This window comes from Syngnathus leptorhynchus, chromosome 5, assembly GCF_054491065.1.
Source record: "Syngnathus leptorhynchus isolate UIUO chromosome 5, UIUO_Slep, whole genome shotgun sequence".
NCBI lineage: Eukaryota > Metazoa > Chordata > Actinopteri > Syngnathiformes > Syngnathidae > Syngnathus > Syngnathus leptorhynchus.
The window spans coordinates 6352508-6596300 of record NC_141199.1 but is presented as its reverse complement, the minus strand read 5'-3'; the positions used below and the strand labels follow the sequence as shown (position 1 = coordinate 6596300).

The 243793-nt window shown below is 41.0% G+C and overlaps 6 protein-coding genes and 16 non-coding genes across 30 annotated transcripts in view; 21 read left to right on the top strand and 1 right to left on the bottom strand.

The window, feature by feature from the left end:
• Positions 1 to 578: 578 nt before the first annotated feature.
• Positions 579 to 24831, bottom strand: frmpd1a (FERM and PDZ domain containing 1a). Of its 2 annotated transcripts, XM_085912927.1 has the most exons (16): positions 24732 to 24831; positions 19938 to 20039; positions 17187 to 17309; positions 15927 to 16090; positions 14986 to 15088; positions 14807 to 14852; positions 12227 to 12331; positions 11400 to 11495; positions 10686 to 10811; positions 9648 to 9767; positions 8732 to 8868; positions 8352 to 8571; positions 7896 to 8078; positions 6444 to 6588; positions 5030 to 6298; positions 579 to 3898 (listed from the first exon to the last, which is right to left on the bottom strand). In XM_085912927.1, exons 3-16 carry the CDS (start codon positions 17303 to 17305, stop codon positions 579 to 581), a joined length of 6153 nt encoding a protein of 2050 aa, XP_085769053.1. In that variant the 5' UTR covers positions 17306 to 17309; positions 19938 to 20039; positions 24732 to 24831. The 2 variants fall into 2 exon arrangements, with proteins under 2 accessions (XP_085769053.1, XP_085769055.1); XM_085912929.1 differs by lacking the exons at positions 19938 to 20039; positions 24732 to 24831 and having other exon boundaries at positions 17187 to 17379.
• Positions 24832 to 29072: 4241 nt separating this feature from the next.
• On the top strand, positions 29073 to 125456 carry LOC147056571 (uncharacterized). 6 transcript variants are annotated; one of them, XM_085912931.1, is made up of 9 exons: positions 29073 to 29353; positions 89087 to 89310; positions 104194 to 104376; positions 104552 to 104609; positions 105301 to 105414; positions 115232 to 115360; positions 119039 to 119200; positions 119284 to 119514; positions 123926 to 125456. In XM_085912931.1, exons 1-7 carry the CDS (start codon positions 29328 to 29330, stop codon positions 119073 to 119075), a joined length of 771 nt encoding a protein of 256 aa, XP_085769057.1. In that variant the 5' UTR covers positions 29073 to 29327; the 3' UTR covers positions 119076 to 119200; positions 119284 to 119514; positions 123926 to 125456. The 6 variants fall into 6 exon arrangements, with proteins under 6 accessions (XP_085769057.1, XP_085769061.1, XP_085769056.1 ...); XM_085912935.1 differs by lacking the exon at positions 123926 to 125456 and adding an exon at positions 74731 to 74944 and having other exon boundaries at positions 119284 to 119938; XM_085912936.1 differs by lacking the exons at positions 29073 to 29353; positions 123926 to 125456 and adding exons at positions 51474 to 51493; positions 74731 to 74944 and having other exon boundaries at positions 119284 to 119938.
• Positions 125457 to 130883: 5427 nt separating this feature from the next.
• Positions 130884 to 130957, top strand: trnan-guu (transfer RNA asparagine (anticodon GUU)). The gene has a single exon. It is a non-coding gene; the product is annotated as a tRNA-Asn (tRNA).
• Positions 130958 to 131392: 435 nt separating this feature from the next.
• trnan-guu (transfer RNA asparagine (anticodon GUU)) lies at positions 131393 to 131466 on the top strand. Its single transcript has one exon. It is a non-coding gene; the product is annotated as a tRNA-Asn (tRNA).
• A 434-nt stretch (positions 131467 to 131900) lies between these two features.
• trnan-guu (transfer RNA asparagine (anticodon GUU)) lies at positions 131901 to 131974 on the top strand. The gene has a single exon. It is a non-coding gene; the product is annotated as a tRNA-Asn (tRNA).
• Positions 131975 to 132409: 435 nt separating this feature from the next.
• Positions 132410 to 132483, top strand: trnan-guu (transfer RNA asparagine (anticodon GUU)). The gene has a single exon. It is a non-coding gene; the product is annotated as a tRNA-Asn (tRNA).
• A 763-nt stretch (positions 132484 to 133246) lies between these two features.
• trnan-guu (transfer RNA asparagine (anticodon GUU)) lies at positions 133247 to 133320 on the top strand. The gene has a single exon. It is a non-coding gene; the product is annotated as a tRNA-Asn (tRNA).
• A 435-nt stretch (positions 133321 to 133755) lies between these two features.
• trnan-guu (transfer RNA asparagine (anticodon GUU)) lies at positions 133756 to 133829 on the top strand. The gene has a single exon. It is a non-coding gene; the product is annotated as a tRNA-Asn (tRNA).
• Positions 133830 to 134264: 435 nt separating this feature from the next.
• On the top strand, positions 134265 to 134338 carry trnan-guu (transfer RNA asparagine (anticodon GUU)). Its single transcript has one exon. It is a non-coding gene; the product is annotated as a tRNA-Asn (tRNA).
• A 435-nt stretch (positions 134339 to 134773) lies between these two features.
• Positions 134774 to 134847, top strand: trnan-guu (transfer RNA asparagine (anticodon GUU)). Its single transcript has one exon. It is a non-coding gene; the product is annotated as a tRNA-Asn (tRNA).
• Positions 134848 to 135781: 934 nt separating this feature from the next.
• On the top strand, positions 135782 to 135855 carry trnan-guu (transfer RNA asparagine (anticodon GUU)). Its single transcript has one exon. It is a non-coding gene; the product is annotated as a tRNA-Asn (tRNA).
• A 416-nt stretch (positions 135856 to 136271) lies between these two features.
• trnan-guu (transfer RNA asparagine (anticodon GUU)) lies at positions 136272 to 136345 on the top strand. Its single transcript has one exon. It is a non-coding gene; the product is annotated as a tRNA-Asn (tRNA).
• A 417-nt stretch (positions 136346 to 136762) lies between these two features.
• Positions 136763 to 136836, top strand: trnan-guu (transfer RNA asparagine (anticodon GUU)). The gene has a single exon. It is a non-coding gene; the product is annotated as a tRNA-Asn (tRNA).
• Positions 136837 to 137593: 757 nt separating this feature from the next.
• trnan-guu (transfer RNA asparagine (anticodon GUU)) lies at positions 137594 to 137667 on the top strand. Its single transcript has one exon. It is a non-coding gene; the product is annotated as a tRNA-Asn (tRNA).
• Positions 137668 to 138102: 435 nt separating this feature from the next.
• Positions 138103 to 138176, top strand: trnan-guu (transfer RNA asparagine (anticodon GUU)). Its single transcript has one exon. It is a non-coding gene; the product is annotated as a tRNA-Asn (tRNA).
• A 433-nt stretch (positions 138177 to 138609) lies between these two features.
• Positions 138610 to 138683, top strand: trnan-guu (transfer RNA asparagine (anticodon GUU)). Its single transcript has one exon. It is a non-coding gene; the product is annotated as a tRNA-Asn (tRNA).
• Positions 138684 to 139118: 435 nt separating this feature from the next.
• Positions 139119 to 139192, top strand: trnan-guu (transfer RNA asparagine (anticodon GUU)). Its single transcript has one exon. It is a non-coding gene; the product is annotated as a tRNA-Asn (tRNA).
• Positions 139193 to 139626: 434 nt separating this feature from the next.
• trnan-guu (transfer RNA asparagine (anticodon GUU)) lies at positions 139627 to 139700 on the top strand. Its single transcript has one exon. It is a non-coding gene; the product is annotated as a tRNA-Asn (tRNA).
• A 13304-nt stretch (positions 139701 to 153004) lies between these two features.
• LOC147056554 (axin-2-like) lies at positions 153005 to 168235 on the top strand. The gene is made up of 11 exons (XM_085912287.1): positions 153005 to 153284; positions 154596 to 155540; positions 157265 to 157405; positions 159785 to 159887; positions 161238 to 161378; positions 162300 to 162721; positions 162809 to 162958; positions 163054 to 163287; positions 163397 to 163498; positions 163812 to 163937; positions 166578 to 168235. Exons 2-11 carry the CDS (start codon positions 154708 to 154710, stop codon positions 166702 to 166704), a joined length of 2379 nt encoding a protein of 792 aa, XP_085768413.1. The 5' UTR covers positions 153005 to 153284; positions 154596 to 154707; the 3' UTR covers positions 166705 to 168235.
• Positions 168236 to 217959: 49724 nt separating this feature from the next.
• On the top strand, positions 217960 to 220284 carry LOC147056553 (myeloid-associated differentiation marker homolog). The gene has a single exon (XM_085912698.1). The coding sequence runs from the start codon at positions 218180 to 218182 to the stop codon at positions 219062 to 219064; it is 885 nt and encodes a 294-aa protein (XP_085768824.1). The 5' UTR covers positions 217960 to 218179; the 3' UTR covers positions 219065 to 220284.
• Positions 220285 to 220958: 674 nt separating this feature from the next.
• LOC147056552 (testis-expressed protein 2-like) lies at positions 220959 to 239450 on the top strand. 2 transcript variants are annotated; one of them, XM_085912125.1, is made up of 13 exons: positions 220959 to 221107; positions 221539 to 221630; positions 227449 to 228943; positions 229073 to 229273; positions 229788 to 230091; positions 230265 to 230488; positions 231482 to 231646; positions 232914 to 233013; positions 234864 to 234981; positions 235940 to 236047; positions 237137 to 237352; positions 237472 to 237592; positions 237735 to 239450. In XM_085912125.1, the coding sequence occupies exons 3-13, from the start codon at positions 227468 to 227470 to the stop codon at positions 237876 to 237878; spliced, it is 3177 nt and encodes a 1058-aa protein (XP_085768251.1). In that variant the 5' UTR covers positions 220959 to 221107; positions 221539 to 221630; positions 227449 to 227467; the 3' UTR covers positions 237879 to 239450. The 2 variants fall into 2 exon arrangements, with proteins under 2 accessions (XP_085768251.1, XP_085768250.1); XM_085912124.1 differs by having other exon boundaries at positions 235934 to 236047.
• Positions 239451 to 240678: 1228 nt separating this feature from the next.
• Positions 240679 to 243793, top strand: part of LOC147056551 (coiled-coil domain-containing protein 40-like) — a 10176-nt gene continuing 7061 nt past the window's right edge. The window contains exons 1-9 of one of the 2 annotated variants that reach the window (XM_085912819.1): positions 240679 to 240882; positions 241134 to 241267; positions 241356 to 241443; positions 241656 to 241777; positions 242090 to 242173; positions 242307 to 242526; positions 242963 to 243120; positions 243192 to 243314; positions 243644 to 243765. In XM_085912819.1, coding sequence (XP_085768945.1) covers positions 241139 to 241267; positions 241356 to 241443; positions 241656 to 241777; positions 242090 to 242173; positions 242307 to 242526; positions 242963 to 243120; positions 243192 to 243314; positions 243644 to 243765 — 1046 coding nt within the window. In that variant the 5' untranslated portion in view covers positions 240679 to 240882; positions 241134 to 241138. Of the gene's footprint in view, positions 240883 to 240997; positions 241268 to 241355; positions 241444 to 241655; positions 241778 to 242089; positions 242174 to 242306; positions 242527 to 242962; positions 243121 to 243191; positions 243315 to 243643; positions 243766 to 243793 lie in introns of those variants that run through there. The other variant, XM_085912820.1, reaches the window with a different exon arrangement.

The window sequence follows — 243793 nt, the reverse complement described above, 5'->3', positions numbered from 1 at the left end:
TACACAATAAACTAATGGATAACTAGTTTTTCAAATCAGAATCCAGGAACATTATCCATTTCTCCGTTTTCCTAACTGCTTTTACTCATGAGGGTCGCAGGCAGGCAGGAGCCTATCCCAGCTGACTACACGCAGTACACCCTGAACCAGTTGCCAGTCAATCGCTGGGCAGATATAAACAAACAACTATTCACACTTACACGATTAACTGGTAAAAAAATAAAAATTGCAATATCTTAACATGATTACAATTGAAGACAATTTGCAATTTTGGTATTTTAACCACATAAAATGATGTGGTGAGCCAATCTGAGTTTGATACCTGTGCTAAACATTCCTTGCTTAAAACACTTTAGTAGCATTAATCAGGGAAATTATTTGATAAACGTAATGAAACATACATTCTAGTACAAATCTACACTGTAACGCAAGCAGATTTGCTTAGGCAGAGTGCAGGTGGATTACTGGCAAACCTTTGGGGTTGTGCACATCATACAGTCAGTAAAAACATGCACATCACCATTCCACTCATAACCATGCCAGCTGAGGTTTTGCACCACGGGTTGCTACCTACCGCCTCACAGTTCAGTGAGAGTACGGAAGATTTGAGTGAGGCAGAAGACGGATGCAGTGAGCGCAGTGCACTGTTTGGCTAGCAGCTTGGTGCTCAGGTCATGGCAGCTATGCTTTCTGCCAGCTCGCTCTGCTGCCAGACAAAAGTCCCTGAATGAGCGGGCCACGTCTTGCAGACCAGCAACTGCTTCTGCATTCCTTTGTTTACACCTGTCACAACTAGAAAACCATATGCATGCGCCAGCCAACTCCACCAGGGTCCGAAAACTATCAGCCAGAGAGTTGAGCATTTTCTCTGGACTCTGGCCAATGACAACCACTTCTTGGCAGTATGTTGTCAACCGCCTTGCCTCAGTTTGGAGCACTTGCTTGTTCTCTGTAAAGTGGGAAGCGCACGTTTCCCTAGGGTGAAAACCTCCTCGACCAACTACAGATCGATCAGCAGTGCTATTCTCCAGGAGAGACAGGAGCTGATCTACATCCGCACGTAGAACTTGGAAGCCAGTGGGCGCTTCTGGGTAACGTTGCTTTCTAAGGCGATTAATGGTGTCTTTTTGGGTTTGAGTATGAAGATACTCTGCATCAGATAGAGGTGAGAGGAGGGGACTGAGCTCAAACGTTGCTGAGGACGGTAAAATGTGTGGATAGTAGGGAGGGTTTATGGAAGAAGATGTAAGAGATGATGTTGGAGGATCGGTCATGAGTGGAAGAGGTAATCTAGAATTTTGCGTTTCACCACTGCCTTGGCAAGAGAACTCATAGACGGTCAAGTCCTCATCAAAGCTGCCCTCTCTGCTGAAGCAGTTGGTGTAGACTGCTGGGCAACCACAAGCATCCATATTTAATCCTTCAACTACTGACTCACACCTGGACGTCAGCACAGATGTGCACCCAATCTCGGGTTTGAAGTTTGGAGTCGTCCCTTCCTCCCCTACTTGGGATGGTTCCTCGCAGAAGGTAAACACCTTGCAGCCTGAAGAAACTGGGTACAATGAGTCTGTTGTCTGTTCTGCTGACCTACAAAGACCCATCAAGGGCCTGTCACTGCTGGTTCTTTGCGCAATTTGTGACTGACTATGAAAATGCAGACACGGCCCATTTAGATTTTGTGTCGTCACCACAATCGGAGGAGGGCTGTGGGTTGAGCGAGTGCTTACTTGTTGTCCTGGTATGCTTTCATCGGGCTTTGTATCTCTCATCTTTGATTCTGGAGGTACAATTATAGGACCAGGAGTGTCCACATTAAAATCTCTTCGGAGGCTACTCAGCGCGGAAACTGGAGGCTCTGTTATTGGATCCAGAGTATTATCGTTTAGTTCAGGGAGAAATATATTTTTATGTTGTGGTTCAGGTTCAATTTGAACCGGTAAGGATGCTGTTTCATGATCTATTAAGTCCTTGGCTGGTGTTTCCTTTAGTTCTGATACTACAATAGAGTTATTGGCTGAGGCTGTTTCAACAAAGAACTCACACTCAACCTCCGATCCTGTAACAGTTGTATCTGAATCATCTGACTCCATTTCCTCCGCTGTTGTCTCATTGATTTCTTTGACCTCATGAATGTTATTTACAGCATGTGAAATATGAATGTTGCCCTCACCGTCCCTAATAGGACTTTGGGCTTCATTTTCCAACCCAACTTGGTTAAGGGTCTCTTGGGAACGTGACAAATAAAGAGGTAACTTTTGAATCTTTCCTCGAAGAGTGGAGGCAGACAAACGGCCCATAATGCTGGGGGAACAGGACTGGAAGATGAAGTGAGTTGGCAGAAGAGGCTCTTTGGCTGGATCATGGGCCATGGCAGTGTTAACTTGAAGTGAGCTAGAATCAACACTTGGATTTGTGTATTCTTCTCTATTAGTTTCAGCCATGCATAAAGCATTTGAAATGTCAGTTTTTAATCCTGTCCTTGAATTAATTGTAGGATTGATGACACTTGTTGCAACTCCAAGTTTAGCTGTGATGGAGTTTATAGTGTGAGTGTATTCATTACTTTTTATATGGGTGGAAATGGTTGAATTGTTGAGACATTGAATAGTCATCTCTGATTGATCTTTGCCTGTAGGTGAATCGACACCCATGGTGCAAGTAATAGCTGTTGTCCAATCATGTCTGTCAATATTGTTACCAATATAAGCAGTTGACAAGTTTTTATCATCAAAAACATCAGAATTCATGCTGTCAGTGACTTCATCGTAAGCAGTCATAGCCACTGTAATCATATCAGTAGGTTCATCTTCACTTGGTGTAATTTCTAAATGTAACTGTGAGCTGTTGACTTTTTGTTTCTCCTCAGAGTTGGATGAAGATGTTTCGGTCAGGCTTTCTGGGCATTCTTTAGGTAAGTAACCACTTTGGGAATTGTGACAAAGTGGCATTGGTGGCAGAGGGGATGAGGGTGGAGGCGGTGGGGGGCAAAATGAAAAAAGTGTTGCATCATCATTAGGCATAACATCCTCTGCATGTGAATTTTGAACATGGGCAATCGGGTGAACATTCTTATCATTCAACTCTGTCAGCCATGAACTCATGAAAGTTTTGACCTCACGTTCACTACAGTTCATTGGACCATTTGAATTGTCTTGGTTCTCAGTGACCTTTGACAAGAGCAGATCTGAAGTGGATGGTCCATTCCCTGTTAAACTTTGTTCTTCTTCCTCTGGTTTTTTCTCTCTCTCCCCCTCCTGGTCTTTTACAGTCTCTGGTCTCTCACCTCTACAGTCAGCACTTTCCTTCGCTTCTGGATCCAACCGACATCGCACAACGGTGATGGAAGGGGCGACTATCTTAATGTGATCTGTGACAGATTTTGATTCCATCGCATCAGGTTCCATCTCCATTTCTTGTTTCCTCTTCCTGGTGCCTGACTCCAGAAGGTCACTTGTTTGCTCATTGGTTCCACTATAAGAGGGAATGGGTTTTGACTCAAGCTGTGCTGGTTCCCCTTCAGAGTAAGTCATGGAGTACAGTACAGTAGAACTTGGATTATCAGTTTGTTCTAAAGGTTGAGGCTCAGAACTCAGTCTGTGGGCATCGCTACTTTCGGTCACAAAGTTGCTACTGAGAGTGGAATGGGCCTGGTCGTGCATCGATGTTGGGCGAGGTTCTGGATATGACACCCTGGAGGTATAATCAGTTTCCATGAAGGAACGACGCTTTCGGTGTCTTTTTCTCAGGTCATACAATGTTTTCTTGCCACCTCCTTTCTTGTCTTGTTTTCGCTCCTCCTCTGATTTTCGATCGTTCTTTGCATCTGCCATAGAGACACTGATGTCACTCGGGTTGAGTGAGCTTACAGAATCCAACTTCATCTCAGTGCTATTATCTGTAAGAAAAAAAAAACAGACAAACTTTTATAAAGTGTTTTTGATTCCATTACTATACATAAAATACTTAACTCCAAATACCATAGCTATTTTACTTACATAAGTTATAAACTCACACAATTAACCTGTTCTCATTGAAAACAAAACAAAATTGTTTCCTTGATGCATGCATGCCACATCCAACATATGTGTATGTGTGTTGTCATGTTAGTGATAACTAGTATATAATAATAATCATGCAGTGTATAAGCTTCAACCACTAGATGGCAGAAGTTGCAGCCGACTCTTACAATACAGTACTGTTTCAGAATAAATGGGATAATAAACCAAATCATAGAGTTGCCGTACACAGTTAAATACACACAAAATAAAATAATTGCCATGCTGGATAATTCACATTTAAAAATAGTTAAGGATTTTTTTTCATTGTTTGTAGTTCATATGATATCTTGATAGCTATTAATCATCCAATCAATATTTCAGGTCATATTAACTGTCCATTTATCTTTGCTACCACTTATCCTGGTCATTGTCATGGGTGAGATGTCACCTATTACTTATTACTTGAGGGGAGATGTGAGTACTGTCTGGGCTGGTCACCCATGACATACACATGGCACATAGAGACAACCATTCATACAGAGTCACCTCGGGACAATTTAGAATCTTAATGTGAATTTTGTTATATGTGCGTCTATGCACAAGCACAGTAAAACATGCAAACTCATTATATGCTAGCCCAATCCAATTCAAACCCAAAAGCTTTGACACTGAGTTAGTATCAAATATTCATGGTATTATTTATTAACAAGAGCTAGAATTGGAACAGACAGCACAGTCACGACTGATTAGCATATCTGCCTTGATGTTATGAGATTTGAATGATACCTCCGACCTTTAAATTTCAAATATTTTTCTGGGAACTCTGGCTTTATTTCACATTCCAAAAAATGACCATGCCAGGTTAATTAAGCACCCAACATTTTTTATGTCTGTGAATGGTTGTTTGTCTTTATATGCCCTGTGATTGACTGGTGACCGGTAGAGGGTGTACTTTGCCTCTCATCAGCTGTTAAACACTCCAAGCACACTGAATTATACTTGAGAACCAATCATGGAGACAGTGTCACCTTTTAGCTCCATGCTTGACGTTGGGTCATCAGGTGATGTGAAGCCATCTCTGGCGTCAAAGAACTCCTCATCGGAGCTGCTGTCTCCAAAGCCGGGTGGTGGCTGTAGGATTGGAGCAGACTCACGTTGGTTAACTTGACGCTGCTCTTCCACCATCTTCTCTCTTTCTCCTCTCTGAGTATCATTCACAGGCTGGGAAAGGCTACGAGCACTGTCAGGGGTGATGTTGGAGCAGAGTTTGTAGTAGCAGCTGGCATCTCTCTGGTCAAAGTTAAACACAAAGTCTGAGTGGGAAGAGGCCGAGGACAAGGACGGGGACTGTGGGTGTCCCCTAATACTGCTCTTCCTGCCCGTTTGTTTGGAAACATAACCTTCACAAATTTTGTTGTCAATCAGCATATTTTTCCTTTTCCTCGAGCTTTTCTCTTCAGCCTCTTCATCGTCACTCGCTTCCGGAGGGCTCGGCAGGAGGTCCACAAGGCGAGAGAGCTCAGCGAAACATATGCTGTCCTCTTCAGTGTAAGAGGTGGTGGACTGATTGGTAAGGTGTATGTCAAGTGAGATGGGGGCAGCTTCCAAATGTTGGGGATCAACTAGGTCATCAGGCCTTCTGTTGTCCCCTTCGTCACTATTGTAGGATGTCAAGTGAAGAAGAGGATGGGAATGAGCAGGTGGAGGAACCAGTGAGTTGGCTTCAGAGTGTGGGGGAGCATAGGGATGAATTTCAAGGGGTGAATAGATTTGAGCATGATTTTGTGTTGACACAATTGGATGCAAAGAGGAAGAGGAGCATGAAATCAAGTCATCTTCCTCTAGGAGGTCGAGAGAATCACTGGAAGGACTGGTGACAATACGAGAGTCAGTATGACATGAATCTGATTGTGATGGTTGGTCCTCTGCTATTCCACTTCCCAACCTAGATTCCTGTGGCTCATTTTCAAGTTTCATATAATCCATTTCTGGTTGCCCAACACTTTGGGCTGCTTTCTCCTTGAGCAGTTTGTTACACTCATACTCATACTCTGATAGATGATTTTCTGTTTTTGTATCAGCATCATTCTTATCTTTTTCCCTTTTGTCTGACGATTTGTTATTTCTACATTCATTGTCATGCTTGTTTCTCCTGACGTGCCTTTTCCTTGCCTCTGGCTCTGAAGAGGATCTGACACGTGGGCGGCGTTTGGCATTGTAAGACGGATGGGTGACAGGCGGCTCCATGTCTAAGTCGGACGAGTGGTCTGAGTCGCTACCACAACGTGAAACATAACCTGTGGACCAAAATGAAAAATGACATTCAATAGCTGAATGCATTCAATACCTTTTTAATTGCTTCCAGGTTTTATTACGCTAAGCCTGATGGGACTTCTTGGAAATATACAGTATTTGATTTGATTATATGAGCTGTCCTTGTACCCTCTTCAGCAGACACTCTGTGTTTTTTTGGAACATCCATCCAGGGAAAGATGTTGACATTGGGGTCAACAAATACTCGACAGTATCCTGCTATTAGGCATGACATATCTTTCGCTGCAGCTGTCTCCAGTAGTAGTGTGATCGGCTGAGGATGAGAGAAAGCAGCAATAACGGATCAAAGAAGTAGGGGGGTTAGAAAAATAAGAACACAAACTGTAATATAAGGACAGACTTGATCAATCACAAAAAATATACGTGGTTACACACAAAAGCCATTGTGTGCTGTATGCAATCACTTTTCCCCAGCTGCTGCAGATATACATAAATACAAATATATACAAATATATTATATTATATATATATATATATATATTATATTATAATATACAAATGTCTATATTCAATACAATACAGATACAATAAAGAGATTACCTTCTTTTTTAACTTTAAAGAAGCTGTATTGTATATTTAAGCTTTCCATATTTAACTATAGGCATGTATGCATATACGTATCGACACTTACACACACACACACACACACACACACACACACACACACACACACACACACACACACACACACACACACACACACACACACACGTACTATAAGCCGTTATTTTTTTCACAGGCTTTTGAACCCCTGCGGCTTACAGTCCAGTGTGGCGGCTTGTCTAGGGATTTTTCATGATTTTTATGATAATATGCATGTATGTGTGTATATATGTATGTGTGTGTGTATATGTGTGTGTATGTATGTATATATGGGTGGATGTATGTATGTATGTATGTATGTATGTATGTATGTATGTATGTATGTATGTATGTATGTATGGATGGATGGATGGATGGATGGATGGATGGATGGATGGATGGATGGAGTACATTTTATAGTTTGGCCGGGGGTGCGACCCACCGATAGATATCAGAAATGCTACCTCAATAGAAACATTTAAGACATGATTAATTTTTTTAAAATTAATTTTAAGTTTAATTTATTCAATTTAATTTTAAGACATGAAACATTTTTGACACATTTTTATGCCAGGGCCTTTTAATTAACCTGTGGTGGCCAATTTAGCGGGAGTTCTTGTTTTTCCCCCACGGCTGATAAAGGCTGTAGAAGACACTGCCGGGACAATTGAGCGCACCTCCTGCAGCTCTTCACTTTTAATTGGACATCCATTTTTTCCTGGGATTGTTTATATTATGTGTTCTACGTGCCCTCTCTGCATCCATTGCAGCCTGGTCATCCTAGAAGGGGAAGGTTTTTTTTATTTTTAGTTTTTCCTTGCCCTCCTGGGATCAGGGGATGTTCGAGAATAATTGTCAGTTTTTATACATGTGAAGCCCTTTGAGACTTGATTGTGATCAGAATCTGAATCAATGTATGCACATCCACATTTACACATAGTGATAGCAATGTGTGTGAGTAAATACTCCAGGTCTTACCATAATGTCCTGCAGGTATATTTTAACCAAGCCGACCTTTTCAGACTCGGGAACAAGCTCGAGGCGTGTGATGTTGTTAAACTCTGTGAGGTTGGAAAGGATGCTCAGTTTGTGGTTGATCACCTGACTCACTCCATAACGGGCGCCCACCAACAGTGTAACTGTGGACTCTCTGTCCTGGAGCTGGAGCGAGGGCAGAGGGCTTGTTAACCATATAGATACATATTTAATGCATACTGTATATCAATGTTCTACACCACTTGTTAGGTTCAAGGGCAGGGTGAGCTGAAGGCCACAATGTGACTTTGTGTAAGACGGGGCTTTACCCCGGACTCCTTGCCGGTCAGGGAACATAATAACCATAATAAGAATAATCACTTACCACTAGGTCACTGTGCTGGAAATAATCAGGATATTAATGAATAAATGAGTAACATGTAAATGTAAAATTCTTACCATCATAGTTGCACTAAAGGTTTTCCCGCCATAAGACTTGAGATCACTCAGTTCTTCCAGATAATTGATGCGCGCTTGATTGACTGTCAGGCCCTTTTGTTTGGATTCGTGTTGTGATTGGCTCTTCTTCAGCTGGAAGCTAATGGCCTTCATTAAATCTTTCTCTCGCATGTTTCTCAGCAATGTAGATGAAACAAAGTTGTCAATACCCCACGTTTTACTGCAGCAAACACATTAACACACAACTTGATCAGTTAGGGGAAGTAAAGTTGCATACATACTCCACAGATTTTCAAAAACGTTTCAAATAAAAGTTAAAACGCCACTGTTGGTTTACAATATATCGGTTGCATTGTAAGGCGTAATGTGTGCATCGTTACGTGACTATCTTCAGGCTGGTCTTTGGGGATAGTCCATAGCTCGCCAATCTCTCCTGGATGTGTAGTGCGGCAAGTCGTAGAGCCGTGTTACACCTCATTTCCACTGCGAAACGCTCTTGCAAGACATCGTTCACTCCCTAACACAAACAGAAACACATGAGTCAGCCTCATATTTTCTGATTTACACCCATTTGCTTTTATCCTAAACAGCCTGGACTATTGCCAGGCTATTCTGTCCAGTGGATGAAAGGTACCACATTTTGTAGCTTGTACAGCACAACAACAAGCTCACGTTGGCCTTCCACAAATTTAATTTTAATATCATTCTATTGATTTTAGATTAGTGAAAGAATGTAGTTGCAGGATCGTTGGCGTTAAACCTGTTACCTACCTGTTTTTTTTTTTCTTTTTCCTACCTCGAAACCAAACCTGTATCATATTACCCTGCTAAATAACAGGGTCATCTGACCTGAACAAAATGCTGGCATTTCAATGAATTTGTCAACAAATCAATATGTTGCAAAGCCATGTTGCAAAGTAGTTATACATCATATAATGTCTGTTGTTCAAACATTCTACATGGTAACATTACATCTTAATCCTAATTCCCATTTATGAAAAAATCTATTTACACTTTACGGACTCTCATGACCATGTCGTACATACAGTACATACAGCTAGTTGTGGACAATGGTTGGCAGGGTCATGAAAATAACTGTTGAAGTGAGTTCACTTGAGTGTTATATCATAGGAAGATCTTCAAAATACAACACACCTATAAACATATTTAGTGTGGTACCTTTAATTTGAGAGAAAATATCGACAAGCAAAATAAAGTAATGTATATCAACAACGTCAGTTTGGGCATATAGATGCTAAAATGCAAGCAGTAGAGATTACTGTTTCCACAATATACCTGCAGGTAAAGATACTCAAAGGCAGTCGGATCATCTTGTAGCAGAGTCTCAGGTAGTTTTGGAATGAAACAAACACGGAAAAGACATCTGTAGTCACGGGACTCCTTCTTCTGGACCACCTGAACTCAAACCAAAAGTGAAAATAAATATTTGTGTCACTGAAATTGTCAGTGCCATCAGAACAACAAGTCTTTATGTCATCGTACAATGTGCTCTGGAGGCATCTTCTAATTTAAACTGATGCTTAGATTTTGACAACAAAATTAACACTCTAAATTGGAAATCAAACTTTTGTGTGTGTTTGTGGGAAAACTGATTGAAAGACACTGGGCAAGATGCACATTTCACTTTTAATCTTTCCACTATAATTTGTTGATAAACCAGGCCATTTTCATAGAGAAAGCAAAAGAGAGCACTGCGTAGAATAAAGAACATACTAATTTAAAAAAAAAAAGAAAATGTAGACATTATGTAAGCATGGGACAATTTCCCCAGGGCAAATTGTACATGCATCACTAGGAATTCTTACTCCCTTTGGGCCACAAATTCTCATCCGCATGACATTACCTTCATTTGCTATGAGCTACTTCAGAAAACTGCTTTATCATTGGGTGATGTAATGCTTCACACATTTCCCTTTGTTTGAAAGTCAAGATTCACTTGGGTGAAAAATCGAATGGAAATGCATCGAAATAATCTTAATTATGCTTAATAATCTTAATAAGGCAATAATGACATAAGCATTTTCCACATAAAGACATATGATGAACTAATGCCAACATTTTGTGGGGCGTGAGACAATTCAACTGAGACCCATTATAAATTTTGAGCAAGAGCAAATTAGTAATTTAGAATGTTGGAAATAGCAGAAAATTTGACATAATTAGCATGGATGTGTTAAAGATGTGCAACTTGTTCAAAGAAATGAGAAATTAAATCTGCTGCAATGAGGTCAAAGATATGTTGCTTGTTCATACAAAAAAGTTCAATACATCCATTTGACGAAGCGTGTAAAGAGTGTAGTGTTGTAGCAATACCTGCTGTATCTTCTCTTCATCATGTAGCAGAAGGAGTTTAGTGACACTGTATAGCTGCTCGAGCACCAGAGAGAAATGTTCAATATTTCTCAGAGAAAGTTTTTCCTTAAGCGTCATCACAATGTCCTGATGAAAACAACAATAAACGGAATAGAAATACACGATATATGAGGTTGATGAACATTGTTGTACTTTATAAATAAAGATCAACCTTGCAGTTGCAAGTTTAGTGATGTGGGGGAACCAGCATGGGTTATGTGATGGTTACTTGTATGGTCCTGGCATAAAAAAAAAAAGTGTCTTGATAAAATCTCATTGGTGCAGAAGCCATTGGACATGGCTTGTCATGATTGCAACACTAATTAGCATTTCCGATAATTTGGCCTCACTTTGGTTTCTGTGTTATTGTTACTAATGATCTCATGTGCACATACTAATAACATTAGATTTTTAGGTATGACCATGGATATCCCCTGGTGATGCCCTTGGCTAGATGTGGGATGGCCAGTGGGATGGCGTACGTACGTACGTACGTACGTACGTACGTACGTACGTACGTAGTCTGTCTGTCTGTCTGTCTGTCTGTATGTATGTATGTATGTATGTATGTATGTATGTATGTATGTATGTATGTATGTATGTATGTATGTATGTATGTATGTATGTATGCATGTATGTATGTATGTAATAATATGAATGTATGTTTAAATTTACCTTGACTGTTGTGCTGGGCTCGAATTTAAAAGCCTTGGTTTGTCCATTCTCCAGATATACCTTCAGAACATTAGGTAGGAATAGCAGTGAGTTGCCCTGCAAACCATACAAAGATTGAAAATAAAGGAGGAGTTAGACAAAAGCATAGTTTTTCACATGCGGAACTATTCATTCATTTTCATTCATTCATTTTCAACACCGCTTATCCTGTCCAGCTGAGTTCAGGCAAAAGTAGACAATACCCCGAACTGGTTGTGCTCCCTCCCTAACATGGATCTACTTGTTGTGCACATTAATCACAGTCATTATTGGGCAATGAGGCAAATATCGACTTGCATTTTCTCTGGGATTAGTAATGGGCACTCCAGCCTCAGTGGTTTTTCCCATACAGCTAATTTCACATCCGGTAACAGAATGGAAGCAGCCAGAGCCAGGCTTGTGTGATAAAAAAAGACATCACTTATCTTGAGTGGACAGCATACAAGCAAGTATATATCTGAGCACATATTCACACAACAACACTAACAATTGACAGGACACTTGCTACATCCTGCTCATCGACATACATCACTATGTTGATTTAAAATATAATCCTTATGCTAAAAATAGATCCAACAGGGGTCTGTCCACATGGCCACCAACTGAGATATTTGTCAACCAGGTGTTTCAATATACTCTGACTTTGCCCATATATCTCAGATGAGTTCACATAAACAGATGTCAGCACTATGCCATGCAGATCTGTGAAAACAAATCTGAAAACATACATTCACAGAGAAGAGAGTGGGAATAGAAGTACTGTAAATGGTGATTGTGTAAACACTAACCTGAGCGTGCCCATTGAACTCCACCTCCTCAGCAAAACGAACTTTTACAGGATTGGACTTGAGCTTGGCCCTCTTCTCAGGCGTGATAAATGATGATTTGGGGCCCTGAAAGATATACAAGGTACTAAAACGATTGAGGGATATTTTCATAATTTAATCAGCAGACAATATGATGCGAGTCATGGTATGTACTTTGACTAACAAACTAAAATTTAGAGGCAAGACATTTTCTTCAAAGTGGGCATTCAGCAATGATTGTGTATAAACGTACTGCTATGGTGAAGCCACATGAGTGATATCTTTCCATCCTTTCATTATGGCATTTGTCTTCATTAAGGTTTTGGGTGTGCTGAAGCCTATTCCAGTCAATCACAGGACATTATCGATAAACAATCATTTACACTTAGGTTCACAGCTACGCAAAATGTCCTTGATTAACTTCCCATGCATGTTGCAAAATGTGGGAGCAAGTCCGAGTGTCAGGAGAAAACGAACGCAAGCTCTAGGAGCCTGAAGCCATGATTTGAACCCCCAACCTCCAAACTGTGAAGCAGTTGAGCTAACGACGATACCTCTGTGCTACCAACGCGATTGACACTCACGATAAGAACAATAATTACTTTTACAGTCTTCGGTCAATTAATGTGAAATATTCAATTCAGTTTAATATTTTTAGTAACATGCCAATGAAACTCAGAGTGCGTGGACTGTAATAAACTATACACGTAGAAGCTGAAAGCTATGAATCAAATGAGATTAGAGTTGCTACTACATCAGCAGAGGCATAGCAAAGAATTATTGAGGCCCATTCTCATTTATTTAGTGATCCCCTTCACATGAGTGAAGATATAAATTTGCTACTTGGATACTGATTGAAGTGCAATGCTTGGACACTTGCACACCGACATACATATACAGTACAAGCAACATACACACATACAATTAAGAGGGATATAGCAGCAGGACCTTGGTGACAGGAGAGCTGTCCAGTAAGATGTTCAACCTGAGCCTTGATAACATGATGATTTATAGGTTTGTTGCCAATAAGAACATACATCTGAACATTATTCATTGCATCCACACGATGTGAAGGAACACACACATGCAGTATATAGTAAATCAGAAAAGTTCAAGGACTTGTTTCACAAAAGTCTTCCAACCCAAACGACAAACCATGAGTTTTCCTCATCAACGTGGGGCAGAAAATCGACAATTTATACATTCCGCAGCGTTTGCTTCAGATGTTTGGGATGACTGTAATACGGAGATTCCCAGAATAATTGAGCGGATGAATGTGTGGCAGAGAAGACTGGGAAGGTTTGTTGGACTCCAGGGGGATTACTTTGACAGGGAAAATTTAACATTCAAAATGTTTTACATTCTATTTTTGGGATTAGATATTTTGTTTTGTGACACTAGTCCCGGAACTTTTGTGACACAGCTTGTACACAGAGGTGGGCATTCTGTCCCAGACTTTTTTTTCAGACTGACGGTGGACGGATGGACCGTTGATAGAAGCCCTTTTCAATGACGAGGACAGATGAGGACAACTATGAATGCATGACAGACGGATGAGGATGAAAGGGTCCCTAAGTCGTTGACAAATGATGGATGACGGACTGACAGAATGGCCACCTCGGTAAACAGACAGTATATTTTGGGTCAATCTTTATCACCTTTTTGTCAATCAATGTAGAAAGTTGTCCAAATAAAATTTAAATGAAATTCTGTGGTGGCAATTCACACTCTATTCATCCATCCGTTATCTGTACCGCTTCTCCCCACGGGGGTCGCGGGCATGCTGGAACCTATCCCAGCAGTCATCAGACAGTAGGCAGGGGACACCCTGAAGTGGTTGCCAGCCAATCGCAAGACACACAGAGACGAACAACCATTCGCACTCGCTTTCACACCTAGGGACAATTTGGAGCGCTCAATCGGCCTACCAAGCATGTTTTTGGGATGTGGGAGGAAACCGGAGTGCCCCGAGAAAACCCACGCGGGCCCGGGGAGACAATGTAAACTCCACACAGGGAGGGCCGGAGGTGGAATCGAACCCACACCCTCCTATCTGTGAGGCGGTTGTGCTAACCAGTGCTACACTGCATAGCATATTTTTTATTTTATTTTAGTTTTTAACAGGTGCCCCCCTCTATTTTTCCCCCCAGTTAAAGAAAACAACAGCACAAGACATTGTGCATGGGTTTTTTTCCATTTTTCCACCACCAAGCCGCCACACACTATTCAGATTTGCAAATTAATCTAGCCATCCATTTTCTGAACTGATTGTCCTCACGAGGATGACGGGCATGCTGGAGCCTATTCCGGCTGACTGGGCAGTAGGCAGGGGACCAATCGCAAATCACATTTAATTCGGTTGTATTTATACCCTGATGCTAAATCATCATTATGTGCTATGGGGTATCCTCCCCTCAATATTTGTGACTGTCTTGCCCTAAAAACCCAATTTAAAACCAGAACAAATTTCACAAAAATTTTACATACTGACTAGTCAAATTTCAACAATGCCTGTTGCTTACAAAGATGTGTGTATGATATGGGTGAGACACTGTGACTTACCAGCATTGTTCTGAGTATAGTCAGAGACAATGACTCGTGACACTCTCTATGAAAAAGAATGGAAAGACATACATTAATAAAGAAATACAGGTAACTCAATTTGAATATGGTTTTTACATTGCTACTCATGTATGCATTGTGTGTTGTGGTTGAATGAAGTTGCCAGTGTAAGTGCAGACCTGATGATTTCCGTTGCTTGCTCCGGTGTCAGGTCATCGACAACAACATTATTGATCTTCACAAGCTGGTCGCCAGGGACAAGACGGCCATCTGCAGGACCACCTGAATGCATAAAATGTTCTTGTTATAGTACCTTAATAGTGTAACTAGCATCATGTATTCATTCTCCTACACAACTTCATGCTCTTTCATTTCACTAAAGAAATTTAGGGAGTGCAACCTGTTTCAATTGTAATTATTACATCGTCAACAAACAGTGAGGGGAATAGCATTGAAAAGATTTGTTTGTTTCATTTTTAGTCAACGCATTCCTGACTTCAGCACTGCATTGTAGACAACAAACAGTCAAGCGCCTCAGGCAATTAATTGATTGGCCAATAGTGTGAACAAGAAAGTTCAATGACCTAAAGATTTAAGAAGGAGAATTGTCAACGTACTAATTTTGGAGCCATTTCTAAACAACTACAGATGCCAAGAAGATCATCAGTTGCAAATAGTTATTTGGATATATAACCACTTTGACCAGATTTGGAAGTAGAATAGGCAAAGAATCACCGTCGGAGGAAAGTAAAATAGGTAAAGACATTTGCAAACAACCCAGGAATTAAAAGTGTGCAATGCAGGCATGTTTAACTGAATACAAAGCTGATAGTAGGAAGCCATGTCCTATTCTGTTGTATGAATGGCAATGTGTTAATCGTAAGCTCTTGTCATCTAATGAAGCAGAATGTATTAAAACTGTTCTGTCTCTATGTGCCACTTGCACAAATAGATCACTCTTAGTAAATCAATGATGATCATTCCACCAGGCAAAATAATGGTTCGAATGAACGAAAGCCCAACAGGACTATGACATCATCATGATACGTGGAAGTAAACCTCTGAACACAATTGTATTTGCAAACAAAGAGCAAAAGTGACACAATTCACACTGTCATACCTTGGGTGACTTCTTGAACCAAGATAGGTGTCTGGGAAGAAAGTGTGAGGCCATGAGATCTGAGCTTTGGATCCCGCTGGATCAAAACATTCAAGCGAAAGGGATAGTTTCGCTCCTCTGTGCCAGTGGACTCTGCTGGCCTCCCATCTATTGCAACTCTGTCTCTGCAAGTGGACAGAAACGAGTGAGTGAGTCATTGTCAATTTGATACTCATTGTCCTTTTTGTGCCTCGTGCTCAGGTTGTGATCAAGTTGTTAATTAGCACCGATCAGCTTTTTTAATTCCTTTGATTTTGAGCACTGTCTGCTTCTCATCTCCCGTTTCAGTCTCCTTTTCAGTCCCCCCTATCAGTTCAAAAAGCAACTAGAGGCTAGAAACAAGATCTCTGAGATGTGAATATCTTTTTTTGTTTTAATCTTCTCAGAATGATGTACGTATGTAAAACGTTGAAGTGATAGTGCTCAACATTCAAAATGAAACACGCAAAAAAAGAGCAAACTGCTAGCTGTAACTTCTACAACAAACAAAAGCAGTAAATGCGCCGGTGAATGAAATGAACAATACAATGTAGCCATCCATCCATTTCCTCTACCTCTTTTCATCATTCCACCCCACACCAGTGATAAATAGCTTTTAACACCTTTGCCTGTTCAACTAGATTATTGCTAATTTAACAATCTTTACTAGTTTACTTTGAACTGCAACTCAGTTTTCAGACCACAGACTAATATTAAAATGTTTCAATTAAAGAGGATTTATTAATAGTAGTAGATGGGACAGAGGAGCAAGAGTGAAGTCTCCAACAAACAGTATGTGGTCAGGACACTGAGTTTAATTACATTAGTCATGCAACCCTCTTTGCAATACATAAACTTATTGCATGTGCTGCATTGGGGTGACAGGTCATTTATCTTAAAAGTCAAGCCACACTTTAGATTGCTGCGTATATGCCACGGAGCACACACTTTGTAGTTCTTCCAGTTGGCACTCAGCAGATAAGCACTCATCGGACTATGCTCAAAGGAGTGTTGCAAGTGCGCTCAAAGCACGTTTCTGTGCTCAACATTTCGATGGTAATTGTGGCAATCGTAACACAGCATGAGATGAGGGTTTTCTTACTGCTAATTTTTTATATCACATCACATACTGACATTGATTTATTACCCAGGCTTAACATGTACCTCCCTATTATTTGTAACATTGAAACTACTGGTTAGAAACATGCTTCAGATTTGAAATTTTATCTACAAACGTTTTACCTGCCCAACGAATGAGACCTGCTGCCCAACTCCCGTGAACGTCTCAGCAATCTGCCCACCACCTGCTCCACCCTGCTGGTCTTGCGGGAAGGGGAGCGACTCCTGTCCTGCACTTCCATTTACCTGAGAAGAGGTCAAGTTTGCTAGAATCACAAATACGTGTTACTGATTCAACTAAAATCAAATGCATTAAAAAAAACGCGTGTTTTTCATCAAGACATCAAGAAAAAAGAACTGGACCATCACATACATGAAGAGGAAAATAGATCAGCTGAAAACCCTGTTGGCAGTTAAACAGGATTAAACAGCTCCCTAATGATGATCAGAGGTTCCACAAGGCAAAATTGGCATAAAATAAAACTAACATACACATACACAGTAATACATGCTGGCTATGCTATACTCGTGAATAGTAGTTTAGAATAAGGGTATAATAATTTTGAAATGATTGAAATAAAGGATGACTCCATCCCATCTAGGCTGTGATGTATCCCACAGCTGCAGGAAGCAATCTCAAGCAGACGTGCTTTGCTGATGATGGCATTAGCACCATCCATTAGAAGGAACAAGCGGATGAGGCGGGAAAAGAGCGGGTAAGTTGCCAATGTAAAAAAAAAAAAAGATAGCATAGAAGAAAGGAAGAAAGAAAATGAAAATATGGTCACAGGTTAAGAAGACAAAGACAAATATCTTTTATTGCCTATGATATTAACCACAATATTTTCTGACATTTTTATCCTTCTTCACTCCCCTCTCATCTTACAGAGTCACAAAGTGTGTTTTTTTTCATGGTTACTTACATTATTTAGCCACTAGTACAACACCATAATGGAAGATTACCGCCAATTAATGTGATAGAAATAAAAACAGAAGAAGAAGAATATTACTAGAATATTGATCATAGTCTTGTAGGCTTCCAATATAGAGTGCCCATGCATTTGTTTTTTGTACAGTTATTGCCATTAGGGTTGTGGGCAACTGGAGCCCATCCCAGTTGATTCAGGGCATGAGGTTGGGTACACCCATGAAATGACAGCAGGCCATTGCACATAGTATAAAGACAAACAACCATCCACACTCACATTCACACTTAAAGACCATTTAGCAGGGATAGGCATGTGGTGAGCTGATTAATTTTCATAAAAATATTTTTTTCTGGGGGCAGGGGGGTGTAATAAACATGCTTCCTGTATTACAGAGGACAGCCACACACTCGTATGGCCTTGGCTGCCTTATTAAAAAAAGATGACTCATTGGGAGAGGATTTTGTTTTTTTTGAGCACATGTATCTTCTCTCCCAAACTGGTGTGAGACGTTTCTTATTTAGGAAAAAAAACATGATACAGCCCATCCAAATTAGGGGAAACACTGTAGAGATAGTTAATAATTACATGAACAACGTTCCTTTTATTCATAACACCGACCATGTTTTTAAATCTTGTAATGAGCGCCTTTATCTACATACTTTGCATGATAGGGTGGCCAGACGTCCTCTTTTCCCGGGACATGTTCTACTTTTCAGCCCCAAAAATATGTTCGGGGGGAATTTCAAAAATTGACCGGGATTTTGTTCGACTTCCTCACACGTACAATTCATTGTCAATAAAATTGCCACATTTGACTCTATTCCAGGTTTCTCTGTAATCGTTCGCAAATAAGTCACACCCTTCTCCTCAAATCTAGCCACCTTGCTGATTGCGTGTGTGTATGAGGAGAAAGTAGGCGAGTGCTTGCCAGCAAGTGTATACAAACAATGCCGAAACAAAAAGGCACGTTTACGGAGGAATTTTTTTTTTTTTTTTTGCGTGCTTTCGCCATGGTTGTGAAGCCCTTTTTTTTTCAAATGCTGCACCGATGGTCATATTTATTTTTATTTATTTTTTTACTTACTAGCATACTTACTTTCTTTTTTTACTATAAAACTAAACATTTTTGGTGTACATATGTTTTTGCTAGTGTAAATATGTTCTTGCAGAACATATTTTCTTGTTATAGTAGATTTGTTGTTTTGTGTTATTCACCAATAAAAGCAATTGATAGACAGACACCTTGTTATTTAACCAGTAGCACCCCCTTCTCCTAAAAAAACCAAAATAAAAACCAATCTCTTTTATTAAAAGAGAAGCAATACATAGATGACAATATCAGGCAGATTGAATAGGTCATTTTGATGCTATGTGAATTGGATGGAAGAGAGAATAAAGCAGCCACTTATTCTATTCGTACTACTATGTCCGACCACGCTCTTTGACTTGTGAGTGACTGTGTGGCTAAAGTTTAAGCGCTAGTCATTTAGCTTTGTACGGTCTTTATATCCATTTAAAATACGACTTACTTGCATGTTATTTTAGTTAAATACAATGTTGATTTCTGACAGCAGCAGATTGTTAACAAATCTATTCAGCAATCATACCATTTGTTAAGCACAGCATAATGAAAATCATACGATACATGCTGAATGCAATAAAGTCACAGCGCCGGCAAATGAGATTACAAAGTAGTGTATGTCTGCAGGCAATGACAGGGACTTTGTGCGTCACCCCCGCTGAGCCAGATTAGAATGTGTTTCGCCTTAACCTTACAGGTCTGGCTAGGGCAATGGACAAAGTTAAACGGGATCACAGACAGTATCTGTGGTTCACTACACACTTCCCTCTCGCTGTCTGTCCCACATTCTGCTTATAGTCTAATCTTGTCATTTGTCTTTTTATATACAGCTACATAAGGTTTCGGGTTCACAGACCAACACACCTGCTCTCAGCCCTTTGTGTCAGGGCTCCACGTGGGCGCCACTTAAAGTCCCATCCTACTTCTCCATCCATCATTATGTTGAAGAGGACCAGCCTTCATTACCTAATGACAAACACAAATTCATAAAACTCAGTTATGGTGCATAGGAAATCAAACATCAACAAATTAAAAGGCGCCAAAACAATGCAATCCTCCAAGTCTTTGATTTTTGTATGTGTAGCTACAGAACCATTTTGAACCTGACTTGAGCAAAACACAAAAATACCCAAGTCAGCATTTTAGAAGTGCCTTTTTAATTTTTCTAAAAACAATATTCCCATTTAGACATTCAATGGTCCAATCTTGTTGTCCAACTGATTATGAATTCAATGTTTTGTAACGTATGTGGACGCTTATTCTACTAAATGTAGAATAGGCTATTTGCTACTAGAATAGAAACTACACTTACAGTAGAAAGCTGTCTCCCTATGTGATTACAGCACAAAGTACTGCATACTGCTGCACAATAGTAACACTTCCCTGCAAAACTCAAATATTTTGTGCTTACACAGATGGGGGGGAGAGAGAGAGAGAGAGAGAGAGAGAGAGAGAGAGAGAGAGAGAGAGAGAGAGAGAGAGAGAGAGAGAGAGAGAGAGAGAGAGAGAGAGAGAGAGAGAGAGAGAGAGAGAGAGAGAGAGAGAGAGAAAGAGAGGAGCAGTACACATTTGGAAAAAGCAGCAACAAAAAGAAAAAAACAGAGAATGGGAAACATCTCGGCATCTAAGCAGAAATTAAAGTAGAAATAGTGGGATCGACCACCAATCAAAGAATAAAGGCATCAGGGAGGGAAAAGAATCAGGAATTTGGAGAAAGAACAGGAGACAGCTTGGGGAGACAGGCGAGAAGGGGGGAAAAAAATGATTGTCCTGCCAGGCTAGGCTCTTTGTGCTGTTTGTTGAGTCCCACTTGCCCCAGCTCCAAACACCATGCATATTTAATGAGGACCTCGCAAAGCCCTGGCAAAAGTCCCATCAGCCCAACTGTCAAATACTGACTCAAGACTTTTCTTTCCTGTAGTTCTCACTCTAGTCAATTTTTCTGTTGACTTTTATATTTACCGTGTAATGGAAACGTATTTAGCCAATTGGCTTTTTTAAAACCTATTTCTTAAATTAATTTTTACAGTACATTGAACAATTATTTACCAAATTGGCTTTTTTTAAACCTATTTTTTTAATTACAACCTCCAATTTAACATGTTTTATTTTTAAATAAAAAATTATATGATGGATATGCACAAACTAGTCTGCGTTAAAGTGAAATAAACCAGGAAAGAAGGTTCTTAGTCAGTTCAGCAGCAAATAGTTCAATGGGGGCTTAACACTGATCCATCATCTCATTACCCCAAAATCAGTGAAAAATGGTGGTGGCAACATCATGCTGTGAGGATGCTGGAAACTAATATGAAATAATACTAGACAGGTACGCTGCACTCAATAAATCATATTCTCATCCATTTAGCTAGCATTAGAATTTGAACACAAAAGGCCATGCTGTATGTGACTTTTTTTGTGTGAATGTAGGTTTGGTGAGTGTGTTTGTGTTTGAGTGTTTCAATGTGGGTGTGTCCTCGTCAGGGGCTGTACGCATCAATAATGTATTCGGATAATGCGGCCGCTTCACTTTGCCAACAATTTACAGACATGTCAGCGCATAGACGAGGACAGACACCGAGAGTGGAAGGAGGGAGTCATAATATATGAGGTTCCAAAGAACACAGTGTTCACACAAAAACAAAAAACAAATAGAAATTTTAAAACATTTCAATATTCCAAATGTGTTGCCTCTGTTTAAAACTTGCAGGGAGACTTGTTCAGTAGAATTAGAATATTTAGCATCTTTTTCACAGTTGAGAAAAGAAGAGATTTGCTTATAGGATTTGTAATATTTTGTAATATTCTGCATCTTTTTCACTATTAAGGAAAAATGCCATCACAATTGTAGTTTTGTGGTGAAGAGAAATATTCAAATTTTTTATAGATTTAATATGTTCTCTCACCCTCATCTATGCTTTCCAAATTTCTTAGTTGTGTTTACAAAAGACTGGTCAACTGTGACTAACCCCTGGTGAATCCTCCCTTGACTGACTTAGCCTGCTCACATTTGTCAGGAATTTCTAAGAGGCCAAGAGGGTCAAGTTGACAAATATTATTTTTATTTCCAATTTGTACAGATATAATAAGTGGTTTATCAATATCTTTGTACCTGAATTTGTGCGGATTCTGCGAACAAATCTTAAACATTCTAAGACCATGCGTAGGAACAACTAATGAAGGACCAACTGCTGAGAAAATGTCAAAAAACACATATTTTACCCAAAATGTATTGAAACTACAGTCTTGTATAAACAATAATAATAATTTTAACAACAGTTACTCAAGTCAAAAATGTACTAAGTTGTCACATTTAGTTGTCACATCATTCCGTTCAAGTGCTTGGATGTGCTTGTGTTCTGCATGCGAGTGTATCCGTGGCACTGTGCGTCACTTGAGCACCTGTGATGCAAGCACCCGGAAATCCATCAAATCGGTCGCATTAATCCAATGCATTAAATTTTTTGCATCGATGCAGTAACCGCACCTCATAATCATAATGATGTTTTCTGTGTGTTTTCATTCTGTAATTAAAGTTCAGAATTAATTCAAAATGATTGGCATGGAGAAGTATTATGGAAAATCCACTTTTTTTGCTTTTATATTCATTTTATTGTGTACTTGGGGTCTCTAAGACTGTAGAAAAGTGTAATCTATCCCTCCAGGTGCTGCAGAGATAATGTTATAATCATTTTGGGGGGGCTAGGGGCTATATTTTACTCTGTTCAGTTTTCTCTGTTTTCTATTATGTATTTTTATCTATTACATCACATCCGTTGGGGCGGGACTACCAAACAAGGTAATGGGTGTGGCCAAATGGTTTTGCAAATCTGCCATCTTTATTACTGAGAGATTTTTGGAGTCCAAACAACTTGAGGATGCCCAAGTGAAGCGATCAAAATGTTCAGTTGTTGGATGCATCAAGCCACACAACTCATTGCACCGTCCCCCAGCATCAGAACCTCAAAGAAGTGACTGATCACATTTATTTTTTCACATCTGTGGGCAAAGTACTGCTTGTTAAGGAGTGTTTCAGAAATCTTTTGTCAATATAGAGAAGGATTCGCCGAAAGACTTTGTTTCGTTGATGGTTCAGTTCACTCAGTCTATGGAAACGACGGACACAGTAAAGCGGGAAGCTTGAGATGACTAAAATAATCAACCGTATTTCACTTTCATATTATTGCGTGTCTATGATGCACTCGTTTTCATCTCATTAGCGTCAGTCTTTCTGCTGAAAAAGTCAGAACCGAGGCAACCTGCATCTGTACCCAAACTTTCTTGTGGCACCACGTTCCACTGTGCAACACATTATGGAGAAAATTCACCCAAGCAATAGCACACCGAAACAGATACATTTCCATCACATTTTGCACTCAGCTGAGCTAAATTTGACGATCAATAACAATGTATGTATAAATGTTTGCAAAATGGTGTTGCAACACCATGCAAACAGTGATATGCACATCAAGAGCCTTCATCGAGTAGAAAACTTGATAAATGCAATTGCATCAAAAATGTATCCGAGCCTAAAAATAACATCATAAATTAATAAAACATGGGAAGGCCTTCCGAACTTGGCAGCACTCGTTTCCTCTTATTTCATCTGATCTCTTCTCAAGTCTCAATGGTAATTTTGATCCCAATTCTGGCCATAAATTATATACACCAAGTACACACTGCTTGCGGCACAAAAATGTACACGTTCTTTGAGCACATAGAATAACAATAATAAAAGTTCAGGGAGGAATGATGCAGCAAAATATTCAGAGTAACATTGTCCAATAAAATGCACGAGTGTGTGTGCACTTGAAACACAGTTGGTCACTGAATGAAACTATTGATTTGTAACTGACTGTGATTTATTTGTGTAGTCATCAATTCCTCTGAAATTGCTGAATAAAGACGTTGCCTACTTTTAGAGAATGTGGAGTTTTTTTCTTTCTCAAGTTTCTCCCGTCAGCAGTGAGACATCATGGGTATTAAGTTCATTTTTCTTATAAAGCTCCAGTTCTTTCAGCACCACCCATCTGTCAGACTGTCTCTAATCTTAGAAATCCCTGAATAAACCGCCATAGTCGTTATGTCTGTGCATTCCTTTCATCATATCACTTAGTGTATCTAAATATGTAAAGTTGAGAAGTGGCAGGCCTTTCTTGCATGTGTTATCCATGAGTGGAAGTGTAGCTACTTAATCACTATCTAAAACTTTGATGGTACTGTAGTTTTTGATTTGAGTATGTCTGCGGTAGATTAGCTGTGCGTTACGTAACTACTAATAGACACTTTGGAGGAATATACAGCATCCATTGCACACATTGGTGGAAGGCATATGGTTTATTGACATTTAATGGATTGTCAGAGTTGGCTGCTGTGCTGGAGTACCCTCAAAGGAGTATGCCCCTCTCGCCTTGCACTTTTAAGATTTAGGAAACAACATAATAAAATGTCAAATGCTTTACTGTTTAATTTGTGTTGTACCTTTTTTTTTTTTTTAAGCAATCAGCTTTGTTTAACATGTGTACTACTGTATACCTCGATGTGCGACAGAATTTTGGCAGAACTCAAGAACAGCGCAGTAATTTTTATTTTTATAGTGTATTGCAATTTCCTACAGTGTAGTTGTTATTCAGTCTTGTTAATGAGAGTTAAAGACCTTACCGAGCGGGTTTGTGTTTCTAATCCCCTCCAGAGAGGTTTGAGGGTGGAGGTGGTGGCGGGGCGGAGTTCACACTGTCCCGGACGTAGAATTAAAGCGTCCACAAAATAAAAACAAATAAATAAAAAACAACAATAACACTGATTCTCAGTGGATGCAGCCCTCCACGTTAATGCAAATGGCGCACGTTATCCAGAGCGGGGGAGCGCGCGTGATACTGAAAGGTGAGACGCGCCTTACATGCACGCTTCACAATCCTCTTTCTCTGTCTCTCTGTCTCTCTGTCTCTGTCTCTCTCTGTCTCTCTCTCTCTCTCTGTCTCTCTGTCTCTGTCTCTCTCTCTCTCTCTCTCTCTCTCCCTCTTTCTCTCTTTCTCTCTCTCTCTCTCTCTCTCTCTCTCTCTCTCTCTCTCTCTCTCTCTCTCTCTCTCTCTCTCTCTCTCTCTCTCTCTCTCTCTCTCTCTCTCTCTCTCTCTCTCTCTCTCTCTCTCTCTCTCTCTCTCTCTCTCTCTCTCTCTCTCTCTCTCTCTCTCTCTCTCTCTCTCTCTCTCTCTTACGGTAGGTGGTGGTGATGGGTGGTTGGGGGAGGCTACACTCCCTTCCCAAATCAAACACCAGAGGATGGATAAGTAAATACAGGTTTCATTAAATAATTGACATAAAATACCAAACAACTTCATTACCGACAGTGGAAGCAAACAAAACACAATTGTAGCGATTTAGCTTTGATTGTAATATCTTTAAGAATGTGAGCTAAATTGTTACTGCATCCCATTGTGTGAGGACGCAAGGATTATTGTTGTCCGCTTATAGTGCCTATAGAAAATCATCATACGCCTTTAAAACAGTTACATTATCTGTCATACAACCTGAAATCAAAACCTATTAAAATATTTTTTTCTAAGGTTTATTGTACAAATGTAGATGCACAACATCAAAATAATGAGAACAAAGGCAAGAGCTCTGAAAAATAATTAATTAAAAAAAAACTAGAATAAGAGGGTTTTAAAAGCCATCAGCCAGCCCCCTGACGAAATATTTTATAGAGCTTCATTTTGGCTTTACTTAAAGACAGATTTAAGGATAATTAATTAGTTAATTCATTTCTTCATTCATTCGTTCATTCATTCGTTCATTCATTCGTTCATTCACTGCATAAAGAACCAATTCACTTACATGCAATATATGTCAGTTCATGGAACATTTAGATGAGGAGTTTGGGTGCGAGTTGCTACTTTATTTAGGATGGAAGCATTTTGCAACATGTTCACAATTACCCGCCATAATTTTCAATACATTCTAATAGGTTTTTACATTAAACTAAAGTCTGTCTTTGAACATTTGATTCACACAACAATGTGGAAAAACATACCAATGGTGTTATATAACAAAACGTATTTTTTCATAAATATATTAAATTCCTACCGTTTGCTCACGTGCTGTCAGAGATGCTCGTGTTGTTTTGCACGGGTTATATTGTAACTGTGATGTCCTGGATCAGCCACAAGATGTCAGTGTTGCACAAAGAAAACATTGCCATCTCCCAGTTTAGTCTGAACCCGTTCATGTCCTTTCTCGTTTACTGAGACGGTCACATGCGGCTTTCAATAAGGTCTCAACCATCAATATCCTCTTTATTAATACGAAAATAAAATTACAACAATCGCCATCCACTTGTAATAAATCCTACTTGGTCTTCATGCCAATCCACAACATCTTTGGTCTAACATTCCCATCTACATTGTGGTCCCCCAATTTGCTCAACAGAATTCATGCATCCATCCATGCATTTTCGGTACCGCCGCAGAAAACAAAAAAATTAAAAATAAACCTTTTTTGTTTCTTGTCTGTTTATTTGCATTTAATTAAACCTACAAATGTGTTAGATCATTTATATATGAATGTGTATATATATATATATATATATATATATATATATATATATATATATATATATATATATATATATATATATATATATATATATATATATATATATATATATATACACACACACATACATACATACACACATATGCAACAAAATTAAAATGTCTTCCTGACTCCAAACAACCCCCTCCTACTTCTTTGGCCTGCTCCAAGAGTTTCCTCTCATGATAAAAAAACCTCTCGATTTTCAAAGCTAACCGATCGACCCGAGAAGCAAAAATTTGTCTTTCAATTCGGTCCTGAGGAGGGCAGATATTTTTGTTTCATGGCTGACATGAAAGAAGAACAGAGGATCCTCTGTCATTAGCCTTATTAGCTTCATTAATGCAGTATGGATGAACTTCAAATGACTGGCTTCCAGTTATTTGTGTTACCATAGAAGCAACATGAGTACTTTTTCATTTTCTATGTTGGAGACTGTGGTACTACGAATGAAAGTGGTTGAAAATGAAGACAGCTAATACTTCTCTGTTCTCACCACTAGATGGTAGAACCACGCAGAAGTGTAAGAGGAACTGACAGCAAAAATATATATATACTATTTTCAGATGTGTGTAATAGTGTTTTACCCACACGTCCATAAGCTATCCAATCTAGTCAAACGGAAAAACATAATTTACATAGTAGTTGATACAAATTGACGACAAAGGAAGGGAGGACACGTTTTGACTGAAATAAAGCAGCAGTTCAGTGCAAATAATATCTCGTCATAAATGGTACAGAGTTGAAGGATTTTAATAGGCACAGGTAAATAAGTCCTGGAGTCCTGGGTATGATGCTTACACAGTGGTAAGATCATGTGTGGAACTAGAAAAATTCAGCTAACATTTCACAAAATACAATTACTGTATCATGAGTAGGTCTTGGATGTCCAAGGGCTAATCCCATTGCTGAAACTGTAGTTAGTGTCAGAAAGGTCATACAAGTAGAAAACATTTGTTACAATTATAATTTGTATTTTTTCGTCCATCCATGTATTTTCTGTACCGCTTGTCACCCTGAAGTGTTTGCCAGTCAACCGCAGGGCGCACAGAGACGAACAACCATCCGCACTCGCACTCACACCTAGGGGCAATTTGGAGTGCTCAATCGGCCTACCAATTATGTTTTTGGGAAGTGGGAGGAAGCGGGTGCCCGGAGAAACCCCACGCAGGCACAGGGAGAACATGCAAACTCCACACGAACCAAACACTTAAATGTAAAACAGCAGTAATTTGTAAAAGTACACTTTTTTTCTGATAATAATCATCTTTGACAACTCCAGCTAATACTTTTGTCTTTACTAACTGACTAGTATATATTCAATTTAGGGCAGCAGTGGTTAAAGCACATCACCTCACAAATGAGAGATGCAGGATTCGATTCTGGCCTTCCTGTCTGGCGGTTGCATGTTCTCCCCGTCCCTGCATGGGTTTCCTCCAGGTACTCCAATTTCCAGGGTGGCTCGGTGGGGCACTGGGTAGCACATCCGTCTCACAGTTAGGAGGATGCGGGTTTGATTCCACCTCTGGCCCTCCCTGTGTGGACTTTGCATGTTCTCCCTGTGTCAGTGTGGGTTTTCTCCGGGCGCTCAGGTTTCCTCCCACATCCCCAAAAACATGCTTGGTAGGCTGTTTGGGCACTCCAAATTGTCCCTAAGTCTGCGTGCTGATTGATTGATTGATTGATTGATTGATTGATTGATTGATTGATTGATTGTTGTCACATCAGCGTACAAGAATGCAAGAATACAAGAAACAAGTGCAAAATGTAAAAATGGATAAATAACAGACAAACAAGGACAAAGACAAGTGCCAATAGTAGCGGTAGAGACGAAACGGAAGGAAACCAACACATGATCAGGTCCCGTACGTGTTGTAGAGTCTGACAGCAGTTGATGGTTCGTCTCTGTGTGCCCTGCGATTGGCTGGCAACCAGTTCAGGATGTCCCCCGCATACTGCCCGATGACGAGTGGAATAGGCTCCAGCACGCCCGCGATCTCCGTGGGGACAAAGCGGTACAGAAAACGGACGGACGGACTCCAGTTTCTCCCATAATTCAAAGACATGCATGACTGATTGACCAGTCCAAATAGTCTGATTGCATCTGGATCGCAGGTTTCGGCTCTTCAGATAAAAACACTTATTTTAATCCAGCCATCGATTTTCCGCGGCTAAATCCTGTTTAGGGCTGCAGTTGGCTTCAGGAGCAACTATTCATTGTTTTAATGGGATAATAGCATACAGGTAAAAGCCACCTTCAGAATTAGTTTCCTCGGTCATTAGTGCAGGAGCTGAGGAGCAACTGTCCATTGTTTTAATTGGATAATTGCCGACAGGTAAACGCCCCCTTTTGAATGAGTTTGCTATAACCATCGACAAAGAAGATGGCGAAAAAAAAAAAGATGACGAGTATTGTACATTTCAGACTGAATGGACCGAAGAATTCGCCTTTGTGGAGAGAGCAGGTTGTGTGTCTAATTTGCAATGACAAAATTGCATCGATGAAACGGTCGAATGTAAAGCGGCACTTCGATACGCGCCTTTGCATCAAAATACCTTGCGTGAGATAGCAGAAAGAAATGAAGATTTCATGAAGATTTGGAAAGAATCACACGACACAAAGCAGAGTTGGCGAGCATGCACATGAGGACAGAAATGTAAAAATCCATGCAGCATCAGAAATCACATCAACGGTGAGTATATTTAAACATTATTTAAAAGAAAAAATAATCAGATGCTTTATACTGACATTTAGTTGAATTTACTTTTAAAATATATTACGATATGGCTCTCCCGGAAACAAATTTCCAAATATTTTGCTTTTATGGCTTTCTTGGTCGAAAAGGTTCTCGACTCCTGCTCGACTGTAGAGTCTAGAATTATGGGGACCCTGACATTGAAGATGAGAATAAAAGGGCAGGCAATATTTTGCATGACATTTGGATGGGAGGTGTGTGTTTAAAACCAACCCAAACTTGATTCCTTGTATCTTGATCAAGGAGGTCCAAACACTGTGCAGTGGATGGTGGATAAACGCAGCAAGTCTTGATTTGGTTTCAACTTGTCTTTTATTCATTCCATCACCTCCAGTGCCCACACCTCCACCATGGCCCGGTTTCTCCTGGCAGTCCTTAATCTCACTTCCTAATCGGCTGCAGACGTGAGGCTTTGCAACTCCCCACACAGCCTTGCGTGGGATATGACCAAGTTTCAGAGGAAATGCAGACATACTTGCATTTGACAATGGGATATAGATAAATAAACTTTAGAGAGCTCAGTGGGCCTTCGGATGTTGCCCAGATCTACTGGATTGACCTTAAAACCATTCATACCCCTCTGAGGAGATTTTGCTCAGACGACACTCATACATTTCATTCTGTACCCTGAATATCCATGACCATCTGAGTGACATTACCTTTTAAGTGATTATAATACATAAACGGACATTCTCTGAACCTAAAACTCCATTTCAATGAGGGTGATGAAGTAGAGGGAGCCCACCGGAGTTGGAACACGGCCTCGAAATAGTTTGCTTGCAGCTCCCAAATCAGGCCATGGTGTCAAGTTGGCGTCTCCCGAGAGAAGCTGGCTGGACACACCAATCACATTAAAAGGAAACTGAAATTTGAAAATGCCGGTCACGTCCTTTGTGTCAAATTTCTGGCAGCACTGGATCAATGGTTCTGCACGTCTTGGTCATTATCGTGCATGTCAGTGATTAATCTCACCAGAGAGCCTAAAAATGATCAAATAACCTTTGATAAATCAAGCAGAATATCTCAGATCAAACTAAGCTTTATGTTAGCACAGATGAAAACTTTGTGTCGCACCGAGGTTTGATTTGGACTAGTTTACTTTTTGGTGCTTGAAATAAAATACAGAACAGAAAGGCCCAAGTACTTGACTATTCAGTATGCTCTACTGTTTCTCTCACGTTCCTTCTTTTTTGGGCGTTTTTTAAAATTATTTTGCAAAGCAGATCATTTTAAATGGTACATATATATACGTATATATCTTTGTACAACTTAAATAAATCTAATATAAACAAAATAATGACAATTGGATAAGGTGGTCAAATTATAGTCATCCCAGGCGTCTCTGTAAGAGGGTTTGCTTACTTGTTCTTCACAGTTTTAACAGAGCTCTTGCTGCTGTGTTGATCCGACTTCAGCTACACACCCACGCTAGTAAAATTAAGTTTTAGCATGTCAAGCCAACCTGTACCGCTCTGTACTGTAGCTGTACTGTAAATTAAAGCTTCCACCTGTTGTTTTTGCAGAATCAAGGAATGTTTATTTACTCAATTGGGCAACACATGCAGTGACAAATTGAGATAGTGCGCCTTTTAGAGTAGAGGCCACCATTTATGTAATATATACAGAACAATATTAATAACAAGTCATTTAAGAGCCAACTAGCAATCTATCTGAAGTGGAAAAAAGTCATTCTGGGCTTTGTTATTCACTTTGGCAGAAGGTTGGCTCAAATACAGTATGGGATTCTCATAGTCTTTGTGAACTGTTTTACAATTCATCATCAGTGTCTCTTGTAAAGTCGACTGGCTCTTCATTTTTCTGCCAAAACAGCCAGATGGCCAGCCTTAGTCTGGCTACAGATTTGTATTTGTTCCTCTTAATATATGTTACATCTAATTCACTGACACTGACCTACATGCCAGTGAGTGGTCTAGAATATTTTTCTTTACACAAATCGGTCAAAATGCATCATATGGCCAGTTTTAATTATCAGGTAGAAAGAGAGATAGAGAAGCAAAATGTGGTCTTTAAAGTAGTGGAACCCACTGATTTGTATCATGAAATTCAACTTGGCATAGGTTCGGTTGCCCTTCTGTTTTTTTTTTTTTATTATTAACACTGTTTTGTTGGGTTGGCCACAGTTAATTTCTTTCAATGGATAAATGCAACTTTGCATGATACTTTATTTTGGATGGAAATCGTTGCTATAATCTGCTGTCAAGAAGAAAATAGATGTCTTGTAAAAAACGTGTGTCATCTCAAACACATTTTAATTTTTAATGTAACAGTTTTGCTCTTTTTCCTCTAGTTTATACAAAAGACGGTGCTACCATTGAACCACAGCCATATCAGCTACCAAAAGCTACAATTTGAACAATTTATCCCAAATACATTTACATAGCCTGTAATTTTCAATGGACTTTCTGGCCTAATATTTAGTTACACATTATTGATTCAAGATCTATTCAAGTCAAATCAAGCATATTTGTCTTGTCTTTATTCATAGAAAAGGCTCAAAGTGCTTCACGAACCGGCACTTAACAAATATTATTGATATCCCTCAATCTATTCAACATAAATATTGTAGAGAAGCAACATGGGAAAATCAGATTATAAAAGTGAATATTACAGCAAGCCTAATAGAGAGGCAAATTTGAATAACTGTCCACAGATATCAACACAAAGCTCGTTTGTGATTTTGCAAATGGCTCTTATTCTATGATGGGTAGTTTTACAAAGTGCCATTGTTGGACCCTTAAATTCTTGTCCAACATTAAAGGGGAAGTAGCAGTAGCAGGTGGTGTGCTTGAGGAAGAGAATCTCCCTGTGGTCCCATTCAGGCCTCAGAGGCTTGAAACAGGTGGTTAACTCCTTTAATGTTGCTTGGCTTTTAATCCTTGTGTGGCTCAGTTTTTCAGCTTTATAACCAAGCATACTGTACACGCAACTTGGGTTACTGGAAAACCTCTGACAGAACTTTTGCTGCTGCTGGCTGTTTTATGTAGTTGCACCCTACACATGCCTGTGGTCATAGCTCTAAGGCTACTTAATCCTTCTATGACATGTGAAATGCTTTTTCTGTTCTTGACACCTTATGTACAGTGAGAAACCCTTATCCACCTGTCCCCAGCAACTGCTACATAGCTTTCGCTATCCCTTTTTGTGCTCAGGTCAGCCTTGGACAGGGGTGTCAAACTGATTTTTGTCAGGGCCGCATCGTAGTCGTAGTTTCCTTCGAAGTGGCATTATGATTGTCAATGCCTTATTGTATATAGTGTAGGTTACGCAACAAACGGATGCATTTTTGAAAACAGAGATGAGTAAAAACTGTTAAGATTTTGAAAAAGACAATTAAAGACAATTAGCAATTTTTGTATTGACACATGGAGTAGATGCACAATTTGTCTTTGTGGGTCACATAAAATGGTGTGGTGGGCCGTATCTGGCCCCCGGGCCTTGAGTTAGACACCTTTGGCCTTGGGGAACCACAATGTGTTGTTTCATTTAGTAAGCAACCTAGAGAAGTTTAAGACTTGTAATTATAACGAAAGTAGTCTCCCTAGGAGTTGGCCCCAGTTTACTAGGGTTGGGCATCGTTTGAATTTGTCCGATTCCGGTTCAGATTCTGGTGCAACGATTAAATTACCAATTCCGCTTCTCAACAACAATGAAGGAGGAGTTTTTTTTGACAAATTGTATGAATTTCTCTTTTCTTTCATTTCATTCTTTTTTTTTTTATTGTTTGTGAAAGTTACTCAAAGGGATGTTTTAACCAGTATATTTAATTTTCGATTTTTGATAAGAGTTTTCTCAAGACCTTTATTTTTGAGAACCTCAAGAAACTACAATAATGCAACAGTTTGTTAAATAAGTTACTGATTGATACGTTTTTTAAATATTTGGCAAAAAAAGGCAGCCTGCCAACCTGTTTGGAGGAAAGTTGTGTTGCCCAATCACTTTGCCTTTGAATGACTCACTGCATGAATTAACACCAAGTAACATGATGATTTTTTAAAATTTATTTATTGATCATTTAAAAGAGTTTTTGAATTAACGGGGACGACCCTTGACGGGCAGACCCTAGACACTGCATGGCGTTGGAGGGGCCAGCTTCCTGGGGTGGGCAGAGTTCACGCAGCTCCTCCAGCCCAATCTTGATTGAGCCTTGAGTTTGCATTTTAGCGGAGTACCTTCCTTGATTCTATCAGAATATCATATATGGGACTAATTTTAGGCTGGGGTCATTCCAACATGTAATGCTTCCCACATGTTGTAAGATGACGTGCACATAGTGACCATTGATACTGGAATGCTAACTCTACTTACTTTGTATAAAAGGAAACGTTTCAACCACCACAGTACTGATCCTGACCAATCATTGCTCAATTATCATGTTTTAATCAGATCTGCGCTTACTCGCTTACTGTCAGTAAGCATTGCTTTCAAGGTGTAACTTCACGTTTCCCCTGTTTTAATGTCACAGTGACCTACGCTGCCTTGCTAAAGCTGTTATTCATTCTCACATTGCTCCAAGTCTTGTTCCAATAACTCAAAATAACCTCTCTAACTCTTTCATCGTGCTCAAGGATCTTCACACATCTTGTATCCATCATTTGTCCCTCCCACACATGATACTCTCCTCCTCTATTCTCACGTTATTCTGGCCATTTTTTTGCCTCACTCATTTGCACTTTCCTCTAGTCATGTGCTCATGTGAGAATCAGGCCTGTACTCTTTATCCTTTGGGAACAGTTGTGTGTGCGAGCCACATTTGTTTTGGCACAAGCTAATGCTTCTAATATTGCCACTTAAGATTAAGTGTATGTACTGTGGAGGGAGGCGTCCTTCTCATGAGACTACTGTGAAAGATCAGAGGAAGTGGGAGGTGATGTCCATTAATCCATCAATTCTTTCTATTTTCACCAACCAGCTCGAGTTAAAAATGAGTGGCCTCTGGTTTTGAAAAAGTCCCTTTTAAAAGATGTGGCTTTCATGCAGTGTCCTTTTTAACTGTGGTTGTAAAATGTATTAAAATTCAAATACAGTGATCCCTTGCCACGTCACGCTTCACCTTTTGCTAATTAGCTACATAGTGGGTTTTTATTAGGAGTTAATGTGAAAAATAATTTGTGGCTCAACGCTTCTTTGTGGATTTTCTGTGAAATTCCAGCAGTGGAAAATACATATATTTTATGAAGTCCCAATGATCATCGTCACACACACATCTGGGTGTGGTGAAATTTGTCCTCTGCATTTAACCAATCCCCATGTGATTTTTGATCCATCACCTGGGGGAGAGGGGAGCAGCAGCAGTACCGCGCTCGGGAATCATTTTTGGTGATCTAAATCCCCAATTCCAAACCTTAATGCTGAGTGCCAAGCAGGAAGGCAATGGGTCTCATTTTTATAGTCTTTGGTATGACCCGGCCGGGGTTTGAACCCACAACTTTCCAGTTTCAGGGTGGACACTTTACCACTAGGCCACTGAGCTGTTTTTTACATGAAGAAAGCCCAGTATATAAAAGTATTTTACCAATATCAATTCAAATTTATTAGTAAAATGAATATGAATTACACTACGTTAATAGTGCATGGAGTACTACGTATTTATGGTGTATTTACATGAAGAAATCCCAGTGTATAAAACCATATTACTAATATTAATTCTAACAGTAAAGAAATGTTAAACAATTACAGTTATTGTTCTGTACTGTATTGTTCCACAAGTATGACAGTTTGTGTTTGTTCTGTTATTTATACTGCAAAGGTATTATACAAGCACAGAACAGTATGGGAAGGAATACTTATTAAGGTAATGGGAAAGGTTTATGTAGCATAAAACTATTGGGGGGGGGGGTTATAAAGTCTTAATTTTACATAAATAAAACCATTCCTTCTTTGCAGATTTTTGTTTATTGCGGGTATTTTTGGAATGCATCCCATTTTTAACAGTTGTTTCAAAATGAAGTTCAAAACTTATATCTGAGTCTCAGTGCAGGATTTGAGCCCACTCCCACCCACATCCAAAGCCAGGGGTGCAACTCACCAACCCACGGTGACACCTTTCACTTTTTAAACCCTACTTTGAAACTGTGTCTTTAAAAAATATAGTATATATTTTTGAACTTGTTGGGTAGCTATTTATGCACTGATCTTTTCCCTTTGTAGTTGACGCAAATGCATGCCGTCAAAGAGATTAATAGCTCTGTCACTCGTAATGAACTTCAGAGGAAGTAACCCCAAATATGTAAGCCGCAGTTTGTGTATGTGTGGGTGTGTTTAAGCTGCTGTGCAAAAGGGTTGGCCTTTGAAGTTGTGTTGCTCGGATCTTTTAGTACTTGGCCGTTCCCAGGCTGTCTGAGCCTGTCCTTGTCTTTGTCAAGGGTAGGACACAGAGTGATACAGACGAGAAAATGAGAGAGAAAGTCCTCTTTTCTCAACTTTACAGTCTTTGAGTGATACTATTAAAAGAAAACAGGTCAAAGAGGGCACGCTTTTCTAAATACCCCTGTAATTGCTGCTGGAAGTCTGAGTGTGCATGTACGTGTTTGTGTGCTCTCTTGTGATTGTGAGTGCGTGGGAATATTTGTTATAAGTGTGAATATCCTTGGGTGACAATGTTACACTTTCCAGTTTACATTGGCAGCTTTGTGAAATGGTTAACATTTATTTTGAGTTAACATGTACAGTGGAGCTTTGGTTTTCGAAGGTCCCGGTTCTCGAACAATTCGGTATTCGTACAAAAAATTCGAGATTTTTTGCTTTGGATGTCGGACGAAATTCGGTTGTCGAACCTCGCGAGATGAGCCGAGAGGACCCGCATGCCAACTGACTCCGTTCGTTATTACATTCTCGTTACTCTGAGGATTGCATCGACTGCCAGAACGATCGAGGGCTCCACCGACAGCTCTTCGCTTTGGCCTGGACATCCACTTTTTGTTTTCCATATTATGTATTTTATGTGCCCTCTTTGCATCCATTGCAGCCTGGTGATCCTGAAAGGGGGATCCTTCCATCTGTGGTCCCTTCTCAAGGTTTCTCATTTTTCCCCCTGGTAGTTTTTTTTTTTAGTTTTTCCTTGCCCTTTTGGGAGCTCGAGATCAGGGGATGCTTTGAGAATAATTGTCAATTGTTTGTCTATGTGAAGCCCTTTGAGACTGCTTGTGATTTAGGGCTATACAAATAAACTTGACTTGACTTGGGACTAATCATACCTCCAAATGAAGCAAGTGGCAGCAGTATAGCCATCCTAAAACACAAAGACGCTCCTAAAGCAATGCGACAGTGAGCGCCCGGCCGGCGCGCTGCGGGGGGTTGCGCGATCGGACCAAATTAAGTTCCCTGCGCACTGAGGTCCACTTAAATTTTGGAAAGTCCATTAGGACTTTAAACATATTTTCTAAATTTTAGCGACCGCTCTGTCACAATAATGCGACCAGCGTGGTGCAGTTGCGCGGTCGGCGGCGCGCTACGGTTCCGCGTTCGGCGGTGCGCGGCAGTTGCGCGATCGGACAAGATTAAGCTCCCTGCGCACTGGATTCCACTTAAATTTTGGAAAGTACATCAGGACTTTAAAAATATTTTCTTAATTTCACCGGCCGCTCTGTCACAATAATGCGACCAGCGCGGTGCAGTTGCGTGGTCAGCGACGCGCTACGGTTGCGGGTTTGGCGGCGCGGTGCAGTTGCCCGATCGGACAAAAATGCGCAAATGAAAAAATGACGGTTTATTATTATTATTATTATTATTATTATTACTATTATTATTATTATTATTATTATATAAAAACATTTTTGCTTGGAAAGGATTCATTTTTTTCCATTATTTGTAATGGGAAAAATGAATTCGAACGATTCACTTCTGAACAGCCTTCTGGAAAGGATTGTGTTCGAAAATCGAGGCTCCACTGTAGTTTCATATTAACCCATCCCCCCTCCTTTATTTCTTGAGCAACCCAGCAAGTAACCAGTCTTTTTTTTCTTGAGCAACCCAGTTAGTGGTTCAGGAAAAAAGTACAATAACACGTACAGTGGAGTACATAGTCCATTTTTTTTACACTGGTTAACTTCTAAGTAGTTCCATTTTCAAAACAGATAGGACATTACGGCATATGGCTAGCACATGTGCTTTGCAGTCAAGAATTCTAGATTTAAATCTAAGCTCAGGCCATGCTCTAATGACTTTGCGTATTCTCTCCTTGCTTTGTGTCTACTATGGTTTCGTGACACATTCAAAAAAAAAAAGTGCACATTCGGTTGATTTAAACTAAGTTGTCCAAAGGCACGAGTGTGGAAAGTTGTGTCGATGTGTGATTGGAGTCCTGTCAAGTCCTGGAGTCCTTGACAGCCTCCTACCCAGTGTCAGCTCATCTTCAACAATGAACATAATATACAGCAGAATACAGATGGATGTTACACTTGGGTGGTGAGATTCAAAAACAAAATAGCCAAATAAAAGCAAACAGATGCTGAAAGTAAACATTTATGAATAATGCTCACTTTCCATAAGACTTTAGCTTGAATTCAATCATCTCATCCTCATAATTCAGTGTTCATCCTTTAAGTGACTTTTGAGGGATATTTTTGTAAAATGTTTAAGTTGAAAATGTAATGTTAAAACTTTTGAACTATTTGTAGTGTGGGTTGTGGGTTTTTCTGTCATTGTTTAAAGGGTGTTGATTTCAATGCTGGTTATGGCCATATTTCCAAAACCACCTTGGGAACTTGAATAAACACTTCATTTGAGGTCAAAAGTCACATCTTCTTTTTCTGCTCATACCTTTCAGGCTATCTCTGTAAAGCAGTGCTTTTAGAAACATCCAAGTTCTCCCCCTTTGTCTAGGATGTGCTTTTAACAAACCAGATAAAGCTCGTGTGTGTGTGCATGTGTACGTGCGTGGATACAGTAACCCTCAATATCTCTAACCTTCAAAAAAAACTTCTGTTGTACTGCCAGAACAGAAATAAATAAAAGTGAGAAGAAGCTTGAAATGTGTGGCAAATAGCCAGAACGAATTGTCAGATATGTTTCAGCAGATCATTGTCTGTTTTTGCTCTGGTTTTTCTTGCAGCCTTGTCGCCATAATGTTACTGCTTCTGAGATTTAGGGTAATCTTTTTTTTACCATTTTGTACCTCTTGACTAAGAAAATAATTCAGGTTCGTACCTTTTCTACTTTGTTACAGTTATAACTGCAAACCTTTACTTGTGAAAGTCTTCTGTGATCCAGCTGCATGCAAAGAAATCCAGCATCTGTTGAGAATGTGCCCTCTAGGGGTATAAAGTCTAAACATTAGCAGTTTCTACCACAGAAAAAGGGGATGAACTCATTCTCAAAACAAGATTTTTGATATTCCCCATCCTCCACTTTTGATCTGGGATCATCACAACAATTAATTCCCACAGATAAAAGGAATACGTATGCAGAATAACAGATGGGCTAAGATATGGACACCATCATCAAGTTAAGGCAAATATTTAATAGCTAGAAGCGTAGCCAAGGTGTGAGCTCACCTTAAGCACTGCTATCTATCAGTCACTGTAATAAAGCAGCACTTCCTCTGAAGCTTTCTGCCTGAAGGAACTCAGGAACAGGGTTCCACCTGGAATCTGTAATATACTGCACCTCAATACACCCAGAAACATTGCTTCACACAAATACATATGTTCTTTGAATGAAACATCTGCTCAACTATACGTTTCACCCTTGCAACAGAGTATGAGTAATCTGCTTTGACTAATCCCCCATAAAGGTCCACAGGTTTTCCCCAGAACAGATATCTGAAAAATATTGCACAGATTGATACTTAAATAACAAGTGTGATTGGAGGGGGAAGGATATCTTTTTATGAAGGTGAAACTTGAGGCATGTGTGTGTTACTTGGCTGCTCTTCTCAGAAGTCGGCCTTTACCAATGTGCTTGCTTGGCAAGAAACTATTTCAAAAGCATTTTTGAACATTCTTGGATCCAAGAAGATGAAACGCCCACATAAGAATTTGTGATCTCAGATAGCCTTGACTCATTTCAATTGCATGTGTGTAGGTCCGCCTTTGGCTCCTCTAAACAAAATGCAAGTGACGTGACTACATAGCAAAGCTTCAATATATAAAAAGATATTTCTAACCTGAACCTCAGGGTCTCCAAGTTCTCAATGTTCCTATCAATAGGTACACCGCACAATCAGGCATGAGTGTGAGTGGATGCTTGACTGCTCCTGTGCTCATTGCAATTGACTTGTAATCAGTCCACGATCATCAGGGATCACCTTTAGATTATTTGTTCGTAGGAAAAGGTGGTCCAGAAAATAGATAGAATTGCTTTTCAATGATTGATTGACTGATTTATTGATGAATGGATAGGATGGATGGATGGATGGATGGATGGATGGATGGATGGATGGATGGACGGACGGACGGACGGACGGACGGACGGACGGACGGACCAAATAGTTACATGATTATGACATACAAGACAGTGGTCAGCCTTGGCGGCAGTCTTTTCCACGCTGGGTGAGTGCTCTTATTTCCACAAATCACACTCAAATAAACTTAGTAACAAAGTGAAAATATCCATCCATTTCATACTTGCCAACTTTCTTGGTCACGTGGAAGACTCCCAAATTTCATGGATGTATGGATGCAGTGGTGTGCTGGGACGGTTTTTCAGCCCGGGAGTTTCAAATCCAACCGGCCCAATGGTAGGTGCACAGAATAATAGAATACCTCTGTTACCCCTACCGCTATGTTACTTGTCTCCACTATTTAAGTGATGACAATGAGTGACTATAACAGAAAATAAAAGATCATAAAATATATAGATAATAAAATAAAAATATATAATAAAACACATAATTAAGATTGAAAGTAGGCTACTGTAGCATTTGAATTATGTTCTATGTGTTGCATTATTAATATTATTTCCCATTATTAAAATATTATGCAGTATACGTATACTCTAAAATGCAAGATGAATAGCGAGCAGAGCATCCAAGCCTGATATTAGCATACTAATTAGTGTTGTGCCTGATATTAGCCCATGTTGTGCCCTAAGCCCCTAACCCTGGCTCTTTACCAAAAATATTTGTGAGCTTTGCACACTTGGCAGCATCATCCTGTAAAGTCTTTCTTTTTCGTATCGGAGCTACCTGGCTTTTTTCTGTCCATCGTTTAATTTACTGGCTACACCTTTTCCGTACACCTAGCGTCATCCAGGCATGAAAATTCACAAATAAATTGCTGTTTTTTTTTTTTTTAATTAGCAAGGGTGAAAGCCAAGGGCAAAAGTCATTAATCTAAAGCCTAAATTTTATTGTATTTGAATATTGAGCCATCGACACCAGGGATCCCCAACCAACCGTACGTTGCTCTATTAAAAGTAAACGGGTTGGGGACTACTGAATTACATTATTTTACATTGGTGCCTTTAGTAGTAAATAAGCAATCAAATCTGTATGGGAACTCTATTTACAGGTACGTATGCATAGGGAGGGGGTTGAGTTGGAAAGGAGTTAACAGCTTCTGCTCTGGACGGAGTCTCAAAGTCACCGGTAATCACCAATAACATCACAAAATGTTGCCAGACGTGTTGCTAGTCGCTTAGAGTAGGAGAGATGGAAAAGTAACGAAAATAGTCAAGTGGGAACCCAAGGCAGCGCATGCTTCGTCGCACATGCTCATCATGTAAGCTCTACTCTGCACTTGCATGAGCCAGCGCTCCCTCCACCAAAAAAAAAAAAAAGATAATTCGAAATATGATGCAAGTGAATGTTACGTGTGCTCAAATTCTTTTCTATGTTTTGACAGAATAATGTCAACAATATTTTATTAATAGTTTATATTTTATTTAAACAGTTTCAAATTGGGAAAAACTATATGAAAATATAATTTTCAAAGGTGTGAATTACATGCTTGAATAAACTGACCACTACTTCATTGACCTGACAGGTTTGAAAATCCTGCAGGCAAGAAGGTATCTCTCGTCTCCCTCTTTGCTGTAGTAGTAACCTACTTGACTTTTTCCATGTAAGAATAAAAAAAAAAAGATGTGTATATGAATAATAAATATGACACCTCTACATTTTCATTGATTTTTCTTGAGCACCCACATGTAAATTGCCAAGATTTCCATACATCCCCTGAGAGCCTGTTGGATTTTTCCTTTTATTGACTAATGCCATAATGCATTTATTGCTCTGGATGTCTGAATTAAACAAAGAAGAAAAATGAGAGGGGATAAATATATGACAAAGAGTTTTTAATCATATGTAATATGTCAGGGAGGTATTTTTTCTAGCTTTTGTTTCAATGCTTAGAGCCTTTACTGTGATTGTTTCTTTGTTCTTTGCTTGGATTATACCTGCACGTCTGATGTTCATAACAACCCAATCCGCGTCAAAATCACTAAATCCAATGAGTTAGAATGAACAGACCCAACCTAGCTGTTGGCTTTTTCTTCTTCGTTTTCTTCTTTGCCTTCTTCCTTTTCTTCTCTGTCTTTTTTCCGGTAGACGAGGCACGACAAACCCCCAACCAGCATTTCGGACTACTGTAATTATCTCTCTTCTGCAACACTAGTGTGCAATATTGAAAATACGTAATTGATTGACAGTGGAACCTCTACTTACAAACTTAATTGGTTCGGCGATCAGGTTTGTAAGTAGAAATGTTTGTAAGTAGAAGCGTTTCTCATAGGAATCAATGTAAGAGCAAATAATGTGTGCTGGACACACTTTTTGCCCTCGTTTTCCATGAAAAACATACAGAAAACCAAAATGACAGTTTTATTTTTGCTTATATACTTGTCATTAATTTTTGGTGCATTTAAAAATTGAACCCACCACTTATAAATTGTGAGACTCACTCTACGACTGAGCCACGTGGAAAAGTCATTAGGCAGTCAGGAATCACCGTTGGCTAATACAGTTGATGGTCTGGAATCAGTTTGAAAATGAAGCGGGGGGGGGGGGGGTACTTATTCTCACGGGTTGACTTATTCTAATAGGGTTGCTGTTAGAATGAGTATCCCTGTAACATTGCTTGGAGAGGGAGGCACCTATTCAAATTTGCTACACTTGGTGGAAATACCAAGTACAGACATAAAAAGTAAAGCGATCCTGCCATAAATGGCGCTACCAGGCCCTACTGGGAGCAAAATAAAGTTCAATATCTTGCTCAAAGGCAATAAGATAACCCGGATTAATGACTTTTCACTGTGTGAGTGGTCATTGAAAGTACCTTGCAAAGAACGCGAGTGAGAACTTAAAACAAGAAATTAAAGAAAAGGAACCTAGCTTCTAAAGATGAAAATTGACAAACAGAAAGTTGCAAAGCACTGGGTAGCACGTCCGCCTCACAGTTAGGGGGGTGCGGGTTCGATTCCACATCCGGCCCTCCCTGTGTGGAGTTTGCATGTTCTCCCCGTGTCCGCGTTGGTTTTCTCCGGGCACTCCGGTTTCCTTCCACATCCCAAAAACATGCTTGGTAGGCCGATTGAAGACTCTAAATTGTTCCTAGGTATGAGTGTGAGTGTGGATGGTTGTTCGTCTCTGTGTGCCCTGCGATTGGCTGGAAACTGGTTCAGGGTGTCCCCCGCCTACTGCCCGATGACGGCTAGGATAGGCTCCAGCATGCCCGCTACCGCCGTGGGGTCAAAGCGGTTCAGAAAATGGATGGATGGAAGTTGTGTTCTTCATGTTATTATTGAAAACAAGCTGGTACTGTCTGCCAACCGGCAACGGCTTCTGTCTTTCACTCAATGCGTGGGCGCTCCTGCAGCAGGGGATACATACTCCGTCGCGAGTTCGATGAAATGCATGCATTTGCCATGCTCCTTTATCATCGATCATCTTTGGAGACATACTCGACTATACAACTTGTTTTTTATATTGCAAATGCGCTGAGATGAACAGGGAATGGCAAAACAAATGGGACAAGGCGGGAGAGATGGGGGTGGCGGCTGGTGCGTAGGTTCGAGAGTCAGTAAGTAGATGCAAAAAAAAAAACGTGAGGTTCCGGTTCGTATCTCGAAAACTTGTTCGTAAGTACAGGTACCATAGTATGTCTTTTTTAATTAAAAACTTCAATCAGATGACAAAAAACAAACAAAAAAATACCAATGTGATTGCTTGTTTTGCCTAAATATTGAAATATGACTCAAGCAATTATGTTTTGTGATTATTGTTATATCCTTACTATTTTCCAGGTTCTTATATAGCAAGAATAGGTCGGACGACGTGAAGGTTAACTGGTTTATTCTTTAATCGGAGTGCGTTACAACACAGAATGCCGCCTAGAAGTAACCCATCCCACTTCCGGGGGTTCCTTACTACGGAACTTAAGTTAGCCCAAAATCCACAACAATCATGCTATGTGTGATCTGCTTGGGGTTACTCCGGCAAAGTTTGCCAACATGTAAGAGAAGTAGTAAAACTGTGTAAATTCTTTCCAGAATTGTTCTGAGGCACAAGATGTGATGGATGTCACCCAGTAGAAATGTGACTTGAGAACAGATACAGCTGTACTGTTTTTTTGTGGTGGGTAAACAATAAAAATGTATGACACTGGATGAAGACTGTAAGGGCAAAGTAGATCAGACCATTAACAGTAACAAATCTCAAATTCATGGGTTGTAGTGTGACTTTGTGTCAGTGACAACTGGCCTGAATGCTGTTTTGAATTAAACTGATAAAGTGCAGGTCAGACAGTGGCACTATTGTCCTCGTGTTGCCTGCTATAGGCTGAGCAATTGATTTGCAGGCAGAGGGGTAAGCTTCACGATCAGAATGACCAATGAACCACGTCACGTGTTTTTGGGTCAAGGATCATTGGTGTTGACCATTTCTAACAGACAAAGAAGGTTACCATAAAATAGATTAAACTTCACTTTTTGAGGGACATAATTGATTCACCCAGTCTTATCTGAATAACTGACAAGATTTGAAGATGATTTAGTATGCAAATGGTTTTATATATTACCTGTCTGAATCCTTTCTATGACATCATGGTCATATAAATGATTTCCACAAGTAATAAGGACACAGAAAGTCAAAGTCCTGGGGATTACTGATAAGAACTGATGCTCAATAGTGCTGAATATTTAACACAACTGGATTGATTTTATTTGGCAATTTTATCATCATTCTCTGGGAGCATGAAAAATGGTATCAGAGAATGACATTTCCTTCTGCACATGTCCTTGGACCGAGGCTGTGTTTCGATAGAGAAGTAATTGCAAATGATTTTTTCAGTATTTCCACATTGACAATGATAACAGCACAAATTGATTTTCTGCAGCCTGTATCGGTGAGATGTTTGATAAGAGGATTTATTTCTCAGTGGTAATATTCTTAATAATCATCATCATCATCAACAACATCATCATTTTATATCCTGTATATGCTAATTATCATAAATTTTAGGCTCACGGATATATTTTGACAAATACAATCATGATTAATAACAGTGGAAAATTATTAAAAGTGAAAAAAAAGTTTACTGCAGCCATTTTTATTTTTTTTGTAGGTCTTCACTCTACTATAAGTGCATATTAGTACTAGATACTAGTATCAGCTGCCCTCTTATGGTAATTTTATGATCAGGTAAAAAAAAGTTGAAATTAGAAAAGACAGTTGCCATTAATTTCATGCAATTTTAAGCAATAATGCTTTTTTTAGGGCTTTCTTTAAAATTATTGATTGTTGTTTTGGGGGCTCATTATCATCATAGCTTGTCACGCCAAACAGTCAACCATTCCAGGGTGTTCCGATTCACATTCTCGGAGGATATGCTCAATGGTCTGGGCGCCCTCTCCACCAAATTTGGGGGGTAAATATTGTATATCAAAAGTACCAGTGGTATCTTGGTTTCGGTGGCTACTCAAGTGGCTACTGGAATCGGCCTTAGAAAAAGTGGTGTCCAACATCCCTAATTCAGGCACATCCTGATGAAAAATAAATTAATCCAGTGTGATGGTGTATAAAGGCAAAATAATAATAAAAATCATCATCAGAATGTTCATCAACCCAAAGCAATAGAGTTTACCCAGAAGACAGCACCTGGACTTCTGTTGCAAAAGATCCAAATTCCAGATGCGCTGTATTTTAACCAGACCCATTTATATATCTGCTCTCAGTGAGCCAGTTTTGAAACATATCCATCTCACAGTCAGACTGTTCTTTCCATAGATCCTGACTGCCTTCCAGTCTCTTTGGTGTCATTCTGGAATTTCTGGATTCCATGTCTTATCTATCCGTGTTGGCTGACAGCACAGACTGCTGAGTGTTAGATCTAATTTGTACAGCTCAGCATAAATAAGCCAGTCACAGTGAGCCAAGTCAACCAAATCCCAGGAACAAAAGAATCTGAAATACATATATAGAGGTATGGAACTAAAGCTTTGGTCCAGCCTGCTTGAATTGAAATGCTTTTAAAAGATGCAAAGGGTATCTCGGTTTGGAAGGGTTCAAAAATTCCTACAGCTTCATACTGTAAATATAACACTTGCAGTGCCTACCCACGTTGCTGACGGTGTTGTTTTGAAGTGTGGCTTGCGGCACTAATACCAGGAGTTGTGGCAAGGGACTGGAAGGAAGAAAAAAAAACACGACAGTTTCTAATTGGAAATGTCAAATTGACAATGGAAATTGTCTATTTAAAGATGGGATTTTGCCCCAAACTATCTTTACAATTGCCTTTTCATTTGACTATTTATGACTCACACATCCATCCAACCGCTTAGTCCCCACGGGGGTCGCGGGCGTGCTGGAGCCTATCCCAGCCGTCATCGGGCAGTAGGCGGGGGACACCCTGAACTGGTTGCCAAGCAATCGCAGGGCACACAGAGACGAACAACCATCCGCACTCGCACTCACACCTAGGGACAATTTGGAGTGCTCAATCGGCCTATCAAGCATGTTTTGGGGATGTGGGAGCGAACCGGAGTGCCCGGAGAAAACCCACGCGGACACGGGGAGAACATGCAAACTCCACACAGGGAGGGCCGGAGGTGGAATCGAACCCGCACCATCCTAACTGTGAGGCGGACGTGCTACCCAGTGTACCACCGAGCCGCCCTCATCATCAGATTAAAACTTAAAATGTACTCAATGGGTTTTCTTGCAAGCCATTTTCTTGCAAGAATTCATTTTCATACTGGATAAGATTCGAATTTCCCTTTAACCCAGTCACTTTACTACTGCGTGCCTAATGTATGGCCCGGCTTAATTTCTTGATTTGAAAATTTGTCCCATCTGAATTAGCAATTGAATAACGCTGCTGTACAGTTCTACAATCAGCAATACCATGATGGAATGAGCACAGATAAGAGCTGCAGATCTTTTGTTATAAACACAGTTTTGGGGTTTGTTACTCGTTGTTTGAATAAATAGTTTGCATCACGGGAGGGATATCTTGCCTCAAAGTCAGGCCGCAGTTCAAAGGCGATAAAAGCGTCATGGGATAGAAAAGTCAGGGGTCAGTGGGTGATTTGCTGAGGATAGGGGTTCTGTTGTCCCCAGCTGTCTGGTGCTTGTCATCCCCACCCACCGACCAAGGGTTAGCACCAGGTCAGACGGCCACATAAAAGAGAGAGAAGACAAAGGTGAGCAAGTTCAAATGCAGGCTACAGACTTGAAAATGGCTGAAGGCTGTCTGTGAATGTGTTTTGCGACAGTAAATGCTGTAATACCAGTCTGTCTGTCTGTCTGTCTGTCTGTCTCTCTCTCTCTCTCTCTCTCTCTCTCTCTCTCTCTCTCTCTCTCTCTCTCTCCATCTCTGTCTCTCCATCACACTCCAACATACTTCATCTGTCTGTCTCTCTCTCTCTCTCTCTCTCTCTCTCTCTCTCTCTCTCTCTCTCTCTCTCTCTCTCTCTCTCTCTCTCTCTCTCTCTCTCTCTCTCTCTCTCTCTCTCTCTCTCCTTCTTTCTCTCTGCCTCTCTCTGTCTCTGCATGGCCAGACGTCCTATTGGCCTTTGATATAGTATTTGTATGTTAGAGCAGCCTCTGCTCATAGAGGGAGACCCACAATATGCACCTGTGCAAATATTAACATCCTCCATGAGGAGTCTTTGAAGTGCAGAGGGCAAATCCTGGGGTCGCCCCCCCTCAGTGGACTTGACTGGAAGCATAGGGTCTACTGAGTCAAGACAACAGTGGTCAGACACTTGAAGGCTAGTTGACACAGGAATAGTTTACACGAGACTGTTTTAACCTAAAGCAGAAAAAAAAAAGTTTGCTTTGGTCCTTTGTTTGTGCATATAAACTTTGGAGAAAAGGGTCTCAGACACATTTTTTTAAAACAAACATGGTGGGGCTTTGAACAGCAAACATGACATTCACAAGTGGGCTATTTTATTTACTTCCAAAAGCTAGGTCCAATCAATTCTTTAAATTGTGCTTTCGAGTGACAGAGTGTAGAATGTTGTCTATGGGTGCCTTCCCAGTGATTGAAGTTAGTTGTGTGTACATGTTAGAGAATGTACATTATTTTTACAATGTTATTGTCTGTATGCAAAAGTTCTAAAGTCATAAACATGTAGAGACAAGAAATTTACTAGGGCAGAAAATCTGTATCAATGTTATAACTCCATTCAAAAATTAAGCAACGGAAAAATTATTCTCTGGATTACATAATCTGCACAATCTGCTGTCATGACACTTAAAATAAACATTTCAAATGTTGTTCAGTACAGGATTTTAATCCTTCCTGAGCAACTGTTAAATGTTTATAAGACCCTACAAGGAGAGAAAAAAAACTTATTTAAAAGAGAGTAAAAAACAAAATCCATTTCTGGAGTCTTAAGTGTCGTTTCTGCTAAATCCCTTTTCAACAGTTGGGAACAGACGAAAGAAAGAAATATATAAAGTCATCCAAGAACCACGGTAAGTGGTTTATATCTTTTCATCTTCGTACCACTGAATGAGGACTAATCCTGCCTCGTGTCTTCATTGTGCAGTTGGGGGCCCCTCTGAACTACATTAAATAGAATGGATTAGTTCTTTAAAAAAATCACACAGTGGCATTTGAGAATTTTCTTTTTATAGTTCCTTAGAAACTGTCGGAGGATGTCATGAGTCAGTCTCTGCACATAGCTTTGTCTTTGAAACTGTGGCTGATATCTGAACTCTTACTATAGTGGAGGAAATTTTGCAGGCTTGCTGATGATAAGAAGTCATTGGTTTTCTTCCCAACCAGGTACATGTTTTTGATATAATTATTATTTTAATTTTAATTGTGTACAGTGCAGTAGATCTACTGTACTAGTCATTGAGCCTCAGACTGAAATAATGTTTTCATAAGGCAAATATTAATGAGGCCTTACAGTGATGTCTCCACCACCAACTCTGCATATTGACAGGGTTGAACCAAATATATAGACATAGAGACTATGTCCGGACTGGGAAAACCTTGGGATCCCCGGGTGGATGGATGGATGGATGGATGGATGGATGGATGGATGGATGGATGGATGGATGGATGGATGGATGGATGGATGGATGGATGGATGGATGGATGGACGAACGGACGGATGGACAGACTGATAGGGTGGCTGGATGGATGAACGGACGGATGGATAGGGTGGATGGATGGACAGACAGATGGATAGGGTGGATGGATAGGATGGACGGATGGATGGATGGGCACAGCTCATCTTCCCCATGGGGGAGACAGCTTAGTTGGACTCACCGTGTGCTAACCCACCCAGCGATCTCTCATCCTCTAACACAACCTCATTAATATTTTGAAGATTACCCACAGCTTTTCTTAAAAATCAGCCAAGGTTGGTTGCTATGGAAGCCTGGCGGCGACAGCCGAGCAGTCCAAAAGATTTACATTGAAATGAATAGAGTTGTTAAATTGACGGCTGCAAGTAGTTGAAGCAGTAATGACACAAATATTTTTAGATGTTTTAATGCGATGTAAATTAAGCATGAGAATATGTATACAGACAGACAAAGTAAAAATGCAAGAAACATATTTTATCTATCTAAACAGACAACTGGCTTGGTCGTCACCAAATCCGTCAGTTAATGTTAATTTGATGTGCAAGAAATACTGGGTAATAAATGCATTGCAGTGTATCCTTTTTATTTAGCCTTATCCGGTACTCATTTCATAAAATAACCGCTCATTTATCAATTTTAGTCATTTATTGAATGTATGTGATAAATATAAGGCAAAAAACTTGGAACATTAGCACAAAAACCCTTAGGTCAGCCTAAACACTGATGAAACAAAAAATCTTCCTATTTTTCATAACCCAAAGTTAGCACATGTGCAATTTTTCATATTGCTTATTTTCCTTTGGATTGCAAGTGGACTAAAGCTCATCCTAGCTTATTATGTGCAAGAATACCAAAATATACATCAGCGAAATCTGCATTGTTCTTGAATGGTGCATCAGTATGGCTGTTGGTAATTGAGGCTTCAGTCGCCCATGTAGTGTGTTCTTCAGAATGCCTGTGTGTGTATATTTGAACAGATGTAAGAGGTCTGCTTGTAGAATAAAGTGGAGTGGGGGTGTGCAATGCAATTAAAACAATTCAGTCATCATGTTTGATGTGTTCATTTTAGTTGGGCCTAGTAATTTGGACCATATATCAGATAAGGCAAAGCCGGCATCCGTTCTGACATCAAAAGTGACAGATTTTTGTTCTGCTATGTTTCTACTTCATCATCTCGATCAGACTTCTGAGAGAGCGTTGATTAGATAATTTCCAGTTCTCTTTAGTTCTCTTCACAATGAGCTATTGTGCGAAGTAGCTATGAACTGTACTTTCCCCCAAAAAAAACATCTAGTTAAAACTGCATCAAAGTCTTTGCTTAAGAGATTACTTGGATGCTTTTATTTGCTTTCTGGAACAAGTAAAGTTTGAGGTGAATGAGAAGGGTGTTTAATTTTGACATTTGAGGTCTGCACAATAAATGTTCTCAAATTATAAAATCGGAGATCTTATCTTTTTTTAAATCAATTGAGTTTTTCTGAGACATTAAAAAATACAGTTTGCTGATATACACAATGTGCATCTAAAAAATATGAACTTCTGAATAAATAAAAAAGAAACACAAATCTCATTCATTATATTTTTATAGTATTCTTGTTGTTAAACACCATTCCATTCCATTGCTTAGATAAACCTAAAAAAACAGCTCGATGAAATTAGAAAGTTGCTCCTCAAATGAGATCACTGATTCGCAAAACTGCTCTGGAAGTAAATAAGAATATTTTTAGCCTCACACGGTCTCTTTTGCATTGAAATCACCATTCAAAGACAGGACAACAAGAACAAGAAAGCAAAATTAGCACATTTTCCTTATTTTATAGATATAAAATCTTAAGATATTGTGTTCATGCTGTACTGGTAGTCTGCAATTTTCATATTTTTGAAGAAGTATGCTTGTCTTGCACATCATTGTAAATCTGCAAAACAAAATTAGGTCTATCAGGAACTGAGAGAAACACGGGCATGATAACAGGACAAGGTGTAACTGGCGGTCCAGGCTTTAAGTAGGGAAGTTAACTAGCTTGGAACAGGCGACGGTGATTAGCATTATTGCAGGGGCGTGGCTGAGAGCGATGTGCATCAGGCAAAGTTACCGGCTGGGTAGCAGGTGGTGCGGGCACGTGACAATTTGTGGATGCATCAAATGAGTCAGAGCTGAAGAGCAGGCCGCCTTATTAAATAATTAATCAAAGTTTAGTTCAAGGAATACAATTTGATTAAAGCACCGTCTGTCAGCCAAAATTAAGATCTTCTGTCACTGCGTTATTATTGTTACTTCAGGCTGATTTGTCTTTGTCCCCCCTCCTCATCTTCCATCCTAGTTGGGCTGTCTTTCTCTCTCTCTCATAAGTTTGATTTTGAGGTTGTCAGTGTGTCAATTAATGAGAGCTGCATCATGTTGTTTCATCACTTGGGACGTTTGATGTCTTGATATAAAAGTGCTTTGAAATCTGTTTATTTTGTATTTGCATTGCTCTTTTCACCATTCTTCTTCTAGCTGGCTGTGACGCCGCAGGCTCCTCTAATCTTGTGTGGCTGTGAATTAAATTGAAGGAGGAAAAAAACAAAAAATATGCGTAAGTACCAAAGATGTCTATCACATGGCTGATGAATCGTAGACATGTAGAAGCTCTACAGGGGCAAGTAGGCAAAGAAGATTATTCAAAACAGCAGTATAATTATTTATATATTATATTTGTCATTCACAAAATGTGCAGATCTTATGATGCACAATGGAGGTTTTTATCAAATTTCATGCCTTCAGATCCCCCCAAAAATACATTTTGGAATTCCTTTGAAAACATCAATGGAAAGTGTTGAAATGTTGTTTGTCCATCCGTCCATCTGTCCATCCATCCATTTTCTGCATTGCCTGTACTCAATGGGGCTGCGAATTTACCAGCACCTGTAAGTCTTACAGGGTCACCAACCCATACCAGTGGCAAATACAAACAATCATTAACCCTCGCACATTCTTGTCTTTTGACAAATTCTAACCTACCACGATGTATGCTTTTTTTGGTGGGGGAGGAGCTGACTTACCTGGATTTAACCCACGCAAGCAGGAGGTGAACATGTAAAGTCCATCCATCCATCTTCTTCCGCTTATCCGGGGTCTGGTCATGGGGGCAGCAGCTTTAGGAGGGACTCCCAGACTTCCCTCTCCCCAGCCACTTCATCCAGCTGATCCCGGGGGATCCCAAGGCGTTCCCAGGCCAGCCGAGAGACATAGTCTCTCCAGCGCATCCTGGGTCGTCCCCGGGGTCTCCTACCGGTGGGACATGCCCGGAACACCTCCCCAGGGAGGCGTCCAGGAGGCATCCTGGTGAGAAGCCCGAGCCACCTCATCTGGCTCCTCTCAACGTGGATAAGGGACCAAACCGCCCTTATCAGTTGACTCGGCACCCTGTACTCCTGAAGCACCCTCCACAGAATCTCCCGAGGAACACGGTTGAATGCCTTCTTCAAGTCCACAAAACACATGTGGACTGGTTGGGCGAACTCCCATGCACCCTCAAGGATGCTGTCGAGGGTGTAGAGATGGTCCACTGTTCTACGGCCAGGACGAAAGCTACACTGCTCCTCCTGAATCCGAGGTTCTACCTCCCGACGGACCCTCCTCTCCAGCACCCCTGAATAGACCTTACCAGGGAGGCTGAGGAGTGTGATTTCCCTGTAATTGGAACACACCCTCCGGTCCCCCTTCTTAAAGAGGGGAACCACCACCCCAGTCTGCCAATCCAGTGGCACCGTCCCCGATGTCCACGCAATGCTGTAGAGGTGTCAGCCATGACAGCCCCACAACATCCAGAGCCTTTAAGAACTCCCTTGCAGATCTCATCCACCCCTGGGGCCCTGCCACCGAGGAGTTTTTTAACTACCTCAGTGACTTTGACCCCAGAGATTGGAGAGTCTGCCTCAGAGTCTCCGGGCCCTGCTTCCACAATGAAAGGTGTGTCAGTGAAATTGAGGTCTTCGAAGTATTCTCCCCACCTACTCACGACGTCCCAAGTCGAGGTCAGCAGCACACCATCTCCACTGTAAACAGTGTTGACCGTGCACTGCTTCCCCCTCCTGAGACGCTGGATGGTGGACCAGAATTTCCTCGAAGCCGTCCAGAAGTCATTCTCCATGGCCTCGCCAAACTCCTCCTACGCCCGGGTTTTTGCCTCAGCAACCGCCGAAGCCGCGTTCCGCTTGGCCATCCGGTACCTGTCAGCTGCCTACGGAGTCCCGCAGGCCAAAACGGACCGATAGGACTCCTTCTTCAGCTTGACGGCATCCCTTACCGCCGGTGTCCACCAGCGGGTTCGGGGATTGCCGCCACGACAGGCCCCAACGACCTTACGGCCACAGCTCCGGTCGGCTGCCTCAACAATGGAGGCGCGGAACATGGTCCGCTTGGACTCAATGTCCCCCGCCTCCCCCGGGAAGTGGGAAAAGCTCAGCTGGAGGTGGGAGTTGAAGCTCTTCCTGACAGGGGATTCTGTTAGACGTTCCCAGCAGACCCTCACAGAGCGTTTGGGTCTGCCAGGTCGGACCGGCATCTTCCCCCAGCATCGGAGCCAACCCACCACCAGGTGGTGATCAGTTGACAGCTCCGCCTCTCTCTTCACCCGAGTGTCCAAAACATGCGGCCGCAAATCCGATGACACGACTACAAAGTCGATCATCGAACTGCGGCCTAGGGTGTCCTGGTGCCAAGTGCACACATGGACACCTTTATGCTTGAACATGGTGTTCGTTATAGAAAATCCGTGTCGAGCACAGAAGTCCAACAATAGAACACCGCTCGAGTTCAGATCGGGGGGGCCGTTCCCCAGAAGGAGCGCTCTCCAGCACCTCCTCCAGGGACACCAGGAAAGGTGGGTACTCTGAGCAGCCCTTTGGTGCATAGACACAAACAACAGTCAGGACCCATCCCCCCACCCGAAGGCGGAGGGAGGCTACCCTCTCGTTCACGGGGGTGAACCCCAATGTACAGGCGCTCAGCCGGGGGGCAATAAGTATGCCCACACCTGCTCGACGCCTCTCATCGTGGGCAAGTCCAGAGTGGAAGAGAGTCTAGCCCCTCTCGAGAGGGCTTGCACCAGAGCCCAAACTATGTGTGGAGGCAAGTCCGACTATCTCTAGTCGGAACTTTTCTGCCTCACACACCAGCTCGGGCTCCTTTCCAGCCAGAGAGGTGACATTCCATGTCCCTAGAACCAGCCTCTGCAGCCGGGGATCGGACTGCCAAGGTTCTCCCTGCCTTTGTCCGCCGCCCAGCTCACTTTGCACCCGACCCCTTTGGCCCCTCCTACAGGGGGTGAGCCCATGGGAAGGGGGACCCACGTTTTCTGTTCGGGCTATGCCCGGCCGGGCCCCGGGCCAGGCCTGGCTCCAGAGGGGGGGGCCCTGGTGACCCACGTCCGGGCGAGGGAAAACTGGGTCCATTTGTCTTTTTCGTCATGAGGGGTCTTCTGAGCCGTGCTTTGTCTGCCCCCTCACCTAGGACCCTTTTGCCATGGGTGACACTACCAGGGGCATGAAGCTCCAGACAACATGGCTCCTAGGATAATAGGGGCACGCAAACCCATCCACCACGATAAGGTGACAACTCACAAAGGTTGAGTAGCTAATTAAAGTGGAATATCGTCAATGTTACAAAGTGGAGTGGGTTAGTGGCTAATTGCTTGAAAAAAAAATACAGTATTGAAATACAGGTTGGCCACAAAGTCACGCACCAATGTTAATATTTATTTTTTGTTAATATAATTTTTTTTTTTTTTATTTCAGATCGATATAACTTTTTTAATTAACATTGGTGCGTGACTTTGTGGCCACCCTGTATGTTGAAATGTAATTGTATGTTTCTCTTGCTAAAACTGTTATTGTGCTAGGTTTTATTTTATGAAGTAGGATTCTGTTAAAGTTCTTATTGGTCTAACTGGGGGGAAAAGACAGTTGTAATTGGGACAACAACATGGGAAATTTGTCTTTCAAAAGGGCTAAATAAGAAACTAGAATGTTTGCTGAGGACCAAGCCAATAAGCAAACCTCAGTCATCACAATTAAATGTTCATAAATTATAACATTCATTTTAGTCGTTCCGAGTCAGGACTGACAATTGTTGACTCAAAATTATTATTGATAGATTTATAATAATACACTGATGACTTATAATAGACTGAACATGTACAGTAGGCTAAACCGACATGGCCCTTGTTCCCTCCAGAAAGTAAGAATGTTGCGAAAGGGACCACTGTTGTCATTTTTTCACTTGACTTGGATGCCTCTAAATCAGTGTATATAATCTAGTGTAATCTAATCTAGTGTATATAGTAAACTTCAAAGCACTTTGATATTTTGATAATAAGCACTAACTAAAGGTCCACCTGCCACAAAATTATTGAAATTATTTTCCACAGTTACTGTTATGCATTTAGGGTAGTTAGTTTACAGTTAATGTTTGAATTATGTTTTTGTTTACATAACCTATGTAAAAAAATTACAGCTCTGGGTAAAGTGGTAGGTTTTTTTTTTGTTTGTTTTTTCAAAAATAAAAACTCCCAAATGGATTCATTATGGACAGCCCAGGGAAAATTTGCATTCCAACGGAAAAATATTATGAGTTGTATGTACATATAAACAAGATATATATGCAAACCAGCAATGTATAAAATTGTCTCCAAGTCATATAATTGCTTAAAACCATTAAAAGCACACATCACAGGAGACAAATGGAGTCTTTAATGCTGCAGAATTTATGAATTGGTAATTACCAACAGCAAAGAGATTTTAATTGGCTTGGGTTTGTTGACCTGTTCTATCAACTTGTTTGTTTATATGAAACTAAATGGCCAAATCTTGTCTTTTAATAAAGGGTTTATAATATATATCAAATGAAGACACACATTCATTTTTCGCCATGAAAATTGTTAGGCTTTAGTGATGTTGCCTCTGCAGGCAACTTGAATTGCGCAATCTTTGCTCTATAACCATGTAAGCTTCAAAGGAGAGTCAAGAGGATGCAGGGGGCATTTCAAGCGAAGAGTAGAGAGTGGTAGGTCAACATGAGTGTGTTAAAGAAAAGCTCAACACATTTTAAAGATGGAAAAAGAGCTTAAAAATTTATAAAGTGCATTTCAATACATGATTGGGTGGTTGTAAGGGAAGCGTGTACCAAGCATGAAGGACAGGAGTGGTGCAATATGAGAAGTATTCATCTCTATTGTTTTTCTTTTTTGCATGTTACTATGGCAACAACATAAAAACTACAGTGCTTCAACTTTTATCCTAGTGTCCCTCTGATGAACACAGAAAATCGGCATATCGAGAAAAGGAGAGCACACAGAGGAAAGCAATTGTGGATTTGGAAGGCTGTGCTGGCTTCCTTCACAGAATGGGGGCGTGGGAGGTTTGGGAAACTTTGCGATTGACGAGGAAAACGCAAAAAGGGAGGGGGGGGAAAGTTTTGTTTGTTGATTACTTCTCATTTTGGTTTCTCACAGCTGTCATCCTATCTTTCCTACCTACACACAAACATTAGGCATGCATAACATATCCAGTAACATGTCGTCCTTTGTTGGTACCAAAGAAGTTAAGATGTCTTATGCGCAATAGGGTGAACATTCTGTCCGGACTGACGGACAGTCAATCAGTCAGACGCCCATTTTGATGAAAAATGACGGGAATGTTTTCACACAAACTATCCGAATTAACCTGCAGTCAACGTGGCCCACGATAGATTTGATAATATAGCAAGTAAGCCTTTCTAATACAGGTCATATATGGACAAAAACAAAATCCAATATGGGTTGCATTTGCTTGCAGAGTGAAACTAGCCTTAGACCAGAAGTTCAGCCTTTTCTGTGGCATTAAGGCAAGTGTTCATAATTTTGTTTGCAAAGGCTGATAATGTCTGGCAATAGAGTATTTGTGAAGGGGTGAGGTAAGGACAACACGGGGTTGAACTCAAAAGGATAGTTGACGGCCTACATTAAATGCTGCATCAGTTCATTAATGCATGCCAGTGGTGACTTTTCCCTGAACAAAACAACACATCAACTATGGCATCAAGACCAACATAACATTAGCTGTGAAATATTCTCAGAAACCCAAAGATTTGAAAAGATGCCTTGATATTCTTGTTTCCTGGAACTGCGGAATTGGACAAAGACTGAGATTGAGTTTGGAAGCCATGGTAAGGTGCTATCAAAATATGATTCTATCCAATGGCAATATGTAACGAGTGTACTTGTCATATTTTGTGTGTAAGAATGATAGCATAGACTCAAAAGACAAGGAACATTTTTTTTTCATTGTAGTATTTACACCATTACATTGGTCATATAGTGATGTTGTTTTCCAATTTTGTCTGTTGCAAAAGGTGGTTAGCCACAGATGAAAACCGTTACGCTTCAACCTAAGTGTACGTGCCTAAGGCTATCCAGTATGCAATTCCAAAACAAAGAGGCTTCCTTTTGATTTCTACACAGTGTGACCTTTTTTGATTGGGTGAGATTGGTTGGCATGGAAATCAATACCGCATTGAACATTTGATGTAGCCTTATCTCTTCTCCACACTGTCAGCAGGTGGAGGCAAGGGAGTTTTTTTTGCATGTGTGTTTGTCAGCGTATGTGTACGCGTATATATTTAACACTTGTCTAGTGTGATTTCATACCAATAGAACCTCTTTATGTGTAAATGACTTGGATTTCCAGCTGAAAAACAAACAATCAAACAAACAAGAAAAGAAGCAAGTACTGATCGAAATGAGTATGAGCCGACTGGAAAATTTCGGGCGATGCATGTATGTTTTTCACATACTTCACTATTTGATGTTGGCATAAAGATACGGATATTTCAAATGCGTATGTCTGTAGTAAATGGAAAAAAACAACATGCACTATTGTTTCCTTTAACTTGGGATAAAATAGAGAGGGGCAACTAAACTAAAAAAATATGCTATGCAGTGTCGCACTGGTTAGCACGTCCGTCTCGCAGTTCAGAGGTTGTGGTTTCGATCCCACCTACGGCCCTCCCTGAGTTGAGTTTGCATGTTCTCCCCGTGCCTGCGTGGTCTTTCTCCGGGTACTTTGGTTTCCTCCCACATCCCAGAAACATGCGCAGTAGGCCGATTGAGCACTTCAAATTGCCCATAGATGTGAGTGCGAGTGCGGATGGTTGTTCATCTCTGTGTGCCCTGCGATTGGCTGGCAACCAGTTCAGGATGTCCCCCGCCTACTGCCCGATGGCAGCTGGGATAGGCTCCAGTGCGCCCGCGATCCCGTGGGGACAAAGCGGTTCAGAAAATTGATGGATGGAAGGATGGATGGATTCCAATATTGCAGTCAGTTATTTGTTAGCACGTCAAGGTTTGCATCTGTTTACCAGATAAGCACATTTCTCATGATTCGCTGTAAAGAATTGTCAGTGTATTTCAATCGGAGTCATCTACAGCTACGCAACTTGTTTGTGCAGGTGAGAGGTGTGTGCAGCTCCCAGTGGAGCAGTTCTATTAATAACTGCAAACAGAAAGCTAGCATAGTAGGAATTAAGAGGGCCAATGCTGTTTTTTCTCTTTACATTCTAACCATGGGTAAACTGTTGTTAGTTCAACTTCGACTTAGTATGCTGATTTTTTTAGTTTTCAAAACTTGTAACAAATCCATCTTGTTTTATTTACATACTCGTCTTTATTTCTTTTTCTTCTTCTGTTATTACAAAAATTAGAGAGCCTATAGTAATCGATTCAATATTTACGTCGATCCAATACTTACCCCCAACAACCTTTTACACTCACGATGGACAATTTGGAGTCGGAATCGGCCGGCCATGCCTGCTTTTGGAATGCGGGAAGAAATTGGAGTACCCATGCAGGCACGGAACGAACTTGAAAACTCCACACAAGAAGGCCGGAGACGGAATTGAACCCTTTATCTCTGAATTGTGGGGTGGACATACTAACCAGTGCTCCGACGTGCTAACCAGTGGTTCACTGTGCTGCAAAAAAAAAAAAAAAAATGATGATGATGATCAGAATCATCTTTAGTGACCAAATTTGGCATGCCAAACAGGAAATTTGACTACGGTTGCTCTCAGCCTCTGTACGACATTTAAGTGACTGACAACATTCAGGCAACTAACAACATTTGAGTGGTGAGAGCTGGATGTTGTTGCACAGTGATGTCTCTGAGTCTCTATGAGTGGTGTGAGTTCATCAGAGGGACAGCCTGGGGGAAGAAGTTGTGTCTGTGTATGATGATGATGATGATGATGATAAGGGGCACCACGGTGGTTCAGGGTGTACCACGCCTACTGCCCAAAGACTGCAAGGATAGGCTCCAGCATGCCTGCGACCCTTATGAGTTTAATAAAACAGCTCGGATAATAAGTAGCAGAACTAGTAGTGATAGTTTTCAAGGATTGGCACTAGTGTAAATGTGATCTCACTTTTTGTCTGCTTGTAGATTTTTATTTGCAGCAGCAAAATATTGAAGCCCAAGGAGCTCACAGGTTATTCAGCTTGCCAGCATCGTTCCTTTTGTTGGTCTTTTCCTTCTTTAGTGTTCCTGTGGGGAATGCACTGTGGGTGACATATTTGTGCTGCCCTTCATACCCGTATTTCCATGCTGAGAGGGGCTGCAGCATAAAGAGAAAGGCCATGCTGGAATGCTGTGGAGACTGTGACTGCTTTTGATTTAAATGGTTTCAGATGTGCATTTTGGAGGTGCATGGTGAGAAACAGCTGGCTGCACAAAAAAAGTAGTGAAACTACATACTGATCACATGATCATGCAAACACATGGTTGATAGCTTATGTTCGACAAAATGATTGTATTGTGATTGATGGACATCACTAGCAAAAATTATGGGATCACCAGTCTCAGAGTATATTCATTCAGTTGTTTGGGAAAAAAAAAAAAAGCAAATCACAAAACTGAAGTAATTTCAAATGCCAACTTCTTTGCTTTAGGGAATACTAAAAGAAATCAAGTGGGGAAAATGCAGCCGAAAATTCAGGCATCTGTATTTGAAGATGCTACTGTATTCATCAGTCAAGCTTTATTGATGATATATTGTAATTTTAGTTAGTCATCCATTGATGACTGGATTCAGAAACCTAATCAAAATTATAGGCTTGGCCAAAATCTGTGATTTTCTTCAATTAAATTCAGTAGTGTGCATGGATTTCCCATATTTGTATGGGCATATGTACTATTTAAATAAGTGTGTGTGGGTGTGTGTGCGTGCGTGCCTGCGTGCGTGCATCATTTTCCACCTAAAATCAGTGATAGATTTCATATTTAGTAATACATTAATGATAGATGTGCGAAATCAATAGGTTTGTGAATAAATGTTATGATAATGGAGGTGTGTAAATAAATAGGAATTTGTAGTGCACTCACTTTGCTGCTCATCTTTTGACTACAAACCCAGATGAAGTCACTGCTGCTTCTTTCCCATGTTATTTTGTAGCAGCCATGTATAATCTGTTCCAGCACACTTGCCATGAGATGAGTGATGTGAGACTTGTAATGTGGAGGCAAAGCCTAATAGATAACATGAGCATGCCCCTCCCATCCCTACAACTAGTGCTCATTCCCTTCCGCAGGCAAATCAAGGCCCCTTCGTGGTAAACAGCACAACGATTTGGTTCATTCCGGTGGAAGTTGTTTTTTTTCTGGCTGACTCATACACTGTTAAATGTCTTTGGCAATGTGGTCTCATTACATTATGCTTGACCTTGACATTGACCTTCATTGTCAGACCTATCAGGAGAAGAGCTTGTTGTGGTTTTTGTTCTGATCGGCTGTTTAAAGTGGTGATTGTCATTTGGCAAATAAACTATGTGTGAACTATGTGTGTACATGCATCTATCTATACACATGAGCCTTGACGGGAAACCAGCGCAGAGCTGACAGTAGTTAGTCTTTAGTCTCATGGACTCTTTTGATTGTGATGCATATATAATTTTCATTTTCCAAGAGCTGTCTGCCTTTTCTTTTGTGCTATTGTTCCTTTGATCTGGCTTTGGTTTAAATCTCATTCCATCTGGATGAGCTCACTCTCGCCTTGCAAATAAAGGCATTTTCCACTAATATATACAGTATGTTCATGTGCTAAACCAGAGCAGTTCATCTCCGCATATTAACTGTAAAAACTATCGTGTAGCTATAGTAGGCCTGTTTTAGAATGTATGTCTTATATCATCATATTAACTGTAAAAAACTATAGTCTAGCTATAGTAGGCCTGTCTTAGTAGACGTGTCATGCAACACACCCGATTCAAAAGTTAACAATTGGTAGCACATATATACTTATGCGAAAAGCACTATTCTACCTTGAACTTCAGTAGGTCCAAGTACAGGTTCAGAGTTATTGATGAGGATCTTCAAGCCCTACTGAGGGTCTCAACTGCTTCCTCTCTCACGCCAAATGTGGCTCAGCTAGCAGCAAGAAGTAGGCAGAAGCCAGAACAATGTTCCTTCCAGGGTTAAAGAACTGTTAATACAGACACGTGAATGTGAATAATAATACATTTCCCAAGTCAGTGACTATATGTGGTTTCTTCAGTTTTCTATATCTGCTGTATTATTGTTTTCATTATTATCAATTTATTTATTTATTACTGTTTGATAATTATTTTTCTTACATTTGATAATCGTTTAAAGTTTTTTTCCGAGCCTAAAAAGACCCAGCCTCACCCCCCTGCTGTACAATCTTTGGCTGTATTCACAACTGCACACTGTTTTGTCTGCTTTAAAAAGACCAGGGTTTGTTTCAACACTGGTCCGGCCGGACACGCTGGTCCAGCTCTTTTATGCACACCGTTGCACATGGCAAAAAAAATTAAAGTCGTTTGCCTCTGAGAAAATGTCTGCTTTGGTTTAGGATACCGCAAATGGCTAATGGTGGACTGACAAACAGACGGACTGGTGACAGAAGCGATGACGGAAGCGCTATTAATATAACAAGAATGGACAGATTATTATATTATGAAAAAACTGACGATAGACAGAGCAGAGACTGTCAACATTTAATTAAGTGCCTGAAAATAATAATAATGTCCCAAAAAATATTTTCTCAACATTTTAACAGTAAACTTGTACTGTATATGTTTATATGTCGAAATTGTGTAAATGTAATATTTTTTCACATCTATTATACCGACCTATACTTGGTCTCTTGAAAAATAATGATTTTAGAGGGACATGGGCTCAGCAATATGCAATTGGCTTTGGGTAGTTATGCTCCTGTGACAGTGGTCATCCAGTCTGGCCCTGCTCAAAACAATGCAACCACCATCCCAAATTGGAATGGGAGTTGAGTTGTTCTAACCGGTTGGCCAAAAATCAACCTCCTGGCCACCTCCTGGCCACCTTCTGGCACGGCTCAAGGCTTTCGAGAAGTGAGGTTTGACTGAAGTACCTTTTGCTGGCATGAGCATCACTAACAGAAAAAAGCCCAAGATAACAAGTGAAGTGCTCAAACTGTGCAAACCAACAGACACACCACTGATTACAGTGTGTTGAGGTCCATGCCATTTTGCTTAAATTTGTATCACATATAGAATATATTTAACACTGGGAATAATGTAATGTTTCACTATAGTAAGTGTTGTCATGTTTGACAACATGCAGTCCAGACTATGATCAATACTTTCCCAGAAGACATCTGCCAAGTGTCCTGTGGCTTTTTGGGTTCTGCAAGAAAGCAGGTCCTTCCATCTTGTCTGAATCAAATATTGTCTGGGTAGTTTCTGTCCCATGCCTCACTGTTCGGAATGCTTACACAGTGAGGATAGCTGTTTCCTAAAACGTAACTGGGAGCATTCTAATTTGAGCATTTGCTTTTGCTACTTCCTCCAACCAAAAATCATTTCAAATTCATGGCCACGTTGGAGTAGACATTGCTCTTTTCTCAATATTGATGAGTTTTTTTTTCCTTTTATCTTTCCCTTATTTAGTTTCTTTGTGTATTTTCACTACGTTTCCACTAAAAGTAGTTGACCAATGCAAATATGTTCTGTATGATGACGTTTGAATTTATTGCCATCACATGTCATGTAATAATTGACCAAATCAGATACAGTGTACAGACACACACAAACACATTTGCACACACACACACACACACACACACACACACACACACACACACACACACACACACTGAGTGACAGTAATCCACCAGTACTTCTACAGCTTTTTGTGTAGAGTAGTGTGGGTGCACAGGCTTCGTCTACCAATGTGCACAGTGAAAGTGACAGACCACCCACCTGCTCTGGCATCCCTTATTTGTGTTTGCATTGCCTTCGTGGGAGCACAGCTAATGGGATTTTCCTATCAGCATTTCAGTGTTGCGACCATGTCAGCTCACCCTCCTCTGTCTCTGAACAATCTAGCAAGGTGAAACTGCTCAGTCTGCACAGCCACAAAATGACAACAACATAAGGCTGCATTCGTTACGGTGACTCACAGGCAGTTGAGGTACAGTTCCAACAGAGAGCGCGATACTGCCTGTTTGGAAGAGACTACAATGACTGCAATGCAAGAGGAGTTATTTATGTAAACCCAATTTATACAGGTGTTCATATCAAGAAAAGTGGAAATGAGGTTATCATGAAAAGGAATACTGTGTGTTCTGGCTCCTTTGTACACAATGTAAATAGTTGTCATTTTTTTAATTGTTTACCTGAGCCTGAAAAAAGTTATTTTGAAAACTGTTTTTCAGAGTTTGCAAGATGATTTGGGTCGGAAATAGCCACGATGCCATTTTCAAGCTAATTTTAATATGTGGCCATCTTGTGGCCATTGTATTTCGTAATTGTGTTGGCTCTGTTGATGTTCAGAAAGTCAGTTGTAGAACTATGTGCAGGCCACAGTGTATTCTAAGGGTGGCCACAGCAGCTTTTTGTTCCTCCATGGTGTAGCCCAGCGACCTCACGACCACCCAGCAAACACTCAAAACACACTGATCAGCCAGGTCAGCGGGTGGTTCTCAGTTGTACTATTTTGAAGTCCACCTTCATGATAGTAGCAACCCTGAGAGCACTCTGGAGGGCCCCATTTCCACTCCAAGCGCAAGTCTAGTGCAAAACCAAGTTTTGCTCTGCATGTGAATGGAGTTTCCTTCTTTTTGGTATTTTGCTAAGACTGGTAGAATTGGGTGTAACAAGTAGTATTTTCCACGCCAATCCTCGCGGCATCCCTCATTTGCATCAACATCGGGGCGGTCAGAGCCGCAGTGCGCACACGTACTCCATGCAGAAATAGAAATAGACTCACTGGGGTCTGTGCATGAAAAGAAATGGAAGGTTAACGGTAAAATGTATGCTTGCTGATGATGTAGTCGATTACAGCATATGAGAGGGGCAATAGGGCTTCACATTACACCTTTAAATGTTGCATCTGTCAGGGTTTTCAAGTATCCTGGAAAACCTGGAAAAAGATTACTAATTACTACCAATACTACACAAATGTGAACACCTCTATTAGCAAGTCAGGAAAGCCTATATTTAATGGCAGAGGAAAATCAGCTTTTGAAGGGTGATTTTTTGGGGGGGGGGCATTTAATATATATAATTGTTTGTTATTGTTGAGAAACTACAATGTATGGTGTGCTCTGCAATTGGTTGGCAACCAGTTCAGGGTGTCCCCTCCCTACTGCCTGAAGTCAGCATAAGAAAAAGCAGTGCAGAAAATGGATGGTTGTATATAGTATGACGTACAGCATATATTTTATGAATGCATTATTCAGGTGCCAATTTGCAAGTTCAATGCAGTTTGTGGTATTTCAATATATTAATACTGTATACTGACCTTGTTTTTCCCTCCCATTCAGTTTATCCTATTTTCCTATTCTTTATTTGCCAATATAAATAAAAACACTCAAGTCAAAGTCAAAAGAGGTCATGAGCATGACAGCTAAAAATGAAATTATGGCGGTCTTGGTGTGATGGCACCCTCTGTCTCAGGCTGACATGCGGTAGAAGGAATTCTTTTTTTCTAGGTTTTCTAGGCGTACTGTTGAGCAGTGTGTTTGTTTGTATGTGTGTATGTGTGCGTGTGTGTGCACGCGTGCGTGTGTATGCGTACGTCCATGTAACATTACTGGAATTTTTTTTGAAGTTTTCTAATCTCATTTTAATGTCAAACAACAGACGATGTGTAATAGTTGAGTAAGTAATGTCAAAGCAAACTTCACATAAGAATATAATGAATAAAATAATGAAATACATCCCCCTAAACTGCTTCAGAACGTCACACTAAGTACCACTGACTGGCTTCCAGGAATCACTGTCCACTTCCACAGTGAAATTCCCTGTTTCCCAGCAATGGCTGACCAAGACATTCCTCACAGTGGGGAAGATGACGCCATGAAAATGCAGAGATTTACATGAGGCTTGTGATGTTTCTGGGTATAAAGTCTTGATGCTTTGACCTTGTCTCCATTTCAAGTGTGTGGGAGCAAAACAAGCGCAGGGAAAAAAATCCTCTGAAACAAACAACAGGGATGCAGCTGTATTCAATTTCCTGCTGCATGCTGTTTCTATCACAAGGTTTGTCGAGGTACGTCAAACGAGCCAAGCTTGGGAATGTCCATGAATTTAAACCAGTTCTCCCTCAGCACTTGGCTTAATTAGGGAGATACTTTATATAGAAATACCAGTTCTCACCCTACATCTTTCTCTCATGGGGTTTTCTTTTTAATGTTCTTTTTAATTTTATGATAACAAAAGAAATCTAATAATTAAGATCGTACAGCATGCAATGTAGCAAGTGTTGATCTGTAACACATTGTTTCATGGCATATTAATATCTTGACAACAGTATCTAGATATGATAAATCTAAAAATGATAAATGGTTCAGCGCTTACAGCAAATCTAAACAGCATTAGAGGGGTCAACAGGACATGAGCGTTGCCAACGCACAATACACACTTCAAACCTACTTTGCAGCATGATAGGTTGTTACAGATTATGTTCCCTTCAATCTGACAAAATCATGCAATTTTCCTTTATCAATAAAAACGGCAAATAATTAGCAAGTCGGCCCCATGGATAAATGTAATCAGCAACTCATTTGTACCACTTGAGACGTTGCCAAGATATAGCGTTAGGGTGCAGTTGAAACATTCAGATTTGAAATATAACTGTGGATTTGGGAATTGATTTTTTTCAATAGGCACTATTGAAATGCTTGGTCACTATTCTGGTGATTAATATCAAAATCAACGATATAGGCTTTCCCTGCTTGATACTGCATGTACAACTAATTTTTAATGAGTTGAATTCTAAAACCAGCTGATCACAAAGCTCACTTCATGATGTTTCGAGGTACAGTAACTGATACACAATTTGGCAGATTCATTGGCTAAAGAATAACGAATCTTGTGCCATTATTTTTAGGTATTTTAGATTGGAAAAAACTGACTCTGAAACCAGAGAGTGAATAGTTAAGCTTGTCGTGCTCACAAAAAATATGAGCGGTCCTATCTGAAGACAGTCATGATTAATATGATAGTGTTTCCCCTCAAAGAATTTGTAGAAGTTACACTGCCGCAGTCAGGCCACGCACGCATACACGTACGCACACAGTTGTTTGTAGGGTCATAATTATAATGGATTTCATGTGCCCCCCTAAAGACTGATGTCTGGGGACGCGTCAAAGTAGATGGCAGCACCTCCTCACATGGGGTTGCATTTCTTATGCCGATTATCACAAGAAAGTACTTCATTTATCACCTTGACTTTGGTGGTGAGGTCAGAATAAAATTATGCAATTAAAGTATATAGTGTCTACGGAATGTCGCTGGTCCTCATTAGCTTGTATCATGATTAAGAGTCTTTGCTATTCCCTGGAGCTGCCTGCTACCAGTCATCCCACCTCCCTCAGAACCTTGGCTCTCGCTTCCTGTTGCACTTTGAACTTTCTGCATTTCTGTCTCCATTCTTACATGTTGACATCAAAGCTGTGGAGGAGTCATTCTCTCCCCATTCAGTACAGAATTAGGATTGTATGGAAAAGACAAACAAAAACAAGTTAACTTATTGATTATATGTATGTATCAATTGGTTTGTATATGTATCTATTTACTATTTGATTGTTATTTTTATTGTTGTGGGGTTGGTCGTTTTCAGCAAGATTAACATAAACTCTATGATGTACTAAACAGTCATGACCATTGAACCTCCTACTGTACTTCATGATTCTGCATCATGATTCGCAACCCCACTACCCCGCCCCTTCCCAAAAATCAATCAACCAATCAATCAATCAATCAATCAATCAATATCTATATCTACCGACCGACCGACCGACCGACCGACCTACCTACCTACCTACCTACCTACCTACCTACCTACCTACCTACCTACCTACCTACCTACCTACCTACCTACCTACCTACCTACCTACCTACCTACCTACCTACCTACCTACCTATCTATCTATCTAATCTGGTGAATTTGTGTGTATACGTATGGTTGATTGTACGCAACAAGAAGATATTAGAACTAGCTAATAGCCAAAGATTGGTTTGCCAAAAAAACAGCTTAAAGTTTTGGCATGGATGACCAACTTGTCTGACCTCAATGTCATTGAATACCTTTGGGCCATCGTCAAGTAGAAAATTAGTCACGGTAAGCCGACTCAAGCAGGACATTGCCACTGCCTGGGAAGCTGTGAGCACAGAAACTTGCGACCTGCTGGTCATATCAATGTTGCGAAAACTTCAGGCATTCATACAAGCAAAGAAGGCAGCCTCAAAATACTGAGAAAAAGTTTATTGTAGTTATAATGCATTTAATTGAAATTCATTTAAACAGTTTCTTCATTATTATGATTCAATGAAACAACAGTGTGACAGTTAAATTGCTGAAATGGGCTTTTTTTTTTTTTTTAAAGGTAATGACCTCTCACAAGTAGGACAAGGGCAGTGAACACTACCTGACTTGCTTTTTGTACAATGAAAATGCGTTGAAAAATGTAACAACTGCTATTTTGCAAATGTTTCTAATTCAGTGACCAGCACTAAACAAATACCTAAAAAACAAGACATGATTCACCTGCGTACAATAGAGAATATCATTAAAAATCAATACTTCTGCGTTGAGTGATACATAAAGCATCATCAGCTATTATTGTTTTATTTATGATAGAGATTCAGCAACTTTTGATGTACCTTTGATTCATAAAAATAAACTTACCCAAAGACGCAAGTGACAGTGTTTTAAAAAATGTCTGCCGACCCTATTTGAGAGACCCATACATTTTGCTTCGCTCTAGCTTTATTCTGAGTCCCTCCCAGATGACCAAGATTCTCACCATCAAACAGTGTGACGGATGGTTGTGTGTATAATCCCAGCTGGTCTATCAGCGACTACTCTTGTTTTTTTCTCGTTTTAACATCACATTTTTATTTTATTTTTTTAGGTAGGGATTCATCTAGACGACACATCCATTCAAACTTATTCCATGCTTTATTATCATATATTACAAAGGCACACTATAAGAAAAAAAAAATAAAGAGATGTGCTGTTACTACCTGTATCTTCGCACTGGTACAGCACAATATTTCTAGCCTGGAATATTTGTGTGGGGAACATTCAGGCATATTACGGTTTATATGATGGAATGCTGAATTATTTTCATACTGCATTGTGTGTGTAAAGAACAATCAGAAAGAAAAAAAATCATTGTACTGCATCCTCAAGCAATGAAAAAGTCAATAGCTTTCTTCAAATCTATCTATAGTAGCACAAAAAACACAATTGTCTCAATTATTATCTCAGCAATATCTTCGAGTTCATTATTTGTTGAACTGATGTTTATAAATACACCGGATTGTATATGTATTTTTCCTTTTCACAGGCTTGTATGTGGAGCGACACATGCGTCTATATTCAGAGGTGGGGTTGGGCAGTGGTGTTAATGTGAAGGTATTTTCTAGGTAGATTGAGCGCTTGTATCAATTACAATCTTATGAATGTCATCTAGCTGATCCCCATTTTCATTATACAAGACATTACATCCTGGATTTACCCAATATGAATATCACCTAATCTTGATTATAAATCTCTCTCAATTTCCCTGTGTGAATGAAATAGATTATGCAGATGACAATCTAAATGTAAAATATATATAATCATATGTAGGTTTATATTGGTGGTAAATGTTTTTAAAGGAAAGTGCTCCTCATTAGATTTCTGTAAGAAGCACAACCCCAGTGACGTAGTGGGTGAACATGTATGCTATGCAGAACCCCCACCCTGACCGAATAACCAGCATGAACCAATCACTGTCCTTTTGCTGTTGCTGCACAGCGACCCCATAGCAACAACTAGAAAACTGTTGGCTAAATAGTGCATTTATCCATGTTTGACACGCTACCCCAACAGACCTGTGTTAAATGTCCAAAACATTGCTGATGATAAAATGTTTACGTCTTAGGTGGGAAGGAGTTTAGAGACTGTTGATTGCATCAAAATAAAACCTCTGATCTGTGGCCAGCTCATAAAATTCCCAATGAGAATTGAGTCAAGTTAAATGTTTGGACTTCATTCAATTCCAGTAATTCAGTGCAGGTTTTGGCCCACATGTTCGGCGGGACACATCCTAAATTATGGTTTTTATGCCGTATATTAGTTCTGAACATTACAAATTATTTTAGATATATACGATAAGCACAAGCCTGAAATGAACCAACTGTATGAAATGCCTTTGCAATAAAGTGAACTAAGCTACGTTTTAATATTATTCCATGGTCGTTTGAAACTGGCATCCGCTTTCAAATAAATACACATGAGCTTCAAAGTTTGAAAAGGTAATAGAATCTAGAACCTGATGAAATATATGAGAATAATATTCATTTATCAATCATATTTTCACATCAATAATTCTATAACGTATACCAGGCAGAGATTGCACTACTCCGGAGTTAGAGGATACCTTAGCCTCATCAGAAATCTGTGGAGCCATGGTTAAGGCCCTCCAAAATAACATTTGATATTCTAAACTATACTTGTAAATTATTTTCTTAGCCCCTTTCTTAATCGATCAAGCCTGCTTTTAGCCCAAAAGCAAAAAATCCTGGTACTGTGCTTTCTACCAGGACAGCAAGTACCGTAAATTTCGGACTATAAGCCGCTACTTTTCTCTCAAGTTTTGAACCCTGCGGCTTATATAGGTTTTTTCCCGTGATTTTTCCCATGACTAATACACTTATACACTCAAAAACGCTGTGGACCGCTGTTGTGCTGTTATGTTAATGCAAGTTATGCATCCCTAAATAATCTTCTCTTTCTTGACAATCATCTTTGTGTATATTCTCTTACAAATGGGAATTAAACATTAAAAACCTTACGCGATCATGCGGCGACTTCACATGCATATTCCAATCGGACACTGCGGAGGAAAATTTTGCTGGTTTCAGTGGACAGGAGGAAGACAAAGACAAATCTCAGTGACTTTGTTGACTCGTATGTATTTTTTTTCCCGCCAAGTTAGTGCTGTTACCTCCATGTATAACAAAATGTTAATGTTATTAAAACTTTAGCCCAGCTAGTGCTGTTACATCCGTGTTAACAACGAATGTTAATGCTATTAAAACTTTAGCCCAGCTAGTGTTGTTACTTCCGTGTTTACAACAAAATGTTAATGTGATTAAAACCCTAAAAAGGCTTTCTGTGTATAGTGAAGCCTCGGTTTTCGAACACAATCCGTTCCAGAAGGCTGTTCGAGATGTGAGTCATTCGAATTTCGAATCATGTTTTCCCATTACAAATAATGAAGAATAAAAATCCGTTCCAAGCAAAAACAAAAACGTAATTTTTTCATTTGCGCAGTTTTGTCCGATCGCGCAACTGCAGCGCACCACCGAACGCGCAACCGTAGCACATCGCCGACCACGCAACTGCACCGCGCTGGTCGCATTATTGTGACAGAGCGGCCGCTGAGATTTAGAAAATACTTTTAACGTCCAGGATGTACTTTCCAAAATTTAAGTGGACCTCAGTGCCCAGGAAGTTTAATTTTGTCCGATCGCGCAACTGCAGCGCACTGCCGAACGCGCAACCGTAGCGCGTCATCGACCGCGCAACTGCACCGCGCAGGTCGCATTATTGTGACAGAGCCGTCGCTGAAATTTAGAAAATATTTTTGAAAATATTTTTAAAGTCCTGATGTACTTTCCAAAATTTAAGTGGACCTCAGTGCGCAGGGAGCTTAATTTTGTCCAATCCCGGAACTGCAGCGCACCGCCGAACGCGCAACCGTAGCGTGCCGCCGACCGCGCAACTGCAGCGCGCCGGCCAGGCGCTCACTGTCGCATTGCTTTAGGAGCGTCTTTGTGTTTTAGGATGGCTTTACTGCTCCCACTTGCTTCCTTTGGAGGCATGATTAGAGTCGATGCAATCCTCAGAGTAGCGAGAATGTAATAACGAACGGAGTCAGTTGGCATGCGCGTCCTCTTGGCTCATCTCGCGAGGTTCGACAACCGAATTTCGTCCAACATCCGAGGCAAAAAAATCTCGAATTTTTTGATCGAATACCGAATTGTTCGAGAACCGGGACGTTCGAAGACCGAGGCTCCACTGTACTGTCTTTCTCTGTAAATAACTCGTGCGCACGTGCATCTTATAGTCCGGTGCGGTTTATATAAGTATAAAATTTAAAAAAATCACGAATTTTAGCTGGTGCGGTTTATAGTCCGGCGCGGTTTATAGCCCGAAATTTACGGTACTTCAGCGCCATGTCTGTTCTCCCATAACTGAATTATAAACCAAAGCAGGGAATAAAAACAATGCTAAATGAAGGTATTATCATGGCAACAGTTTGGGCTCATTGTTGGATGTTTTTACTTTTTAATTTTGGCTCGACTTTCGAATGGAGTTCTAGGTCAAATAGTTCTAGGTAACCCAGTACAATAAGCAATGCACAAATAAAATACGAGCTAAAACAAACTTTGCTGATTTTTGTTGTAATTTGTATAAATAATTTGTCTGAATGCCATCACATCCCCATATGAATCATCATAATGCATAGAGGTATTACTATAAACAAAAAACAAAACTCATGAGAAATAAAATAAATCCCATCATTGGAATAAAACGTCGCTTCAAGAGAGGGTAAAGCCAGGGTGGCTCTTTTTCACTAATTAGCCCAATTTATTTATTTATTTTTTTATTAGGTAAATGAAAAAAAGTTAGCATTTTCTATTCCCTCAATTAATTTGGGAGAAATAATGAAATAACAAATGCCTTTAGAAACGCCCACATTTAATGAGGAACAGGGCAACACACCCCTCCCCCTCCATGTTTTGGTTGATGTCACATAAGGAAGCAATCACAATTACCCCATTTGAAATCATTGTACAAACTAGCTTTTAAAATGTGCAAAAACAGCTATCAATTGGCACCAAAATTTACATGGACATCTCTACTTATTTTGACTGCAACATCTAACAAGCCTTTCTGTGGCTGATATCAGAAAAATGAGCAACCTCTCTGCACCACAAGTGCCCTGTGACGTCTATTTCCTTTCACCAGTCACCAACATACGCAAACACGACACGTTCTGAGAAGCTGGATTGTTCATACGTCATTATATATTCAATACTGAATTGAAATTGGTAAGGGTTCATTTGACTTACATTTCCCAAGAAGTCCACGTACGCCTTTAAATGGCCACTCTCAGATGAAGAGTTGGCCTCCTCACTGGAAGTTCGGTGCTGCCAATCTTTCCAACAAGCCGACCGTTGTGACGCGTCCCGTGTCAGGACTCCTGACTGAGCCACGAGCCTGCTGACACTTTTGTGTTAGTAAAGTTCCATCTTTAGATTTCTTTTCTTCTATTTCTATTGTATTCTATTCTATTCTTCTTTTCTTTTCTTTTTGCTTGCGTTCTGCAATAGACTCGGGGTGCTTTCAATGTCCACTCACAGTCGGAAAACGTAATCGCACCAAAAAGCAATGATGAGTATATTGCAGTGAATACGGGGAAGCAATAAAAGACAATGCAAATTATAAAATGCAGAAATTAAGGCAATGTAAAAAGTGTGTATTTAAAAAAAGTCACAAACTTTGACATTCTTTACATCAGCAAGGTTTTGTGATGAAATCATTATTAATAAAGGAACACTTGAGTCCTATCACATAAGTGCCAATGTTGGCTCGCTTTTCCAGACCCTGTTTTGTGCACACAAAATATATTAATGACAGCCTGTTTTGTTTTTCAAATGAAGCTGTAAAAACATCCTAATCTATTTTACTGTTAGACTTTGACCTTTTGTGCTGTTTAGAGCAAAGACACAATCTCTTACAATGAATTCTTGCAAAAAGCCTGGCTGTGGACAGATGAAGTGAAACCAGCTTCCAAAGCACAAATAAAAAAGAAATCCAGCTGGCATTTTGTTGGGAAATATCAAACATTGCCAAATACTGTAAAAGAAACTAAACCTTCTTGTACATTTGCACGTTGAAGAGGGGAAGCATTTGGTTTCGGTTTATATTTTATTTATCAGGCCTCGTAATCAATGTTATGCTGAGGCAAACAACTCTTTTCAGTCTCCATTTTCATCAACATACCAAAGCAACACTCTTATTCATTGAATGAACGGACTAACCAAGTCTCTGCCTCATCTCCATGCTACAGTTTGTGGTCCTTGATGGTTCCATGCTCCTAATTGCACCCACTTAAATCAGATCTCTTTTCCTAATCTCATTTAAGCACAGTATGTCCCACACAAGTCCGCGTAAATACTCTCCCCTTCTGTTTTTTTTTTTTTTGGTTTTACATCTTTGTCAGAATATAAATTAAGCGCTCTCTCAAGAGGGCATCACTTCGCCACCCTATGCAGCAAGGTAGCACAGAGAAACAGATTGAAACTGGTCGCGTTTAGAGCAGTCTGCCAAGCTTGCCAGACTGCTACATGTAACATGAGGAAATGAGTTTGTGTCAGGACTATTTTGGAGATGCTTTGAAGTCTTATTTTACCCAGTTTGCCTTCTGGGGAATCGCGCCCAAAGTAGGGAGTAGGGGTCGTTTGAGCGGTTGTGTGGTAAGATTTGGGGAAATCTGCCCTCATATCCCAAAAGGCACTGCTCTCTGCTCTCCTGATCTTGTTCCTGGGTGGTCAAAGTAGAAATGTAGTTGCAATCAGATTTGATATGTATTTGATTTTGTAGCACATTCTATTGGACCACTGGTGTTGAACAATTTTCCATGGATGAAATAATTGCATTCTCCATGCATAAATATCCATTCAAATGTAACTCTTTTAAGACTTTCCTTATGTGTCTTTTGTTTTGTCATTGTAAAATTGTTCACTTAAGAAGGTAAGTATAAGATAAGCCTAAAGAAAAAAGACGAATCGAAACATCGCAATCCAAATAAAAAAGGCATTGTTATTCTCATATTGTACAATCAATAGTAAGCAGCCAGTCTGTCAATATGAGCCTTGAGCAAAGGACTCCTCACTGGAGGAATGGGGGAAGGGGAAATTTCTTAAGCAGATGAAACGATGTTTTCTACTCACTTACAGGCAAAGACAAACATTTGCACACGTGGGACTACTGCTCCTTAAAACTGCCTCTTTTGCTGTGATATACAGTTAAGCAATGGAGGAAAAAAAGAATAGGCCTGGTCATCAACAAAATTTTAGGGCAGTGAGGTTGGCTCAGCTACATTTTGTCCTGGCAACGCCCTTTCCATTTCTTTCTGTAGCATCAGCAGAATGGACGCTGAGGGACTACAAAACTGACACAAGTGCATTTGTACACATACAAACTTCCTCGGTAAATTCCCACCCCCTGTTGTTTCCAGAGGGATGTTCCTCGAGTTGGGACAGTGAAAGGGGCATCCCGCAGTGCTGTTGGAGCGTCCTTGGCAGCGCCAGACAACTTCACTAGCCCTGCTCTAGTAGGGGGCAATAATCACATCAAGCTCCCCTGACAAGAGGCATTGAATTCAGCTGCGGTCTCCTTAAGAGCTTGGCATCCAGCTGCCTCTTCTAAGCATGCTGCTGACGTTACCAAAGGTTTGTGTTCCTTTATTTTCGTTGGGATTGTATGACATCTTTCATCCTGTTTTTTTTCAACACATTTTTGTACTACAACCATCCCATAAATACATATGGAAATGTTTCATAATTCTGTCACAGAGGCAAAGATCTACATGGACAGAATAGCTTCTCATTCCCATTGTTGTACTGCGCCATCTGTTTCCCATGATCGCATTTATACACAGCATATTGTGCCTTGTCATTGTCTAAGGACATATATTTTTAAGATATATTTTTAATTTACATGTTCTTATAGACTTTGCTGACATTGTATGATACGTTTTATTGTATTATGGCACTCCCGTACATTTTTTGCCAATTACGCTTGCAAATTACCTGACTTGGCATGACATACTTCTAAAATCCACCAAAACTGATGATAACCACACTGGACTGTTGTAAACAGCTTTGAGGCCCCACAGAGCTCATCTGCTACCCAGGGAGCCTGGCTTCCAACAGCTACACTCCATTCATCACCTGCTTTCAATGGCCACCACCAAGCCGCCTCCCGGCTTGAAGGCCAGGTAGGGAGCCGAGTGGTGCACAATGTTTAAGGGATTAGTAATCAAAGGAGTGCGGAGGCTAGGGCCTTATGTCTCAGCCGGCCATTCTCTTCGAGCCTGTGAGAAGAGCTCCAGCAGCGGCCAAGGTCACCGTCTACTGCTCGGTAGGAGGTAATTGGGAAAGAGTCTGGGAACTGGCTGAATGCGCTTCGCTACTCGTGCGCAAGAAGGCTAGCAGCACAGCAGGTGTCTCAGGCAACAGACATTAATTTGTTTGTACCACAGTTAGCATGGCTGACAACATGACAATAATGCCTTTTGCCAACCTTCCAATTTTTTCTTCTGTTCCAGTTTGTCAAATTAATTTTTCAATGTTGGAAACTGTATGTCTACTTAGACAATAGAAAAACAGACTGGTTTTATTGTTGCTCTACTTCCATTGTATCTATAAAAATATTTTTCTAGATCAACCTGTGCAGGATACGGTTGTGAGATTATGGGGGAATCATGGAAAAGGCCTTTTGGGGAAAGGAAGTGAAAAATCTTCTATGGTCAAAACGTCCTAAATGTTTTTGTGTATCGGACAAAGCATTTTTTTTAACCATTCCTGTTGGGGCTTCTGTCACCATCCTGAATAGTTTTAAGATGATCTGGCATCCTGCGGTGCGAGACACTGAGCTATTAAACTGTGATGGGACAGCTGGTCGTACACTTGGATCGTAGTACATATATTCCTTGCAAAAGCGTACTGAAAAGATTAGCGTACCCTGCTACGACCAAGAAGGGGGAAGCAAACTTTGAGGTAACAGTGATACAATACGATTCGTAATCAAGTCGGAGGCGCGTAAGCAACCGTGGCTCCCCCATCCAGCCTCCCACAAACACACCCCTGTTGGGATATTGGCAAGTTGTCATGACGACACGGATGTTCTGCTGATGAAGTCTCGCTTCACGTTGTCCAATCAGATCACGAAACTACCACCGCAGCATGAACAGCCTAGGACGCACCTATTCCGGTTGCACAATTCCAAGAAAGGACAGGCGAAATCCGAGACCACCAACGGAAAACTAGCAATCTATGGGATGTTGTCAATGGAATGTCATGCTTCGACAAAACGGAATCAGCAGGGGTTGCGGATCCAGGGGCTGCCAGGTAGGGGGTCTCCATTATTATACCGATAAAGCCGTATTTGCCGAGTTATTTATTAGTACAAAATTTTAATTCAATATTTAACATGATTATTGTGGTAAAGTAATGAAAATACTTGCGTTAATATGACTTCCATGTGGTTTGCATATTTAGTTAAAGCTAGCCACCGTCTTAGCAGCACTTCGCTAAAATGGTAAAACACTCCTGCAGGTGGTTTTTGTAAATCTGCACTGGCAATAATAAGCCTGATAAAAAGTGAAATGCAATCTTATTAATGAGGTAGAAGTGTCACAAATATTATGTCAAATCCAAGTCTAACATGACATTTGGTATTCATTCCATTGCGGGATGTGGACCAGAAGTATGAAAGGCGACTATTCCAAAAGTGCAAAGTGAGCTAAAAACTCTCCTGGTGTTATTTTGAGTCAGGCCTTTTATCACAAACTGCGGGGAGGATTTTCTATTCATTTTCCCCAAGCTGACCAAAGGAGAAGCCTTAGCTATGTGAAAGATGGAGGGCTTGGTGGGGGTGCATTCCTTTTTTTCCCAGTGCACTGCAGGTAGCCGTTACGGTCATCGTCCTCTTAAGCCTGTTATTGCGTTCTATCAAACTGAACATATTTACGAATAACACGGCGTTAAAATGTTTTACATTTTATAACAAAACCTACATTTATTATTTTCAAGAAGTTCTTAGCTGGTTCTGGGTCTCTGTGGGATACCATTTGACAGACTTAGACACAGCAGAGATTGCGCTACAAACTTACTAAATCAATTGATGAAACAATCAAAATCAAATGACTTTAATTGGGAAAATGATCCTACATGACAGTTTAATTGGTTTTGTCATTTCTGTTTCACAAAATACTGAGATTCAGTGCTTATTTTGCTTTGGTTTCTTACAAAATGTGTCCTTGTCAATTTCCTAACTTCACTGAGATGCAATCCTTCACAGGATGCAAAGATAAACGCAGCAGATGGGATTTGAAACAATACACGTTCAATCTATTTTTTGGAATAACAAGAAAGATTTGTCATTTTAAATCCCATATTATTGAAACGTAATAGAAACTGCAGTAAACAGCTGACTGTGTACAGATGGCAGCTACCTGCGATTTCTTTCTTTGACTTGGCAATCTTGGACCAGATCGGCATCTTATACACAACCAAGCATGCAATATTAGTCCTGCTTTGCGCCGTAAGATCCTATTTCATTGCTTTGTACTGGTGAGATGGATTTAAGAACGGTTCCCTAAAAAGTACCCATCCTTCTATGTTGACTGTTGTTTTATTACGCTATATACGAGAATCATTTGCCTGTTACAAAGAAGTTAGAATTTTAGTCTAAACTGATTCATTTGTTAAAACCTAAGTCGTAACAGCATTAAGAGCAAATCAATGTAATTATTACAACATGGTCAAGTGTCACGGTGACCACTCTTGGTTGACAACTTTCAAAAAAAAAATAAAAATTAGAACATGCATGGGGCACATCCTGGAGCTAAAGTATAATCATTTCACAACTCCAGTTATTATAATAACATAACCTTGCACAAGAAACAGTAGATAACCAGGTCAACTCAAAAACATCGCCCAAGTCAGAGAAAAGTTGCATTGATGTATTTTGAAGTAACAAATATCTCAAATGATGAGGTCATCCTGTATCGTACGAAGCAACAAAGGTTAGCAAGGGTTTGTACATTGTTGATTTTATTAGTCGTCACATTTTTCTTGCGCGGCAAAAAACAGTTTGCAACTGTTTGCAAAACTTGAGGAGCCCCGATCAAATAGTAACATTCGCTACATGCGCAAATACTCACGGCTCATTGAGATACGAGCTGATGTGTCAGGTAGATGGAACACAGAATTGGCCCAGTATAAGTGCACTCTTATTCATTGACAATTGTAAATTTGTGGTCAGAAGTGATAATTCCATTTGGATTTGAAAGTGTTCGAAACGACGAACTTCAAGCAGGCTATCGGTATAATGACCACTCACCATGATTCTCATTAGAGTAAGCACAATTGCATGTGTGATTAGCATATCTGCATGGATTTGCATGTTCGCCATTCAGGAAAATAAACTCATTTTCTTAAACTCTCGAAATCTCCAGAGATAGTAATGTATATCTAAATGAGTCGAAGAGATCCCAAACATGGACAATGACAAACAAGGCTCTAAGAGTCTCTCCAGAGGATATGCAATTTTCAAAGTCATTCCTCTCAGAAGAAAGAACCACTGAGAAGAAACCATCTTAATAACTGTCATCAGAACCACCAACTTGAGTATCCATTCAAACCCTGGCAGGAAAAGTATAATGTGATGATAGGGGTTGAGGTTGGCACAATTAATTACCTGTCACTTGTCAGAGAAGTGGAAAGAACTAGCACTGTTGTTTGAGAGACTGTCAGCCAAGGACAATGAATGCATTCTATTTCATCCCCAACTTGCGTCTGATTTAATAAAGAAAGACACAGAGCCCAGACAGAGCTGTGAGAAAATACACAGCAGCAGTGTGGTCAGGTTGTAAACACAGACATGAAATAAAAGAGCTGGATTACAAACAGGTTTAATCTCCTCAGGGCTGTCCAGACTGACTCACGGGGGGAGGGGGGAAGCAATGATTTGGGCGGCTTTTATTCACATTTCTCACATCAACTACCTCCCTATTGCCAGCGGCATTGTCATTTGAGCTGCGCGGATACAAGTGAAGGTCCTGCATTGACAGAAGCAACATGATAAAAAGAGAGACAAACTGGCAGACAAATGCAGCCAGAGGCTGAAGACTTGAGAAACAGCTGAGACCCGCCGATTTGTTAACGGCACAATTTTCAATAGAGTCATAACATTTCCCCTCCATCCCAGCCTTGTCTTTCTTTCTTTATGTCTTTGTTCATAACTTAAAGGCACAAAAAGATAAGCAACACCCCTTTTCTTCCTTTTAGATGTTTGATGCAAGCGTTAGACTCTCATTCTTATGCCAAACTAATCAAATTAAATTCCTTGATATAATTTAGTTTTGAAATTATTCAAAAGCTGTTGTCATGCCAGTATGATTGAGTTCTTTCTGAAATTGTAATTATTCTCCTCTGTGTTCTTATCCTGCTGGTCTTGAAACAACTATGGGCAGATCATGCGATAATGAGTCTAGGTCTTTCTTCCCATGATGAGGCCTAGAGTGAGAATGACACGGTCCAAAGATGAAGAGGCATCCTCCCCAGCTCATTTAGACAGGAGAATTAAAGGTCTAACATAGCTCCAAAGTGAATTGTGTCCTTGAAGTTAATGTGAGACATCAAATATCATTTGTGGCTGAAAGGCAGCTTCCTCAATGAAAGGTAATTATACATCTGCAGTAGAGGAAATTTCTTGCGTTGTAAAAAATTTAAATATGTTAGAAAGTGATGGAGGAACACTTTAACAGCACCATTTTTCTTTCCGTCTAAAATTGATATTTTGTTTACCTCTGTGGCGGCACAATGGGGCCTTGGTTAGTAGGGCCACCTCATTTCAGAGGTGCAGGGAGCAATTCCGGCTCCCGATTTTATGTGTGGTTTGCATGTTCTCCCTGTGCCTGCATGGGTTTCCTCCAGGTGCGCTGGTTTCCAGCCACATTCCAGAAACATACATGGTAGGCTGATTCACCACTCCAAATTATCTGTAGGTATGAGTGGGAGTGGAAATGCTTGATTGTGTGCCCTGCATTTGGCTGGCAACCTGTTCAGGGTGTACCTACCTACCTCTCTAAGGTATCAGACCAGAAAAGTCCTTTAGTCCGCTTGTATGGTCCGGACCAAAAGCGGACTTGAGTTTTTTCGTTTAGTGTGGCTCCTATTCAGACCGTACATTTTGCAAGTGAAGTATACACATCCACATTTGTGACGATCTGTGCTACCCTTGGACAGCAATGACCAGGGCGCCACACAGACCACAGACCCGAAAATGGAGGAAAACATGCGATTCCTTCGCGTTGCGTTCCTGCTCTACATATTTGTGCTGTTGGTTCGGATCTACGCTGTTTGTATTCACAGCTAAAGCGAACTGCACCAATGTTTGTTTGGAAGTGAACCGAGACCACTTGAAAAAGTGACTCTCGGTCCATTTCTTTCATCCGCACCAGGATGCGTTAGCGCGTATTCACACCTGCACAAAAGGTCCGGACCAGCGTTACAATCAAACCCTGGTCCGTTTAATGCAGACCAAACAGTCGGGTCTGAATACACCCTAAGACCTGACATAGGCCCCAGCACCGACCCTTGTGAGGATAAGCGGTTTGGATAATGGATGGATGGATGGATGGATGGATGGATGGATGGATGGATGGATGGATGGATGGATGGATGGATGGATGGATGGATGGATGGATGGATGGATGGATGGATGGATGGATGGATGGAATTGGGGTTTTGGGTTGGTGGGTGGGCTGGGATGGATGGATGGATGGATGGATGGATGGATGGATGGATGGATGGATGGATGGATGGATGGATGGATGGATGGATGGATGGATGGTTTACTTCTAATGCACTCAGTTATTCCTGTAAGAGACATCTACCACCTGGGAAAGTTAGTGGTACATGTACCGTCTGAGTTTTGACGAAATGTGTAATAATACTAGTGTAAATCTGCATGGGGCTCTGTATTCACAGACAGCGTAAAAGCTGCCATATTTAATTTGTTGTACTGGTACAAGCCTCGTTCTGTGTGTTTGGGAATTGGGAAAGCCAGCGGCTCTGTGCCATGGTGGGCATTTTGACACATGGAGTGTCTTTTCTTTGACACGCCCACAGTGCACCTGACAATTTGGTAGCTGAAAGTAGACTAAAGCCACACAGTAGTTGCAATACTGTTGCGAAATTTGGTAGAACTCATCACATTAACCATCATGTCATTTTGTGGTCCATGTGCAGTCCCTGTAAAGATCAGTTGTACTTTATGTTCAACATTGACTGAAAAGAACCCACAAGCTCTCTCTCTCTTTCTCTCTCACTCTCTCACTCACACTCACAGGCACAGGCACACTCACTAATTGGTAAAGTTGAACATCTGTCAGACCAGTGATTTAGTTAAAAGATTAGGACGACTGCTATTCATTTATCTCACATGACTGCCCATTGGTTTTAATTATGGGTAACTCTTTCATCTTGCAATCAAATATACTTCAAAACGCTTTGCGATTGACCATTGTTTCTGTGAGTCTTTGCGCAAGGGGGGTTGGGCCACATATGTGTGTCGGGTCTATGTAAAACTATTCTACTATAGCTCACCCTTTTTCTCTATCTATTTGCATGCACAAAAACACAGACTTTTGTAATTAATGGGTATCAGTCTGTATATTTGTGTGCACACGCCAGAGCACGCTTATCCATGCAATTGCAAGATTGGTGTGCTTTATTTTCTCGACACAGCTGCACAGGGATTGGATTGATGTGTAACCCAATCCGGCACTTTAAAGGGCGAGAGGCCTGGACAGACGTGGTCTTGCAAGTATACCAGATGGGGCTTTATGATGAAAAGAGCATAATCCCCATCCAGGCATCACTTCCATCACTTGCGCCATTCACCGTTTTATTTATTGCAATAAATAATCCCTTTTTGCATGCTCCCAAGCAGAGCCCAATTTTAATGTTCTTCTCTTCATCCGTTTACTTTCTGTTGCTATCTTTATCTACCCCCTTCTGACATTCTTCTGTTTCTTCATGCCTTTCTATCGCCTTCATCTCTTTGCCCCTCACCCCCTTCACCAAAACCCCCTTTGCACTTGAAGACTTGCAAATGTGGTATTAGCTAAAATTCAGAGAGCTAGGCAAGTGATCTCTTTTTATCCGCTAGGGCCTTTCTGATTGAGCTACAGCATGTGCATTGGAAATGAGTGCTGCAATGGGGCTGGCAAACCCCATACCTCTGCTTTGTATGCAATATACATGTCAGTGCAAGACATGCTTGTTTGGAGCTATGAGTATACTATGTCTCTATTTCTTGCCCTCTTGTGTGCTATCCCCAAATTCCAGCCTTAGAAAATGTCTTCCTTTGTAAGTATCACACACAGAGAAAATACATAGTCATTTGGACTCTCTGGAAATTTGTATGTTTGGCAAGAGCTGTATTAAAGTGTGTCAACATTATTCTGGGGGTGTAGTTGAAAATACTCTCTCTGTGATGACGATTGATGTGGTGGAGCGTGACAGTATTACAAAAAAGACAGAATTTTGTGCACCTCCCTGATTTCCTTGACATTGTCCCTTTGAATCCAGTAAAAAATCAATCCATTATCTGTAAGGCTTGTGCCTACGGGGGTCGCGGGCATGCTGGCGCCTATCCCAGCCATCATTGGGCAGTAGGCGGGGGACATCCTGAACTAGTTGCCAGCTGATCACAGGGCACACAGAGACAACCAACCATCCGCACTCCCATCTATGGGTAATTTGGAGTGCCCAATCAGCCTACCAAGCATGTTTTGGGGAAGTTGGAGGAAACTGGAGGACCCGGAGAAACCCCACGCAGGCACAGGGAGAACATGCAAACTCCACACAGGCAGGGCGGAATCGAGCCCGCTCCCTCTGAACTGAGGCGGACTTGCTAACCAGTGCCTCACCGTGCTGCCTCCCAGTAGAACTCTATTACATAAAATAATATTCACAGAAAACATTACTTATTATGTAAATATTTGCTCATTATCTTTTCATCGTGTTCTGTGCATGTGTGGCCCACTCTCTACAATCCCTCTAGTTGCTGTTTAAAATTTTCCCTACATATAGAAACGCAAGTGTGTTCTACCTCAACCTATCAGTTGCCTGTTCTCTTCATTCTCTGAGTTTCACTGGGATCCCAAGGGAAGCTCATGATTTCACACTGTCTAACTAGTGTCACACTTGCAGAATATTTCACAGATTGAAGTTGAGTTACCATAAGGCAGGTGCAGCATGCATTACAAAAATGAGATTGCATTCGTATTCTGTGATGCTCTCTGTTAGACTCAGGCACTCGTATGAATGAGCATGTGTAGTTTCACTGTTAAGTTTGTTAAGAAGAGGAATACTATCCCAAAAGAGGTATGTATGGTGGTGGTAGTGGGGATATTATGTACATCTTCAAATTAGCTTCTAATTGATAACTATTGCAGAATGAATCATTTGACAAGCAATCTTGCATTTGTTTTTGAGAATAATTCATATTAAGGATGCATGATTTCAATGATAAAGTGGTTACTACAGCCATCTTACAATTTTGAGGTTGGAGTTTATGTGTTTAGTTTGCATGTTCTCACTGTCTTTGTGTGGGTTCACTAAGAGGACTCCCACTTTTTCCTACATCCAAAAACATGCATGTTAGGTTCATTGAAGACTCCAAATTGGCCTTAAATGTTAATATGATTATGACTAGTAGTTTGTCTCAAGGAGCCTCACCTGAAGTCAGCTGCAATGCTATGACAAAAAAAATATATTTGTTTTTATGGTCCAGACAAATTGTCTGAAAATAGGGGATTGGTCTAAATCATCCATCCTTCCATTTTCTGAACCGCTTTGTTCCCACGTGGGTCACGGGCGTGCTGGAGCCTATCCCAGCCGTCATCGGGCAGCAGGCGGGGGACACCCTGAACTGGTTGCCAGCCAATCGCAGGGCACACAGAGACGAACAACCATCCGCACTCACACCTAGGGGCAATTTGGAGTGCTCAATCAACCTACCAAGCATGTTTTTGGGATGTGGGAGGAAACCGGAGTGCCCGGAGAAAACCCACATGGGCTTGGGGAGAACATGCAAACTCCACACAGGGAGGGCCGGAGGTGGAATCGAACCCGCACCCTCCCAACTGTGAGGGGGACTTGCCACCCAGTGCGCCACCGAGCCGCCTGGTTTAAATCAAAGCTCTTTTAATATAATAGAATTAGTCGACTATTTGAGCAGTGGTCCTGATGATAAAATATTCCATATAAAGACATGAAAACTAGTTGGTTATATCTGTAGGTTTCTTTTTCAAGGTTTATCTCAGCACAATTCCAATTTAATGTGAACAGTAAAGTGTCAACCCAAACCCCAAACTTTGGGACACGTGATACAAACTAACTCAACAGCAGAAAATACTAAGTGCAGTTTTAGTAAGTTCAGTCTCAGTACAAGAAATTTTGAACAGTAAACAGTCACTTGAACATACTGATCGGTTTAACAAAGTATTGATGTATGGATGCGTGCTGTCTGCCTTGCAAGACTTTTAAATGATGATGAGCCAGATTTGATCATATACAAATACAGTTGTCCATCCTACCTTCCGATATCAAATGCAATGGTGGGTGGAGTGGCTGTTGCACAAAATTAAGTGAAGTTTAGAGTGAAGAACAGTCTTGTGGTCTTAATTTAGAGATGCAGGTTTATAGATATAGTCACTTTTGTCCAAAGCTTATGAAAAGACGGCTTTGACCAGCTGTTCCCTGTATGGCAGAGGGAATTTGGGTTTATTTATTCTGGTATAAATATCAATTTTCTTCCCTTGAGTTTACTTGTGACTATATTTACAATGAGGTTTGACTATAGATCAATATAGCATCACACTGCACGCTAGAGCAATTTCCTACAATGACTGACTCAGTCCTATTTTGTAGTAAAACATTGACCACCACAAAAAAGCGAGTATAACCAAGTACAATCATAGCAAGCCGGTAGTTGCAGTGCTGTGAAAACTGGCTTTTCAATGATCATATCACCTGTTTACATGAGCTGATTGTTTGTGGACACACACGTAAGCGCACATTATTTTGAATGCTGCTGATGCGGTAACAGTAAACGGGAAAAACAGCAAACGAGGTGGAGGAAACAAAGAGCTTTGAGAAAGTAGACACGTATCTCCAAGGACACATACCACCCAGCAGATCAAAGGACCCAGAGGACGTTTTTGATGGGGAAACCACAGCGGTTTTCAAAGCATTGTTGTGCTGCATCTCACTATGCCACCAAGGCTCGTGATAGAAATTCTAATACATCCACCTGTCATTTAATTGACGCCTGATTCTGTCCCTAAGGGGACACTGAGCTAGTCTTTCGAGAGCCACTTTGCTCTGCTTCACACTCATCATTATTTTTGATTGCCCAATCAGCCTCTCACTATTGAAATTTATAGTGTATCTTGTCACTAATATTTAATCTTCGTTTTTCACATATTCATTTAAATCTCATCAATCTAACAGTATGGAGGAAGTGACTGGGGAGATGGTTGTTTGTATTTACAAGGTTTAATTTGATCATGGGGGAACATGTGGAGAGTATGGGGCCAAAGTGACTGACATTTGTTTTATATTTTGCTGCGGCAACAAAGAAAACACTCACTTTCATGTGGTCCTGTTATTCCAAAGAAAGGCCCACTCTACACAAAATGCTAAGCAGGAAGCTGATTTAAACTTGACTCTTTGTTTGCATTCAGTGCTGATATGGAATTATAAAACGTAAGATGTGGCTACAAACAATATCAAACTCTTCATAACTGTTTACTCACTACTACACTTGGATTATTTCGGGAAATTCTGTACCATTTTGTGCATAGATCGACAGATTTTTATTGTATTTATCTACTGCAGTTTAATGCAACTGCAAATTACAGTACATCCACTACAGATAATTTATTGCGAGGTTGACAACCATTCTGGAATTTTTGAATAATTATGTTTCTGAACCAAATAGGTAATATACTCACCTCATGTCATTGTCTCCTTGCTTTAATGTTCCACTGTTCCATCGCATCATTTGAAGGATTAAACGCAAATGTTAATGCACAATCGCCTCTTGAATGTGACTTTCAATGGATGTCTGTCTATTTGTAGCCTGCTATTGACTAGCAAACAATCCAGTGTATCAACCCCAAATCATCTTGGATGGGCTTCAGCTCACCCATGACCCGGAACAGACTAGACAATCGAGACAATTTATGCATATTACCACATATGTTGTATTTTCGGGTGCTATGCAAGTACCTCAAAATAAAGTAATAGTGTACCATTTTCCTGTTTGCAATACATACGTAAATACTTCTGGTGTTTTTGGAAGGTTCTGAAGAAAAACTGCTTTCATATGATAACTGTTAGCCTCTGTCTATGTTGCAAGACACTCTGGCAGACACCAAAGCAGCAGTGTTTGGTTGTAACCATAATAGATCTGATATATATGATGAAATAGAGAGTTGGTTCACAACTTTTGACTCGATGTGCTCATACCTGTGTACCGTTTGTCTGAAAGCAATATGGCCGCCGTACATGCGCAGTTTGTATTTCTAAAAATAGAAACTTTGGGATAAGTGTGACAAACCGTATTCTACTCACGCTAAGCCTAGCAAAATATTAAAAGAAAGAGAACTCCATCCACAGGCCTTGGCTTTGTGCTTGACTTGCAACGGAAACAAAAATAAGGCCTACAGTCTTTTTACAAGGTAGCCTTTTTGATACCCTTTTTGTTTTAGATCACATTAAATCGTGCAGGTGTACCTATTGGTCTTTCAGTGTACAATCTTGATCTTGCTTCCTAGCTTTGATCATGACATAGACCTGATGCAACCTCATTTAGGGTCCGCACAATGATCCAGTGATAAGCACACTTGCCTCACAGCAAAAAATGTGTCAGAGACTCCAGAACCTTTCTGTGTTGAGTCAGCATGCTGTAACTCTGTTGTGTCAGAGGTTAATTAGAAACTAAATTGTATTCACACATTTCACATCACCAACTCAGTTAACTCTACTGTACAGTATGTCAGCCATCTGAGTGACTGGGATAGGCTCCAATTCCGTGCACTACACAAAGTGCGGGACAGAAAGTGTTTTTTAGTCATGCCACGTGCTTTTAAATTTATTCTCAAGAGTCGCTTTGCCCAATGTCAGCTGGGCTAGGATGCAGCACACCGCAACCTAAGTAAAAATTATTGGTACAGAGAATGGATGGATGGGTTATTGTAATTTTTACGAGGTATTTGATGAGCTCTCGTATAGTTGACTGTTTCTATAAACTGCTCAATAGTTGTTTATTGACTGTTGTTATTGTTAAGCGACCTTGTAACAATGTTTTGAAAGGCGCTGTGAAATGTATTCTTATTATCTATCTATCCATCCATCCATCCATGCATCCATTCATTCATCCATCCATCCATTTTCTGTACCGCTTGTCCCGCTTGCTGGAGCCTATCCCAGCCATCGTCAGGCAGCAGGCAGCAGACACCCTGAACTGGTTGCTAGCCAATCGCAGGGTACACAGGGACAAATGACCATCCATACTTGCACTCACACCTATGGGCAATTTGGTCTTTGGGATGTGAGAGGAAACCGGAGGACCCAGAGAAAACTCCCACAGTACGTGGAGAACATACACTCTCCACACAGGGAGGGCCAGAGGTGGAATCAAACCCTCACCCTCCGAACTGTGAGGCGGAAGGCTCTAACGAGTGCTTCACCATGCCGTCTGTTATTATTATTGTTATTATTATCATCATCATTACTATTATTATTCAAGTATGAAAAATGCTCTGAGGGCATTGGAACTCTTGAACAAGTCTTCATCATCCTACCACATTCTGCTCTTTTTCCTTGATTGCCTATTTCCAGACCAATGCCAGTCATTGGTGAGAACAGTAAAAATGGTATTGTATACACTCTTCAATAATCTTAAGAGGTATTTACATACAATATGTTCACTATAAACAGTTGTGTGGCACTGTCAGATAGAATTGTATGATGTTTTTACAAAAGGGCTTTTTGCTATGTCCATTCCTAAAATGTAATCTGGTTTACTTATGCAGCTGCATGGCACAAATCAAAGCATTTATTCCCAGGGATCAAGTGCAAGCGGAAAAAGAGAGCGAGAAAGAGGGATTCAAGGGTGGGGGGCGGAATGTTCAAAGCATTCAAGGTCACTCTTGAGGGTCAATTCCTGTGCCTACTCACTGCCTGCATTAATTCGTAACTGTCAATTGACTTTCCAATGGCTTTCATAGGGAGGTCATTAAATATGCAGTTTAATAATAACGGTCATTATGCTACTTTTTTTGTTCCCACCAGGCTTTTAGCATAGAAGCTGTGGTGTATAATAATTGGGCTGGTACTTGCTTCCCTTTAGGTTTGTATTTTCTCTGAAATACAAAATGACAGCCAACCATTTCCTGCAACCACTCACATAAAAGAAATCCCACCACTGGATTTTCCTCTGATTGGATCAAAGCTTTGACCTGTGTTGCCAGGTGACCTTTACTGATCCCATTGGAGGGTGCAGAGGGGTGGGGCATTGTCTGCACACCTGGGAATTGCTTCAATGGAGGCATATTCTTTGGCTCAAACCTTGGCTTTTTGATGCTGCCACATCGGATATATGACACTTTTCTGGTCCTGTAAACTAAAGAATACATTGGCTTGTTTCTACTCATCACTATTGCCACTTGCATTAATTATTATCCATTCTTGTCTTAAGGAGTTATGGGGTCTTGTTCACTGTTTCAGAGTACACAACAAGGTGGTGGCAGCCGACCATGGGAGCCAGCTGGCGACAAGGTGGCTCAGCTGGCAGTGCTCAAAGATCCCAAGAGGAAAAGAAATGTTTGAAGAGGACACTCCAGGATGCTGCAGGATGACAAAGACCAGCTGGACAAGAGACGGCCTGACCGAAGACTATGGCCTACAGTCAAAACAAACATCAACTGATTTTGACCGTTCCGATTTGTTCAGTAAGTTAATGAGAGACACATTACTGCAATGCTCATTGCATTAAGCACAAGGCAGAAGAGATGTCAGTTAGACCGATACGTAATCTTTTAGGTCATTTTTTAGTCACCTCTGTAGATAGGTAGGTTTCTTAGTAAGTTAGTAGATACAGGTATAAAAAAAAAAACAGTCTGTGGAGAGGGATAACGCAAAAGCAAACTCTAATGTTGATGAACATTAGTGGAATGTGGGCCAGGGGTTTGCAACTATTAACTTTTGTCTGGTTTTCTCACTGTAGCAAGCAGTATCTGTTCATTCATAATACTCTATTGTATTTCATCCTCTATGAATTGAAATCAGGACAAGATTGGCAGATGGCTAAACTTGCTTAAAATTTCAGATTCATTCTCCATATGTTTGTATTATTAACATTATCATTTGGTGTGACAAAAAAAAAAATACAACGAATGTGTTTTCTCACATTTAATGTTTGACATTTAATGCTTCACAATCCAGAGGTTGTGGGTTTGATTCCAACTCCAGCCTTCCTGTGTCTCATTTGCATGAAAAAAGTTTGGATGGATGTGAACGCATCTGCCCAGTAAATGGGCTGTACTTTTCGACAGATGTGGGCACATCATTCGACAGCAACCAACATTTTCAATTGCCCCCAAAACAGTGGCAGAGATTTGCCTCTGCAAATGTGAATAATACAACGCAAGCTTGCACAGCAGAGTTAATCTGCCCCCATCCTGCCATGCTCATGTTGTAATGGAAAAGCAGCAGAGGCCATGTGCTGTGGTGCTGGGCATAGTGGAGTGGTGTGGCGTGGGGCTGATTGTTGCTAATGGAAAAGCGGCATAAGAGTTTCCATCATCATTATTGTACTCATGGACAAGAACATCTGCGTCTTTGGACTATTATGGTTCGGAAGTGTCTGTGGGCAAATTTTCCATCTGTTGTTTTGAAGGCCTATGTCACCGACATCAGCCTATTTTACTGTGAAATAATCTGCGTCAGTTTTTTTTTTTTTTGCATGATCCATAAATGAGAGTGGGTTCACAGAATTCTAAATTTGTGGAGTGGGGATACCATCTTCATTTTGGTTAATGACGATGGAGAAGATGCAGTGCACAAAGTAACTTTGAATCGTTAGTTTCTCTCAGCATGCTTGACTTATTTTCTATCCCTCTATCATCACCTAGCTTCTACGCCAAATCCAGATGACTTTCTTCTTATAGCTCATTTCTAACTCTTTCGAACTGTCACTAAGCTGTTTGGCGATACCGTGAAAACCTCATTCCTAGAATGCACACAGAAATACTCTGTGCTCCAACGTCAGCATTTCTTTATATGGGCTACTACAAGGTCTACACACACACACAGAGCCACAGCAGACACCCATGCTCACATTAATACAAACACACACACACACACACACACAAACGCTGAGTGCAAAGGAGAAATGAGAATGTGAGGTGAAATCTGCTAAATCGGCCAAACTCAGGAATGTATTTTCATTAGACAAGTTTGTTTGAGGGGATTGGTTGCTGAAGGAGAAAGAGAGGTTACTCTAAGGTATCAGAAACTGTGACTGCAGTTCTGTGTGGGAATTTGATTTGGGGGCAGAAGACAAGTTTATCAGCTAGCTGAGGATGGATGCAGCTTTATTTTAAAACTCCTGATAAGAGTTTTAACTCGTGTGTCGCGTGTGTATCTGTGCGCATGCTAATGTGTATGTGTGGCTCACCTCCGCCTAAACCATCATACGTCTTGATGTCACCCAATCCAACCCACACATCTCTTTGTTTCTTGTCAGTCTCCAGAAGAGGTAATTACAAAACAAACAAACAAAGGACTCTTACGGAAGAATCTAATAAGAAAACACATCTCACCCACTGTTTCTCTGTCAAGTTGCAGAAGCAATCCTTTTTCTCTCAAGCACAATGTTTTTCTCCTTGATTTGACGCAGCTTGTTTTTACATGTCAACATACCACATGCAATATTTTAAACATATAAAAAGCCTTACTATAAAAGTAGTCAAAGTACAAACCACTCATTACAACTAAACCATATTAGTAAATTGAAGAGTCAATTGCCTAAGGTTTCACAGTTCAGAATCCAAACAAGATTTTAGACAAAAAAAAGCACATCATCAGATTCCTGCAGACCAGAGCTCCAAAGGCATAAGTAGTCATTTGGCATTAAATCTTGAAGGAGGTTCGACAGTAACAAGGCGGTGTGGGATCATGCGCTGGATGTGATAGCAACCCCGCGCAGATGACCAGTAGGAGCCCCACGTGATGCAGATGCATCAGACAGCAACAGATTGTTTGGCATCTGGGTAAATAACCCCCCCCCAAAAAAAACTGAGCGAATAGCCAACTATCTCAGAAAAAAAGAAAACAGGATCATGACCAAGGGTTGCCCAAACGTTTTGCCAAGAGAACCAGATTTGGTGAAAATGCGTGGGGGCTGACCACCTAGCGTCCAGCATCTTTAATTTTTCACGGCGTTTGTCACTTTGTCGTAGTTTAAACATTTACACTTTCCGCTTGTCTTGAAAACGGTGGTCTTCGGTGTCAACTTTCCTTTTCTTCGCTACAGTCTCCATTTTAGAAACAGGCTGGAAAGGGCCACTCATGGGTCACTCGGCGACGGGTTCAATCTAGCACCTAACACTGCTTTGAGTGTTCGGAGAGGCAAAACGCGCTCGGAGCGTATTTCCGAAAGCATGCAAGAGCGCGGCCACAGGTCTGCTGCCACCTTCTGGTGAAATATAATGTATATTTTAATTTACTTTTTCTATTGTGGTCAACAGTGTTGACAAATCAAACATTATTTATTTTCTGCCAGAGGCTGTGGACCAAATTTAAACACGGGCCGCATTTATTGCTTTTAGTACATTACTTGTTAAATGTTGCCCATTCCACATCCATTGCAGTCTGATCGTACTAAAAGGGCGATCCACCCCATCTACAGCCCCTTCTCAAGGTTTCTCGTTTTTCCCTAGTTTTTTATTTATTTATTTATTTATTTATTTATTTTAGTTTTTCCTTGCTTTCCTGTGGCTGTGAACTGTGGGTATGTGAAGCCCTTTGAGATGTTTCTGTGATTAAGGACTGCATAGATAAATTTGACTAAAATTGAATTTAGGCCAGGCTATGGACATGCCTTATCGTGACACTGCTTTGCTGTTGTGTTGCCCACTACACAGAGAACCAGACCTCACCACACATGTAGTGAAACGTAAGAGTGAAAGGAGAGAACAATAATACTCCATCTCTTCATTTGGTGATACGTTGCCTGGCTCAAAGGAACCTTAAATGGCTCAAGAGGTACTCAGAACATGATTCTTCTGTTTTAAAATCCAAAATTTTAAATGAACTACTGCTGCAATTATGTATGCGTAAAAAATGAAATACCTTCACGATTCATTGATGTCAAGTCAAGTTTATTTACTTCGCCCTTAATCACAGAAATGTATTTTATGTTTAGTCACAGAATTCCTAAACAAATTCCTAGATCAAAACTAAATAAATAAAAATGAAATAAAAAAAATAAACGAGTATATATTGGTATTCAAATACAAATATATTATCCTATAGAATCACATAAAATTAAATATGGGGGGGGTCATCACAAAACCACAGATGTTGGTGAATGCCACATTTTTAAAAGTGCTTGGGACAAAATGCTTAGTGAATAGTTCTTTTCTGTTTGAGGGCACCTAAATGTCACAGTAATAATATTCAGTTCAAGACACAAGTTGTTTCTCTCCTGAGGTGTTCTTTTTCTTCCTTCCTATTTTGCTACCTTCCTTGTCACCTTGAGGTGTAGCAGCAAGTGATGGATGATATTTCGAGAACGGGTTAGTGGAGAAAGTTAAGGATGAAGGAGAGTCAGGAGGGAATTTGAGAAAGATGACAAGCATAAAAAGAGTAGACAAACTAAGAGTGACAGGATGGTGGGTGTTTTTCTTTTTAATTGTGGTTTCTTGCATAAGACTCATAGAGTGGCTGTGCATAGCTGATAGCACAATTGGCACATGAACACACATTATATACGCAAACACATGCTTCCTCTTGCTCTGCTTGCTCTATGTGGCAATCACCATGGTAACAAAATGTACAGAACACAATCGGGTGGGATATTTTTAAGTTTCAAAGACATGGAAAAAACAACGCGGACAACAAAGGGAGGAAGAGAACTAAGGACCAAGAGAGACAAGTGAGCGAGAGAACGTAAGACGAACATCAATGTAAGTGCAAGCAGATGGAAATCTGAGGTGTGTGTGTGTGTGTGTGTGTGTGTGTGTGTGTGTGTGTGTGTGTGTGTGTGTGTGTGTGTGTGTGTGTGTGTGTGCGTGCGTGCGTTTCCAAGGTCACAGCCCAGACCTATCTGTATAGAAGACAAAAGGTGAGAGTGAGGTGTGGAATATTGACAATGTGCAAAGAATCTTCAATATATTCTTTTAAATAATTTCAACCAAATTTCCATAATTTCCAGACTATGAAACGCTACTTTTTCCACAATATTTGAACCCTGCGGCATATAGTTAAGTGTGGTTTATGTGTGGATTTTTCATGATTTTTATGATATTGAAAAATGATTTGTTGTGGTTATACAGGTAATAGATATGAAAAATGCGAAATAGTCCGGTGCGGTTTATATATGAACAAAACGGGATTTTCCTCCTAATTTTAGCTGGTGTGGTTTATATTCAGGTGTGGCTTATAGTCTGGAAAGTACGGTGATAAAATTATGTATCCTTAATTAATTATGATTACTGTAGGTACAGGATGTCAGTCTGAAATAAAGCTGTCAATGTTTTTTCCCAAAGTGTAAAACAATTCTGAGAGGATAAGCTTCTGTATTGCATCCCCCGTCTCTCTCTCGCTCTCATGAAATGAGGAATAAAGGGAGTCATACAAGTGTAAAACACAAAACGCTTGAAGTTCACTTTTATGATGTGGAGCATAAAGTGAAGAAAGGCTCGATGCTTGGAAAACTACAATCACATACAGAACAAAATTATTTTCATATGCTTTTACCCATTAACAGCCCATAGTTGGTTTTGTATAATTTTTGTATAACTTGGCATTCAACTTCAGCGGTATTGTGACACCGATGTGAGTATATTTGCAACAATCGCGTTGATTGCATAGAATCAGATGGTTGTTTCTAGTGTGTCGCTTTGAGACTAGCTACGTGCATATCTTCATGTACACTTCTCCTTGACACCAGCTGCAGTTTTAGTTTTTCGGCCAGTGTGCTGCAATCAGTTTTTGAGCAAACTTGGGCCTGCTGAGTTCAATTCAAGAGGCCTCATGTGGACTAGTGTCAATTGGAACCCTTTCAACTCCACATCTGGGCTGAACTAAAATCAGACGAGAAGGTCGCAACAAGTTTACTGACATTGTTTTTTGTTTTTGACAAACAACTGCAGATGACAGACTAGTGTGGTGAGCAGCTGAAAATTGAGCTCAGTGGGTTTTATCATGGCAGTATGCTTAAAAAGATAATTTGATGATCTGTATGGTTTGCTGGATTGGGCTCAGTGAGTTTTACCGTGACAATATGCCTAAAAAGATAATTTGATGATCTGTATGGTCTCCTGCCAGGTTAGACTACCACCTCCACTATCTTCTTCCAAACCGTCCTCGTGCTCATTACTTTGCTACCTTATTAATTTCTGTCAGCTGGTTTTCTCTGCCGTTTAGCGATACTACCAAATCATATTATGTCAGTCATGGATTATGTGTACCAACAGCCTATCACATTGAAAAGGAAAAAAAGATCAAAGATGTTCCTACAATCATATCGTTATGGCTTATGGGAAGTGGATGGGTGTGTTTGTGTGTGTGTGTGTGTGTGTGTGTGTGTGTGTGTGTGTGTGTGTGTGTGTGTGTGTGTGTGTGTGTGTGTGTGTGTGTGTGTGTGTTTATTTGAACATATGCACAGCAGTAAGTCTAGCATCTGTATGTGTGTGTGTTCATCTTGAGTTGTTGGTAAAATGATTTTTTTGACTTCTATGATGTCTATTAAACTGTTTTTCTTTCTTTGCATTGTTAGACAGGTTTATAGCGTGATTTCTAATGGCCGTTTACACAATGATCTTCAGCTTATAACCACCCATCCATCCATCTTCTTCCACTTATCCGGGGTCGGGTCGCGGGGGCAGCAGCTCTACGAGGGACTCCCAGATTTCCCTTTCCTCAGCCACTTCATCCAACTCATCCCGGGGGATCCCAAGGCGTTCCCAGACCAGCTGAGAGACATAGTCTCTCCAGCACGTCCTGGGTCGTCCACGGGGTCTCCTACCGGTGGGACATCCCCAGAATTCCTCCGCAAGGAGGCGTCCAGGAGGCATCCTGATGAGATGCCCTAGTCACCTCATCTGGCTCCTCTGAACGTGGAAGAGCAGCGGCTCTACTCCGAGTCTCTCCCAAATGACCGAGCTTCTCACCTTATCTCTAAGGGAGAACCCGGACACCCTGCAGAGGAAACTCATTTCGGCCACTTGTATCCAGGATCTCATTCTTTCGGTCACGACCCATAGCTCGTGACCATAGGTGAGGGTAGGAGTGTAGATCGACCGGTAAATTGAGAGCTTTGCCTTTTGGCTCAGCTCTCTCTTCACCACGACGGACCGGTACAGAGTCCGCATTACTGCCGATGCTGCATCGAGCCGCCTTTCGATCTCGCACTCCATCCTGCCCTACTCGTGAACAAGACCCCAAGATGAAGCAGGCCTAAGATCGGCTAGGGCGAACCTGTCCTGGGGCATCAAGGAAGCGAAAAGGCATTCTCTTCCAAGATTACCGCCCACTTCAAAGACAGCAGGGATGTTCGGAGCCTGTGGCAAGGCATTCAGACCATCACGAACTACAAGGCCGCGCCGCACAGCTGTGAGGGCGACGTCCCTCTGCTCAACGAACTGAACCGTTTCTTTGCTCGCTTCGACGCTCAGAACAGCACTTGCTAAAGACCCCTCCCCCTTCGAACGAGCAGCCCCCGTGCCTCTCTGCCGTTAGCGTGAGGAGGACGCTTGCCGCTATCAACACCCGTAAGGCGGCGGGCCCGGACAACATCCCCGGTCGAGCGCTGAAGGACTGCGCTAAGGAGCTGATGGATGTCTTCACATCTTTAACATTTCCCTGCAGCAGGCCATCATCCCGTCATGTTTCAAGGCTGCCACCATCATACCTGTGCCAAAAAATCCTGCTCCTTCCTGCTTCAATGACTACCGCCCTGTGGCACTGACACCCATCGTCATGAAGTGCTTTGAGCGGCTTGTCCTGGCGCACGTCAGATCTGTTCTTCCCCCCACCATAGACCCCTTCCAGTTTGCGTACCAAGCCAATCGGTCCTCTGGGGATGCCGTCTGCTCTGCCCTCCACTCTGCACTTACCCACCTGGAGAACAGAGACTCGTATGTGAGATTGCTGTTTGTGGACTTCAGTTTTGCATTCAACACCATTGTTCCACAGCGTCTCATCTGCAAACTCGACAAGCCGGGCCTCAGTTCCTACCTTTGCAACTGGCTACTGGACTTCCTCTGTCAGAGGCCTTAGGTAGTGCGTGTTAGCGACAATATCTCCGGCAGCATCACGCTGAGCGCGGGGGCCCCTCAAGGCTGCGTGCTCAGTCCGCTGCTTTTCACCCTGCATGAGTGTACCGCAACCTACAGCAGCAACCGTGTGCTGAAATATGCCGACGACACGACTGTGGTGGGTTTCATCACCGGGGGTGACGAGACTCAATACAGGTCGGAGATCGACCTTCTGGCCACGTGGTGCAGGGACAACAACCTCCTGCTGAACGTCAGCAAGACCAAGGAGATTGTTGTTGACTTCCGGAAGGGTCACACCCAACACCTGCCGCTGACCATCGACGGTGCTGTGGTGGAGAGAGTGAGCAGCACCAAATTCCTGGGGGTGCACATCAGTGAGAACCTCTCTTGGACCACCAACGCTGCGTCGCTGGCGACAAAAGCTCAGCGCCGCCTGTACTTTCTGCGGAAACTTAGGCGAGCCAGTGATCCTCCTGTCATTATGACCACATTCTACCGTGGCACCATTGAGAGCGTCCTCTCCAGTTGTATCGCTGTGTGGGGTGGTGGCTGCACTGAATACAACATGAAGGCCCTGCAGCGCATAGTGAACACAGCTAGTAAGATCATTGGGGCTTCACTCCCCTCCCTGAAGGACATTTACACCTCCCGTCTCACCCGCAAGGCGACCGCGATTGTGTGTGATGTGAGTCACCCCGCTCACTCTTTGTTTGATCTTCTGCCCTCTGGGAAGAGGTACAGATGCCTGCGCTCCTGCACCACCAGTCTCACCAACAGCTTCATACTCCAAGCTGTCAGGATCCTGAATTCTCTTACCCCTCCACCCTCGGCTGCATAACGTCCTGTTCTTTTGCGCTATATTCTGGCTGTCTGCTGTATGCACGCTTGTCTATTTATTTATTTATTGTTTATTTATTGGGTTATTTGCTGATTACTTATTCATCGCTCTTGTCTATCCGTCTTTACTCTTTGTGCTATTTGCTTGTATGTGTTGTGTAATGTGTCTAGTCACCGTGGGACGGTGGGAAATGTAATTTCGATCTCTTTGTGTGTCTTAACATGTGAAGAAACTGACAATAAAGTAGACTGACTTTGACTTTAAAAAAGATGCTTGAACTCCTCCACTTGGGGCAGGATTTCATCCCCAATCCGGGGAGGGCATTCCACCCTTTTCCGACCGAGGATCAAGGACTCGGATTTGGATGTACCACTTCACACTCAGCTGCGAACCGCTCCAGTGGGAGCTGGAGATAATGGCTTGAAGAAGCCAACAGCACCACGTCGTCTGCAAAAAGCAGAGACGCAATGCTGAGGTCCCCAGACCGGACACCATCAACGCCTTGGTTACGCCTAGAAATTCTGTCCATAAAAGTTATGAGCAGAATCGGTGACAAAAGGCAGCCTTGGCGGAGTCCAACCCTCACTGGGAACAAATCCGAATTACTGCCGGAAATGCGGACCAAACTCTGGCATCGTTGATACAGGGACCGAACCACCCTTATCAGTTGGCTCGGCACCCCATACTCCCAAAGCACCCTCCACAGAAGTTCCAGAGGGACAAGATCGAATGCCTTCTCCAAGTCCACAAAACACACGTGGACTGGTTGAGCGAGCTCCCATGCCCCCTCGACGATCCTGCCAAGGGTGTAGAGGTAGTCCACTGTTCCACGGCCAGGACGAAAGCCACACTGCTCCTCCTGAATCCGAGGTTCAACCCCCTTTAGGACTCTCCTCTCCAGCACCCCTGAATAGACCTTACCAGGGAGGCTGAGGAGTGTAATTCCTCTGTAGTTGGAACACACCCTACGGTCCCCCTTCTTAAAGAGGGGAACCGCCACCCCAGTTTGCCAATCCAGAGTCACCGTCCCCGATGTCCATGCAATGTTATAGAGGAGTGTCAGCCAGCATAGCCCCACAACATCCAGAGCCTTTGAGAACTCTGGGCGAGTTCACCTCAGAGTCTCCAGGCCCTGCTTCCACAATGGAAGGTGTGTCGGTGGAATTGTGGAGGTCTTCGAAGTATTCTCCCCACCAACTCACGACGTCCCGAGTCGAGGTCAGCAGCACGCCATCTCCACTGTAAACAGTGTTGACGGTGTATTGCTTCCCCCTCCTGAGACGCCGGATGGTAGACCAGAATTTCCTCGAAGCCGTCCGGAAGTCATTCTCCATGGCCTCGCTAAACTTCTCTCACGCCCGGGTTTTTGCCTCAGCAACCCCTCTCTTCACCCAAGTGTCCAAAACATGCAGCTGCAAATCCGATGACATGAATACAAAGTCGATCATCGAACTGCGGCCTAGGGTGTCCCGGTTCCAAGTGCACACATGGACACCCTTATGTTTGAACATGGTGTTCATTATTGACAATCCGTGTCGAGCACAGAAGTCCAACAATAGAACACCGCTGGGGTTCAGATTGGGGGAGGCGTGCCTCCCAATCACTGTCATAGCCCACGTGAGCATTGAAGTCACCCAGTAGAATGATAGAGTCCCCAGAAGAAGCGCTCTCCAGCACTTCTTCTAAGAACCCCAAAAATGATGGGTACTCTGAGCTGCTGTTCGGTGCATAGGCACAAACAACAGTTGGGACCCGTCCCCCCCACCCGGAGGGAGGCTACCCTCTTGTTCACCGGGGTGAACCCCAATGTGCAGGGGCCCAGCCGGGGGGCAATAAGTATGCCCACACCTGCTCGACATCTCTCACCGTGGGCAACTTCAGAGTGGAAGAGAGTCCAGCCCCTCTCGAGAGGGCTTGTACAAGAGCCCAAACTATGTGTGGAAGCAAGTCTAACTATGTCTAGTCGGAACTTTTCTGCCTCACACACCAGCTCGGGCTTCTTTCCAGCCAGAGAGGTGACATTCCATGTCGCAAGAGCCAGCTTCTGCACCCAGGAATCGGACCACCAAGGTCTTTGGCCGCCGCCCAGCTCGCTTTGCATCCGACCCCTTTGGCCCCTCCTACAGGTGGTGGTGAGCCCATGGGAAGGGGGACTCATGTTTTATTTTCGGGCTGTGCCCGGCCGGGCCCCATGGGCGAAGGCCCGGCCACCAGGCGCTCATCTTCAAGACCCACCGTCAGGCCTGGCTACAGAGGAAGGCCCCGGTGACCCGCGTCCGGGCAAAGAACTGAGTCAATTTTTGCCAGTCACCACAAGTGTTCTTTGAGCCGTGCTTTTTCTGGCCCCTCATCTAGGACCATCTTTGCCATGGGTGTCCCTACCAGGGGCATGAAGCCCCAGACAACATGGCTCCTAGGATCATAGGGGCACGTAAACCCCTCCACAACCATAAAGTGACGACTCACGGAGGGGTTATAACACTTTTTTTAAATCCGTTTGCTGCCTTTTTTATAACATAACCCATTTTCAGAGAACCTAAAAGCAAACAGAACAAGGTTAGAATCTACTGTATATGTATGTGTGTGTGCATGTGTATTTAATTGTATTCCGTTACAGTGAAACATCAACGGTCTGTATATCATTTGTTTTACTGTCTGTTCAGAAACTATAGCGAAGCAAGAATAAGAAAAATAACTCACATGGCTCACAACAAAGGACAGAGACAAATGACTTCGATTTAGTTAATATTTCAGTTCAGCTTGTACATTTAATTTTTAGCGAGGACGGTCTCAAGAGATGCAGGAAAAATGACCACAAAAGGAAAATGATAACAGCGAAAAGAAGGAGAGGCTCAAAGAGGCAAAACAATAGAGTCGCGTCCTTGGTGATCAATGCGTGCGCTATTGTCTGTTGTTTTTCTTTGTCCTCAAGGACGAAGGAAGACGAAAAGTATAAAAATGGTGAATGCAGTATTCATTCCGCCAGATATATGTCTGACTGGCTGGATTCTAATGTAATGGCTGCTTGCCCATTTATTGTAATTTCTTATGAATTCAGAAGTTAGATTTGTCTCAACAATTGTATGGTAAGAGCAAGCACTTTTGCCTTAGAACACAAAGGCTTTGGTTCAAACCTTGACTTAAGCTCTTTGTATATTCCCAAAGTTACTGTGTAGGTTTCCTGTCCTTGGTTTATTCTATCTTTCACCAGTCAGCTGATATTATGAACAGAATGGTCTATAACAGGGATTGTCAACCAGATGTTCGCGGCCCTCTAGCGGTTTGTAGCGGTAATTCAGGTGGTCCGCAAAATTGTAAAAGGGAAATAATTGTAACATTTTTAAAAATAAAATTGTTTTATCATTTAGACATGATTTATTTTCCAGTTAATTTTGTTAATCATTACCCATCCAAATTATGTCAAATGTAGCCGAAATTCCCAAATGGATGGATGTTTATCCAGCCATGCATCTTCTACCACTTATCCGGGGTCGGGTCGCAGGGGCAGCAGCTTTAGGAGGAACGGAGCTTCATCCAGCTCATCCCAGGGATCCTCAGGCCTTCTCAGGCCAGCCGAGAGACATAGTCTCTCCAGCACATCCTGTGTCGTTCCTGGGTTCTCCTGCCAGTGGGTCATGCCCGGAACACTTCCCCGGGGAGGCGTCCAGGAGGCATCCTAATGAGATGCCCGAGCCACCTCATCTGGCTCCTCTCAACGTGGAGAAGCAGCGGCTCGACTCCGAGTCCCTCACGGATGATGTCTCATGTCGAGCACAGAAGTCCAGTAATAGAACACCACTCTGGTTCTGATCGGGGGGGGGGGGGGGGGGGGGGCGTTCCTTCCAGGTCCCGCTGTCATTGCCCATGTGAGCATTGAAGTCACCCAGCAGAACGATGGAGTCCCCAGAAGGAGCGCTCTCCAGAACTTCTTCCAAGGACTCCTAAACGCGTGGGTACTCTGAGCTGCCATTTGGTGCATACACACAAACAACAGTCAGGACCCATTCTCGCACCTGAGGGAGGCTACCCTCTCGTTCACCGGGTTGAACCCCAATGTGTATGCCCACACCTGTTCAGCGCGTCTCACCATGGGCAACTCCAGAGTTGATAAGAGTTCAGCCCCTCTCAAGGTCTTGTACCAGAACCCAAGATGTGTGTGGAGGCAAGTCCAATTATATCTAATCTGAACTTTTCTGCCTTTCACACCAGCTCGGGCTCCTTTCCTGCCAGAGAAGTGACATTCCATGTCCCTAGAGCCAGCTTCTGTAGCCAGAGATTGGACCGCAAGGGTCCCGCCTTTGGCTGCTGCCCAGCTCCCTCTGCACCCGACCCCTTTGGCCGAGGTGGTGAGCCTGGTGGAAAGAGGACCTACTTTGCCTTTTTGGGCTGTGCCCGTCCGGGACCCATAGGTGAAGGCCCGGCCACCAGGCACTTGCATTCGAGCCCCACCTCCAGGCCTGGCTCCAGAGTGGGCCCCGATAACCTGCGTCTGAGCAAAGAAGAACTGAGTCAATTTTTGTCAGTCACCATAAGTGATGTATGAGCCGTGCTTTGTCTTGCCCCTCACCTAGGACTCTTTTGCCATGGGTGACCCAGACAGCTTGGCTCTAGGATTATTAGGACACGCAAAGCCCTCCACCACGATAAGGTAACGAAGAGGCCAAAAATAAAAATACAAAAATAAACATACAGATGCACGTATATAACCTGTATAGGTATATCCTCCTTCGGTGCAAAACAAAATAATATTCTGCCAAAGCAGTGGTCCTCGAGTTGCTTCTTGGTTATAATCATGGTCCCTTGGACAAAACCAGTTGAAAACCCCTGGTCTATATGTATGTACTCAGCCGTGTGACAAAGTTCCGGTAAAGTCTTGTATGGCATCGCTCTTTCTTATAATGCTGGGTGCCGTTAGTTTGAGGTAGTTTTACATCAGAGGACTTGTGCATCAGCATTTTGGGGTAATTTGGGGGTGGTGTATGCGTGTGGTTGTGTTTATTCATCATGAACGATTGTCGGCCGGGCCGATTTTTGGACCGATATTAGGCATTTGGGCGATTATCGGCATCAGCCTTATTTGTGATCAATTTAAAACTGTCATTTTACCGCTGATACAGCTGTCACTTGTAGAATGAAGCAGGGCGACCAAATGCAGCTTGGACCAGAGATTATTGAAGGGAAAAGGGTGGTGGAGGAGAGGATGAGGGTGACAAACAGGCAGGAGGACATAGCAGGGCAAACTGGGAGGCAAACAGGCAGGAACAACCTGGCAAACAGGAAAACAAGGAGGAGCAAACAGGGAGGACAACAGGGAGGACAACAGGGAGGACAACAGGGAGGACAACAGGGAGGACAACAGGGAGGACAACAGGGAGGACAACAGGGAGGACAACAGGACTGACTAACAGGACAATCCTACCGGGAGTGACACACAGACAGGACTTAAATACAAAACTGGTAACGAGAGGCAGATGACGGCGATTACAATGATCACGGGTAGACACAGGCAGGGAGGGGCGAGACACTAGTCAGTGACACTAACTGACACCATGACAACAAACAATGTGACGTGAAGCTACAAGGAGAGGGAGGCATGGATGAGTTCCACTCCGCGTGGCGATCGGGGCCACCCGAGGAGCAGAGACATGATAACAGTTGAGTGCATCTCTCTTATGGAGCAATTACTTTTACAAGAGATGCTGCTCACTTCAAGAACTTCCTGCACTTTTAGTTAACTTTAGAAGACATGCTGCACTTAGTTTTAGAGCTTTAACAAGGTTGTGTAAAAAGATTAACACTTAAATTATATTTACTTCATAAAGTATCAGGTGGTATTGATTTGTTAAAATTTTCATAGAATTTGACAAGAAATGCTGCTGACCAAGTACTTTTTGGTGTAATTTTAAAATAAAGATATCGTTTGTTAATAAATGAATGAATGAATGAATGAATGACATTAAAAAATGAGGTGTTTAATAAACTCATGCCCTTTTGGCATTAAAATTAATTTAAGTGTTGTGTTTGTAAAAATGATGCCAACACTTTCCTTTATTCATCATCTTAAAATATAAGTTATTGGCCTCCTTAACCACTAATAATCACGATTGGTATGCTGCGCACAGGAAGGCTGCAGCCCAAATTCAAACCTCCAACCTCAGAACTGTGAGGTGCTGATCGCTGCACCGCATTGCCCTAAATAAGGGCATCGTGGCAAAAATAAAAACAGCCAAAATGTGTCATAGCAGACATGCAAAACCTCTTCACAGCAATGATCACATCCAGTTCAGCAGCTTCAACCTCGGCCAGCCTCGCCACTATCCTCAATCAAACCATCAAACAGCACCCCCTCTTCTTTGCTCTCTCTTTTTACAGAGGCAGGAAAGACCTTGATGTTTCTCCAATAATTGGCAGTAGAGGTTGACTTTTATTCCTCCTCCCCCTCCCTCTTTTTTCTGTTTATCTTTTTTTTTTTGCTCTTCCTCTTCCTGTAGAGATGAATAGTTGGCTTAGGATCAAAGGCAGATCCAACCGGCCACTGTGGCCACCACAAAGGGGTGTTGGGTGCTGGCGTGGGGCCAGCTGCTGCACATGGTCACATAACCCGGGACAAGACATGCAGATGGGGCCAACAGAGCTCTTGTCGTCTCCGCCCCCCACACGCCTGTATACAAGAGGTCAGTGGCTAAATTATCAGAGCGTGTGCTTCCTGTAAAATGATCTAGTCACAAAATCCCTTTTGTTTCCATCTGGTAGGTCTTCTTATTTGTTTCTCTACCCCACCGACTGTCATATCTCCGTTTCTACAATTCTCACAAACTCGTCCTTTGTGTTTTTGCATTTTCTTTGCAGCTCAGAAATGGGCCTTCCAAAGACACCGCCGCCATGCACAACAACAAAGGAAGCTAAGGTAAAACTTATTGTCCCTAATGACAACCAACTGCACTAAGCGGCCCTTCTTTACAACAATATTTGTCGTGTGCCAGTAAAAATAGAGGTCAAACATTGAGTGAGGTGTTGATAAAACAAAAAAAGATCTAGCCTATACAATCAACAGAACCAGCAGACTGTTTTGTTGAATCTTGGACATGAATTACATGAAAGTTATAAAGTACAAAGCTGAGTAGATAGTGTATTTGCATTTGTTTTAGGCTTGTGATTGGCCAAGCACATGAACAGGATGATGCAGCAGTGAAAGGAGGATAAATGTATTACACACAAAAAAATATATAGACTACAAGCTTGTAAAATCAGACCAATACATTTGTTCAATTATTGTTTGAGGGTCATCAAACTTGAAAGACATAAATTGCTTTCACATGCCACGTAAAATGATGTGACAGACGGATCTGACTCAAGGATGGATCTGGCCTTGAGTTTGACCCTTGTGCATTATCTGAACCGCTCATCCTCACGAGGGCCGCGGGCACGCTGGTGCCTACCCCTGTTGACTTCGAGCAGTAGGCAGGGGACACCCTGAACTGTCCCCTGAGCCCCCTTCCGGTGGGACATACCTGGAACTCCTTACCAGAGAGGAGTCCAGGAGGCATCCTAATCAAATGCCCAAGCCACCTCATCTGTTTTCTCTCTACGCAGAGAAGCAGCAGCTCGACTTCCCGGATGACTGAGCTTCTAACCCTATCTCTAAGGGAGAGCCCACATACCCTGCGGAGGAAACGAATTTTAGCGGCTTGTATCCGGGATCTTAACCATAGGTGAGGGCAGGAACATAGATCGACCGGTAAAATGAGAGTTTTGCTTTTTCAACCATTCAATTATCTGGATTTTTTGTTGTTGTGGTTAAAATGAAGGCATGCAACAGTGCATTCTTACAGGAGTTGACCCTCCCCCACAAGTTTATCAATCTTTACTAAAAACACGATTTCCAATACTACAACGTGCAATTACTGTAGCCAGCAAATGGTCCCTTTAATAATAATTTTAAAAAAATCATCTTGCCTGGACGCCATAACTTACAGAGTAGCTCTGTGTCATTATTGAAACGCCAGCATCTGTCAGTGGTACTGTCATCTGGACTCACACACAACAACACAGAGTGAGGTGGTCACATATTTGATGACCCCCATGGTCCATGGTGTCCACAAGTCTGCTAGCCTGCTGGCTCCAGAGATGAGTATCGACTCTTCATGGCATAGAAATGGCCAGTGACGACTGGGTGAGATATATCCCAGGCACCAGAAGCTTTGAAGTGGATACATGTTTACGGCTGCAAAACATTCAGTAGGCACTCCCCCAGCATCTGAAAGCTGAGGGAACGTCTTAACAACTTTTTTTCCTCTGAGTTCCTGTTTCTAATAATTGAACAATATAAATAGCACCCCTGCTCTGTTTAAAAAGCGCAAATTGAATTTCCAACCTGATTGGTGCCAAACAAGGGTGTGTAGATTCATTAGGAAACCAATTTTAGACCCTTTGATATGTAGCGCTTGTGATTTTTACAAGGTCACTTGGTATAATTGTGTATATTATGTATATTGGTCATATACATAAACAATAATGCCACCTTGAGCAGTTGAGAGGTCAATAAAGCCAACTAAATAAAACAATACAATGCTTTAATGTGACCACCATGGAAAATAGATCTACCCCCAGCTCAGATAATGGTCCCTGTAATACTGAAAGTGGACTAATTAAAGCATGAGAAATAACTGTTCAGCTCCTCGAATAGGGTCAACTGCTTGACTCTGTAGCTTTAGAGGCAACTGTTGCCAGTTAAACGGCATGCTATTATGAGCACTGAAGGGTAATGTTGTTTTTCTGTAATAATGAACATTATTTTCACTTTAATGTGCGCCTCCTACGGAGAAAATAGGCCTGATCTCTCCCTTTGTGGTTGCTCCAACTGCTTACTTCCACCACCCACACAACACATTTTCCCAGGCAACAATGTTCCTCCAAAGTTTACAAACAATATGCCCAAAGCACTTAGCAGTGGCCCCGCTTTCCGTTTCCTGGCTGGAGTTGAAATGAAATGGTAATTTTGACTTGAGGAGGATTTCAAAGGGATGGCCTGTACTTTTCATCTTGTTGCATACCACGAGCTCGCCAACACAGTCATGTTGGGAATTGAGACAAAAAAAGAGAGAGAGAGAGGCGAAAAAGGTGTTGCATTTAAAGTTTTTTTATGTTCTTCGCTCTTACCCCCCACCCCCCAGCATCTTACCACAGAAAAAGAAACAAAGCAGCGTGAAGATCTTTTTCCCAGATGGACAGGACTTATATAAACATCCACCCACAACTCGGGGAATATTTGATGTGTCATCATCTGAAGATTGTTTCCTGGTATTTTACTTTTTCAAGTCCAAAGATTTTTCTTCAAAGAACTTTGGGCCGTTGTGTGGGTAGAGTAGTGTCCTGTCTTCCAATCTGCTTTTCATAGGAGTGCTTGTCGTATCTTAGTACTTATGTTAAGTGACTAACATCCTTGTGAAAAATGCTAGGAAATCTATGTTATATAGTGACGAGAAAGGCTGACAATGAGAACATTTTAACTGTACTGAATAAAATGTTAATTATTTTTTCACCAAATTATTCATTACTTCTTCTTTTAGTTCATGAATGAGCCCTGATATACACATTCAGTCTGTAACACATTCGTTTACCGATGTACACTAAAGTACACAGTCATTCTTGAGAGATGAGGCTTTACTTTTAATGGTAAATGCACTGAAATTGTGGCACGGTCCTCTTTCTTTGATATTGACAAGTTTCCCAAAAATTTATAATTTGTTGCTTTCAGAGCAAACAGCTCAACTAAATTAGCAATAAGATACATGCGGTCATTTGCATCATGAAGAAAAACTAAATGAAATTCATTTAAAATTCATATCCAGGGTGTAGAATTTAAAATGGAATCGCTTCTGAATCCAATGATCAGTAATAAATCTTAGTTAAAATGGCAGACTTTCTGTTTTTCCTTCCTTCCCAAAAAAAAAAAAAGTGCGGCAGTGAGCAGTCAGGCTAACCTCAATCCCGAAAATCTGAGTTCCTGTTTTATCTGATTTCATGTCTTCGGTATAATGTTTTCAGAGACTTTCAAGACGATATGCTATTTTTTTCTGTCAGGCTAATAGTGCTTAGTACTTGAGATTTGCAAATTGAGGCAATTAATCGCATGAAAAACAACCCAATTTGAGCTGTCTAAAAAAAAGCAATTTTTGGTTATTTCTTGCTAAACCACAGAATGTTAGGTCAAATTAAGCGTACTTCCTGGGTTGGTGCAATTTTTAACCCAGCAGTTTTAACGGTGGGTGTTCTATGTATGTTAGTGAGCTGAAGCGGTCCGTCTAATGGACTGAGAGTTCAATCAGCACTTGACCCGGATAGGGACTGACAGTTCCGTCACTGGGACAGATATTCCCACCTCTGGTCATTACTGCAATGCACACCTGTGACCCTCGTGAGGAGAAGCAGTTCAGAAAATGAATCGATATATTTTCCATCCTCACACCAAAAGCGCCAGCGACATCAGCACTCAAAAAGTACCCTAGTATTAGAAGGCCAATGGCATCGGGCCCCAATGGCGACAGGCGCCAATGGTGCCTTGTGTGCGCCGGACTTAACAGTTATCAGGTAAACAAAGTGGCAGGTCCGTTGATGATACACTATCTCATTCGAGTCAACAAATTATGAATCCATGACTAATTTGCCATGCCCACTCAAACGAGTGAATGAAACCATTCGTGGTCAGATCGAGGAATTAGCATGCAAGAAAACATACCTTCTAGTCTAGGTGGAGGTGGCATCAAGCATTCACCTGAGGGGGATTTATCCACTTTCATACATCCCCACCCCTGTCGTTCAAAGTATTCCAGGGGGCATCCACATGATATAAATTGACATTCAATCTAACACATGACAGCTAGATATAGACAGTAACTTCTCAAATAATTCGTCTGAACCCGCCCCACCCCACTCTCAACTAAAAACTTGCAGATTATCACACCCATGCGCTTGTTCCGGACATCTATTGTTTTTTGCATGCCATTGAGAGAGGGGCAAAGTTGTCAACTGATCACCTCTTGGTGCGTTGGTCTCAATCATAAGGAAGGAAGCTGGTCAGGCCTGGCAGAACCAAATATACTGTGAATCTGTTGGGAAGAGTACTGTCAGAAGTGACCTTTGACAGTGTCCCACTGTGCTACCTGAATATGTTATAACATGTTAGAGTACACTATCAATCCTGGAAATCAAAATAGTCCTCTATTGTGTACACGGGTGGACTGGATCTTTACATTTGATTGTCAGGCAGCCCTGAAGAAAGTGTCCCCCATGACAGAAGCTTTGTGTAAAAAAAAAAAAAAAAAACCTGTCATTATCACTTCCACTCCCCAGCTAGTGGGCGGGCAAGGGTTAATTGGTGTTGATTTGCTGTCTTATCCAGTGGGAGGGTCCACAAAGGAAGACGTGCAAAGGTCACGTGCAGACAGTGATGTGAAATTAGAGTCAAGTGCTCTGCATCTTTTAGGAGATTGGGCGTCAGATAAGGAATACTACTGACACAGCAACATCAAAATCAACTGTATTTTCTGGACTATAAGGCGCTACTTTGCACAAGCTTTGAACCCTGCGACTTGTAGTCTGTCGCGGCGTCAGATAAGGAATACTACTGACACAGCAACATCAAAATCAACTGCATTTTTTGGACTATAAGGCGCTACTTTGCACAAGCTTTGAACCCTGCGACTTGTAGTCTGTCGTGGCGTATCTATTGTTGTTTTGTGATTTTTGTGCTGTCTAATACACTTATACATTCGTTAGTAAGAAGGTTGTGGACCTCTGTTGTGCGGCACCGCTTTTATCGGAGTAGGGCTATGTGACCAGACACAAGATCACGGGGGAGAAGAGTGGCGTGTTGATCGCATGTCCGTCCGCCAAGCAAATAGTGCCGCACAATTGACACGAACAAGAGACAGAACGGGATCAAGACGGCCATTACTGGAGAAAGGAAGCTTTTATACATGAACCCTCATTATGGGCGACAAAAGAAATGCTCATGATGCCGCTTTTAAGTTAAAGTCGATTTGGCTCTTAACGAAGGAAATAGAGCTGCTCATGTACTGTAGAAGTTTCCTCCGGCCACTAGAGGGCACTGGGCTATTGTTGATGACATCTTGTTGCGTCAACATTTTCATTATTTTTTTTCCGGGTCATGTCCTCTCCGGAGCTTTATGTGTAGCTCGTATCGCATCGCCAACTTTACCCCTGTAAGTGGTCCCATTGTATTTCATATTAATTGTGTGTTCCCTGCACGTTAAGTTTATTATGGTCGAGACTGAGATTTACACGTTTGTATGTTTGCAGAGCTCCTTCATCTCTGTCAATAAGCGTTCTGTTAATAAAACGTATGCGTCCCCAAAGAACCACCTCTTTCCTGACATTCTTTTTTATGTATATTCTCTTACAAATTCTAGTTAAACATTAAAACAACTGTGGCTTATAGTCCGGTGCGGTTCATATGTATATGAACAAAACTGTAACACAAACAAGATTTTTCTCTAATTTTACCTGGTGCGGTTTATAATCAGGTGTGGCTTATAGTCCAGAAAATACCGTAATTTATTCCATTGCTTAGAATTTTTTGTTGACTGTGCTGTTTTTGATGAATGTCCTCGACAAATAAGCAACGAGCCGTAGTTAATGAGGTGTTGGATTGTATTGTGATCAATTTTGTATTGCAAATTGTAGTTCATTTAATTGTAATAAATATAGAATATGTTTCTGTAACCAATGATATTTTCAGGATTTAAAGAACCGTAATTGATTCTAGGATTTTTTTTATGGCAATGGAAACAACATTTTTTTTTTAATTATTGGCTTAAATTTCTCACATCAGAGAGCAACCAAAATCTGTTCCACTAATTTTCCTCACCATTGTTTTGTGTTTTGGGGAATACATTACAGAATCTCTGCCACTAAACCAGGCCAAACAAAGGTGCTGATTGCAACTCTCAGTTAATGCTCAGTTAATGGTGAGACATCTCAGCACCTAACATCTGAGTCATCGCAACCTAAGAGAGGCTGCTTGGGCAGATAATGTCATTAGAATTCGTAGGGCCCTTTCAAATATACCAAGAGGCAAGGCTTTTGGATCTTGTCACTGCATTGTGACAATAGTGCCACTGTGTTCAGAATGGCTAAAAGGCTCCTCGTGTCATTCACTTTTGAAGACTTTTTTTCTGGTGTTTAAAACGTTTTTTAAATTGTAATATGATTTTATGTTGAAGTTACTTTTGTAGTATTTTTCATGGAATGTATTTCTCAATTTCAATAGATCATACTAATTTGTCTTGTCTGAATGTTGAAGCATAAATCTCTGAAGATGTTGAGGCTAGTGTCCTTTTTGTTGTTTGTGACTCAAAGCCAAAGTGACTTGAAAGAATAACTTTGCCTGTGGGTAGGACATTTCTGATAACACTGCATTCTGCAGGCACCGGAGACAACTCTGATGCCCGTGTTTGATTGTGTCTCTAATGTTATTCTCTCCCCTTCACAATAATCGGGAAAGCAGAGGTGAAGCAATAGCCAGCAGACTACTACAATGCAGAAAGTGGCGCGCGATCCATTTCAACTGTGTTGATGGACAGAAGCATCCAGTTTTCTCTGGTTTGTAATGATGCACAATAGGCTCTGTTAATTCAACCTTGCAAAGTGTAGGATGTTGCCCGTTGACAATTATGTATGTCACTTTTATTGCTGTTGCCACTAACACCACAAAACTCTTTTACAGTGTGACCACATAAAAATACAAATTACACTGGTCAACATCTAATTTTTATTTAATTCTTTATGGGTCCCAAAACCCCTAATTCTAAAATAATAATAATAATAACAATTATTATTATTATTATTATTATTATTATTATTTCATTATTAGTATATATATTATTATTATTATTAATATTATTATTACGGAAAGATGATGTGCTAGAGGCAGTTTCAGAATCAGCCCAAAAATTTATCTAAAAAGTCTCATTTGAGATTAAATAAAAAACACACATTTGTTAACCACTGTTAGTAGAAATTGTTAGTACTCGCAATGTGAATCTTATTACATCCGTCAGTGTAAGTTTTATATTTATACTTTAAACCAAAAACAGTTGAGTCAAAAATAACCCAAACTGATTTATTTCTAACCCAGTTACTGGGCTTTTGAGCACTAAACCCAAGAGTAGTGCATCTTACCCAGCAGGATGGGTTGGTCAAATTAAATGTTTTACCCACACTGTTTGTTCAAGTTAAGCTTGTTCAGGGTTGTTTCAGTTGCATGTTTTTGTTGTCGTTCTCAAATGTTGGGTTAAATCTACTATAATTCTTTGTCGTTTCAACTACCATACATCATCTACCATTTGTTTTGTTCAGTAATCTATCCAAATGCTTGCTCACATTTGCCAATGTGCAAAATTAACTCTAATACATGACATAACAGTGCAATCTCCATGAATGGTATTGCATTATATTTAGTCGTTGTGAGTCGGTGGGGAGAATACTTCCTCAATTCCATCAACACGGGCGCCTTCCATTGAGGAAGCAGAGCTTGGATGTGAATTCAAGAAATAAAACCAGTTGATTATACATTTAAAAAAAAAAATGTCATTCTTAATAGTGTCATCTTTTTATTGTCCAAGGAAATGCTTGCTTCCGGTCTTTGGGATTAACAATCAAAATATTGATCTTCAAAATTAGAATGTTGCCCCTAAAATTAAGTCAGTGATTCACAAAACTACTCCACAAATGAAAAAAATGGGCCTGGAAATGATAGACTTAAGTTGACGGGAGTATCTGCGCTCCAAGAAAAGTGAGCACATGTATTCTGGGTTTATTTCCTCTTACGTATAAATTGTTGGTCTGGTTTAAAACGGTAGCACAAGCACAAGTTTGGGGGACTACAATCATGATATTGTAAAAATCTCTCTTCATTGGTTATTTAGCTGCACATTTAGAGGAGTACTTGCATGAAACCACACATAATTCCATTATGCTTAACAGCCTTGGATTTAGGGGGTTATTAAACCTTCAGTAGACAAGATCAGGGCCATTGGCACCAGGTCGTCTTCTAAAAATAGCTAACCAGTAATTGGACATTTGGCTTTTCTTCGAATGTTGTCGTGATCATTTGAAAATGGAAATGTTTACAGGGATCATGGAAATAGTGTTGAATATCTACATTTAACTGTCTCTTTTACTGTCTGATATCAACTAGTAGATCATCCCAAGATTTTTCCTCACTTAATTATCACGCATATATTAATTGTATTGATTTCAAGTGGCAATACTACTGGCGCTAGCCTTTTTCCTGTCTTTGCAGGCTATTGTGTCGACCTTGATATAAAATCACTGCTGCCAGAAACAGGTCCAGAATTGCTTCTATTCAGCATAAGACAAACATATAACAGTATTAGATCAAGTTTAATTATCCAGAGGCTTGCAACTGGGCCCTCTATTCTCTCAGCAGTGAGGATGCTTTGTGTTTGTTGTCGGTTCAAGGCTTCCTAAAGGATGTGCTGGCATGTGCAAAAGGTTCTGGCAAAGAGGAAACTTGTGGTGGTTGTGGGGGTGGGTGGGGTGAACTGTTATTGTTTGCAAAGCGTGTAAGCGACCATCACAATGCCGCATCCATGGAAATGAAGCAAAGATAACAGAAAGAGAGAGAGAGAGAGAGAGAGCACGAAAAATTGCAGCTTTGACTGGCGACTTAACAAGCGAAACCAAATGTCTTTTGCTGAAAAACGTCAGATGCCTTGCCAGTAAGCGAGAGTGAATGTGAGAGAGAAATAGAACGAGCAAAAGCAGACCACAGAATCTTTCCTGCATCTTTTTCCCTTTTCTCCTCTGGTTTAAGACGACTCGGTGAATGTAGCAACATCAAAGGCCTCGCTCACTGAATGTACATTCTTGTTCCAGTATCCACATGAAACAGAGAGAGCTGGAGAAAAGCTGTGAGAGATGAAGCAAGTTGTTTTCCACTTCTGTCCTTGTACATCAGTATCTATGGAGGAAAGCTGATTAGAAATTAACTCATGCCAGCTTCACGCCGTACCAAGAAAGCAAGTGGTGTCTCTAAAATTAGGACACATTTGTCACAATAATATGGCTAAAATCAGCATTGCAACAAGAGGGATCAAAAGACACTGGATTTTGCGCACCAATAATTCAGCAATCCCCCTGATTGGTAATTCTTCATCTTAACAGTATTTTATTTATGCATCCAACTGTGGGGTAACAGTATGGAGAAGACCTTTTTCTGTTTCGGCAGGTCCATAAAGGAAAGTCAACACCAACATTTTCTTTACCATAATCTGTTGTATTGGACGTCTCGGTGCCGCACTGGGTAGCACGTCCACCTCACAGTTAGGAGGGTGCGGGTTCGATTGCACCCCCCGGCCTCCCTGTGTTTAGTTTGCATGTTCTCCCCAAGCCCGCGTGGGTTTTCTCTAGGCACTCCTGTTTCCTCCCACATCCCAAGAACATGCTTGGTAGGCCGACTGAAGACTCTAAATCAGGTATTGGCAAAATACGGCCCGTGGGCCACATCCGGCCCGCCAAACCTGAATAAATTGTATTATTGAACTTTTTTTTGTGGTCATTTTCCCTGCAATTAGTGTTTCCCCAGTAAATGGGGAAGCGCCCTCCCGCGCATTTACTTCCGGAAGTGCGTGTACATACTAAATAGTACGGACCTGGCACTCCACGCTCTATTTCCATCAGTGCCGAATTTCGAGTGTGGACTGTGACGTCAGCATTCTCGTAATTCGCGCGCTGATCTTTCAGATAGTTAGCCGCTAATGCCACCCACGAACCTTCCCCTGAAATCCCTCCATCAAAATGAGTGGCCCGAGGAAAAGAAAGGTGGATACTGAGTGACGAATGTTAAAAAAGAGTGGACAATTTGGCTCGACTTACGTGGGTGAGCAGACGTTCAGCCACATGAACGTCAACAAAGCCCGTCACAGATCTAGCTAGGTTAATGGATTGACACCTTGGCTCTATCCTAAGAATTACCTCAACAAATTTTACTCCAGAAGATGATGCACTAGCAACAAAGGAAGACCAACAATACTATTGATTTCTTTATTACTTTATTTAGATGTATTCTGTCACTGATTCTTCAAGATGATGTATTTGGTCAGAATGTTTGCCATTTGATGTGATTTCGCCTCATTAGATGAACATATTTCATAAATCTGACCTACGGGCGCTGAAGTGATGGAAACTTTTATTCATAATAACTGACATATTTAATGAGAATCACTGATAGTAGTTTTTGGGTGATTTTTTTTTTAATGCTGTTAATAATTGGATTTGTTTTCAAAAAACGTTTTTAATATCCATGCTTTACTACCCACTAAAAGTAAAAAATCATCTTTGCAATAACTTCTACATGTCATTTCTATTACTTCACTCAAACACTACATCCATCTGCTCCTGGTTCGGCCCCCCGGTCAAAATTTAGAACCCAATTCGGCCCGCAAGTCAAAAAGTTTCCTCATCCCTGCTCTAAATTGTCCCTAGGTGTGAGTACGGATTGTTGTTCGTCTCTGTGTGCCCTGCGATTGGCTGGCAACCGGTTCAAGGTGTCCCCCGCCTACTGCCCGATGACGGCTGGGATAGGCTCCATCGCGGCTCAGCTTCAGAAAACTGGTGAGCCGTGAAAGACAGATTATTTGATTGGTTGACGTGCTTTTCATTGGACAGCAAGTGGCAAGATGCCCGACCCCTGAGAAGGATCACAACAGGTGGATTTTGCCTGTTTGATTCGTATTGCACAAACAAAACATGAATCAGAACACTGTGTTTTGAATAGTTGGTCTGCACAAAACCTATTATTACAAAGACAATTTGGGGGTTGACTTCCTCTTTGGTGTGGGAGAACTTGACTGGCCCACTCAAAGCTCACTTCACCTAGAATAGAATTGGCAGGTTTAACCTGTGACCTTAAAAATGTTTTTTCTAGGTAAATGTATACATAGACCCACCCTAAATTGTGCAGACGATTGCACCCCATTTGGCAAAAGCATTTGAAATTGACAAGGACTTTCCCAGAATCCTTCCAGCATTAGTAAATAGCTGATTACATTTTTTAGCGCGAATATTGCTTCTTCTTTGAGTTTTTCTGTTGTGTAATTGGAGTTGTGTGTTATACTTACTTCTTGTGCATATGTTTTGACACTAAGGGAATTTGGTGTTTTGTTAAACAGTAACTCCCTTGATTATTGACCTATTTCATGTCAATTGTGTGGATAACACTATTAGCTCATGTAAAGGGTTCTATCTTAAAGAGGGGATTTTATCATTCTGGCCTTCTATATAACTAATTTTGCTGCTAAACAAAAGACTAAAAAGACAGATTGGAGAATCAGTCATTAAATTAGGAGCAAGAAGTTGAACATGGAAGACTAAGATACTAGTATTGAACAATACTGGGTATGAGGAGAAAATCAGGAATGATACCATGAATGTAACAAGATGTTCTGACGAGGAGTGCTGAGTGATAGGAGCCAGCTGCCTGAGGATCTCAGCAGACCTGACTATGACAAGCCCTCTAACAGAAGAAGGATGCAAACAAGAGCAATGGCTTCAAAGTATAACAGAAAAATTTTGTCTTGGGAAAGAGAAACTTTCTAGCAGTCTGCAATTTTAGTTTTAATTTACCCCTCTCTCTCTCTCTCTCTCTCTCTCTCTCTCTCTCTCTCTCTCTCTCTCTCTCTCAGTGGCATAAGGTGTCATAGCAATGAAATCAGGCTCAGACCAGCCTACAGTGGGATAATTAAGTCAAGACAGCCACGATTGTTCATACTATGCATAACAGTAACACGCCAACGTAACACATCAAGAAACAGCTCAAAATAAAAGTCATTGATGCGCGTGTATTATTTGGTAGACTTTCATTTCAAGTTGGCCTTTGCAGCGCGTTGACGGCATGTTACCCGAATGCACACTAAGAAGTGTTGGTGCAGCCGGCTTGACTTGTCTTCCCAATTGTGGACACCAAATAAACGAGTACCCGACACAGCAAAAATTGCTCAGCATTTTTTTAAATCAAGGTACTCAGATAACTAGCAGTCATTTTACTGAAGAAAAGGCTAAATTACAAATGTTGAGTCCCTAAGTAGTAACAGTTAACTTCACCCTTGACTCATATACTCCTTTGTACAGTCTACAATGATGGAATGCCGCAACCTTTTGTCCCCAGCCTTGCCATATGCAGGATGCTCAAAGACATAGGTGTCAAATTCAAGGCCCGGGGGCCAGATAAGGCCCATCACATCATTTTATGTGGCCCACGAAGACAAATTATGCATCAAGAACAAATTGTCTTCACTTGTAATTTTTATTATCATTCACCTTTTTAAAATATTTGAACAATTTTTACTAGTCTTTGATTTCAAAACTAACTCTTCATCAGTTTGTTGTGTGGCCCATTCTGTGTATATTATAAGGCATTGACAGTCATAATGGCCCTCCAATGGAAACTATGGCTACGATCCGGCACTTGACAAAAATGAGTTTGACACCCCTGCTCAAAGAGGTGTCATTTGCCATATACATATCTGTGCTTTTACCACTTAGCATGTACCAGGTAACAATAAGTACTGTAGCACTATGAAAGTCTTTCTTGTTGAACCCCCAAAAGCGGCATCATCTTTCTAATCTACATCACTAACCCAATTAATCAAAATGTAAAAACAAAACACTCAGCCTAACAAACAAGAAACACCAACATAGTAAGACACACCTCACATATTTGACACTAAGTTAACTGCTGTAAAGCTGAACAAGTAAAACAATATAGTTTGACAGCAAGTCACCTGTAATGTGAAACTAGTTGGAATGCTGACATTTCATGCAACATACTCTATTTTGTGGAGTTTTCTCAAGTCATGGAATTCAAAGCTTTTCAACTTGAAAAACTAAACAGCTTCAGTCAAAACCTCCTTACCTTTACATTGACCACCCAAGGAGATACTAGCCCTCACCTTTCTGCGTGAGGGAGCCTCTTACTTTATAAAGGTTGTGCACCTGTGTCTATACGTGTGTGCATGTGTGTGAATGTGTTTGCTGTGTTTGTGCTTCTACCGCCCACCATCTGGGCCGTGTTTGGAGAGCTTCACTGTAAAAATCACAGTCACGCTGTGGAAGGATTACCACTGTGAAAAGCAACACCTGGAAGAACCTCAGTCACATGCTCAAAGACGTCTCAGACTTCTTAGCTTGAGGTGCGGGGTTTGTTTTTGACCTACATGGTCATTCAAGTCCTCACTTGACCCTAAAAGAGACACAAAGAACACATTCCACACAAAACACTACCATGGTTGCAGTATCACCATACAACAGTGAGATTAAAAATTTTAAAAAGGTACCGTATGTCTGTGCGCAAAGACTGTCGCATGGCAAATGTTTGTTTTTTTTCTGTTTTTATAGCATGCCAAAACCTTAAAGGCTGATTATCCACAGTCAGTGTAAGCCTGTGAATGAGAGAGTGCCATAATCCCAGATGGAAATTAAGTCAGAGCGTCTCCATTGAAGATTTCCCATCAGAAATAATCTCAGTCTTGGATTAGTTACAATTAAAAACTGTTTTGATGTTCTAAGTGGTTGTTCCACAGTATTATAATATTGTACAGCAGTTTTTATTTATATTTCTGTTTATGACACATTCTCACCATTGTCAAAGTGGAGCTAAAGCAATAGGTAGTCTACATTGAGACAAGGGGCACTGCCCAACTAGAGCCAACATAGGGTCTTATTTTTCAGTCATTGTAGTATGTATTTTATACCTAATTTTGTCGTATTTTAAATGGATAATATTGTAGAAATTGCAGTGCGAAAAGACAAGAGGCGGTTTCTATTTTTGACTACGCAATGGCGTGCCGTCCTCTTTCTCCTTCCATGTTCCTCAGTCATGTCAACCCCTTGTCCATCTCTCTTAAAGTACATGAGCACAATAGAACAAACTCACTTGCACTAAGCAGAGGTGAGGTAACGACACAACTAAAGCTACATGGTGAATTATATCGTTTTCATATTCACCCAGAAGAATGATGTTATTCCCCAAATGCAAACACGTGCATCTTGGTTCATATTTCCCTACCGCAATTTTGCGAAACACTCATATGCATGGCTCTGAATTCAAATTCTAGAATTGTTGAATTTGTTGTGTTTTTTGTTAGCATGTCAATCGTGAGTTTACCAGTAAACACTGAATTAATCTTGCCTCTAAATATTTCCAGATTTTATGCTAGATGACAAGATTATCAGAGAGAATTATTTTGTTTGTTGCTGGAAAGACTGAGAAAGTCTTTGTGTTTCTTTGTTCAGGGTGGTCGGGAATTGGAAACCAGCTGACTTTGGATGAAAGGTGGACTTTACTCCTGACTGCAATTCAATCACAGACGACATTTACAGATGCAAAACTATTCAGATGCAAATCCACACCGTCACTGAGTGGGACGGAACCCGCGCTGCTTGCACGAAAGTCAGGCAAGTGTACCACCACGCCATTTCCAGTACCAGTCTTTTCCATCCCCTTTCATTTGACTCATGACAATATTTTTTGTTTGCAGCTTTTCTTTCATCAGCACCATGAATACTCACGCTTTCCTTTCTACACAGCACACTCCATTCAAGTCCACCAGCTCCCTCGCACCCACAACTCTTCTCCCTGTCCCAGCTGTCCACCCTCAATGTTGACCAAATGACACTGCTGGTGGTGTCTGGGTCTGATGTTGATGACATCATGCATCACAATGAGTCCACTGCCACCGCGGGCGCTAGTGTCCATTGTCACCCTCACAGTGAGTGTCCTTGTTTGCAGGGAGGGCAGGGTTGGTGTGGCACGCTCCCTCAGTAAATGATGCAAGAGGGCAAGACTTCTGCTGCATAGCAGGCCTTTTTGGGGGGAGTGGGTGAAAAGGTTGGGAGGGGAGTCTGAGTGTACTGGACATTGAGCTAATGGGAAGACTTTTTTTGTCTCCTCGGACAATCAATTCTCTTATCATCCACGATCAAAAACAAAGAAATGTGTGTTTGATGTCAAGATGTGATAGATACTTATATGTACATACTACTGTGTCTGTGAACAGATGTGTTATGTATGGTTAATTATAAATCAGGAGTTGGATATGTTAGCCTACAATTTATTGCTCCCACCTCTTGTCCGAGTTAGTCCCTCGAAAGCGCTCCACATTTTTCTTGTCACTGGATGTAATAATAATGATAATAAAATAATAATAACAATGATGAATAAGGTGGTTCGGTGGCGCACTGATTAGCACATCCGCCTCTCAGTTAAGGGGGTGCAGTTTTGATTCCAAACCCTGTGTGGAGTTTGCATGTTCTCCTGGTTTTCCAGGAGCACGTATTTAAAGGAAATCACCTTTTGTTGCTCCACATAGTTAACGAAATCACAGGTTATACAGAATGGGGAATAAAAGGAAGAAAAGTGTATATTCACCCAATGACAAACTACACAACTCTTAAATTTGCATGTGAGCAGAGCAACATTCTGGATCCACCCTAACCCTAACCTAAAATGCTTGAGCTTCTCCACAATTAAACTGAATAAAGCATCACGATGCTACACCACAAGTGCATCGAATTCAAATCCTCTGATTTTGCAGGCCTTTTGCTTTTCAAAGGCTGTTGCATACCAATGACAAACCTAGATGTCATACTCAAAAACATGTCACAGATGAATTTTGCTTTTCTGGTACGCACAAAACAATGGGAAAATGGATTGTCGCCTTTAACTTTCACGCTTTCCTGCTTTGAATGTAAGTCTGCTTTTTTTTAATGACTTCAGGTTTACAGTGATTCATTTTTTATCGTGGGAAATGCATTCCAGAACCTCCCGCAAAAAACGAAAATCTGCGAAGTAGAAACGGTATATGGATTATTTAGAAATTTAAACACTATTGTTATATTGAAATTCCAGTGCGTAGTGTTTCTTGTTGGTCGCTCGACGGCATGAGTGTATTGCAAGTCAATTAGAAGTGTGGTTTACCTTGCAAAGCAATGCAAAGTGTTTATCTTCAGACTTGCCACACTACACTAACTCGGAAACATCATGCATTATGAAACCAAAGTGAGTCACGATTGCACATGAATCTCCTGTTGCATTGTGGTCCTATACACAATATTAAGCCTTTTTAACCCCCCCTCCCAATATTTTTGCGCGACATAAACCATTCCCATCCCCTTAATAATCAATAATAACCAATCAAACACATAATATCACGTGTCCCAACTCGTTCTGCTCCGGTTGGTGCTGTTCCCAGGCGCGTGGCCGGCTGCCGCCTCCTGTGTTTCAACTCAGTCACGTCCGCAGTGACGCACATTGCTTAGAGGCACAACCCGCGCTGTGTGTATTTCTCCCGTTACTTATAAACCCGTAAAGTAGCAAATTCGCAATAGGTTAAGCCCAGAGTGGTGAGGGATCACTGCATACTCTTTCTCATGTTCTTTTTTAATAACGCTTGCAAAGTTGAGTCTTTTTTTTTTTTGTGCTGCAAAAAAGCCACACAAAAACCACATGAAGTCATATCACACATCCTGTGTTCTGTCTTTGTTGTTAACTGAACGGAGGTCTGTAAGCTCTCACACAATACGCTGAATGACATCATGCACAGTTGCAGTTTTGTGCGCTTTGTTCGGTATATTTTTTTATTTTGTGATGTTATGCTGTAAATTGGATGACTTAAGGGGGTATTTGACTTCAGTTTTGTCACCATTAGAATGACTGAACTTCATAATTGCAATTGCAGTGGCGTACAGCTGTGTGGCATCATACTGAAACATTACTAAATAAATTTATAATGCATGCATGCATGATTATACTATGAAGGTCTCGTTTGGGAGATTTTGCAGCGTTGTACTGCGACGTGTTCCATTTCAATTTTCTTTCTTTCTTTCTTTCTTTCTCAATATGTAAGGCATACATATGGATGAGCAGATCAGTGATTGTTTCCTGGAATTTCACAGACAACCACATCTGGAAAGGATTTTGATTGTGTTATGAAAGCTCCAGCTGCTGAGCTAAAAGCTGAAAAGAACAGCAGCAGCTTAGAAGTCAAACCTTTTAAGTCAGTAAGACTGTGGAGGGGGGGGGGGGGGGCTCAAAATGCTAAACCTGTAAGCATCTGGCTTCAATATGACTTCCATATAACTCTTGATAACCTCTTTTGAATCTCCTTTTGTAGTTGTTGTTTTTTTAACAACTGTGAATGAAATATTGATTTGATTAAATCGGGGCAGCAAGGTGAACGCTTGGTTAGCACGTTTGTCTCACAGTTGTGAGGTGTGGAGTGTGAACCTCAGGTCAGGCTTTCCTGTTTGAAATGTGCACCCTGTGCTTGTGGTGGCTTTCTCTCAGGTAGTCCAGTGTCCTCCCTCGTTCCACAAACATACATGTTAGCTTAATTGCACGTAAATGTAAATGTCACGGTTGACTGTCAGTGGTTGTTTGACTTAAGTGCTCTGTGATTAGACGGTGACTAGTAACTCGTGTCTCGCCTGTCAGCTCACCCGCAGCTCTAACGAGGACAAGCGATATAGAAAATGGATGGACAGATGGATCAACATATAAACTCAACAGTGACAGATGTTTCATCATACATTTTATTTTTAGTTGTCGAGTTGAGAACATGAAGAAAAACTCCTCATAGGTGTCAGAGAAGCAAAGCCTTCACCCTCCTTTGTAAAAAAAAAAAAAAAAAAAACAAGAACAAACTTTGCTGGCTCACGCACCATATGGAGAACTGTTCCAATTTCTTTTCCTTTAAAACAAATACAAAGTGTTTCAAGTCAAACCTTTTATAGCATACACCACTTGCGATTTGGGCTCTTGTGCGACGACACAAACTTTGACTTTTTGATATCGCTGTCAGCGGCGTCTGACAACTTTCTGTCACTCGCTTTTTCTTCTCCTTTTTTCACCACCAAGTACATTTTCTAACCCCATCGATTGATTAGCATACATCCAGCCCCTGTCGTCATGGCAAAAACTTCATTTGAATCTTCAGTAGGTTCCCCATGTCTTTCAACCAGCAGCTGTCATCTACATCAACACAAGATACATTCTTAGCGAGACATTGACGCTGGCATGCTCTTAACGCGAAATATAAATTTAGAAAGAAAAGTCTCTTCATTCAAGAGACAAAGCGCCTTGGAAGTTGTCAATACAGATGGCCTTATCACTGGAAAAATAACTTTGAAACTAGCACACAGAGAAGATGAAACAATAGTTTCATTCCACTTTCAGCTCGAGTGGGGACACAATTATTCTAAAGAGGGCACAAGCGTTTAAGGGGCTTGGTTTTTGATCTTTTGGTCCGTCAACAGAAATGCGGGATACCTCCTGATATTTCTGAACGCTAAGTGTCCTCAAAGTGTCTCAACGTCTCTTTGTTGTAGTTGAGCATGTCGATTAAAGGCGAGAATATCATTTATTCATTTTTCCAGGGGGGAAAGGGGAGGGATTCGAGAGCTTAGTGTTCACTTTCGTAAAACTCTTGCATTGCAGTGATGAAGTCAGCTTTCTTTTGAAAGATGCTGCAACAAGGTAAAAGGATGTGGCATGAAAAAAGACCCCGTTTTGTATCTGTGATTATGAATTATTTCAAGTTCTATCAAAACAATTTCAACTGACATTGATGTTGATGCATATTGATTGGGATGGATGGATGGATGGATGGATGGATGGATGGATGGATGGACGGACGGACGGACGGACGGACGGACGGACGGACGGATGGAAGGGTGGAAGGGTGGAAGGGCGCATGTATGGATGGACGGATTGATGGATGGGTGAGATGGATGGATGTGTGAGATGGACGGACGGACGGACGGACGGACGGACGGATGGATGGATGGGGTGAGTGAGTGAGTGAGTGAGTGAGTGAGTGAGTGAGTGAGTGAGTGAGTGAGTGAGTGAGTGAGTGAGTGAGTGAGTGAGTGAGTGAGTGAGTTGGACGGACGGACGGACGGACGGACGGACGGACGGATAGAAGGTGACACTCTTGTCTGACGCTGGCACATAAAAATGTGACTTTCCACCGACCATATTGGATTGGACCATATTGGATATTATATTGTGATCGTCTGTAAAGTTACAAATTCTTAACAATGACATGCATCGTTTTAACCATAGTGTTCAACCAAAGTGTGTCTTATTTGTTAACTGAAAGATGCCAACAATTTTGTCCACAGGTGTACAATACTTTTTTCAAATATGGTAGGTACCTCACCGGGTAAGCTCATCCTCTCCTACGATTTCACTTTTCTTTTTAAACTTTCTTTTTGTCTACTCTGTTGTGAGATGTTTCTTTGTAGTTGAAAAGTTATTTTCAAACCCTAACTTTTTGCTGTTTTCACTTTTCAACTGGCAAGATGAATATCTGTGGGACAAAGTATTGAAGGAACAGCTTTTGACAAGACTTCTGAAGGCCCAGGAGCTCGTCCTGTCGCTCCCTTTTGCAGTTTTCCCATAACTGCCTTTCTCGTGTGGCTGCTAAAAAAAAAAAAAAAAAAAGAAGCTAAAAGAAAAAAACATATCAAATGCAAACTAAGAAGTCACTAGCTTTCAAGATACATCAGTGAGGCCCTGGCGGAGCTTCTGCTCGGCATGGTTTTTTTACAAGTTTTGAAAAATAAAAAAATTGGTGCATTCTCACTTGCATTATCAGAGCAGCTGACAGCAAATTAATGTTCAGTATTTCCAGATGGTTCATACCATGAATGCATGACCCAAAGAACTTACATTTAGGATGGAATTATACCTCATGTCCAACTGTCCAACTCCAATTTAGTTCCAATAAATTATGTTTTGCATACTCTATTAACATGAACATAATATAACCACTGAAACAACTTGCACGTGCAACGACACGTTACACATTGGACAAGAACAACATTGATGAACACGACAATGAAGGCATGAAAAATTATTCATACATATGGTGAAGTTTTCAGTTGCCCTAGACTCTGAATAGGGCTGGGTGATGTGGCAAAAATTACAATCACAATTAATTTTTTCATATAATTCGATCTCAATAAGTATCACGATTTATTTTATCATTTGTTTCCAAATTGCCTGTTTCAAAGTATTTGCACTGGAAACTGAAGAAACTAAAAATTAGGGCAACTTTTTATGACTATACAAAGTAAATAAAGAAAATCACATTATCAAAAGTAGAAAATGTAAAATAAATGGAAGAATCAGTCATTATTTTAGTGTTCCCAGTGTTCCAACTAATGGACACGTGACGAGTGACCATCGTATAAAATGCTCCCTGCTCATCCTGCACGAGACCTCAAAGTGGTCCTCATGGTGCTGTAGCTCATGAATGACCCTAAACTCCAGATCCTCCCATGGCATTAGAATCAGTATAACCCACACCTGCCATTTTAGAATACGTATTGCCAAGCTGCTGCCAACTTTAGTCCAAACAATGAGGAAAAAGACACTAGCTAACTTTTCTGTTGGGTCACCAACCATTACCAAATACGGACATGGCACAGTCAGTCGCCTCATCCTCGTCATGTGTCCAGCACCACGGCGAGGCTACGCAAACCAAGTGCATTGTGTAAGCACCAAAAGGCTGGAGGGCCTTTCAAGAATCACTCAACAGGGCGGCATTGAGTAGACCAACAAGAACCACTGCACAAATAATCACCCAGGGCCTCGGTAAGCCATCATGTTTATCCATTGTAAATTGTGAAAAGGAATTCTTTAACAATGTGTTACATACATATTTCAAGGCTTTGAACATTGGATGGCATCCGTATTCCACCCACGCAACCACAGCATTTAGACTGAAATATCATTCAAATTCCAAAATGACTTAAATAAAGAAACCTTTTTTAGGCTTCCCGAAGAATGTCTCTGAAATCCTTCCCAAGCTATGCATGGAGCAGCCACTGTTGCTGCTAAAAACATTTCACTGATTTAGGTAGTATTTAGGGACAATACATTTTTGCAATTACACAAAAAGACGCAAAGCCACAAACTTCACAGAAAACATACTTTCATTGTTACATCCTTGTTTCAAGGATTTAAGGAATTTTTATTTTTGTACCAACTCACATTTATACATGATATGGTTCAGAATATGATACTGGAGGTCCTATGTTAGCCCTGTGAGTCCCAAGACTTGCAAAAATAAAAGTAGAGCAACAAAATAAGATGTAATATGTGAGATTGACAAAGATAAGGGAGATACTTTGGAAGCAGCAATAAAAATGCAAGAGACTTGAATTGGGCATGATATTCACAAGCTCTTTGTTCTGGGGGGGGGGGGGGGGGGGTGTAGTGTTCGGCATGGCTAATAGGCATGGTGGAGGGGGGATTTTAGGCCACAGAGGACTGTTGGAGTTTTACAGTCTAACAGTTCTGAAAAAAGCTGTTCCTCTGTCTGTTGGTTCTGCTCAGGATACTCTGTAGCCTCCTGCCTGAGGGAAGTTGATGGGAGAGGGAATGTGCGGAGTGGGTTGGGTCCCTGATGATGCAGAGAGCCTTCTTTATGCATCTGTCGGGGAAGATGTCTGTGGTTGTGGGAAGGCTATAGACTATAATCCTCACAGCAGCTTTTATTGTCCATTCGAAAAGACTTCCTTTCTCCAGCTTGACACATTGGTGAGTCTTCTTCCGCACACAACGTGGACCCTAAGGTACTTGAAGCTAGAGTGCCAATTCCACTGTTGCTCTTTTATTGTGTAGATTTAACAGGCACCTGACCCTTATGAAGTCCACCACCATCTCCTTGGTCATGATCAAATGATGCAAAGGCTGTTGTCTTTCCAGTAGATGTTCTATGGCAGGGCTGGCCAACCCGTGGTTCCCGAGACGCATGCGGCTCTTTGCCTGGTTTCATGCGGCTCTTATACATCCATATCATTATTGTCACATGCCGTGCCAGAGCACGCTCGGCCGCCAACTTTCCCCAGCCGCACCCCTTTCGTTACTATAATGTCTGTCTCCTGCTTCCTCTTGTTAACTTGTGTATTTAAGCCCATGTTGTCTTCCTGTCGGTTTCTACTGTTGTCTTCCGTCCCTGTCCGCGCCCAGTGTTCCTGTCGTCTAGTTTCCTCCCGGTCTTGTGTGGAGGCTCATGGTCAGAATTGTGGACTTCTGTCGGTCGGTCTGTCTGTTTGCTGGCTGTGAGTCCCTATCCCGTCTGTGTCTTCGTTGCCCACCTTCCTCCCTTCCAACTCCCTTTTCCCTTCAATAAACCCTGGTCCAAGCTACATTTGATCGTCCTGGCTCAACTCATTCCTGACAATTATTTGTGTTAGTGGTTTTTTTTTGTGCGTGTTGGCTTTGCTTGAGTTCAATATGGTGTTTTCGTCAAACGCTATTGTAAATTATTGTGGTTTTGTCTGTGGCCTTTTTGGAACTGAGAGTTTGTGTGTGTTCGACAGTGCACACAATGTTCATTGTTGAAAATGACTGGCCTGTGGTCTTAGAACTATAGGAGTCAATTTCTGTCATTATCATGTTGGTGTGTGACATGATAATGCTGCACAATAAATTTGACCGAGCAGAGGTGTGTGTGTGTAAGAGGAAGGGATGGGATGATCACGTGTGCCCATGTGTATGATGCTGCTCTTTGCGGTAACACAGTAAAAAATGTGGCTCTTAGTCTCTGACTGGTTGGCCACCGCTGTTCTATGGCATCTCTGTAGTCTGATTCATTGTTGTCCGTGGGGATAAGATCAGGTGATGTTGTTAACGTTTGTCAACAGTGGGCATGTGAATCCTGTTAATAGTTTTCTATCATTAAGGGCGACAGAAATACATTTTGCTTGACTTGACTTGTGAACTCCAAGGTGAAGATACATCAGTGTTGGGTCACACACACCCCATCCATTGTCATTTGAGCCAAGGTGGACACCACTGTTCGCACGATTCAAAAGAAATCTTTTTTTTATCCCAAGATTGTCCTACTCTTGTTAATGAGCTAAAAAGCTGGGAGAATGTCTTATGCACAGATGGGAAAAGTGGAACTTTTTTTTTGCAGGGCACATTAGATTCCTGTTCACAGATGAAAAACACACCAAGAAAAGAACACTGTCCTTACAATGTGACATGAAGGAGGCTCTGTTATGTTCTCAGGGTCGACCCAAAACAACAAAGAATAGCTTAGACCAAAACAGTCTGAAGTGGCCTAGCCTCGATAAACATCTGTGGAAGGAGCTTAAACAGTCTGAATCACTAAATGAACACCGCTTTCAGTATCCAAAAACTGCATCATCATCACAAAATGTATGAGGACATCTCTACTTATACCCACAATCACTGAATGTATCACAACAATAAATCTCTCCGTGCCCTCACACTGTAAGGGAATGAGGACATGAGCAACCTAGTTTCTCTTGTGCCAGATCTGCTTTTTCAAGAATACATAATCAATGAGATTAATATAGAGTCACAGAAGGATTCTTAAGCATTAACAAAAAAAATAAAAAATACCCATTGCATTTTAGGTGTTAGGACACACCCTCGACACTGTTTCTTGGCCATCCACAGTCATGAGGATGTCACGGGGAAGAAATTATCATCCCGGAATTCGCATCTTCAACCGTTCAGCATTGGGTTGCAGGAGCCATGCAGGAGTCTGCTTTGCCGGTTTGCCATCCCTGTGTTCACTAGGCCTGCTTGGTCATTTGCCGAGCTGTTCTGACTGATCGTCAGGCTTGCTGCCAATGCTGGATGCCTTGGGAGTTTAGAAGAGCTTAAGCGTCACTAAATGTCCGAAAAATACCATCAACCGTCACCAAAATTTATATCCACATCTCTACGAATGTCCACTACAAACTGTGAATTAATAAATTCAATTGCCCCAAGATTTTGTATTTTGTGGAGGTGATATGTCTCTTCCCTTTTCTCATAGGGGCTCAAATTTAATGTTCATAAAATCCCAAATATTGGGGTTATGTTTTCACTGGTTTGAGTGGACATGAATAAAGATAAATTTTGGTGACAATTTTTGGACAGTAGGACATTTTTCACACCTGCACAGTCTGTGGTTACAATCCCCTTGTTGGTCACAGTGAGACAGACAGTTTTGAAACCTGTGATGTCCGCAGAAGGAGGGAGAAGGCACCTTGTCATCGACACCGAGAAGCCATAAGGATGTTAAAGGGATTCTTATATTGATTTATCCATTTTCAGCAGTAAAAAGTTAACGTGTTCTATAATGATTTTTATAAGTTGCCAATTGCTATTGTAAATTAAAACACAAATTACTCATTGGTAGCAGAACAGTAAGTCGAAATTCAGTTGGAAACAAAAAGGGTCTTCGAATGAGGTTTTAAAATGAGAGCCCTTGCCCAACATTCAAGTAGAGGTCATGGAAGATGGAAGGATTGGCAATAGAAAGTGGCTCAATCCCCTCTGACCTGAGGCTGGTGCGTAGGTGTAGAGGAGCTCAGAGAGGTAAACATGGGTGAGGTCATTTAACAATTTCAAAACAAATAGAAGTCTCTTGAAATCTGCATCAAAATGCATTGGGAGACAGTTATGGGAGGCCAGAATTGGGGTTATTTGCTGCCGCTTGCCTAACTGGAGGCGAGCAGCAGCATTTTGGACTAACTAGAGACGCTTGACTGAGGACTGGCTGACTACAGTCCTATGAAGAGCATTACAGTGATACAGTTAATTCTCCATTGGATAGTGTTTGAAAAATATTTTTTTTAAAACACAGGCAGTAAGTAGCAGGGGCTTGTGTGATGACACTTTCAACCTTGAAAAGGATCCTGCATATGTTATGACAGTGAGGGACTATAACAATCTGGAATCCCTCAAAACTGCATTCCTTTTCTTTTGTCAACACACATGCAGCTGCAGTAAACTGATAGAATGCAGTTTTTCATTGTTGAGAATGTTTTTTGTTTAACTGCATATCATGCGGTGTACATATACACACAAGAATCCAAAGGATGTTTTTTTTTACCTATTTATTTTAATCTACTTATATATATATATATATATATATATATATATATATATATATATATATATATATATATATATATATATATATATACTTACATACATACATACATACATACATACATACTTTAATGTAAGTACAAGTGAATGGTTTTTTGTTCATTCAATATGCGCAATTGACTTCTGACCTGCGAGGCTATAGGGTAATGGGGTACAGCCCTCTCACACAGTCAGCTGGGATAAGGTCCAGCTCAACTGCTCTGTTCTAACTCCCGTTGGTTGCTGTATACTGGAATTTTCCCGTATGGGACTAATAAAAGCATATCAAATTAAATCAAACCCTGAGAACAAGCGCTACTGAAGGTAGCACATCCAGACTATTCTCCTAGGAACCAAATTATCCTTGCTGATATACAGTACAAGTCAGATAAGTGTGCTTTGTTGCTGTTCTACTCTTCCATTTGATTGTAATCTGTTAACAACAACACCCTAACAACAACACCCTGTCAGCCAACCAATGAACAGTAGTGTCTGTAGCCACTTGCCACTCTGTGTGTTCTACTTTCTGAGGATGAAGACGTTCTGTGGGCCAGTTTTGACCAAGTTCAAATACATTCCATGCTGAGAGATGCCTAAGGATATCAGTGATGAATAATTTGTCAAACTTAATAACAAAAGTACACTTTTATTACATCCAATCTTGAGATTATAATTCATGAAAGTCAAAGTCAAGTCCCAATGATCATCGTCTCACACACGTGGTGAAATTTGTCTTCTGCATTTAACCCATCCCCATGTGATTTTGATCCATCCCCTGGGGGAGAGGGGGAGCAGTGAGAAGCAGCGGTGCCGCGCTCGGGAATCATTTGGCGATCGAACCCCCCAATTCCAACCCTTAATGCTGAGTGCCAAGCAGGGAGGCAATGGGTCCCATTTTTATAGTCTTTGGTATGACCCAGCCGGGGTCTGAACCCACAACCTTCCAGTCTCAGGGCGACACTCTACTACTAGGCCACTGAGCTGAGATCAAAACTTTGGATTTGTCTTGAATGAGCAAGTCCCCATGCATCGTTTCTTACAGGCCACTGTACAGTACTATGTCTCACGGGTTTTGCAGTCTTGAATCCCATGTTGCTTTTCTGTTCAAACTCTCAGCACAATTGGGCAATATCAGGTCAGAAGCCTTTAAAATCACTTTGAGACCTTAGATAGCATGTCTCTGTGGCGCAATCGGTTAGCGCGTTCGGCTGTTAACTGAAAGGTTGGTGGTTCAAGCCCACCCAGGGACGTTGACTTTATGTGATAGGAGGACTTCCTCTTTGGATCGGGATCATAGTCAACTATCCCTGTGGATGGAAACTGTGCAAATGTTGTGGTTCCTGAACAGCCAATCAGTTTCATGTCAGTTGTCTTTCTTTACCAAGAGTGACAGCCTAAACTCTCTTCATGACTCCGAAGGCAACTTGGTTTGTATGTTTAGCTCTTCATCAAAAGGTTGGTAGTTGCAGCCTACCTGATAATGTCTCTGCGTTAATATAAAACTTTGGATTTGTATCTAATGATCAAGTCCCCATGCACTGTTTCTTACAGGCCACTGTACAGTACTACGTCACACGGGATTTGCAGTCTAGAATCCCATGTTGCGTTTTTGTTCCAACTCTTAGCACAATTGGGCAATATCAGGTCAGAAGCATTTAAAATCACTATGAGTTCTATACCAGCAAGTCTCTGTGGCGCAATTGGTTAGCGCGTTCGGCTGTTAACTGAAAGGTTGGTGGTTCAAGCCCACCCAGGGACGTTGACTTCATGTGATGGGAGACTTCCTCTTTGGATCGGGATCATAGTCAATTATCCCTGTGGATAGAAACTGTGCAAATGTTGTGGTTCCTGAACAGCCAATCAGTTTCACGTCAGTTGTCTTTCTTTACCAAGAGTGACAGCCTAAACTCTCTTCATGACTCCAAAGGCAACTTGGTTCGTATGTTTAGCTCTTCATCAAAAGGTTGGTAGTTGCAGCCTACCTGATAATGTCTCTGCGTTAATATAAAACTTTGGATTTGTATGGAATGAGCAAGTCCCCATGCACCGTTTCTTACAGGCCACTCCCACAGTACTACGTCACACGGGTTTTGCAGTCTTGAATCCCATGTTGCGTTTTTGTTCCAACTCTTAGCAATTGGGCAATATCAGGTCAGAAGCCTTTAAAATCACTTTGGGACCTAAAACCAGCGTGTCTCTGTGGCGCAATTGGTTAGCGTGTTCGGCTGTTAACTGAAAGGTTGGTGGTTCAAGCCCACCCAGGGACGTCTCCTTTATGTGATGGGAGGACTTCCTCTTTGGATCGGGATCATAGTCAACTATCCCTGTGGATGGAAACTGTGCAAATGTTGTGGTTGCTTAAGAGCTAAAAATTTTAACGTCAATTGTCTTTCTTTACCAATAGTGACATCTTAAACTCTCTTCATGACTCCGAAGCCAATTTGCTTCATATGTTTGGCTCTTCATGAAAAGGTTGGTAGTTGCAGCCTACCTGATAATGTCTCTGCGTTAATATAAAACTTTGGATTTGTATCGAATGAGCAAGTCCCCATGCACCGTTTCTTACAGGCCACTGTACAGTACTACGTCACACGGGTTTTGCAGTCTTGAATCCCATGTTGCGTTTTTGTTCCAACTCTTAGCACAATTGGGCAATATCAGGTCAGAAGCATTTAAAATCACTATGAGTTCTATACCAGCATGCCTCTGTGGCGCAATTGGTTAGCGCGTTCGGCTGTTAACTGAAAGGTTGGTGGTTCAAGCCCACCCAGGGACGTCTCCTTTAAGTGATGGGAGGACTTCCTCTTTGGATCGGGATCATAGTCAACTATCCCTGTGGATGGAAACTGTGCAAATGTTGTGGTTGCTGAACAGCTAATCAGTTTCATGTCAGTTGTCTTTCTTTACCAAGAGTGACAGCCTAAACTCTCTTCATGACTCCGCAGGCAACTTGGTTCGTATGTTTAGCTCTTTATCAAAAGGTTGGTAGTTGCAGCCTACCTAATAATGTCTCTGTGTTAAGTTAAAGTCAGAGTCCCCAGTCCCAATGATCATCATCACACACACACACACACATCTGGGTGTGGTGAAATTTGTCCTCTGCATTTAACCCATCCCCATGTGATTTTGATCCATCCCCTGGGGGAGAGGGGAGCAGTGAGAAGCAGCGGTGCCACGCTCGGGAATCATTTGGCGATCGAACCCCCCACTTCCAACCCTTAATGCTGAGTGCCAAGCAGGGAGGCAATGGGTCCCATGTTTATAATCTTTGTTATGACCCAGCCGGGGTCTGAACCCACAACCTTCCAGTCTCAGGGCGGACACTCTACTACTAGGCCACTGAGCTGAGATCAAAACTTTGGATTTGTCTTGAATGAGCAAGTCCCCATGCATCGTTTCTTACAGGCCACTGTACAGTACTATGTCTCACGGGTTTTGCAGTCTTGAATCCCATGTTGCTTTTCTGTTCCAACTCTCAGCACAATTGGGCAATATCAGGTCAGAAGCCTTTAAAATCACTTTGAGACCTTAGATAGCATGTCTCTGTGGCGCAATCGGTTAGCGCGTTCGGCTGTTAACTGAAAGGTTGGTGGTTCAAGCCCACCCAGGGACGTTGACTTTATGTGATAGGAGGACTTCCTCTTTGGATCGGGATCATAGTCAACTATCCCTGTAGATGGAAACTGTGCAAATGTTGTGGTTCCTGAACAGCCAATCAGTTTCATGTCAGTTGTCTTTCTTTACCAAGAGTGACAGCCTAAACTCTCTTCATGACTCCGAAGGCAACTTGGTTCGTATGTTTAGCTCTTCATCAAAAGGTTGGTAGTTGCAGCCTACCTGATAATGTCTCTGCGTTAATATAAAACTTTGGATTTGTATGGAATGAGCAAGTCCCCATGCACCGTTTCTTACAGGCCACTGTACAGTACTACGTCACACGGGTTTTGCAGTCTTGAATCCCATGTTGCGTTTTTGTTCCAACTCTTAGCACAATTGGGCAATATCAGGTCAGAAGCATTTAAAATCACTATGAGTTCTTTACCAGCATGTCTCTGTGGTGCAATTGGTTAGTGCGTTCGGCTGTTAACTGAAAGGTTGGTGGTTCAAGCCCACCCAGGGACGTCTCCTTTATGTGATGGGAGGACTTCCTCTTTGTAGCGGGATCATAGTCAACTATCCCTGTGGATGGAAACTGTGCAAATGTTGTGGTTGCTTAAGAGCTAATCATTTTAACGTCAATTGTCTTTCTTTACCAATAGTGACATCTTAAACTCTCTTCATGACTCCGAAGCCAATTTGCTTCATATGTTTGGCTCTTCATGAAAAGGTTGGTAGTTGCAGCCTACCTGATAATGTCTCTGCGTTAATATAAAACTTTGGATTTGTATCGAATGAGCAAGTCCCCATGCACCGTTTCTTACAGGCCACTGTACAGTACTACGTCACACGAGTTTTGCAGTCTTGAATCCCATGTTGCGTTTTTGTTCCAACTCTTAGCACAATTGGGCAATATCAGGTCAGAAGCATTTAAAATCACTATGAGTTCTATACCAGCATGCCTCTGTGGCGCAATTGGTTAGCGCGTTCGGCTGTTAACTGAAAGGTTGGTGGTTCAAGCCCACCCAGGGACGTCTCCTTTAAGTGATGGGAGGACTTCCTCTTTGGATCGGGATCATAGTCAACTATCCCTGTGGATGGAAACTGTGCAAATGTTGTGGTTGCTTAAGAGCTAATCATTTTAACGTCAATTGTCTTTCTTTACCAATAGTGACATCTTAAACTCTCTTCATGACTCCGAAGCCAATTTGCTTCATATGTTTGGCTCTTCATGAAAAGGTTGGTAGTTGCAGCCTACCTGATAATGTCTCTGCGTTAATATAAAACTTTGGATTTGTATCGAATGAGCAAGTCCCCATGCACCGTTTCTTACAGGCCACTGTACAGTACTACGTCACACGAGTTTTGCAGTCTTGAATCCCATGTTGCGTTTTTGTTCCAACTCTTAGCACAATTGGGCAATATCAGGTCAGAAGCATTTAAAATCACTATGAGTTCTATACCAGCATGTCTCTGTGGCGCAATTGGTTAGCGCGTTCGGCTGTTAACTGAAAGGTTGGTGGTTCAAGCCCACCCAGGGACGTTGATTTAATGTGATGGGAGACTTCCTCTTTGGATCGGGATCATAGTCAACTATCCCTGTGGATAGAAACTGTGCAAATGTTGTGGTTCCTGAACAGCCAATCAGTTTCACGTCAGTTGTCTTTCTTTACCAAGAGTGACAGCCTAAACTCTCTTCATGACTCCGAAGGCAACTTGGTTCGTATGTTTAGCTCTTCATCAAAAGGTTGGTAGTTGCAGCCTACCTGATAATGTCTCTGCGTTAATATAAAACTTTGGATTTGTATCGAATGAGCAAGTCCCCATGCACCGTTTCTTACAGGCCACTCCTACAGTACTACGTCACACGGGTTTTGCAGTCTTGAATCCCATGTTGCGTTTTTGTTCCAGCTCTTAGCAATTGGGCAATATCAGGTCAGAAGCCTTTAAAATCACTTTGGGACCTAAAACCAGCGTGTCTCTGTGGCGCAATTGGTTCGGCTGTTGACTGAAAGGTTGGTGGTTCAAGCCCACCCAGGGACGTCTCCTTTATGTGATGGGAGGACTTCCTCTTTGGATCGGGATCATAGTCAACTATCCCTGTGGATGGAAACTGTGCAAATGTTGTGGTTGCTTAAGAGCTAAAAATTTTAACGTCAATTGTCTTTCTTTACCAATAGTGACATCTTAAACTCTCTTCATGACTCCGAAGCCAATTTGCTTCATATGTTTGGCTCTTCATGAAAAGGTTGGTAGTTGCAGCCTACCTGATAATGTTTCTGCGTTAATATAAAACTTTGGATTTGTATCGAATGAGCAAGTCCCCATGCACCGTTTCTTACAGGCCACTGTACAGTACTACGTCACACGGGTTTTGCAGTCTTGAATCCCATGTTGCGTTTTTGTTCCAACTAAGCACAATTGGGCAATATCAGGTCAGAAGCATTTAGAAATCACTATGAGTTCTTCACCAGCATGACTCTGTGGCGCAATTGGTTAGCGCGTTCGGCTGTTAACTGAAAGGTTGGTGGTTCAAGCCCACCCAGGGACGTCTCCTTTATCTTTGTAGCGGGATCATAGTCAACTATCCCTGTGGATGGAAACTGTGCAAATGTTGTGGTTGCTTAAGAGCTAATCATTTTAACGTCAATTGTCTTTCTTTACCAATAGTGACATCTTAAACTCTCTTCATGACTCCGAAGCCAATTTGCTTCATATGTTTGGCTCTTCATGAAAAGGTTGGTAGTTGCAGCCTACCTGATAATGTTTCTGCGTTAATATAAAACTTTGGATTTGTATCGAATGAGCAAGTCCCCATGCACCGTTTCTTACAGGCCACTGTACAGTACTACGTCACACGGGTTTTGCAGTCTTGAATCCCATGTTGCGTTTTTGTTCCAACTAAGCACAATTGGGCAATATCAGGTTAGAAGCATTTAGAAATCACTATGAGTTCTTCACCAGCATGACTCTGTGGCGCAATTGGTTAGCGCGTTCGGCTGTTAACTGAAAGGTTGGTGGTTCAAGCCCACCCAGGGACGTCTCCTTTATCTTTGTAGCGGGATCATAGTCAACTATCCCTGTGGATGGAAACTGTGCAAATGTTGTGGTTGCTTAAGAGCTAATCATTTTAACGTCAATTGTCTTTCTTTACCAATAGTGACATCTTAAACTCTCTTCATGACTCCGAAGCCAATTTGCTTCATATGTTTGGCTCTTCATGAAAAGGTTGGTAGTTGCAGCCTACCTGATAATGTCTCTGCGTTAATATAAAACTTTGGATTTGTATCGAATGAGCAAGTCCCCATGCACCGTTTCTTACAGGCCACTGTACAGTACTACGTCACACGGGTTTTGCAGTCTTGAATCCCATGTTGCGTTTTTGTTCCAACTCTTAGCACAATTGGGCAATATCAGGTCAGAAGCATTTAAAATCACTATGAGTTCTATACCAGCATGTCTCTGTGGCGCAATTGGTTAGCGCGTTCGGCTGTTAACTGAAAGGTTGGTGGTTCAAGCCCACCCAGGGACGTCTCCTTTAAGTGATGGGAGGACTTCCTCTTTGGATCGGGATCATAGTCAACTATCCCTGTGGATGGAAACTGTGCAAATGTTGTGGTTGCTGAACAGCTAATCAGTTTCATGTCAGTTGTCTTTCTTTACCAAGAGTGACAGCCTAAACTCTCTTCATGACTCCGCAGGCAACTTGGTTCGCATGTTTAGCTCTTTATCAAAAGGTTGGTAGTTGCAGCCTACCTAATAATGTCTCTGTGTTAAGTTAAAGTCAGAGTCCCAAGTCCCAATGATCATCATCACACACACACACATCTGGGTGTGGTGAAATTTGTCCTCTGCATTTAACCCATCCCCATGTGATTTTGATCCATCCCCTGGGGGAGAGGGGAGCAGTGAGAAGCAGCGGTGCCACGCTCGGGAATCATTTGGCGATCGAACCCCCCAATTCCAACCCTTAATGCTGAGTGCCAAGCAGGGAGGCAATGGGTCCCATGTTTATAATCTTTGTTATGACCCAGCCGGGGTCTGAACCCACAACCTTCCAGTCTCAGGGCGGACACTCTACTACTAGGCCACTGAGCTGAGATCAAAACTTTGGATTTGTCTCGAATGAGCAAGTCCCCATGCATCGTTTCTTACAGGCCACTGTACAGTACTATGTCACACGGGTTTTGCAGTCTTGAATCCCATGTTGCTTTTCTGTTCCAACTCAGCACAATTGGGCAATATCAGGTCAGAAGCCTTTAAAATCACTTTGAGACCTTAGATAGCATGTCTCTGTGGCGCAATCGGTTAGCGCGTTCGGCTGTTAACTGAAAGGTTGGTGGTTCAAGCCCACCCAGGGACGTTGACTTTATGTGATAGGAGGACTTCCTCTTTGGATCGGGATCATAGTCAACTATCCCTGTGGATGGAAACTGTGCAAATGTTGTGGTTCCTGAACAGCCAATCAGTTTCATGTCAGTTGTCTTTCTTTACCAAGAGTGACAGCCTAAACTCTCTTCATGACTCCGAAGGCAACTTGGTTCGTATGTTTAGCTCTTCATCAAAAGGTTGGTAGTTGCAGCCTACCTGATAATGTCTCTGCGTTAATATAAAACTTTGGATTTGTATCTAATGATCAAGACCCCATGCACTGTTTCTTACAGGCCACTGTACAGTACTACGTCACACGGGATTTGCAGTCTAGAATCCCATGTTGCGTTTTTGTTCCAACTCTTAGCACAATTGGGCAATATCAGGTCAGAAGCCTTTAAAATCACTTTGAGACCTGAAATACTATGTCTCTGTGGCGCAATCGGTTAGCGCGTTCGGCTGTTAACCGAAAGGTTGGTGGTTCAAGCCCACCCAGGGACGTCTCCCTTATGTGATGGGAGGACTTCCTCTTTGGTTCGGGATCATAGTCTACTATCCCTGTGGATGGAAACTGTGCAAATGTTGTGGTTGCTGAACAGCTAATCAGTTTCATGTCAGTTGTCTTTCTTTACCAAGAGTGACAGCCTAAACTCTCTTCATGACTCCGCAGGCAACTTGGTTCGTATGTTTAGCTCTTCATCAAAAGGTTGGTAGTTGCAGCCTACCTGATAATGTCTCTGCGTTAATATAAAACTTTGGATTTGTATGGAATGAGCAAGTCCCCATGCACCGTTTCTTACAGGCCACTGTACAGTACTACGTCACACGGGTTTTGCAGTCTTGAATCCCATGTTGCGTTTTTGTTCCAACTCTTAGCAATTGGGCAATATCAGGTCAGAAGCCTTTAAAATCACTTTGAGACCTAGAACAGCATGTCTCTGTGGCGCAATTGGTTAGCGCGTTCGGCTGTTAACTGAAAGGTTGGTGGTTCAAGCCCACCCAGGGACGTCTCCTTTATGTGATGGGAGGACTTCCTCTTTGGATCGGGATCATAGTCAACTATCCCTGTGGATGGAAACTGTGCAAATGTTGTGGTTGCTTAAGAGCTAATCATTTTAACGTCAATTGTCTTTCTTTACCAATAGTGACATCTTAAACTCTCTTCATGACTCCGAAGCCAATTTGCTTCATATGTTTGGCTCTTCATGAAAAGGTTGGTAGTTGCAGCCTACCTGATAATGTCTCTGCGTTAATATAAAACTTTGGATTTGTATCGAATGAGCAAGTCCCCATGCACCGTTTCTTACAGGCCACTGTACAGTACTACGTCACACGGGTTTTGCAGTCTTGAATCCCATGTTGCGTTTTTGTTCCAACTCTTAGCACAATTGGGCAATATCAGGTCAGAAGCATTTAAAATCACTATGAGTTCTATACCAGCATGCCTCTGTGGCGCAATTGGTTAGCGCGTTCGGCTGTTAACTGAAAGGTTGGTGGTTCAAGCCCACCCAGGGACGTTGACTTCATGTGATGGGAGACTTCCTCTTTCGATCGAGATCATAGTCAACTATCCCTGTGGATAGAAACTGTGCAAATGTTGTGGTTCCTGAACAGCCAATCAGTTTCACGTCAGTTGTCTTTCTTTACCAAGAGTGACAGCCTAAACTCTCTTCATGACTCCGAAGGCAACTTGGTTCGTATGTTTAGCTCTTCATCAAAAGGTTGGTAGTTGCAGCCTACCTGATAATGTCTCTGCGTTAATATAAAACTTTGGATTTGTATCGAATGAGCAAGTCCCCATGCACCGTTTCTTACAGGCCACTCCTACAGTACTACGTCACACGGGTTTTGCAGTCTTGAATCCCATGTTGCGTTTTTGTTCCAACTCTTAGCAATTGGGCAATATCAGGTCAGAAGCCTTTAAAATCACTTTGGGACCTAAAACCAGCGTGTCTCTGTGGCGCAATTGGTTAGCGCGTTCGGCTGTTAACTGAAAGGTTGGTGGTTCAAGCCCACCCAGGGACATCTCCTTTATGTGATGGGAGGACTTCCTCTTTGGATCGGGATCATAGTCAACTATCCCTGTGGATGGAAACTGTGCAAATGTTGTGGTTGCTGAACAGCTAATCAGTTTCATGTCAGTTGTCTTTCTTTACCAAGAGTGACAGCCTAAACTCTCTTCATGACTCCGCAGGCAACTTGGTTCGTATGTTTAGCTCTTCATCAAAAGGTTGGTAGTTGCAGCCTACCTAATAATGTCTCTGTGTTAAGTTAAAGTCAGAGTCCCAAGTCCCAATGATCATCATCACACACACACATCTGGGTGTGGTGAAATTTGTCCTCTGCATTTAACCCATCCCCATGTGATTTTGATCCATCCCCTGGGGGAGAGGGGAGCAGTGAGAAGCAGCGGTGCCACGCTCGGAAATCATTTGGTGATTTAACCACCCAATTCCAAACCTTAATGCTGAGTGCAAAGCAGGGAGGTAATGGGTCCTATTTTTATAGTTTTTGGTATGACCCGGCCAGGGTTTGAACCCACAACCTTCCAGTCTCAGGGCCAATAGTCTACTACTAGGCCACTGAGAAAACAAATAACACAACAGAACCCTTTCAGCAGTGCTTTTCATTTGAATAAAATTTGGTTAATTTAAAAAGTTGAAGGAGCTGTATTGACTTATACTGGTGTTAGGGGCGGGGTTGGCAAGGCTTGCCCTATGGAGTCGCCGTAAGGCGTTTTTTACAAGTTTCCCTCATTCACGCACCAGCTTCAAATGATCAGGGTCAAAAAGAACTTCCTGATGAGCTGATCATTTAAATCAAGCGTGTTGAGGAAGGACACTTCTGAAACAGGCAGGACAGTGGCTCCCGAGGTCCGGACTTGCCTACCTCTGTTTTAAGGTTTGAAAGAATGAGGAAGAACAAAGTCACAGAGAAGAATGTTAAAATAGTAGAGCACAAGATATGCTGCAAGTGTGACAGAGTAGTTTAAGTTGGAGATGGGTCTGCATCAACCATCAGTTCTGAGCCACTTCCTCTTTGCTGTGATACGTAGATGCAGTCGATGTATTTACAGTATATGTGTCATTGTTTCTCAGAACAAACATAATTAACCAACAAATGCAGACAGAGATGGAAAAATGACATTAATGGAAAATAAAACAAGTAAGGGGGTGGAAGTGTCACAATGAAGTAGAAGTAGAAAGGACACATTTGTTAAAAATAGGGTTACAATGGTAACAATGGTATTCTAACACCACCTATGCTTTTTTCTTAACCTTCTTTCTCATTCATATTAGTCCCTTCAGTAGCTGGTCTTTTATACATCAGTGTTTATACGAAATACCAGTGGGAGCCAAAGGTCAAAGGAGAAAATTAGCAGCTGTTTTTCCTCTCCTTTGATGTAAGCCGCAGGGCTAATCGCCAAGTGCGCCATCATCATCATTTCCACTTTAAAACAAACTCTCCAAACAAGCAAGGGAGGAGCTGTTTACCTGCTGATATATTCTACAGCATAGGTGTCAAACTCAAGGCCCGAGGGCCAGATACGACCCACCACTTTATGTGGCCCGCACAGACAAATTGTGCATGGACTTCACATATTAATACTAACATTACAAATTATCTTCGCTTTTGGAAAATTTAGATATTGCTAGAAATTAATATTTCCATTCATCTTTTTAACTGTTTTATTAACATTCATCTTTTTAAAATATTTAAACAGTTTTTTTTGAGTCTGTGATTTCAAAAGTAATTCTCACTTTGTTGTGTACCCTATACTGTATATAATATAAGGCGTTGACAGTCATAATGGCCATCAAAAGGAAATTATGACTATGATACGTCCCACGACATAAATTAATTTGACACCCCTGTTCTACAGTATCTGACTTGTTCTGTATACAGAGGAAATGATTAATGTAATGGTATGGGTAATCATCCACTTTCTCATGTCACAGTCAGATATATTTTTGGATATTTTTGTATGGAAGGGTAAAGAGTGAATCATGCTCCTTTCACATTTATGTTGACATATCTCCACTGTACAGTAGAACCTCTAACTTCGACCATAATTTGTTACGGAATTTTTTAAATTTTATTACAAGTTCTGAGTCCCGTAATGCGTTATAATTACACAGACTAGATTTAATCCGATTTTAATCAAATTTTAACAGGAAAATAGTCCATAACACCAATAACTGTTTACTATAATGTATCATCATGAATGGAATTTTTTACATCCCTGTGAAAGATAAAGAGCAAAATCTGACTAAACAGCCACTTTTCTCATTTAACAATAGACAAAAGTTGATATAATAGAAAGAAAATCAGTGGCAGCGCAACGATTGACATAATGTTGTAAATGCACAATGCTGCTCACAGACCTCTCTTACTGGGGGCTTTTTGACAAGCGTTTACTCACAACTAATCACAGATTTTGTTTGCGGGCCACATTTTACAGACGGCCATAATGACCATACAATTGTTTAATCTCATCATTGTTCAACTATTATAACAGTCATGTTACTAGTTTGATATTACTAGTTTATGTTACTAATTTTAACAAGGTTGTTTTTAGCGACTTTTAATGTAAAATATCTTAACTGTAAATTTGTGCTGTGAACTGCGTGTGCCACATGCTTACTTGTAGAATAAGCAGAGAGAACAAAAAAGAGTTAACCAAATGTATAAATGTATATTTGATAATGAATGTGTGTAGACAAGTTGGTAGGTGTTTTTTTAATCAATAGAACAGACACATTGAATTGTCTTCAACATTTGCCAACAATGTGTCCAACCACACCTTATATTATGATTAACACACCCACTAGTGCACATTTGCAATTTAAATGCCTTGTCACTAGCCTAGACAGTGACAACTGCGCAAGACGTAAACTAACAATACCAACAGATATGTGTGGGACCCAGGCATGATTTTTCCTGGTCTCATTCCAAGCTTGCCATATTTTGACTGATGGTCCATGGCTCATGAATCAACCCTCAACTGATTTCATGTTTAGCAATGCCAGAAGGAACTAATGCTGTCTAATTCTTTTATTACTTGTATTTTTGTTTTTACTGCTTTACTTTTGATTTGCTTCTATACATTTTATTGTGACTTACTCCTTACCCAAATAAGACATCAAACCTCAGACCTTTCACTGGTTTTGAATTGCAGCTGATCTTTACATTACTTGGAAATATTATTTATTTCCACTTATTTGGATGAAACCATTGGTAATTGGATTAGCTGGAAGCAAAATGTAAAACTCCATACCTGCCCTGAGATGGACAATAAAGACATAATACAGGAAATACAGATTGCTGCTGTACACAATGAATATTTAACAAATGAAACTGTTTATTATTTTAAAAATTAAAACAAATTGTTTATGCTTTACATTTCCATATTTGTATTGTTTGATGAACACTTTTATTCAGGTCCACGTGATTAGCCTGCAAAAAATGCTCCACAATACGAGGAAGTTGCAACTTAAATGAAGTCCATTAGGTTGCAAAAGCTGTTGGGCAAAAAAAAAAAAAAAAGACATAAAGGGTGGGCCAAAATTTCATCTACAGTAGCAGGGATGCATTTTGTAAAACATTTTATTATATGAATAGCGAAATGTAATTTTTTAATCTCTAAAAACTTAAAATGTCCTTCCATGAGCATTGTAACGTTCCTCAAGCCTCCCCAGAACACTATGGTACACAATACAAACTGTCTGCCAAACATGCCCTATATAATTTAGGAGCAATAATGAACACAGTTTATTGTCAATAATGAACTTCATCCATCTCATTTTCAACATTAACTGTCAAATAAGTTCGAATGAAATCATCTATTTTTGTGAATATACACGTGTAATACACGTGTAAAACAATCCACCCCTTTGGTCAGAATTGACAATCATACTGTATAGTTAGCCAAACTTTTTCATTCTCACCCTTTTCTCCTACTTGCTCTTCTTCACAAGCAGAAATCAGGTCTACTGAAGTGCACTGATGGCTTAAACTTCAATTTCTACATTCAGGACATGAACTCATGCAGAAGGTTGTTTCCATGGAAGAATTATGAGTACAGGCTGGCTTGGTGAACATCAGATAGATTTTGCTAACCATGCAGGTTTGCCAAGCCTAAACGGATTAGGCCAAACATCACAGACATTGTCTGTATACATTATTAAACTTTGAAGCTACCAAAAGAAAAACAGGATTGCAATAGAAAGGCGGGAGAGTGGGCAGAGAAAGTAATTATTCATCCTCGGTGCCCCCCTCCCACCTTCCTGAACAAGTGCTTCACTCATTTCAAAAGATGACTATTCTTTTAATCCCTTTTTAGCCTTGTCGAAAACCTTAGCTACTTATTACTACTCTTGATTTATTTATACTTTTTCAAACTTGGAATTAAAGTTTATTTTCTCAAATTGGATCTTTTAAAAGGAACAGCCTTAACTGGCCATAACAAGAAGATGAATGGCTGGCTTCTCAAATTTTAAGGGTGTTATGCACCATGTCCAACTTCAAAGACCGTCTTAACTCCACACTTTAATTGTATCTTCTTCAAGCCTGTCTGCCTGACCGCCATCTGATTCTGCTGACAACTGCACAGCACTCATCTCCCACCCTTCTATCTCCCCAGTCTTCTCAGTCTTTCCATCTGTCATGACAGATCTTCTTAAGTCACTATAGCTGCTACAAGTGTCAACCCTGGCACGAGCCCGAAATTACTTTTGGGATGAGTGTTGACATCTAGCACTCACCCCTCAGCTCATGCAAACAGAATGATGCTATTTGCCCTTTTTTTTCCACCTCCCTACTCTGTTTATTCCTCTATCCCTGCATTTTTTCTTACTAGTTCTCTCTGAGCCTACAAACAGCCATTCACGCTTCTCTCCATATGGGCTTTAATTTGCCATTGTCCCCCAAGATATTCCTCGCTCAGGCTTGAGATAAAGGGATAATCACTTCAAAGGGAAGCTAGGGGGGAGAGTGCCCCCTCCCTCCCATGCTGAAAGAAGAAGTGGACAATACGCTAATTGAGAGGGGGAACTGATCACAGGGTCTCTTCAAAGGGACGCTTGGCCACGCCCCCTCCGATGCACTTAATTTTATTAGTGTTTATAGAGATGCTTCAGCCAAAATTATCACCCAAACCCACTATAGCCTTTGAACTCCTAAATATTGGGTTATTTGCAATTACCCACCCTCTCGACTTTTTTTTCCCTCCCTGCGCTATTTTCGTACAAGCGTAGGATTTGTACTGAGGAAAGGGTGATAAAACAAGCTGCATGGAATGTATTATTTGCATTGTAGGAACTCCGAGCTGATGCAAAGAGGAGCATTCTTAAGAAAAAGTGACAACAAATAATACACAGCCTCTGCCGGATTGATGTTTCTGTTGGTGCGGCATCAAAGATCTCAGCATTACAATACCCAGGCATAGAAGAGAAGTTTATTTTAACATTTCCATTAACTGAAGTCCCAAGTCATTTTATGTATGTCCTGATATGTCACTTCCACTGATGAGCAGTGAATTGCTTACTTCCTCTGTTGCGAATCTGTCTTTTTAATCGAACAACTCTTTAATTTGCAATCATTGGCGATAGATCGGATGAGCTTAATTTCATCTCCTTCACCAACACCCAATTAGCCTTCAGGTCAACCTGTTTTATTCGGACTTTATTGCAAGTCAGTGGCTGAATCCCCGTCCTATAAAGTGTTTGGATCTTTTTGTGAAATTGTTAGGGCCCAAACAAAGGGGTCAGTACAGGGTCAACATCAATAAAGGGGTTTCATGTGGCTACTTTACAGCACCCTCTTTTGTCGAAGCACAGAACAAGCATGGGCATTCAAGGGTCAACAGGTGTGGTCTCAAGGGGTTGGCATCCTGTGGCGATTGCAAAATGAATTTGAATCAAATCATCAGTGATACGTTTTCTGGCAATTGTAGCGGGTTGAAGAAACTGATTCCAACCAAAGACTTCTAAAGTAGTCTGAATTTTAGGTCATTAAAAACAGACTGAGGAAGGCATGAAGCTGCTTCCTGTCTGTCAGCAAAAAAATTCTACTCTGTGGTTTCTTTTTCCCCCCACTTTGCAGCTGTATCTGCAGCCTAATTTGATTTGGGCAAAGATGTAATCTTATTCCGAATTGAAAATAACACATTTAAGAGTGCCTGTCACATTCTATAACCCTTATGTTCATCACCCCATCCGCGTTTCAAAGATGACTATGATGTAGTTAGTGCACAGATATCAGTGACGCTACATGTGGGAAATTGGGCCAAATCAGCCGAGTGCCCTTGAACAACCCAGTGCCTACGCTGCTGACCCACTTTATCATTTAAAGTTCCATCTTACAGTCAGCAGGCACTTTGCTTTGGGAAGTGTTAGAAGCTTTTTGCATTTTGGGTGCTGGTTTGTTTGGATTTGTGGCAGCAGCATTGGTTTTAGAGAAACCTCAAGCGTAAACAGAGGCTCGGACCTCCTCATACTCCATCTTTCCAACACATACGCCTAAACAGACTTTCAAACTGTTGTCGCGCCACTTTACGATAACACCATACAGTGAAAATTTGTCTTAAAATATATTTCAAATAAGCTTGCCTTAACCACCAGACAAGCTCACTGTGTGCAGGGTGTGGTTGGCTAAATGTCAGTGTAATCAACTGGTCTACCAGAAAACAGGAAAGGCCTGGTAAAGCTCATATTTTTGTAAAAACTGGGGCTGCTTCTCAACGGAATGTTGAGAACTATAATTGAGAACTTGTAAATGAGCTTTCAAGTCTGGATTATGCCAAATGCACAGAGATATGGAAAATGAGATATTGAACTGACAATGATGACACTGGATTAAAAACAAGACTGAATCCTTCCAGCAAACCCCATTGGCATTTAAGATTAAAAACAGTTCTGGGGGTCTGAGCTCTAAGCTATAACCCTGTCTGAAAAATGTCCAGCCCAAATTAAGACCCTCCAGCATTTTAGTTGTCTTGAAAATATATTTAAAAAATATCTTTGTGTATCGGTCAAGCCCTCTTTAGCCCTAGAAAAATTTTTTTGGGGAGCTGTCACTTTATCTGTGCACATAAATGAGGATCATCATGTTTGTATGGGGATTGGGCCTATGTTTAGTGAAAAAAAAATGCAAATGCCGTATTTTTCGGACTAAAAGTCACTCCGGAATACACGTCGCATCAGCCATAAAATGCACAATAAACAGAAAAAAAAACATTTAAGTCGCGCCGGAGTATCAGTCGCATTTTGGGGGAAATTTATTCGACAAAATCCAACACCAAGAACAGACATGAACGAGCAACAGGCTAAACGATACGGTATGCTAATGTGACATAAACACAAACGAAGAGCTGAGAATGGGCCTGACGTAACATTAACAGTTATCCAAATAACTATAACATAAATAACACCTTTATCAAACCATCTGAGTCACTCCAAATCATTAAATCCATCGATTGTCCTTTATGTAAACAATGCGGCTTGTGCGCCGCGGACTTCGGAATTGTCGTCAGTTGCAGTCCAATTTATTCCACAGTCCCATATAACGATATATAAATTAGATATCAAATAACTTAAATAAACAACTATATTATCCAACCATCTGTCACTCCAAATCATTAAATCCATCATCGTCCTTTATGTAATCAATTCTGCACGTGCGCCGCGAACGTCAGACTCGTCGTCAGTCGCAGTTCAAATTATTCCACAGGCCCATATAACGATATTTAAAGTATATATCAAATTCATATTATATAAACAACAATACAGTGGAGCCTCGGTTTTCAAACATCCCGGTTCTCGAACAATTCGGTATTCGAACAAAATATTTAAGATTTTTGTGCTTCAGGTGTCGGACGAAATTCGGTTGTCGAACCTCGCGAGATGAGCTGAGAGGACCCGCATGCCAACTGACTAAGTTTGTTATTACATTCTCGTTACTCTGAGGATTGCATTAACTCTAATCATGCCTCCAAATGAAGAAAGGGGGAGCAGTAAAGCCATCCTAAAACACAAAGACACTCCTAAAGCAATGCGACAGTGAGCGCCCGGCACGCTGCGGGCGGTTGCGCGATCGGACCAAATGAACCTCCCTGCGCACTGAGGTCCACTTAAATTTTGGAAAGTTCATTAGGACTTTAAAAATATTTTCTAAATTTTAGCGACGGCTCTGTCGCAATAATGTGACCAGCGCGGTGCAGTTGCGCGGTCGGCGGCGCACTACGGTTGCGCCTTCGCCGGTGCGCTGCAGTTGCGCGATCAGACAAGATTAAGCTCCCTGCGCACTGAGGTAAATGCGCAAATGATAAAAATGGCGTTTTTAAAAAAAATTAAAAAATGTTAAAAATTAATGGCCTGGACAGGTGATCTAATTTTGATTGCCATCTAATAACTACAAAAAGGAAGCAGCCGAAATGAGTTTCCTCTGCAGGGTGTCCAGGCTTTCCCTTGGAGAGCGTGAGAAGCTTGGTCATCCAGGAGTCATGCCATTGCTCCTTCATGTTTACAGGTGCCAGATGAGCTGGATAGGCCATTTTATTCGGATGCCTCCTTGGTGAGGTGTTCCGGGCATGTCTCACCAGAGGGAAGCCCTGGGGACGACTCAAGTCCTGGGAACACCTCGGGATGCCTCCGAAAGAGCTGTCAGAAGTGGCTGGGGAGAGGGAAGTAAGGGCGTCCCTACTGAAGCTGCTTCCTCCGTGACTCAGCTTTGGATAGGTAGTAGATAATTGATGGCTGGATCATTTGTCATGGTTTCAAATGTTGAATACTCCAGGTGCATTCAATAATTTTTATCTTTGGCTTTGAATGCCCCTATAACCACAAGAACCAAGAAAGACTTTTGTGGAAATTTGTAATGTCCCTGCATGTATAAGTAGTACATAAGTCAAGTGTAAGGTTGTCCTTTTCAGTTCTTGTCTTACCAGCTAGCAAGTAGCAAAGAGCTATTTGTCTGAAACGCCCACTAATAAATCAACTGAAAGGTGCGTCATCACCATCTACAGTAGTGTTATCTAGACATATATTTGGCCAATGATCAAATTGCACTTAGCGCATGCAAACAAGGAATATATATGAATTGATGAAATGTATTGGCCGCTTTGCGTCTCAAAGGACCGTCTGAACGAAAGGTGAAAACCAGTCCCTCTGTGAGTAATGATGTCTGTGCGACTGGGGCCAGTAGAATCTGTATGAGAAATGAGAGGCAACAGAGAGAATGGATGCCAGAAACAAAATTGCACCATATTGTGTATTCGGCAATGTAAAGTAGAACTTCTAAATGATTTAAGAGCAGACTTAAACCTGTCACAAGAAGGAGTTCTGCCATATAAGCTGATAGAACTCCTCTCGAATCATTTCCTTGCAAGTGGTGCTGCTCTTTCCCAGAGCTTTTTTTTTTTTAATCAGTAATATGTTTTTGAGCCTCTTCCACTTCCTAATACATGCTTGTGGTGTTCTCCCTAATGCTCCATGGTGAAAACCATTTGAGCTACTTAGGACTGCTGCCCACCACGCGACCAGACCGGAACTGACCAAACTTGCCAGTTGTGCCGAAAATACAGTCGGGGACTTCCCGCACATCTGTTGATTGACCCGCACACATCACAGTATCGGAATAACTGCCATGCTGGTGTTTTCAAAGGGAACAACAGAGCCACGTTATTTTATTACTTGTCAACCTTAAAAATACAGCTTCAATGAAAAGATGGGTTGCTAGAAAGAGAGGATAGAGGTGAGAATAAAGATTGAGGATATCTTATGAGACGCCTTATTCCCATTCACTTGTATGCACCCAGAGTGAGACATAATTGCTCACTTACGTTTTGGTGACAGAGACCATAAACTTTACAAGTTCATTCATGTTTTTATAAAATTATAAATACTGCTGGTATTGTTGTAAAATACAGTTATGTGACCTATACATATTGTATTTCTGTGGCTTGGCGTCCATGCGGTGGTCATCTGTATTGCCCTCACTTGAAACTCGGAAATGGGTTTTAGCGTGTGTGAAATCTTATATGGTGCTCCTCCGCCACTTTTTGAAGTGTGCCAATAGAATGCGCAATATGCTATTGAGTGAAAATACAATTTGGCACTCCATCTTAGTAGATCACAGGCAACAAGCCCAGCAGCAGCCTTTGCAATCTGTTAGAGTGAACATGCAATTAGTACCTGCTATTTGGGATCTTGGATTGGGATTTGGGATCAACAGCTCCAGCTAGTGTGAAATGCATTGTATAAATATAATATAATATAAATATTGTATACATACCGTATTTTCCGGGATATAAGGCGCACCTAAAAACCTAAAATTTTCTTAAAAGCCGACAGTGCGCCTTATAGTTCGGTGCGCCTTATATGTGGACCAAATTCCTAAATTTAAACTGGCCCGAAGCATTGTGTCATGAAATCAATCATAAGTGGCCCGCTGAAGACTATGAATCATGAATCAAAAAGACTATGGATCATTATTTTGTGATTATAAAGTAATTTGTTGCATCTGAAGTTGAAATAAAAAAGATAAAATGGAGAATGATTTGATTTGAATTAAAAATATGACATGATGCATTTATGGTGCACCTTATAGTCCGGTGCGCCTTATATAAAGACAAAGTATTAAAATGGGCCATTCATTGAAGGGGTGCCTTATAGTCCGGAAAATACGGTATGTACAATATAAGCGGTTATCATAATGGATGGGTGGATCTTAGTAAGTGAGACCTATCCTGTAGAAATTCCGCTGGGAACAGCTACATGGCGTGCTTATTTCTTCATAACCTAATATGAAATAATGTCAGGAGCTGGATTTCATTAGTTGTCTTGTCCTGTACCATCAGGAGAGTGTTGTGAATGTGAATCCTCTGACTTATATAATTATATTCTCCCTCATAAAGTTGATTTTCAACATCAAAAGGACCTTTGAAGTTCCATGGGACTGGATCACTGTCTAACCCACTCTCGAAGATTCTGTCACAATGACATTATGGTAGTCTTGTGAATTAAAAGCCTAGCAAACAGCACTTGCCTTTGCTCTCTGTCCAATTTTTGTCAAAATGTCATGCTGTGCCATTTCCTCTGAATGTGGAACAAGGGTAACAACTTTGCAGCAATGTCTATAAGCTAATATGCATAGCATTTGACAGATGCACTACATCTAACAATATCCAAGTTAGCTATGTATCTGGGTATATTTTGTTCTTTACATTTCCAAATGGTAATCAAAGTATGAAAAATAAACTGTTTTGTTCGGTGTTTTTTTTCACAAATCTAATACAAAAGCCAAATAAATATCAAGCGACTGAGGCTAGGCCGCATTCACAATTTGTGAACGCTGAACACTTTGCACCCGGGCAGCAAACGAGGACAAAGATGAGGAACATTGGCTTATAACTATGCTTCTTTTTATCTTAAAATAACTTCACTAGAATCCCATTTTTTGCAATGTAACCAGGAGTGTACCCTTTGACAACAATGCAATGCAGGATTCTCGTTTAGGTAATCCATTTCAAGATACAGTGGTACCTCTACTCTACAAACTTAATTCGTTTTGCAATCGGTTTTGTAAGCAGAAATGTTTGTAAGTAGATGCAACGTTTCCCACAAGAATCAATGTAAAAGCAAATAATGTGTGCTGGACTATTCCAAAAGTCACACTTTTTGCCCTATAACTCTGTGTAAAACACAGAAAACCAAAACAACAGTTTTATTTTTGCTTTTTCAAATGTTTATAACAAAAAACAAGTCTCACTTTATTCTTGACCTCCTAACTTTGCTTGGGGAGGGGGGAACCTGTTCTAATTTTCTACACTGACTGTGTTTAAAAAGTTTTAATATTGTTAAAACAAATATATTTTAATATAATATGTATTGCAAGTCAATCTCTTCTGATTGACTTGCAATACATCCATGCCGGGCGGCACAGTGCCACACTGGTTAGCACGTCTGCCTCACAGTTCGGAGGAAGCGGGTTCGATTCCACCTCCCTGTATGTAGTTTGCATGTTCTCCCTGTGCCTGTGTGGGGTTTCTCCGGGTCCTTCGGTTTCCTTCCACATCCCAAAAACATGCTTGGTAGACTGATTGAACACTCCAAATTTCCCATAGGTGTGAGTGCGGATGATTATTCGTCTATGTGTGCCCTGACAACCAGTTCAGGGTGTCCCCTGCCTACTGTCCGAGAGAGAGTGCTAGTTTGTGACCTCGGCACTCCAACAGGGGAAACGGTGTGACAGTCCAGATGGAAACAGTTCAAGCGCTAGCAGCTAGCTGATTTGTTTAGAACATAGGTTGTATTTGGACATTAATGAGATGGGAGCGTGCTCTGCCTCTCCGAACAAAAACACACTCTCAGAGTAGTTCAGGGGTGTTAAAGTGAATTGTAAAAGGCACCCTAAATGTTCATAGTATTGGATTTTGGAAAACCGATTTCGCCCCCCCTCCCCAAAGAGACAGGGATTAATATGTAAATGTTATCATATTAAATAATTATATATCAGAATATCATATTAAACATCATTTGAATAGATTGATACATCGAGTTTGTGGTTGTTAGCCACCATTCAGCCTGCCCGGAACATGACCACAATCCCGTCTTTACGACCATAACACCTTGCTAGCTTTTATAATGCTTGCTACCAAACTACAGGGTGACATAAACAAGAGCAATCAAATGTTAGTATAAAAATAGGCTGTTTCCATGAGATTAAAATTGAGTGAGAAAAAAACAGCAACTTCTTGTGCAGACAAATTATGATTAGGTCACTCATTTATGTATTTTTGTTGCCAGTAAAGAACAAATGATGATGACAAAAGAATGTGTTTTTCCCATATTACTTGAAATGTACGTAAGTTGACTTCACATATCGCCTTGCTCGCTAATTTGGAAGTATATGTGCGTTATATGTCTACTGCGATTGTGTATAAAACCTTGTTTATTCGAATTTGATTGTGTTTCGTTGTGTTCTTGTTCAAACTAGGAGTGTATAAACCCCGTGAGAATACAGTGGAGTAGTACACTAGAGAATTGGTTCGGTAGATCACTTCTGACATTCCAAAGCCTCAGGGAGTTAGCGCGATTGTCTCTTTGATAAGGTCCTAGTATACAAGTGAATTGATTCTTCCCCCAAAAAATATAGTTTAATTTTGAAAACGGTTTACTCACGACAGGATGTGTTCAAATCAATGCAACGTAACATGTTAAACGGAACCGTTTGTATTGATTTGCCTGCATGTTATTTCATATGGTTAAGTTGTGTGCTATTTTGATTCAAAGAACTATTCGCATGTTGTTATGTATCTTCCGGGACCCGGCCAGCCTCTTTTCTTTGAAGTATCCGCTGTTAGTGTTAAACCTTCACTTCAGTTGGTTTACAAACATCCGTGGTACGTGTGTTTCCCTCGATTCTTGACACTACCTGGGCTGCGGCTAAACAAATAGACAGGCGTCCGTTGAGGTAATGTACTCTTAGGGAATTGTCCAACTTTGTAGGACCGAAGAGAAGCGCCGGGTGCGGGTGAAATGCAAACTGTCGGGACTGCCTAAACTTGGAACGATTTCGAATGTGGCAGGCTGCTGGAGAAGAACATGGATGGTAAGTTGTAGCGAAGCTGTTTCACAGGCCCCCTCTCTTGGCCGCTTTAATGTGCTGCTGCTCAGCTTTGAAGTTGAGAAAGCGGGGCTATGTTTCTTGTTTGTGGGCGAGAAATGCGCAGAGATAAGAAGCTTATGTGTCTGTGTGTGCTTGTGCGCGCGCGCGCGTACACGTGGCTCAGATTTATAAAAAAAAAAAAAACGACCGTTTCTCCGTCTGCGCGTCTCCTATAGCTGGGAAAAAAGTGGGATGTATTCTACAACCGGAGCCCCCTCCTTCTTTTGGTTCGCGTACTCCAGATTTTGACACCCCCAGAGAGCTACATAGGGACTGAGCCTGCCACTTCTGAGGTCATTTGTTGAATGGGGATGAAAGCTATATTACAGTGCTTTGCTTGGGGAAGGCACACGCGTGGCACGTTCGGTAGATGCGGCGCATGTTCGTATTTTGTGCTGGATTACTTGCCATGAGAGTTGTGGACTGCCTCAGCTTTTCAAAATATGGAATAACTCAACTTTTAAAATGCACTCTCATTGGATATAACCTGCGATGGTATGTTTCTTTTACGAAGCGTTAACAATTTATAGTACGCCTTCTTGAAAACTATACAATTTTTTCCAAGTGCATACTGCTCTTCTTTTAAAACGGATTGTTCGCCCGATAACTTGCAGCGATTGAACAAATGTGACCTTTATTTGCAGACAGATACGTTGTCAGCCATTATAAAGCTGTAACTAGAAAACCGTAATTGACAAGCATTTGGTTTTTGATCGGTAACGTTTACGCACAAACGAGGCGATTTTCCCGCGGGGCTGCTTAGCCCTATTACGATTTTACTACGGTCACGTGAGATGTACTGTACCGTACCTCCACTAATGCCTGGAAAGCTGGAGACTAAGTGTTGGGCTCCGAATGCAAAACGAGTCAGTGTGACTTTGTGCGCGAGTGTCATCGGTGTATGCTACGGTCGCAAGTGGGAGTTAATTAGAAATGAAGCCATCGGCGTGGATTTTAAAGGAATACACGTGTAAGCCACAAATGCCAGAATCCTGTTATGTTGCAGAGTTAATGCTGTGGTTTATTTATTCTTCTAAAATGTTTTGATGTGACAGATCACTGCACGTTGAGAATGTGGCTTTCATTTGATCTCTCATTTAGATTATAAATAGACGAATGAAACGGGAAAAAACGCTTTTCATTCTCTGAACCTATTGAGTTGGTTTTTTTGGGGGGGAGACTGTTTACTTGATGTCTTCCTTTGAAGTTCAGCAGGATATGGCTTTGATTAGATCAATACTTTGTGTGTTTCAGAGTGAAGAGGAGCTGAGAAGCTCCCCCGCTGCTTTTAGAGAGTGAGAAGGATTAGGCTGGAGCTCAGTGGAGGCACCACTGCACTCTCACATAGGCAACTGGAGCCGGAGCCATGAGCAGGGCGCTTACGGAGCACATCAGCAGTAGCTTCCGAGAAGATGCTCCTCGTCCTCCGGTACCGGGAGAGGAGGGAGAGTCGTCATGCTACATACCCAGCCGGTCTGGAAAAATGAAAGCCCTTAACAAGGTTAACGATAACCCCGCTGCTGCCGCGCTCCCCGGCTCCGCTCGAAGGAGGAACGAGGATGGCTTGGGGGAGCCGGAGGGAAGTGCGTCCCCGGACTCACCGCTGATCCGGTGGACAAAGTCTTTACATTTTCTTCTTGGCGATCAAGACGGTGCTCATCTCTTTCGGACCTTTTTGGAGCAGGAAAATTGTGTGGACACTTTGGACTTTTGGTTTGCTTGCAACGGCTTCAGGCAAATGGACTTGAAGGATACCAAAACAATGCGAGTTGCCAAAGTTATTTTCAAACGGTACGTTGAGAACAACAGCATTGTTGCCAAGCAGCTCAAACCTGCCACCAAGACCTACATAAGGGATAGTATTAAAAAGCAACAGATAGACTCTGCTATGTTTGACCAGGCACAAACAGAGATCCAGTCCAACATGGAAGAGAACGCTTACCAGATGTTTTTAACGTCTGACATATACCGCGAGTATGTGCGCACTGGCTGCGAGAACGCAGCTTACGCGAATCACGGCACACTCGGCAGCCTCAAGCTTATGTGTGGATATCTTCCACCTCTTATGGAGGAAGAGGAGTGGAGCTGTCATGACCTGAAGCCAAAGGCTTTTGGTTCTGTGGTCCAACTTTCAGCTAAATCCTTGCGGGCGACTGCTACCTTCCGGCCAACAGCTGAAATTGTGGAGAACAGTTGCAGGTAAGAAAAGTGTTTCCTGAACGATGTGTCTTATTGCACCACTATGTTTATTTTGAAGTTTTTATTGGATACTTTACTCATGTCAGTTCTTGTAAAGAGACAGAGACGGTTGATCAAAGGGTCCCCCAGAATATCATTCTTTATGTTTCCGTCCTCCTGCCTTGCAGTTAGTTAAAAGGGCTGTTTTGGGTACAAAACATCAATGGAGCTGAGCCATACTTTTAAAGTAAATGGTGTCTTGCAGGTAACTTTCTGCTGGCTTATTCAAGTTTCTTGTGCTTTGAAACTCTTGCTCCGGTGCAGACTTGACTGCACACATCAAGTGCCAGACTATTAGAGCTAGATGAGGAAAGAAAAATGTATTTGTTTAGCAATGCTTTTTTTTTTTATTTATTTTTTTTTATAAATGGACATTTTATGCACTCATCGTCAGCATGTGTAATCATCAAATGTCAATCACCAAAAGACCTTGCAGTCAAGCTAAGATGGCTTTTGTCAAAAAACTAATTGTGGTTGCTAACTAGTTCCGGAGACGATATGCTTTTGTTGAAAGAGAAATTTCTTCATTGAGCACTGCAGAAACGGAACAGTACTTGTGTGTTGTACTGCCACTCAGAGATCATTTCAAACCGTTGTTATTTATTTTGCACGTGAATGTCGATGATAAGTTCGGACCCAGTGTACAAAGTGGTTGTTGATGTGTACTCTCGTTTTGTTTTTAGTGAAAAATTACTTCGGAAGCAGAAAGCTGCTTTTTCTCCCTTGCATCACCCGTAGGCCCCCCTTCTGTGGCCCTTACCATGTCTGTAGGTCAACCCCATTTCCATCTCAAACATGTGGAACTAATTTTGGCACTGCACAGATTCTCTCTTCTACTGTTTTTTTTCTTTTCTTCTTCTTCTTCTTCTTAGATCTCCCGTATGCAATTCCAGTGTGGTGAAAACATCCTCAGCTCATTTCACTAGTTGTGTGCGACAACAATGCAAGGCTTTTATCTCTCCTGTTTAGAAAGTAAATTGCTTGTCAGAGACTAAGTATTCTTTGCCAGTAGAGACAAGAGAGGAGGAAGTGAAGACAGTAAGGGGGATCGTGGAAGCAACAAGAGATGCGGAAAGCGAGTGGGGGTGCAGAAAGCCCAGCTGTGCTAAATACCTGACTCTTTGCACGGACCTTCCAAAGGTCAGGTTTGTGCTTGGGGCCTACAGCTTTAGTCATGCTGGGGTTCTCCTCTCAGCACTCCCAGCAGAAGGCATTCTCATAAAGAAAGGGGCCCCTCCTACCCCCTTTCCCTCTCCCCCACGCTTGGAAAAGCTCAAGTTCCCCCCTACCTCCTCTTTTGCCCATCCCCCCCTTCACCACTACAACTGGAATGCAACACAGCAGGAGAGTAGATAGTCACACAGAAAGACTTAAGGAGTGCGAGGGAGTTTGGGGAAAGGAGGGATTCACAGACGCTATAGGAGAGAGCCAATGCGAGAAGGGGGGGAGAAGGGAAATGTTGGCATGAAAAAATGAGACAGATCTCTTATGTGGATGACACAGTATTGTGGTAATTATAGAACGCGACCGAGGACATCGTCAAAACAAACTCCTAGTAGTCCTGTTTATTTTCTTAATTGACTTAATGCACATAAGTGACTTGTCATGTTCTCACAGACTCTGGTTTGCACTGAAACACCAGGAAAGAAATCACATTCAAATGTCAAGTCCTCTTTTGTTCACAGGGCACACCGTCGAGGAGACAATGCCAGCCCGTATTTTGTCAACTCTGGCTACATCTTTGCTCCTGCCACCAGTGCCAATGACAGTGAGATCTCCAGTGATGCCACCACTGATGATTCAATGTCAATGACAGACAGTAGTGTGTAAGTGTTTTTATCAATGTGCGCACTTCAGGAGATAATGTGACTTTAAATTATTTCCATTCCATTTACTGGTCACATTAGGCACATTTCTAGGAAAACAACTGGGGGGGGGATAGTATTAGTTACCATGGATTAATGGACTCAGGTTTTTTTTTTTTTATCTGACAGCTGGAGCACGCTCCCCCAAAATGGCCTGCATATAATGTAATTAACCAGGTAACCCCATCGATGTGTCGTTAGCATGGGCTTCAGGGTGAGGAGTGCAACAGGCATTATTTCGAAAGACCTTTTTGAAGTTTATTTTCTGTTGCATTACTTGTGGGGGAGTGAGTAGGGAGAAAAATATGAGATTGTCTTGATGTGGGTGGGGGTGTTGCTTCATTCCTCAAATGTGAAATTCAGCCCTCCCACCCAGCCTTCTGCCACAACAGACATGTTTTTTTTCTTCATATTATCTAATCGCTCTTCTCTTTGAAGCGCTAAAGGAGAGGGGGAGGGAAATGGCCATTTGGGCCTCAAGACAAACTCACTGAAAAATGTTGGCACCAAATGAAAGGAGGCTTACTCACATGGTGGGTCGGTTTCCTGCCACTGGCCTCTGTGGCGTGCTGAGATCATGTGTCTGCAAGGCTTTCACAGGGGTTACTCATTGATAGACCTTGGGACAGAGGAACTCCCCCCTGGCCAGACTAGTGCACCCCCAAAAATCACTTCCATTCCAACCCAACCCTCCACAGCGTCCCTCTTCCACCCTCCTGAGCCTGTTGCGGCAGTGGTGGGGCTCAAAGTGCAAGAGAGTGAGAAAATAAAGTGCGTGGAGTATAAAGGGCTTAACTGAATCGCTTTCAGCCTATTGTTGGGTGAGGGGGGGCTTATGGGGATAAAAGGGTGGCTGGCTGCTTTGAAAATGACTTGCGCAACTAAATAGGAGATCCCCATAAAGTAAAGGGCCCATGAAGCCATGAAATAAGTATGGCTGTTTTCACTTCCAAAACTTACACAAAGCATCACTCTGCCAGATTGTATCACCAATGTGCAAATTGATTCAAACTACAGCATTTGATCGATATTGTGTTGATAGGAGTAGGTTTCTTGTCAAGCCGTCTTTTCTAGTTTCCCTTCACTTTGACGGAGGAAGATGACTTGTTGGTTTTGGAGAGAGCAGTTTTACTAGAGGACACCACGCTTCTATCGTTGAGAATTGCGTAATGACGACAGCCTGGCTGTAACATGAAAAAGAATGATGTCAATAATAATATTTGCCTTTTGTGTGTTGAATATGGTAAAGTACCAATCAAATGTCATATTCTTTTAATTCTCAGGAGAGATGTGTATCGGAGACCTTGGTGTCTGCGATACGCATCTGTCCCGTCCTTGACTACAGTTCTTTTGTCTTTACACCCAAATGGATTCCAGTAATACAATAAGAGCTTCTTCGTCTTTCATTCGAGGGAACAATTTGATTAGTGGGTAAAAGGCACTGGGCAAATTTGAATCTCATTTCCCTGATAAAGAACAACAAGAAGAAGAGGATTTGGGGTTGGGGGGCGGGGCTTCAGTTTTTGCTTATATCTTATTTATGGATTTACTTGGACGCTAGGGAATGTTGCTGCACCAACTTCAAACATTACCTTATCTTACAAACCAGCCTTTTGATGTTCCTCAGATCAGAGGCTCACAGCAAAGCGCTTGCCAAACTAAGATGGCAGTGGGTGCATATGTGCATGAGTGTGAGATTTCAAAGCAGCAGTAGAAAAGTAGCATTTGGGCTGGGTCAGATACTTCTGAGCGGCCAAAATGGCCAAGATAATTGGCTCAGCTTAAGTGGCAACTGACTTGAAAGGCTAGCAAACTGGAGAAAATAAAATTCCCATAATAATTGCTTGATTGTCAGCAGGCTAAAATGTCTTCCTAATGACATGCTCGATGTCAGCGACACACAAAAAAAAAATGTCTCAGCCAGCTATTGAGATTTGTGCAGGGTATTCAGCTTTATTAAGAAGTGCTGTCAAAGTTGACACGGACCAATCTTATCAGGAGGGCTCATTTGAAGTCCACAGGAGGGTGTTTAGCATATCTCACCCATTGTTCTGCTGGGTTTTGTGATGTGCGTTTTTGTTGCCTTCGCTTCAAAAGATGTGAGGCCTGTTGACTTTTCTGTAGTGTGAATAATGGTATGCCATTGGGGGATGTGGTGTTAGTCACTTTGCAGCTGATGAACAGCTTCCCAGCTGTTCTCCACACAACAAAGATTGGCAAATGGTCCTAAAATACCAGCAGTTGGCAAGAGCATAACAGGGCCAGTGTGTCATTAGCAGAGAAAACAATAAGATTTCATTTTAAAGGGATATATATATATTTTTTTTTTCTATTTTACAGAGATGGAATCCCTCCTTATAAACTGGCTCCCAAGAAGCACCTCCAACGAGAGATGACCCGCAGTGTCAAGATCAATGGCCAGATTACACTTCCCCATTTTCCAGTAAGTAACATTTTTTTGTTAAGCGGGGTACCTTCTCGTATAGTTTCTGTCTCTCACTTCACTAAAAAAACTGCGATAACTTTTGTAGCGAGACAAGTTTGCCTGAGCACTGTCACTTTGCCCAAACTCGTAGAGCTTCTATAGTGTTGTAGGAAATGTCAAATACCAAAAATAAAAACAAATGCCCACAAAAATAAGCTTGTAAATACAGGACATCTAGACTTTCAGCATTGAGTCCCAGTGGAGGATCAAAGTCTCTGCTGTTTTCAGATGGTTTGAGGCAAAAAATACGAATATTTAAACGTAGTGAACGAGTTGTGTGCTTTCTGTGCACGTACTTTATACAGTGCTGTTTGGTGCTCATTTCCCCCCTCCTCCTCCTCGCTTTTCTCTGTCTCAGTCTCTTTTTTTTCTCGTTCCCACTTGCACTCTTTTAATGTTTCCCTCCTGATTTGGAGATGGCTCTGACTCCCATGATGTACCAGCCCTAGGCAGGGGGGCCCCCATGTAGGGCTGGCGCTCCTTTGCCAGCAGCTTCACTCGCCTTTCTTCCTATCCCTTCATCGTGTATACAAAGAGATGAGAGAAGCAAGAAAAAGTCAAAATCAAGAAAGCCAGTGTTCCAAATAACAAAAAAAAATAGGTAGTACATATACAGTATTTAAAGTAGGATATGACTAGAGTAGCTTAGAGCTACCCTGGCACCTGCATGCAACTAGGAAATAAATGAATTACAAGTTTCCCTTTCTTCAATTTCCTCATGTGTCCTCTCATTGGCTTGTCCCCCCCCGCACCTTACTGTCACCCCTGCCACCTTACAATTACACTTCTCAGTCATTATTTTCAATCTGTTAATTTTGTCCCGCTTCTCTCATTTTCCTCCCTTCTTTACTCGTTCCCCTCTTCTCCATCAATATCAGGCTTTTATACGGAGGTTTAAAGCTGTGTGTCCCTCCCACCCTAGTGTGCGTTTGATGTTTGACAAGGGCTCTTTGAAGTGTGCTGACTTCAGACGGTGCCTAGCTGATGGCTTGGTTGGGCTACAGAGGGTGCAGGCAGGGGGCCTCCCCTGCAAGCAATGAACCAACTGCTACCCAGCAGCCTGACACTGCCAAGGGCACTGGCCATGGGGAGATCTGGGGTCAGATGGGCAGTAAAAAAAAGGTTCAGGTTAGCGAGGACAAGGGCAGCTGGAGTATGATTTTTGGAATAGTTGCAGGATTTTTGGAACAAGACAGGAATAGGACAAGGGCAGCGGATTAATGCGCCATATTGCATCTGTTGGGAACTATTCACAATTACGTGACCTCACATTAAAATGTCCTTCCCACTGTGTTGTTTACCCTGTAGAGGACACACCGTCTGCCTAAAGAGATGACCCCTGTTGAGCCTGCATCATTTGCTGCCCAACTCATAACGCGGCTTGAGAAGCTGAAGCGAGAGCAAGAGACCATGAGTTCTTTGGCGGAGAGGCTACAGCAGATCCAAGAGGTAGTAGACACACCACACAAACACACACAGCTCTACATTTCCTCTCGTTATTAAACGATGATAATTGCGTATAATTATTATTTCACCAAAATCATTGACCAGAATTGTCACGGTTGTCCGTATCATATTATCAGAAGAAATTAAAAAAAAAAAACATTCTCACACTCAAAGCATTTCAACTGTATTTTGTTAGGAATGCAAAACAATATAAAGATGAGATTTCACATGTCGCCCCCTTCATATCCTTCATTTTTTCTTTTAATTTCCTTTTTGCTTTGATTTTTAAAACTGAAAGATGACTACTCTTTTGCCCTAACGATCCAGACTCCCTTTCTTTACTTTAGCTCCATAGCATTTTCGTTGAATGACTTCTTTGTAATACTGTTAATGTTTAAAAAAAAAGAAACATCCATTTTATTGGGAAACCGTAAACCATTTACTAGTGGAGATGCAATGGTAGTACCGTTATGCCAGATTTAGTATGTCGAAGAACAGGGATGAAGCAAAGAGATTTTAAAGTCTGTCTACTTCCCCTTTCTACACTGTCCTCCAGTATTTCATCCAGTGGAACTTTAAAAGTTATGTTTCTCGATACTCTTGAAGTTTCTTCAAATAGTTAGCGCTTAGCGACTCTCTAGTGGCACATTTGCTGAATATGTGTAGTGCCAGTCTCTTTGTTATGCATAGGCACACTGCATTATAGATGAAGCACACCCAAAGCCTGTTAGCGATGATAACAGTGTGGCAAAAGGAAATTCAAATCAAGTTACGCAGGCTTTTACTCTTACTAACGTCTGAGGATGATGGACATAAGTTGGTGTAAGTTGCAAAAATTCCTCCGCTTGCTGCTTTTCCAACGTACGACTACCTATAAACATTTCTTTCAATTCTTCTTTGTTTTTACTTTTCCTCTTTGTCCAGGAGGAGGAAAAAGAGGAAAGCACAGATCTCACCAGCAACACCTCCCTCCATCATCCTCTTCTTCCATCTGGTAGCCAATGTGAGGAGGACCCCCAAGCTATCCTCGATGATCATCTATCACGCGTCCTGAAGACGCCCGGCTGCCAGTCACCCGGAGTGCTACAGCATTCGCCACGCTCACACTCCCCAGAACGGACAGGTGCCTTGGTATCTTCAGGCCACGGGTCCTTCTTTGGTGCTTATCCTGGCTCTGCCAAAGCTCTCATGTCGGGCCGGCAGCCCTCCAAACATACTCATCACCACTATATCCACCATCATCATGCTGGGCCAAAGACTAAGGAGCAGATTGAGGTTGAGGCAGCTCAGTGTGTCCAGTGCCTCTGCCCTCCAGGAGGTGCCAATTACTCTGACTTTAACCCTGTGTAAGTGTCAACGTTTACCTGTTGTCAGTTACGCTCACCATTGTATTTCACCAAACGCTAATTAAAAATGGCTCTCTCTTGCTGTAGTCGCTGCAGCACTTTGTCTAGACGGCAAGTCAGATCCTCCAATGAGGGTATGACGTCACCATGCCTTCCTATTGATACCGCTGATCGATCTCAGAACGTTTGGCAGTGGATTCTGGAGAGTGAGAGACAGGGCAAACACAAGTCTCACAGGTAAGTGTCTCTCTGTCTTTCAAAGCATTATGGCCTCTACTGAACATCTTGAGTTCATACTCGTGTTTTTTGTCTTTTTTTTTTTTTTGGAGCAGCTACCCTGGCTTTAAGAAGCCCAGCCCCCTTGACTTCAAGAACCAGCCTGTTCGGACTCACCCCTTATGGGGTGGGGGTGGCATTGGTTCTGGGACTAATCTTCGTGGGCACCACCCTGGCCATCCATTTCTACAGGACCCAGCCATGCCTCCGCTGCCACCACCCAACACTCTAGCACAGCTCGAAGAGGCCTGTCGTAGACTGGAGGAGGTCTCCAAGCCACCAAAACCAAGGTAACGACTACACTAAGACTCACAGTCTATGACATGACATCTGATTCAAAATGGTTTCATCAACCGAATTTGAGTACAAATGAACATTTTATCTCACTGAATTTCACAGGCACTCAACAGCAGCCATCTGCCTCAGAAACCAGAGCCATCCAGCAACATCCTTCCCTGACGGAGGCAGCTCTCTAGCTAGTTGTGGACTACAAACAGACGAGTAAGGATTCCAGTGTTGTTCTGCTCTATTGCCTCACCTTCCACGTCATCTTTTCTAAAACAGAGGACGTGCCTTTGCACACATGCTGCATTTGTTCATGAATGGTGGATGGTGACCAGATAAGATTCATTCCTCCCATAAATTTGAACCCAACCAGAATATACGTGGACTACACCATAGGAAACACAATACGTTAACCAACCACCAAATTCATCCGTCTCACATCCACCATAGCCATTTAATGGCATGTTTAACAAAGTCAAACAGTTTAAAAGTACAGATGTTTTAACGACTGTTTCATTTTCCTACACAGGTCTAATGAACTAATGGTCACTTACTTTTTCTGTGGTGAGGAGATTCCTTACCGGAGTATGATGAAGACCCACTGCCTCACCTTGGGACACTTTAAAGAACAGCTTAGCAAGAAAGGCAATTACAGGTAAATACAGCACCGACAACAAAAGCATAATCACAATTAATACATGTTCTGTTTCTGATTTTTTTTGGGAACGTTTGATGTATATTTCCACAGACACATTCTGTGGCAACTTTAACATTCAAGGAACACATGAAACAACCTTCATATAGGCTGATGGCCAAAATCTAAGACAAAATAGGGCAGTAACAACAGCCAAGTTAGCAACAATGTGTAAATAAATAATAAAATATTAAACAATCATAAGCTTATTTGGCCTGGACCGACCCCCCCCCCCCCACCACCACTAGTAGTTTAAATGAAGGTAACTTCAACAGTATGTCACTGGCTTCAATAATTTTCCTTATTTAATGTTGGACACCTCAAGTAAACCTTTTTTGGGCTGCGTTTTCACTGTTCCTTAGATTTCATATTGGATAGGTCATACATATATATTTTGTGCACATTTAGCAGTGGCCTGATTCTAATCTGAGGTTATCTTATTCAATGCATTTTTTTGTCCTTACACTGCTGTGGCGCATATTTGAATTGTGCCACTTCAGAGCAAAAACGGCAGAACGAGTGTGTCACTCCCATCTTTAGCGTTGATTGTTATTGGTCATATGCTCGTAAGCTTTGAACGGAGTGTGAAGTCTTTGGAGATTTTTAGTTGAGAAAAAAAGAATGGCTGGGCTGATCCATTGAAGGGGGTGGGAGTTCTGCAGCAATTTTGTTTGCACATCTGGTACCGATTTCCATGGTAAGGCAGCCTTAATAAAATGGCTTTGAAGCCTGATCCATTTTATTTTGTGCACTAAGACTGAGAGGCCTTGAAATTCCTTTTCCCCATTGTTGCATCAGGCATTAAAATCAAATGTTGCAAGCACCTTCCTCTGTGGCTCCCGCCAACGACAGATAAAGAAATATCAATTTAACTGTTTGGTTATATTTAGTGCCCAACCAATGAACAAAAAAAATGAAGGAACATAATTTATCAGTAGTTACTTTGTCTCATGAAAAGGCTTCCTGGGCTGTCTACATGAGGGTTCAGATACATCTGTTTGTTAGGAGAGAGAAACAAGTCCTTGCACCCCTGCTAACCCAAAACTCTTTTAGCAAAGGAGAAGGAGGTGGACATGAAGAGTTTGGCTTCAATGGCAACGGAATGTGTGGAGTTGGTTAATTTGGACATGGCAGTGGTACAACAGAGAACAGTATGCTGCAGCCCTGCCAGACAATATTGGTGCCAGATGTTGCAAAGACAGAAAAAAAAATCCACCACATAAAACATGTTCCACATGGAAAGGTTTCGTCTGTCTTTCTCTTCCGCCCTGAAACAAGGTGATGACTTTGAAGCATTTGTGAGAATGTAGCAGTTTTTTATGAATGTAGAGCTTGCTTCTTCAAAGTTCAAAAACAAAGAAATATCATCTCGAGAAACCATCACAAGTTTTACACCAGTCATAGTTGTGCAAGTTAACAGCCTTTATAGTATGATTCACTATAATATGGTTCATTTCGGGGGGTTTTGTATGCCCATGTACATGTGGTATTCAATGACTGAGGTGAACATTTGCTGATAAAATGGCTTCACTTAAAATCTTTGTATTCAAAGTGTGAAAATTGGCTTGTAAAATACATATTTTGTGCTATGAGTAATTGCCCATTTAAAATTGAGTAAAAATTAGTTGGGTTTTTTTTGTCCATTACAAAGCTTATCATTAAACTCCCTCCTGCTGATCTGATTATGACTTGAAAGTAAAAAAAAAAGAAAAGAAAAGAAAAAGAAATCATTAGAAGCCTTGGCGTCACAATCACTGGGAGCAAGCTAACCCTGGGAGTTATCCCAGCTTGAGAGAAGAAGAGTGAAATAGCAAAGTGACCCGTGACCTTCAAGAGACACCTCCCAGCTCCCTGGGTAAAGCCCCTCGGGCTCTGCCCAAATCCAATATGTTGCTCTCACTGAGTTAGGACAGACTCTTCCCCAGCCCTTCTACCCTTTAACCTCCTGCCTTTTCCCCTTATTTTTTATTTTTTTGCATGTACGCTCCCATCTGTGTGATCGTGTGTGTAAGGGACAAACATGAAGCTCATATGCGCTCATGTGCAAGCAGCGAAGTCAGCAGACTCTAAGGCACCTGAAATGTCAATATATTTGACAGAAAAGGCCTACATTTGACAGCAAATCAAACTAGAAGCCGTGTGTTTGGGGGGGGGGGGGCGAAATGAGACAACTTCTAATTAACCCTTCAACTTTAATGAGAGGTTGCAAAAAGATAGGCATCTGTTGAATGGCCGGCCAACAGTCATGACGAACAAGCAGATGAACATAACCGCACACATGAACACACAGCTTGGATTGTGTTCAAATTTGGGGGCTGTGTTTGTGCAGCGGTGTGAGGTAGAGTCACTCTTTGCTTTTGAAGTGTGCAGTATGCCATGGAAGCAATGACTAAGTTGTTTTTGAGCACGATTTGTTTCTGGCTCTCTGTGTTGTGTGTGTCTGTCTGTTAGTGTTTGATTTGGACTAAAGACAATGTCCCGCCAGAGTTCAAATGGAAGTAGTTGCGCCGGCACCTTTTCCAAAGTCAGATCATGCTTGATTTGTTTTGTCTTTTAATAAAACGCGCATATTATCATGCTTTTTTTTTGTCTCCTCCTCAGGTACTACTTTAAGAAAGCCAGCGATGAGTTTGAGTGCGGTGCCGTTTTCGAGGAGGTGTGGGAGGATGCCTCGGTTTTGCCCATGTATGATGGCAAGGTGCTGGGCAAGGTAGAGAGGATGGACTGAAAACACTAGCAAGTTCCTTTACACCAGAAGCTAAAGTTCCGGAAACGTACTGAACTTTATTTCTAAAAATGATGAATACTAAGCTAAGGAAGAAAAAAAAAAAAGAGTTAATATATCCAGCACAAGGAGCGATTGAAGGAAGACGAGCCAATGAAGTATGCCTAATACAGAGGAGGGGCTGTCCCTCCCTGATTTTCTCAACCAACCAGCCTTAGAAACACAAGGGAACAACATGAGAAACTTTAAAAGACCAATGTAAGGGGGGGGACCCCTTACCGCTTCTTGAATACATAACCACTGTTGTGATGCATATTGAGAGACTGTTGTGCGTTTACACTGACACGCGGGTCAAGTGCAACGAACTAGCAGGAGGGCTGGAGACGCAGCACACCAACCAGCCTATGCTTCAGCTTACTACATAGTTACAAAGTGTTTATACATGTGCATATACATAACTTGCATATATGTATGTATACATGTATCGTATTTAGATGCGTTGTGTCACAAGTTGAAGGTTTATATTGAATATTTATTGAGGAAAAAAAAAAAACTCGCCCCTCCCAACCTTGTTCCTGCCCTCTTCCTATTTTCAGCCAAAAGGCAAGCTGCTTTGGATGTTGGGAGAATACTGTGGTGAAATGTTTTCGTATTTTGTTTTGTTCAATGTTATTATACACAAAGGATGTGTCACTAGCCTAGCACCTCCCATCGCCTTGTTACCCTCTCTGATCCAAATTAACATTCTTCAGTCGAGGCTTCTAACAGTCAATCTCAGTTTTATATGCTGCTGAAAGTTTTAAATGGTAGTTTTGTCACTCCGCCTTTGCCAGAAATCACTCTTTGTGTCTTTAGGCTGGCAACAGAGCTCGATTCTTGTGTTGTGCCTTTGTAAATTGGGCTTCGCATGGGGGGCGGCGGAACACACAGAGCGGAGACCTGGAACACAAGTTGTCCCATCTAATAATGGCCGTGTTTACAGCTCAAGCACCAAAATTATTTGAACTAACGAGAACAAGTTTGAGAGGGGAACAAAAAGTGAACAATGAAGAACAATGGCTCTGATATCCTTTGAATGTTGCTATCATAATTTTGTATTTAACAAAACTCCTGTAAACATTGTAATTATGCATTGATTGGAAAGTATGGATATCGACACACGTGTTGCACATCAGGAGTTCAACAACACTTAAAAGAACACACTATTGCTGGTGTTTTAGGAGTACAGCGCCTGTGCCTAAATGGATGCCATACCATGTGCTACCCTGTTTCAGGGTTTTAATATATATCCCTTGGTTTTCAGAAGGGTTTTTATGTTGGAAAGAATATTTTTATGCTTTTATTGATATCATCTACTCGTGTTTGGGTTTTTGTTTTATTTAGGCTTTTTTTGTTTTTACACCACAGCCTTTTTTCATCCTATCAAAACTGTAAATTATACATTATATAAAGAGTTTCATTTAAAGATTTACATGGACCTATAATTATTGTAATTATTGAGAGATGTAGCCTTTATTAAAGTTTTATATTTTTCAAATGACGTCTGTGCCTGTTTATTTCCTTTTTACCGTTAACATTTTCAGATAACGTTCAGTTCAGGAATTCATTTTATGTGACAATATTTAAAAACAGAATTGATTTGAAACACATGGGATTATGTGCTAAAAGTTGGCCTCTTGCAGCTATGAAAAGCAAGAGAGCAGAAAATACAAGTATTATCAGTATGACCTATATTAGTTGACGTAACCTTCAGGAACGGAATAATAAACCGTCAAAAGAATTGAACATGAATAAATGCATATGCCTTTTATTTGGTTATGAGATATCTGCATTATGATGAAAACTGTTGAGGATCAGCGTAAGCTTTCAACTCTCATCAGTGTGCTGAATAAAAACCATGGTGTGGCAAAACCTGTGTGGCTAAAGCAATTGTTAGCCATTATCACAAAGAGTTCTGCAAATGGATACCCACCCTACCACGGCTCTGCAGTATCATTCTGCAACATGAGGTGATGGTCATAGATGAATGGCTGAAAAATGGGCCTCAGGTATCCCTGCATTCATGTCTTCAATAAAATTCAATGCCTTCAATAAAATACACCCATATTTGTTGTCTACAATCTACGTGTGCCCATACGCTACCATGTGCCACTCGACTCACAATGTTCACATTGGCATACTTATCACTCACAACCCCAATGGCATGCTACTCTGGGCAGGTCACACTAACAAGTGCTTGAAAATAAAAAAAGGGCAATCGTTTAAAACAGTCCAAGACAGGTGATGTCATGAAAATCATCAGTGTAGTGGTGAGTTGTTCTCCCAACGATCCCGTCACAAATACTGTTATTACTTCAAGGAGTGACATTTCGCTCACGACGAAAAATCGCAAACTATGTAATAAAAGTCTGGACCTCTTTTGAGCCTTTCTGGCAAATTTTAATGAGAAAATATGATTATTATACGTATTTATTGTGTTTAATGTTTGGCGTTATGTATAGGGATATTAAATGCCCTATAATTAAAGTTATTTCATGAATGATTCAATTGTGTGGAACAAATATTGTTCAAGCAGCTGCTATTCTGCGATCGATGTTCATATTGCACATCCTGTTGGCGTTGCTCATTAAACTAAAATATCATTATTCTTATAAGAGTATTTCTTGTCATTTTCGATTAGTGTGACCTTGGTAAATGTACATTAGAAAAACTTGTGTAAGAGATAGGGTATGCAGTGTACACCATTTTAGAGTCCTAATTATCTATCGTATGAGATGTACACGAATGAATATTATCTGAGAGTGCAAGTAATTCTTCATGATAGCTACTTGGGTTCTGTTTAACAGTTGTGTCTCCCTCAGTAATGAAGAAAGTGATATGCTGTCTTTTGTTAAGACGCTACAGCAATACTGAGAAGAGGCAAAGGCAAAATGGGGAAATGACTGAACCAAATGTCAGATTAAAAGAATTAGCTCCATAAATTCCAGTTACCCGTCAAAACTTTATGACAGAGAGTGAAAACCGACTGTAAAATGTCTCATTGCTGGAAAAACAATTGCCAAATGCAAACCGTTTCACAAGGTTAGTAGAAATCACCAGAAGTATGCGAGTGACTCTTTGATGCACTGCAGCCTCTGTGGTTCAATTGGTGGATTCTTTATTCAGTACTTAAATGGGAGACATTAAGCATGGAAATTGGGGCACTAGGCTAATTGGCCCTATTAAAGAGCAATAAGGAGCAGTGCTTCTCTGAGAGTCAACACAAAAATTAATAAAGCACCAAGCACTGAGCTTAGCCATGCTTGGCTCAATTATCTTGTTTTCCTTTAGCAGAAGGGAGTATTTTATACCAGGAAATAATTCAGTGTTTGGGAGTCACTAGTACTGCTTAAATCAAATCGAGGTCATATATATATAAAGAGACTCGCAACTGGTAAAAAGCTTAGGTAGATAACACCAGTCATTAGTGAAAATGAAAAGTAATTTCACATTTTCTTCCCACTCTATAAGCAAGTTGTTCCCGTCAATTTGGCACAAAAGGTGTTTCTTTTTTATAAGCACAAACAGTTTAAATTGTACCTCAAACATTATTTTCCTGCAGCAGTTCCTTTAAAATGTGTCTTTTTAACATTCCAAATAGCACATTAATTTCCCAGACTCTTCATCAAAGGCATGAAACGGTGAAACCTCACCACATAATCATAGCCGCGAAACCCGAAAATCAATTTGTGCATGGATTTATCAGCACAATGGCGAGGGTTTAATCAGACTGAAGCAGTTAGTTGCTGTTGAACTGTCTGGGATGGGGCAGGTGTAACCCTCCACCCCTCCACCACCACTCTCCCAACCAACTCCATTTTCACAGCCTCTTGAGGCACCGGCTTTGAAAGGAAACCTATCCAGGAAAATTGCTTGCATTTTTCCTCAGCAAAGTGTTGCGAGATGGACATTGGCTGTCACATTCCCACTTCTTTCTTCCTTCTGTGTCGGCCTTCCTGTGGCATTCCAGGTGCTTTGTGGAGGTGCCATGCAGGTTCTATTTAGGACGTGCTTTCATGGAAACTGGACTTCCATTCCATGCTTTTGACTTCTTCAACTCCAACTTCAATCCGAAGCACGCTATTCTGTTGCAGTCCCTTTCATCAATGGAGAACGAGTTATAGCATCATCTCCGCCCTGCGCGGCTCACGTCTCTTGCACCACTACCTTTGTCCCTGCCTTTGATTCACACAGTTGCACTAATTTCTCCATGCATTGCGGTAATTGGCATGCCGTAGTTGGTGCTATTCTAAACACGGCTGTTCGAGCATAAAACGGCACCAGTCACTCCCCAGGCTAAGCTAGTGTATGAGGCAGGCAGGGGCTGCTGCCCATTGTGCTGCTGAAGCCTTTGTAGATTTGCAGCGGCCCCCGTTTAATCGCCTTCTCATACACCGCCTGTCGACTCGCTTTGCATATTTAATTGCCAGGTAAAATCACTGTCGACAATCCATTTAATTATTTGATTGTACAGTAACGGTAAAGAGTGTGAGAAGGGAAAAGGAAGGGATGAATGGGGCTAGGGAGAATGCAAAAGGCAGAGATAGAGCAGCAGGCAGTGCAGAAAGAAAGAGAAGTCTGTTGCCAGAATAGACATCAAAGCTGGGCCTTGATGTTGATGTTGAATGGGCGTTAATGGTTTCTGAAGGCAAGAGATTGCAGAGGGAGAAAAGAAAGAGACAAAAGAATGGAAAAATAAACCCTTTATTTTTCTCTGACAATCCCGCCAGCAATCTGAGTAAAGGCAAAAAAACTGGAACCCGGTGCCAGGAAGACAACTTGGAAGAAAGTGAGACTGAGAAAAGATAGTCGCTTGTTTCCTTGTAATGATGGAAGTCATTGTCCGATGGCTCTGTTGGACATATTTTGAGTGCAGGGGAAATGCCAGATGACTGAAATCATCGTCTGTTAATTTACCATAAGGAACTCACAGACCAACATAGATGTTTGACTTCCTCATCTCCTTGACTTGATTTGAACTGCAGGACCAAATTAGAATTTTCACGGGAACTGTCTATTTACAAGTACAGTAGAGCCCCGGATCTCAACGCTAATTCATTCCAGAAGTAGCGTTGAGAAGCAAAACAGTTGAAAAAAAATTCGAAGCAATTTTCCACATTAGAAATAACTGAAAACGTAATAATTCATTCTCATCCAGCACACCTTTACCCTGTTGTCTATTTTGTACCACAATTGCAGAGCAAAAACACGCAGAGTTGAATATGCATTATAAATTCAATAAGAAACACATAATTAAGTCAATTTAAGATGTACATACCTTGACATTGATGAGGCGCTGAATTTATAATATATATCCTATCATATGACCATGTCCCATTGCATTTGGTGAAGTGCTTTATACGTACACTATATTGTATTGTATTGTATTGTATTGTATTGGATTGGATTGGATTGGATTGGATTGTAACCACACTCGGGTTTTTTGCCTCAGCAACCACCAAAGCCACCTTCTGCTTGGCCATACGGTAACTGCCGGCTTCCTTTGGTGTTGCACAGGCCAAAAAGACCTGATAGGACTCCTCCAGCTTGACGGCATCCCTTACCGCCAGTGTCCACCAGCGGGTTCGGGGGTTACCGCCACGACAGGCTCCAACCTTCTTTCGGCCACATCTCCTGTCGGCTCCCTCAACAATGGAGGCCCGGAACATGGTCCACTCAGACTCAATGTCCCCCACCTCCTGCGGGATGTGGGAAAAGCTCTGCTGGAGGTGGGAGTTGAAGCTCTTTCTGACAGGATTCTGCCAGACGTTCCCAGCAAAACCTCACCGTACATTTGGGTCTGCCAGGTCGGACCGGCAGTAGGGGACAATCACTTGACAGGCCCGCCCCTCTCTTCACCAGAATATCCAAATCACACGGCAGCAAATGCGATAACGTGACTACAAAGTCGATCATTGAACTGCGGACTAGGGTGTCCTTGTGCCAACTGCACACATGGACATCCTTATGTTTGAACATGGTGTTCATTATGGACAATCCATGTCAAGCACAAAAGTTCAATAATAGCGCACCACTCGTGTTCTGAACAGGGGGTGGAGGGGAGCGTTCCTCCCAATTACGCCCTTCCAGGTCTCACTGTTATTGTCGTCCACCTGATCATTTAAGTCACTCAGCAGAACAAACACACAGGACAGAAGGGTTCATCAGGAGGTTGAATCTCAGATTCAGGAGGAGCAGTGTGAGTTTTGTCCTGGTCATGGAACAGTGATCCAGCTCTATACTCTCGGCAGGATCCTCGAGGGTGCATGGGAGTTCGCTGCCTCAAGTAGAGGAGAGTCTTGGGGTCTTGTTCACGAGTGAGGACAAGATGGAGCATGAGATCGACAGGCAGATTGGTGCAGCGTCTGCTGTGATGCAGATTCTGTACCGGTCTGTTGTGGTGAAGGGAGAGCTGAGCCAAAAGATGAAGCTCTCAATTTACTCGTCGGTCCACGCTCCTGACCTCACCTTTGGTCATGAGCTATGGGTTGTGAAGAGAACAAGATCCTGGATACAAAAGGTTGAAATGAGTTTCCTTCGCAGCGTGTCTGGGGTCTTTCTTAGGGATAAGGTGAGAAGTTCGGTCATCCATGAGGGACTCGGACTCGAGCCGCTGATCCTCCACGTTGAGAGGAGCTAGATGAGGTGGCTCAGGCATCTCATTAGGATGCCTCCTGGACGCCTCCCCGAGGAGGTGTTCGGGGCATGTCCCACTGGCAGGAGACCTCAAGGATGACCCAGGACACACTGGAGAGACTGTCTCTCAGCTGGCCTGGGAACGCCGAGAGATCCCCCGGGCTGAGCTGGACGAAGTGGCTGTAGAGAGGGAAGTCCGGGTGTCTTCCCCCTGTCTGCTGTCCCCGTGACCCGACCCCAAATAAACGGTAGGAGGTGGCTGGATGGATGGATGTAACCATATACTTTTAAAGCATGATTTTCTTTAAAAAATGTGAAAATCACTGACATTACTATTGCATAGTATGTACTTTTAAAGTTGGCAATAAAATATATTAATAATACAGTGGCGCCTCGGTTTTCGAACGTCCCGGTTCTCGAACAAATCGGTATTCGAACTAAAAATTCGAGATTTTTTTTGCTTTGGATGTCGGACGAAATTCGGTTGTCGAACCTCGCGAGATGAGCCGAGAGGACCCGCATGCCAACTGACTCCGTTCGTTATTACGTTCTCGTTACTCTGAGGATTGCATCACCTCTAATCATGCCTCCAAATGAAGCAAGTGGGAGCAGTAAAGCCATCCTAAAACACAAAGACGCTCTTAAAGCAATGCGACAGTGAGCGCCCGGCACGCTGCGGGGGGTTTTGCGATCGGACAAAATTAACCTCCCTGCGCACTGAGGTCGACTTAAATTTTGGAAAGTCCATTAGGACTTTAAAAATATTTTCTAAATTTTAGCGACCGCTCTGTCACAATAATGCGACCAGCGCGGTGCAGTTGCGCGGTCGGCGGCGCGCTACGGTTGCGCGGCTGTGCGTTGCAGTTGCGCGATCGGACAAAATTAAACTTCCTGCGCACTGAAGTCCACTTAAATTTAGAAAAGTACATCAGGACTTAAAAAATATTTTCTAAATTTCAGCGGCCGCTCTGTCACAATAATGCGACCAGCGCGGTGCAGTTGTGCGGTCGGCGACGCTCTACGGTTGCGCGTTCGGCGGTGCGCTGCAGTTGTGCGGTCGGACAAAAATGCGCAAATGAAAAAATTATGTTTTTTTTTGCTTGGAACGGATAATTTTTTTTTCCTAATATTTGTAATGGGAAAACATGATTCGGAATTCGAACGATTCACTTCTCGAACAGCCTTCTGGAACGGATTGTGGCTCCGAGGCTCCACTCTATTAATGATTAATTAATCTATCTATTAATTAATAATTAATTATTGTTCCAAGAATCAGTATGTTTTCATTTTCCCCTCTATTAATTTCCTGAAAGGTATGCCCATCACCACCAACTATTTGATTTTTCTCAGATATTGCTAATTGAAAAAGCATGCACTGTAGTTTCTTTCTGGTCACTTGCACTACTTGAAAAGAACAGTCTTTGGTTCATTTATTTTAAGAGCATCTATTTGCCTCAGTTTGTCTATAACTGTGCCAAATTGTGAAAATGGTGGACAGGCGCTTATTTTGTTAAACTTCCCCCTGTTGAGACACAAACCAACCTCAAGGAAAGTCTCTGTTCTTTGTGCAAGATGAAGCTTTGGGTCCAAACCACTGTCAACAAGGGGAACAATTTGGCTGGTAAGGGCCATATTTACAGATTGGTGAACCACAGCTGAATTTAGCAGAGTTCTTTTGTCAGTAAACACCACAAAACTGCATCTTTTTCAGATCACAACAGAAGTAACAGGGTTACATGCATGCCTCGTGGTCCAAAGATGGTCAGCATTGTCCATTTGCACCACTATTGTTTAACCTTGAGAAATTCCAAATTGTTTGATAGCACGAGATTGTCGTGGTACACCTTGTTCGCATTCCTCACTGACTGAATGGAATGTGGCCTTAGATGGAGAATGGGGTGTATGTTTCAAGTGAGTATCAGCACTTTCAAGACTACAGAAATGAAGCCATGTTTTTTTTTCCCTCATGATTGTCCAAACATAACTCTCATTGGGAATGTGGACAGGTACAGGAACAATGCTTGCAACTTCAACAAAATCAGTAGGTTTACATGCATTGTGGAAACTACAATCACAAATCTGACAGGACTAAGGCTGCTTTCAGACCCCTACAGTATTTCACTTTCTCAAATTCAGTTACTTTATAAACTTGGTGCTTTTCACTGCAGTTTTATCAAAAGACAGCTTAGGGCTTCACGACTGTGCCCCACACATACCTTAAAGTCTACAGTCCAATCCCTAGACGGCTGTGGGAAATGTGGTGACTCCACTCTAGGTTTGAAGGCCTCCCAACGACCACAGCGATTAAAAAAAAAAAGTTACTTGACAGGGTCATGTGATTTGTCTAGTACTGCAATTTTATGGAGTGGAGAGAAAAACACACTATTTGATCATAATTTATTCCGTATTTTAATGAAATGGACAAATGTGGTTATTGTTACAGACAACACCTGCACCCGATTTACTGTTTGTGTTTATTTATTTTACTTTTTGTACTGATTGCATATTAAAACCTCCTGCCTCAACAAGTGTTTCAGAGAGAGATGTCTTGATAATGATTGCTTCTTAACGGATTTAGTTAAAATGTATTTCATAAAATGATCAATTTTAAAATTTTTAATTTGCGGGTATAGTGTTCTTGTTCTTGTGTTGTAGTCTGCATAAGAATTATTGTATTGTTTGTATGGAATCAGGGCTCCAGACTCACTAAAAAATTGAGAATTTTTTTATTGCTATATTTGTTTTAAATGTATGTAGATATTTTCAGTTTTCTATGCTTTATCAATAAACACTGTTATATTTCGTGTCTTTTTGGGGGCACAATATAGACTATTATTATTTTTTACTATTTACTGGATCAACAGTACGTCTATATAGGTAGTTAATATATGTATCTTATCTCTAGGGAATATTACATCACCTGAGCTCACCCTCCACTCCATCCATAAAAATTGGTGACACACTTGCATAATAATGTGTTTGGTTGATCGTTATTGGTTCTGTGAAGCAAATTCTTATTACATTATGCTGGCTTGTAATAATCATAATAATAAAATTCTAGCTCATAATAATAAATTATATTTCAGCCCAACTAACTAGATTATTGTGGTTAATATATACGTACTACATACACTGTACACTGGGGCCTGTATATATTTATATAGTGAAGACACCTTGGCACCAATTCCTTGTCATATGATCATTTCATGATGGGAAAAAAAATGATTCAAACAAATTAATTGCCCTAAATTACTGACATACATGGTTGTGGTAAGTGCATGTAACCTTTGGCCACAACTAAAGCAGTTGAAAACCAAAGCTTGACGCTGTGCATGACAAAATAAGGGGCTCAAGCGTCATTGCGGCCTGAGCTTTGTGAACCTGCGTACAGCAAACTTGAAAGTCGGTTTTCAACAAGCCCTCTGAATAAGAAATACTGTAATTTTTGCAAATGTTGGCAATATGCCATGATGCATCAGGTCTACGCTAGAGATGGTCCAAAACAAAGCTGTCAAGCTCCAGAAATTCTAATGGTAAAAACGAACTCACAAAAACTCTTTCCTTGTTTGTGTATCTTGCAAGAAACTCGGACTTCATAGCACTTCCCCCAACCAAGGGGCCACCATTGTAAAGAATTGGTGACGGAGTCTCCAGGAGGCAATGTGTGTTTTTTCTTCTGTCTCCCAGTCGCCAGCTTGTCCCTCTTCTTCCTTTGCTATTCACACACAGGCAATTAAGTCGGTTTCCCAATGCTGTGATCCCCTCCTCCATTCTTTGTTCTTGTTTTTTGTTGTTTTCCTGTTTCTTAGCTTTTCATCCTCTCTCCCTTCTTTCTTGCGGTTTTGTTTTTCAGGCAAGGGAGTTGAGGCTGGGGGCAGAACAGAGGGAAGAACAAAATGGAGGGGGTCACATATGCTGCTTTATGACTTAGCACATGTGTTTCGAGGTCTTTGTATTTACATGTTTCTCATGGAAAAGAGGGTGGTGGAAGAGGATGATCGGAAAAGTAAGACAGGCATATGGTTTTAGTTTGTCGAGTTAAATTCAGTGCTGGACTGTTTGTTGTTTGAGAAGAGGATGTTGCTTTCTGTGGTACAACTTGTCCTTAAAATAAGGTATTTGTGCAGATACAAAAAAACAACCAAACAAAAGCTCAAGTTTTGCCATGTCAAAGATTGTATGAACTGCAGCTGTCTAGTTTTCACTTATGAAATCATTATCAATACATAAAAAGACCAGTTTGATTTTCAGGTTTTGCTACTGAATTCGACTCGTCCCCAAGTTTTTTTTTTTCTCCGCCACGGACCATTTCAAAGAAGTGTATGCTTTTCGTGGACTGGCTGTCAAGAACATTTTGGAGGTTGACTGCTTTTAATGTGTTTTTAACGTAGTATTTTTGCATTGATTTTTTAAAAACTTTCTATTAATTTGACACCCTACCTATACCTCACATAAAAAAACTGCGTGAAAACGTACTAAAAACTCAACAAAAAGAGAGAAGGAAAAAGAAACAAAGAAACTAGCAAACGCACTTTCTAGGTTTAAGTACTCCGGCCTTGACTCGCTAATCCCCATTTGCCAATCAGCGAACAACTTCCAGTTTGATTCGTCCTTTCCATAGCAGGTGGGGTGGACGAGGGCGTCGGGGGGAATCCGCTTGTGTGCATTTCTTGGAAAATAAATAAAATTTGCACTAAATAGTAATTGCTGAAGACAAGAATAGCTCTTTTTCTACACCGTAGGTTGCCCAAACATCTTAAAAGCAATATAATCAATACTTTCAAAATGTATTAAAGGAGCCTGATAGTGCTAAATAAACTTTTTTGACTTTGTTAAAATGCTAATTTCTCACCAAAAACACTCTCAAAGTGTTTTTTTTCCCCCTTTGATTACACGTCTTGGAGCTTTCCTGCTCATTCCTCCGTTCTAAATAACAGTCCCGCTCGTTCTAAGAAAAACGACCAGGTCGTATTGTGATGTCTCATGCAGGATACTGGCTCTGGAGAACTGGAGTTTGACACTTGTGATAGATATACAGTATTGTAGCATTTAACAGATACTTAGATATGAACTGCTTGTGCGTGATTCCATCAGTTTTGTAGGGTTGATATGAACCCAAAAAATCCTTCTGCTTGCCATGACTAAATTGAAAAAATGTGTGGAAAATAATGATCAAAACGGATGATTGAAACAACAAGCAACATTTCACAACATCATGTTCACTCCAATAATGGGTTGCATCTATTGGAATCTGATCAGTGGAAAATTAAGAAGCACAACTATGAAGCCAATGAAAAAAATATTTTCACTTATTACAAAACTCAGGTCAGCATCAAATGATGAAACAGTTGAGTGCTAAATAAGTCACAGACATGTTTTGGAGAAGATGGTCTGGGGTTTGTCAAAATGGGACACTCAATGGGACACAAAGGCAAACCAATTCATCATTCTCGTGTTGATTTTGTGGTCCCTCTTGTTGCACTTGTATTTCAAATGTCAGGGGACCTCATTTGGGCCAAGACAACATACACCAAGAACTTGTCATGGGCTGCTCACATAGAAAGATTCTGTCATTTTAGAACATCCAAATGTCATGAAAGCTTAGGTTGTCAGCTCTTTGCAATCCCTTCATGAATATGGACCATATTATAAAATGAAATGGGATTTGAGGCTGTTGATCAAAGCCATATACCTGGAAAGCAGAAGCTCAAGTTCAGCAAGAAGACTCATACCTTTGTAAAGTGGATTCAATCTCATAGATTGCTCAACATTTCCTTTTCTTTTTTTAAATCTTTTTATCTGATGTAAACAAACACAGAACTTGTACAACCTTTTAATCTTCTGAATGGTGAAAATCTCTGGGGCAAAACAGAAAGAGGGGAAACATAGCAAATGGTCATGGGAAATGATGGACTAAGATCACTAGTTGCACCATAATGAATTAACTTAGTCCAGTGAACTTAATTTGATATAGTTTAACATCATTTTCACTAAAATGCTTAACTTTGAAGAAATTATAAAATATGATAATGGTGGCATTCTTGTTACATTATCAAGTAGACCATTTTACCCTTGTCTATTAAATGGACCTAACTTGTAGATAGATAGATAGATAGATAGATAGATAGATAGATAGATAGATAGATAGATAGATAGATAGATAGATAGATAGATAGATAGATAGATAGATAGATAGATAGATAGATAGATAGATAGATAGATAGATAGATGGATAGATGGATAGAGAGAGAGAGAGAGAGAGAGAGCGATCGATCGATTGATAAAAAGATAAATAAAAAAGATAAATAAATAAATAAATAAATAAATAAATACCATTCAGTGTGCAGCGTGTGCATAATAAGGCATCAATAGTGAGACAATTTGTGCCGGTTATGGATATTCTTTGCTGAGGCTCTGCAGTTGTTGCATAAGGATCCTATTGAACAAGCTGATTGGCATCACACAGCCACAGGTCAAAATTTTGTGACAAGACAGCTCTAAGGGCTGGGGCTTGTGTGGGGAGTCTGGGTGATAGACAGAGTGAAGCGGACTACTTGAAGGAGAGCCAAATGAAAATGAAAAGTTGCTCTGGTATGAGCTTTTCTTTCTTTTTCTCCTCTCATGTTGATGCCTTACTCGAATGTGTAGGTTTGGTACAGAGGTGAGCAAGCTGCCCTACATCCCTTCCACAGCACCCCCCCCCCCCCCCCCCCCCATTGGAAAGCTTGTGCCCAAGAGCGATCCATTTGAACTTCAATGAGAGGCAGCTTTCTTGTGAACACTTGAAACACACACTTTGGGAGGCTGTTAGAAGTGCCTGGGCATGTCTTCTTTACCTGATGTGATGTGAAGCTTTTGTTTGATGATTTCATACATAGATACAAGATGGTGTCCTTGGTTGGAAAAGAGGGATTGAAGGGGACGAAAAGAGGATGGGAAGAGAGAACAAAATAAACGACTGATGTCATGCAGCAGTTTTACCAAACCTGTTAAACAACAGTTGAGAATAAGGTCCCCAAAATTGAATTAAATACAAGAATTTCGCAATTTATAGTATGCGGCTGGATGGTTTAATGGATAGCACCCATGACTTCAGACACCTGGGACTGGGCATCAAATCGGTAGCATCCAATTGGCAAGACTTTATGTGGTATTCGTCGTTTCCCAGCCACTGTTGCGTCATTAGGCATATAAACTGTGGCAAAAATATCATGCGCATAACTTGCTGTGGCAACCCCTGACTGAAAAAATGGCACTGAGCTGAAAGTGAAAACATCTTTTTTTTTGTTTACTGTGGTTTTGACCTACGATGTTTTGTGGTTGCCAAAGGGCCAAAATAAATCACTGTTTGCGTCTCCAGGGTGCAAGTCAATGGCACTTGATCTGTTTTTTATTTGAATTATTATAAATGTATTATTTATCATTATTATTGCATATTTATAGCAAAGCAGTTTTCCACACAAATGTGGGGCCCATGGTGGTTTTTGAATGGACATTCATACTCACCCACCATGTTAATTATTATTACTTTTAATTACTTTGTGAATATGTTTCTGAACATGTTATATGCCATTATATGCAAATAGTACTGTATGGTATCGGTGGCGAATATTGGGGGATTTCAATAAGGCACCTGGGTCAACTACGGGGGTCCTCAATACCCGGAAGTAGTTGACAGAGAGCGGGAGTTTCGCCGGGTCTTGACTGTAACTGCCGCTGTTGGTTGTGTTTCAGTAAATTTATTATTTTAACAACAAAATCCGCATGCGTGGAGTGATTCGGGTCCATGCGTGCGACACAAATGTTTACAGTAATATTGACTTTACAGCATTAGCAAACATTTGTGTCATAAGGACAGAACTCTGTCTTAAACCGTCGTAAAGGGGTGTTGTGTACCATGTGTATATCCTATTTTTGTTCTTGCTGTTGCCTTTTTTTCTACTGAACCAGTCCAAGCTTTTCCAATTGCGACAAGATTGTCATGTTCTGCTGCCACGCTCTCATTCTAAAGATCTAGTTCCACTGACCCATTTCTTAGTAGTGCCTCAGCTTGACACACTTCATTAGTAGTTGGTTTTACCTGTCCCATGTTCTGCTAGTTTGTCACTTTCATTTGCAAGTACTAGTGTGTGGCTGGATGGCTGCCTTTTCCAGACTTTCTGAAACTGTTCTCTGACCCTGAATGCTTTCCTCACCACTGCCTCTTCCTCCTGCATTGTTTATTGATCTAAAATATTGGAATTGGACTTTCAGATTATTTGGATTGCAGAGGACAGAGCCCTTTGAGACTGCTTGTGATTTAGGGCTATATAAACTTGACTTGATTGATTGATTGATTGACAATAAATACATGATAACTGGCTTTGATTTGGATCGCAGACCACACCCCACAAATCACAGCACCATTGTATACAATATTCACCTGTCTGGCTTTAATGTTTCTCCCAGTTCACCTACTTCAGCCTGCATCCATCCTCCAATTATGTCCCAGCATCCTATTGAGGACTGTCCCCTTAACACTTTCCGACAAATAAGATTTGTTTTTAGGTCCAAGCTGATACTCAAAACCTCACTACTTACAAAAATATATATATTCATTAACATTTAATAAACAAATTTAAAAAGAACAACTCAAACGGCAAACTGGTCATAACCCTAACCTAATCTGTTCTTTAGCCTGCTCCCCTGATAATAACCACTGGGTAGTGACCCGAAATCCAGGTTTCAAACCATAAATAAAATGCTCCACCCATCCATTATCATCCGTATATCTGTCACAGAGTCAGCAGCTTCAGCAGGGAAGCCCAAATTTCCCTCTTCCCAGTCACTTCTTTCGTCTCTTCCAGAGGGATCCCAAGGCATTCCCAGGCCAGCTGGGGGACATCTCTGCAGCGTGACCTGGGTCCTTCCCGGACTGTCATGCTGGTGGGACATGCCCAGAAAACTTTACCAAGAAGGCATCCAGGAGACATCCTTATCAAATGCCCAAGCCACCTCATCTGGCTCCTCTCAACGTGGAGAAGCAGTGGCTCGACTCTGAGTCCCTCCCGGATGACCGAATTTCTTCGAAGGGAGAGCCCGCAGACCCAGCGGAAAGAAAAACAGCGGTATCTCTGCAATTCAGTCCTAAATTGTTATCTTTCCACTTGTTTTCATCACGTATCTTCAAGTATATTTAATATATTTGGAAACAAATCATGAAAATTACTTCACATCATATTTTATTGTGTTGTGACGATAGTAACAGTAGACAGTAGAAAAATAGCTGGATATCTATTCTAAAGATTTTGCATCTCAATTTGTTTTCCTTGTCTCATGTGCAGTGAATTTCTGATGTCAAACTTTCGAAAAAGGTTTTCTGTTGTTCCTGTCTGTTTTTGCATGACGCCCTATCAATTTTCTAAATCAAATTTTGTTTGTTTTGTAAAAAACAACAACTTTGTCAATGCCTCTAGGTGACAGGCATCATGTTAAAATGACGAATTTGGTCAAATAGCAAAGATGTCACCAAGAAGCCCATCCGGAATTACTTTTCATGAATCTTTCTTTTAACAAGTCTCCTTTTAAGATCTCTCCCCATCATCAAGATCGAGAAAGGGCACGAGACAGCAGACAAAAGAACTCAAAAGCACAGACTTCACTTCTCCCTTGAAGATGTTAAAATTAGTGACTTTAAAAAAATCAAAGGCTCAACATTAAACGTTAAAAGATTCTTGAAACGTCGACACTTCTGTGTTTTTTGAATAAAGGACATAAGATGAGAGGTACTTGGAACACCACTTTGGTGTCACTTCAAAGGCTTAGCTTTAAGAAAAGTGCGCTAATACTGATAGGAGGATCAGTACCTGGCTCTGCTGACCTTTCCAAGGCTACTGACAGTCCCGTCACAGAGCCTGGTACGATGACTCCGCACCACAGGGAAAGGATGGCTGCCAGGGTCTGTGGGTCAAGGAGGTTCAGTTTTGACGAGTTACCTTGAAGGTCATCTTTTGTGTCTTGCTCTGTGATGACTTCTTTCTTCTTTTTGTGGCCCCAAAAAGCTGTCAGTCTTTGAGCTCCAAAGTATCTATAAAAAGGGCTGGATTTCGTCCACTACCAGTGTCTGACTGTGCCATTATGATGGACCAACATCATTAGACAATGCCGCACACAGGACACACATTGACACATTTTGTTGACAGAGTATATAAACGAAGCCCTGTGGAAGAGTCTGTGTGGATGTGTGTTTGTCTTTAGGGGGTAAGGGGTCCTTTTAATTGGGTTGGATAACCAACCTAGGGACATTGGAGAGCAGCAGGCCTGATGCGTTTGGTTTTCTTTCAGTGTTGTTTGTGGTGTTTTCATGTCGATGATTTAAGACAGCCAAGATGCACATCTCCTGCAAGTGCTAATCGCTGAATCTTTCAAACAACAACAAAAAAGAAGTCATTGCAGTACAACTGTAACTCCTCATCATCCAATAGTTGGAATTATCACTGCTGAAACTTTCAGGGATGCTTTTTAACTATGTGGCACATTCATGACAAACAAGATTACAAAATCTATTTACCAACATCTCAGTCAAAGAAAACCTTTTTCCGTTAATGATTTTGATTTTCCAGTCTGAAATTACGGGTCCGCATCCCTGTGAGCGGCTGTGACTCTTCTTTCTAATGCCCTCAATAAATACTGTATGAAAAGTAACAACACATTTTAAACTGATTTTCTGTGTATTTATTTGTAATAGTTATAATTTGCTGGCCTGGCAAAAGGAGGTTCTTCTGCTCATCCTCAAGAATTGAGATTTCCATTTATTCCTATTAATGGAGTATTTTTTTAACGACTGCTTGCCTTTCAGTCTTACCAAATGAGCTATGCACTCCAGACTGGTCTGCCTTCATGAATTCATTGGGAGGAAGAACATCCCCCCCCCGCCTTATTACTTTGATCCACGAACGTGTTTTTGAATCCACTGGTTGTGTATTCGAACATCAATGGAAACGTCGTTGCAAGCGCTTGCTTTCATTATTTTTCACAGAGATAAAACGAAACGACAGAGGGAAGGGGCACGTCAGGGGTGCAAGGATGGTAAGAGTTAGTCTTGGGTGTCTGTCCAGAAAGGCAATGATCATTCTATGTCAATTAGGAGTCATGTTGTTATCAACTTGTTTGCTTTGTCTATTAAAAATCAAGGGATGCTGCTGCTAAGGCTTCTTTGCAGTCATCACATAATCAGTGTTAAGGGCATCTTGGGCGTCATCGTAGTAATTTCCATAGTCAGTCTGTATTTCTGTTCCTGCTGGCTCTCTATCCAAGTGCAGGGTACCATCAGCTATTCTAAGAGCATAGTGGGTGTGGCCTGCATATTTCTTTAATGGTCTTTGGAAGAAAAGAAGGAAGTTAAGTAGGGTAAGGAAGTTTAGGAAGGTAAATAAAGTAAGTTAGATAAATTTGGCAGAATCAAGAACTGTGCTTAATTTCTACATTTGCTACACCCTGTTCTAACTACCCTCACCGCTTTTTGCACTAGCTTTCTTAGGAGACACGATTGACGACAAAAACTCCGGAGGAACTACAGATGAACTTGTCAATATGCTAACTTGCGTTTACATGTTCACCCCGTGCTTGTGTGGGTTACCTTGGGTACTTTGGTTTCATCTCACATTCCAAAAGCATGCATGGTAGGCCAATTGGGCACTCTAAATTGTCTGTAGGTGTGAGTGCAAGTGCGAATGGCTGTCCAACTGTGTCCATCATATGTGCACTCCCGTTGTCCGGCAACCAGTCCAGGGTGTCTCCGGCCTACTGCCCGAAGTCAGCAGGGATAAGCTCCAGCACGCCTGCGAAACTTGTGAGGAAAAGCGGTTCTGATGATAAATGGATGGGTAAAAGAAACATTTTTAATTGCTGTCTAAATAATTGCCCCATTTTGGGAAACATACATGCAGTTTCATAACCTGGGTACTCCGATTAACAAGTGCCCAAATTTAGAAATTTTCGAGTGATGAGCCGTCATGCGATATAACGTGTTACCTTGACGTGTTACGCCGTGTAATTAAGTGGAGTAAAATAAATAAATAAATTGAGCTCCAGTCCCTAATTCACGCTCAGCAATTTGCTGAATGGAAAAAATATTCAAACACTGTTCAGACACACGTAAAATACTGCAGTCGCTGTAACATTGCAAGTTGTCCCTAAATAATGAATAAAATTATTTTGTCTTGAAATAAAATTTTAGGTTTTACTGTGTTTTTATCTGGAGCACTGGTTAGCACGTTTGCCTCACATTTCAGAGGGAGCGTGTTTGATTCCACTTCCAGCCGTCCCTGAGTGAAGTTTACATGTTCTCCCCGTGCCTGCGTGGGTTTTCTTCTGGCACTCCGGTTTCTTCCCATGTTCCAAAAACATAGGTGTGAGTGTGAGTGTGGATGGTTGTTCGTCTGTGTGCCTTGCGATTGGCTGGCCACCTACTGCCCGATGACGGCTGGGATAGGCTCCAGACAAAGTGGTACAGATAATGGATGGATGGATGTGTTTTTATCCAATACAATGCAAAACTTTTAATGAAAGAAAAAAAAAAAGTTCAAATGTGTTTGATTTCTGTCTTGCCACAATGAAGAGTTGGCCTTTTCCTGGAAGTCCTTCTCAAGTGAGGCACCCTGAGCCATGACTGCAGCAAATGGGGATTGAGGCGTTCCACAAAGTATAATGAGTGATGGGGCTTCTTTGATTCCAAGTAAGCTTTCATCTTCAGTCAAGACCTTGACTGCCCTTTTTTTTCCGTCCCTTTTCGTCTTTGTCTCTTGCCCTTTCCGTGTTGCAGATGGAGAAAAAGATGTTTCATACAGTCCCCATTCAATGATCTACAAAATCTCAAAAATTAGACATCTTATCTGAAGATTTTTTTTTCCTTGTGATTCCATCACTAACACATTTTAGTTGTTGTCTTTGTGAGGTGGAAACATTTTGGCATGTGCCACAGTTCAAGACAATTATTTTCAAGTCTCAGAGACGGGCTTTTTTTTTTTTTTAGGGGCACATAAAGTCACAGGGGCAAAAGAAAGTGTATGTTTTTGAACAAACAAACAGTCAACTTGAAAGTAAAACAACAAAGACACCATTTGTTTTTCTGCTGTGCACGGTCTCAGTTCATGGATTTAATCATTTGTTTCTAACTTGCAAAAAAAAAAAAAAAAAAAACAAGAGTCACAGATCAAAACAAATGACTATCACGCTATCAAATGAACACCACACTGCCACAATTGCAAAGGCTGACTGCAGGAGAGTGAGAAGAGCGTTAAGAGTCAGATGGGTCACGTATTGTTTCCACTCACTTTGATGCACAACTTAAAACGCTTGCAAAGAGAAAGAAATAAAACAATGATGAAAGAACGAGGGAGGAAAAGGAGAGGAGAAGAAAAAAAAAAAGAGGACAACATAACACAACGTTTAGATATGTGCCTTTGTTTCATTAGTGGACCAGCTGATAACCTTTCTAAAGCTTGATCTGGAATTAAACTCATGGACCAACAAAGCTTTGAAGCTCTTTTCCTGTTTGTGCTCTAAATGTAGGTTGTGGTGAGGAGATAAAAAACTTCTGAAGGATACGCAGACTTGAAAGTCTCTTGGCTATTCATCGGGACATATTTGATGTTGTTCTTTTGCTCCTTCGCTAAATTAGCATATCTCTTTCAAAGCATTCCTCCCCCCTCCCCATAACAAATGTGATCCTCTGCCATCACATGCTCACCAAAACTCATAAATGATAGAAATATAGCTTGTATGCTACTGACACATCAAAGCTACCATTACAAGATTAACGGCGATGACTCAAGTTAGTTGTCGCCCCTCCCCTCGCCTCTCTTTCTTCTCATCATTGTAATCAGGCACCTTCTGCTCCTGCCTTTATTTCTCACCACTTTCATTTCAGACAAAATCACAGTCACTGTTGCTGTCGTCTTTCCACTTGCAATAGGGTGAGATGACCTTTGCCTCGGTGTGTTCACTTTCATTCAGCTCATTGCCACAAAGCGTTATCACAAGCTAAATTTAGTAGCTATCGCATCGTCTCCCTGTGTGACAGCTTTCTTTTATCCCGCACAGTTCTCTTCTTGAAACGAGCCTTGTGCTGTGGATGACAGGGCAAATGTGGCACACAACCGGGGATGAGCAGCCCCGTGTAAGTTAAACAGCAAAGCACTTTCAGCGCCTCATCACTGTGCACACATCAAAACAAAAGACAGTGACAGAATCATTGTGATCTATTATTTAGCCCCCCTCCACATCAGACCACTAGTGCGTGCCATAGTGATGATCATGCAGATTAGACCTCTTTTCTTCCGGCTGCCCCACTAAACTCCCTCACTTTTATTTCTTTAGGGATCTGCAATTTTTACCTTGCTTGCAGGAGACAAAGTAGTGTACTTAATAATAATGGTGCTATTGGTGAAAGACTCATTTTTCATTCGGTAACAATGCATTGTTCATCAAAACTATTTTGAAGCTGGTTACAGCTTGCTGTACATGATTTGACCAGGGTTGGGACTTGTTTGAGAAGATTACTTTTGAAAGTATAGTAGTTACTCGTTATCTATTAAAAGACATCTTAAGTAATGTAATTAAAGTATCGCAATGCTAAATTAATGTAACTTGAATACTTTTAATTACTTTTGGATTATTCCAATACTAAACGTGCTAACAAAGGCAAAATAAAAATAAATATTGTGACAACATCCAGCTCTGGCCCTCCCTGTGTGGATTTTGCACGTTCTCCCCATGCCCGCATGGATTTTCTCCAGGCTCTCCGGTTTCCTCCAACATTCCAAAAACATGCATGGTAGGCCAATTGAGCACTCCAAATTGCCCCTAGGTGTGAGTGCGACTGTGAATGGTTGTTCGTCTTTGTGTGCCCTACGATTGGCTGGCAAATGGACCAGGGTGTCCCCCACCCACTGCTAGGATACGCTCCAGCACGCCCGCGACCCCCTTGGGGTCAAGCGGTATAGAGAATGAATGGATGGATATTGTGACGATATTGATTGCAAAAATCAATAGCTAGATAAATATACAGATTAGCGATTCTCAACCAGGTTTCCAGAAAGCTTGAGTTATGTCTCGTAAGCATGTCTCTGTTTTCTTTGCACAAACGATAGTATTTTATTTATCAATGGCGGTGGAGGGTCGTATTACGCACAGGCCTCTGATTGATTTACCGCCCTGATCTACGTAAAATGTAATGTCGTGTCGTCTGATTGGTTCATCGGGTCTATATATTACGGCTGTATATTACATCTGTGTGGCGGAAGCTACACAAAACAACGTTACAGGATTATGGAATTCGGTCCACACAAAAGGCGCACTTTATTAAAAGTGCGCCTTATGATGCGGAAAATACGGTATCCGCACCATAAGGCACGCTTACACTTGACAATATGACGTTTCTGTTCTTTTATTTGCTGTAAAGGAATCATATATGTAGAGAACAGTGTGGGAATGGTTATTAAGAGAATGAGAAAGGTTTATATAACGTAAAAGTATTGACGAGGCTTTAATATTGTGTATATGACCACAATGCAACAGGAGATTCATGCGCAACCGTGACTCACTTCGGTTTCGCTATGCATGATGTCCCTCCCCCCTAGTTAGTGTAATGTGGTAATTCTGACCTTGGACCCTTTGCATTGGTTGGCAAGCTAAATCATTCTTTAAATTGACTTTCAATACACCCATGCCCTCTAGTGGCCAACAAGAAATACCATGTTTTGGAAATTTCAATACAATGGTGTTTAAATTTCGAAATAATACATATACCGTTTCTACATCGTGGATTACGTTTTTTTGCGGGTGGTTCTGGAACACATCTCCCACAGTAAACGAGGGATCACTATATAAACGTATCTTTGTTCATTTCTATGCCAGAGACAAATAAGTGGCAGGGAGAGAGGGCAAGAGAGTTGGATATCCATCCATACATTCATCCGTCAGTTCGTCCATCCATCCATCCATCCATCCATCCATCCATCCATCCATCCATCCATCCATCCATCCATCCATCCATCCATCCATCCATCCATCCATCCATCCATCCATCCATCCATCCTTCCACCCAATCATCCACCCATCCGTCCGTCCGTCCGTCCGTCCGTCCGTCCGTCCATCCATCCATCCATCCATCCATCCAGCCATTCAGCCATCCATCCAGCCATCCATCCTTTCATAAGTCTTCGGGCAGTATGCGAGGGACACCAGTTGACAGCCAAAAAATATATACAGTGGAGCCTCGGTTTTTCGACCACAATCCGTTCCAGAAGGCTGTTTGAGAAGTGAATAGTTCGAATTCCGAATCATGTTTTCCCAAAACAAATTATGGAAAAAAAACCCTTGTAAGCACAAAACCCCCCGCCTTTTTAAAGCATTTTTTCATTTGCGCATTTTTGTCCGATCGCGCAACTGAAGCGCACCGCCGAACGCGCAATCGTAAATTGTTGATAATATATTTACTGTTTTAATTATGTGTTTCTTATTTAATTTATATTACACGTTCAACTCAGTGTATTATTGCTGCCCAATTGTGGTATAAAAAAGGCAACATTAAAGGCTGGCTGAGAATGGATTAATGCGTTTTCAGTTATTTCTAATGGGGAAAAATGCTTCAGAACTCAACGGTTTTGCTTCTCAACGCTTCTTCTGGTATTGACTGAATCATTTTGAAACAATTACCATGGCGTTTTTAAAGTGTTCAGCAACTTCAGAATGATCTTTACCCTTTACAAAAATCACTATATTGTCTGACTACATAATGCCATTGTAGCACACAGAAGGTAGATGATTTTGCCAAAACGGAATTGGATCCAAGCTTGAGCCTTGTGGAACACCTGTTTCAAGACCTTTGAGAGTAGATTTTGTATTCTGTATTTCAACACACGAGATAAGGAAGTGAGCACCGCACCGGGAGCATCGTCCTAATGATCAATTTTTAGGTTTAAATAGTAGTGATCAAAAGACAGTCTTTATTCTGTCCTCTTAGTGCTTGATTGTCATACTGAAATGCTGAATGGTGCAGACTTTTTTCCAGACATGCTAATTTTCAAAGTGAATGAGGAGCTTGTTTCCCAGCCTCTAGTTTACACTGCTTACCATGACATTTTCATTGAAAATTGAATGGGCATTTGTCTAAATGAGGGTGTAGTAATGAAAGTGGGTGAGCGCATCATAAGGGGAGCACTCGCGAGCTGTGGCACTGAATAGGGTAACAATCCATTGCTGGGTGACAGCCTACACAGGACCCTCCCTCGCCTCTGATAAAAAATGCTAATGTGTCTCCTTTGTACTTTGATGTGGGAAGGACAATTGTGTCTGCATTGCTGGGGGTTACTTACAGCTAGACGATGTAATCCTTTATTTGTCGCCATGCAGTGACACCCAGCCAAGTGGTGTGACAATCCAAATCAATCATGTCACACTGAACCATGAGCGCGACTACCCCGCCTCCACGCAATTTCCAAGGCTAAGCAACTGTAATTGGTTTCCCTCTTTCACCATGTTTCACAAGGAGGTTATCAGTTGAGAAGAATAAGATGATTTAGACATTAGATTAAAGCTCATTTTATATTCTTGACAAATCTTAACACAAGTCCACTACAATAATGGATTTACGAACTATTTATTTATTTATTTATTTATTTATTTATTTATTTATTTATTTATTTATTTATTTTGAGCGAGTGTCCAAATGTCGAGGATTTTTGAGAGTCCATAATGTCCAGGATTTTTGAGAGTCATGCCTTGTTAGAATCCGGAGAGAGCGCAATACAAGAGAACCCACCAACCCATGACACAGTTTTTGATTCCTTCCAATGTCCCAAAGTGATTGGCCGATGTGAGGTGCAGAGCAGTTTTGTGAGAAGTGTGATCAGAAAAAACACAGCTTGTTACTGCGTCATACCAGATTCACGAGGCCAATTGATTTAGAATTTTCTTTATTTCAGTTATTTCGGGTCAGGGATAAGCGGAAGAAGATGGATGGATGGATGATGGATGGATGGATGAATGGATGGATGGATGGATGGATCAGTTATTTCCACAGGCAGTGTGACTATCAATTCCCTGCTCCGAGGGTGGTCAACCTTCATTGTTTTAAGGATGGCCATTATTCCCGCATTCCCAGAGGAGCCAGATGCCATTTTTCTTGGCTTGCATCATAGTGATGCTTGATAATCCAAGAATCAGAAATGCAAAAATGTACACGTCCGCTACATCATCAATGTCCAGAAATGAAAAGAGAATCCGAAGAGTTTGTCAAATAACTGATGCTAGAAAGCGAAGTGCGCTTCGAACTGTTGTTTGTTAATTGCTATGGTTTGCGGAAGACTGCCTGACTTTCTGTATTGTAGAGACGAGGGGGTTTAAAAGAGGTGTAAAATTATTGAACCCATCTTACTTTTTCCTACGTTCATGCCAAGCGTAAATTTAAATCAATTACAAGTAGTTCTTCTATTGCTTGTGTATTGTACTTGCTGCTTTTATGTATTTTCAACTTGTTTTTAGGTCTTGAAAGCCATCCTGGAAACTAATTATGATGTTTCCAAGGAGAAGTTAAAAGCCACTGTGAGTATATTATTTGTAGTGAGCTTCATATTCAACATGACGACCTCCATAAATACTGAAGCATTCTTCGCCATCTCTGTCTATTTTGTTCATGAGAACACCATGTTCAAGTCTGTTGTGCTGGGTGTTACACACTTCCCGGCATCACACACTCCATTGAATTTAGCTGTTGTGATTAAAGACCTTCTTCTACAGTGGGAACTAAATGACAAGGTCACATGCTTAGTCACAGATGGAGCTGGCAGTATGGCTTTGTGTGCAAAAGAGATGTGAGCATGCCATCCGCATGGCACATATGTTAAATGAGGGGAAAAAAAGCACTCTACATATGATTGAAGAGTGATCAGAAATAAGACACAAATGTGGGAAGATTGTTGGGTACTTGAAGATCGGCATTATAACAAAGGTGATATATTTTCCATCTTTGTCTCCCCATCACACTAATATGTACATAAGCATAATTTTGATAAGAATAATCTTGCTCTACTTTCACAGGTTCAAAGGCAAATGGGTCAGCCTATGATGAGAAACACAATGGATTAGTTCCTACAACATGTTGCAGAGACTTTGATAAAAAGGAGCCAGTTACTGGTGTCCTGGCTGGCTTAAGTATGGATATTTCTCCTCTCTCCTCTTAGCAGCTCCACTTTTTGATTCATTGAAGGCTCTGGCACCATTCAATGATGCGACAAGGAAAATTGTGTGTCAGGGTCTCAGGTCAATCTTATGCCGACCATGCTTCATGCTGCTCCAGAAGGAGAAAATTGATGAATAGGGCCAGTCCAGAGGGAATCACATTAGTGGGATGTCTGAAATAACGTTTGAAATGTTTGATTACTCTGAAGTCACATTTAATCTCGGGAGGTTTAGCAAAATTTACCGTCCGGTGTGGGAATATTCATGAATGAAATCCCTTCGTGTGTGATGTGTTGTTGGTCTTGTTATGTGGTTGAACAGCACACACGGTATAGCCAAAATTGTTATACTCATGATTTTTTTCTTATCCCGTGTGGGATCTCTCATAGTTTGGAAGTCAGCCGACAATTTTAAAACCTTGCTGTGTGCCCCAGGCTTTACAGACCGATTTTCTCTCTCAGGAAGCAAACTGTGGCAGCACTTGGACAAATCCATGCAAAATAGTAAAACCCCATGTACATCTGAACAGTGAATGCTACAATTGAAGTTCAGAAATACTTGGCAGAACCTTACATAAACAGACAGGAAGATACCCTGCAGTAGTGGAAACAACAACAAAAAAATCCCTAATTTATTCAAAAAGACTCTCACTTACCTTTCTAAAAAAGTCTATGTGCACAGTGAGTGGATTTTTTCCTAAAGCAGGAGAAATCCTTGTTTTATAAAAATTAGTATTTGCTTCAGTGACCGCCTGAGCTGAGTTCCGCCTGGCCAGGTAGTACCTGTCAGCTCCCCACAGGACAAAATGAGCAGATAGGACTCTTTCATAAACTTGATGGCGACCCTTACCACTGATGCCAACCAGTGGGTTTAGGGATTGCCGCCACAACAGGCACCAACCACCTTACGGCCACAGCTCCGAGCGGCCGTCTCAACAATGGAGGCACATAACATGGTCCACTCAGATTCATGTCCCCCACCTTCTCAGTAGTGAGGGCAAACTGGAGATGAGATTTGAAATTCTCTCTGACAGGGGATTCTGCAAGACATTTGAAGTAAACCTTCACAATACGTTTCAGTCTACCAAGTCGAACCGGCATCCTCCTCCACCAAGTCAACACACCACCAGGTGGTGGTCAGTTGACAGCTCCGCCCATCTCTTTACTCGAGTGTCCAAAACATGTGGCTGCAAATCCGATGACACGACTACAAAGTCAATCATCAAACTGCAGGCTAGGGTGTGGGGCGTTCCTCTTTCCCACGACCCACGAAAACTCATTGCCATTGCCTACATGAGCATTGAAGTTCCCCAGCAGAACGATGGAGTCCCCAGGCGGAGCGCTCTCCAGCACACTTTCCAAGGACTCCAAAAAGAGTGGGAATTCTGAGCTGCTGTTTGGTGCATAGGTTCAAACAACAGTTAGAGTTTCTAACCCCTTTTGAGAGGACTGGTACCAGAGCCCAAGCTGTTCGTGGAGACGGGCGCGACTATATCTAGTTGGAACCGCTCTGCCTCACACATCAGCTCGGGCTCCTTCCCTGCCAGAGAGGTCCCGAGAGGTAGTTTCAGTAGCCAGAGATCCAACTGCCTTTGTCCCTCGGTCCCCGACTTTAGCCGCCGCACAGCTCCCTGTGCACCTGAACCCTTTGGCCCCTTCCATAGGTGGTGAGCCCATGGGAAAGGGGACCCACATTTCCTTTTTGGGCTGTACCACCAGGTATTCGTCGAGGAGCCCCACCTCAAGGCCAGGCTCCAGAGGGGGCCCCAGTGACCCGCGTCCGGTTGAAGGATCATGTCAAATTATTTTTCTCATCATAAGAGGCCGTGTTTTGTCTGGCCCCTCACCTGTCATAAGTCCCAAACAATTTATCTCTCAGGATCATTGGGACACACAAACTCCTTCACCACAATAATCATTAAGGGTTTTCTTTCGAATAATGAAATGGGTTTAGGGCAGGGCTGACACAAAATTAGGCAAGGTACACTTGGAAGTTCGCAACCTCTGCTTTACAGTTCTTTACCCCAACTCCAGTTTGTAAGGCGAAAACTGTAAAGTTATGAAGTATTTTGAGAAGACTCTAAGTGGGTTATCTGCTCCTCTGACGTTGGAACGTGGGGGAAAGAGGTGGGATGTAAGCAAAAAGGAGGGGTACACATGGGGGTGTGTTATAGGAGGTCTTTTGTAATTTTACATGTGACAGGAGTGAAATGAGGGATGGAAATAGAACAATGGAAGAAGTGCTGAGCTTCTGAGGAGGCCCTCAAAGGCTTCCATCTTAGAAGCTGATAAAAGCCCCTCCACTTCATATCGCTGCACCCCTCTTCTTTGGCTCAGACACATGCACACACATATACACGGCTCTCTGAAGAGGAAATCTTTGTATCCGTGTGGCTGAGCGACAGATCGCCAGGATGTGACAAATATGACGGTTTCAAACCAAGTAGATGTCTTGAAACAGAGTCACAGCAATGTCACATCCTGATCGTAGCAGGATAAAAGTAGAGTAAACATGGTACACATACCAGGAAATTTTGGTTGAAACTCTCAGTTCAAAACAGTTCGATCCACAGTCAAGTTGGCGGCCTATTTTATTGATGCAGTTTGATGGTTTGATGGGACTCAGAATGCAACATAGTATAGTACTTAGTGAGGCATGCTGGGAAAACAAAAATATAAATATCTCTGTATGTATGGGGGATTAAAAATATGTCAGAAGAAACAATCACTACTAGTCACTAATCCTCTATCTTTTTGCTGCTATAATATATTGTGATTATACATGCAAATGGAAATAAACACCCCTCTTTTGTTTCATGTATTGGTGGACTCGTCTGGACTCCTTTTGTGTTTATTTTGATCTTTCATTTTCATATCATTTCCATCGTTATTTCATTAAGTGTAAAAAAAAGAAAGAAAAAAAACCCTATACACCTAAACACCTATACTCTCCAATCCTAAAAGAATTTATTTACTCATTTGTCATTCAATTGCTATAACTTAGTATATATATATATATATATATATATATATATATATATATATATATATATATATATATATATATATATAAGAACAAAAATTAAAACAGTATCTGATCAAACCTGTGACCATATTTCATAATTCCTTACCATATTGACTTATTCTTTTGATTGTGATGCTGACCTGGGTTCTTTGGTTTCATTGTTCAGATTGTTCCATAAAATGACTCCCTTTGCAGAAACACAACATTCCAGAGTGTTTAGATGCACAAAATTAAATCATTAATACACAAACTAAAAAAATATGTGTGAGAGAGTGTTTAGATGTACAAAATTAAATCATTAATATACCAAATAAACAATTTTGTCTCAAGGACAGACCCATGAGGTACTCCACAATGAATACTATGCAAGTTCAATCATACATTCGATACTACACTGTGTTTATACAACTGTTCAGTCTTCTCTACAGGATATGAATTTTGATAAACCCCAAAACGATTCAACCATGTTAGCAATTGTGTACAATCGAGGTGAAAACATATCCAAATGAAAGTAACAAAACACATTTTCAAACTTCTCTCTTAGATTCTATTCCATTGTGTACAGACTATATTATCGTGTTTAAGGGGTAGCCCTAGTACAACTCACTTGATTCAAATGATCCTCAGGTAGCACTGAGAAAGCCTGATAACGATATGTTGATGTTTTGAATCAGGTGTGATGCAATTGTGATGCATCTAAAGCAAGCCTGGATAGGACTTGGGCAGCCCAGCAGTAATCTGGGGCAGTAACAATAACTTTGGTAATATTAGACCAAATACACACTCATGGACAAGTGTTACAATTGATATCATTCATTCAGTCAGGAGAGGCTCCCTCTTGCTTTTTTGTGCTTTTTTTCAGGAACTACAAAAAATACTTATAATATCATCCTGGATTGCATTATCCCACTCAGCATGTATTATTTGACTCCATAATTAACTTGTGTAGTCAGTTTGGAATCAATAGTCAGTCATATTATGCAGCACTTTGATTGGTCATGATGTCCCGCTGTCGGTGTGCATGTCATAATACCCAGAAAAAGGATTACAAGTCAGGGCCAGTGTTTACCAAAGTGATTAATTGTCATGTGTCTGCAGTTGTTTTGTGGAATGTAACACAAGTATAAATATGATTTATGCTGCCTCTGGTCTAAGTTTGCTTTGGTAGGCTCCCTAATTAGCAGAAGGGGTCATGGAGTCATGCAAAGTGCCCCACCACGATAAGGTGGTGATCCCGTCGGGGCACTTTGTGCAGCTACTATGAGGTCACCAAAGCTTAGAATATTTCCAAGTGCCATTGTCATATTCCCATTGACTGATCTTTATGGAAGGAAGGTGACAATTCAGTTGAAGTGAGGATGCGGTGAAAATGAACAGCACACATGCTAATAATATAATAAACAAGATTTCCAGAAATTTACTCGATGTACGTATTTATCCAGCCTTTTGAAGAAATGTGGCCACACAAAACAGGTGTAGCTTCACTGACAGCGAAGGCTGGCTTCAAATCTTGAAACCATGGATTTTTCTCAAGACTAAGTTGTGGATGTCATTGAATCTTTTCAAGCAGCCAAAGCACACTTTCAATTTGAAATATCCTTATGTAGTGTAGCAGATGTGTACTCTGCTGGGACGTGCAGACCTCTCTAGTAACAAAAATCTTCTTTCATTAAGTGGCTGCACAAAATAAAAGCATCTGGATCCAAACACATTATTTATCTACTAAAATGTATCTGGATTATTATTTATTTTTTTTGCGACCCGACTATAAAGCAAAGTGACCTTGTGTGGTTGGCACGTCCATGTAACAGTTCTCAGGCTCATCTGGGCTTCGGCCTTCCTGTCCAGACGGACGGACAGAAGGGTCACGCAAAGTGCTCCACCACGATAAGGTGATGATCCCTTCGGGGCACGCACGCACGCACGCATGCACGCACGCGCATGCACACACACACACACACACACACACACACACACACACACACACACACACACACACACACACACACACACACACACACACGCATGTTGACATGTGAAACTGTGAAAATCTGCCTGGCTAAACAAGTGATACCAGTATGTCACATCTGCGCTTCAACAGATAACCCCCATCCTTTACTTATATTCTCTTCAATTACCACCCCTGTTAACTGTCATCTTCTTTTCTCCTCTTTCCTTCCCCAAGTTTCTGCCTCTCAGTCTGTTCTATTGTTGTTGTCATTTTGACTTTATACTTCAGATTTCAGTGGCAGACACAATAAAAGAAAATGCTGACCATTTCCTTGAACATAAACTGCGGCACGTGTATCGGAATTGGAAATCCTCTGATTCACTTGCCCTGAGGAGAGGATCATCTGAGTTTTCTAGATGATTTGCCCATGAGCATGTAAAAAGGAATGTAAAAAGTGTTATGTCCCTGTCATAAATACAGAGAAAACATGCTGGTGACCATACTTGTGATGCACAGTTTTATAAGGGTCTACAACTATGCTCTCTCTTCCATTTAGCGGATCATATCCAAGGAGTAAATAAATGACACCCATATAGATACAACAACTTGGCCAAATTAGAAGATCAATGATTTTAAAAGCATGATCAATATTGCTTTAGAGCTCATTCCAATGATTTTTAGGATGTTCCCGTGTGCATCTGTATATAAGGGTATCATTGTTTTGGTTACAGGAGTGTGTTCTTGCCAGGTAGACTTTACCAGAGGATATAGAGAACAATAGATCACTGTTGGAGTACACACCCAAATCTGTCTGGGGTGGGCCTGTGGGGGGCCCAAATACAGAAAAGCAGACTTAATTAAACCTCGGGCAGGTATGTGAAGAAGTGAAGTGAGACAGAGAGGTGCAGAAAAATACAAGATAGAAGGGCTTTGCATTTTTATGATACCTTTTTAATGCAGTACAGTTGAATTCAAATTAGTTTGTCAAAAAGGATTCCAAAATAATTGATCGTTTCAGCACCAAATTGTGAGGAAAGCAAACACAGTTGTACAATAGTGGTGGAGTTGGACAAAAAAAACAACAACAACATTGCAATGCATCAGCAATCCAGTTATGATAAAATTGCATTTGGAGGATTATTGACCCTTAACTTTTGGGTCTATTTGACCCAGTAACCTTGCTACAGAAATAGTATGTATGTCATAGTTTAACCTTTTGCTACTAACTGTGAACCGTGGGCACCCATTCAGTGTTTAAATGTCAGTCTACAAACAATTCTTTTCAGGCTTTTCAATCTTCTGATTGTGCCTTCCTCATTCTGTCTAGACATCCTTTTAGCACTGATAAATTGAGATAGTTAGATCAATCATCTGGGTCCATAGACTATTGTAGGTCTGCACTTAACGTTGGTGTGAATGTGAGCGGTAAGGCAATTGGTGTCTGGCCCCAGTGATGTCAACCGATCTAGTGGGTTGCCTGTCGCCCAAATTCAGCTTAACAGGCTAAGTGGTAGAAAACTGATGTAAAAGTTGAAGGCAAAGTCCCAATGGTCATCGTCACACTAGGCCACTGAGCTCAGTTGTCTGTTACCAGCTCAGTCAAATCTGTCCACAATTAGGTGGATGTGATCTCACGTCATAGACCAAAAGTTCAAAACCCAATTTCTGACCGCATGATCCAGACATGTGATTTTAACTAGGCCCATTTTTATTCAGGTGCAAGTGGTGCAATTGGCTAACAATGCAGCACAATCAAAGGTCCTGGACTTCAATTTCTGCTCTACTCGTGCTTTTGCAGGGTTTATGCAGGCACTCTCGTCTATTTCCACATTTCATAAACATGTTAGATTAAGACAGTGCAAGTGATTGTGAGTGTGAATGCTCAGCTATCAACTTAGTATATGAGCTCTGTGAGTCACCAATATGGTAGAAAACAGACAAACGTACTATACAATTTAAATGGAAATAAGGTATCTTTCGGAATGTATCTTTAAAGTAGTTTTTTCAATTTTTTCTAAATGATTCAATCAGGTGACGTTTATCCACAAACATCTGTGGTCATGTCATCACAAGGGTGTTGTACATATGGAAAATATAACAGCATTTAGTCGAGAAATGACACGATTAGCAACAACACCATGTGGAACAGGGTGGATCATGTCACAAGAGTCAAAGCACAAGACTGTACAGCATGATGAAAAGGGACCCACACGCTGCAACTGATTGTGAAAAGCTTTTTCATGTGTTGCAGACATTGACTCACTGAAGGCAAGAAGACCATCTATGGTCCGTGGGTCAGTTGGTGGTGTGTCAGCGTCGGCTGCTAAACAACCGCTTATTACTCCAGCAGTGAAGCAGCCCTTTGTTGAAGAATCCAACCGATCGAAAGTTATCACAAAAACTATGAGCACAGATGCTGTATGTGCTTGAGCTTCTTTATGAAATTGCATCGTGCACCCATTTCAGTGAGATGATCGTGCCCAATCATTGTCAACAGGAAAAGATGGGGGGGGGGGGGGGGTGCAGACAAATCCCTGTGTATCCACTTTACCCTAAACGCAAATGATTAGACTTCCAGGGAAACAGGAATTAGAGTGGGAGATGACGGATCCTGTGGTGCAGGTCAGGTATAAATCTGGTGCAGGTACTGCCAGAAACAGTGACCAAGTGGAGGACAGTAAAACCCAATACTATTCCAGTCACAACAGATAATGCAAACCTATAAGCTCAGGAATGGAAAGTAGCTATGTTTCAGTGGTAGCAAATGTTTCAGTTTTTTATCTAATGGGCAAAATAAATGTAGAACAAAGTTTTGGTGTCTTTTTAGGCATGCGACAAGCTCTAGTGCTCCCCCGCGGTCCTATTTGCCACCCACAAACTGTTTTCTTGCATCCTGGACTCTTCTTTTTGTCCCGCATTCCCAAGATTGATATTATTTTGTGACATTTCCTATAAGTGTGGCTCTGCAATTTATAGAAATTGACTGAAATGCCAGTCATTCACTGCTCAGCCTGTTCTATCTCCTTTTTGCCAAGCTCGGAACTGTCCTGTGGTCCTACATGCACACAAACGATTTTGTATTTGTTTCTTTTTGTCCAGCCTCCTGAATGGTACTGTCGAATCGTGCGTTTGGTGGCAGCACATAATGATCGAGCAAGTTCTGATCATTGAACAGAAGAAGTGTATGACACTGTGTCTGGTAATCTGACATAGCTGCAGTTGTTAATGAAAAAAAAAAAAGCAGTCTGAGCTTGGCATAAAACCACCTAAAAGATATATCTTTGCAGGGGAATCCCACTTGTAAAATATGTCATTATTTTTACCTCATACATCAGTTAGGTTAACCACTCATGTGTCATGTTGCGTTGTCAGGTAAAATAATGTTGAACACTGCAGAGCCTTTTGTCTCTAATTCATGACAAATGCTCTGTATGGTTGGATAATAAGGAGAAGATGTGGTGACAAGATGACAAAAGAAAAAAACTAGATCGAAATACGGAGATTTAATTTTGCTCTCATCTCCCTTCCTCCTCCTCCAACTTTCAATCATGCCTACCTCCTATGCGTTGTTGCAAAAAAGTTCAGAAAGTCAAAGCATCCGTACTTTCCGACAGGATGAGCTCTGTTTCTGTCTCAACTTCTCAAAGATGAAACACAAATGGTATGTAAATGGCATCTTTGATTCTGTTTAATGTAGTCGGGCGACAAAGTGCAAAGAATAAAGACTTTTTTTTTCATGCTCATACCTTTAAAGCTTTACAGCACATCGTTACAGGACAGTGAGCTCCCTGCTGTGAGAATAATACGAAGAAATTGTTTTGAAGTGAGATGATGTGATAAGGGGGAAAAGTATAATTTTTCAAAGACTTGCTAACACCTTTTATTGTTTTCCATCTGGAGCTCGTGAGAGACAAACGTGAGTGTTAATTGAGGCGTTGCTGATTGTGAGTTGTGCATCTTTGAAGTTCATTTTCTTTATACAATATGTAAATTCGCTATTCGGTTGTGTTGCTGTCATCAACGAAAATAAGGACGAAATAGCTTCATTCACGGGACTATCACATGACGGAGACGAGGCAAGACGAGCCGCAACGAAAATACTGATCTTTTATTTAAATTGATATGTGTGTATAACATAATTCAAATCAGAGTGTCTTCAATGTATGGAACGGGTGTACATCTTTCGGCGGCTCCCGTCAGATGTCACCAGAGCAGATCCATTGTTTCCAACTCACTCTGTCCTCTGTATCTTCCTCTGACGCACCAACCACCCACATGTCTTCCACCACATCTCTAAACTTCTTTTAGACTCCCTCTTCTACTTCTGCCTAGTGGCTCGAGCCTCAGCATCCTTCTCTCTATATACCCTGGGTCCCTTCCCCACTACAGGTCCAAACCATCTCAATCTCGTCTCTCTGACTTGGTCTCCAAATCGTCCCACCTGAGGTGTCCCTCTGATTTCATTCCTAATCCTGTCCATCCTTGTTACTCCCAGAGAGAATCACAATATCTTCATCTCTGCCACCTCCAGCTCTCACACCTTCTGTCTTTTCGTTAGTGCCACCATCTCTAAGTACCTATTTACATTATTTTGTTGAAATAACTGCAATGGGCGTATACAATAAGAAAAAAGTTGCTTTTATATATGCTTCTTTTGGGATTCATACTGCATTGGGGTTAAACAGAGCCGAAAATACAATTTTCCATCCATTCATTCATCCATCCATTTTCGTCATCAGCTTTTGTCAACTAAAATGTCAAGTCTAAAATCCAGAGGTAGAAAATCTAGGTTCAGAACGTAAAAACTCTTTGACTTCAAGCTTAGTTTATGCTTGACGGATAGGCGCATCTGCACAGCTCCGTCCCGGAAAAATGACGTAAGTTTTGTAACCACGCAGCAAATCTCCGCACCGTGTAAGAGATTTCTGAACCACTGAAGCTCCTGTGCAGAAAACAAAGCAAATGAGCAAGAGTTGTTGCAAACAATTGTGTTTCTTAGATTCGTTGTTTTCATTCATTTATGTTAAGAGTATGTGGACTGTTCACCCATAAACAATCGTTTATTGAAATAGAAAAGTAAGATAACATTGTTTTGTATTTAGGGTCACTGATGGATACACTCGCCTGACTTGCAGACAGCGTGAGGTCGATTACCGTGCAGTGATGATGTGCATGTGGATGTGGCTGGTTTGGGCCCTGCGACTGAGTAGTCTGCCTTTCGCCCAATGTCAGCTGTGAAAAGGCTCCAGCACCCCCAGCGACCCTGAACAGCGGTGTTGAAAATGGAGTTGCTGTTTTTGTAAAACTTTTTTTGTTATTCATATGCAGTGGATGCTTTTCTTTGCCTCCTTTTGTCTGGGAGAATATCGACCAAACTTGACGGCAAGCCGCGCAGAGTATAAAAAGCGCTGCTGGCCAGACTCTGCACATCTTCTATCCACGCGGAATGTACATGCGTCAAGCATACGCCTAGCTTTAGCCACAGGTGGTTCTACTCAACTCACTTCTCGTGAGCATTTTTGGGAACGTAACCCCTGCAATAACCTTTGCAATAATCACACTATATTTGCATTCATTGTTTTTTTTTTTTTACATTTGCTTTTATTTTGCTTTGTTTTAGTCTGCTATCACCTTTTATAATTTTGTATATATTACAAAATATAATCTGTTCTTAATTGTCTTACCTGGATAAATAAACATTTAATTAATACAAATACGATCCAAAATTGTTGGTATTTGGTATATTAAAGGACTGACGTGAGTCTTTTAAGTGACCTGACTGAGCAAACTGGAAGAAGAGAATATGGATAAGCTGCTATACCTGACAGATTCTTATGCAGTCAAAATTGTCATAAATTGGACCATACGTATATTCTTTCTCACATAATGGTATTTACCTGGAAGTATTCCAGTTGCCACCACATGAGTTCCACATGGAGAAAGTAAAAACCATAAACTCATTCCAAAACATCCAGTGTAATAATGTTTTCAGTTCTGTTATAACCTATCACCCATACTACAATTAATTTAATTTTTGCTGTTGGGTTTGTCTGAGCCTCAGTTTACGTCAACACTGGATGAATATATAATGAATTATTTTAAGAGAAATATTAATTTACTGTAAATATTTTCAGAGATGGGGGGGCATAAAATGTAAATTCGGACTGAGACGGAAAGGTCTCTTGCAAAAGACTTGATCACTGCTTTCAAACGACTTGTTTCAAACCAACAAAGACTGTGTCTGTCTACACTGACAGGCCTGATCCAGCTGGGCTTGACAGCAGAGCACACATGAAAGAAAGGCACAGAGGAATGGAGTGGCGAGAGCAATAGGAAAAAAGCAAGGGATGAACAGAAACACACACTGGGCTCCTGCTGTTCACAGCAGCAGGTGCAAAAGAGAGAGAGGGGAGGGAGGGAATTGATGGAAAGGGGGTTCCATGCACTTTTATTTAAAAGAGAAAAAGATTATGCGTGCTGTGGGCGCAAGATATGTGTAGCGTTTACTGAATGAGGTTCCAATGAGATGAATTCTCAGCATGGGCTTCTGTAAAATGGATGTAAAATTCTATCATGAAGCTTTTCATTAAGATCCACTGAAGTTTAGCTCTCTCATGATATTTAGACTACAAGAGGCCATAAACAGCAAGAACTGCCACTCTGATGCCATCCCAGTAAAGGCTGAAATATTAAAGGCAAAGCTATAGCTAGGAGGAGCCTTAAAGGGTCTTCCCAACCTTGGCCACGTTGAGGTACTTTGGGGTACTTACGTGTTTGTGGTACTCACACATAGAGATTTTCTGTCAGGGTTAGCATGTGGTATGTGGATGAAACTTGGAATGCTTTGAGGAAAAAAAACGTAGGTGGCGTTGTGGAGCCATATTTTTAAACTGGCACAAGAAATCTCTGAAATATTCATTTGTGTACCAGGTCAGTTGTGCATGCAAAGTTTCATGATTTTTTTCACCCCGGTTCAGACCCTAAAAGACGGCTTCATTTTTCTTTCTATCGCCAATCCAACCACATGCAACAAAATAAAAAACGTAAATAAAAATAATATTTTTGCATCCTCAACATGTTTAGATGAAACAACTAAAATTTGAAAACATTTGAAGAAAATCTCCAGGAGGTATTTGATCAAATATGACCTGTATAATGGGCCAAAAATGCAGCCTAATTCAAAAAAGTCAAAATAGCAGACTTCCTTTTAGCACAAAAAACATTTTTGTAGGTCTTGCATTGTTACACATGTCTCCCAATATTCACAGATGCAGGTGACATGTAGAACTGGAAAATTTGGATGGGTTGCTGTAGAGACATTTTTTGAAACTCGTACACAGAATATCTAAAATATTACTTTTAGTACCAGGTCTGATGTGTGTGAAAAGTTTCACGAGTTTTTTACCAGTTTCAAGTGCTCAAATATAGCATTATTTTTCTTTGTAAACAGCATATCGCCACAGCAACCGTGCGCATCAAATAAAAACCTTTTAATAATTAAGAAGAAACATCCAAAGTTTGAAAATTGATCAAATAAAATCTCTTGGAGGAGTTTGTTACAATAGAACTCTTGTAAATGTGCAAAAATGGGCCAAAATTGTACATACGCCTGTAAAAAAAAAAGCCCAGTTAATACAACCCAATTTGGGTTAGAAATTTGACCAACCCAGGAAATTTATTCTAAACACCCCCTTTTTTTTTAATATATATACAAAACTGAACCCAAATGTTCAAAATAAAAGCCTCACAACTAGTACTTATATGGACATCAGTGCCCTAATTGTCATTTATTCTTAAATTAGAAAGAAATGCTTATGATTGCTAACTTCATTTGGACTGTATGTACTGAGCTGCAGTCAGATGACCCTTATTTTATTATATATTTCTTGCAACTGAATAGTCCTTTTCACTGTTTAATATGTTTTATTTTGCTGTTAAATGGCTTAGCTAACTAACAGAACCTGTGTTAACATCCTTACTTGCATTCCTTTGAGCCAGGATGTGTCTTAATAAAAAAATTTCCAAACCCCTGTAGTGGGAAAACTACGGCGGGTTGGGGGTGGGGCATATCAAATTACAATACATCAATCTTGAGGAGAAGCATCTTTCTTCTAGACTGGGTGTTGACAGACAGCAAGAGAATAGGCAAAGGTGGGGGGGGGGGAGCCGCACATTTCGGCGTTTGATGAGACAGAACAATATCCAAATCCCCAACCTCCTCTTATTTAAGTTACTGAGGACTCTGAAAAAGGAAGTTCTTCCAAAGTCGCTTAGAAGCTTGCGCACTTATAGGTGATGGGAGAGAATGGAGAGAGCAAGAAGTAGAGGGGCGGGAGGAAAGAAGATGATGTTTATGCATTAGATTTTCAAAGCCCCTTTCTCTGCAAGGAAATTCAGATTCAAAGGTGTATTTCTTGCAGGAAGATCTGAAGGATTCTTTCTCCCTGTTATTGCTTGAGTGACAAAGTCTCTGTAGCTTATCCAGGACTTTGTATGCACACGGTAACTGAGCATGAGGAGGCCCTACATAGCAACACTTTATCCGCTCGGGCAAGTGAGTGGTGTGTAACCGTATATATATATATATATATATATATAATATTTAATATTTTCTATCCTCCAACTACATATTTGACATCAAAGAGTAGAGTAACGGCGAATAGTAACACCTTGGCTGCACAATCAAATGGTACTGTTAAATCAATCACCTAGACACCCCCCCCCCCGTCCCCCCGTCCCCCTTCCCCACCACCACAAGCATCAACTCTATGCAAACTATTGAGTCTGAACTGCGTGTGCCCGTGCTTGTCGCTGCAAATTCAAACACGCTGGAACAATATTAGCTGAGACTTCTTCTGAGAGGAAGTTTGAACTTCACAACTTCAGAGGCAGAGTACTTTGAAAGAGCTGAAGGAGCAGAGATGAGAGCGTTAGGGTGTGGATGCGCACACTTGCGTCGAGATAGTTGCTGAGTGCAGCAGTCATACAAACGTGTGATTAAAAATTCAAATGAGTGCCTTTAGAATCAATGCAAGGCTTTGAGGCTGCGTAATGAGGCTGATATATGAAGTTTAAACATTCCCATCAGCTGGAAGTGCCACCGTGGAAAAAGAGACGGAGAAAGGGAGGGAGGAAAAGAAAAAGGGGAAGATTTGTGGCTTTGATGCCGGGCTTTCACCGTGGGGCATGACTGCTTGGCTGGCTGTTACTAAGATCCGGAGCCCATTCTGTTTGAAACCTTTCTGAAGATAACACTTTGTGCAAATGTTCACCAAAATGGCTGCAATGTAAAGCAGAAGGAACACTGGAGTGCAGAGAGGTGTACTGTAGAATAAAGAAAACACAATGACAACAATGGGCTGAAAAGGGGAGCTATCTGAAGTAATGGATGGTTCTCTATCAACAACAATCTCAACAACAAGAAAATAAAAATAAAAAAAAACAAGAACATTTAAAAAATAATGTGACATTCAGCCAGTCAGTTACAGGTTACCAGGTAAATATCATGGGTGCTAATCAAAGGTGGACATTCGGTCAGTATTTACGGAAGGTCCATCAATCCATCTCAGATGCTCATTTTGCTGACCAATGGCAAACTTGCGTCTTTTGCTGACAGCTGATGCAAACAAGAGGACTGCACCAATTTTAAAAAGAAATCTCTCCGGTGACTATTGTGGCTAGCTGTGATTGGTTATGAAGGTGGAACTAGATGATGTCGCTTGACTTCACTTTGACAACACAAATCTATTTGTTTGAGTCTATGTCTAATATTTTATTGTCTTTATTTACAGATAAACCTTTATGGTTGTTGTTTCCTCTTAAATATTGGAGAGAGAGAGGGAGATAGAGAGAGAGAGATAGAAAGAGAGAGATAGAGAGAGATAGAGAGAGATAGACAGAGAGAGACAGAGAGACAGAGAGAGACAGAGAGAGGGAGAGAGCAAAAGCAAGATAGATTTTTTGGAAAATTAGTGGAATATCATTCATCATCCATATCAGATATTATATTTTTTTATTATTTGAATTACTAAAGTACTTTAAATCCATTTTTACGCCACTTACGTTCTAAAATGAGGTTGTACCAGTGACACAAGTACTATAGATAGATAAAAATCCTCCCTAAATGTCTAAAGCATAAATAATCCTGGCTCATCCATCCATCCGTCCATCTATCCGCTCGCCTGGCCATCTGACCGTCCGTCCGGGCAGGAAGGCCGAAGCCCATATGAGCCTGAGAACTGTTACATGGACGTGCCAACCCCACGAGGTCACTTTGCTTTGTAGTCGGGTCGCAAAAAAAAAAAAAACAACCAGAAAAATTTTATAAGTACATAAATAATGTATTTGGATCCAGATGCTTTTATTTTGTGCAGCCACTTCATGAAAACACATCTGCTACACTACATGAGGAAATTTCAAATTGCAAGTGTGCTTTGGCTGCTTGAAAGGATTCAATGACACCTACAACTTAGACTTGAGAGAAAAATCCATGTTTTCAAGATTTGAAGCCAGCCTTCCTGGTCAGTGAATCCACACCTGTTTTGTGTGGCCACATTTCTTCAAAAGGCTGGATAAATACGTACATCGAGTAGCTTTCTGGAAATCTCTTCTATTATACTATTGGCATGTGTGCTGTTCATTTTTTACCGCATCCTCACTTCAACTGCAATATGGTATTTCACCTTCCTTCCAAAAAGATCAGTCAATGGGAATATGACAATGGCACTTGGAAATATTCTTAGTCTAGGCTTTGGTGACCTCATAGCTGCACAAAGAAACCCAACATTTCTGTTGCTACTTTTGGCTCATCCCATCAAGGGTCGCCACAGGGGAGTCACTCGCATGATCTTTTTAGTTTTCACACAGGATGCCCTTGCTGACGTGTCTTGGTCCACTCGCTGGGAGTGGAACACATGCCGTATGCAAAAAAAGGCAGCGGCATGTACTACTATGCAATCCCACAAAGAAACATGACATACAGTAAATAGAAAGTGGGGCCTCGAATGGATTTCGAGTTAGCTTTCAGTACTTCCACGGTTACTACAGTACAACTAAAATTACTTTTCCTACCATGAATGTGCGCACACACACACAAATGCACACGCACACACACGCACACAATACACTCACACACTTATCTGAGGAAGCAGTGGCAGTCTTGTGCCACTTTGAAGATACCCACCATTAAAAGCTAGAAGACAGAGTTTTGAAGAGGCCTATTGAAAGCGAACCTGTGCATTTATGATGTAAATGTATTTTTTCCGACCCTTTCTTCTTTTTACCCTCTTTTTCTATTTTGACAGCCTTTGAAATTGTCATATGCACATTCAATTTAACAGTCAGAAATTGTACTTTGGGCCCATGTTTTTCTTCACTGCAATAAAATATGAAATAAACTTGAAAGGATTTGGCTGGATATTTGTGCTTGATTTTCCTTTAATTCACTGTGCCAACCACAGTGCATGTTAGAATTTTAGGTGGAAAAAAAGGTCATTTTCTGTCAGTTTTACTGTAACAACTGACTCATCATCACTCCCGCTTGCCTCTCGAGGCACCACATCCAATTTGGATTGCAAGATGGAAAATGATGAATCAGTCTAAAATATGAAGGGGCGCTACAATAAAATAAATTGTGAATTCTTTTAGCACAATACAGGCCAATATTTTGACCCACATACAATTCATACTTGAACTCTGTATTGGACACTGTTGATTAACTAAGGCTAGTAAAACACAAAGGACACCATAAAATATTCTATCCTAAGGCAAACCAAAACAAATGAAAAAACAATAAATGGTGTGTAAAAAATAAATGTGTAGAATGGAAATAAATACGACTTGAGTAAAAAATATATGAATGCAACAAAAGGTCCCTTTTATCTCCAGAAAGGTAGAGGAGCAAAGTACCCTTACCTCACAGGTCAAGCTTCAGGTGAGACCTATACTTTAAGTTAGACTTGAGTATTTAATTACCCTGTTAAAACCTTTGTGAATTCCTCAATTTTTAATTTGCATCAATTTGTTCTTTTTGAAGTTGCGTGAGACACCAGCATGGTGTGAAGGTCCACTTACGACATTTTCATTACATGTAGAACAAGTCATCTTGCAAAGTATTCCACAATGGGCTACATTTTACATTTGAAATTTCCCGTCACAGCTAAGGTTTATAAAAGACTATAGTACTGCCAAAAAAAGACTTGCTGATCCAATACAGCTCACCTGACATCCTTTTACCTCACATAAATTCCTATAGGATTTGTTTATTAAGAAATGCTTGGGATTGGGCTCCAAACATTCGGAGTCATCCTGCATCTCATCCAACCAGCAAAGATAGAGTCTTCTATTATGAAATTCTTAAGACAAATGTATGACTAATATACTATTCAAATGTAATTTTGGATTACAATACACCATACATGATGAAAGGTTGCTACAAATGAATTTAGTACAGGTTCAGCAAAATGTCAATAATCATGTTTTATTTTTTTAAACACAACCATTAAAACCAAAAACTAAAACTTTCAACAATCATTGCAATAATTGATGAATTTCATGAAAAATGCTTACTTAGGGGCTTTACTACTCTACACTGGGTTGGGTTATAGTAGATTGGATGTTCTCCCTGTGCTTGTGTGAGGTTTTCTTCAGCAACACTATCTTCCTCCCACAATCCAAAGACATGCATGTTAATTTAATTGAACTCTAAATCAAGTATGTATGTCCAAGGTCAGGCTCGGGGGCCCAATGCGGGGCCGTTCATTGGCGAGCAAGGATTTGAAATTTGAGGAGAAGGAGTATTTTAACACACTTACAAAAGAGACCGTTGTTAAATACTATAGTCGAAGAGAAAGTGAAATGGAAAGCGATAACTGTGGCAGCGTCATGGAGGATCTTGGAGAAGCGGCTTGAAAATACAGAGTGGGTATGTTTGTGCACCCCGGCTTCTATATATATTTACTCTAGGAACTTCCTCGGAAGCACAACAGCTTTGGAGACATGGACAATCAGTCGTGCTGCACGTGTAGGATTCACAATAGTGCTTCAGCCGTGCATCAAATGTTAAAATGCGTCGACAACCTTGAATCTTTCCATTCATTAAATTTTTATTTTTTTCTCCAAGAGCAGAAGGTGCTAGATTGAATTTAGTGATTAAACTGCTGTATACCTACAATCTAACCACTTTTAGTGACAGTTATGCATTGTAAATGGGTTCTAGAGGTTTCAAAAAAAACTTCAATATGTGCTCTCTGACCTTTCAGGCTGCTGACCTTCCGAGTGCACATTGCTTCACTGCGACAGTTAGTAAACTCATGAGCGTTGTTCCATTGTCCTATTATTCAGAGTGCACCAAATATGTGCTTCAACCCAGGATATATTTTTTATGCAGCTATTTTATTAATTTAGTTAATTTAGGTGTATAAACAATGATGAATTTGGCACATTGTCAGTAATGTATTGTTAGCTAGACAAAGACATTAGAGCTGGTGTGATTTTCACATGATCATTTGTTTGATCTGTTAAACTAAGACAGGCATATAAGTGACAGAGCAATCATATACTATCCTCCTGAGACCCAGAAATTAATTTTTGTCCTCTGTAGAGAACGTATGTTTTTGGTTCGTATTGGTTCCTGTTGGCCCTTTCAGAAGACATCCTCGGCTTTTCACAGTTGCCATAATTGACCGAGTCCCAATGTCCTCTCAAAAGGACATACATATTGTAAAAAAATAAATAAAAACATGATTTGACTTTTTTTTACTGCAGTAATGATTTTTTTTACCCCTAAGAATTATGTGGTGAAAAAAAAATATAAATTGAAAAACGTTTTTTCTCTGGGTCTCAGGAGGTTAAATTTGTAGTCGATATCACCATGTACAACAGTATTCTATACCTCCAGAATACATTGACACTCTGTAAACAAGTACCTGCCACTTAAAGACGTGAGATACTTATTAGAGCTGATATGTTTTCACTTGCAGACCACCTATTGGTTTAGAGAAGAGACAGACTTTGTGCTGTATTCATTTGCGCAAACAAGGATGCTGAGTTGTTGTGCCAGTCATTGGCAGGAGAGTCTTAATAAAGGCAAAACCCTGCCGTGCATGCTCTCTCTGTTCTACAACTCCTGCTGGTCGTCAGTCTCAACAGTGTCGTAATTTACTGTCAGAGAACTCCTCAAACTGGCCACCACACAGAGTGCTGACGGGGGACCGCAGACAAGGTAACAAAGATCACAGTCAAAAAGAACGAGTGAAAGAATTATTTCTTTCCTCTGCTGGAAAAAAAGAGTAAAGGCTTAAAAATAATGGAGAAGGTGGGAACAGGACAAACTGACTAAAACACAAACAGCAGTTTGCCTAGCTTTGTTTATGTTTGCCACAGGTTATTTTCCGGGGATGTGGAAAAAGAAAGTGCGAGATTGCAAGGTAGTTGGTTGTCAATGGTTGAAGCTACAGCCGCACCTGGCAGTGTGTGACTGGTCTTTGATCACTTGTCGAGTAAAATTCCACCAGTGGATTAGAGCGACTGAGGGGGCAGCTGCAGGTGGGATGGCGAGAGGAGTGACAAAGGAAGAAAGAAGAGAATGCATCATTAGAAACAGCTCTGTGCATACAGCCTTAAGAATGCGTTAAAAAGTAAGATTCAGGATTATTTGTGGCCGTTATCAACATTTGGAATTTAATACATGGAATCAGAAATGTATTTATTTATTTATTTATTTAGTATTTAGAGCTTATCCCAGCAGTCATCACCCTGAAGTGTTTGCCAGCCAATTGCAGGGCACACAGAGACGAACAACCATTCGCACTGGCACTCACACCTAGGGACAATTTGGAGCGCTCAATTGACCTACCAAGCATGTTTTTGGGATGTGGAAGGAAACCGGAGTGCCCGGAGAAAACCTACGCGGGCCCGCGGAGAACATGCAAACTCCACACAGGGAGGGCCGGGGGTGGAATCAAACCCGCACCCTCCTAACTGTGAGGCGGTCATGCTAACCAAGCCACCCTATTTATTTATTTATTTATTTATTTAGTTAGTTAGTTAGTTAGTTAGTTAGTTAGTTAGTTAGTTAGTTAGTTAGTTAGTTAGTTATCCATCCCTCCATCCATCATAAAATGAAAATTACATTTATTTATTTATTTATTTATTTATTTATTTATCCATCCCTCCCTCTCCATCATCTATATCCATCCATCCATCCATCCATCCATCCATCCATCCATCATCATAAAATGAAAATTACATTTATTTACCTATTTACAATTATTTTTTTCATTCATTTTTACGATTTATTTTTTTATTTTACATGTCAAAGATGAAATGAAACAGTATCAGTAATCGTGCTTTGTCCAAGTATTTTGCGTGTAGAGTTCTCCATAGTTTTTTTTTTATCTCGGGCTCCCAAGGGGGTCGAGAAATGTCCCTGCTCGTTAGTATCCTGTAATGCAGAATGATTTGAGTCGAGAAATGCAATTCAACTTATTGGCCAGAAGATGACAGCACTAGCAACAACCTTGTCGTATCAGTTTTAACATTAACAGGATCTGAAGACTAGATTCGTGTAGTGTTAAGGACTGTCACTTTTTTCCTCAATGTGAATAAACTGTAGCGAAAACGAATCAGTAAAAGTATCTTGTGGTACAACACCATAATGCCTATGGCTGTGATATCTACATAAATTAGAAATAGAAAAGAGAAGTAGAACATATATTCAAATGTGTCTGTTGAAAAATAAGTATTGACAATTAAATGATTAAAATAATGCAATAAATAATAATATTAACATTAATAACATTTATTGTGATTTTCTGATGTAGGAATGTAGAAGCTTTATTTTTACGTTTTTCTACACAGTCAAAGACACACCACCTAAAATCATTTACAAACAGAGCACATAACAACATTCAGAAGCAAAGCCAAGAAAATAGTGGTATACCAAAATCACTAAAAGAACCTACAAAAACATTTTAAAAAATGAACAGAAAAACTTTACCTTTGGCAATTGGCTGTGAGGCCAGAAAAAGCATCAACCATGCCACACTGGTGACACTCGTCTGGGTGTGTTGTGCAGAGATTCTGTGCGTTTCGGAAAATAAAAGCATCATGGCGAATGGTCTGTTCATTCTTTCTTGAAAAATCAGAAACAGGATTAATATGGTGAATCCAGACTGTTATATTGCTACTAAGTTCAAAACAAACTTTTACATTTTTTTTTTGTAAGTCCTTGTTTACATTTCATAGACAAGTTGTAGTTTTCTATCTTTTCCAGATTTAGAATTTTTAGAATCGACTGTTGAGGGACTGTTTGTGTGACTTTTTATAAATTGAATCCAATTCAATCCAAAATGTGTGTGCAAAAGAAGTTTCATGTTAAGGTTATTAAAATATGCTAATAGATGGATCAGAAAAAATATTCAAGGGATTTTTTTTACAATAAATAAAATGCATGATTAACTATGAGTTAATTATAAAAACATGTAATTAATCGCGATTAAATACTTTAATCGCTTGACAGCAGATAGAAAGGGGGATGGGGGAGATCTGGATTTAAAAACATTTACAGGACGACTTCAGCTCTGAAGACATCGTATTCCATTATCACTCTCCGAGTCTCCGAGTTTCTCCTGGTCTGCAAACATTCAGACTCATTTGGTAAAATGCTGTTTTAGTGTTTGTGAACACGGGGTAGGGCTAGATGTCCAATATTTAAACAAAGTTTGCACACAAGATCAGTCTAGTAGAGCAGGAGCAGTGGCAAATACATTCCTCATATACAGTCAATGACAAAACTTCTAGGATCTTTTTGTTTTTAAAAGAAAAACAACAACAAAAATCCACACCAATAAAACTTAGATGTGGAATGAGGAAAACTTCTGTAGTATTCAAATCTGATCTCTCAGCTCATTAATTGTTTGTTGATATGTCCAAAGCCAATGGATTTACAAACCTCTAGTGGCAAAGAGCGGAACTCCGGAACTCGTGTCCTGTGCGATACAAACGTGTTGGATTAATTTAAAGGGAAAAACGCTTTAAATTGTTCAAGTTGAGATGGGTGTGAATCCCAAAACAAACATATGACTTTTACTGAAACTCGATTGTGCGTCTTCTGCCGCAGCTTCTCAATGTTTTGACAGTCACTTTGAAGTAACCACCCAAAGCGCATCCATGAGGGCTCCTGCTTTGAACTGACGCTACGGTCCAAGTGCGAGCTCCCTGGGCTGCCTACCAACTGGATTTGAATGAAAGACTCAAACTGGAACACCCTGCAGAACAACTTCACTGGCACTGTCATTCTGAGCTCTGACACAAAAATCTGGCCCGTCCAACTGGACTTTGAGGGCCGCATAGAAAGTCCAGGCCTGCACAGTGAAACGCAGTTCTGAGTTGCTCTGCAGTTCAATGAGCTCCATTTGAAGTACAGGAGGGGCATCTTAAAGGAGAAAGGGTCCACAAAAATTTGAAATGTGACTCTGTGGGTCTTGAAGTCTGCAAATCTGTGATCAAATTCCTTCTGTAGCTTCAAAATGACATCCACATTCTTCTCACCACTGCGCCTGTATCAACGAGTGCCTTGCATGCTGGGAAATGGCAAAGGTTTGGCAGAGAATGCTCTCACATTGTCATAGACAGCACTGACCAGTTGTTCCTGGCCTTGTAACTAATTGTTCAGTACATTAAACCCATGTGTAATATGAACAAGAAAAGCTAAGCCCATGAGCCATTTGGGATCACTTAGCAGAGGAACGGCAACCCTATCTTTCTCTATGAAGTCTTTCACTTCTGCTCTCAACTCAAAAAATCTCTTCTATATGTTTCCTCTGTTGAGCAATGGCCTCCTCCACACTCTCCTCTTTCAATGTTTTTTTTTTTTTGACAAGCGCCACCTCTTTGAACCTCTTTCCTCTCATTGATGGCGCTTCATTGGTTGTTATTCCAACAAACCTCTTCCAAAGCAAACTAGCAGTTTCAATGGCATCACACAGCTGGTGAAATATCTCCTGAGCAACTCCTCTGTGACTTCAAAATTATCAGCAACACCACGGACATAGATTGTGAGCTGGGGGGTGTCAGTGACGTCTGTGGTCTCATCAAGAGCGACTGAGTATGCACTGAAATATTTGAAATTAAACGTCACTTCACAGGTCAGAAACGTGCCCTGCCACAGTGTTGGCGGAAAGGCTGATGTTGAGCATATATTTTCCATACCATAAGGCGCTTCGGGTTAAAAGGCGCAGACTCCATTCCAGGGCTTTTCTGTACTTAATCCACACATAGGACGTGTCGCATTATAGAGCTCATGCATGCCATGATTAACGGTAAAAAACAAAACAAAACAAAAAGGCAAGGCAGTCAGTTCTTTTGTACTGTATTCTACTATTTAATCATGTACTGTGTTGTACTCACATTGTTAATCGATATTAATACGCAAATCCATCAAAATCCTCATCTTCTGTAGCCAAATTAAACAGTTGTGCAAGTTCGCCATTAAACATGCCAAGTTCCCTCTCATCATTGTCTCGTCGCTCTTCTGCAATGATCCTGGCTTTCCAGAAAGCTCTAATTGTAACTCGTACGCATGTTTCTCTGTCTATGCCATTATAGAGGGTCCTAATGCTGTTTGGTTTGCACTTTTTCTTCTTTTCCTTTCGACTTTTCCCTTCAGGGGTCGTCACAGCGAAACATCTGTTTCCATCGCACCCTATCCTGTGCATCTTCTTCATTCACCCCAACTAGCTTCATGTCCTCTTTCAATCCATCCATAAATGTCCTCTTTGGTGTTCCACTTGACCTCCTGCCTGGTGGTTCCATCCTTAGCAACCTCCTACCATTATATTCACTATCCCTCCTCTGCACATGTCCAAACCAACTCGGTCTGTCCTCTTTGGGTTTATCTCCAAAACACCTAACATGCGCTGTCCCTTTGATACACTCGTTTCTGATCCTATCCAACCGCATCACTCCCAAAGAGAACCTCAGCTTCTTCATCACTGCCTCCTCAAGCTCTGCCTTCTGTCTTTTCCTCAGTGACACTGTCTCTAAACCATACAGCATGGCTGGTCTCACCGCTGTGTATACCTTTCCCTTCATTTTTGCTGATACCCTTTTATCACACATCATCGCTTGTTAAAACAACCAGGCATACGAACACACACGTAGAAAGTAAAAATACCACAGAACAGGTTCTTTTTCCTTAAGGACTGTGCACTATAGAGTTATAAAAATGACAACATAGAGGATCTTTTTTGATTCCACTTAACACTGGTGCACAAACTTGAAGTGGCAATGTGCAGTCTATTTGGCCATCTAGCGTTGAAACATTAGAATGCAATGACCTAAATTGAAGCAAAAGACCTGAGATGCTCTCACCAGATTTTTCAGCAGAGGTGCATACATAATGTCATCACAAGCGACTTATAGCATTCATCTGATGAATGAATAAAATCAGTGCATTGCAATTGTTACACATGATGTCGTCATTTATTCAGAAAATTTCGGATTTCAACGAAACATGTTAGGGTCGTGTACGGTGAGGGATGACCCATGTAATGTAATTCGCAATTACTAGACCTAGGATTATATTTAAAAAGTACGTTGATTGATTGATCATATTTAAAAAAAAAAATAATATTACAAAATGTATTAGTGGGTTTTACTTTTTAAAACTAATGAGTGTTGAAAAATCAAAACATATAACACACTGTCTCTTTAAAGAGAGAGAGTAAGTGAGAATTAAGTGGTAAATCAGTAATATGTAGTTGCCAGGCTTTCCTTGGTCACATTTATATTAATGTAATGCTGAGTTGGAAACTTACGAGAGCTTCATTAGTAGATGAATTGAAGAATGTGTTATTTTCCATCACTTTTGCTGTGCACAATCCCTCCTTCTCCAGTTCATGTAAAAATATTTAAATGAGGTACAGTACAGGTTAGGCCCATAACGTTTAACAGATGAACTGTATTGTGGACACATAACATTTTCTTAATAACAACAAAACACAGACTGCTCATACTGAAACACGATAAAGTATGTAAAGATCATTTTAGACTGGTTGTGGATTTACTGTATGATGTTTTATGGCTGATTATCTTTATACTATAAATTGCTCTTTATAACGTTAACAAAGAAGCTATGATAATATTTTATGACTTTAGTTTATTACTGAGAAAAAAAAGCAGCATTTCGTGAGAAGCAATAGCTGTAGGAATAGAACTGTTTGCATTACCTTTTATTGTGGCCCTCTGCACTTTCCTTTCGTGAGAGTGTGCACTGCAGAAACCTCAAAAAAGGAAGTAGGCGCGGCTTCTTTTGACAGACTGTGATGCACAACATATGGAGTACACATTCCATGATGTACGTTGTTTGTGAAAGGGCTGGTGTTTAAAGTAAGGGACTATTATATTTTTAATGAACTTTTTTCACATTGGAATTTGTTATTTCGAAAGACTTGGTTTTCTCTGGAACTCTGAATTGGATTAACATTTTTGAAGGTCATATTGCTTGTTTAACAACAAGATTTTTTGAGACTGAGAAATATTTCAAGCTACTAAGGAAATAGTGACTCCGAGCTGTTGCCTAGCTACACTACATTTAACTTGGTTGCAATGCCTGTGATTGTACTCGAGGCCCGAGACTTTGCAAGTCCTCTTTTTTTGGTGAGGTCATGGGAGGTGTTATCCAGTTGTACTACCTTCAGTCTGGTGAGTGCATTGGAGTCATCAGAGCTAACCAAGAATCTACTCCATCTTCAACACCTCCCCACCATCAGGACCTTCTGCATATTTACCTGGTGCTTCTTTTTCACACTTACCCTGCTGATCCACGTTCTCAGCACCATTCAGTTTCACAGCCTCCTTCCAGTGTCCTGGAAAAACCTGACTGTGACTGTGGCAGTTTTGGGATCACTGATGTGTCTCAGTGCCTTTATATTTTTTCCATGGCTCATGATGGAGCACCAAACGGCCTGGCCACGTCCTGTGGCAGCCGTCATAACATCAGGCCTCACTTTTCTCGCCTATATCTTGGAATCCTACATGCTATGCTCCCAAGTCCAGGAACAAAGAGGTTTCTTGGGCAGTCTACCTGGTCTTTTCAAGATTGTGGAACTGTGGGGTGGTTTTCAGATGATTCCTTTGTTTGTGGAAGCAGATTATGGCTCACATCATTGGCAGCAGTGGATGTCTGGAACGTCATATGGTGTCTGTATCCTCATGTCTCTTGTCACCCTGGTAATAATTTTGGGTGAATTTGCAGGAAAATGTCATGTTCCTATTGACAGATTAATGGTTGTCTTCACTATAATTGGACTGCTGCTATACATGGTAGCTACAGTGATTTGTTTTGACAAGATACTATACCTAAAAAACAGTGCCAACAAAAATTCAGAGTTAGTTATAATGGAGATAGTTGTTGCTTGTATCACACTGGTATGTTATACCGTGGACCTTACGTTCTCTATCAAAACTTTGTGTGACAGGCTTCACACGTGAATGAACTCTTTATGTTAAATGTAAGTGGTAATATATTTTTCTGAGAGTTAAAAATGTTGATCTGAAATGATTTTGTAACCTTCAACATGTTTATTTCATGTAACAAGGACTTAAGTTGTTTTCTAGTAAAGTTTCACCTTGCACCTTGACCTGTAACCTTAAGCATCTTATTTTATACCTAATTTCCCATGTAAATGAGGTATCGAACCGTCCGTCTGTGCGTCCGTCCGTGTGTCCGTGCGTCCGTCCATCCATCCATCCATCCATCCATCCATCCATCCATCCATCCATCCATCCATCCATCCATCCATCCATCCATCCATCCATCCATCCATCCACACAACAATCATCCATTCTGGACAAAAGATAATTAACATAATTAGCACGGGCCTTTAGGAACTGGTACAGAGTTGGTGTGCTACCAAATCTGTACACTAGATGACAACATCTACATTGAAATGATGGAATGTGATACGCCTCGCCGAACGTCAATGTTCATCTATACAGTGATCCCTCGCCACGTCACGCTTCACCTATTGCAGCCTCAGTGCATCGTGAATTTATAAGTGACGGGAGAACGGTGTTTAAATACACATTGATAGTGCGGGGCAAAAGGGGAAAAGGAAGGCTGGAGCGCCAGCAGAGCAGATGCACGAGGCCACTGACGAGGTGGTTAGCGACCTCGCTTCGTGCGTCGTGGTGGCATCTCGTTACATGAATCAGGCAAACGGGAATCCAGTGGTATCTGTGTGTGTGTGTGTGTGTGTGTGTGTGTGTGTGTGTGTGTGTGTGTGTGTGTGTGTGTGTGTGTGTGTGTGTGTGTGTGTGTGTGTGTGTGTGTGTGTGTGTGTGTGTGTGTGTGTGTGTGTGTGTGTGTGTGTGTGTGTCAAAGTAGACGAAATGGCGAGGACTGACCATGAATTTTCATCTTTCATGGGTGGTTCTGAAAAGCATCCCCCGTGAAAAACGAGGGATCACTGTATATATTATGTATGTGTGTATGTTTTACTTTTAAGACAATTTATTCGCTTGGTGGTTATGGTAGAATAAAACCAGATTATTTTGTATTTTTTTATTCCTTGTTGCTGGGACAAAATACAAAACCCTACACTGTAAAGTTAAGAGCTGTCGATCTGGATCTTTTTCAGTTTTGTGCCCCCGATGAAATATTTTTTCAGCCTAGGGTTAACCAGGGTTGTTTGAAAGACAAAGAGCTGAAACAAAGTGCTGTGCCATCATATTCTGATGTATTAAACTTTAGAACTTGTATATTGGTCTCACAAACTATTTGGAAAAATATATCTGTGAATAAATGAAAAAAGAATGAAATATCTGACTAATCAATGAAGATTTGTGCATCAAATTGTCATCAACATAAAGTGTATTTTGGGATCATAGTGACCTGTTTTAAAAATAATATTAACTTTATTTCAAATGAAGTTTTCAAGTAAGGAGGCCCACCGTAGTGGGATATGACTAGGTGGGTATGCTCTTGGGGATTCTGGGCTTTTCAGATAGTGGAATTAAATAACCGACTGAATATAAGATTATTTTTGTGAATTTATATTTCCATGAAATATTTACATAACTTGGTATATTTTTAAAGGATATTTGTATTGATGCTACTTGTTAAATATATTATAAAATCGTCTACGTATCCCTTGCTTCAAGTACCCACAGGGGTACACGTGCCTACGGGTTTCGATTATTTTTATTAATAATTTTGAATGTTTTTGTTCACATCTGCCTCATCTGTTCTAGACTCTCTAAGTAGCTTTTTCGAAACATCGCTCGAAGCGACTTGAGCTCACGGTGAGTCTTTGATCAATACTCGGTGCTTGACTAGTTTGGCCTTTCCAACATCCAGTGTTTTTTTTATTTATTTTTTCTATAAGGAATTGAGTCAGTTGTCAACAGGCTAAGCAAGACGGTGAGCAGTTGGGCAGCTGATGACATTTGCACGACTTGTGTTACGGAACGATTTTGGATTTTGTTACGGACAGTCAGTTTTGTTGGACATTTAAATCAACTTGGTCACCCGCGGTAAGCTATTTCTTGTTGTTTTGTTTTTTAACAAGCCTGCTCTAGAGCTAGTGTCGAGGTAACAACCTTTGACCAACACGGGGATTTAAGTTGAAGCGAGCTAACCACTTTCTCTTTTACGTATGTATTGTCTAACCGCACATTTGAGCTAAAGACTTGAGGAAGAATGGCAGTTGACGTTAGTGTTACAATCTGTATGATTAACCGTTGCCTTATATTTGTGAAGAGTTCAAGAAGACATTTGAAGCCCAATTATCCAAAATTACCACTCCTTCGAGTTGGAACACGGGTAATAACAGCTGCCACAGCCTCTAATGTTTGCACTACGCTTGCTAAGTTAACAACACTAACCCATTATATGGCTATTACTGTCCATTAGTTAAATGTGTGTTTTTGTTTTTACAAACATTTTTTGGTGTGATATTTTACAGAAGTCGCCTGAATATCATGAACATTTGAAACTTGACTCTGCAGTGGGCAGATGTACGTCCCCTGCTGGATTGAATGGCACTGAGAATACAAGGTAAGCACTTTGCCAGTAAATGTGAACTAATCGATCGGTTTCCTGAGCTACAAATGACCTTATGTGAGGACAAAGTCCAGGAAGCTAGAGAACGTGACTCAGAGTGGAATAAATATAGTAGGAAACTGAGTAGGATGAAATACTAATAAATACACACACAAGTATTTCTTAGAATCCAAACGCATATTAGTGGAGAAAGTACATAACATACAGAACGTCTTCATACAGGCTGTAAAGGATACGGATGGAAAGTAAGGATGTGCATGAAACATTTGGAAATGCAATAGGCAAAGTAGCTCTCCAGAAACATAGCCTCAAGGCGATTACTCAAATATGTAGAAAGTTGCAGACCTCTGGGATTAATGAGAGAATAAACCTCTCTCTTACACAAGTTTTCACATAGCGGACAAGGTTTCCCTTAAAACCCAAATTTTCAATGGGTTTAAAAGTGTGGATAGTAAATAGAAGAAAGGTGTTTTGCAGGTTTATTTGTTAATAACCCGCTTTGCAAGGCAGTTATCTAGAAACTCAGCCCACCCTTCAACAGATTTATCAGGTTTCTACTTCTCCCATACATTTAATACAAGTTATACTGTCACCTTCTGCCCAGACAACCCAACCTACATTTTTTTCCTGATTATTTTTCTCAATGGCTATTTTTGATTGATTTTTGGCTGTAAAATCCAAAACTGATCTCAGTTTTGTGCATCATGTAATTTTTTTTTGAGCTATTTGATTAATTTAATGTTTTTGTAAAGTACTTTGTTAAAGCAAAAAGCGCTAAATAAACATGTATTGTATTGTCCTTAAAAAGATCAAATAAATGTGTATGTGCGGAAATAAAACACTAAGATGGAATAGTTACCAGCTTTGAAAAAAACTAAACGAGAGAAAATAAAAAACAGAACTAATCCTCTTAATTCCTACTAGGCTAGCTTTCTGTTTTCAGATATTGATTGAACTGACCTACTGAGAGCTGCACACACACCTCTCACAACACTCTCGTGACTGCACAAACAAGTTGCTGCATAGCTGTAGATGAGGCTCGTCATAATTAGCTCTTTTTCAGATCATTTGTGGTATTTTACTTAGCTGTCGGGTAAACTGAGGAGAGAATAAAAATCACATGCTGGAGAAAATCAGACTGCTGCTTTGGAATCAGTATGTACATTTTTGTTTTAATGTGCAAAAAAATGCAATTCAATAGTTATTTTCCCCCAAATTGTTACCCAGTGTTATTGAATGACCACCGTGTTTGGGAAGCTAGCGTTCACAATGACCAACATCATACAGAATAGCTGTTGCCCAAAATAACTTGTCAGCCATGAATTTTGTGTGACTATCTTTGCTGCTTCAGTATTTTTAAAGAAAGACATCTGTTGCAAAAATAAATGTGAAAAGTCAGTATTTAAAGTACTTCACTCTTATTCAGAACAATTTTGCTCAGGAATGAGAACCGTTAAGTACTATTCCGTTCGGAATGTAAATGCAAATTAACCACAAATGTGAAATTTGAAGCAGCAATGTTAATTAAACCCAAAACTTTACATTGATTCAATTTTGTAACAGCAATAGGTCTTGCTTTCTGGTGATACTTGAATTCCATAGTTAATCATAAATGGTTTCATTATTTTGTAAACCCCTTATAACTGAGTGGCCCCCCACATTGCGGTCATGATGGTGAAAGGGGCAATATTGTAAATTTGATAATGATCTGTGTTCCCATTATTGTGTTTTGTTTTGTATTTGCCCAAAAAATCTCCCTCTCGACCATCTAATGCATGGCGCCATGTTGGGAACGGATGACATCATATAATTGATAGGGCCTTTCAGCCAGCACTTGCTACTGAGTGATACACCAGATTGCTATGGATGGAGATCTATTTTTAAAATCACTAGGTAACCTTTATAACCTGTCGTACAAGGATAAAAAAATAAAAAGCTCACTGCCTGTCAGGCGGGCCACGGGAGTTCATTGCTCCGCCTGCTTCCTCATTCAAAATGAGATGTCCACAGGATCCACTCGGCCAGTAGACAGCACCTGTTTGTAAAGAATCTGACTCATTCTCACAATTTTGTTTTTGTTTAGTGCCACCTTCTGTGCTGTTAAAAATAGACTTGTGTCTCACCTGGTTAGAAAAAAAAATAAAAATCAAACACCTGCGGCTGCAGGAAAGGGTGTGGGTAGCCTATGTTATGAGCGGCAGGGGAGGTGAGAAGCAATGTCACAGGTTGATTCCTTGAGACAATGCATCTGGTGGCTTATCCAAATAAGTGATTAAATCAAAACTGTTGATGAATATGAGTTAAATATAAGTGTAGCTGGGCCCCAGCATTAAATGTCAACTTGTCGAAGTTGGAGTGCATACTGTTTAGCACTAGTCCAAATACCGAACTTGGTGTGTGGTTTGTTTGAAAAGCAAACAGCTGTGTCTGCTTCTTGAAATGCAGTAAAACAGGTAGAGGCAGTTTTGTTTTCTCTTGTTTGTTGAATGTTTTTACAAGTCAGGCTTAGGCAACATTTTGACCATCTGACATAGTGCTGAATAGGTTTATTCATTCTTTTCAGGGTTCTTTTGTAAAAAAGTTCAACCTTCTTGCCACTTTTTTTGTATCATGTAACTTTGTTCAATCATTATAATTTTGTTATTGTATAAGACAGTATTCATACTGAGGACAAGCGGTTCTGAAGATGAATGAATGCATGTAAGCATTTTTTCTTTATTTTTACAAATCGGCAATTTTGTTTTATAGTCCTTGTCCCTTCACATACCCACAATTGACAATATTAACGACATCCCCTGATCTCATCCCGCAGGAAGGCAAGGGAACACAACAATAAAAAGCCATCTGGGGTCAAATAAGAAACCTTGAGATGGGACTGCAGAAGGGTTAATCCCATTTCAGGACGACCAGGTTACAATGGATGCCAACATTTAAGACATAGTATAATACTACACAAAAGTAGCTACTTAAATAATGTGAAAGTCCATTCAATCACGTAAAGCGCTTCAAAAGTAGTTCTTGAGTGAAGTGGGTCCTCGGCCAATTGGTCAATGCAGAAATTTCCATAGCGACGCCTTTTTGCCGTCGGCGCTCGTTGCCCCCAGCCCTCGTCTGTGCCTCGTGTGCAGGGATGTTTTTTGAGCGCCGTTGGCACGACGCTATCCGTGGCCTGTGGGCCATAGTTTGGGAACCCCTTGTTCTAAAACTTTTGCATTTACATTCACAAAGATATCTCTTAGTTGTATTCCCTCATGGAGTTAAAATAATCTTTCTGTCTGTATAATGCCAAATTGGCAATGTTTTGCTGGAGAGCATTGAGCCGGATCGCTAGTGAACACTTTTACTCATTCAGTTTGTGCCCAGAAAGATAGTGCAGCTAGCTATCTGTTGCACAAACTAATTTAACAGATTTAAGAATATGGAGCAGTCATTCATGAGCTACAGATTATTATTTTTTTAATCCCTGCACTGTTTTATTCTGCCATGAGCTGTTTATTCACCTAATAACAATGTAGCCCTTTGTCACTCTGGTCACTCTGTTACCTAACAAGAAATGCTTTGCCCAATTACATTGCCTTGACAACAATGATGTTTTGTTATGGTTGAATGGCCATGGTGATGTGTGCTCAGTTCCGATAAGATAGGAAAGAATCTTTCGCACCTACATACTACTTTTAACAAATTAAATGAGCATTGTGAAACATGCCATGTTAAGATTTTTAGTTTTGCTTCTCCATGCAAAGTCATGACTGACAACTGATGTGGTTGTTTTTAACTTGGTTGGAGGTTTCTCTTTTCACAGGTTCTTAATTTTGGGGGATTTAGCGGTACCTGGAAAACAATCTTTAAGCTTTTATGCCCCATCTTTTATCACACTATTTATCATGGTCATCACACTGCCTGTCCCTTATCTCGTATGTTCCAAGTGGGAACTTGGTGGTACACTATATTGAACAGAAATATTTAATAAAATGAATATGATTTTACCGTTAGAACCTTTGGAGTCAGAACATGTTGTAGTCTATCACTAACCTATGTTTGTGTATTCGTAAAGTTATTGTGTTCAAGGTTGCAAGTAAAACATCTTCAGTCTGTTTATAATATTGCAAAAGCACACAAAGGCTGCAATGTAAAAATCAATCTTTCAGTCAAGTGGCGTGCCACCTTTAGCAAAAAGCAATAAAGTCTGACCCTTTCTTTGAGTAAAATAATCTTTTTGTTTTTTCAACTCATCATGCTGGTTTGATTACTTATGGTTGTTATTTAAGGAGCATGCCAAATTGTCAAGGAAGACTTTGTTGACAATGTGCCTCAAAGGTTTGCCATCTTATTATGGCCACCCTAGTACAGTGAAAATCCAAAATAACATGCTTTCCCCTGTATGTATCAGTTTATCATCTGTTATTTCAATAATCAAATCACAATTGGTATAAAATTTGGCTGAAGACAGGTGACTACATGTACAAGAGAGAGCGCTAAAATAATAATAATTAGAGGGATCATCCAAACTTAAGTTTTTCATCCAGCTGGGATGGCCCATTATTTCTTTTTAGTTTTAGGTATTACAAAACTTAAATGTCCCTACCAAACTTTAATATCACTGAAATCTCTGACCAATCGACATCAAAATTGATTAGCGCATTTCTGCTCTTGTCCACTTCAACCTGTAAAAATATATGAACCATTAGCATAATATTTTAGATTTTATGGCAATGGTGATATTAGCTTCTCTTCATAGAGCTCACTTTTAATGTTAATAAAATCCAGAATATTGTACCTATCGCTTATACATTGTCACAGGTTGAAGTGGATACGTGTAGAGCTGTCCATATGAATTTTGGTGGTCACTGTTTTTAGACACTAAGTGACAACAGACAGTGACCAGCCGTGAAACATTACAATGCTGGCATTCTTCCTTCAATTATGTAGTCAGGCTGAAAAGTGCAACAAGGAGTCCTCCCACCCATAAATAAGGGACATCATTAAGACATGCTAAATGTAGTCATAAACATTGCATTAAATAGCTGCTGAGTGTTTAAGTAAAGCCAAATGTGACATTTTTACTTACTTTATTTATTCTTATATACATACAGTAAGTCCCAATATTCGACCTAATCAAGTCTCCTCTTTAATACATACTTTTATTATTATTATTACTACTAACCTAGTTTCATATGCTGCTGTGATATACATTATTTCTTTCTGTACAATTAGACATTGTTTGTATATGGTATAAATTATACACCCAATTATATTAATACATATTTTTGAAGGTTATTTCAAACAATGCAAGATTTGTTTTCCTTTGGAAAGAGTTGGCTGGCAGACTGCCTACCCAGCCTTGTGACAATAAGTGGCCAACTTGTCTGTGTGAGAGTAAGCCAGAATGAAGTCATACTCCCTTTTTTCAGACAAGACACAAAAACACCATTATCTAACGTCATTATCCATTAACATGTGGTACTGACATGGCCACTCTGTCACAAAGATGCCAATAATCTGAAACTGGATGGAGTTTCATTTCATTGGGCCAATTTGTCTGTCTCTAAGATGTGTTCGTCCTCTCTTGTAATTAGGCGAACTGATCACTTCCTAAGACATGATCTCAGTATAACGTGTGTTTGTGCGCAAATCAAACCCTCTGCATGCAACACAATGGTAACAACATGCTGGCACCACATTGGCGATCAAACCGATTGGAGAATGTGCACAAGCAAACACTGCGGGTATCAACAACTGTATGTATTTTTAACAGTTTTACAATCATTTAATATTTTTGCAAAACTAACAAGTGTCTCTTTCGTCTTGGCAGATTAAGTGGGAGTACTGCGATGACTAGCCGAGACCCTAGCCATGCAGAAAGCACTTACTCCACAGACAAACAGCCACCTGCTTCTAAGCTCCATGTTCATCGATCTGACTCAAATGAGACCCTTACAATCCACTTCTCAGCTCTTGGGAAGGAGGAAGAGGAGGAGGAGGAAGAGCTGTATACAACATCGGTCATTTCCACATCGACCGCTCAGGATGAATTAAATATTGTGACAGGAGTTGAGGCTAGTGAGGAGCTGTTTGAAGCACAGCAATCAGAGCCTTTAGTTGATGTGGCTCCCACACCCCAATCTATCAGACTTTCACCACTTTCCACTTCTCACACAACTTCATTGACGAATCTCGCTGAGCAAAAAGACACAAGTTCGAATTCGTCACCCACTAAATCTTTGAGCTTTCCCTCAGCTGATAAGTCTTCACTTAATTTCATGAAATCTTTTTCCTCGGACAGTGAGTCTAAAGATGGAGTTTCTTCTATTCCAGTTTCCTCAACAAGGCACCTCATGAAATCTCTGGTTAAATCCTTATCGTCGGACACATCTCAGGACTCTTCAACCTATCGCCTTCCAGAGTCCCGCCTTAATCTGCAACTCTTCAAACAATTCACTCAGTCCAGGATGCAGAATGCTACGACATCAGCAGCTAGTGATTCAAAAACAGTCCCTTCTTCACCACTTGTTTCACCAGACAATCGCAGCTTCTTTAAAGTTTCAGAGGTTGAAGCACGAATTGAAGACACTAAGCGCCGGTTCTCTGAGGCCATTTATGAACCACTTCAACTCCTGAGTAAGATCATAGATGAAAAGAGCAGCAGCAGCAGCCTTAGTCGACCTAAGGCTCTATCTGCCAGTGCATCTGAACTCTGCAACCTGAATTCTGTCAATGGCCAACTTGAGAGCAACAATAATGACTGCATCAAAGAGGAAGAAGGCAGTGTATTGGAGGGGGAAATTCCAAACAATGGAACATCTGATCCAGCCTCTGTTGCACCTTTTGACGTTAAGAGCCCCAACAAATCATCCTCATTCCCAATATCTTTGGACAAGTGTTCCATGTCTGCTCTTGCGAAACAAGAGGATGAAGATTTTTGTATTTTGTACAGCAAGGACTTTGAATCTTGTACTACTGACACTGATGCTGATGTTGGTACTGGAACTGGTCGGCAGTCTCAAGAGCCATCAAGCGGTACTACTGAACCTTGCAGCGAGATTGAATTTGAAGATACTGAGCCCTCGCCTAGTGTTCCTCACTATACTCTTTTCATCCTTACTCTTCTGGTCTATGGGTGTTTTACATTGCCTTTGCCGGACCACGTCAGAGGGATGCTGCTTGGAGTGGCATTAGGATTCTTTGTAGCCTTAGGAGTTGTGTGGCTGACTGGACCAAAATCCGAGAGACCATTCAGATATTCTACAAAATATGGGAAATCTTGGAATCTTACACAATTAGATATTAAAGAACCAGACATCTTCAAGGTCAGTGAAAATATATTTGGAAACTTAATCTTAATATTTTCTTAATCCTAGAAAATGTCATCATTTATGCATTTATTTACAACTCGTTAAAGTCAAAACTTAAACCTGTAAAATGTTCTTCTTCTTCAGGGCTGGATGAATGAAATTACAAACTACGACCCAGAAACCTACCATGCCACATTGACACACTCTGTGTTTGTTCGCTTGGAGGGCTCCGTCATCCGTCTGTCCAAACCAAACCACAATATTGCTCGCCGTGCCATACACAATGAACCAAAACCAGATGTGACCTACATCAGTCAGAAGATCTATGATCTAACAAACAGCAAAGTATGTTATTGAATGATTCCGCCATCAGCACACACACACACACACACACACACACACACACACACACACACACACACACACACACACACACACACACACACACACACACACACACACACACACACACACACACCACTATGTCAATCTTTTCAAGACTGAGAGCTGCCACTTGGCTACTGATTAATGCAAAGGGATACCTGTTTGATACACACTTCTGAAGTAATAAAGTAATAATAAAAATTATAATGAATTGATGAATAAACTTATATTCATATATGTGAAGATAATCAATGAGTTTTCACAATCTTTAAGAAACATAAATATCAACATCCAACACTATTTCTATAGCAGTCTGCCAGTGTTTACATTTTCAGATAAACAGGCCCACTGGCTACTTGTACGTATGTAGTAATTTTGGGGGCTACCCATTGTCCATGAGTACCACTTTGGTTTCTGTGTGTTTTTTATTTCATGCATGACAACAACTCTTAAACCAAACCAAATCATCTTCTAGGTCCATCTCGTGCCTCAGAGCCTAGCCAGGAAACGGATATGGAATAAAAAATATCCCATCTGCATTGAACTTGGCAAACAGGATGATTTCATATCTAAAGTGGAAGGTGACCCCATTGAGAACAGGGACGGGACAGGAGGAACGCAAGAGCCAACCCGGCCAATGTCTTCCAGTCGAGATCTGACTCTGTATCTGTTTGGAAGGACTGGGAGGGAGAAGGAAGAGTGGTTCCAGAGATTTATGTCAGCTTCTATGCTTAAGGTGGATTTGAAGAAAGTTGCAAGTCCTGCAAGCTCCAAAAGTGGTGAGTAGAAAATATTTTCCTCCAAAACATTTTCTGTGGCTCCTGTACAACTGTTGATTTTATTAATTGATACATTATTGATGACATGAATATTATCCATAATAACATTTAAATATCAGATGGGACTGAAAACTGTCTATTCCTCAGTCTGTTCTTTTAATTATTGCCCACAGCTCTGAGCTCTCACAGTCGTAGTAGTAGTCGCAACAGTATGGATGATGTCTTGGCATCACAGCCCAAGACAAAAGATTCCCCAACAGTAGGCAGTGCCAAAATCCACTTGTTGGACTACAATGTCTACATGGCTTCATTATTGGCAAAACCAGTTGCACTCGGATCCTCAACTCCCAGCTCTGAACTCATCTGTCCCCAGAGCAGCCCTGGAGCTGAAAAGAAGGTGTCGCATATTCCAATCTTCATCGTCCACTAAAAAAAAAAGTTCTTTGTAAGATGACATCAGTTGTCTTATTCTTTAAGTATCTGCTGAAAATACTTTTAAGAAATAATAACGTATTAGACGGACAAAATGTATACAATGATGCTTCTAAGTTTTACATACCCTGGCAGAATGTGAAATATGTACCATTTAAACAAGATCAGCTAAACACTTTTATTATGTCTTTTATGGGACTCATGTTAAACAATAAGTCCTTTCAGAAGAGCAAAATCGTTAGGGGGGGAAAAAAAATAGGAATGAAGAAAATAATGAGATGGTCCCATTCAAACGTTCACATAGCTTTTTAATAATGGAGTTCAACCTCTTTAGCATCAATGAAGAACTGCAGTGTTTTGTGATATTTTTTCACGGTCTTTGGCAATTCTTTAAGCTTTCTTAGTGGCTTGGTTAGTGTTAGTAAGTTCGTGCAGCTCTTTATGACGTGCACTTGGGTTTCTCCAGAGTTTATAAACTCATGGAATATTTTTAACACAGACACTAGTGACAATCAAACAAGTTATGGTCCACAACCTGTGTGTGAGTCAATATTATCAGGCCAAATATTCAAGGGAATCGATACTAATCAGGGCCATGTGGTTGTCATTGTTTTTTTGTTTTGTTTTTTAAAAAGGACACACACTTCTTTAATACTAATAACAAATTCATTCCATCACTGTCCCCAAACCTTTCCGCATGGTCAGTGACCACCCCCGCCCCGCCACAAATAAAAAAAGAAAAAAAGTGAATATTTCACAAACTCTGTCATGGTGTATGTAAAATTATCACAACTGTATATTGCAGAGCATAACATAACAGTTTAATCAGAAGCTGTATGAACCGCATGTAAAGTTATTACATCTGTATATTGCTTAGCATAGCATAACAATTTAATCATGAGCTGTTTAATAACCTTACTTGTATGCAGGTTTACAACATACTATACTGTTTCTATAGCTTCAAAGCCCCACCTCAACGCAGGAACAGCTCAAGGAGGAGTCGGAGGATCCCGTTGCCTGGGTGAATGCAGCTCTTGGTCGACTCTTCTGGGATTTTTTGCGGGAGCCTTACTGGGCTGAAGTTGTCTCCAAGAAGATTCAAATGAAACTCAGCAAGATACGGGTGAGCAAATTAACGCCTGTTGTGTAATTCTTTTTAAAAGTGCAACAAAATTTTTTTTGGGGGAGTTTAATTTTACATTGTTTTTGTAAGGCATCCAAAGGGATGTGCAAAGGATTCAGTCAGTTGTGTTTGAATTGTATTATCCATCCATCAATCCATTTTCTGAACCGCTTAGTCCCCACGGGGGTCGCGGGCGTGCCGAAGCCTATCCCAGCCGTCATTGGACAGTAGGCGGGGGACACCCTGAAGCGGTTTCCAGCCAATCGCAGGACACACAGAGACACACAATTAATTGTATTAATCTTACTTTTTTATTCATTTATAGCTTGTTCACTGTCATTATTTGATAATTATTTTAATCTTAAGGTCATTAAAATTGTTGTCTACCACACTGGAAAATGTTTTGAGCACAGACATATCCACAAGGGACTTACACATAGAAACAAGGTGTGTTAATGTGTTGTCTCTGTATCTGTGGCATTTACAAAACTCAATTGCAATTGAGTAGAAACCTGTAAAACATAAAAACAGGATATTTGATTTGCAAATCCTTTTTAATATATAGTCAATTGAGTGCACTACAAAAACAAGATACTGTATTTTATGTTCAAACTGACCAACTTTTTTGTTAGTTTTTTTTTGTCGGGGGGCACAACATTCAGTTTGAATTGGATACCTTTTAATACGTTCCACAAAAGCCGGGATATGTTACTAGTATGTTGCATAATCTTTCCTTTCCTAATAACACCCAATCAAGCATTTGGAAACTGAGGACACTAATTGTTGAACATTTGTAAGTGGAATTTCTTTCGCCAAGTGTTGCTTGATGTATCTTCAGTTGCATAACAGTCCAGGGTCTCTCATGTCGACCAAATGAGACCGAAACCTAACCCTTGTGTCGGCACCTCGTGCTGGAAGAAATGACAGAAATAATGACAGAAATACACCGTAACAGAGAGACCGCGACGCTGATCATTAAGTATCTTATGCCAAATCTTCCATACCAGGGATCAGTCCTTGGTATGGGTATTGACTACTACTTAATAATTAAGCAATGGTATTGGCATCAATCAGAATAAAAGGGGTATCCGAACAGCCGTAATAATGACATTCATCATTTGCCACATTCATTACCATGTCTTTGTGGTCAATTCAATTGAACGTGTCAAAATGTGTTTGAAAATCATCGTATTCTGTTTTCCAAATTGACAAAATCATATTTTTTGTTTTGCAACAAGTAATTTTTTTTTTTTTTTTTTTTTTCCAGTTGCCATACTTCATGAATGAGCTAACCCTGACAGAACTAGACATGGGTGTGGCCACACCAAGGATCCTTAGAGCATCCAATCCTTTAATTGACTACAAAGGTAAGCTTAAGGACAGAATTAAAACTGTCACCACCAAACCACCATCGGTTAGTCCATCTTTTTTGTCCTTGGTATATAAAAGCACAGTTTAAAACTTGCATTTTACATTGTTAAGTTGTTTTGAATATTTGTTTGATCTTAAACATTTAAAGTTGGGAAATTTTTAAAAAGAAGAATTTGGGAAGGACAAAAATACTGTTCATAGCACTGTTGCACGGTAGTGTATTATGTAAAATTACAAAAAAACTTGCTCACAGACCTACTTTTGAAGTTTGTCATGCAGCAGATATTTTTTCGTTTAATTTCACACTTGTTCAGGCCCTCCGGAGGCCAGCTATTTCTTTACAAACATCTCTGGTAAAGTCAATTCTCCATATCTCATAAGTCCATACAGTTCTGGCCACCTTTGTCCCCATCGCTATCGTTGTCAAATCTTTGCGTTATCTTTTTGGGCCTCAAAACAAACATAATTTGTAGCCATAGCCTAAGATGATGTTTGACTAGCAGATTACATAACATCCATCTGGAAACAAACAGGCACTATGAGAAAAGTTATGGCTTTGAAAGAACATGTTTTTATTACATACTTGAATGGCAAAGCAAGTACTGGTAACGCCTTCTTGCCAGCATGTGTGTAGCAGCACTGTTACTGATGGAGGGAATGTCTGCGCTATTTGACTGTTGGCACTAGACGGCCATGGGGCCTTCGTATTTTTTTGCGCCTGTGTTGAGCAGCATTTTTCAAGACCCTGTTTTCAGCGGAAATATCAGCACTGTTGGAAAGTCTGCGTTTGTGTGGCTGGCTGGATGGATGGATGGCTGATAGAGCTGAGCCTGAGTTAAGAAAGAACATCAGTGCGAATGTGTACCTAGAACTGTGCCTCGGCGCTTCAAATTGAAGTGGATCTAAATGGGAGTGGAGAACTCTATCTGTCAATGCACGCTACTGCTAATTGTTTACTTTTCAAACTTAGCTTGAAGCAGACGTGTGTGTGACTTCATGCACGAATCATGATGCATCTGATGGTGAAAGGACACTTTGATTCCCACTGGAAACAACCTGCTGCATATGTAGGAATTCTCTTGAATTAATTCTCATGCCTGTGAGCTGTCAGGCTTGACCTGTTCTGTCTAGTTATAGCTAAATTATTGCCAAGGTTTAAGTAATGTGTTCTGTTGTATTCTATTATAAAGTCAGCAAAGTACGGTGATGGCTGTAAAGAAATAAAGAGGTATTGTTCTACTGACAAGCTTTCTGAATCTAGAAACAAATGATTCCATGCACCAACAGGACTTGGCATCTGGCCCATTGCCAAAACTATCAAAAGCTGGTTACATAACTATGAAATTACTGTGCTTGATTGGCCAGACCTGAAGCCCTTAGAAATATGGAGTATTGCCAAGAGAATGCTGAGAGACACTAGACCTGATTTACTGTCATAACCAAAGCAATCTATGCTTTCATAACACCTCAGCAGCACCAAAGGTCGGTTGCCTCCATGCCAATGTCAATCGTAACACCTTCTTTTCAACCTTTTTCATGTTTAATACAGTAAGTCATGCCGAAGGAGCTACAAAAAAAAAAAGAGTATTTTATTAACTTTTTAAACAACAAACAACGATTCACACAGCATAGTCACACTTAATGGCAATTTGGAATCTTCAGTTAAAGTTTAACTGAAGTGATATGCATGTTTTGGGACAATGGGAGAAAACCCATGTAAACATCTGAAACATGAGCAAAAATTTAAGGCAGATCTGTTAAGCATTCATTTACATGTTCCCCTCCAAATAGCCAACTTTCGAAATTGTACGGTTGTACCCCTCTCATTTTCACTTTGCCCTCACAGGTCTGTGGTTTGACTTGGACATTTCCTACAGTGGGTCCTTCCTGATGACCCTTGAGACTAAGATGAACCTGATTCGCCTGGGCAAGGAAGGAGAAAGCCTCCGTCTAGGGGAAGATGGGTAAAGAATCCAAATGCAAATCATCACTACTTACAAAAAGGGACTTAATTGTTTCCATGTTTGATTTAATGGATTTCCCCCCTGCATATAATATAAAAGACTACTTTTCTTTTTCAATAATCACCTGTTGTCAAGCCAACCTCACCTGTTTGTCTTAATTTTTTTCTCTCCATACCTTCTCTTCCTCCTTTCTCTACTTTGTTGGATTCTGCTTTTATGCTGCTGTTAAATGGATACATTTCTGTTACTGGTAAGTGCTGATTAACCTCATTCAACATTCTATGCCTGTCTCATTTGGGGATGTGGAATTTATTGCCCATAAGTTTAATAAGGGCAATGGCCTTATTTTGGAATGGCATTATTTTATTGTTGTTAGGTTTGTTCCCAGTTCTTTATCTTTAATGCTCGCTATGCTAACAGTAATTGCCAAGAGACGGCCTTCACAGTTTAACTTTTTAATGTATACCAGAAAGATCAATACACAGCTGTGGGGCCTTCTCTGCGAGATGTGGAAGAAGGTTTAAATCCCACCACCAAGGTTCCTGCTCTTATACTACTCTGGGCCGCCCTCCTGCAAGGAGGCGACTCTGCCTAGCCTGTGTGATAATGTGTGACCTTGTAGTCTTAACTGAGAGCAACTTCTGTGCAAAGAGTGTCCTAGAGAAAAGAAAGCTAATGAAGCAAGAAAAGGGTTACAGCGATATAACGGCATAGCTCAAGCTACCTAGCTAATCACATGTGCCAAAGAGGCCTATTCTAACATTCTCAAGAACCACCTTCTCATAAATGTAGAGGAATAATATGTTGAGTTAATAAAAAGTAATATATTAATTTACAATGCACCACTATATTTTTTTTTAAGTCATGAAGTTGACGTTAACACGCTGAGATGTGGTGGATAAATAAGGGCCCCTGAAGTAATTCCTTTGCATGTCTGTTGGTGGTGTGATAGGTCCAGACCCCGAACATACTGCCTAGCTGACAGTGACGAAGAGTCTTCCAGTGCAGGCTCATCAGATGAAGAAGATGCCACTGAGCAATCAAATGAAGTTCCTGGAGCAGAAGGGTGAGGAAGGGTTTCGAAATGTATCAAATAAGCTTGTATTTGGCAATTTGTTGTGTTATCCTGAAGTATTTCATAAGAAAAGAGGAATTTTCTTGTGTGTTACTGCACAGTGACCCATGTCTACCATGCTGCTGATTATCAGTCACTTGCTCTACTGCGGAACCAAATAATTTCCTTGTCCCTTTAAACTTGAGTGATTGCCTCATCTTTTGGGCACCATGCTGCCCTCTGCTGGTTAGAAAATTCAATGCAAAGTTCATGTTTGTCATTTAATTCTCTTGCCTGTGAGCTGTCAGGCTTGACCTGTTCTGTCTAGTTTATATGCATGAACTGATGAAACCTGTACTGATGAGAGCCAAACAGTCCAAATGGGATCAGTTCAATGACCTAGTAAAGGTGCTCTTTTGTCTGTAATCTGTAAAAGGAACCTTAACACAATTGGCAACATACTATACAGTCAGGTCCCTGCGATGAGATTCATGACTGGTGAGGTGATGATACTCTGGAGTCGGTTATAAAAATATGAACCCAAAGAACAAGATTACACTGTAAAGAATTTCAATTTGGACCTTAATTACTCTTCAATCAATGTAACAGTGTTCAACAATGCGATAGCCAAAAAAAAGAATATTTAATATATGGCAATTTCATTAATGTTCCCCCCCCCCGCCCCCCCTCTGATCTCTCTGCTCGACCGTGCATTTTCACATTCTTTTCTTGCTAATCAAAAAGCCTCAACATGTCACACACACACATTCACTACATATATTTGACAAACTGTTGAATGTGATATGCAGTACATGTGTGATAAAACATGTTTATTGGCACAAGGAAGACAAACAGCAACATATTTTGTGTGCGAGTGCTTGCAACAACTGTCCGAGTTGACAATTTGTGTGTGTATGTTTTTGAAATTTTGTCAAAAATAATTTGTAAATCTTTGTATTCTGTTTTTGTTTTACACAACGTCCCAACTTCAACGGAATTGGGGTTTGCATATTCCAACCAATAAATCCCATCCTAACATTGCATAATTGAGTGAGTAAACAAATTCCGATTTTAAAATGTTATCTTGTGATTTTTACCTAGCTATACTTTTGTTGGAGGCCACAAACCCAGCAAAATCATGCGCTTTGTTGACAAGATCGCAAAGTCCAAATACTTCCAGAAAGCCACGGAGACAGAGTTCATCAAAAAGAAGATGGAAGAGGTATCCAACACGCCTCTCCTCCTAACAGTGGAGTTGCAAAAACTCCAAGGAACTCTTGCTGTCAACATACCTCCCCCGCCCACTGACAGGATTTGGTATGTTTGTCTTCATGACCTGTGAAATAAATGTCACGCACTGCAAATGTAAAACTACAGTGAGTTATCTGGCATCTTGATATATTAAATGTAAACTGTGTTTTTCTTTTCTTTTTCAGGTATGGCTTTAGAAAGCCACCCCACTTGGAACTGAAGGCACGACCAAAACTGGGAGAAAGAGAAGTCACTTTGGCTCATGTTACTGACTGGATTGAGAAAAAACTGGAGCAGGAGCTGCAGGTACTAATGCATCGTATATTTGTCGCATAGCATTTAGATTTCCAGCGCTCTGTTCGGCATAAAACAATGACTCGTACATAAGTCCAAATGTATGAACAATAATAACCATTTAATGATCTCGCTTTTTCTCATCATATTTCAGAAAATATTTGTAATGCCAAACATGGATGATGTGTGGCTGACTATCATGCACTCAGCTATGGACCAACGAACTGCTGCTGGACCTTCGTCTTGGTCTGCAGTGTACCAAGAGCCGTCTCACCCGGAGAGGGACAGCGCCAGCTAGCTGCAAAAAAATGCCTGTTTACAATCCAGTATTTCCACTCCCCCACCCCAAAAGATAAAATACAGATAACTCAAAATAGAAGTTGGGGCCAAAATCGATAGAAGAGAAATTCCTGACAAAAATACAACCTCCGTGTGTTATCACATCACCCAACAGAATCTAAACGATCAAGATTGATACACAAATACCGTCACTAATGAGAATGTATATGCTGCTCATTTTTTTAGCATTTGTCATGTCTTTGAAGGATTTTCATGTAAGAAGGAATGTATTGGCAGAGAAATGGCTTCATTTGAGCTCTTAGGGTGCAATGTATGACCTTGTTGCTCTACAAATATAGAAGCATTCACCAGATGTCTTAAGGCCTGCAAATAACGGGACTATTGAGGCCACGGAAAGCAAGCAGGTAGTGTGTCGGGTGTTGAGGGTTAACTTTAATATAAGCAAGTAAAAGCTCAGATTGGTGTTGATCAGGTGTTAACCAACAGTATTCGTTTGTGCTGTGACTACAACCTGGATGCCACTTATGCCAATGTCCTTGATCCATTATGTCTGTATGGAAATAATGCTCAAAGGCAGATTTGAATTTACTGTGTACATTCCATATACAAGTGCAATGATATAAATGCTGCGTTGACTAATGAATGGTGTGGAAGACGTGTGAAGGTCTACTGAGAAGTTTAACAGATCTTTTGAATGTATGTGTGGCTGGTTTTGTCTTTATGTTAATTTTTTTGGATTGAGGTATGCAAGTGTCTGCAAAGAAGTTTTTCTTTTGACATCTTTTGGTAAAAAGTATACAATATGTCTCAGTGATTATGCAGCGTAATTATCTTTATATTTATATTTAATAAAATTGTTGGCGTTGGAAGTAAATTGAGGAAGTAAGAAGTAAGTTTAAAGAACTTGAACATGAAAGTCCATGCTTGCAGAGAGCTACTCACCATTTGTAAATGTGTCATTTAAGTTTGACTGTACTTGATGATAATACTATGGTACTTAATAGAAAAGCCTCACTTGCCAAGTAAAGGCTTGTAGGCAACCTTTATGGAAAATAAAATAAAATAAATATCTCATATTTCCAATGATCACCAAAGTCCTCCCATTGGGTATGAAGTGCCAGTCCTCTCTGCTAAAAGGTACACACGCGTCTATTGCAATGTATTGCTAGTTACAATTGCCACAACATATTTATAATTGTTTACAGGATTTTGGGTTCTTCATTTTAAGCATACTAATGAGCTGCAACACAATAGATCATTTGATGTCGTTTATCCGTATGCCGCAGTAGCTTTTTGGAAAGTGTTTTTACATGAGGTGGCATGTGGCTTCTGTTTTTGTCTACTTTGTTATTGATAGAATCACTGTTTTGGGGGTATATGAAGATCACAGCTATTTGTATCTCATTGTGCAGTTTTTAAGGCCAAATTCAGTGATTGTGTATCTGCCTTATTTATAAAGCATAAATAAATCTCAATTGATAAAATCTTTTTTTATTGGACCAAGTCTATTGTTTTTGTCCCTTGACATTAAGGGTTTGAATGTAAATGTGAGGTTTCAATAAACTGTAACAATAGACTGCCTGTCTACCCTTGCCGTACTTGAAATTTTCAGAACATGGTCAATCCTAAATGTTGTAAATTACCATCACATTGTTACCGATTCTTAAAGTACAGTGCAAAGAAAAAATATTAACAGTGCAATTTTAAGACTTGTTAAACATGTCATATTTGGTGATTTTTAATGTAGTATGTAGACCATTACAAGTAGTGGGAAGTAATTTTTTTTTCCTATGCAAGCTGTTGGTGTGGAGGACAACGGAGGCAAGGCAGAGTGCGATTCAGAGGAGACCAAAACGACCAGGTGATGAAGAAACACCAGCCCTCTGCCACCCTACGATTTTGTTTGGACCCACTATAGCCGCTTTTTTATGTTTACACTAAATGCCGTAAACAATGAATATAAATATGTCAGAATTTGGACCCCTGCTGTGTGTTTTGCAGAACTATAATGAAAGTATAACTTCAACACAACATAGCCAACCTTGTGCACAGAAAATACAAGCCAGAAATAGTGTTTGTTTGATCCGTTTTTAGTTTTTGTGTTTCGACTTATTGTGACTGATATTGTCCTGCTACTGTATATTAATTTGTGTTTTAATTTACTCTTTCCTGAAAGGGGGATCCTTCCATCTGTGGTCCCTTCTCAAGGTTTCTCATTTTTCTCCTGGTAGTTTTTTTTTTGTTGAGTTTTTCCTTGCCCTTTTAGGAGCTCAAGATCAGGGGATACTTTGAGAGTAATTGTCAATTGTTTTTTCAATGTGAAGCCCTTTGAGACTGCTTGTGATTTAGGGCTATACAAATAAACTTGACTTGACTGTTTTACCTGTTTTTGTGGTTGTCCCGTTGCTACCTTTGAGAAGCTGCAACTGTTGTAAAATGAGCTATATAAATCTATTTGTGTGATATTGTATTGTTCATTGATGCAGTCGTCTGATTGCTAATTTGATGGATAGTTTTCGTCGTCTGCAACAAAAATGTATTTTTATTTATTTATTTATTTATTTACTTATTTATTTATTTATTTATTTATTTATTTATTTTTGGGGCATTTTCGCCTCCCGTAGCGCTAAAAGCCTAATTTCTTGCTGGGAAATATGGAAAGCGAGTTGTTTACTATCGTAAAACTGTGTAGTTCAAGTCGACATCCGTTTTACATTATTTATTTTTATCACGCATTATTTATTTCGCTTTAATTTTGAAGGTTTCCAAAACAGCTCGTTGGCTGCATGTTACCCGTCAAGTACCGTATTAGGGGAGGCTGTCATCTTCGTGTGGAGACGATTCTTTACACTAAATGCTTAAATATTTCTTGAATTGTGTCAAAACACAGACAGGTATTAGGTTAGTTTCGACGATTTGTTATTGCACTTCCTACAGCGGATGTTTTGGGTTGCTAAGCAACCCTGTGTGGATCGCGACTGTGCGGCGAAAGTAAAAGGCTGGTGAGTTTAAGAGGGGCGTCATTATTGTCAGTTTCTTCAGTGTTGGAATGAAATGTGGATCAGTTTGAGGTTGTTACTACTTGGTTTAATTTAAAACACGTTGAGTAGTTTTGTGCATTGATTGCCGGGCTAGTAAAACGACACTTGTTATTAGCACTAGTCAGTCGATTGTCGGTTATTGTCATGCCATGTCTAAAGAATGATTGCCTATTAACGTACCTGATATGATGGTTTTATTGATGACTTGACAGTCTCAATGCAGAGAGCAGAAACGCAATCAGCTGATGGAGATGGGTGGATGGAGGCCGAAGAGAAACAAATTGAGCTGCTTGATGGCAGTGAACAAGAAGCAAACTACGTTGGAGCAAATATGTCTCCTCCACGGGTAAATGTTTAGAACGGACAAGAAACCAGTTTGAACATAAGGTATTCAATTTCATGAGCACTAAAATGTTATTTTTTTCTCACACCAGCCAGAATCAGAACTCGTTGATGCAATCCCACAGTCTCAGGCTGACGTCATTGATGCTGATAGAGACCCCGCTGCTACTAGACCTACTGGTCTGTTTTATAAAATAACTCAAACTGTCAAACTTCTTGCAATTAAAAACAAAGTTGTATATCATGTCATATTCCATAAAGATTCATTGGAAGTTACTTTAAAATAAAGTACAGTATAAAGGCAAACTAATCATCACAATTGATTTTTGTATAACTCTTCAGTACAGTATTTAAAAAAAAAAAAAGATGTTCAATGTTTTCTTCTGTATCAGAGCAGGACAATACTTCCCAGGTTGGGTCACCAACCCATTTTGCAAAGTCGTCAGAGGACATGAAGGAAGAAGAACCACTGATGGAGGATGAGGATGACCTCATTGTTCTTGATGCTGAACATGTTTGTAGCTTCTTCAATATTTCTACAAATAATTTCATTGTAGATTTCATTTAATGCTCACTTCAAACTCAAATGATGAAATCCAATTCAGTCCAACTTAAATTTAGAGGTGTACAGTAGATTGGTTGTACATTCTACCAAAACCAATTTTGATTCTCTGCAGCAGTGTTTCCCAATCTCGCAAAACGTATATGAACTGAAATGATGATCTCTGTTGATTGGGAATCAATGCCCTGCAGAGACAGGTCTGTGTCTGGATTTCTTGCACACGTGTCCAGAATGATTCAGATCTCATGTTTGGTCTGTTGACAGCCTCTGGTTGCAAAGAAGCAAGCTGCACTGAAGAAGCAACTCATCAAGGAGCTGGAGAGACTCAAATTGGATCTAAGGGAAGAGGTTGGATTAGATTGCCATTTTATGCTGAGGCAGAGCATGTGTAGCTCACATGCATTTATTGTTAACATTTCTGTGATCACTCATTTGATATTCATAGACGTGTGTGTGTGTGTGTTTTCGGATACCTGTGCAGGTGGGTTTTGAGAAGGCAGAGGCGAGCCAAACAGAGGAAATATACGTGCAGTTGTACAGGGAACAGGAGAGGCTCAAACGTCTCCAGATAAGACTAGATGACCAACAACAGACCAAGGTCTTGGCTGAAGGAAAACATCAAAAGGTGCAAGATGAACTTGAGGCAGTAAAGTTATGCCAATCCAGCGCTACCACCCAGTGCAGTAACACGAGAGCCGATGGTGAGATGATTGAATTGCTCTGAGATTTATTATCTTAAAGTTTTTAATACCTTCCAAAGATTGGTCGTTGTGATAGATGAGAAGACTTGCACCTTCTGCTGTGATTTCAATCCTGTGCAAGAAAACATCACTACTGAAGATGATTGCCTTCAGAGAAGTCATTATATGGATAGACGTAAACATCTGACAGGACATTGATTCCTACTAAACAAAATCATGATATCATCCAACAATTCATTCATTTACTGGAACCTGAGTTCTCATTAGCCTCACGGGTGAGATGGAGCCTGTCCTAGCTAACGTCAGCTAATATGTCGGCCCAAGCAGAGATTTTAACCCAGAACCTTAGCTTTGAAACAAACATGCTTATTACCGCCTGGTGCTGGAAATGATCACATCAACTTAATTTAAAAACATGTGGTTTTCTTATCCATAGTATCCAACCTACAAACAGAGCTAGACAAACTCACCTCACAGCTCAATTTCACTCAAGAAATCAGTGAAGATCTGCATTCTAATCTAAAAGCCATGAAGAACATCACACGCAAAACAGCAGCTAAGAAGTCCCAAATCGAAGACCAAAAACTCAACCAGGTGAACACATTATATACTCTAGCCATGATCAATCAGTGTTGATTGATTTACTTTTATGACGACACCAACAGGACATGTATGTGGAGCACCTAACAAAACTCTTGGAGAGACTGACACAACAGAAGGATATGTATGAGGCTCAGACCAAAGCCCAGGCAGAGACAACTGAGGCAACTAAAGAAGCTCTTTCTGAGGTAAGTACAGCACAGCATACCTTCAATTGTGGACTGTGAAATAAATGCAGTTTGTTGTTAAAATGAACATTCTTTATTCAAGCAGTAGACACCAGCCTGTAAACTATACTGATGCGCTGTCTCACAAAGGATTTGTTGAAGATCTTGGGTTGACCAACCATTTTGATTGGCCAAAATATTTGTTTTTCTCCAGCTAGATGGTCTACTCTCTGTCAGAGAAACTCAGACAATCTTCAAAACTGTGAAAATGCAGTAACTCTGTTTGGTATTGGTAAATCAGTGTGTGTGTTTGTGTGCGTGTGTGTTTGTGTGTATACATTCGTTTACAGGCGGAAATGCAAATGGTGTCTCTGGCAATGTCACAGAAACAGCTTTTACAGCAGTGGAACAAGAGCCTGGTGGACTTGAAGAGACGAGATGAAGACTTCAGAGCAATGCAGGAGGCTATACGGTGAGATTTCTACATCAACAATGGATTG

Coding starts and splice junctions, on each gene's coding strand:
- frmpd1a (XM_085912927.1), bottom strand. CDS start 17,305: ATGGAAGTGCAGGACAGGAGTCGCTCCCCTTCCCGCAAGACCAGCAGG. Junction 11,496..12,226: donor AGTTCAATGGGCACGCTCAG/GTTAGTGTTTAC, acceptor TATGGTTTGCAG/GGCAACTCACTGCTATTCCT. Junction 6,299..6,443: donor CAGAGTGTCTGCTGAAGAGG/GTACAAGGACAG, acceptor TTTGGTCCACAG/GTTATGTTTCACGTTGTGGT.
- LOC147056571 (XM_085912931.1), top strand. CDS start 29,328: ATGCAGCATCAGAAATCACATCAACG. Junction 104,610..105,300: donor CAACAACAAAGGAAGCTAAG/GTAAAACTTATT, acceptor TACGCAGAGAAG/CAGCAGCTCGACTTCCCGGA. Junction 115,361..119,038: donor GGCTCAGCTTCAGAAAACTG/GTGAGCCGTGAA, acceptor TTCTTTGTTCAG/GGTGGTCGGGAATTGGAAAC.
- LOC147056554 (XM_085912287.1), top strand. CDS start 154,708: ATGAGCAGGGCGCTTACGGAGCACATCAGCAGTAGCTTCCGAGAAGAT. Junction 155,541..157,264: donor ATTGTGGAGAACAGTTGCAG/GTAAGAAAAGTG, acceptor TTTTGTTCACAG/GGCACACCGTCGAGGAGACA. Junction 157,406..159,784: donor TCAATGACAGACAGTAGTGT/GTAAGTGTTTTT, acceptor TCTATTTTACAG/AGATGGAATCCCTCCTTATA.
- LOC147056553 (XM_085912698.1), top strand. CDS start 218,180: ATGCCTGTGATTGTACTCGAGGCCCGAGACTTTGCAAGTCCTCTTTTT.
- LOC147056552 (XM_085912124.1), top strand. CDS start 227,468: ATGACTAGCCGAGACCCTAGCCATGCAGAAAGCACTTACTCCACAGAC. Junction 231,647..232,913: donor TGAAACTCAGCAAGATACGG/GTGAGCAAATTA, acceptor TTTTTTTTCCAG/TTGCCATACTTCATGAATGA. Junction 237,593..237,734: donor AACTGGAGCAGGAGCTGCAG/GTACTAATGCAT, acceptor ATCATATTTCAG/AAAATATTTGTAATGCCAAA.